This window comes from Vipera ursinii (genome assembly GCF_947247035.1).
Source record: "Vipera ursinii genome assembly, chromosome: 9".
NCBI classification, from domain to species: Eukaryota; Metazoa; Chordata; class Lepidosauria; order Squamata; family Viperidae; genus Vipera; species Vipera ursinii.
Window position 1 is genome coordinate 24433294 of NC_139523.1, and position 274751 is coordinate 24708044.

Consider the following 274751-nt stretch of genomic DNA (forward strand, 5'->3'; position numbering starts at 1 on the left):
TGTGGGCTCCAACTGCTGTGCTCACTGGGGATTTCTGGGAGTTGAAGTCCACGCCTCTTAAAGTTGCTGAAGTTGAGAAAGATAATGAAGTGGATAATGGGTTATGATGCTGTCCCAAGCATGGAACTGTTTGGAAACCAGCCAATTCCACATTAGGCTGACTAGCCAAGGAACCAAAAGCAAATTACAATGCTTTACTTCATCCCTTACATAAATCTATGGTGTGATCACACTTGGTTATATTTTGCATATGTCTGCTTACCCCTCACTCCCCAACCCACCACGAGTGAAGTTAAGAGCTGGAAAAGTTGCAGAGCGAAGCAGATCTAGGAGGGGGGAAAAATGGAGATTTTCAGGCTGGAAGGCAGCCAGGCAGAGTGAGTTATGGCAAATAAAATTAGGCGGGATGAGATTTATTTTCCCAGAAGGAGATGGCAATTCTTCTGTGCAGTTGGCGAGAAAAGCAGGTTCCTCCAGACTATTGATATCCCAATGTGGTTTGCATTCCTGGAATTTTCAATTGGCTGAGGTTTTTGAGATCATTTATACGGGCCCAGTGGATGGTTCTTTGCTTAGCTGCCTTCCAACAGACCACTGTCGTGCAGTGTTTCTTCTGGAAAATTCCGGGGGGAAAAGTTGTCTTGGTGTTGTGTCGTGAAGGGGCTGGCCAATCACCAGGAGACGGTGAGTTCTAGTGTGCCTTAGCCCTGAAAGCCAGCCGAGTGGCTTCGGGCTAATCACCAGGGGACAGAGTTCTAGTCCCACCTTAGGCAACCGGTTGGGTGACTTGCTCAATCACCCGGGTACGGTGAGTTCTAGTCTCACCTTAGGCATTCTCAGCCCAGCCCACCTCACAGGGTTGTTGTGGGCAATGGAAGGAGGAAGGAATAGTAGGTATGTTTGATTGTAGAATAATAAAAGCTGGATAAACATCTAATCAAATGGATCAAAAGTCCTTTTAATGAAACTGCTGCACTGTGTAAAATGGTCAGAAGCCCCTTTTTCCAGTGCCATTCTAGTTTTGAACCGTCTCTAAACGGAGAACTGCCTGAACGGCCCTTGGCCCCCTCTTCGGGGAGAGGTTTGCCAGCTCGGAGGCGGGAAGGTGCCTGGCTGGGGCCCCCCAACTTCTCGGCCACCGGTGCTCCCCCGAGGGAGGGGGGGCGCATGGGGGATTTCTGGCCGTCTTTGTTTCCGGAGAGACCCCCCACCCACCCGGCAGGGGACGGGGGGTGCCGGCTCAGCAGCCCTGCGCGCCCCCCCCCCGGGTGCCCGCAGCCACGACCGTCCGGCGGCGGGGGCTGCGGAGGCGGGCCGGGGGGCGGCTTCGGCTGCTGATGCCGCGGCCGATGATGCTGCGGGCGGCGCATGAGCGCTGCCATCCCCCCCCTCCGCCGCCTCCGCCTCCATTCCGCGCTGCGCCCGCCGAGCCCAGCCGAGGGTCGCCTCGCCGCCGCCGCCTTCTCCGCCCGGTAGGTGGGCGCGCTGCCCCCCGGCCGCCGAGCCCCAGGAGCCCCTCCCGGAGGATGCCCGACCCCCCACCCCACCCCACCCCCCGGCCGGTCCTGCCCGCGGCGGAGATGCTCCTGCGGGCCCCGTCCTGGCGCGTCGCAGCCCGCAGCATCCCTGCTCCTGGTCCTACCCCCCCACTCGCCGCCCTCCCCGCCGCCCCGGGAGGCTCCGTCTGCCCGTCCCGCTCCTGCAGCCGAGGGTGGGGGGGATGCTGCCCTCTCCTCCCCCTTCACTCCCCCCCCGCCGCCCTCCTCCATCAAATGCTGGGGATTCTGGCTTGGCCTCTTAGGGGAAGTTCTCCCCCCTCCCACCCCACCCCAATTTGGGGGCTGGAGCATCGTTGGGCTCCCCCCCCTCCCTCGCTCCCTCCCCGCAAGGACAAAAAAGGCTAGCCAGGTTAAGGCGGGGGGGGGGTGTCTCTCTCGGTTAAAGACAGCCCATGCTGGGAGCAGGACGGGCTCCATTTCGGAGTACTACCTCTCCCATCGTCCTCAGCTGGTGTTGCTATTGTCCTGGATGCTAGGAATTCTGGGAGCCAGAGCCCCAGCCGGTCTGAAAAGTGCCAGATTGAGGATGTAAATATGCGTGCGTGATCCCGCTTTGCTGCAATTGAGGATGGGAGCATTTTTGAAAGGGAACCCCCCCCCCTTCTCCTGCCAAGGCACCAGGATTTTACCTGTTCTCAAAAGGGTTTCGTTTTGTTTCGTTTCACTGATTTGGTTTGATTTGAATTATTATTTTATTTTAATTTATTTTTTTTATTTTATTTCACGTTATTTTATTTTTTATTTATTATTTATTATTTTATTTCACATATTTTACCTTATACTATTTTATTTTCTTTCATTTTATTATTTTATTTTATTTATTTTATTCCCCCCCTCTTTCGGTTTTATGGAAAGAAGAGGCATATCTCTGCAAAAAAAACAAGCCCACTAAACACAAACCTCAGGAGGCCTCAAAGACCCAAGACTGGAGTCCTAGCCATGCGTTGCACGGGAATTGCACAGACAGGGCAGCACCCCTCTCTCAATCTGCAAAACAGAGCCATGTACCCATCTGGAAGACACCCAAAGACACACTAACACAGAGACGCACATACACAAATCCACGGACCCAAGCAATCTGCATTGTTGAAATCCCAGCTCTAACACCGAGGCACATACAGTATTGCCAGGCCTTGCATTGATCGCCTCCATCTCACGGGCCTCTCGGAAGGGAGAGTGTGTGAGTGTGGGTTTTGTGCGGGAAGGAAGAGTGTGTGAGTGTGGGTTTTGTACGTCATCCATTCTTCTGGCATTCCCGAAGAAAGCTTGGGAATAGCCCTGCCAGAATCTGCTCCCCATTAAATGGATCCAGAGTCCCTTTATGGAGCTTTAATGCTTAGCGAGATCACTCTGTTTCGTGGATGGTGCACGTGGGAATCGGAAGCCAGTCGGATTTCCAGAAGAGTCCACGTGTGTTAGTGTGGATTGCGAAGAGGTGACAAATGGTGTGACTCTCTTGAAGCGGAATGGTGCTGTTGGTTAAAGGAAGCTGGCAGGAGAAAAAAGATGTTTCTAGTGTGTTGCATTGTCAGTCATTTTAAATGGAAAGCAGTATGTTTTCAACCTGGGTAACTTGAAGTGTGGTGTACTTCAATTTCCAGAATCCCCCATACAAAATCTCCAGCTTTTGTGGAGCTGTGGTTGCTGTGTGGACTTCACCTCCTAAAATTCCCCAGTTAGCATGCTAATGAACTGGAAGATCTATGGACTACAAATCCCAGAATTTCCCAGCCAGCAATGAATTCTGGGAGTTGTAGTCCATAAATTTTCCTGTTCGTTAGCATGCTGACTGGGGAATTCTGGGAGTTGAGGTCCCCACATGCTAAACTCAATTGGCACAGTAGTAATTGCAGCTTTGGCAAGCTCACCCCTGACAGGAGCCTTCTAGACAGGTGATCTTGGCTGGCTTGCTCACTCTAGGAAGCCAAATGCCATTTGTTTTGTATTGGTTTAGTGCCGTGTGCGAACCAAGCCATAAAGTTGACCATGGTTTGCAGCTTAATTTATTACAGGAACCCGGCTAATTATGGCTTAGTCAATAAAGCATAATTAAGCAAGCTGTGGCTTAACCCAAAGCATAAAAATGTTTTATGATTTGATTTCAGATAAAAAGGGGTTTTTGCAAAGCTTGCTCAGGACTGAGAGCACCTTGACTTCTATAATTTCTTAAGAATGGCCAGTTATTATATTCATATTCGATGTCTTCATTATTTTATATAATTATTTTATATCACTGTTTTTGTAAGTTTATAAGCTGCCCAGAATACAGTCAATTAGGAATAACCAAGAGGTTATCCACAAGGGAAACCTGAGCTTACGCGCTTAAATATTTCTGGAGAGTTACTCCCTTTGTAATCCTTCAACTTGTCTCATGGGTGGGAAGAGAGTCAGCTTGATTGAGTGGTTAAGGCACCAGCTAGAAACCAGGAGACGGTGAGTTGTAGTCCTGCCTTAGGCCTCAAAGCCAGCTGGGTGACTGTTGGCCAGTCACCAGGAGACGGTGAGTTCTAGTCCCATCTTAGCTAGGAAAGCCAGCTGGGTGACTTGGGTTGACCAGCAGGAGACGGTGAATTCTAGTCCCATCTTAGGCATGAAAGCTGGCTGGGTGATTTTGGGCCAGTCCCCTCGCTCTCAGCCCAGCCCACCTCACAGGGTTGTTGTTTTGTGGAAAATAAGAGGAGGAAGGAATATTAGGCATGTTCACCACCTTGAGTTATGAATAAAGATAATCAAGATGGGATTAAAATAAATAAATCCATAGCAGGCCTGGGTTTCCAATTCCTTTGCTATCACCTGGCTGACCGATTTCTCTTCTCCTGCTGGACCTTGAACAGGGAAAAGAGTTTCCCAGCACCATGACCAAAGACGACTCCGCCGAGCTCCCTTCCGAGGAAGACCACCAGGCGCTGGAATTCCAGAGCCCAACCCTGGAGAGGAGGAAGAAGCCCATCGTCCACCCTTCAGCCCCAGCTCCGCTCCCCAAAGATTATGGTGAGCTGTTTCCTTCCCATCCTGTTCTTCTTCAGCCTTATCCTTCCCTGGATAGCTTTCCTCCTTGACCAGCTGACCGGGAAAAGGATGGTGTTGGCTGAGATGATCCGTGGAGTATTGTTGCACATCGAATCAGTGTGACCAAAACAGCTACAGGTCGTCCTCGACTTATAGCCATTCATTTAGTGACCGTTGAAAGTTACAATGGCACAGAAAAAGGGGCTGACTGTTGTCCACCCTTACACATATTGCAGCATCCCCCTGGTCACATGATCAAAATTTGGATCCTTGGCAACTGGCATGCACTTATGATGGTTGCAGCATCCTGGGTTCATGGGATCCCCTTTTGCCGCCATCATCATCATCATCACCATCATCATGTTAGAAGGGACCTTGGAGGTCCTCTAGTCCAACCCCCTACTCAAGCAGGAAACCCTATACCATTTCAGGCAAATGGCTGTCCAGTCTCTTCTTAAAAACTTCCAGTGTTGGAGCATCCACAGCTTCTAGAGGCAGGCTGTTCGACTGGTTAATTTTTCTCACTGTCAGGAAATTCCTCCTTAGTTCCAGGTTGCTTCTCTCCTTGATGAGTTTCCATCCATTGCTTCTTGTCCTGCCTTCTGGGTCTTTGGAAAAGAGCTTGACTCCCTCTTCTTTGGGTCAGCCCCTGAGATACTGGAACACTGCTATCATGTCCCCCCTCATCCTTCTCTTCATTAAACTAGACATCCCCAATTCCAGCAACCATTCTTTATATGTTTTAGCCTTCACTGATCATCTTTGTTGCTCTTCTCTGCACTCTTTCTAGAGTCTGGCAAGCAAAGTCAGTGGAGAAACCAGATTCAACCAGAATCACTTAACAACAGAACTTTGGGGCTCAGTTGTGGTCGTAAATTGGGGAGTAGCTGGTAGTTTCTTATGGCTTACATTTGTAATGTAAAATTATATCCTATTTGCTTAGTTCATGGGCCATTCTGTTTCGGAAGGATAAAAAAAATGAGTGAATTTGCTAAAAACAGGCTAAAATTGTCTGAAATGTTTTGTTTTTTTTAAGATTGCCCACAAGAGTCCCACCGCCTCTTTTCAAGGGTCTCCAAGCTGCCAATTGCTCTTGCTGGATCTTTGCAGACTGAGAAAAAAAGAAAAGATTCTGGGCCAAATCCTAGGGTTGGGGTTTTTTTTTTTATGACGGAGCCATTGTGCATCGCAGCACATAAAAGAGACAGCCAGGAAAGAGATGTGAGAGAGGCAAAATGAGGTCTGGATTAAGAGAAAAAAGCTTTCTGTAAGGAACATAAAAAATTGCACTAGGTCACAAATGTGAATTGATAGCATGTCGATATAAATTATGCAGACAATATCATTTTCCAGCTTCCCCCATTGATTTTGCTTGTGGGAAGCTGGCTGGGGAGGTAACAAATGGTGAACACATGACCCAGTGCAACCATGTCAGTTGCCAGGTGCCCAAATTTTGATCATGTGACCGTGGGGATGCCGCAATGGTCATTGAGTTTGAAAACTGGCCATAAGTGACTTTTTTCAGTGACTTTCTCAATTGCAGTCATAAATCAAGGACTTACCTGTATTATATCTGAAGTAAGGATATCTTTCAGGGGTGGCTGGGGAATTCTGGGAGTTGGTCCACAAGGCCAAGGTTGGAGACCCCCACTCTAACCCACCCATCTGAAGTTTGAAACCCACTCTGGGGTGCAATCCTTTCCCCCCTCCCGTCTCCTTCCCTGCAGCTTTCACTTTCTTTGATCCCAACGATCCTGCTTGCCAAGAAATCCTTTACGATCCCATCACCACCGTCCCGGAGCTGTTCGCCATCATCCGCCAATGGGTTCCCCAGGTGCAGCACAAGATCGACATGATCGGCAATGAGGTGAGCGGGCGACGGGCAGACCCCCCGAGGGTTAAGAGGTGAAGGCACCAGGTTGGAAACCAGGAGACTGTGAGTTCTAGTCCCACCTTAGGCACGAAAGCCATTTGGGAGACGTTCAACCAATCACCAGGAAACGTTGAGTTCCTCCTTAAGCAGGAAAACCAGCTGGGTGACTTTGGAACAATCACTAGGTGACAGTGAGTTTGGGCCAATCATCAGGAAACTGGGAGTTCTAGTCCTGCCTTAGATATGAAAGCTGAATTTGCTTAATAACTGTATGATTTGCTTAATGGCCATGATCCAAATGGTCATGAAATTGATCCTGTCTCACGATGACTCGCTTAGTGACCAAACTGCCGATCCAATTGTGGTTGTAAGTTGAGGACTACCGATAGCCCCTTTCTTGCTCGTCTGTCCTCTTCAGATCCTGAAGCGTGGCTGCCACGTTGATGACCGGGATGGGCTGACAGATATGACTCTCCTGCATTACGCATGTAAAGCTGGTGCACACGGTGTGGGTAAGGCGGAAAATATTGAAACTGTTATTTATTTATTTACTTATTACATTTATTTGCCGGCCACCTTGCCCCCTGAGGTGACTCTGGATGGCTTACAACTTTAAAAGCTATGAAACTAGAAAACATGCATGTTTCTTAAGGCTTACAATCTGCTGGTCCAGTTTTGCATTGTGCTTTAAGCCCAGACTGTTGCTGAGTTGCCCAAAAAACACAGTCTGAATTTTCTGAGCCCCTTCTTGACAAACCTCTTCCTTTCTTATAAAATTTAGATTACATCGACCGTGTGTCCATTATTTGAGAAAGCTGTCCTTGATTAGAATATGCATTTCCGTATATTTTTTCTTGGTTTCCTTGGCACTTGAATTTTCCTTTACCAAGCAAAATTACGGGTTTTTAAAAATCCTTCTTGTTGCCTCTACTTTTTCGAAGAAAAAAGTCATTGTAGTTTAGATTAGAATTTAGTTCTCTGGGACTTGAGGAAGAATAAAGTACCACTCCTAAAGTACTTGCTAACAATTCTTTTTACTTCCCTTCCCTTCCCACTTCCCTTTTCACTTCCTGTTTTGTTTTTATTTTATTATTTTTATATTTTTATTATTTTAATTTTATTTTATTATTGTATTGATTTATGTGCCCCCCTCCCCCCATCTCACTTAGAGTTGACTTATGGGGTCAGTTCCCTTTAGGGAGGCTTTTGACAGAGCTCACCTGTGCTTCTGCTCATCGCAGGTGATCCCGCTGCTGCCGTGCGCCTCTCTAACCAGCTGCTGGCCCTGGACGCAGATGTGACGCTGCGCAGCCGCTGGACCAACATGAACGCGCTCCATTACGCGGCCTACTTTGACGTCCCCGAACTCATCCGCATCCTCCTCAAGGCCTCCAAGCCAAAAGGTGTGTTTGCACGAAGGAGGTCGGACGTGTTGCCCAGGTGGAGGCAGGCCAAAATGACTCGGCACTTTCGCTGAAGCTTCAGTCGCCATTTTTAAGTCAACCCATTAATGGCTCAGGATGGTGTTTGGCAACCCTGGGAATGTGAAGAGGGGTGGACTTCAACTTCCAGAATTCCCCACCCCTCTTCAAGTTCAATAGCAGGCTGGCTAGGGAATTCTGGGAGTTGAAGTCCACCCATCTTCACATTCTCCAGCAAGCTAGCATGATTGCTTGTACCTGCTGAAGAGCTTCATGGAGAGGCCTTTCCGGTTGGAGAAACCGAACGTGGGACCGAAAGAGGCTGGGCTTTCCTTCCCTCCAAGGCTGGGGGCTGTACAGGGCCTAGTATTGTGCAAATGCATCCTAAAATAATTCAGAATCCTGACTGAGTCCATATTGCTTTTTCCCCCCTGAAGTTCTCAACTCGACATGCAGTGATTTTAACCATGGAACCGCCTTACACATCGCTGCTTCGAATCTCTGTTTGGGGGCTGTGAAGTGTCTTCTGGAACATGGGGCCAATCCCGCTGTCAGGGTGAGAAAAAAGGGGGGCACAGATAAGGGGCAGACGGGTCTTTGACCGAGAGTAAGAAAGATCCCCATTCTCATGGAACGTTGATCCAATGCCTTCACAATATTCTTTATTACTATTATTATTTGATGCAATTAGATCTTCTGTTAGATGTGATTCATTTGTTTTTAATGCATGTTGGGGACTTTTGACCGGCCCCTCTCTAGACGGATGCCAGAGGAACCGGAGACCGAATGAGGCTCACATACAAAATGTGTCAAACCAGAGGCAAAAATTAGATTTTGAAGATGCCGTATAAATAGCCCAGCCTGTTAATCAGGAGACTGGCTGTAGGTGAGCACCTCCAGCGACGCTGCTGTAAGTGACATTAGCGGAAAGAAAAAGGTTGTCACCACAATGCAAAAAATGTTGAGACCCTTAAAAAAGAGTGCAGAGAACAACAGCAAAGATGAGCAAGGGGGCTGGAGGCTAAAACGTATAAGACTCAGTTGCAAGAATCGGGTTTATCTATTCTAATGACGAGAAGGACTAGGGCGTGACATGGTAGCAGTGTTCCACTATTTGAGGGGCTGTCACAAAGAAGAGTTGGGGGGGTGTTGAGCTATTCTCCAAAGCCCCCGAAGGCAGGAGAAGAAGCAACAGATGGAAACTAAATCAAGGAAACAATCGAGAACTAAGGAGAAACTTCCTGACAGCGAGAACAATTAACCGGTGGAACAACCCGCCTCCAGAAGTTGTGGGTGCTCCATCACTGGAGGTTTTTAAGAAGAGACTGGACAGCCATTTGTCTGAATTGATATGGGGTCTCCTGCTAGAGCAGGGGGTTGGACTAGAAGACCTCCAAGGTGTCTTCTGACTCTGATATTCTGTTATTTTTCATTGGAAGCACCCAGCTTTCCTTGGGGTTTCACTGAGACCCTGAGAAAGGGGTCTCACCAGAACCCCCCCCCCTTTATGAAGAAGGCCTTCAGTGAAATCGGTGGAAAGACCCCGCGTTGTCTGTGGGTGGGGAAAACTGCATTGTCCCCCCCTCTCTCTTTCTCTCAACAGAACAGCAAAGGGCAGGTCCCAGCTGACGTCGTGCCAGACCCCATGGACATGACCCTGGACAAGGCCGAGGCTGCCATGATCGCCAAGGAGCTGAAGCAGCTGCTGCTGGACGCCGTGCCTTTGAGTTGCAGCTTGCCCAAGGTCACCCTGCCCAACTATGACAATATTCCTGGGAATCTCATGCTCCTCTCCCTTGGCCTCAAGCTGGGCGACCGGGTCCTGGTGGACGGGCAGAAGGTAAGGAAGGGAGAGGAGAGAGGTTTCCCCCCATGTCTCTCTCAGGCTCGTCGGAACTGCCTGTTTTTTCCCTCTGCCCAAGGAGGGGGAACCCCGTCAGCCCTTTGATGGACTCTGATATGGCAAGAATTGCGGAACTGCTCTCTCCGTGTTGCAGGATATGATTGCCGAATCCTGAAAGCCGGCCAAATTTTCCCCTCTGTCCCCTCTTATACCAAAGAGAATGAAGGCAGGACTGTCTTGAGTTTCTTCCTCACTTTTTCCCCCTGTCCAGGGACAGAATTATATTTTCTCTTAACAGTTCTCGTGTACCTTTTTCAAGGCTCTCTCTGCGTTACATCTGTTTCCAGCCAGGGGAGGCGCAGGTAATTTTCTGTTCTCCCCACGCAATTTGACCCCATCATGTTCGGCTGCAGGTGGGCACCTTGCGTTTCTGTGGCACGACCGAGTTCGCCAGTGGCCAGTGGGTCGGCGTGGAGCTGGACACACCGGAGGGCAAGAATGACGGCAGCGTGGGCGGCATCCGCTACTTCATTTGCCCTCCAAAGCATGGTGAGTTTTTAGCAGAGGTGGGCCTTCAACCCACCCTTTGAATTTACGCCAGCACTGAAAAAAGTGACTTACAACTGGTTCTCACACTTACGACCGCTGCAGCATCCCCACAGTCACATATATCAAAAGTTGGGTGCTTGGCAGCTGGCCTGTATTTGTGACAGGTGGAACAACCCGGGGTCAAGCAATCGCCATTTGCAACCTTCCCAGCCCTCTCCTGGCAAGCAAAATCAAGGGGTGGGAGAGGTAGATTTGCTTAACAACGGCATGATTCACTTAACAAGTACAGTGATTCGCTTAACAATTGTGGCAAAAGAAGGTTATAACATTGAGTGCAATTCACTTATATGTCTGTCTGTCTGTCTGTCTATCTGTCATCTATATCTGTCTATCTTTCATGCTTCTTAAACTCCCATCTCCCTTAACAACTGCCTTGCTTAGTGGACGATCATGGTGGAATTACAGCCAGCGTCATTAACCAGGCTGCCCCTTTCTTCCTTCTTGCCTTCCCAGGACTGTTTGCTTCGGTGTCCAAGATCTCCAAAGCTGCTGACCAAATACCGTCGGTCACCTCCACCCCACGGACCCCCCGCATGGATTTTTCCCGCATGACAGCCAAAGGGCGCAAGGAGAAGGACAAAGACCGGAAAGGTAGCTTGGGGGGGGCTCTTTTGAAAGGGGGCTGCAGAAGGGGCCCCCGGCGGCTGGCAGGCCCCAGAGGGGGGCTTCTGCTCTCAGCTTCAACTCAACTGCTCGGGTCTTGGAGGGTGGCTGCTGGGGGGGCTGATGGCCCCCGGAGTGGAAGACGAAGAAGAGCTGTTTCTTCCCTCTTCCTGGGAGAGCAAAGGGGTCCTGAAGAGCACAAACGGCGGGCAGGGGCTACGATGTTGGAAAAGGAAGGGGGTCAGAGGAGGGGAAATACCAGCACCAGACATCCAGGTTGAACTGTGGGGTCCTTAGTGCTCTCTGAGTTTGGTTGTTTGCTTGCAGACGTTTCATGATCCAACTAGGTAACATCATCGGTGCTGGTAAATGTGGGGGAACCCACCCTCTCCAGCAGCCAGCACTTAGATAAGCAGGGATTAACACCAGACAAACAATCAAGCAAAAAACAATACTCTAATCAAGGTACCACCAAGGAGAAAACGACACCCAGTGGCAGAGAAGACAACTCTATATAAACCGGGTGCATACTCCCTCCTCTCTCACTCGGATGAAGTTGTAATGAAATGTCTGCACGGAAACAACCAACTTCAGAGAGCACCAAGGACCCCACAGTTCTCCCTCCCTCCCTCCTTCTCCTTCTCTTCCACTCTGCAAACTCCTTCCCCTTCTAACACTGATGATGTTACCTAGTTGGGTAATGAAACGTCTGCAAGAACAAACCCCGAGCTCAGAGGGCACCGAGGGCTCCAAAGTCCTGGAATCCTACATGGGGGTCGCCCAAAATTTGTCCCCCTTATTCCTCTCCCTTCTCCGCCCAGCTCTCAGAAAGAAGTCCTTATCCGTGGGCAGCCTGGACCGCGAAGGATTGAAGATCGACATTGGAGATCAGGTGCTGGTGGCCGGACAGAAGCAAGGGGTCATTCGTTTCTACGGAAAGACCGATTTTGCTCCAGGTAAAGCTGGCAAGGTAGAGGTTGGATGGGAAGAGGGCGGGAATGAAGATATGGGATCTCAACTGTTTGTGACCCTTATCAGGACTCATGGACGGTACAACGTAAGTCACAAATAGTGCAAATGTTGAGATAAGGTTTACACTGCTCTCTGTTGCCCGTCTCTCTTCTTTTAGGCTACTGGTTTGGAATTGAGCTGGACAAACCGACAGGGAAACACGACGGGTCTGTTTTTGGGGTTCGCTACTTCACCTGCGCCCCTAAGCATGGCGTTTTTGCCCCCCCGTCCAGGGTCCAGAGGTAGGTTGGCTGTTTGGGTGCTGGCAACGAGGTTTCCTTGGATTGTGTGGAATCATCCTAGGGCTGGGAGGGATCTTGGAGGTCTTCTAGTCCAACCCCCTGCTCTGTGCCAGGAGTATCCAACCTTGGCCACTTGAAGACCCATGGACTTCAGCTCCCAGAATTCCCCGGTTAGCCCTGTGGCCACGGGGATGCTGCAACGGTCATAACCACAAGAAGTCACAAGTCACTTTTTTCAGTGCTATTGTAACTTCAAATGGATGTAAATTGAGGGCTCTCTGTTATCTTTGTTCTTAAGTGAGTTGCAACTCTCTCTCTCTCTCTCTCTTGCAGAATTGGAGGCCCCAAGGACTCCCAAGATGGCACTTCAGGAAAGAAGGTGCACCAAGTTACCAGTAGGTGTACCCCGGACTTACTTCGACACTATTGGGGGGAACGGAAGGGCTGTGGGAAAGCGACATTGGGGGAATTTGCTGGGAACCCCAACGGCTCAGTTTCTGGCAAGCATCCATGTGCCTCTGCTGATTTCCACATGAAGGTATGGACTTTGTAATACTTGTGATATAGAATGCAATACTTTATTTCACCAAGTGTGATTAGACACACGAGGAATTTGTCTCCGGTGCAGAAGCTCTCAGTGTACACGCAAAACAACAAAGTAATAATGATCATATATCAAAGTTGTAATAATCATAATAATGATACCAATAAGAGAAGGTAGTGGAAGAGATGAGAAGGGTAAAAGTAAGACAGCCCTACTACATGGGTAAATATGCTTGGACGTAAGTCCTGTTGCACGGGCTAAGTAACATGAGCTTTCTTGTGCTCTAAATTTGCCTTTTTCAGATGTGTTGCTAATAATTTGCCAAAAGCCTTAAACTTCAGGAAAAACCTCCCTTTTAGTAACCAGGACTGGTAGAAAAATATTCAATATATTCTACATAAAAGTTTCAAAGGCAAGAAAATCCATGCTAGCCAGCCAGTGCAACGGTACTACAAAAACCATATTCCAAGTATTGCCAAGTCCATACTGTAAGGCCCTCAACGTCTTCTCCTACAGGAGCAAAGATCCAGGAGCCGAGGGGCGTCAAACGGGCTCCTTTCCCAGTTTAAGAAAACAACGGCATTTTCCTCCTCTCTTGCAGTTTCACAGCCGAAGCGCAATTTCACCACAGTCAGATCTCCGAAAGACATCACGTCAGAAAATTCCATCTCTAGGTAAGAGCGACTGGGATCCGGCCATCTTTGAAGCCCCCTGAATTACCAGCTGGGGAATTCTGGGAGTTGAAGTCCACCCATCTCAAAGTGCCCAAGGTGGAGAAACATGGTTGTAAATCCATGCCTCTAGCAACAGGCCATGTGGAGGGTGGAAAACGATTTAGGAGCCCCTGAAAAAAGAAGGCCCTTTCCACAGGTGATTCACTCCTGGGTGGCTGAATTTCATTCCACAAACATGCCTCAGCATCCTTATTGTTGAGTAGCGGGTTGGGTCTTCTTCTTCATGCGATGCTCCTGTTGACCTCAATCCTAATTTAAGCCACCAAGAATTCCTTCACCCCTTTGAGGTGTCCTCCATGGACCAGGTAGATCTTCCCAAAGGATCTTCAGAAGATCCATGGCCTTCTGCAGCTTTCTTTCCCACCCTCCTGGAGGCCAATCTCACACGTCACGCTTCCCGTTCTCTCCCACAGGATCCTCTTCTGTTGCTGGTTCCCGTGGATGCTGCGTGCGGAAATGCAGCCGTAGAGTTTTCCCCCCCCCAGCGCCCTCTCTTCCTCCTCTTCCTCCGCTCTTTCTTCGCTCTCCACGTAATCAAAGACTGCTCTTCGGATCTGTCACTCACCTCTCCTGCTCCCCGCCTCCATCACCATCCTAGTGAACCCAGTGCCTTGCTAGACCACATGACCACCCCAGTAGATTGTGAGAAACGCTAAGCCCCTCCCATTTGCCCCCCACTTTCTGAGCTGTGGCACCACCAGTCTCTTCTAGCACTTCTTTTGAGGATCTGGCAACGGCCATTAGAATCATTTTTCTACCAGGGGGGCGGGGGCAGGGGGAGGATGTCCCTTCAGTTATGCTTGGGAGACACGTCTCTCAGCTTTCCGACAGTCAGGAAGTCCGTAGTCCAGTTCTGAGGTCTTCACTGCAAAAAAGCACATTGCAAATCCACTTGGCTTCCTTGGACAACCGTTTGTCTGGAGTGGAATAAGATCTCCTGCCTTGGGCAGGGGGTTGGACTAGAAGACCTCTGAGATCCCTTCCAGCCCTAGGATTCTGTGATTCTAAAATTGAGTCTACAGGCTAAGGGACAACGGTCTCCCCTAGTTTGCAATTGACCCAGCCCTTTTGAGTGACTGACATAGGAAACTGGCACTCTTGTTTCTAAACTTGCTGGCTGGGGGATTCTGGGAGTTGAAGTCCGCGTACATTTTTCAAGTTGCCGAGTTTGAAAAACATTGCCTTGGGCCAATGTGGGCCACAAATGCTCCATTGAGGAGGGCTGCGGTCTAGAATCACTCTGCTTGGTTGACCAGTTAGGATCTGAGTCCCAAGCAGACAGCTTGTTGAACATCAAGCTAAGATTCTCTCCAGAATCGTGGCTTGTTCTTCCATGCAAATGCAGCCTTACTAAAATTTTCCTCGGCATCTCCCTTTTTCTCCTAAGCAGTTCTTAACTTATGGTCAACCAATGTCAAAAGCCAGAGGCTTCTCCTCTGCCTAGAAGCAAATCTCTGCTCATTTTGGTCACTTAATCTTAAGTGTGCCCATGAATGCAGATGTAAACCCAGCTTTAAATCACCTGCCCATTTTGTGACTAATGTGTGAGCAGGAGGGGTCCAGAGTGCGAATGCCTTTGCCCACCGACACCACCGTAAGTAGCCTCTCTCGTTAGCCAACTCCCTTTCTAGCCAAAACCTCCCTCTTTGGGTTACAACAAGACGCAACAAGACACATTAAAGAAAACCTAGGGAGAGTTAAGCAGCCGGGGCTTAGCTTAGGTCTGTGCGAATTAACATACAGGGAGGGGTGAACTGCCCAATAGCATCCTCTGATGGTGTGTAGTGTTTGCGTGTCTCTGTGTGTAAGTACAATACCAGGAGTCTGTTCTCTGTTTTGTTTTGTTTTAAAGCAAAAGGCAGGGGAAGGTATTATAAGTGAATTTGATCTTAACCTTGCATTTATCAGCTGCATAGCATTAGGTCTTAATCCAGAGTTTTTCCCCAGGCGGGGGAATTATGGGAGCTGACGTCTGCCCATTTTCAAGTGGCCTAGTTTGAAAAACACCGATCGTAATCCATTTCGGCCTTTTGCAGATAGCTTCCTGTCTTCGTTGAACCAAACGTAGTTTCCACTGACTTTGGGGAGGGCGAAGGGGTGCAACTCAGGGGGTCTGAGTCTGAGTGCGAAGCCTGGCTTGTGGGTGTGAGGGGTGAACTCCCAATGTGAACTCGGAAAGCAGAAAGGAAAGCAGCAAAACGTTGTGCTGATGGTGGAGTCACTCTCTACGGAGAAACATTGACGTTTCCCCACTCGCCCTTGACTTGTGTCGAGGTTCTTCTCTCACCTGCTTTGAAGCTGAGCCTGAAGTCTAGAATTTTCTCCTGGCTTGGGAGGCAGGGCCCTCCCCTCCACCTGGCCTTGAGCAAAAGCTCATCTGGCTGTCCCAAATTTCTTTTCCTTACCACAAGAGAGAGATGGGAAGAACCATCTGCTCATTGACTAGGGAGGGAGGTCAAGGTTGTCACTTTAAGACCCCGTGTGCCTTCCAACCTCTGTGCTGTTTGTGCAGAAATCCAATAAGGTTGGGCTTCGTGGGGACAGGTAGCCGGGCACAAGGCCCCTGGGCAACCTACGGTCCAAAGCACCTGAGGGGATGACATGAAGCAACAAATGGAAATTAATCAAGGAGAGAAGCAACTTAGAACTGAGGGGAAACTTCCTGACAGTGGCGAACAATTAACTAGTGGAACCACCTGCCTCCAAAAGTGGGTGCTCCATCACTGGAGATTTTTAAGCAAAGATTGGACAGCCATTTGTCTGGAATGGCGTGGGGTAGGGGTGTCCAACCTTGGCAGATTTGTGGCCTTATGGCTAGCTGGGGAACTCTGGGAGTTGAAATCCACAGGGCTTAAAGTTACTAAGGTTGGACACCCTGGCAGAGGGTCTCCTGCTTGAGCAGGTTAGGTTAGAGGACCTCTCTGGTCCCTTCCAGCCCTAGGATTCTGTGTTCTATGCTTTATGAGTGCCCCTTTCATGGTAAAAGATACGATAAATGGCTGCAGGATCTGGGTATGTCTAGCCTAACAAAGAGAAGGAGTCGGGATGATATGGTAGCAGTCTTCCAGTATCTGAGGGGCTGCCACAGAGAAGAGGGGTTCAGCCTGTTCTCCAAAGCACCTGAAGGCAGGACAAGAAGCAACGGATAGAAACGAATCAAGGAGAGAAGCAACCTGGAATTAAGGAGGAATTTCTTGACAGTTAGAACAATTAACTGGTGGAACAACCTGCCTCCATGGGTGCTCCAACACCGGAGGCTTTTAAGAAGAGTCTGGACAGCCATTTGTCCAGAATGGTATAGGTTTCCTGCTTGAACAGAAGGTTGGACTAGAAGACCTCTAAGGTCCCTTCCAACTCTGTCATTCCGGTCTTTGGCATAGCTGCTAAAAGACCACAATATTCCATTTGGGAAAATGGGGTGAACATCAGAAGGGAGATGGTGTGGGCATCTATTTTTGGACTGATTTTAAAAATAAAAAAGGGAGGGTGGCATTCGGGCCACAAGAAGGAACCCCAAGCTTGGCGAAATGTTGGGGACCTTTATGTACAGATATATAAAATGATATTTAAAAAAAACCCCAAATGGCTACATCGAATCTTCCGATCCATTTCATCCCACATCCTTCCCGCAATCATTGTTGCATTGTGTTGTGGTCCTTGTGCCCCCCCCAAGTTTAGACCCACGTTTCATTCTCATCAAAGTACGAACCAGCCTTGCATAAACTGGCTCCCCCCCAATGAGTTGGGATGACTATTCCCAACATTGCTGGAAAAATTTTTTAAAAAAATTAAATTTCCAGATCCCTCTGGAAGATGCCAGATTATAGAAAACCGCTGGAAACATTTCACTTCATTTGTCTACTTAGTTTTCTGTCACCTTGACTAGCAATAAATAAAACTTTGGTTGACTTCAGTTTGATGTCGGGCACAATCTTGGTGTGTCCCCCCCTTCTCAATGGAGGGTAGCCCCCTGCCCTTGAATTATCCACCAGGATTGGCCTAATCCTCAAAGGCACAGACCAGCCTCGGGAGCAACGCAATTGCTTTTCACAACCTTTCTTTCCGTAGAGATCACACGGGATTGTGTTCTTCCTGCCTAGATGTCTTTTTTTTAATTTTTCAAAGAGAAATAACTTTGTAAACCGTCACGTGAGACAGCCTGCCGTGCCCTCTGCTAATCTCCGTGTGGAATCTTGCATGGTTTCTGTCTTCCCTGACCCTCCCTGCTCATCCAGGTTCTCTGGAAGGAAAGCAAACAAAGTGAGCATGACGAAACTCAGTATGTTATCGCTTATCTGTTATTAACAAATTAATAAAAGGTGTTTCTATGTGCACTGTGTCCGGGACTCTTCCTTTCCGCTCTTTCTGAGGGCTGATTAGCACATTTAAAACGCTTCAGGAATTCTGCAGGTAAAAGCCCAGCTTGGAACAACCGCATAGTGTATAAAGAAACGTTGGATATAAAAAGAAGGACTAGGGGGAACATGACAGCAGTCTTCCAATATCTGAGGGGCTGTCAGAAAGAAGATTGGCGGGTGGGGTTTTCCTCCTATTCTCCAAAGGACCTGAGGGCAGAAGAACTAACAGATTGAAACTAAATCAAGGAAACAACCGAAAACTAAGGAGAAATTTCCTGACAGTGAGGTCAACTAACCGGTGGAACTCCTTGCCACCAGTAGTTGTGGCTGCTCCATTACTGGAGGTTCTTAAGAAGAGACTGGACAGCCATTTGTCTGAAACGGTTATAGGGTCTCCTGCCTGATCAGGGGGTTGGACTAGAAGACCTCCAAAGTCCCAAAGTAATTTGTGGGGGGGGGAGTATCAACCCCCCCTCCTTGAAATGTTTCCGCCCTGATATACATTTGTGTTCAACTCCCAGAATGGCGGGCGACCCTGACTCTGAATGCGGATTGGTGCTTTCCACCGCAGAAAGGCGGGCCCGGCAGAGCTCGGTTTTGATTGGGTGAGGCGGCTGCCGCTCCAGGAACTACCCGGAAGGGAGCCGGCGGGCACGGGCATGTAAGCGGCTCCCGGGAGGGGCCCCGGCCTGCGGGGAGGGGGTCTCCCGAAGCCCCTCCTCCTGCCCGCTGGTCTAGCCCTCCAGGGCCCCCTTTTCACAGGGGCCCCTGGAGCTGCACTGCAGGCAGAGGTTCAGCAGGCGCTGTCCACCCCCGCTCGCCCCCTCCGCCAAAGGACGAGTCAGAATGAAATTTGGGGGTGGCGGGAGAGCCGGAGCGCAGGGCAAGACTGTAAGGAGCCCCCCCTCTCCCCCATTGCCTCTCCGCAGGTGAGAAGCGGAGGGTCACCTGTCCTGGCCAGGTGCGGCAGCCTCGAAGAAGCCGAGGAAGCTCTGGATGGCCAGCCCTTGTCCCGAGAGGCCGCAGCTGTGGACGATGGAAGCCTTTCGTGTAGCCCAAGTACGTCTGTAGTGTCAATCAATCAGAGTAGGGCTGGGAGGGACCCTGAAGGTCATCTATTCCAACCCCCTGCTCAAGCAGGAAACCATTTCAGACAAGTGGCTGTCCAGTCTCTTCTTAAAAACTTCCAGTGTTGTAGCACCCACAACTTCTGGAGGCAGGTTGTTCCACTGATTAACTAAGGAAGTTTATCCTTAGTTCCAGGTTGCTTCTCTCCTTGATGAGTTTCCATCCGTTGCTTCTTGTCCTGCCTTCTGGTGCTTTGGGGAATAATTTGACCCCCTCTTCTTTCGGGCAGCCCCTCAAATACTGGAAGACTGCTATCAGGTCACCCCCTAGTCCTTCTTCTCAGTGGACTAGACAAGGCATCCCCCTCCCGCATTTGGGCCATTGTATTACCCTGGTTTTAGCGACCCATCCCCCTGTCCAGGCAGGGGGGGCATGTCAGGGATCCCCTTAGTTAAGAATTTCTGATCTCTTTTCCATTTACAGTCTCCACCAGCAGCCTACTATATTCCGGACTTCATCAGTGAGGGAGAAGAGCAATACCTGTTGCAGCAAGTACGTGCAGATGTTGTAACCTTCCAGAGGTGCAAAGGAGAACCTTCTAACAATGATACCTTTTCCGTGATGCTTTGGGAGGGAGCTGCATAAGCTGGTTTGCTTCTCAAGCCAGCATTCTAGAAATTACTCTTTCTCTTTCCAATTTCCAGATTTATAATGCACCGAAGCCCAAGTGGACACAGCTGTCTAGCAGGAGACTGCAAAACTGGGGCAAGTTGTGGCAATAAAAGAGAAATTTTCGTAGCTCAGGGTAGAATTGAGGGGGCCCTGGTGCTTTTTGAGCTGGGTTGTTTCCTTGCAGACGTTTCATGAGCCAACTAGCTAACCTCATCCATGGTAGATTGTTTGCCCGCGCATATGAAAGTACAGAAAAAAAGAGCTTTATTTATAGGGAGTCTTCAGCTTACGATCACAACAGAGAGCAGAATTTCCAGGGTTAAGCAAAAGGGTTGTGACAATTAACACAAGTGCTTAATTTAATTTTAATTTGATTTTAATTTATTAATATTTCTATACCGCCCTTCTCCCGGAGGACTCAGGGCGGTGTACAGGGCAAGAATAAAACACAGAAATTTACAAAAACTAAAAGATAATTAAATGCATGCCCGATTAAAATACAATTGATACATAGTAAAAACCCCAATAAAAATAATAAAAAACCCCACCAATCCCCCCTCAGGCCAGGCCGGCTTGCTCGAACAAGTATGTTTTCAGATCGCGGCGAAAGGAGCGCAGATCGGGCGCTGTCCGGAGCTCAACCGGTAACTGGTTCCATAGCTGCGGGGCGCCCACAGAGAAGGATCTCCCCCTGGGGGCCACCAGTCGGCATTCTCTGACCGGTGGCACCCTGAGGAGGCCCTCTCTGTGGGAACGCACAGGGCGCAGGGAGCTTGATGCCGGCAGCAGATGTTCCCTGAGGTACTCTGGCCCCATGCCATGGAGGGCTTTGAACACCATTACTAGCACCTTGAATCTTAAGTGAGTCATATGGTCACTAAGCGAATCTGGCTTCCCCCATTGACTTTGATTTTTGAAAGGTTGCAGATGGTGATCGCGTGACTCCGGATGCTGCAACTGTTGTAAAGACATCCTGGTTACCAAATCTTGATCCCGGGGTCAGGGGTTCCCAACCCTGGGGTTGCGAGACGATATTCCAGGGGGTGCGAAAACCTGGGTTTCAAAATTATAGTGTATATGCGTAATTTGTTGCCGTTGTTTCTAACTTTTGTAAGAGGTGCGAGGTATAGAAAAGGTTGGGAGCCGCTGCTATAAGTGGAAGGATTGTTCACAAGCCAGCTTTTTAAATCCATCTTTAATTTGGAAAGCATTATAAATTGACTATGTGTATAAACAAATGTATATGGCTGCCCAGCTTGCGCATATAGCAGCTGACACCTGTGTTCTGTATTTATACGGTAATCTTTTCATTTGTTGCTCAGGAGATACAAAAAGGGTTAGCTGATACCTTCGACGGTTTTTCCCTGGGTTTATCCCTGCTGAGATTTCTGTCTTTTACAAATTTGTTTCAGTGGGAAATCACATTTTGGATGCTCCAAGTTCCTTTAAGGATGTCTGAAAAAACAGGAGAAAGTTTATTAAATTTATTCAATTTATTGGCTGCCCATCTTACCATAGGGCAACCATGGGTGGCTTACAATATTAAAAGATAATATAAATTCAGTATCACAAAGAGATAAATATATAGTTAGCACACTGTTTTTTTCCCAATCTCGGCAACTTTTAAGAAGTGGAGACTTCAACTCCTAGCTGGCTGGGGAATTCTGGGAGTTGTAGTCCACCCGTCTTAAAGTTGCAGAGATTGAGGAATACCGAAATCGTCTTCCCCAACCTGAGGTCCTCCAGTGTGCTAGGACTACAACACCCAGAATTCCCATAGTTTGGGCCCGTGCTCACTTGGAATTCTGGGCTCTCGAGTTTCTAATGGGAGTGTACCATTGGCGGGGCGGGGGGGGAATTGGTCCGCCCCTTTCTATCTCCATCAAGATCACGGTCCCGTTGGTGCCAAGAGTAACGTTCAGCGTTGTCTTTGTCGCCCCCCTGCAGGAGGGCTGCCCCACCCGAAGGGGATGGTGGCGGAGAAATTGCCCCCCTGGCTGCAGCATTACGTAGATCGCGTGTCCTCCCTCGGGGTCTTCGGTGGAAAGGCAGCCAACCACGTCCTAGTGAACGAATACCAACCTGGCCAGGGCATCATGGTAACCATGGGTTTTGCTTTTTCCCCCTTCTCTTTTTATCTCGACGGGGGGGGGCAAGTGCCGCTTTACTGATTCTTGGTTTGCTTGCAGCCGCACGAAGACGGCCCATTGTATTATCCTACTGTTACCACCATCAATCTGGGGTCTCACACACTCCTCGACTTCTACCACCCGGTCCCTGGAGAACCGGTGAGCCCAAAATTTCCATTGCTAGGGGAGACGGTCGTTAAGTGAAGCTTGCCCCATTTTACGACCTTTCTTGCTACCATTGTTAAGTGAATCAGTGCAGTTTTCCAAGTTAGTAAGCCAGTTGTTAAAGGAATCTGGCTTCTTCCCCGTTGACTTGTCAGAAGGTCACAAAAGGGGATCGCGTGACCCCGGGACACTGCGACCGTCATAAGCATGAGTCAAGCACCTGAATTTCGTTCATGTGACCGTGGGGGAATGCCGCAATGGTGGTAAGTGTGAAAAACGATTATGTCACTATTTTCAGTGCCGCTGTCACTTTGAACTAAATGACCTGTTGAAAGTTGAGGACTGCCTGTAGTAACCCCTACTCCAGAGCAGTTTCTTCACCTCATCAGCTTGAAGACGAGTAGACGTCATGGGTGCCTGGAACCGGCCAGCGTTCGTTTGATGTGGCCTCGTTAAGGCGAGAATCTGGTTCTGTGGATCCGGCACCGTAAATGATCTTTTTTCCAACTGTCTTGAGCTTTTTTCCCTGCAGAATTCGGCCCCACAGACCGAGGAGCAGCGCCACGCCTTCTGCTTGCTTCTGAAGCCCCGGAGCCTCCTAGTCTTGCAGGAAGACATGTATGTGCGCTACCTACATGGTATCCGCCCCGTCACCGCGGACACCGTCACGCAGAAAGTGGCTAATGCCAGCCTGTGTGGCTGTGACTTTGGAGAGATGCTGCCTCGTCAGACCCGGGTGTCTCTCACCATCCGCTATGTCCCCAAAGTGCTGAAAACGTCCATTGTTCTCGGCCGGAGGAAGTGACTGGCGTATTGCACGGCGGGGGGTGGCACCCCCAGGAGGCGGTGAGAGGGAATTGGTGCGAGCTCCCCACTCGAGATCGCCAGGAGGAACTGGATATGGGACACGGTGCGGTTCCAAACGGACCTCAGCAAGCTTGGGCTAAACTGGTTTCTTTTTTCCCCAGCGTGCCCAAACTATGCAAACTCACTCCCCCAAATTTATTCGGCTTCGTCTAATTAAGTCAAGGATGAAAAGGTTTCAAAGCTTTGCCCTCCGGCCGGCATTCCAACATTTTCCAGGCTTTAGGTTCTCCAGGTGTTGCTGGAAAATTACACTTACTGTCAGAAAGGAGGACAAGATGCTTAAAAAAAAAAAGAGTGGGATTTTCTCAAACTGCCCCGGAGGCCAATTGTGAACCTCTTTTCTGCCAGGTGATATGCAAAGTTTATTTTATTTTATTTATTAAATTTCTGCACCGCCCACCTCACCTAAGTTGTGTGATGCTCCCGTCAGCCATCCGTCCGCTTGACTGGCAGAGAAGGATAATGGGAGTTGTAGTTCAGTAGCACAGAGAAGGTCACTTTTTCCACCAAGTCTTTTAAGGCACTTTGATTTTTTGGTTAGCCGTTTTTTGGGTAGAATGATAGACTATAAACTGAAGAAAGAAAAATTAAAATCACACATTTGGCCTGTTTCGATGCTCTCCTCGGCTGCTGCAGATACAGGTTGTCCTCAGCTTGAGCCCAAAATTTCTGTTGCTAAACAAGACACTTGTTAAGTGAATTTTGCTCCACTGTATGACTTTGTCAGAAGGTCGCAAAAGGGGATCCCGTGACCCCGGGACACTGCGACTGTCTTAAGCATGAGTCAGTGGCCAACCGTCTGAATTTTGGTCACATGCTGTGGGGATGTTGCAGTGGTCGTAAGGGTGGAAAAACGGTCACAAGTCACTTTTTTCAGTGCTGTAGCTTCAAATGGTCACTAAATCAAAAAGCTGAGGTCCACTTGTGCAGCCTCCTGCAAATTCTTCCCGAGATCAAGTTCAAATTGAAATAAATCGTGGGGGAGATTTTGTTTATAAATATCATCAATATAAATGTGTTAACAAAAAAACGCTATCAGAAATAACTAGCTTCTGGTAGTCCTTGAATTACGACAACCATTGGGACCAGACCTTCCGTTACTAAACACGGCAGGTCCTAGTTGAGTTTGTTCCTGATGTTAGTAACCTTTTTGCCTTGCTGGTTAAGTGAATCATTGCAGTTGTGAATCCGGCTTCTCTCTCCCCTCCCCCATTGATTCTGCTTGTTGGAAGCCAGCTAGGAAAGTCGCAAATGGCCATCACGTGACCCTGGGATGCGACAACTGTGCTTTGTGAACCTTGAAGAAATCTAGAATAACATTTTTGCTTTTTAAGATGTCAAAAAATATCTTTATTTGCATCTGCCTGACGTGGCTGCCCATCGGAAAGTCACATTACTTTTCTCCCAGGTTTGAAGTTATGCAAAAAAAAAAAATGCAAACATTTTAGTCTGTCATCAGCTTCTTGTTTGGTTTTGTGCAATTGTGATGCTGTCATCTGCTTTTTGGACTCTAGAGCCCAGCTTTGATGGCTGGGGCAAAGGTTGGAGCCCTGTGGGGCAGACGGTTGAGTTAACTCTTGATAAAGCTTCCTGACTTTTACTGTTCTGGCTTCTCAAGTTTCTCTTGTACTTCCTTAAACTGGTTGTGACTTTTCGGTGCAAAGAAATAAAGCATAGTTTATGCTTAATAAGTCAGGGAGTGTTGTGTTTACAGCCAAATATGTTCCAGATTAATGTTTTTCAACCTGAGCTACTTTAAGAGGGGTGGACTTCAACTCCCAGAATTCCCCAGCCAGTATGGCTGGGGAATTCTGGGAATTGAAGGCCACAAGTCTTAAAAATTGCCAATGTTGGAGACCCTTGCTGTATATATATAGCAACTGGCTGGGGAATTCTGGGAGCTGAAGTCTACAAGTCGTTGACGTGATAATAGTCTTCCAGTTGGGCTATTACAGAGAAGAGCGGTTCAACCTATTTATTGTCAATTTATTCTCCAAAGCACCTGAGGGGAAGACAAGGAGTGAGTGGAAACTCATTTAAAGAGAGAAGCAACCTAGAAATAAGGAGAAATTTCCTGACACTCAGAAGAATTAACCAGTGGAACGACTTGCCACCAGGAGTACTGGGTGCTCCATCACTTTTGCGACCATCTGACAAGCAACGTCGGTGGGGAAGCCAGATTCGCTTAGCGATCGTGGGACTAACTTAAACAACTGCAGTGATTCACTTAACAACGATGGCAAGAAAAGTCGTTAAATGGGCAAAACTCACTTAACAAATGTCTCACTCAGCAACATACATTTTGGGCTCAATTGTGGTCGTAAGTCGGGGACTCCCTGTATTCTAAGAAGGCCCCTTTCCTCCGGTGGGGCACTCACCTGCCCAGCCCCACCAGGCGGCTAAGACGAGGTCCCCCTCCCGTCTTGGAAAACGGCAGGTGGCATCTGTTAGTTTGGCACGCCGCCCTGCCAGAGAAGCAGCTGCCACCCAGCGCTGGAAAAGGGTTGGGCCAGATCCTTTTGCCCCAAGAGAATCGAGTTACCTACCAGCCGTCCCTGCTCTCCTGCTTCTACCTGGCGCAGGTGAGGTGGAGAGCCACTCTCTGCTTGAAGAGCAGGAGAAGCAAAGCAGGGGCGGGCGGGCCCTTTCAGCCAAGCCTTCTCCGGGCATTTGCACACCTGTTTTCCGTCACGTTGGCCCAGGAGGAAGAGGATGGTGCTCTGTCTCGATCCTTGTTTGCTACCCGTTTAATGATTGACAGGCAGGGGAAATGCAGACGCTCAGAGCGAGGATCCCAGCTTCTGGACAGCAGGTAGATGGAGAGTTTCTCTTTCAGGGGGGGGGCATTGCTGCCTGAAGTTGGGGTGTCCTCTGAGCCTGGAGGGGGGGAGGGTGACCTGCCAGGGAGATGCAAAGTCTCTCCCACATGGATTGTTTTGGTTGTGGGTGTGAGTTTGCAAAAGCTGCAGGGCTGAAAATTGAGCGCGATCTGTGCAAGGTGGGGCTGCAGGTTAAAGCGAGAGATGATTGATAGGCACGTTAAGAGGGGCTGGGATTCTCACGCATACGCGAACGTGCTCTGGGAAGGAGACGGGCGGTTTCTAAAGGTGACATATAAATAAAAAAGGAGTTGTCTTTCTTCGAAGGCTGGTCCGTCACGGGTTTCAGGGCTCAGAAAAGGCAGAACTGCATGAAAGGTGGACCTTTAGCCAGGATGGCCGCGTGCTGTAAAACTCGGGGGCGTCCGCTTCCTTCAGATGCCCCTGAAAAAAATGCCCCAGCAGAAGATGGGCAGGTTGCTCAGGGGTAGCTAGGCAAAGTGCGCTCTGCACATGCTCAGAGGCTGCTGAAGGATGGAATAATGGACATGAGAGAAAGGGTGGTCCCAGTGGAAAGTTAGGGAGAATTTCCTAATTATAAAAGCAGTTGAATAAATTGGGGGAAGACCCACCCTCCCTTCCTTCCTTCCTTCCTTCCTTCCTTCCTTCCTTCCTTCCTTCCTTCTTTCCACTTTCTCTTTCCCTTCCCCTGGGTAAGTTCAAGCAAAGCCTCAACAGCTATCTGTCAGGGATTGTTCAAACCTGCACAAAACAGGGGAAATGCTGGATGATCTCAAGGGACCTGAACTGAAGAAGCTTCTTGGATGAGAAGCAAAACATTTTCAAAGAAAAATACCAAGAAAGTCCAGCTGCCTTTTGGAAAAAGCACCTTTGGGACAACCACAGCCTGGAAGATGGAGAATCTCCCTAGACATGGCATCCAGATGTTTTGCAAATTGCCCGGAGTCTGGAGCTTCAAAAACCAGCAGCCTATGCAATTTTAGCCCACAGGGCTTGGGGCTGGCCAAACAGCCAAGGTTTACAAAACTGCAAAATCCAGGTACAATTTTCCCTAATGTGTTAAAGAATTTTACCCCTCCAGACAATTCAGTCTGTTTCTCAAGATTGAAGGGCTCTCAGTATAGTTGGTTGCACAGTCAGCCGGATGTTCAGACTGAACTTGGCAGGTTTGTCTGCCTATGAAGTCCTTCCCAAGGACCTGGGATAGGCAAGTGTTATTTGAACTTTAAAGGTCTCCTTGCGGAAGCTGTCCCAAGTCAAGTTGCCCTTTGCAATTGATTGGTGGTGAATTTGTCAATGCCGATATGAGTTCAAGTGGTGCTCCAAATGTTTTGGGATTGCACCCAAAGACCACAGCCATTTTACTTCAATTTGCAGGTCTTTGTGTTTTGTGATCTTCTCCAGTTCTTCCTCTTCTCTTCTGCTGTCTCCAGGCACTGCAGCGTCCATTAACCAGACTTCTTTGTCTTCCTTATTAACAATGCTGGGAAAGGTGGAGGGCAAGAGAAGAAAGGGACGACGGAGAATGAGGTGGCTGGATGGAGTCCCTGAAGCTGTAGGCGTGAGCTTAAATGGACTCCAGAAGATGGTAGAGGACAGGAAGGCCTGGAGGAACGTTGTCCAGGGGGTTGCGATGGGTCGGACACGACTTCGCAGCTAACAACAATTAACAATGATTAATTCCGTGGTGCTATGTGGCTGATGTTTACTATCATTATTATTTTGATAGTAGCAGTGAGAGGGAGATGGCATTTCAGGAAAAAAAACAAGGCTTGGCAAAAATGGGATATTTTTCATGCATAAACAAAAGTATACATACAGGGAACAAACCCTGAGTACAAATTATAAAGAGAAGAAGTCAGAAAGAAAAAATGTTGCACACACCTTTCTGTTGGATGTGGCTGTTTTCCCCTGGAGCCAGATGAACTGCAGTTATATAAATACACTCGGCACGTGCTGGATGTGCTTTGTTAGATGAAGGCAGCCTGCCGCACACCCATGTTGTGACTAGTGTTATTTATTTATCCAGCACCATGCAACTTCAAGGCTGTGCTGCATTAAAAGTAGATCTCCATGCCATAAAGCAGATTAAGTGCAATAAAAACAGGCAAAAACTATCATAATTTGACACCACATCCCAGGAATCTCCAAGTGCAAAGTGAATAGTGATGTATTTAGCATAGATCGAAACTTTAAGCAAAGTTGGTGCGTGATGCATTTTGGGGGCAAAATGCTAAAAATCAATATATTATTGGTCTGCCTGAAAAGCCTGTTTTGCTCTTCTGCTGCTCACTTCTTTTGGTTTTTATTTGCTTTGTTTTCTAGAAGTCTGAACAGGATTCTCCAAATAAGGCTGGCGAAAGGATTTTGCCTCCTTCCAAGCCAGTGGGACTAAACTGGAGGCATTTGGGGTTCTCTCCAGTTTTCAGACACCTCAAGGGGAGTTTCGGGGCATCTTCTGCCACGGAGTCACGAGGCTGAAACCAACAGCTGGGATGCAGGAAGAAGCTGTGAACTTCAACCTTTTCCCGGATAAACAGAGTTGCCGCAAGTGGCCTGGGGAGCCGATGATGCCAGTAAATGCTGCTTGCAACCTTTGCACGGCGACAGTAGAGAAACGGATCAGGTGAGGGGAATGAAGTTCTTAGAAGGACAAGGGGTCCTTGTTTAGCAACCACTATTGGGACTGACAGTTGTTAAGTGAAGCAGTCACTAAATGGAAATCACATGACTGCAATGGTGTTTTCCTTGTGAATGCTGGGATAATTAGCAAGAAGGGAGTTAATATTTGTGTTTACAATCATTGGAGAGAAAGGAATTGTAAGAGAGTAAACAGGCACAAAATGTAGAACAGTCATAGAAAGGAGTGTGTTTTTTGAGGTTCTGAAAGACTCCAAAGACAGTTTTGGTGCCAAACCTCAGGTTAATAAGCTTTTTTGAATGAGAAAGGCTGCCACACAGTGTTTTATTACCTGCTTTCAGTCCAGGCTTCATGGTTTTATTTATGTTTTTAATTATTTTATTTTGGATGGGATTGTGTGAACCACCCAGAGTTGTTGGAGTGCGGGGCTATAATAAATGCAATGCACAAAATTAATTTTGCTGGAAACAGTGGCAAGGCTTTCTGGGTTTATGCCTGCCATCCATCAGTCAATTTTCATACTGAGCTGGCACAGCATGGATGAAAAACCTTGAGAGGAGTATACAGAAGAGAGAAAGAAAGAGGGAAGGAGGAAGGAATGGATGGATGGATGGATGGTAGCTAGGTAGATAGATAGATAGATAGATAGATGGATGGATGGTAGATAGATAGGCAGACAGAGATACATCTTCCATCTCTGCCTTGGAGAAGGACATCACTTAACAGCTGGACTGTTGTTCCTGGCGTGCAGGCCTCTGCTTCCCCAGACAGGAAATGTCCCGTCCTTTTTCATTCAGAACGAAAGAAAGCGGCGGAGGGGGGGTGTCCCTCTCGGCCTTTCACACCCTGCCCTTCTTCCAGGGAGCAGGCGGCCTGGACCCTGCAGAGGACCCTCCAGGACGGCCTCTTCCGCTTCCAGGACTGGCTCTGGGCGGCCGAGAGGGTGGCCTCCACCCCCAGGTCCTCGCTGGTCTCCCACCACGACTCCCGAAAGGAGCTGCGGAGGTTCCGGGTAAGCAGAGGGCGCTGCTTCTGGCTCTGACCGTGGGTATTCGGTGGGTTTGCCCCCCCCAGTCTCTCCAGGAGCTGACTGGTTGCCAGGACAACAGATGCAGGCAGTCCTCGACTCACGACCACAACGGAGCCCAAAATGTATGTGGTTATGTGAGACGTTCGTTAAGTGAGTTTGGCCCCCTTTTACGACTTTTCCAGCCACAGTTGTTAAGCGAATCACTGCAGTTGTTAAGTTAGTAAATCGGTTGTTAAATGAATCTGGCTTCCCCCGTTGACTTTGCTCGTCAGAAGGTCGCAAAAGGGGGATCACGTGACCCCGGGACCCTGCGACCGTCATAAACGCGAGTCAGTTGGCAAGGACTACCTGTAGCCTGGCCCCTGTTTTATGTGAGTCTCTTTTATTTATTTTTTTTGCTTTTTCACTCTTTCTGTTCATAAATATCGAAACGATGACTTTAAGAAATGCTTTTAAAATAAAATATATTTCTAAAACCCCTTTTCAAGTTAAGCATATCTTAAAAACTCTTTTTTAAAAATTAGAAATGTTTCAAAGCCCTTTTTAAAATGAAACGTTTTAAAAATTAAATATTTTTAAAATCACACATTTTTTAAAACATCAAACGTATTTTTTAAATTTTTAATTATTTAATTCGATTATTATCTAATGATTATCATTACTAATTATTATTATTAGTATTTTAATATTTGCTAACGCTCTTAGCCAGCCAGGCTCATTCATTCGAGGGGGTTGGCTGTATAAATTGAATTAGACATCAATCCAAGGAAGCAATCTCACGAAATTTACGTGCTCCCCTTTCCCTGGCAAGGAAGGATTTTGGTGGCTTTCCGGATCTGCAGAGATCAACAAGATAAAGGCAGCTCTTTGATTGCCAAGAACCGCAAGGAGCAACAGCAAACAATTGCGGCATTCAGAGGCCTCTCTACACCTTTGTGGGGCAAGCAGGGAAAAACAGAAGCCACTTTGTGCTCCCCGCTCTGAATGTGTCTGTCGAGGCGAGAAGACGGACTCAAAATGCAAAATCCAAGGGTCCCGGAAATAGAAATAGAAGAACGAGGTTGGAAGGGACCTTAGAGGTCTTCTAGTCCAACCCCTTGCTCAGGCAGCAGACCCTAGACCAGGAGGTGTCCAATCTTGGAACTTTAAGACTTGTGGAATTCTGGGAATTGAAGTCCACAGATCTTAAAGTTGACAAGGTTGAAGAATACTGCGCTAACTTTGCATATTTATACTTTTGTAATATTGTATTTGTATTATTTTATCTTTTAATATTGTTAGCTGCCCTGTGGTAAGATCTGGGGAATTCTGGAAGTTGAGGTCCACAAATCTTCAAGTTCCCCAAGTTGGACCCCTCCTGGCTGGACACTCTGCCCTATAACATGTTTGGCTTAGCAACGCAAATGTTGGGCAAACTCTTCTGGGATCCCTTCTGGGATTTTTTTCCTCCCCCCGCCCCCCCAGGCCTTGCAGAAGGATGTCTCCGAGAAGGTCTGGCCTTTGGCGTCCCTGAACAGGCAGTACCACCAGCTGGTGTGGATGGGTGGCATCAGTCCACGTCTGAGGTCCTCCGTGCAGGAGGTCAACTGGCGCTGGGAGGAATTGCAGACTCGAGCGGCTGCGGTTTCCAGGAGGCTTCAGGTCAGCCCGGAGGACCCTTGACGCGGTCCTGGTGCCTTGGGTGGGTCCCGGCCAGCTATGGATTTGGGGTCATGTTGGCACAGCCCTAAGTGGCAGTGCTGCCCGTCAAACCTTAGACGTCTCTGTGGGGTCCCGGGTGCTCATTGGACTCGGTTTCCATGGAGATTCTCGTCCTCCAGGACACAGTTGCCCCAAAGGTGCTTTTTCAGGAGGCAACTAGATGTTCCTGGTTTTTCTTTGAAGACGTTTCGCTTCTCACCCATGAAGCTTCTTCAGCTCTGACTGGAGGGCGGAGAATTGAACTTGGTTGTTTTTTGCAGACGTTTCGTGACCCAACTGGGGAACATCATCAGTGCTAGAAGGAAGGTAGCTCTCTTCCAGCACTGATGAAGTTACCCAACTGGATAATGAAATGTCTGCAAGAAAACAGCCTAAGAGAACACCAGGGACCCCACAGTCCTCCCCTTCCCCCTCCCCCTCCTCTCCACAACCCCCCTGCCTTCTAGCACTGACGAGGTTCCCTAGTTGGGTCATGAAACGTCTGCAAGGAAGCTGCTAAGCCCAGAGGGCACCAAGGAATCCGAAGTGCAACTCTGAGCCACAGAGATCCTCTTGGCCGCCTGTTATCCTCTGCTTTGCCTTCTCCCTCAGCATTTTGTCAATCAATGGGAGGAGTTCGGACAGAAGAAGGGGGACATCCAGGTGCGGCTGATGGAGCTGGACCTGCGGCTGACTGACGTGGAGCACTTCTCCGCAGGAACGTCGCTGGAGAAAATGCGACAGCTGCAGGTAAAACGGGCTCGGTGTCCAGCAGACAGATAGGCAGGTGCTCCTCTGCCCACCTTTGCTGGTTCCTGCAGGATTTTCCTCAAGATTCATCCAACCTGGAATCTTGGATCTGGAATCCTCGCATCCTTCAGTGGTCAGTCCTGGGGGTGGGGGGGAACCCCGAGATGTTTCTTTGAAGATGTCTGTGCAAAAGGCTGATTGGGGTCCTGCCCTTGTTTGGCCTCTCTTGGATGTCCAGGCATTCCAGCAAGACGTCCAGACCAACATGGAGCATGTCGATCACCTCGTGGTTCACGCCGAGTATTTGATCCAGAAGAGCCAGCCGGAGGATGCGGAGGCCTTGGAGGAAGATTTGAAGGAGCTGATTGGCTTCCACCAGGTGGTCTTGTCAAGGGTCTTCCAGTTTCAGCGGCGCCTGGTCAGCATGAGGCTGGTATATGACTCCTTTCTTTCTTTCTTTCTTTCTTTCTTTCTTTCTTTCTTTCTTTCTTTCTTTCTTTCTTTCTTTCTTTCTTTCTTTCTTTCTTTCTTCACCCTTCGAGGGAAGTGTTAGTACCACTTTACACTGCCTTGTAAAGACCACACTTGGCACATTGCATCCAGCTTGGCTCTCCACCACAGAGTTCCACAGGGACGCCTTCCCACGTGCCCAGGTCGCTTGGGGCAGCAGGGAAGAAGGCCCTCAAATGCACCTGTCCCTCCTGTCCCCAGGTCTTCGAGGACGAGTGGGAGTCGGACCAAGAGAGCGGCTCGGAGTCGGACTGCTTCATGGAAAGATCGCTGCCCTTTCACATGGGGGACCCTGAACCCGCCACCGCCCTGATTCCCGAGGCTCTCCTGGCCCACTCCACCCCTCAGCCCGTCCGGTGTTACGGAGCACCGGCTCCTGCCGGTGACTCCTCGGCTGCGGACCTGGAGTGGGACCCCTCGGTGGACGTGGGGGGCTCCACCTCGCAGGACGAAGACTCCTCCTATTGCAGTGCGGTCATGGGTAGGTGTGGGGTGGAGGAGCAAGGGATACCTGCTCTATGGAGGCGGTCCTCAACTTACAACAGCTCATTTAGTCACCGTTCAAAGTTAGAACGGCACTGAAAAAAGGGACGTGTGACCGTTTTTCACACGACCGTTGCAGCATCCCTGTGGTCACGTGATCAAAACTCAGATGCCCGGCAACTGGCATGTACTTGTGATGGTTTTGGGGTCCCAGTGATCACTTTTTGTGACCTTCTGACAGGCAAAGCCAATGAGGAGGCCAGATTCGCTTAATAACTGTGTCACAGGTAGTCCTCGACTTAAGACCACAATTGAGCCCATTTCTGTCATTAAGCGAGACATTGGTTAAGTGAGTTTTGCCCCATTTTACGACCTTTCTTGCCACAGATGTTAAGCGAATCCCTGCAGTTGATAAGTTAGTAAATCGGTTGTTAAGTGAATCTGGCTTTCTGGTTGACTTGGCTTGTCAGAAGGTGACAGAAGTTGATCACGTGACCCCTGCAACCATCATAAATATGAGTCAGCTGTCAAGCACGTAACCCTGGGAACGCAGCAACAGTCGGAAGTGTGAAAAATGATCATAAGTCACTTTTTTCAGGGCCGTTGTAACTTTGAACAGTCACTAAACGAACTGTTGTAAGTTGAGGACTTCCTGTACTAACTTAACAATGGCAGTGAATCACTTAACAACTGTGGCAAGAAAGGTCGTAAAATGGGACAAAATCCACTTAACCACTGTCTTGTTTAGCAACGGAAATTTTGGGCTCGACTGCGGTCGTAAAGTGAGGCCTCTCTAGAGGGCCTCCCCAGGGTCTCAGATTATGCCACCCCCTCCTCGTGTCTTGCAGGCCTCAGCCAGGGGGAGCCTCTTCGGCGAAGGAGCCGTTCCCTGCGCTGGAGCTGCGGCATTGTGGAAGAATTTGCGGTGGGTATCGGAGGAAGGGGGGATTTGGGGGAAGGGGGGAGGGGGCTGAGTGCCCCGGGCCGGTGGTGGAAACGAATCATGAGGACCAGCCATTGCTTTTCGGAAGGAATGTTCTAGGTTGGCCTGGACTTGCCTTTCAGAAGACAGGTAGACTGCCACTGATGGGGGAGGTTTCCTGTGATTAATAGTCTAAGTACAGGCAGTCCTCAGCTTACAATCGTTCATTTAGTGACTGCTTGAAGTTACAGCGGCACTCCGAAAAGGGACCGATGGCCCTTTTTCACGCACACGGCCATTGCAGCATCCCCCCAGGGTCACCTGGTCAAAGTTAAATTGCTTGGCAACCGGCCTGTATTTGTGACGGTTGCAGCGCCCCCGGGTCACGTGAGCCAAGTTTAGATGCTCAGCAACTGACTCATATTTATGACGGTCTCAGTTTCCCGGGGTCTCACGTGATCCCCTTTTGCGACCTTCTAACAAGCAAACTCAAGGGGGGAAGCCGGATTCGCTTAACAACCGTATTGCTAAACTGAGAACTGCAGTGATTTGTTGACTAACTGTGGCAAGAAAAGTCATAAAATGGAGCAAAATACACTTTACAAATGTTTCACTTGGCAATAGAAACATTGGGCTCAGTCGTGGTCGTAAGTCAAGGACTACCTGCATTTATTATTTATTTGTGAAATAAATTTATAGAGCTGCCCAACTCACACCGGACAATTTACAACGTAGTTCGTAGCAGGTCCTATTTTCCTGCTTTGGGCCAGATGCGGAACTGCAATGCAACTCCAATAATCAATCTATCAGTCCAGGCAGTGATTCACTTAACAACGGTGGCAAGAAAGGTTGTAAAGTGGGGCAAAACTCCACTGTCTTGCTTAGCAACAGAAATTGTGGGCTCCAATTGTGCCTGTTGACTGTGAACAAACCGTACAGTTGTGAAGCTCTTTGGGGGTCGTGGTGGGGAGGTGCCCCTTTCTAAGCGTGTGCTTGGCCTGTTCCCGATTCTCCGGTGATTGTACAGGCGCAGAGCGGTTTCCCAGAGGACGGGAAGCCCTGCAGCTGCCCGGGGACTGATCCAGTGGAAACAGATGTTTGGGGTAAGTCCAGGAACTTCCTTTTCACTCCCCACCATTTTCCTTAAAAAAAAAAAAAGCCGTTCCCTCTTTCGTGTTCTTGTGAATGTCTGCGTGCTGTTAGTTGTTCACCCACTCCCCAGCTAGTACTCGTTTAGCGACCACAATTGGAACCAGCAACTCGCTCGTTAAGTGAAGCAGTCACCAAATGGAACCACGAGGGTGCTTATGATCCGGCTTCAGCTTTCTTTCACTTCACAGACTTGCAAAGCTCGTGCAAGCAAGGTTGCAAAGTCATGGTCATCACTCTGAATGGCAGCGGTCGCTAAATGAGGACCCCCGTGCAGTTTCCTCTACATAGAAATCCCCTAGCCCACATTTTCTGCCAACGTGCCTTTGACATCTACTGGTTTATTTACTTATAGCTATTTATTAATTTCTTTTATGCCGCCTATATGATGACTCTGATTCAGAGCAGCTTTAGCCAACTGGGCACCGTCAGGTTCTGCTGGGATCACAGTGTCCATCCTCCACAGCCCACAGTGTGATGCTGCTGCATCCGCAGGGGAAAACTGCTTTAAAAACTTAAACAGGTTTATTTTTCTGACAGTTGCTGAAGATTCTTTGGCTTGTGGGTCGAAAATTTTGTTTTGGGGCACATTTCAACTCTGTTGTTCCTTTGGGGTAGGACGTTCCACCTCCCTGGAGCCAGGAGCTGGCCAGCAGCCCAGGACAGGGGTCTGCTGCCCACTCATTGAAGCCACAGGGTTTGATCCCAGACGCATTGAGACCTGGCTGGACCAGAACCGCCGGAACCAAAGGGGAATGCCGCCAGAGACCAAAGAGGTACGCAATTCTCCCGGGGGAGCAAAGTCAGAACTTGCAAGGTTGCAAAAAGGAGATCAGTTCTGAAGCTGAGAATCCATCGTCCCAGCTCAGTAGCAGAGCAAGGATTCCAAACCAAATCCGATCTCGATTATGGTCATCAGAGCAGCCTGGAAATGATTGAATGCAAACAGTAATTTCAAAAGCTAAAAAGAATATAAAATACACAAACTTAAATAGACTAAGCCAGGGGTAGGTAACCTTGGCTCTTTTATGGCTCGTGGACTTCAACTCCCAGAATTCCTGAGCCAGCTGGCTGAGGAATTCTGGGAGTTGAAGTCCACGAGCCATAAAAGAGCCAAGGTTGCCTGCACCTGGACTAAGCTGTATTCAAGCAGACCTCAGCTTACAGCAGTTTGTATAACGACCGTTCAAAGTTACGTAAAAAAAAGTGAGTTATGTGACTCATGACCCATTCTTCACATTCCCTCTGCAGATTCATGCAAGGGGGGGACAGCCTAGAAGGCAGAAGGCCCAGCGATGGTCCAGGAAAAAAGGCAAACAGACCCTCATCACTGGCCAGTTGCGGCTGGAGAAGGAACGACGGGTAAGGCCCACCCACATTTATTGACAAAAGCTGATGGGATCCATGTCAGCAACAGAGGAGAAATGAAACAAAAGTGAATGTGGGCAAGATCTGCTTGGGAGATCAGAAGGGCAATTGGCAAGGATCTCCTGAACATGCCACAAGTGCCATCTCTTTTATTATTATTTATTTATTTGTATTCCGTCTTCATTATTTTTACAAATAATTCAAGGCAGTGAGCTTATCCAACATATCTTCCTTCTCATCTTTTCCCATAACAACCACCCTGTGAGGTTGGACTGAGAGAGGGGGACTGGTCCAAGGTCACCCAGCTGGCTTTTGTCGCTAAGGCAGGACTAGAACTCACCATCTCCCGCTTTTCGGCCTGGGGCCTTAAGCACTAGAACCAGCTGCAAAAAACTTCCCTGTTTTAGAAGGAAATTTTAAAAGTGGATGCTGCTTTTAAAAGCTCCAAGTTTAAAAAAAAAAGCTTGATTTTTTCCCCCCATCTTGTGAACCTTTTCCTAGATCTCCAAGACGACATTGCAAAATTCCCAGTCAGCAGAATTTATGGTTACTATTGAGAAAGAGTAAGTGGCTTTTTTAGAACTTTTTTAGAATAATTTAGGGTTTCGATGAACGCAGCCGGTTTCAGCCACTGTGCTGCCACAAATTTTTTAAAAATGGATTAGTTTAGTAACCAGGCTGTGTGTGTTGTAGGAATGCAACTGGGGTCTCCCTGCATTCTGGTATATATCACTAGCAAGATTCTGTTGGACTGGAATTACAGTAGTTCTCAACTTATGACCACAACCGAGCACAACATTTCTGTTCTTAAGTGAGACAGTTGTGAATTTTGCCCCATTTTATGACTTTTCTGGCCACAGTTGTTAAGTGAATTACCACAGTTGTCAAGTTAGCAGCACATTTCTTAAGTGAAATCCGGCTTCCCCACTGACTTTGCTTGTCAGAAGGTCACAAAAGGGGATCGCATGACCCCGGGACACGGCGACGGTCATAAGTACATGCCAGGTGCCAAGTGTGCACATATTGATCATGTGACCCTGGGGATGCTGCAATGGTCATAAGTGTGAAAAATGGTCATAACCCCCTTTTTTCAGGGTGGTCGTGATTTTGAACAGTCACTAAATGATCTGTTGTAAATCGAGGATTCCTCTACTTAGTGGAAGAAAGTTTGAATTCCAAGCTTGAAACCGTCTCCCCCTTTTCTCTCTCCAGATGTGACCTGCAGCCACCCACCGAGATTTCTGCCCGGCCCCAGAAGCTCTGCAGAGCCTCCGTCCTCTGGCTGCTCCTGACCACCACCTTTGCGGTGCTGATGTGGCTGCTGTGCCAGCCCTCTTTCCTCCCCCTCTCTCAGCCCCCCTGTCTCCAGACCAACGGCTTTGCCAAATCCTTCCACCTCATGCTCAAATATGAGGGGCCCCCTCCCACGTAGAGGGCGTTGGGAAACGGGGACAGTGCAGTCAACTAAACTGGAGAGTCCTGCGGGGGAAAACCTGGGCTCCTAGGAGCGGGACCAGCTTCTTCTGGACTTTCAAGAAGTTGCCTTTCCTGGGTGGGCTGTGCCTGCATCTGCTCGGAGATGGGTTCCAGATCAGGAGATCCAGAAGATAGCTACAATTTCAGGAAGAGAGCGAGCTTGGGTTTAAGTCTGGTGAGCCACCTCGGAGTAGACCTCAGTGCAAAGATGGGGCTGACTTTTCATCCGTGCAAAGAGGCAGGACATCAACCTGTGGCCGTGAGTGCCCAGGTGGCATCTACTGACCTTTGAAGGAGCTTGTGGTGAATGAAGCTGCAGCAACATCTGCTCTGGACTGGGCAGGTTTCTCAAAGGAGATCCATTTTGACTTGGAGGGGGGGTGTAACTTCCAGCTTTGGAAGATGGGTAGTTTTGTACATGGGCTACCTGTTTGTACCTTTAGCATCCGCCACTTTCTAATAGAAAGGTCTGATTGTGTGAATGGTTGTGGCAGGTAGCAGATGTGAGCCAGGAAATGGCACCAATGTCACATTTGGCCCTCAAAAAAAGACCCCCACCTGAAAGCTCCAAGTATCTGAGAGACCCTGAAGATGCAAGGATGGAGCTTCGCAACCTTGGCAACTTTAGATGAGTGGACTTCAACTCCCAGAATTCCATAGGAACTCCCAGAATTCTGGGAACTGAACTCTCTTCATGTGGAATTGCATGCCAACTGGGAAATTCTGGAAGATGGAAGTCCAGCTATTTTTAAAGTTCATTAGCATACTGGCTGGGGAATTCTGGGAATTGCAATCCACACATCTTAAAAGTTGTCAAGCTTGAGAAAGAATTTATTAGGGAAACTGACTACTATACTTTTATTTGTCCAAAATATCTGTGGGAGCAGAGGGAAATCTGATTTATCCACCACCAATCCAAGGAATCCGTCTTCTAATGTTCTGGTTCACGTGACTTTTTAGCAAAGTGCATGATAAAAATCTAGCCTAAAGGTTCATTTAATGCAGGGGTGGGGAACTATGGCCCCTTTCTGACCTGTGGATTTCACCTCCCAGAATTCTGGCTCAGGAATTCTGGGAGTTGAAGTCCACAGGTCAGAAAGGGGCCATAGTTCCTCACCCCTGCATTAAATGGCTCAATGCTTAAATGAACTCCCAGCTAAGGCAACATTTCAGCGAAAGCTGAAATAAATCAAGAGACGTACACTGATTAGTGGGATAGTGGTTTATTTTAAAAATATTACTGCATTAAACACTCATGGCTTTCTTTCTCCAAAGTCATATTCACAATTTGAAAATAAATTAATAAGTACTTAATCTGCCACTCCTTCACCAGCCCACCCCAGTTCTCTAGATTGGATCCCAAATGGGGGGAAAAAACCTGTCATCAGTTGCTTCCCGATAAGATTGCTGCAGTGCAGATAAATTCAGAAATTGGAAAGCAATTTTGGAAGGGTGAACATGACCGGACACCTGTTGACTGTGTCTCTCTGGGCCCCAAATCTCTTGGGAGGCAGGAAGGGACCAAAGCCGGGCATGGCAAACTTAGAAGGTGCTTTGGATGAGATACAAAGAGAGAGAGAGAATCTTTTTCGTCACGCGTTACCCCCAATAGCCAGGAAGAAGCGGATGGTTCTGTTATGCCACGTTAATCAACCTGGTCTCAAGGTCTTGGCCATGCAACCAGGCCACGCTGAGGGCCAGCACAGCTCCACCCCTGCAGTCACAATCCTGCCTGGGAACACTGAGCGCAGACGACCCGTGCGGGAACTTTTAATACGGTAGCACCTCGGCAGTTCTGGCACTAAATCTGCTTTCTGTCCCCATTCCAAGGAAGTTTCCGGAGCTCAATTCTGCTAAATCTGGAGTCAGAGTTTACTCTGGCCCAAACACACACATCTGTATAATCCAGGGGTTAGGGTCTTTCTGGCTGACTTGTGCCCCTCGTCTACAAATGGAGGACGGCCAGGTGTGGGCAGCCCACGTCCCATTTCTCCCTCAGAACAGACAAGAGGCATTTTATCCGCCTCGCCCTCTCCCGCCTACCATCCTGCAGAGAAAGATGGACAGAGACCCCCTTCAGTCTCCGGTCAGCGTCCAGTCTGTAACGGAGAGGCTTGAGTTGCAACTCAGCAGTTGGCGGGGCTCTCTCTCGCTCTGCATTCGCACTCGGACCCGACCCTCACATGAAGAACCTGCTGTGGTCGCTGGGAACAAACACCAGATGTTCACCGGATTGCAGGGGGAAAAAAACCTGTCCCCAAAACTGGGCCCGGAGGGGAATTCTGCTCTTCTCTGTCGTCCTCTCCAGCAGGAGGTGGGTCAGGAGTCCCTTGTCCGGCCAAAACTCCAGGATTAGAAATGCAGAAAGTAACAAAATAATTTTTATAACCATTTACAAATATATATATATATGTATAGGTGTGTGTATTTTTGTATGTGTGTGCACGCTCATGTATATATATATATGGATAAAAACCATATGTATATATGTTTTTTAAAAAAACAAAACACCAGTTGGAAAAAGAAAAAAAAATGGAAGAGAGGAGGAAAGGGTCTCTCCGAGGCCTCCTTTGTACAAAACCCGTCAGAAAGTGAGTGCGGCCGAAGCAACTGGCCACAACGACAATTTTATTCCATCTTGGACATTTCAAACTTTGTAGTCACTATTTCCTAAGGTGGAAAGAAGGAGAAAAGAAATTAGTTTTTTGTGCTTTCAGCCAGACGGCTCCTTCCCAAATTGCGGCTTCCCCTCCTTTAAAGAAGGCCTTAAACTTGGCTGCTTTAAAAGGGGTGGACTTCAATTCCCAGAATCCCCCAGCCAGCATGCTGGTGAGCCAGAGTCATTGGCTGAGATGGAGGGGCTGCAGATATTGAACAAATAACTAAATAAATTTGGACTTTGGGGGAAAAGATGAAAAACGGCAGGTTTACCTCATCGGAGTCCAGCAATGGCGGCAACATGCTGGAAGAGAGAGGAGAGGGAATGTGGGTTACAAATACACAAAGATGACTGACAGACGGCTGACAGTAAAATTCTAAAAATTCTCGGTTTATGGCATGGATTAACGGCTAGGCTGAACTCTGGAAGTACCTAATTTCATGGAAGTTTTTCTTGCCGTGATCCAAAAAAACCAAGAAAGACCCACTGAGATTCTTCTAAGCTTTTGGACTAAAATGCAGGAATTAAAAAAATGTTTACATCATAATCCCTTCAACGGTGCAATCTTCTTCTAGAACTGTCGGGAGCCCAATGACCCAAACGCAGGGAAAATATCTCGAACCAAAAAAAGACTCACACATCAGCCATGGAAGAGGGAATGTTTTCTTCAACCCATTTCAAGTCTTCATCCTGCATCTGGAGGACAACGAGGGGAAAGAAGTTAAGCCCATGATTGGGGGTGGGGGGGGAGGAGGAGGAGGAAGTGAAAGAGGAAGAAGGAGAACGAGGATGAAGAGGAGGAGAAGAGGGACAAGAAGGAAGATTAAGAGAAGAAAGGAAATCTTCATCCAAGATTCTTACCACTCGGTTGCCTTTCAAAATCCCGTTGACCTCCGGCTTCCCCCCCCTCATCTTCATCCCTGGGCAAAAAAAAGAGAGAATTAGCAAAATAGAGAGACCAAAGGGGGAGGGGGAGGACAAAGACACCCCCCCTTCCCAGATCCGACAGATCAGCTCAATCTAGAACCAGCGCAGGTGGGCAACATTTTCTCTTGGCGGAGACGTCTCCCACAAGGAGATCCCAAGAGATCAGCTGGAAGGCAGGGGGGGGCAGGGGGCGGCACACCCACAGGCGTGCAAGCGCTCACTGACCATTTGAGCAAAGGCAGGCCAGGCCAGCCCGCCAGCAGAACCCAGCCTGGGCTTCAAGAACCGGAGTGAGTCGGGGTCCCGGGGCCGTGGAGCGGAAGAGACCCCCGGGCAAGGCTTACCGAAGACTTCGTTGACCACCTGCTCGTCTTCCCCCTCCTCCTCCTGCTCGCTGCCCTCGTCCACCAGAGGCATGAAGGCGTACCTGTGGGGAGGGGCCGGGGCATCAGATGGGGCTGGGGGCTCCCCCGTGGGAGACCGGCCCTCTCTCCCGGGCTTGAAGGAGACCCTCCCTCTCCTCTGAAGGAGAAAGGCTTCCTCCCCTTGGGAGGAGCATGGAACACGGAAGCCCAGTGGGCAAGGGACAGAGACAGCTGCCCTGGGTTCGAGTCCCGGCACCTTTGATTATTGGCGGAGGGTCTCCACAGGAACATGATCACCAGCAGAAGAATGGAAAAGAGGAATCTCCAGAAAGCATCGTCAATCCAGAGTTCCCGCCAGTCCTAAAAGAGGAAACAGGACAGGTCACTGTGTAGGAAACTCGAGAAGCTAAAGATAGTCCTCGACTTACAACCGAAATTACAAGCTCACTAAAAAGGCGATTTGTGATCCGTTTCCACACTTAACGACCGTCGCAGCCGTCCCACGGCCACGTGATCCAAATTCAGAGGCTTGGCAACTGACTCATATTTATGACGGCTGCAGTGTCCCCAGGGTCACGTGATCCCCTTTTGCGACCTTCCGACAAGCAAAGTCAATGGGGAAGAAGCCGCATTCACTTAGTGACCGGGTTACTAACTTTATCAACCGCAGGGATTCGATTAGCAACGGTGGCGAGGAAGGTCGTAAAACATGGGGCAAAACTCCCTTAGCGACTCTCGCTTAGGCTCAATCGTGGTCCTAAGTTGAGGACTACCTGTATAAATTTTTCTTCAGAGCCCCAAAACTTGGGAGGAAATTTCAATGATGCAATTTCAATGATGAAATTACAATGATGCAAGGGTCAACTTGTACTTATTATTTTTTATTTGTGGCCTTCCAACAGGGGTCTTCAACTTGGCAACTTTAAGACTTGTGGACTTCAACTCCCAGAATTCCTCAGCCAGCCCTCAGGGCTGGCTGGGGAATTCTGGGAGTTGAAGTCCACAAGTCTTAAAGTTGCCAAAGTTTGAAGACCCCTGCTTTAAAAGAAGGAAGAGGGGGAGAAAGCAGCCTGCTTACTCACGGATTGGCAAGTGGCGAGATGGAAGGTCTTCGTGGTCCAGACGATGAAGATCAGGGAGGCTGCAGAGAGAGAGAAAATACGTGTTGCGGCTGACTGCAGGAGGGCGGGAAGCCAAGCGACGGGCGCGGGAAGCGTCTCCTGGAGGCAGCAGGAAGTCTTTGGAATTAAAATTTAACCAAGGGATTTAATATCCTGCTCCCGGCCTATCTGATGAATGCCGGAGGGTTTAAGACGATAGCAAGGAGCTTTAAAAAATAAATTGGAGCAGATATAAGATGGCAGGGCGCTGTGAAAACCTGGGGTTTTTCTAATTTTAAAGCTGAGAATGTCTGAAGGACGTAATCATTGTGATCTTAGCCACGTCTGCTGCTGAGGAAGCAACATCCAGTGATTTTCATCCAACTTCATCCCTGCTTTTGCCTTAGGTCTGCCTGATTTTGGCAATGTAACCTTCCTTCTCCCCCCCCCCAATTTATTTATTATTTATCTTATTTGTATCCTTTTCTACTTTTACAAGTAATTCAAGGCGATGAACATATACAACACACATTCTTCCTTGTTTTCCTCCAAGAATTGTGTGAGCTGGGTTGGGCCGAGAGAGTCTGGGCCAAAGTGGCCCAGCTGACTTTCATGCCTAAGACAGGAACTAGAACTCACCGTCTCCTGGTGACTGGCCCAAAGCCAGCCAACGGGCTTTTATACCTAAGGTGGAACTAGAACTCACCGTCTCCTGGTGATTACCCAGCCACCCAGCCAGTTTTCATGCAAAAGGCAGGACTAGAATGCCCAGCCTCCTGGTGATTGTCCAAAGTCACCCAGCAGGCTTTCATTCGTTTGAGGCAGGACTAGAACTCACTTTCTCCTAGTTTTTAGTTTGGCGCCTTAACTACTAGACCAAACCTGTTTTTCAAAGCAAGTCCTGCCCCCCCCAACCTGAGCAACGAGAAGGCAGTGGGTCCCCCCACCACCCCGCAAAGCAACCCCAGGCCCTGTCTCACCTAGGACGGCGAAGATGAGGGTGTTGGTGAAATGGCGGTAGAGAGAGAGCTTAACCAGGTTTCTTCGCAGCTTCAGCAGCTTCATGGTCTGCACCAGGCTGATCAGGATGTGCCACGGGTCAAGGAGAACAGCATGGCGGTGGGGTGGGGGGGTAGGAAGCAGGGGAGATGCTGAGATGGAGTCTCTCTCAAGAGAAGGGAAACCTGGGCGCTTCTCCAGAGAGAACTCTGTAACTTGGTGGTTAAAAACCAAACTAGCGTGGGGCCCATCAGGGAAGCTTTGCACCCAAAACTGGAAATGGACAACCGCCACTGTTGTGACTCTGTGCCCCCCCCAAACCCTCTACAGCAGAGGTGGGGAACTATGGCCCCTGTATGACCTGTGGGCTTCAATTCCCAGAATTCCTGAGCCAGACACCAAGGCATTCTGGGAATTGAAGTCTTTGTGGCAGCCTCTCAAATATTGGAACACTGCTATCATGTCCCCCATAGTCCTCCTTTTCTCTAGACTAGCCAAACCCAAATCCTGCAGCCGTTCTTCGTATGTTTTAGTCTCCAGACCTTTAATCATCTTAGCTGCTCTTCTGTGTGCTTTTTCCAAAGCCTCAACATCTTTTTTGTAATGTGGGGACCAAAACTGGATGCCGTAGTCCAGGTGTGGCCTTACTAAGGCGCTACAAAGCGGCACTAACGCTTCATGTGATTTTGATTCTGTGCCTGTTTATGCAACTAAGGATTGTATTAGCTTTTCCGGCTGCCGCAGCACAAGGCTAGCTCACATTTAAGGGATCTCCAAGCTCCATATCAAGGAGTCAAGAGAACTCAACGAAGCCCTCCGACCCCCAATCGGAAACCACCTCAAGACGAACAGAGCTTATCGCCTGGGCACCCACTTCTCTTTCGAAAGCCCACAGGTTGACCGTTTGGGGAGGAGGAGGAGGAGGAAGCAGGGCTGGGACCCAGAGCCCCCCCACATGACACACACCCCCCGGCAGGCCGGGACCAGAGAGGATATCCACCAGCAGAGAGCACAGTCAAGCAGAGCAAGGGGGATGGCTGCTAGCAGCACCAAATCATCCTGAGCCTGGGATAAAACGAGAGAAAGGAGAGAAGGAGAAAAAAAACATGATGGAGAGGAGAGAAAGCAACAGGGGACACAGGGTGGGGGATAACCCGTCCGCAAAGGTCAGTGGGTTACAGGGAAAGGATCAGAAGACTGAGGAAAGAAACAGTTGGCAGCTTTCAAACCCACTTGTGAGATTTGAGCCAGCTTACAGTTAGTCCTCAACTTATAACCATGATGGTCGTAAAGCAGGTCATTCACAGGACTGACCCAATGTTACAACTTTTATGATGGCCATAAAGTGAACACAATGGGCCGTTTTGGCCAAAAATCAGAAGCAAATGCTGGCTGAAAGCAAAACTCTTGTAAAATGGGAGTCACCTGACCACGTGAGATGCTGCAAATGGACGTAAAGTGAGGCCAGTTGCAGAGCACCCAACAGAAGGTCACATGGCTGTGCAACCCCACCCCACCCCCCTGCTGTTGAAAATTCAGAACTGGGTTGTTAAGTAGCCTTGGGGAGCCCGGTTGTAACTTTCAACTGTCACTAAGAGATTGGTCGCTAAGTTGAGGATTCCCTGTACACTGTGCACATTTGGGGAAAGACCCAGGTTTTAACCGCGCAGGGGAGGAATTTGGAAAGCCCCAAATTCATGATCTTCCACTGTCTAAAATGGGGAGGGGGGTTCCTTTCTTAGTGTGGGGAAAATGAGTGGCTGTGCAAATTGGAAATAGGTCGGTCAGTCAGTAAGTGGATAAGTTAATAAGTTAACTCATCTAGGACCAGGGGTCTCTTCTTGGTGTATTTTTACTGACCGAGAAGCCACTTAATTTTGTCTGTCTCTGTGTGTGTGTGTGTGTGTGTGTGTGTGTGTGTGTGTGTGTGTGTGTGTAATTCTATTGGCAAAGCCAGATTCCTCTCCTTCCCCCCCCCAACCTCGCTGGACACCCTGAAAATAAGAGAGAGGAGCAGGGCAGCCATTTTGGGCAAAGGATATCCACCAGACGATACAGGAGTCCACAAAAGCAAGAAATATCTCACAGGAAAGGGTGACTATGTTAGCTTGTTCCTGGGGTGAGGGAACAATCAGAGACTGAGAGAGAGCAGACCCTGGCCCACCCAGCTGTAAGGCTCCCTCCCAGCCCCCCCGGCCCACCCCCACTTGCCCCCAAGCCCTTACCCTTACAGATTTCACCCGCAGCACGCCTTCGATGATGGAGAAGACCAGGTACATCAGTCCGACGCCAACCACGCGGTTCAGGAGGGCGCCCAGGCGCGGCCTGCGAGAGAGAAGCCGAGGGCATCACGATGGGGGTCAAGATTTTGGATCGCGGGGGGGGGGGAAGGATTACTGTAATTAGATCTTAAGCCGAGGACCAGGAGACTGTAAATTCTTGTTCTGCCTCAGGCATGAAAGCCTGCTGGGTGACTTTGGGTCAATCACTAGGAGACTGGGAGTTCTAGTCCTGCCTTAGGCAAGAAAGCCGGCTGGGTGACTAGGAGAGGGTGAGCTGTAGTCCTCCCTCAGGCATGAAAGCCAACTGGGCAACTCTGGACTAATTCACCAGGTGATGGTGAATTATAGACCTGCCTTAGGCATGAAAGCCAGCTGGGCGACTTTGGGCCAGTCACTCTCTCAGCCCAACCCACCTCACCGGGTTGTTGTGGGGAAAAGAGGAGGAGGGAGGAGTATTAAGTATGTCCACTGCTTGATATGTTTATAAAAACAAGGCAGGATGTAAACAAGGAAACAAATCCGGCCATTAAGCTGAACTCCGGCTGTTTATGACCAAGACAAACATAACCTCCCTTGTGTGGCGACAGGGGTTCTTGACCCTGGTTCATGCCATTAAACAAAAGTGACAATAAACACAGGTTTCAAGGTCTCTGGGAAGATGACAAGTTTTAGAAGCTGCTTTTATTCTGCACGACTCAAAGCGAGAGAGATCACATTCCTCTTTCTTTTCCCCCCCTCAAACCACAAGCCTGCGAAGTGGGCCGGGCTGCAAATCCCCCCGCTGACTGCCGTGCCCTCTGTCCGTGCCCCGGGCATCCCGCCCTCGTGCCCTCCGTCCTTCTCACTTGACAATGCCGTATCCCAGGCTGGCGATGATGACGAGGACCCGGGCCAGCATCCGCTTCACCGCACACAGAACCTCCCCGAAAATCACGGCCCCTTGAACTGGAGGAAGGAGCAGAGCAGAGAGAGGAAGAAGGCTGACCAGCCTGGAAGGGAGCAAACGGGGCCCAACCTTGGCACAGGACAGAATCAAATGACAGAGTAGGTCATCTAGTCCAACCCTCCGCCCAAGCAGGAGACCCAGCACCATATCTCAGAGATGGAAGCCGACCCCCTGCTTACTCAAACGGCTGCCCCATGGAGGAAAAGGACCCAAACACCCATCCTCCCCAATCAACAACCATGCCCATCCTACTCTGAAATGGCGAGGCAGACTGGACAGCCGGCCAACACTGTGCAAAGGGTGGACATTTTTCAATTAGCCTATACATTTTTTTAAAAAACTTATTTATACTTTGGTTTATTGAATATTTAACATTTTAATATTTTGTACCTGTTTTTTGAGGCTTGCAAGCTGCCCAGAGTTGCTTGTCAGTAAGATGGGCGGCCGATAAATGCAATACAGGCAGTCCTCAACTTACAAGAGCTTATTTGCAACAGCACTGAAAAAAGTGACTTATGACCGCTTTTCACACTTAAGACCATTGTGGCATCTCCATGTGATCAAAATTTGGACGTTTGGCAACTGACTCCTTTTTAGGACGGCCACAGGGTCCTGGGAGCCCGTGATCCCCTTTTGCGACCTTCTGAACAGCAAAGTCAATAGGGGAAGCCAGATTCACTCAACGACCGTCTGACTAACTTAATAACTGCAGTGATTCACTTAACAAACAGAAAGCAAGGTTGTAAAATGGAGTAAAATGAACTTAACAGCTATTTCACTTAGCAATAGAAATTTTGGGCTCAATTGTGGTCGTACGTTGAGGACCGTCTGTAAATAGATAAAGAAATAGACAACCTTGGTCTCTCCTACCCGAGGCTTTCGAAATCCATTGGAGTACAATGCCCATCCCCCCCTTATAGTGAGGCGGGTAGGTGCTGGGAGTTGTAGTCCAGTCCGCCCAGAGGGCCCTGCGCTGAGCAAGCAGGAAGAGCCATCGGTTTGACCCCACCCTGCAGACCGGGGGTCTCTGCCCACCTGATTGTCCCTCGCTTTGGATGCTCTGGAATTCGGCGTAGAAGACGGCTTTCTCCAACATGCCCAGCAGGATGACGCCGCCGATCCAGAACTGGATGCGCAGGATGTCTCGCCAGTAGCAGGCCAGCAGGCTCAGCCATAAGACGCCGTAGAGCACGTAGACGATGCACATCACCATGTAGAACTGGGGGGAAGAGGAACCCCACCATGGATGAAGGGAGCCGGCCCAGGAGGGCGAGCAAAGGTTGGGGGGTGAAGGGACAGAAGGGGCCCACCCTTACTCCCTAAACTATGGGCCAAACTTGCCTCTAGAACAGGGCTCTCCCAATCTTGGCAATTTTAAGACCAGTGGACTTCAACTCCCAGAATTCCCCAGCTAGCATGGTATTGAACTTTTTAAGACCTGTGGATTTCAACTCCCAGAATTCCTCAGCCCTCATGCTAGCCGACTAGATGATGTCTGGATTTAAAACTGGCTGGAGAATTCTGGGAGTTGAAGTCCACACATCTTCCAAGTTGCTGAGACTGGGAAAAACCGCCACAGCAAAACCACAGGCAAGAAGATACAACGTAATACAGGTAGTCTTGCTCATTGTACTTGTTAAGTCGTTAAGGGTTGTAAAATGAGTTAGTCACGTGAGTAATCCACTTTTATGACTTTTCTTTTTGGCAGCGGTTGTCAAGTGAGGCCTTCGTTTGCTGCAGGTTTAGGCCCTAAGTCCCCTTTGTCAGGTAGGCCGTAACTGAATGGTCGTTAAGCAAGGGGTAAGTCAAGGACTCCCTGTACTAGGAATACTTGCATGACGGAGAGAATATTCTTTGTAGCGATATTGTCAAATATAGCCCAGTAACTTATGGTAGACTGTGGCTGCCAAAGCCACAGGAATCAGAGGATCCCTGCTGCCCCATTCCATGGGCCAGGGTCCCTTCTGCTGTGGGTCACCACGGAAGAGGCCATCAATGGCTCTCACCTCTACTAACTGGCTGAGCCCCTCAGTACCTAATCAAAACAGTGGCCACTGAGTGTCCAAAAGTAGGGAAAATTTGGAGAAAGGAGTTAGAGAATCCGAGGCCCGGTGGGAGAAACAAGCCGTGATGGCCTGTGCTCATCCATCTCCCGAGCCATAAAACGGGGTCTTCAACTTACCACCTTGAGGGGCCATTCCGAGGCAGAGATGTATACGTACTCAGGATGTTTCATCTGAACGTCAACTGCAAGGCAGAACGGGAAAAAGACATAGGTGAAAAAGTTCACAGAAGACTAGCAACTTCTGGAGAAGCAGGAGGTAAGACGCCCCTGATGGAACTCCAATCCAACCTTCCTGGACTGCCAGGCAGCTCTTCAAAACAGAGCAGTTGTATCCCACCCCAGCACGGCCTCTGAAAGTTACCACTCCTTTCCCAGGACAAGGGCGATTCAAGAAAGGCTTGGATCCATCCTTGTCCAGTGGCCTCCTCAAAGTCTTGGGCAGGAGACCCCATGACCAAAAGAGATTGGGTGGGAGGGACAGAACTGTTGGAAAAGAAGCACCCTCGCCCCCAGTCACCCCAGCTGAACTCCCCTTCGAAGAGGATATAATAGTCTTCTCTGCGTGTGAAGACAACTTAAATCAGAAGGTATTTTTTGCTTGGTCCATCACTCACTCGAGAGTTCCCAGTTGGGCGATGGGCTCGTGATGCTGAGGATGAAGACGTACGGGCCATCTTTCCAAGTCTCAGCAATTGTGACGGGCTGGAGCAGAGACAAAAAAATACATATTTCAGGTAAATCGAGAAGCTGCTTGCAACACAGGATGGATCACCTTCTTCCATATCACCCTTAACACCCAGGCCTAGGGAGAAGCAGCAGAGACAGCAGTTGGTCGGTTTCTCAGCAGGAAATGGGATCCATAGAGTGGTCTATACCACCTTCCTCCATTTGTAGACCATCTCAATGGTCCTTTTCTAGATGTTATGAAGGCTATGGAGGCTATGGAGCACCAACCTACAAAACCAGTCAGCCTCAGCATCTCTCCCCCTCTGAAGACGACCTCTGCTCCAAAGCCTCGAACGGCGCTCTAGAGACAGGCTGGATCTGCAGCTTCCATGAGGCTCTTTGGCCAAGGAATCTCAGCCGGTGGTGCATCAGGAGACACACCTTCTCCACCACAGCCCGTCCTCCAGAACCTCTCCCTTCAGAGATCAGGAAGAGCCCAACTCTGCTGCCCTCTCAGAAGTCCTTGAGGACCTGGCTATACGCCTGGGCCTGGGGTCTTGGGTGTGTGTGTGTGTGTGAGAGAGAGAGGGTCCCGTTTCCTAGTTATGTTGACAGTAACCAATTATAATATCTCTTGGCTGCTAAATTTATTTATTTGTAAAAATTTACTGGCTGCCTAATTTACCTCAAGGTAACTCTGGGCAGCTTAACAATCATTAAAAGATAAAAAACAGGTAAATTAAAAACTTAAATAAGTTCATTCTTGGCTGCGGATTGGATTGCATCTCTCCTTTTTTGGCATTGTCTGAATTGTTTTTATGACTGCTTGCCACTCAGAGTCACTGGCTGGAGATGGGCAGCCATACAAGATGGACAGAGGGAGGGAGGGATTAATTCTGGAAGTGGCCATCAAGGCACATCTGGGAGGCCTCCAATTGGGAAAGGTGGAGCAGAGGCTAAAGAACTAACCCTCTGCGTCCCTGGGGGACAGCTTCGAAGGTCTTTGGCTGGACAGATTTCCTGCAGTCGTAAAAGGGGACATTTCTCGAGAAGGACTTCAAATAAGGTCCTAACCAAAAAGGAAGCTTGGTGCCCCACTTCAGCCGGGCCCACAGAGGAGCTCTCTGACTGCCCCCCCCACACACACTGCAAGGCCCCGGGGGAATGGAGACCACCCACCTCTAACTTTATCTTGGTCCCGTTGACTTTCTTCTTGGGGTCTTCTGTCGGTTTCCCATCGGCCGAGAGAGACAGCTTTGCGTCCTTGGTCTCGATGGGTTTCTGGGCCTCTGGATTTGCGGGGCCGGACCCCTTCTCCTTCTCGTCTTCCTTGTCTTCTGCTGCTTTGGAAGCCTCTCTCTTTTGCACAGCAGGCTGCAGAGAAAAGAGGGGAGCGGAGCAGAAGTCAGGAGAGCGAAGAAGGGGGGGACCCCCATGTCCCATCTATTGCAGAGCCCCTAAAGCGAAGATGTACGACCTTTTTTTGCTGGTGGTCCTCAACTTACAACAGTTCATGTAGTGACCGTTCAAGTTATAACAGCACTGAAAGCGAAGTTGTGCCCCTCCCCATCAATTTCGTCTCTACCATTGCCAGAACCCCAAAGTGTCCCTATCGGTTACCTTTTTAACTGGCAGGTGCTTCAACTTTTTCGCATGCGGGAGTTCCTGGACACTCAACTGAAAGAGAAAGGAGAAAAGACAGTCTTATTACTTGGGACCCTCCAACTAATGCTCCCCCTCAACCTGGACTAAGTTACGAGCTCCCCACTCTGGGGTCCTGGGTGCTCTCTGAGTTTGGCGGTTTCCTTGCAGACATTTCATGACCCAACTAGGAAACTTCATCAGTGGTAGAAGGGAGGGGGGTTTGCTCCCTGCTTATACTCAGTGGTTTGCCCGTGTTGGCGGATGTGTTCCCCCCCTTGATGAGGGTGCTTTTCAGCCACCCCTGGAGAGTCCTGCAGGCTGGATCTGCACCTTGTGAAACTGGCCGCATTTAACCAAGGCGAAGTTCCAGATGTACTGGCCATCTCCAGCGACACTGGCTTCAATGTCAGGATACCTCAAGTAGGTCAAAGCTTCATTTTCCTGAAAAAAGAAAGAAAGAAAAAAAAGGGTGGAAATTACTAAGAGCTAAGAGCCCACCCACTCAAAAACCTCAACCCATCCACCATCTCTGAAGTGGGCCCAGATGGCCAGCCCTGCGGAGGGGGCTTCTTTCCTGCCGAGCCCCTGGGGTGGGGGGATTTCCAGCCCTCCCCACCCCATTCCTCCCGAAATCCACCCTGAGAAGATCAGCGTCTCACATTTATATAAATTTCATGGTGGCAGCGGGAACTGCGGAGGTACCAGGTCACGTTCAGGAACCCTTCCCAAGCCTTGCAGACTTCATGGGGAACTGTCGATATAAATTTATATATATATATATATATATATATATATATATATATATATATATATATATATATATATATATATATATATATATATATATATATACACGTGTGTGTGTGTGTGTGTGTGTGTGTGTGTGTATGTGTGTAAATTACTAACAAAGAATTAAGGGAGACTTTGTTAGTAATTTACACAAATATATGAGCTGTCCGGTGTGACTACTGCCTGTTCGATGGCCTTCAAGATAGGCTGAAAACAGGAAATAAAGATTTGCCCCATGTTTGGGGCCTAGCAAGGTAATCTAAATAGTTAACATTTGACATATATAACCCAAATGACCAAAGATCCACATACAAACACCCGTGAAAACCTCAGAAAACATATATACATATACATATACATATACATATATATATATATATATATATATGTATGAATCCTGCAACCCCCAGCTAGTCCCAATTTCAAATTAATTATCCTGCTTGCAGGAGGCTCGGCACTTACATTTGAGGATAATCCAAGTCCCTTTAAACATCGTCTTGGAGAAGAAAAATAGCTTCTCTCCCTGGCTCTGCAAGACAAGAACACCAAAAAGGGTTGGTCACCCCACAAAAGGGCTTGAGTTCAAATTAGCAGCTGATAACCAACGCCTATTATTTTATCCACTCAACTTTTATTTTAACCTGCTGCAATTAAGAGATTCCTGGCAGGTTACAATCTGAACAATAAAAATGTCCTGTTGCAGAGGCGTGTTACAAAGGTCATCAGACCAAGAGTTCTTCTACCGGATTCGTGCATCCTGCTAAGCTATCATGGTTAACAGCGAGTGGGGGATTTGAATGTTGGTGGCTGGAAAAAGCAGCGAGGGACTTTCACTAGCCACAGACGGTGCTTTTCCTGCTCAAGATTGCAAGTTATTTCTCACCAACCAAGAGAAAGTAGGGGAAATGGTTCCCACACTGGTTTGACCACACTAAGGTAAAAAGAGCAAATAAATGCAAATTACTTTTCCCAATGGCAACAGATGAGTGCAGAGTTGGAAGGGACCTTTGGAGCTCTTCTAGTCCAACCCCCTGTTTGAGCAGGAGACCCAGTTGTTAAGTTATTGCCATTTGCAACCTTCCCCTCCGGTTTCCGACAAGCAAGGTCAATAGGGGAAGTCAGATTTGCTTAATGATCGTATGATTCATTTGAAGACAGTATCGATTTGCTTAACAACCGTGGCAAAAAAGCTTATAAAATTATGCGGAACTCCCTTGCGCACCACCTTGTTTAGGAAGTGAAACTCTATTGTGGTCGTAAGTGGAGGACCACCTGTGTGCCCACCCCCATTCATTAAAAAAAAGTTGTCTGTCTTCCCTGCGAAAGCAATTGCTACGGGAGGCTGCTGGGGTCTTTGGCGGGGGAGGGGCAACCATCCAACAGTGGCCGAGAGAGGGACCCCAGCCCCACCGGGGCCAGAGAGAGGACGCAGACTCTCCTAGGGCAGCTCCTCGGAAGGCCGGCCAGGGGTCCTCCAGGCTGTCCACCCCCACCAGGCGGCCCCTTTAAAGCCAGGGGGCACCCCGAGGCCATCTAGCCTAGCTGGGGTGGACCTGGTGGGAGGGAAGCGAGCCGGGCCCTCCTGGGGGGGGGGGTGGGCGGCTGCGGGGGTCTCCCGGGGATCTCCCCGACGCCCCCTCCCCTCCCGGTGACGCCACAGGTCGCGCCAGGCCCCGCCCCCGCGCTCACCCCGCCGATCGTCCGGCTCCAGCGGCCCGGCTCCGACGCAGCCCCGCCGGCCGGCTCCGGACCCAGCGCCGCCCCGGCCAGCAGAAGCAGCAGCAGCGGCAGCCCCGGCGGGAGCCGCCACCTCGGCGCGCCGCAGCCCGCCGCCGCCGCCATCCTCTTCCGGCCCGCGCGTCACGTGGCCCGGGGGGCGGGGCGAAGGCCCGGGGGGCGGGGCGGAGGAGGAGGCCACGCCTCCCCAGGGCGAGCCCGCCTCGCTCGGCTTGCGGAGGGCTGGACTCCGGCTCCCAGAATTCCACCCCTCTTCGAGGCCATTAGCGCTGCCTGGGGAATTCTGGGAATTGGAGTCCATCTCTCTGCAAGTTACCCGATTGGAGAAACCCCGGTCTAAGCAGCCGTCTCCGCCTTGGCGGTGCTCTGCACCTGCTCAGGAGCAGCCTGGCTTGCATTGCAACGCTTCTGCCCGAGCGGTGGTCACCTTTGATGCCCCCGTGGTGGGCGCGCCCCGATGGCCCGCTCAGCCGGGACACCCTGGTCACCCCCCCACGGGCTTGGCTGCAAAGAGCAGCCGTGTGTGGAGTCTTCTCTTTGTCTGATGGCTGGTGCGAAGCGGAGCTGCGGCCTCCATTGTGACGGGGTCCGGGGCCTCAAATGTGCCAGACGGGCTCCTTGTGGCCCCCATAAAATGGGGCGTGACCCTGCGATGCGCATTTCAAACCCAGTTCTGGCCCACTTTGCTTCCCTGCAACCAGCTAAGTGCGGCTGGGCTAACCTCATGTCAGGACCCCCCAATGCTGGCTAGTTTTTTCACTCTGTATTTCAGACAGTCCTCCGCACACAACGGTTCATTTAGCGACCTTTCAAAGTTACAAGGGCACTGAAAAAAGTGACTTATGACTGTTTTTCACACTCACAACCGTTGTAGCATTCTTCCTGGTCACGTGATCCAAATTTAAATGCTTGACTCATATTTACGACAGACGCAGTGTCTAAAAGTTGTGTGATCTGCTTCTGTGACCTGCAAAGTCAATGGGGAATCCAGATTCACTTAACCATGTTACTACTGACTTAACAAATGCAATGATTCACTTAACAACGGTGGCCAGAAAAGTCGTAAAGTGGGGCAAATGCTTAACAAATGTTTCACTTAGCAACATCAGTTTTGGGCTGAGTTGTGGTCGTAACTTGAAGACTACCTGTCTCACCGCTTCGAGCCTGCCAGCGATGGACCCTGGATAAGGAATTAACGGGGTAATTAATTAAGTAATTATGAATGAACCCTTATTGTCAAAGTACAACCATATATACATTGAGATTGGCTGAGAAATGCATCAGTCAAGCAGCTGGTCCTGCTCGTTTGCGGTCTTTTCCACAGCGCCGCTTTGCAATCCGTCTCGGGTCGAGTCTAGGTCGGGCATAGCCCCCCCGCCCCCCCCCCAGCAATGATGTCCGGGACAGCCGGGGGGGGGGGCGGAGGCGCGGAGGGCCTCTGGAGGGCGCCCGCTTGCAAAAGGCTTGCATGGAAGCGAAGAGGCGCTAGGACCCCGCGGGCTCCCCGGCGGATCCGCTGCAGTGAGTAGTCCGGGTGTGGTAGATCCTGCAGGAGATCCACCGCCCGCCGGACAAGTCGCCCCGAGCAGCGTTTGGCGGCCAAGGTGAGCGGGGCTGGGGGGAGGCCGCCCGGGAGTTGGGAGGTCGCGGGTCTTCTTTCTTGTGCTCTAGATCCCGCTGGCTTCCTGGAATCCCCTCGCTGGAGCGCGAGAGATCTGCTTCCTGCCCGGGCCGCCTCTGGCCTGGCCTTCTGCGTCCCCTACCCCCCCCCCCCGCCTTGCCGGGACCGGTTCCAGAGCGCTCCGCTCCCCGGGATCGGTCGTGGATCGCTTCTCCTCCGCCCTACAAGATCCTTAGATCCCTCCTCCTATGTTCCTCTTGTTCTTTGGATCTCCTGGGCCACCTCCCGCTCTTCTCCCGGTCGCCTTATTTGGGGGCGCAGAGGGGAGCCTGGTGCCTCGTACAACTGTTGGACTTCAGGTCCCATCAGGCCCAGCCAGGGGAACTGAAGAGTACCGGGATGGGAACCCCCTTTTAGGTCCCTGCTTGGAAGGATGTCCCCTTCTTCTGTTCCCCTTAACATTGGACTCCCAATTCCCATCAGCCACAGCCATTGAAAGGAGAGATGGGTGTTGCAGTCCAACACCTTTCGAGGGACCACCGTGGTCCTTGCTTGGATATACACCAGGCTCCCCCCCTAACAGTCCCTTCGGTTGTTTGGACTTCCCAACTCCCATCAACCACAGCCAGCTGACAGGAGTGATGGGTGTTGCAGTCCTTGGTCCTTGCTTAGATCTACATGCGTATGGCAAATGGCAGCCAGCCCCATAGAGGCCAAAGTGGGCGGCCCCATTGGGGTACCTGCAGGGATCCCAAGAGTGATATGATGAACCGTTGCACCCCTGGCGGAGTTCGTGCAGTAGGATTGCTTGGTTGGGCTACCTTCCCAGTCTCTGTCAACCTTGCCAAAGTTGGGGACTTCCAAATCCCAGAATTTCCCAGCCAACAAGAGGACTTCTGGGAATTGAAGTCTCACCGTAGAATTCTGGAACTTATTTCCATGTTGCTCAACCTTGGCGGCTTTAAGATGGGTGGACTTCAACTCTGGCTGGGGAATTCTGGGAGTTGAAGTCCATCTTAAAGCCGCCAAGGTTGAGAAACTCTGGTTTATTGGGCATCACTTTCTTGAATGATCCTAGTTACTGAGTTTGTATTACCCACGAAACAACTCTCAAGTAAACCAACTCTCTGTAGTCTATTGTGAAGGCATTGCAGGTACTCCACGCTTCGATACAACCTGCAAACCAAGGAAACTGTGGATTGAGTAAACTATGAGTAAGCCTGGCTTACAAATCCATCTGTATGCCAGGTTTATTTGCTTAGTACCTGAAAGGGATGGTTCGTTTATCTACACCTGCTGCCAGCATCAAGTTCCCTTCGTCCAGTGCGCTCCCACAGGGAGGGTCTCCTCAGGGTGCCGCCGGTTAAAGACTGCCGGCGGGTAACACCCAGGGGTAGGGCCTTCTCAGTGGGTGCGCCTGCCCTGTGGAACCAGCTGCCAGTGGAGCTGAGGACTGCCCCCAACCTCCGTTCATTCCGCCGGGACCTGAAGACCTGGCTCTTCGAGCTCTCTGGCCCAGGCTGAGAATATTTTTAATTTTAATTTTAACTGGGTTTTAATTTTCTCAGGGTTCTATTTAATATCTTTTAATTTGTTTTAACGTTTGTATTGACTGTTTTTTAAATGCCCTGTAAACCGCCCTGAGTCCTTCGGGAAAGGGCGGTATATAAATCTAAATAAAATAAATAAATAAATAAATAAATAAATAGTGATCTTCCCCAGCCCCACCCAGCTTAGGAGCTCGAGAGATGTGGGAAATGGTCTAAGAGGGGAAACTTAGGCTTTTGGTGGGGGGAGTCCCCATTTCTTGGCAGCGAGCCTGGGGAGTGGAATCCGGTCTTCCCAAGGGGAGAGAACTATCTGGGAAATATAACAGAAGGGCACCAGCTGAGTTGGAAGGGATCTGAAAGACCATCTAGTCTGACCTCTTGTTACATCATTAGGAGGAGTTAGATTTGGACAAATCTTTCTCTCTGCTAGTATGTTTAAAAATAAATCAGATGCGATTTCAGTCTATTGGATGCTGACCAGTTGGTTTTTGTACCCTATATGGGTTGTCCTCGACTTGCAACCATTATTCAGCCTACAATTACAGCCGTAAGTCGATTCTAGATGAGATGGGAGGCATGTAAATCGAATGAATGAATGGTGCTGGTCGTTAAGTGGGTCATCACGTGACCTGGCCGATTTTGCCACCTTTTTCTGCAACTGTTGTAATGTGAACCTCGCCGTCGTTAAGCAAACTAGAGGCATTTTTCCTGGAAATGGGAAATAAAAGCCAGTTTCTAGCAAAAACATAGTAAATCTTGGTCACGTGACCGCAGGACATAAGTGTGGGCCGGTTGCTGGACGCCCAAAATGCAGTGACAGGACCCTGTTTGGGGGGGGGCATCTGGGTTGCAAGTACGGTACCTTTTGAGGAGGTTCCTGTAACTTTGAACAGTTGCTAGGCAACCGATTGTAAGTCCAGGACTACTTGTGATTGAGGTGTGAAGCCATTTCCCCCCCCCCAGCCGGGCAGGTTTACTTTGTAACTAGTTTGAGCTACTTTTCTGAAAGTGTATCCAGGAGTTAAAAGGCAGATTTTGCACCTCCTGCATTGAGGAAGAGACGGATTCATTGTTGCATCTGAATAAACCCTGTGTCGCTTTTGCATATTAATGCAGTGATTCTCAACCGTGGCACTTTAAGACACGTAGACTTCAACTCCCAGAATTTATCAGCCAGCCTTGGACTAGAGCAGAAGTCTCCAACCTTGGCAACTTTAAGACCTGTGAACTTCAACTCCCAGAATTCCCCAGCCAGCTTCTGGGAGTTGAAATCCACAGGTCTTAAAATTGCCAAGATTGACAATGTCTGCATTCAAGGATTAAATTGGAGTTAATTGCAGGGGTGACAGATCTATTAGGAAATTTGCTTTTCTTTTTATATCTCTCCATTCTTGTGTCAATTTTATATATTGGATACAAACCGTGGACTCAATTAATCCAGCTCTTTTGGTCTTCTCTGTCTTGCCTTATGCTATTTTTTTCTTACTCCTTCACCTTCCCTTTATCCCACCTACCACGTTTTATTTTATTCTATCTTGTCTCAGTTTAGATACTTTATCTCATCTCACTGGATTGGATCTTCTCTCCTTTTATTGTATTTTGTGGTAGCTGATGCTTTGGTTTGATACGGTCAGTTAGCTAATTGAACAAGTATATTGCATAGTCCTTGATTCATTTACGTTTGAAGTTATGGCGTTCATGTAAAAAGTGAGCTATGATCTTTATCCACACTTGCAGCCCTCGCAGAATCACGTGATCAAAACTTGGATGCTTGGCAACTGGCATGTACGTAGGACAGTTTGCAGTGTCTCAGAGTCACGTGATCCCCTTCTGCGACCTTCTGACCCTCAAAGTCCGTGGGGAATCCAGATTCACTGAACAGCCATGTAACTAGCTTAACCACTGCAGTGATTCCCTTAACAAGTGTGGCAAGAAAGGTCGTAAAATGGGCCAAAACTCTCTCAATTGCCTTGCTTAGCAATGGAAATATTGAGGTGGTCATTGTGGTTGTAAGTCAAGGACCGCATGGGCTTGAAGCTTTGCAGAATCCTAGCGTGAAAGGGGAGTTGGGCCCACGGATAATTCAACGTTGGGAGTCCAACAGGATTTTTTCTGTTTGAGTCTTGGCACTGAAAAGGCTTTTGTGAGTTGTGGGTCGCTTCCTACAAGAGGCGTTGACTCCTTTTTTCATCAGAAACAAAAAGAGTCCTTAGGCGTGAATCATCAAAGATCCGAAAGATTTTAAAAGCTTTCGTCTTTGTTAACAGGGGACCCTGCACCGGTGGGACTCTCCTGTGCCTTTCTTTCTGGGGTCTGCTTTTTTTGGAAAAAATGTTGGTTGGCTGGTTGGCAAAACGTATTAGTTGCCCATCTTGCCACACAGTAACTCTTGTTGCCTTCTGTTTCCAGAGTAGAGATCTATTCACAAAACACCCTGTTTTCTATTTCTTTTTTTAAAAACAATGGTCAGGTTTGCTTTGTGTATGGTTTTGTCTCTGTTTTTCTTTTCTTCAACATGCAAATAAGTAACAATACCAAATGCAAAGGAATCAAGGCGGAAACTAGAGGTGTACTGCACCCTATTAAAACTTATGATCATTTACCGTATCCTCCCCCCCCCTCTCCAGGTCCCCTTGCTCAGCACTTTCTGAAAATGTTCCTAGTCAAGAACTTCCTTGGAGGCGGCGGAGGAGGAGGAGGAGGAGGAGGAGGAGGAGGAGGAGGCAATATCAACATTGGAAATGTCATTGGAGGATTTTTAAGTGGGGGAGGGGGGGGGAGGGGGAGGGGGTGGCCAAGGAGGAGGAGCCATGAAATTTCTGGGAGGAGTCATCAGTGCCATCAGGTGAGTATGCACTCTAATTTTTATTTTATTTTATTTTATTTTTTATTGTTTTTACTTTTTACTTTATTGTTTTTATTTTTTGTTTTTATTTTTTATTGTTTTTTATATTTTATTTTATTTTTTATATTTGGAGACATTCCTCTCATAGAGCGACTCTAGGAGGTGTACAATAATAGAGAAATGTTATGTATTATAGAATTACACTGATATTTTATATTACAATCATAAGAGTGTGAGAAATGGCTATTTTCCTAATTGCTTTTGGCGAGTCTGAAGTACTTTCCACGCCTCCAGGAAGTGAAACTTCCTAAACCATGGTTGGCATTTTCCTTTCAAGGGACATGCTACATAAAGATGTTGCAAGCCTGGAGGCTTAGCTCAAAAAAATCCCCACTGTGGTCTAGCAACTTGCATTATGAGACGTTGCATTTCAGGTTCTTTGCGCCAAGATGAGCAACTTTGCAGGTGGCCTGAGGTGTTTCTTCCTTGTGTCTCAGCCTGCCAGAGCGCTGAGACTGGGAAGGCGGCATCCCAGTCAGATTCACACACAATCTCATTTCTGTAACAAAAATTTGAGGATTACCTTAATTTAATTTCTTGTGGGAAGACAAGTAAATTGTGATTCATCAGATCACCGATCCTGTTCTCTGTTTTTAGAATTAGCTGAGGCTTAAGATGGAGCGAGGAACCAGGATGATGGGTTTGCAGACCCCTTGCCCCTCCACCTGTCACCTTGCAGACCCCCTTTATTTTCACCCCCTCGGCTTTTTGCTTTGGTGCCTCCGAGGAAGCTGAGTAAACTATGCAAAGTTGCTTCCTTTTCGCATCTGGGTCTGCTGGCATGGGATGCCCTGGGCGCTCCCCATGACGAGAAACTTCTGCTGGGGTTTTGTTTACAGTCAAACCGGTTTGCTAGCCCTGCAACACCAGCGCCATCCAGAAACCAATGCTGAGTTGAAATTCAGGTCAGCGGTTCTGAATGGCTGAAATTCCCAATTCATGAGCCATGGAAAAAAACCCCACCGATTGGCATTAAAATGAGCCAATTTTAGGGGTTCTGGAATTTCCTTCTGTTCTTGGTGCTTGAACGGTAGAGGACAGCAGCAGCAGAGCGATATAGGGAGTTTCTGGCAGCAGAAGACGCTGGTGTGCAGGACACCCCTGTTTCCTGGGCGCCTGTCCCCATGTCATAATTTCCTGCAAAAACTGCTGCAGCCGGAAGTGGTCTGGGCCTGTCTGGGGTTGCTCGATCAGTTACTGTAGAGCAGTAGTTCCTCAACTTTGCCACTTTAAGATGGGCGGACTTCGAGTCCCAGAATTCCTCAGCCAGCCTTGCTCAGCCTCCCTCAGTGAACCTTGCTGGCTGAGGAATTCTGGGACTTGAAGTCCGCCACTCTTAAAAGTGGCTAACTTTTGAGAAATGCTGAGTTAGGGAAATGCGTTTCGTTTTTTGCTTTACTTTTTATTTTCTAGGTAAATTTCAGTACAGTTGTAGGTCACTCAGTCCTTGAAAAAAAAAACAGCACAATTTGGAAGATGGGGTTTGGAGAGCAAAATCTCTTTTTCAGCACCCAACAGTCGCGCCCTCCCAGCCTTTTCCATGCAATATTTTTTTTCCATTATCCCGCCTTTATTTTTTTAATATAACTCAAGGCAGTGAACATATTCCTCCCCCTCTCCTCCTATTTTCCCCACAACCCTGTGAGATGAGATGAGATGGGAGGAAGTGATTGGCCCAAAGTCACCTAAATAGCTTTCATGCCTAAGGACTAGAACTAGAACTCCCAGTCTCCTGGTGATTGGCCCAAAGTCACCCAGCTGGCTTTCATGCCTAATGTTGGATTAGAATTCCCACCTCCTGGTGATGAACCCAAGGTCACCCAGTTGGCTTTCATGCAGGCGGGACTAGAATTCCCAGCCTCCTGGCTTCTAGCCTGGGGCCTTCACCACTACATGAAACTTTTTAAGGAACAGGGCTGAGATTTCCTTTCCGCCTCTGTGCACCTGGCCTTATCCCCCACTTGCCACTTCTGCTGAAGCTGGAGGCTTCCTCCATCAACCCTTTTCACTGATTAACTTACCAGCTTAGGCCACGTCTGGGGAGCCCGTCTGTGGCTTTCATTCCAGCGGATCCTTTGCCTGCCAGCAAGCAGGCAGCCAAGAGGCAAGGCTTGTGTGTTTGTGTGTTCTCACATCTTCCTTTTCCTGCCCGGCTGAATCAACACCTAGAATTTTCCTACTGCCTTTTAGGCAAATCGTCTCACCGCATCACTCCTCTGATTGAGCAATGAGCTTTTTGTACGGAGGTGCTGACTTACTCATCTGGCTAATTGCCATTTCTTTTATACCAAAGCTCCATTCGGGTTTTTAAAAATAAAGGTGTGTGTGTGTGTGTGTGTGTGTGTGTGTGTGTGTAATAGTGGTTTTTCCCTTCATATGTGCACACCTGTTACCTCAGGGTTAAGCATCTCATCCAGGATTTGGACCATCTGGGAGGAATAATGTAAATAAAATAATATTGCAGAAATGTTTGGACTCCTTTTCAACCAGACACTCCTGGAATAACCACAAACCCATTGCTTTTTTTGTTGTTCCAATTCTACTTTGCAGGGTTATTTGTTTGATGAAAGGGGGGTGTTTGTAGCCATTCTGCATAGCCTGTTTGCATACAAATGTCTGCCAGCAATGGAATGCTTCTGAGGGAGGAGATTTCTCTGAAATTCTCTCTTTATTTTTCATGCCTTCCTGCCTGCCAGTGAAGCAGCAGCCCAGTATAACCCAGAGCCTCCGGTAAGCTCTTCTCGCATGGTTGAAGGGATCTGCCTTTATTTCTTGATTCTCTCTCTCTCTCCCCCCCCCTTTTCCTTCTTCACCCTTTCTCTCCTTCCCTCCCTCTCTTCTCCCTTTTTTCTTCCTTCCTTCCCTTACTCCCTCCCTCTCTCCTTCTCCCTTTCTTTCTCCTCCTCCTCCCTTTCTCTCCTCCCTCCCTCCCTCCCCAGTGAACCCAAGAAATGAGGGGAGGTCTCTTTGGAGCCTCTTGACCGTCCCACTATAAAGCTCCAGACTCTGCTGCCTCTTATCACCCCAGCAAGCAACATCCAGTTGAACCATCATCGTAGAAGAAAAAACATATTTTATTCCGCAAACTCTCCAGGAAGAACGCTCCCTTCCCAGCCAAGACTGGCAGGGCCAGCTACCATATTTCACTCCCCCCCCAGGCAGGGATGTTATTGCCCATTGCAGCTTATTCAGTATTGCCTCTCCTCCTCTTCCTCCTTTAACGTGGCCGCTCGCATCCTTCCTTCTTCCCCAGCCGCCTCGCAGCCATTTCTCCAACATTGAAGCCAACGAAAGCGAGGACGTCCGGCAGTTCCGAAGACTCTTCACCCAACTGGCCGGGGATGTGAGTATGGGGCGAGGGGGGCTCAGCAATGGAAATTGGGGGCTCAGTTGTGGTCGTAAGCGAGGACTACCTGCGACATATAGCTAAAGTCACAGTTCAAAGGCTCACCCGAAAAGCTGTTTCAGAAATTGCCCCCAAAAGCAAAGAAAGTGGGATTTATTGAAACCTAAGATAGTTTTTCCCTGCTTGGATCCACCTGCTTTGAGTCATAATTACATCTCAGACTGATATCCTTCCGTTGGGCCGCTCAACCCGTAACTCTGATCCTTGGCTTAAAAAAAAGAGAAAAGCCTCTTGCTCTCCTGAACAGGGTGTGTGTGGGGGGAAGGGGTCAAAAAAGGCCAGAGGGCGGCCATGATCCCGTTCTGGGCCCCTCCCCTTTCGAAGACCCTGACGGGGGGGCGTCTCTTTCGGCAGGACATGGAAGTGAGCGCGACGGAACTGATGAACATCTTGAACAAAGTAGTCACCCGGCGTAAGTAGCAAACTCCTCTCCTGGGTGGTCCGTGGAGAATCAGAGCTGCCAATTCTACGTCTTTCAGTTCTGAGAACGAAGGCAGACATTTCATTACCAAACGTTCGTCCGTGCTGCAAGAAAATCCTCAAGCTCAGAGAGCACCAAGGACCCCACAGTCCTCCCCCTCCTTCTCCTCCCTTCTAGCCCTGATGACGTTCCCTAGCTGGGTCATGAAACGTCTGCAAGAAAGCCACCCAGCCCAGAGGGCACCCAGGACCCCACAGCCCTCCTCCTCCCTCTCCCTGCACGCCCTCCCCCTTCTAGCCCTGAGGAGGATGCCTAGTTAGGATTGGGAAATGTCTGCACGAAAACCACCCAGCTCAGAGAGTCCCGAGGACCGCTTCGTTTCAGCCCTGGGCTACAAACACGCCCTTCTATAGGCAGACACCTCCCTCCTCCCCCCCCCAGCCCCACCTGCAGCTCCAGTAGAAGGACCGAGTAGATCCTCTGCTGCAAAGGCCGGCGAATGGCGGTTGTTCCCCTGGATCCCAAGCGATTCTTCTTCCACAAATGGGGTACCCTTGACAGCGAAAGCTCACACGTCGCAGCCCGTTTTTCTCCCTTTTTCAGATCCGGATTTGAAGACTGATGGGTTCGGGATTGACACCTGTCGTTCCATGGTGGCCGTGATGGATGTACCCTTTTGCGGTTGAACTGGGAGGGGGGGGGCTTCTTAAAGGGGCTGGGCCGATGGGCTGGGGAGACGGCCTTTTCTCTCCTCCCCTTCCGATCTGCTCCTCTTCCTCCTCTTCCTCCTCTCCCGTGTCATTTTTCAACACTGAGGCGGGTTTTTCAAGTTGTCCTTTAGTTTTCCTTGACGAGGCTCCCTCCAGAGCGACACCACCGGCAAGCTGGGCTTTGAGGAGTTCAAGTATCTCTGGACCAACATCAAGAAGTGGCAGGTAGCGAATTTGCTTCCCCTCCTTAGGGGGCAGGCAGGGTCTTGCCCTGGGGGTGGCCAAGGACCCTTTCTGCCTTCTGGCCAGAGGCTGACCCCCCCCCCCTTGTCTCCACTTCTCAGTGCATCTACAAGCAATACGACACGGACCGATCCGGCACCATTGGCAGCCAAGAACTCCCGGGGGCTTTTGAGGCCGCAGGTGAGCAGTGCGATGGGAACGAGCTGCCCCTTTTTCCAGCCTGCAGGTGACAGAAACCTCAGGCACCTGTTCTGCTCCTTAAAATTAAAAAAGAAAAGAAGAACGGCTGTTTCTTGGGTGGGTTTTGATTAGATTTTATTTTTTTAATGGGTGAATCGTGCCCCATATGAATCGTGCCCCAAAACTTCAAGATCACACTAAAGGTCTACGGGTGGTCCTCGGCTTACAACAGTTCACTTAATGACCGTTCAAAATTACAGTGGCACTGAAAAAAGGGGACGTATGACCGTTTTTCACACTTACAACCGTCAAAGTATCCCCACGGTCACGTGATGAAAATTCAGGCGCTTGGCTCGTATTGATGACGGTCACAGCGTTCCAGGTTCTTGGGATGCGACCTTCCGACAAACAAAGTCCATGGGGAAGCCAGATTCACTTAACAACCATGTTCCTAACTTCACAACTGCACTGATTCACTTAACAACTGTGGCAAGAAAGGGAGCAAAATGGGTCAACATTCACTTAACAAAGGTCTCACTTAGCAAAAGAAATCCTAAGTCAAGGACGACCTGTAAATCAGTGCCATCTTCTTGTGCTGCCTTCTCTCCACCCCACCCCCCACTCCATTTTTCTCCAGGCTTCCATCTCAACCAGCAGCTTTATGCCATGATCGTCCGCAGGTATTCAGACGAGCACGGCAACATGGATTTTGACAACTTCATCAGCTGCCTGGTGCGCATGGATGCCATGTTCCGTAAGTGGCTGGGGCAGCCGTGCCCATTGGCATCCTCTCTGTCTCTCACGCTCTCCTGCTTGAGCGGGGGGCTAGACTAGAAGACCTCGATGGTCCCTTCCAGCTCTATTCTATTCTTCCTCCATGGGGCTGAAGGGGACCCTAGCTTGGATGTCACCTGTGCAACTTCTCCCCCACTTTGGTCTCTGGGTCCTGCCCAGCAGTCAGCCATCCGATCCTGGGACTCCCCCAGCCAGCGGGTGCCAGTTAGAGGGGCTAACATGATAGCAGTATCTGAGGGGCTGCCACAGAGAAGAGAGGGTCCACCCGGTCTCCAAGGCACCCGAGGGCAAGACAAGAAGCAACGGATGGAAATTAATCAAGGAGAGAAGCAACCTGGAACTAAGGACAAACTTCCTGACAGTGAGAACAATTAAATCAATGGGGCGGCTTCCCTCCAGAAGTCGTGGGTGCTCCATCACTGGAGGCTTTCAAGAAGACATTGGACAACCATCTGTCTGAAATGGTCTAGGATCTCCTGCTTGAGCAGGGGGTTGGACTAGAAGACCTCCGGGGTGCCTTGCAATTCTGTTTTTCTGGCCAAGTGTCTTAGCTGCTATGCATCGGCATCCTGAATCTCTAATCAGGGTAGGCTTTGGTGATAGGCAGGGGATTATGGAAGCCGGAGTGCCATACCTCTGAAGGGGCAAAGGATGTGCCTCACTTCTGCAACTTTGCCTGATTCGTCCCTGGGTGTCAGGCACAAGAAAGCAGAGCCATTCGTAAACGGCTAAAGCTACCCACTTTATTGTTCTCCACCTGTACTACAAGAATCCTCCCAAACTGCTCTCCTGCCCCTGGGAATGACCAGATAAGACTTCACGGATCCTGGGAGCGGTCAATGTTTGTTCCTCTTGCGGTAATGCAGAGGTCTCGAAACTAAGCCCACCCATGACCCCCTCCCCCTTCTAGCCTAGCTGGCAGTTTCCCAACACCGGCTTTCTTCTTTCAGGCGCCTTCAAATCTTTGGACCGAGATGGCAGCGGAGAAATCCGTGTGACTCTGAAGGAGGTGAGAAAGCTTTTTGGCTCTCAGTTGGTTCAAGCTGCAGTGTGCGTTGCGTACGAGTTTTCAGCAAGTCCCAAAATGTGCCAGGAGACATCAGAGGCAGTTTTGAAAGGAAGGGCGCCAGGAAGCAGGATTATGCCCTCACTCCTCCCCACCCCAAAGCTGGTTTCTTTGCATAATTTAGACCAGGGATATCTTTCCTTCCTTCCTTCCTTCCTTCCTTCCTTCCTTCCTTCCTTCCTTCCTTCCTTCCTTCCTTCCTTCCTTCCTTCCTTCCATCCTATCTTCCTTCATTCCTTCCTTCCTTCCTTCCTTCCTTCCTTCCTTCCTTCCTTCCTTCCTTCCTTCCTTCCTTCCTGTAGGGGTCATGGGTGGAACAGAAATTTGATAAATAAAATGAGAATGTTTTTATGCCATCAGCACATGCTAGCTGAGGAATTCTGAGAGTTGAAGTCCCCAAGTCTTAAAATTGTCAAGTTTGGAGAGCTCAGTGATAGAGGGATGCAAAGAGGAGAGAATGGACAGGGAGAGGCAAAACCTGAGGATTAGAAGCTTGGAGAGGATCTGGAAAGTGAAAAGTCTCTCTCTCTCTTTTTTTGGTACAGTGGCTGCAGCTCACCATGTACTCCTAAGAGCCACCGGCTGTCAGCAAAGCCACCCTTTCCTCTACCATCCCCAATTCTGTCCTGGAGTGGTATAGAATTCGGCCTTACCTGTTTGCAGACGTGTCTTCAGCCTGGGAAAGTTTAAGGAGATTCTATTCTGTGCTTCTGATTCTTCTCCTGAAACCAAACCAAGAAACTTCCTGTTTTTACTCTTGTGTTTTGCGTTGAAATTTTTGCTCCCCATTGTAAAAGTTGCTCTTTTCCATTAGCTTTTCATTTACTGTCGCTGCTGCCATTTCAAAGCACCAAGGCGGCGGGGGGGGGGGGGGTTGTCTCTTGAAAGAGAAGCTCCTTTTCTCCCCCCAACCTGCTTGGATTCGAATGGTGCCATGCAGATTTGATAGGAACCCCCCCCCTTTTCTTTCTTTTTTTTTTTTTGATAAGTTTCATTTTGTAAGAGCCATGTGGGATTTGGATGGCGAGATGGGCCTGCGAAGCACCAGTTCCTTGCAAAACAAGCTTCCTTGTATGGGGGGAGGGCAGTGTGTAGGGGTTTTTATAAAGGGGGGCCAAAGTGGTCTCTTTGTGGACACTGTGAAGTGGTGACGGATCATCTGGACTTTCGTCGGGACGTAATTTGTATTTTCTCCAAAGAGCCAGGTCATTGCACTAGAAACAGGATGAGCTGGCCTCGATGGTCATTGCCTACCTCTTCTCAACCCCCCCCCAAGAAAATGTTTCCCCCTTTCAAAATCCCCAGCACACTTTCCCTGGATATGACTTAAAAAGCAATAACTTAGCAGCTTAGGGAACCAACGCTGAAGCTACTTAAATAATCCAGATATACGACAGCTTCTCCTTTTTTCTCAGGCTCCAGAGGCTGCCAATAGAGGCTCGGCCCAGAACCTTTGAACTTGGCTTTTGAATTCTATTAAAAAAAGAAAAAGCATCTTTATTGCACACTATGTGGCTGCACCATGCAAATTTCTCAGCAATGCACTTTTGTCGCGTGCCAATTCTATGCATGAATTTTGAAGGTCTATATAAAGCAAGGCTGTCCAACTGTGGAAACTTTTAAGATTTGTGGACTTCAGCTCCCAGAATTCCCCAGCCAGCAAAGCTGGCTGGGGAATTCTAGGAGTTGAAGTCCACAGGTTGAACACTCCTGTTCTAAAGTATATGAAGGAGAGCTCCAAATTTTATGGGAAGTATTTCTAGAGTTGGTTTCCTTTAAAATGTGTTGGAGGTGTGTGAACCCTGTCAGATTATGAAATGTGGACATTGTGAGTTTATAAGTCCTGGTTTCCTCCCTTTTTGGAAGGGCTGAGAAGGGAACCAGAATAACATTAGGGGCTCTCTATACTTCTAAAAAGGGACGCGGTGGCTCAGTGGTTTAGGACGCTGAGCCTGTCGATCTGAAGGTCGGCAGTTTGGCGGGTCGAATCCCGAGTGCCGCGTAACAGAGTGAGCGCCTGTTACTCGTCCCAGCTTCTGCCAACCTAGCAGTTCGAAAGCACGTAAAAATGCAAGTAGAAAAATAGGGACCACTCCGGTGGGAAGGTAACAGCGTTCCGTGTGCCTTTGGCATCTAGTCATGCCGGCCACATGACCACGGAGACTTCCTCGGACAAGCGCTGGCTCTTTGGCTTTGAAACGGAGATGAGCACCGGCCCCTAGAGTCGGAAATGACTAGCACGCATGTGCGGGGGAACCTTACCTTTACCTTATACTTATAAAAGCTGCAAATGTTTTCTCCAATTTCTTTTTGGAGTCAGCTTCTGCAAGTCCAATTATTGGCTTGCAATTTTAATGAATCAGGTTTTTTTTCTCCTCCTAAAATCAATAAGGAGGACTTAGGGGGTGCTTTTGCAAATAGTCCTTTTGGAAATATTCCCCAATTCTGCCCAAAGCTTTGCTGCCTCAAAGAGAAAATTTGCTGGGGTGAAACAACAACAAAAATTTGTGATGAATAATTTGCAATTCTAAATGGGGCTAATATTCTCTGTTTAGAACCGCCAGCAGATCTTTTCCTGTTTCCCACCACCACCACCCCAAAGACACCCCCCCCCCCCCGGTTAGAGGCTGCCTCTGGCTGTATGCTCAATTTTCTAATAGCTCAATAGCAACAGGAGTAAAAGTTGCATAACAATAAGAATCCATGTGCCTCTGTTGTGTTGTTTGCTCAGCGCCTTCTCCAGCAGAGGGAGGGCGCGTTCTGTTTTCATGTCTGTGTAATGCTAGTCTGTCTCAATGTTACTCAGCCTTCGCTGCTTAAAACTATGAACTTCATGGCCAAACTAGAGAATTTCATCAGTGTTAGAAGGGAGGAGGAGGAGGACTGTGGGGTCCTTGGTGCTCTCTGAGCTGGGTTGTTTCCTTGCAGACATTTTACGACCCAACTAGAGAACTTCATCAGTGCTAGAAGAGAGAGGGGTTTGTTGAGAGGAGGAGGAGGAGATCCGTGGGGTCCTTGGTGCTCTCTGAGCTTGGTGGTTTCCTTGCAGATGTTTCATGACCCAACTAGGGAACATCATCAGTGCTAAGAAAAAGCATCAAACCTCTGAAGAAGCTACCTTGTTGGTATGCAAAGAAAGCCAGCCAGCTCAGAGAGCACCAAGGTCCCACTTTTGAAGGGCCGCCTTCATCTTGCTGTTTTTGGAGCACGTGGAGGCTCTGTTTTCCAGCATGGCTCAAGACCTGGTTTCTGTCTGCAGACGGATTGCCCCTCCGTCACATCTTGGGCACATCGCGGTCTCTTGATGGATGTGCTGCCTCTGCCGATGAGTCAGGTGCTGAAGGCTGGGCCAGCTTTGAGACAGGAGAAGGTGGCTGTGACTCTCCTTGGGAGAAGCGGAAGGGGATTCAAAAACAGCCTGAGTGTGGAAGGGGCTTGGGGTGTTGGAGGTCTTAGGTGTGAAATGAAAGGAAGGGGACCCAGAGGGAAGACTGGGGTCCCCCCTGGTTTACAGCACCTACCTTGCAACAGAAAAGGGGATTATTCTAAACCAGACCCAAAATGTGTGTGTGTGTCTGTCTGTCTGTTCTACCTGCTTGTCTGTCTGTGTCTATCATCTGTCTACCATTCATCCATCAATTCATCTATCATCTCTCTCATCTATCCATCCATCTGCTAAAACCTCTTTGGCTATTCTCTCTCTCTCTCTCTCTCTCTCTCATTTTTGTGTCAACCCATCTCCTCTAGAGGCAATAACAAACCAAATAATCTTTACAATAAAAGCCAGAGAGGAGGGAAGCATGAAGCACATGGGGAGAGTTTGGGGATGGGGTCTTCTCTTAATTCGAGCGAAGGGATTGTCTGCCTAGAATAAAATAACCATAAAACATGGACAGAGTTTCCTGCTGGAATACCAAGACCATTTGAAAAGCAGCGGTCTCCTCTGCCCTGCCTTGCCTCCCTCTGTGTGTGTGTTTATGGGTGCGTTTGTTTTGTGTTCCACCCTGTTTGAGAACCACCTGCGAGAATAAAAAAGTCCCCCAGGGGCTTTTGGAAAGCGAGGATGACAATGGGCTGCAGCTGAGAGCCGAGGCAGGGGCGCTTGCTGTTTTCTTACAAAGAAAGTTCACAACAAGCAAAGTTTCTCTCCCATCAGTGGTATCTTTTTGCAAGCTTTCCCCCCCCCCAATCATCAACGCCTCCCGGCTCCAGCGATGGGGTTTGCCTGCGAGTGTGCCAGCTGTCTCGGTGTCTCTGACACCCACTCTGTTTTCAAAGAGCTCAGTAGAAACAGGAATCAAAGTTGCATAACAAGAAATCAGCGTGAATTTTTATCCGGGTTGTCACACAACGATGCTTCCTTGGCAGGGAACAGATCTCACCTTTGAATCTCTGTCTGTCCAAATAAAGCCGGATTCCCACAATATGTTTATTATTTGCAGTCACAATCCAGTTGAGAGCGACATTCACAGCGATGTATGTATTGTGAGTAGCGAACTACACTCACACACACACACCCTGAAACCAACAGTGAATTTATTCCACTGGCATCAAACAACATACACCTCCCACTTTTTCTGAAATTAATGTATTCCTCATTTGTACTGCTTTCACAAACACAGAGAAGGCAGCAAGTGCTAAATATTCATCTGGAGAATAACACTTGGAATCTCTGTTTTGTTTTTGATGCCAAACAAGCAGGTTTCGTCCAGCAATTTAAGGGTGAGTAGAGAGGGCTGTCCCTGGGACTTTGAACCAAATGTAACTTGACTCACTTTCTCATGTTGTCTTTCGACATTTTCTCTATGAGGACCACATGCTGGCACGTGTTCTGTATTTTGTGAAGTGGATGAATACTGAAGACCCCAGAACCATTGGACTGGAGTAAGGAAAAGCTTACCTACAAACTACAAAAAGAAATTTCCTGACAGTCAGAACAATTAACCAGTGGAACGGCTTGCCTCAAGAAGCTTTGGGTGCTCTATCACTGGAGGCTTTCAAGAAGAGATTGGACAGCATTTGTCCGGAATGGCATAGGACAGAGATGTTCAAACTTGGGAACTTCAAGACTTGTGGACTTCAATTTCCAGAATTCCCCACCCAGTATGGCTAGCTGGGGAATTCTGGGAGTTAAAGTCCACAGGTCTAAAATTTGCCAACCTTGGACACCTCTGACATAGGGTCTCCTGCTTGAGCAGAGGGTTGGACTAGAAGACCTCCAAGTTCCCTTCCAACTCTGTTATTCTGTTCTGTCCAAATTTCCTTTTCAGATAGACTGCCATTTTTCCACAAGGAAGAATGACCTGTCAACGAAGCCTTTTTTGTCCCTCAGGGGGAACCAGGACCGTCTTTGGCATTTGCCAAACTGGAAGTTATCTAGCTGCATTGCCCAATTACCCAAAGATGCTGTGGTTGCCTTGGTTACCAAGACATCTGCTGGGTAACCAAGAGGTTCCAGTTGCCCCGGGTTACAGAGATGTCCAAATTGTCAGCTTGCTGTGCCAAAAAGCCCAGGATGTATCCAAATCTTGGCTCAGCTTTAAGAGGTGAAGCCAGGCCATAGTTCACAGGCCTGCTGTGTCCAACCTGACCCGCTGCCCCTCTGGCTCTCCATGCCTCATGCTGGAGGAGGGGTCCCTGGGGGCTTAAAGTTCATTGTGTCAGCCGCAGAGTTGCGCAGGTGACGGCACCAAGTTGCCATCTCCATCCTCCCGGCCTCTCATCAGGTTGCCCTTGGCAACAGCATCCCCTGGAGGGAGGGAAAGAGAGGGTACCAACTCCAGTCCTGCCCCACCCTTTTCCCCCCCAACCAGGCAGCCAATGGGGAGATTCCGCCGCCTGCCTTTCAGGGTCCCTACCCAATGGCCTCCCTCCAGAGGCGGGAGCCAGGCTTCCTTGATCTTGCATGGGAAGGCGTGGCTCCTTGCTGGATGAAGCTCAGGCTGAGCAGAGAGCAGAAGAAAAGCAGCAAAGCAGGAAGAGGTACGTGGGGATGGGGGCGATGGGGTGAGAGGGGCACATATTGGGGCGGTGGGCTGCAGAAGGAGACCCCAACGGATGGAGGGACCCTTAAGAAAGTCAACCTTTGCCACAAGCATCCTTGCAAATCTTCCCGGATGCCGAACTTGATGCGAAGCTGATCCTGGTGACCTGCAGCCAGTCCTGGTTTTCCCCTGGGGACAAACTCCAGGGGGGGGGCCTGCATGATCCTAGATCACTTACAAACCTCTTTCTCTGATGCGTCAGAGGCAGCGAAATGGGTCCTCCGACTTCTCAGCGACCTGTTGTTTACTAAGGACTGCTTGGCAAACTGGCAAAGGGCTTGCAGGTGTGTGGTTTAAAAAGTGAATTTGCCAGGAAAAAACAAAATCCAAACTGATTGGTGCCTCGGAAGGGTGACTGTCCTTTGCAAGTCTTTGAGCTGTGTGGCCACCTGGCACGACCGCTTTCAGGAGCCAGGGAAGTGCGTGTGTGTCTTTGTGCGTGTGTGCAGCCTGTTTGGAAAAGCAACCAACCAGACACCCTGGACAGAGCTGCCTTCTTCAACCCGGCGCCCTCCCCATGCCTCACGTTACCCCTCCTCTCCAGCCTTGTGGAGACCCCAAAATATGAGCCCAGAGGTTTTTTTTTCTACATATTTGCAAGGTGTAGCCCAGGAACTTTCTGCAGAAAGCTTGCCAATTTTTCCCCCCAGAGGATCTACTCTGGAGGTTGAACGGACTCTGATCAATGTCTCTCTGTAGGGTATTTCTACGCAGTTGCTTTTTCTAGGTTTTCCAGATGTGAGTAATGGGGACACCTCTGGTCTATCCAGCCCCACAGCTGGATAAGTTGGCTAAACAGGACTCAACCTTTTCTCCACAGTGTCTCCTGAGGAAGAATTTGTATTTAAGGATTCAGTTCATCCTCTGATTTGTCTTTCAACTTCCAGCTTTCAGCTGCTCCCCATTTTTCTTGCAATTTTCCCTTTTCTGTTCCAGACTTGGAGATTCCAGCTGCAGAGGATAGGTTTCGTTTGAGAGGCTGACCTGTAGCATATCAGCCTGCTCTTTTGCAAACACTGGCACTTTCCCTCTTATGCTTTCTCATTTCAAGATGCTCCCGCTGATCTTTGCAAAGAGGCCTCTCAAGCAGATGGTGTCGGAGACAAAGTTAGCATGTTCGCATTATACTGTGGACCCTTCTCGATTCATGCATACATTTTCATGAATTGGGGTATAATTAGACAGGGAACGCGCTCTGCTCCAATGTGATCTGAGGCAAAAAAGAGCCCCCAAAGCCAACTCTTTGCCACCCGAAATAGAATGGAACAAGCTCCAATGAGTTGGAAGGAAATAATGCCGTTTGTCCCATGTTGGGGAGCCAAGCTGCAGGGACGGTTTGGGTCTGCCATGATCCTTGTCCTGCAGGCAGAGGACTTTAAAAGGACATTATTAAGCTGCAAAGGAGTGAATCAAAACTGCCCAGAGGTCATTTTGCAGTGTGAGATGAGCAGCATATACATTTGATAGATGGATAGATAGATAGATAGATAGATAGATAGATAGATAGATAGATAGATAGATAGATAGATGATAGATAGGTAGGTAGGTAGGTAGGCAGGCAGGCAGGCAGGCAGGCACAGGCAGACAGACAGACAGACAGAGACAGATAGATGATAGACAGACAGATAGACAGAAATAGGATAGATGAGATAGATGATAGGTATGATAAATGATAATGATAAATGACAGAAATAGGATAGATAGATAGATAGATGAGATATATACAAATAGAGACAGAAATAGAAATAGGATAGATGATAGATAGATAGATAGATAGATAGATAGATAGATAGATAGATAGATAGATAATGGTTGATAGACGGAGAGACAGACAGACAGACAGAAATAGGATAGATATATGAGATAGATGATAGATAGATAGATAGATAGATAGATAGATAGATAGATAGATAAATGATAGATGACAGACAGAAATAGGATAGATGAGATAGATACAAATAGAGACAGTGAAATAGACAGAAATAGGTTAAATAGACAGACAGAAATAGGAGAGATGATAGATCGATACAAATAGGTAGTGACAGAGAGACAGAAATTGGATGGATGGACGGACAGACAGACAGACACAGACGGACAGATGAGGGACGTGAGAGAGAGAGAGAGGGGTGATGTGGAGACAGCATGTTGAGATGTTTGGCAACCGCAGTGGTGTTGTGGTGCAGAAGTTGGACCAATCTGAGCAGACCCAACTTCAAGTCTACCCTCAGCTATGGAAACTCATCAGGCGATTTTAAGCCAATCATTCTCAGTTCAGCCTACCTGACATGGTTGTTGTGGGTTACGTGATGAAACAGCTTTGTGAGGGACTCTTGGGAAGCTATGACAATCCTGTGTGGGTTCCTGAACTGAACAAAGAAAGAAAGGAAACTTTGCTGTAATGGTATTAAAAGGACCGTCTTCTTCCCTCTCCATCCCACCCCTAACTTCAAACAAGGAGTCGTCCTTTATCCATTTTACAGCAGGCCAAAAGATTCCTCGGACTGAGTCACTCTCAACAGCTCAATTATTTATTTATTTTATTTTATTTTAATTCCATTTATATCCCGCCCTTCTCCGAAGACTCAGGGCGGCTTACAAGCTTAACTGATGTCCTGGGTGTGTGTGAAACAGCCATCTCTTTTTTGCTTGAAATAATGGCCAAAACACCGCAGCTGTCCCCGCCGAGTCTGAAAAGGCATTTTCCCTCTGAAGAGGCAGCTCTTTTCTTTGGTGGCGCCAATTTAATCCAGTTTTAATCTAAGCGCATCTAGGGAAAAAAATCTTCCCAAACCTCGTGTTGCCTCGATCAATGGAAAACGGGGACGAGATCGCTGCTTTTGATCAATTTCCTTTTGTGTTTCTTCGTGGATGGGGGGGGGCTCAACGTAATCCAAATGGAAAGCGAAGAGCAGGATGTACGGCAGGGGTCCTCAAACTTGGCCACTTTAAGACTTGTGGACTTTAACTCCCAGAATTCCCCAGCCAGCCGTCTGGCGAATTCTGGGAGTTAAAGTCCACAAGTCTTAAGGTGGCCAAGTTTGAGGACCCCTGATGTATGGTAATGGGGCTGGGGGGGGCTTTTGTCAGTTGGCAGCTTGAAAGGCCATTTGGAGACATTGGCAATTTCCTGTTTTTTTAAAAGTCCCTTCAGGTGGCAAAGTAGAGGAACACAGGTTGGCTCTGAGCAGCAGAGGGGAAAATTTTGAGCAGGGCAAAAGTTGCTCGAAAGGGAACGTCACCTACAATGCCCGATTCCCCTGCTGCTTCTATGGCCAGAATTAAGGCTGCAATTTCCATTGCTGGGCAGTCATGTCTGATTTTACGACCTTTGTGGTCACAGCCATGAAGCAAATTCTCTGGGGGTTTTAAGTGAGTCCCATGGTCGTTAAGCAAATCCTGCTTCTCTCACAGCCTCTGCTGGGCAGGTCACAAACGGAGACCACGTGGCCCTGGGATCCCGCAACTGTCATAAATACGTGGCAGTTTGCCGAGTGCCCCAATTTTGATCGGGTGACTCTGGGGATACTGCGATGGTCGTAAGTGAGAGGACTGATCCTAAGTCCCTTTTCTCAGATGTAGGACGGTCACTAAATGAATGTGTTATAAATCAAGGACTAGCTGTGTGTGTTTCTTGCAGGTCCTTCTAGGGTAGAACAAACAGGCTTGGAATTAACTATGGAGATCTGGAAGCTTCTGCTTTTTAGGATAGCCGTAAAGCAGCAGCAGTCAAGCCCAGCGTAGTCTAGGCCTTGGTGCAGCAGCCATGACGGCCTGGGAAGAGATACTCAAAGGTTACGATGTGTCTGTATACAGGCGGTCCTCAACTTACAACAGTTCATTTAGTGACCATTCAAAGTTACAACCGCACAAAAATGTGACCTATGACCGTTTTTCACACAACGGTCACAGCATCCCCGCGGTCACGTGATCAGAATTTGGGCACTTGACAACTGGCTCCTATTTATGACGGTTGAAGGGTCACGTGATCCCCTTTGGCGACCTTCTGACAAGCAAAGTCAATGGGTGGAGCCAGACTCGCTTAACGACCATGTTGCTAACTTAATAACTGCAGGGATTCACTTAACAGCTGTGGCAGGAAAGGTCGTAAAATGGGGCAAAAGAGACTTAACAAGTGTCTCACTTAGCAACAGAGATGTGGGGCTGTGGCTATGAGTTGAGGACTGCCTGTACCTACAAAGTTCACAATGTAAGGGGGGGGCATTCGCTGTGGCCCTCCATGGATAGAAAAGCTGGATTTTGAAGGAACAGGAGAGGAGGAACATTGACGCTGCTGAGCTTGGATGTTGGAGACGACTCCGGTGAGGACCACATAGGGAACCACCAGACCGACCAATCCTGAGCTTCTCCTCCAGGCTCAGATTACCCTCCTTTGGACACAAGATTCAGAGATGGTTTCTGGAACCGCTTTGCAGCTGGAGGGACATTTTTCCTCGCCCTGCTTTGTTGCCAGAGGCTCCTGAGACTCTGAAGGGGGTGAAGCCGCCAAAATGGGAAAAGTCCCAACTTTGCAGCCCTTCTTTCTCCTGTCTTTTGGTTTTTTAGCAGAATTACAGAGTGGGAAGGGACCTTGGAGGTCTTCTAGTCCAACCCCCTTGCTCCAGCAGGAGACGCTGTACTATTTCAGACAAACGGGTCCAATCTCTTCTTAAGCACCTCTGTGGTGGAGCAGCCACAACTTTTGGAAGCAAGCCCTGATTAAATTTGGGGGTTTTTCTTTTTTCAATCAAATGGAGGCTCCCAGAGATTTAGGAAAGAGGTGGCCAGTTGATTGGAATGCAGGACATCAGCCGCATCCAGCAGTTGGAGAAATGAAACTGGGTCTGGAAGACTCTGGGGGAACCTGCTCCCACCCCCCACCCCCCGAGAAAGCCCCTCCTTTTATTCCTGAGTAGACCCCCTTTGCTGCACCCCCAATGCTCCTTGGAGCAGCCAGCCAGGAGTTTGTTTTGTTTGCAAACCGATCTGAGCCAAGCTTGCTTCGAGAGGGGGAAGAACTGTCAAAAGGGGGGTGACGCACCCACAAAATTGCTTATGGAAGGTAGCAGATGGGGGAGAGAGAGCCCACCCCCATCACTCTCTTCCCACAGCCCGGAGCCAAGCATTGTCTTCTCTGGGAATCGCACCCGCAGCTTCCCAAGTTTGCAGCTATAAATACCGAAGTTAAGAAGGGCACTTTGTTTTGCAACGCGGCGCCCGCCTCTTGTGCATTGTGCAAGGTGACAGCAACACCGGGTTTTGTTCTCCCGAGGCATCCCCGGGCTCTTTTTATCCGGAGGACCCTCCTTTCCTCGCCCCCAGGTGCTATCTTTGGCTGCCGAGAGGGGGGGGGGTCGGCTCAGTGCCTCTTCGCCGCGCTCCGCTTGGCGCAAGATCCGCTCACAAAGGCAACTCCTGTTCTGCAAAGAGGTGCCGAGGATGCTCCGGGGGGGGGGGGCAGCAGAGAGTGGGGAAGACATGAGCTGGGGGGGAAACGGGCGGGGGCGCGGCTGTTTCTGGCTCCCAAGTCGCGACAGCTGCGCTTTTCCCACGCGGTAATTACACGCTTGGGATCCGGTGTGGGAGAATAGGATCGCGAGGGAGGTGGGGGGGGGGCTCAGGCCCGCCCTGGTTCCTTTTTCTTGGGGTGGGGCCAGGCACTGAAAGGGAATGGGGCTGTGTGTGCGTGTGCATCCGTCCGTCCATGCACAGGTATAAATTCAGTGGCACCCATGTCGCAATTCTGCATTTTTGTTGGTTTTATGATAGGGTTCATGGTACTTTGATTATTTTGTTTTGAATCGCTTTGATGATTCGCTTTGAGGTTTTTTTGGGGGGTGGGGTGGGATCCCAGAGTCCCATCTAGGAAATAGGCAGGTCTATAAATGTAATAAATAAATAAGGAAACAATAAGCACTTTCTAGCGCTTGGTACAAAAACGTGGGATTTGGGGTTTTTTTTAAAAGCAAGTTTCTAGCCCTCATGGCTATGAGGTCATATTTCAATTCCCTGTGCGCTCTGGGGAATTCTGGGAGTTGAAGTCCACCCACCTAAAGTGGCCAAGATTGGGGAAAGATAGGGGGAGATCATTTGATGGACGGGCTATTTCTCCCCTTGGTACCCCCGTCCCCCCATTTTCTTTTGCAGGAGAAGCTGGCCCTTCCCGTCGAGGGCACCTTCCCTCTCCCTCTGTGCTCTCCAGGGGGATCCCAGCATGGCAGCCCACGGCAGCGTGGCAGGACCCGAGTCGGAAGGCCTGGAGCAACGGATCCACCACATCAACAACGAGGTGCGGGGTTTGCCAAGGCAGACGGAAACTACAAGGCCCTTCCTCTTATCAGGATGGCCTTGGCCCCACCAGAAATGGGGCAGGGCGCCAATGGGGCACCCCGGAGGGCAGGAGGCCTCCCCTCGGCTCAGCCTCACATTCACATTCTTGACGGACATTTATTTATTTATGAAATTTATTCCTTTTTGCAAACAGGGAGCAAAATTTCCAACTTCTTACAGGTAGTCCTCGACTTACATCTATATGTTTAGCGACCAAAGTTACAAGGCATTGAAAAATGTGACTTATGACCATTTTACACGTTTACGACCCTTTCGGCATCCCTGTGGTTGCATGATCAAAATTCGGACACTTGGCAACTGACTCATATTTATGACGGGGAATCACGTGATTCTCTTTTGAGACCTTCTGACAAGCAAAGTCAAGGGTGAGGAAACCGGATTCACTTTACAACCGTGTGTCTACAAGTGCAGTGATTCACTTAACGACTGTGGCAAGAAAGGTCGTATAATGGGACAAAACTCACAGCAACTGTCTTATTTAACAACAGAGATTTAAGTTGTTGTTGCAAGTCAAGGACTTCCTGTATATTTCTGTGCATTTTGGCTGCATCCCCCTTTCTCTGATCCCATCCGCAGTTTTGGTTCCTCCCTGCCCCCTCAAATGAAATAAAATTGCAGGATGAAATTGGATTAGGAGATTTGTCAGGACTCCAGCAGCTTTAATTAATATTTTCCCCCTTTGAAATAAGCAGCTACTGGTGCCTTGAAAGACTTCCTATTTCACCAGTCGGAGATACACCAGTGGATAGCTGGTTAATTGCTTCTTAATTGATCTTTAATTGCCCAAATCCTTGCATTTTCTTATTTTCCTATTAGTAGAACAGTGCTGGGTTGTTGTTTTTATTAAAAGGAAAGAAAAGTAAGAAAATTGTAATTAAAGCCATCCCATTGCAGGGCAATTAAACTGTAGCTTAATCAACAGTTTACCAGTCATGTTGCTGCTGTGTGGAACAAATAAAAAAAGCAAAAAAAAAAGCTTCTAATTAAAGGTTCAGGAGCCTCTTAACCTTAAGAGAGGGAAAACCACAAGCAACGACTAATTTCCAGAATATTTTGTTAAGGGCTAGACAGAAATTAAAATAATGACAATTCAAGGAACTCTGTTTCTAGAATCTGAACAGTACCAGATTTATGTTGCTAAGTGAGACAGTTGTTAAGTGAGTTTTGCCCCATTTTATGACTTTTCTTGCCGGAGTTGTTAAGTGAATCCCTGCAGTTAAGTTAGTGACACAGTTGTTAAGTGAATTGATTTTGCGTGTCTGAAGGTAGCAAAAGGGGATCAGGCGACCGTCATAAATATGAACCGGTTGCCAAGCATCCCAATTCCGATCACGTGACCACAAGGATGCTGCAACAGGCTTAAGGGTGGAAAATGGTCATCAGTGCCATTGTAAGCTTGAACGGTCACTAAACGATCTGTTGTAATTTGGGGACAAACCTGTATTGTATATGCCGAGCTCAAATATTGGCCGGATTTTTCCTTTTACAATCAGTTTGTGGGTGCTGACAACCCCTCGAGTGCTTTAGAGCTGATTAAGCATCATCTTTTTCACTTCCAATTAATGAGAAAAATATGCAGAGTAGGCAGTAGAAGCTGATTCTTTTAAAAAAAAAACAAGCTGTTTTTTAAATCTGAAATTTTGGAATGTCTGCAATGGAGTTTCCAGGATTCTTAGTTTAAAAAAACAGATTTTTTTTCCTAGTCCAGTCTTCTGAAACAGACAATACTGAAGGACAGCGACTGTTTTTCTCTCATAATATTGCATTCTTCTTTTCTTTCTTTCTTTTTTCTTTTTGCAGTCTCTGGAAAGTACCAGGCGAATGCTGCAGCTGGTGGATGAGGTAAGAGGCGAAGCGAGGGAGGGGTGAACAGCATTTTTATGACTAGCTAACAGGGAACACTTGGGGGGAAAAACGAGACATTCATTTTTTAGAAAAAATTCTAGCCAAGCCATTGTTCATTCCTATTTATTTCTGATTTTCCCACAGAGCAAAGATGCCGGGATTCGAACTTTGGTTATGCTGGACGACCAAGGGGGTAAATTCTGAGGATTTCTCACAGTGGGAAAACTGCTGGATTATCCCCACATCCTAAACTGCATTTCTTTAATCATGGTTTATGGGAATCTTATACCACTGTTCTCCAACCTTGGTGACTTTAAGACTTGTGGACTTCAACTCCCAGAATTCATAGCTGGCTGAGGAATTCTGGGAGTTGAAGTCCATAAGTCTTAAAAGTTGCCAAGATTGGAGACTTCCATTATAAACCACGATTATACCCCCATGCTAAATCAAACCACATTATGACAGCGTAAAATTTGAACCCGTTCATTGTTTATCTGTGTTTCTTTCCAAATTTTTATACATCACCCCAATTGTACAGTTCTGGCTGGGGCAAAGAAATCACAGAAAAAAACCAAGATAAATTCAGGCCTATCATGATCAGTTAATGAGGTAGACTTAACGATCATCTGTTTAATGGCCGCTTAAAGTTCCAACAGTACAATGGCACTGAAAAAAGTGACTTATGACCAGTCCTCGCACTTACGACCATCACAATTCCCCACGGTTACCTGATCTAAATTTGGACGCCGGGAACTGGCATGTATTTATGGTGGCTGCAGTGTCCAGGGACGTGTGAGCGCCAAGTGCAACCTTCCTGGCCAGTTTCCGACCATCAAAGTCAATGGGGGAAGCTGGATTCACTTAATGACTGCATGATTCACTGAACAGCTTAACAAACGGGGCAAAAAGGTTGTAAAATTGGGCATGACTCACTGAACGACGGCCTTGCTTAGCAACTGAAATTCTGGGGTGACAGGTGCAATGCAAGTGAGAAATTGCTGGCTTGCAGGCTCTGGCACTCAAACTGAGCATGATTCACTGAACAATTGCAATTCACTTAACAACCATGGCAAAAAGGGATCCTAAAATGTGCATGATTTTAGCTTCTTATACACAACCGCCGCTCCCCTATGGATGGCCTCGGGAGGGCCCCGTGTTCACGGTCTTCTCTCCCCCCTCCTCCTGCTCAGAGCAGCTGGACCGCATTGAGGACGGTTTAGACCAGATTATCCAAGACATGAAGGAAGCAGAAAAGAACCTGAGCGACATGGCCAAGTGCTGCGGCCTTTTCGTCTGCCCCTGCGCCAAGTAAGTTCTCGGCTGGGTATAACTCCTTGTGGGAAGCCAGGATTCGTGGTTTAAGCATGTTGTGAGCCATGGTGATCGTGTGTGCCTGTGTACACAACAGTCAGTCAGTCCTGGATTGAACCAGGGTGCTTCGGGTCTGTATGTCTCAAGTCGGGTGTTTGCAGATAAACTGCTCTTGTATAAGGAGGCTTTCCTCCTCCTCCTTGTGATTCCTTGCTGGCCTTTCCTTCATGGATTTATTCTGTGCTCTCTCATCCTCCAAAGAAGGGACCCTGGCAGGTTTTCTTCCAGAGAAGTGTCTTCAGGGCAGGGAGGGAAGGACAAAGAAGTCAAGAGGGCAGCCTGAGAAAGGGGCAAGCTTTGAAGTGCATGGTGGCGGCTGCCCTCTTGACTTCTTTGACCCTCCTGGACATGGTGGCGGCTGCCCTCCTTGACTTCTTTGACCCTCTTCCAGCAGGGAGCCTCAGAGAGGGTGCAAGCAAGGACGTTTTTCATTTTTCATTCCAGGTTAAAGAACCTGAAGGCCATGGAGGCTAGTAAGGCAGCCTCTGGCAACACCCAGGATGTAGTCTCACAACAGCCCATCATGATGACTGCCGGGACGCAGATGACGATGAGCGGGCCCTTCATCCAGCGGTAGGGCAAAGGAGGAAATGGGGGAACTGTGGCGGTGCCCTCTGAGCTTGCTGGTTTTCTTGCAGACATATCACGACCCAACTAGGGAACACATCAGTGCTAGGAGGGAGGGGGGAGGGGGAGAAGACGACTGGAATCTCGAACGCAGGGCTCAGGCCCTGCTAACACGAGAGAGCTTGTAAACTGCAAATCCTAAATTTGGGAGTCCCAGTGTTCACGCATGGGCACGCTTGAGCGCTCTCTGCACGTGTGTTCTTGCCCAGGATAATGAAGGACGACGTGGAGGATGAGATAGAGCAGAATCTGACCCAGGTGGACAGCATGCTGAGTAACCTGCGCAGCATGGCAGTGGACATGAGCAACGAGATTGATGTCCAGAGCAAGCAGGTGGAGAATATCAAAGAGAAGGTGAGCGATGCTTCGCTTAACAACGGCAGCAAGAAAGGTCGTAAAATGGAGCAAAACTCACTTAACAAAATGTTGATCTCAATTGGGATTGTAAGTGATGGACGATCTGTATGTTGCTGTGGCTATTTCTTGCTTCAGCAGCAGACGGCGCTATTGCTTTATTATTTAAAACAGGTCTTCAAACTTGGCCCTTTTATGACTTGTGGACTTCAACTCCCAGAATTCCTCAGCCAGGAATTCTGGGAGTTGAAGTCCACAAGTCATCAAAGGGCCAAGTTTGAAGACTCCTTATTTAAAAAGTAAAGGCTCCCTCCAGCTGCCCCCAGAGTTAAGTTGGCAACCATTTAGAATACAGAATTAACAGAGTTGGAAGAGATCCTTAAGGTCTTCCAATCCAACCCCCTGCTCAGTGCTTCTTTCTTTTCTTCTCTCTACCCCCCCCCCGGCAGGCCGTTGCCAATGTGATCAGCATCAACGAAGCCAACAACCAGACCACGAAGATGCTGAAGAAAGCCTGAAGCCACTTCGGGCCCTCCCCCCCTTTCACCAAATGCAACCGGTTACCGACTTCTTCCGCCCTCGGCTCCAAAGTGGACGCCTTCCGATCCAAGCGATTTAAACCAAGTTTCCTGCGTGAATCTCATCCATTTTCTGAACCAACATGCATGCTTTGAGGTTGCTAAAGTGATGCCCATGCAAACGGCAAGGCAGGGGGCCTAACCCAAGCTTTGGCCCTGGGGACGTGCATGTGCGTGTGTGTGTGTGTGTGTGTGTGTGCGTGTGTGTGTTTCCCTTGGTACAAAGAACCCGCTGGGCTGTCCGGGTGCCACCCAGCCTGCCCCCTCATTAATGGCTAGGATGGCCGATGAGCAGCCCCCTTGCTGGAGAAACTGCTTCTCTTGAAGAGGACAGGAAACCCGAGAAACTGACTAGGCTGCTTCCAGGATTCCCCATGGGAAAAAGCCGGGAACGGCTAATTTTCAGCCCGATGGGAAAATAAACGCCCACCCAATTTGGCTTAGTGCAGCCACGAATGTTTCCGTAGCTGAAGGCTACAGAGCTTGGGGAAGCCAAGAGCCCTGGTGGGACACTTGAGGTCATCCAAACAGGGATGGGGTGAATGCTGAAAGAGGCAGGGCTGAACTCCTCTGGGGTATCAACACGACGATGTGGCTAGAAGTGGGTCCATTCAGAAAAACCAACAGTCCAGTGTTTCAATTTATATTTAGGTTCCATCCAGCCTTTCCCAAGTCAAGTCTTCCAGGTTCTGTCCAAGACAACGGCGGAGTAGCAGGCTGCCCACTTGGCCAGGCACTGGACCGGTCAAGGCTGGCATGGCCCAGTGGGAGCGCTGGCTGGATGCAGAGCAGGCCCCAGGCCCCCCAAGAAGGCAGTCCCTCCCCACCTCCAGTCCACGCACCACCCCCAAAAATGTGGCTTGGCTTACTTGTCACTGTGGATTTCAACACTGTGCCTGTTTCGTTTGCCTATTTTTTAAAAATTCTGTTTCTGACTTACGATGTGAGTGATGGATTTTAAAGTCCAGGCAAAACATGGTCTTTGTTGTCTTTCTTTATTCGTGTCGCTCTAGGGATCGTGTACACTTTGAAAACAAAACCCCGTTTCCTTGCAGTTTTTGGTCTTGCAAGCGCCCCCAAATTGATCTTATCTGCTCCCGGAGTTTTCCACACAGGAGCCGCAGCCAGGGGTGGGTGGGTGGGGGGAGTGGGATAGGGTGGGGGGCTGGCATTCCCGGCTTCCTTCTCATTGCTTCTTGATTTTTCCAAGGTGATAAATGCAATAGAGCGCATAGCCAGTGCCTGGAGAGAAATGTTTAGAAAGAGTTAATTCCAGGTGATCCTCGACTTAAACCTATTTTAGTGAGGTGCAACAGCACTGAGAAATGTGACTAACGGCCGCTTTTCACACTTGTGACCCCCTGGTCACATGATCAAAATTTGGGTGCTTGGCAACTGACTCGCGTTTGTAACAGTTGCAGCATCCCTGGGATCCTCGCCATTTGTAAACTTCCCAGCCAGCTACTGACCAGCTAAGTCAATGGGGAACGCCAGATTCGCTTAATGACCGCATGGTTCATGACACAACTGAAGTGATTCGCTTAACATCCGTGGCAAAAGGAATCGTAAAATGGAGCACAAATCGCTTAGCAACAGCCTTGCTTAGCAATGGATATTTTTGGCCCCGTTGTGGCCGTAAAGCGAGGTGTACCGGCGATTTGGCTGCTTAGTTCATCCGGCCGGACCCCAGAGAAGCCGGGGAGAACAACCTCCATGGGGACTCCCTACCCCCACCCTTGAATTGGGGTGTGTGTGAGGTGGGTTTCTGTCACCGAGTATTGTTTGTGGGTCCGTGTGTATGTATGTTACCCATAAAAGTCTGCTGTCGGTTGACGCCATTGTTGCTTTCACGTGAACCCTTGTTGCTTTTCAGACCACCCGCTCACCCCTCTGCAGCCCCCCTGCCTTTCGGCACCCAAAGTCCAGATGGGTAAAGGGTCGACTTCACTCACCCCCCGCTGCAAGGACCATGGTGGCGCGATACATCAACATATCAGATATCCCCCTTTTCAGGTGCACTGGCAAGTCGTTGTCCGCCTGGGGTGGTGGGCACAAAAGACACCCCCCCTTAATTAGTGGATGTCTGCACCCCTTAAAAGGGCTCAGGTCAAGAAGGCCCGGCTGTGAGGAGCAGAGTTATGGCTGTCCCAACCGCTCCTGGTCTGCTGAGTAGCCCCAAAATAGACCTGGAACCAGTCTGGTCTAGTGGTTAAAGCGCCACACCAGAAACCAGGCAACAGTGAGTTCTAGTTCTGTCTTGGCCATGAAATTCGGCTGGGTGACTTTGGGCCAATCAGCCAAAGACGGTGAATTCTGGTCCTGCCTTAGGCATGAAAGGCAGCTGGGAGATGGTGAGTTCTAGTTTCGCCTTAGACATGAAAGCCGGCTGGGTGACTTCAGGCCAATCACCTGGAAATGGTGAGTTCTAGTCCCACCTTAGGCATGGAAGCCAGTTGGGTGACTTCAGGGCAATCACCTGGAGACGGTGAGCTCTAGTCCCACCTTGGGCACAAAACCCAGAGAGTTGCAGCTTTCCAGAAGTGTGCCATTGCCACTTGCAACCTTGCGAGCCGGATTGCAACAAGCAAAGACAATGGGGGAAGCCAGATTTGCTTAACAACTTAACAATGGCATGGATTTGCTTAACAACTGCCTTGAAAAAAGGACACACTTAACAACTGCCTTGCTCAGCAACGGACGTTCTGATGTGACAGGCGCAATGCTGGTGGAAAAGGGGCGGGGCTTTCATCGCTGGCTCCCAGGTCCTACTTGCTCAGGCTCCTGGCGCTCCGGCTGAGAGCGTCGCAGCTGCTAACGGGGTCACAAAGGTTGTCGGGATGCGGCCAACGTCTCACCTGGAAGATCTTCTGGAATTCAGGGACTTTGTTTCCCATTTGCCGGGCCGAAGTCATGAAGCATCGGAGGGATTGTAAGCGAGTCACCTAAGCAAAATAAGCTATAATAAAGATTTCCCCCCCAAAAAAACTCACTCACTCTCTCTCTTTTCTTTTTTTTTTTACAAATCCAGCAAGGAGAAATTGTGGGCAGTACAAGCCGTCCTCGACTTACGACAGTTCATTTAGTGACCAAAGTTACAACGGCACGGAAAAAAGGGACTCATGACAGTTTTCACACAACCACTGCGGCACCCCTGGGGTCAGGCGATCAAAATTGGTGGATCTTCAGCCCTGACTCATACTTATGATGGTGGCCGTATCCCGGGGTCACCTTTGTGCAACCTTCTGATGAGCAAAGTCAATGGGGAAGCCAGTTTCACTTAACAACCGTGTTACTAACAACAACTGCCATGATTCGCTTAATGACTGGGGCGAGGAAGGTTGTAAAATGGGGCAAAACTCACTTAAGTGTCTCACTTAGCAACAGATCGTAAGTTGAGCGCTACCAGTATTGATCCCTGTCATTCGGTGGGTGCCAGCTAAGTTCACCCTACAAAGCAGACTCAGAGGCCAGTTTCCAGCCCCTGACGGCAGACCCACCCACAATCTACCCCATATTATTATTATGTCCCCCCATTTACTTTCCCACCACCCCAATGCCTCCCCCTGCCCCAAATCTGGCTCTTTCACAAGCATCTGAGACAGAAAAAGCCGTTTGGGGAGCAAAGGGGGGCAGCCCCTTGAGTTAGGGGCCCTAGCAAAAAAATAAAATAAAATTCATTTGCTTTCCATACCTTCTCGGGTTCAAAAAAAAATGCGGCCACAGGAACAGTTTGTGATTCATTCACAACTGCCTGTGCAGTTTCTCTTCTTTTGTGGGCACAGGGGTGTGTGAAGGGTAGAACACCCCGCCTCCTCCTCGGGGGGGGGGGGAGGTTGTGGGAAAGGAAACTAACTAAGCTTGCAGGGAAATCACAAACCCTCCAAAAAACCTAAAAGGAACTTAGCGTCAAGGGATTCAACCGCATCAGCTGCAACCCACAATGCTTTCCAATTTCTGCTTTTGTAAGTAAATAAGTGCAAAGTGCTCCCACCCACTTGCGTTTCCTGGTTCTTTTTCCCCCCCTGGGGAACCGAAAAGCAGAACTGAAATGCCTTTCTTCCCATCAGCAGATGTTGCCAGCTGTCTGGCCTCCCACCAGCCCTTAGCCGAGCAGAGACCTGTTACCCCTCCAAAACTTTGTTTGTGTGAATTGCACAAAGGGCACATTGTTTGCTCAACAGCTGAGAAGCAGCCCTGAGCCACCCAGCGGGAAGGGGCTCCAATTAGCCATTCCCCCCCCCCCAATTTTTTTCCCTGTTTTTACCAGCAGGGATCTCATTTTCTCCTGTGTCTGCTTCTCTCTGGTTTACTCTTTCGCTCGAGTAGGCCTCGTCCTTTGCAGGGGATTGTCCAAGGATACTACTCCTAGTGGCAAAACAGCTGAGGGGGTGGAGACAGCTGGCTTGACCAGATGCCAGGACTAAGGCAAGCTGGGAAGGTCAAAATACTAGTAGCAACTGAGCGCCCCCCCAATCCGAAGGGGGAGCTGGGGAGAGCAAGGGGGATCCTCTCCCCTTGATACCAGATTTAAAGACCCTGCCCCAATTAACCAGCTGGCCTGCAGAAGTTGGGGGTGCTCCATCGCTGGAGGTTTTCAAGAAGAGACTGGACAGCCATTTGTCTTGGAATGATAGGGAGTAAAGGTGTCCAAACTTGGTAGCTTTAAAAATTTGTGGACTTCAACTCCCAGAATTCCCTGCCCAGAGCAGGGGTCTTCGAAGGTGGCCACTTTAAGACCTGTGGACTTCAACACCCAGAATTCCCCAGCCAGTGCATGCTAGCTGGGGAATTCTGGGAGTTGAAGTCCTCAGCTCTTAAAGTGGCCAAGGTTGGACACCCCTGCCATAGGGTTTCCTGCTTAAGCAAGGGGTAGGACTAGATGACCTCCAAGGGCCCTTCCAGCTCCTGCTATTCTTTGGATCATTACATGAATTGCATTTTGCTTTGAGGGACCGCAGTCAACAGCTGGGCATTTGCTAATGTGACTTTCTGCACTTGCAAGCAAGTCGAGAGAAACAAATCACACTGTGGTTAAAAGGGAATATTTCTGCATTTAACTCTGGATTAAAGGAATCCTCACTTTCATCGCTGTCCTGCTGACTGGGGAATTCTGGGGGTTGAAGTCCATCCACTTTCCAGCGGCCAAGGTGGAGAAATTGGGCCTTGAGTAGTCCTGTGAAAGGGTGAGGTCTGCCTCTACTTCTCCCACCTTCATTTCAGCAGGGTGTGAGGCCTCACGGGGCGGGCTGGGTCACGGCTGAACCCTTCTTCCTCCCCCCACAGGCAGAAGTGAAAGCGGCTGGATGCTTCTCCTTGCAGAGTAGGTGGGTGGCTGCATCTTGCAGGGGACAGACGTGGAGGTATCAGGTACGTTCCTCTCTGTGACGGTGTGGTGGAAGGGAAGGTCAACCTCGGCCAAGAGAGGAACCGAGGAGCTGCAGCCTGGTCCAGAAGTCCTCTGGCATTTCGGACACTCTCTAACTTTCCATAAGGACTTCAGCAACCAAATCTGGAATTTTCTGCCGCAAAGTCGAGGTTCTACCAGGAACCTGGGACTTCTCATCCACTCGACCCCCTTCTTGGCTCTGTCCTTGGAGCCAAAAGGCTCCTCCTGAGCCTCGGAAGAACACGAGGCTTCTGGCTCAATGGGACGCAAGGAAATGACCAGGCCTCCTCTGACCCCCTTCCCCTTGGCTTGCAGACATGCCGCTGAGCTGGGCCATGCTGGGCTTCCTCTGGACCGGCTCTTTCTTGTACCTCTTGAACTCCGAGAAGCTGTGGGGGTGGTCGGAGAAAAACCACTCCAGGTAGGTGGGACGTCTCGCACGGGTGAGGGCTGGGGAGCCCAAGGCAGAGTGATCAAGCGGTTGACTTTTCCCGCAGGCTCTGTCCTTGGGAATGCCTGATCTTCGTCCAGATGTGGCCCGGCTCCTTCTGCGTGGTGAGTGGACCGCCAGTTTTTCTTCTGAGGAGGGAGGGGGGTTCAATGCATCGCCCCATGCAAAGAGGGGCTCCTCAAGGCCTTCACGCGGTCATTTCTTTTCCTCTTTTGCTCAAAGTCTCTGCCGAGCAAGTTTGAGTGCGTCATGTCCGAGAAGGCAGAGAACTGGACCATCCATGGATTATGGTGAGCCGCTCCCGTCTGGAACAAAACATGCGCCTTTCCTGCAGCCCCGATCCCTCTTCCAACCCCGTTTTGACCCTGGTGGCTCCCACCGAGGGCACCCTGGGAAACGGAGTTTTCCCGAGAAGGGAAGCTGAGAAAGGGGTTCCTACCTTTGGTGTAACGGCCCTCCCCCTTTCTCCCCACAGGCCGAGCGACATCCAGGAATGCTGTCCCTACTGGCCTCTCTTCCCTTCCGACCTGACGGTCTGTAAACTTCTCTCCTAGGGGAGTCAAATGCTTCATTGTTATTGTAGTCCATTGGTATTGTAGTCTCGCTCTTGGGCTGGGTCCTCTTCTCAAATGACCCGGGACGGGCTTTGCATGTTGTAGCTTACAGGCAGTCCTCAACTAGTTTGCCTAGTGACCGAGTTACAATAGCACTGAAAAAATGGACTTACGACCATTTTTCACACTTATGACCATTGCAGCCTCCCCAGCGTCACCTGATCAAAATTCTGATGCTCAACAAATGATTCCTATTTATGGTGGTCACGGCGTCCCAGGGTCCTGTGACCCCCTTTTGTGACACAACCTCTGGCTGATGTCTCAAGTCAACTGTCGCTTTTCCTTCTTGCAGAACATGGTGCCCCAACTGGACCGTCACTGGCCAACTTTCACCAATCTGAGCAACTTCCAGTTTTGGTAAAACACTTTTTTGGGGAAGACATTTTTTCCCCAACAGTGCTGTAACTTCAAACGGTCACTAAACAAACAGTCATAAGTCAAGGACTACCTCTAGGTCTAGAAATATTCCATATTAACCAAAGCGTGGTTTGTTTCTCCCCCAGGGAGAAAGAATGGAGAAAACATGGAACTTGTGCTGGCTGCATCGAAAGCCTGAACAGCCCGAATAAATTCTTTGGGGCTGCGCTTTTCCTGCACACCAAATACAGTATTGACAGGTGAGCCAGAAAAAAGAGGGGGGGCAAGGGGGACCCCCGATTTTCATGGGAACGTGAAGCAGAAATTTAAAGTAGCTTCTCTAAGGGAAAACTGTCCAGTTACTCTGGAAGGAGGAAATAACAGAATAGCAAGGTTGGAAGGGACCTTAGAGGTTTTCTAGTCCAACCCCCTGCTCAAGCAGGACACCCTATGCCAATTCAGATAAGTGTTGTCTAATGTGTTCTTAAAAGCTTCCAGGGATGGAGCACCCACAACTTCTGGTGGCAAGCTGTTCCACTGGTTAATTGTTCTGTCAGGAAGTTTCTCCTTAGTTCTAGCTTGCTTTTCTCCTTGATTAGCTTCCATCCGTTGTGTTTTGTCCTGCCTTCGGTTTGTTTAAATGTTTAAATCTGGGTTCACTTCCGGTTCCATCTCTTAACCCAGAAATAATAAAAGGTGACTTAACTGGAAATGTTGGTCCTGCAACCGTAAAGGGCCAGATTCATTCATCCTATCAAGGAGAAGATGGTTTGCTTGCTTTTAGAAGAGCGAGCTGTAAGATTCCAGCCCATCTTGGTTTGTTCAGGAAATCACAGTTATGCAAATCAGGTGTTCACAGCATATGCCAACCGGGACGCATAGAGTCAATAGGCCTCAAATTATTTTGTATATTATTAATCTATTTGCTGCACATCTTGAGTGCAACGATTCTGGGCAATATACAATATCAAATTATGCCTTGTTACCCCTTGGAGTTGAGCTGGACTGCACATATTTGATTATTAGATAAGATTAAATTGGGTTTAATTGGGTTTTAAATTGTGTACAGGGTTAATTTAATATTTTTTAATATGGTTTTAACTTTTGTATGTTGGATTTTTTAATTCCCTGTAAACCGCCCTGAGTCCTCAGGGAAAGGGCGGTATACAAATGCAACTAAATAAATAAATAAATAAATAAATAAGATCAGCCCAAAGGAGTTGCCCTCTCAGGGAGAAGATGGTTCAGTCCAGCTGAATTAGGAATCTCAGCCTTAAAGAGGATTAACTTGCACGGTCCAGTTTTAAAATAAATCTCAAATAAAGCCAAAATTATTCTGCCTTTTCATGAATTAAGACTGTTTTGCTTCCATTTTTTTTAACTGCAGGGCGTTTGAAAAGGCTGAGATTATTCCCACCTGCAGGCAGAGTTACCAGGTACCTGTGTTTTTCCCCCTTCACTTCCCAAGAACTGAGTGTCTGCCGAATATGGCCGCGATACTCTCTTGTTTGAATCACTCGGTCACTCGGTTAACTTTGCTGTTGGAAGCAGCTGGAAAAGTCGCAAAGGGTGATCACATGACCTTGAGATTTGGCAACCAGGCTGTGTGCCAAGCACCCAAATTTGGATCCCCCGACTATGTGGGGTGCTGCCATGGTCATAAGTGTGAGGAGCAAACATAATGCACTTTTCCCCCAGTCTGCTGTAATTTCAGTCACTAAACTAAGCTTTGTAAGTTGAGGAGTACCAGTATATACTATATACCAGGGCAAACCTGGCAACTTTAAGACTTGTGGACTTCAACTTTGCACTCTACAAGTCTTAAAGTTGCCAAGTTTGAAGACCTCTGCTATATTGTATATGCGTACTGTACTACATACTACCTGTATACTATACAGGCAATCCTTGATTTACAACCATTCATTAAGTGACCATTCAAAGTTACAACTGTACTGAAAAATTATGACCATTTTTCACACTTGCGACCGTTGCAGCATCCCCAAGGTCCTGTGTTCAACATTTGGATGCTTGATACCTGACTCATACTTATGATGGTTGCACTATTCACGGGGTCACGTGATCCCCTTTTGTGACCTTCTGAGAAGCGAAGTCAACAGGGAAAATGGATTCACTTAATGACCCAGTTACTAACTTTACAACTGCAGTGATTCATTTAACAACTGTGGCTAGAAAGGTCGTAAAATGGGGCAAAACTCACTTAAGAAGCGTCTTGCTTAGCAATAGAAACGTGGGGCTTAATTGTGGTCGTAAAACAAGGGCTACATGGTGTCGTAATGCTGGGCAGAACCTTTCAACTCAGCTGGGTCTGTGGGTGGGTTTCCAAGCTGCAAGGGGGCTGTTGGGCTACCCACCCCCAGAATTGCTGGGTCTCTCTTCCCTGACCCCCCCTCCCTCTTTCCACGGTCTCTTCTCCCCAGCTCAGCTCCTTCTTGGACGCCCTGGAGCCCCTCCTGGGACCCCAATACCAGTTGCAGTGCGTGACGGATGGGCAGGTGGGTTTGCTACCCTCCCTGCAGTGCGGGCCTCTTCCACCACGACCCGCCTGACTCTCGTCTCTGTGTCCGCAGGGGCGACAGATGCTGGTCCAGATCAAAGTTTCCCTGTTCAGCAATTTCTCCAGGGGCTGCGTGGCAGACCCCCCCGTGGGCATCTCCCCCTACCAGCCCTGCAAGGCTCAGGGTGGGATATTTTACGCCCCTCCCAATCAGAAGGACCCCCGCCACCCCTGCCCATGATCCCAGGCTGGCAGAGAGATCAACTGGAGGCGAGGGAGAGCAAGGAACTGGAAGGAAGCCCATCATCCTCAGCCGGGGTGTCTCCAGACAGCCATCCGTCCATTTCTTCTTCCTCCACCAAAGTTTGGAGGGTTTGAACAACCCAGGTGTTAAACTTTGAACTGTCATCAAACAAACCAAGGAGCCTTGGTGGAGCAGTGGGCTGATGCCTCCTTAAGTAACACCAGCTGCCTGCAATGAGTGCAGGTTCGAGTCCCACCAGGCTCCAGGTTGACTCAGCCTTCCATCCTTCCGAGGTAGGCAAAATGAGGACCCAGATTGTTGGGGGCAATAAGCTGACTTTGTGATAATGCCGCTGGGGGGGGGGCGGGCAAAAGCCCTAATAATAAGCAGGCATATACATAGAATGAAGGCTATTGCTAAGCACATTGATTTGTGCTTCTTAGATTGTAAGCCGCCCTGAGTCTTCCAAGAAGGGCAGGATATAAATGGGATTTTTAAAAAAAAACGGTTTTAAGTCCAGGAGTAGCTGCAAGCAGTTATGATGTAAGTAAAAAAAAACCTTCCTTAAATAGTTTGACGGTGCAGGCAGCCCTCAACAACAGTTCATTTAGTTCAAAGTTACAACTGCAGTGAAAAATCAAGGAGAGAAGCAACTTGGAATTAAGGAGAAATTTCTCGGGACAGTGAGAACAATTAACCAGCGGAACAGCTTGCCAGCAGACGTTGTGGGTGATTTTTCACACTTTTATTGCATTTAAACATGAAAACGAGCAATTCTTCCAATCCTGAGGAACATGGCAAAGAAGCATGGCTTAGCAGAGTAAAACTGGAATAGGTGGATCTAATAAACACTTTAATAAATATCTGGTCTCTTTTCTGGGGCGGGGAAAATGTGCTGCTTTCTTAAAGGCCTCTCGATAGTTTTTGTTTCTAAATCAGCGTTTCCCAACCTTAGGAACTTGAAGATGCGTGGACTTCAACTCCCAGAATTCCCCAGCCAGCTATGCTGGCTGGGGAATTCTGGGAGTTGAAGTCCACGCATCTTCAAGTTCCTAAGGTTGGGAAACGCTGTTCTAAATCCACACAATTTTCAGGATGGCTTGCAAACAGAATTTCGGAAATCCACCCATCTCCAGGTTTCTCCCCTCCCCAATCACGATCGGTCGGTTCCAGGAGGCTCCGGGCTCCTGATTGGCTCGTGGGGGATCCCTCCCCGGGGAAGGAGGGGCGTGGTCAGGCCCCTCCCCAGACACGCCCTCCCCGGGCTCCGCTCCCGCCACTTGTTGCAACCGGGCGCCCTCCGCACGCGCTCCTCCTGCCCCCCCCCCCCAGCAGCCACCGCCTGGCTGGGGAATTCTGGGAACCGAAGTCCACCCATCTAACACGCGCTTGCCGTTTAAACGCCGCCCTGCTGGAATTGCAGCCTGCAAGCGGTGCTTCCAGGAAAAGGAAAGGGGGAAAAGAAAGACGGAATGGAGGATGCAAACTGCCGGGAAGTGGGCTTTGCACCCCCCCACCGGAAAGGGCGGAGACCCCGGCCCTGGAAGGAGGAGAAAGTCCCACCCGGCGCCCGGGAAGATCTGTCCCCTTCTCGGGATGCTGCAGGGAGAGGTGGGGGGGGGGCGTTTGCTGGGTGCAAATGGGGTCCGGGAGGCGGGTCTCCGAGGGGAGGGGGCAGGGAGACCGGCGTAGGGGGGAGGCTTGAATGCAGCACCCCCAACTCGTGGGAACCCCGCTGCAGGGGTCCCGGGTTGCAGCCTGCCCGCTTGAGGAATCCTGGATTTTAAAGGAGGAAGCAGGGGCTGTAAATCAGCGTTTCCCAACCTTAGGAACTTGAAGATGCCTGGACTTCAACTCCCAGAATTCCCCAGCCAGCTGGCTGGGGAATTCTGGGAGTTGAAGTCCACGCATCTTCAAGTTCCTAAGGTTGGGAAACGCTGCTGTAAATGGCCCCTTGTGTGTGTGTGTGTGGGGGGGGACTTAAGCAGAGGGCTTCACCCCCCCCCCAAGCTGAACATTTAGGCAGAAGGAAAAGAATGGGCGCATCAACAAAAGGCACCATATCGGGGAATTATATTTATTACAGGAAAGTCCTCAACTTACCACAGTTCATTTAGTGAGCGTTCAAAGTTTCAACAGTGCTGAAAAAAGTGAGTTGTGACCTTTTTTGATACTCATGACCCCTGTCCCCCCCTTACGGTCACGGGATGAACAGTCAGACGCTCGGCAACTGACTCCTGTTTATGACGTTCCCCAGGGTCCCTTTTGTGACCTTCTGACAAGCAAAGTCGATGGGGAAAGCTGGATTCACTTAACAACCATGCGACTCACTTAACGTCTGCAGGGGTTCACTTAATGTGGGAAGGAAGGTGGTAAAATGGATCAAAAGTCACTTAGCAAATGTCTCCCTTAGCCACGGAAATTTTGGACTCCATTGTGGTTGTAAGTTGAGGACTACCTGAATTAAATTTCCTGTCTCCCCTACCCCAAGTGACTCTGGGCGTAAAAAAAGCATAAATACAAAAGCATGGAACAAAGTTAGTACTAACCATTATTGTTTTATACTTTATTCGCCCGAGGCGGCAGCTTCTCACTCGTGTCTCCTCCTCAGGTCCAGCTCTGGCCCAGAAGGCAGGCCTGGAAGTTGAGCTCTCCCTGCCTCCCCCTTCGAAGCCCAGCGGTGAGAGGCAAACAAATACATAAAATAAATAAATGTCTGCAGAGTGTGTGTGTACAAACAGATTATTGTTTTGCAAAACTGATTTAAAACAGGATGGTTCTCTCTTTCATACCACTGTTATGGGGGAATCAAACTCAGGACCCAAAACCCAATAATCAACACTCAGTGCAGTAATTATTTACAAGGGAATCTTGATATTTTCTCCTTGTTAGAAGCTTTGCAAAATCTGTAACATTCCTCTCTCTCCACTCTCCACGCCTCACTCCTTGCTAGCACTGATGAGGATACCTAGTTGGGTCATGAAATGTCTGCAAGAAAACCACTCCTCCTCCTCCTCCTCCTCCTCCTCCTCCTCCTCCTCCTCCTCCTCCTCCTCCTCTCTCTCTCCACACTGACTCTCTGCTAGCACTAATAAGGTTATGTAGTTGGGTCATGAAATGTCTGCAAGAAAACTACCAAGCTCAGAGAGCAGCAAGGACCCCACACTCCTCCTCCTCCCTACCTACCTCTCCCCACCTACCAGGTGGAATAAGCAGGTGTCCGTCCGGCCTGATCCATCTTCTGGCCTTCCTTCCCCAGAATCCTTCCACCAAGTGCGATGTGCCACCGTCACCAGAGTCCTGTGTGAAATGCTTCTCGAGAAGCAGCCAGCCTACCACGACTGTTTGGGCAACCTGGCGGCGTTCATTCTGGAGCGAGGTAAGTCCCGCTTTAGTTTTGGAAGGTGGCCTATCTGGGGTCTTCCTGGCCAGAGGGTCAGCCCCAACGCCAGGCCCCCCCAGGGCCAGCCCAAGTCCGCCTTCTCCATTGCGTGGATTCTAAGAGTGGTTTCTCTCTACGAAGCCCCCGGGGTCTTCTCTGATCCTCTCTCTTCTCTGAAAAAGCCACACCAGAAGCAGTTAGACGGTTAGCTTCCTTGGATATTAAACCACGGAGAGTCCTTGACTTATAACCATTTGTTTAGTGACTGAAGTTACAATGGCGCTGAAAAAAGGACCATTTTTCCCGCAACCGTTGCAGCATCCCCAAGGTCACATGATCAAATTTTGGATGCTTGGCAACTGGCATGTACTTGTGACGGTTGCAGGGGCCCCGTGATCCCTTTTTGCGACCTTCTGATAAAGTCAATGGGGGGCAAGCCAGATTCGCTTAACGACCATGTGACTAACTTAAACTACTGCAGGGATTCACTAAACAATGGTGGCAAGAAAGTTCGTAACATGGGGCAAAGCACACTTAACTAATGTCTGGCTTGGCAACAGAAAATGGTGGTCGTAAGCCGAGGACTCCCTGTAGAGCATCTATCCTGTCGTGACGCCACAGCGCCCTAATTTTATCATGGTTTTTTTTACCCTAATTTAGTGTTTTATCCTGTTTATTGTCGCGTCCCCACACTTCACGTCCATGCAGAGGCTGATGCTTTTATTTAAACTTACTGTCAGGACCCACCCCAATCCAGGTCTTAGGAAAACAAAAACTCTTGGAGTCAGTTCTAGTCCAAAAGGAATCTTTACTAGGACACGCTTGGTTGTGGGAATACAAGACAGGACTTAGGATTGTTTTACAAATTGAAATGTTATAAAGGGTACCCGGTTCAACCCCCCTTCCCTCAACCCCATTTGGTCAGCCCCCCATCCTTCTACTTCGTGTCATCCCTTTCGTGGGAAAGAAAAAGGAACTTGGAATCTTTATGGTTATTGCCTTCTTCCTCTCCAGAATTAAAAGAAGACACAGGCCAGATGCCTTCTTCCCTAACCCTCCCTTTTGTTCCCCCCAGTTCAAAAGGTTTCCCTTGGTCTTTGAAATAACCTAAGGCGGGCTGAATCCACATGCGCTCCTCCTTCCTCGGGAGATGGCAGAATCCATAGGGGGGGATAATGTTTTAAACATACATTTATGAATGTGATATAAACGGATTCTGACACATTTGTGCCTGTGCGTGTGACGTGTCTTACGAGTGCTGTGTGTCAGTGACTGCCTGGCCTCTGTGGATGCCACACACTAAATGAACTAAACAAAATCTGCTTTGAAGAGGTGGCCGACAGCCGAGAGACGTACCAGCTGGTGGCCCTGGGGACGGGGGACCTTTGCTATGGCGGCTGGATGGAGTTTGATGGCCGCAGACTCCACGACTTGCACGGCCTGGTGGTGGCCCGCAGAGCCCTGATGAGGTGAGCCCCCCCCGAAGGACAGCTGAACTTGAGGAAGGGAGAGGGAGGGACCCCGGCCGAGATGCCTCCCTTCCACAGGTAGCCCTCGGCTTACGACCGCAATCGAACCCAACTGTCGCAAAGTGAGTTTGGCCCAGCTTTAGCACCTCCGTTGCCACAGCTGTTGAAGTGAATCCCTGCAGGTGCTGAGTTAGTAACACGGTCGTTAAGTGAATCTGGCTTCCCCCGTTGGCTTGTCTTGTCAGAAAGTTCGCCAAAGGGGATCACGTGACCCTGGGATGTGCAACCGACATAAATACCAGTCAGTTGCCGAGCCTCTGACTTTGTATCACGTGAGCTTGGAGATGCTGCCACGGTCGTAAATGTGAGAAATGGTTCTAAGTTACTTTTTTCAGCGCCGTTGTAACTTTGGTTACTAAACAAATTGTTGTAAGCCGAGGACTACCTGTAGCTCCTTGATGCAGTTGGGCTGCTCCCGTCCCTGTTTAATGGGAGGTCCCGTTGAGTAGCTCCCCCAAATCTACGCTCACCCCATCCTTTGATTCTGCTCAGGTACCTCTACAAGCAGCTGCTGCTCTGCTGCAGCCAGGATCCTGCCGCGCTCGAGGAAAGCATCTTTTGCTGGGTCGAAGGTGGGGGGCACCTGAGATTGAAGCCCGGGTGCCACCTGCACCTGTACCTGGGCCAAATGCCACACGGAGCAGTGAGGGAACTCCAGTGAGTGTCCAATGAGTGAGTGATCCAATGTTTGCCCCCTCTTTTCCGCTGAGCTGACCTTCCCCACGCTGCGCTTGCTTTCTTCCAGCACCCGCTTGTTGCAGTCGAACCCTTCGGCCGACCTTCACGTCAGGGTCAAAGGGCGGCTCACGTCGGTCTCGTATTGCTCTCCCACCATGCTGTCCAGCCACGTCTACTGTGCCTCTGGCAGCGACAAGCTGACCCGCTGGAGCGTCCTGGGGGTCCAAGGGGCCCTGCTCAGCCACTTCCTTCACCCCGTGTACATCACCAGCATTGTCCTAGGTGATTATTGGATGCGTTGGACATCTAGTCGTAAGTCAAGGACTAGCCGTAGAGCGTTGCCCTGACCCCTGTTTTCTGTCCCTTTCGCTTTTGGACTTACCTGTTTTCAGCTGACCCTTATCCCAACTGTGACGGTCTCCATCAGATCATCAACGAGCGGGTTCAGCTGGGACCGGGGGATGGCTTGCCTGCTCCGTACTGCCACAAGAAGATCTACCTCTTCGAAGGCCCCCCCGTGGCCCCTCCCAGCTCGTCAGAATGCGCCTCGCTGAGTCTCAACTGGTGCGCAGGAGACGAGATGCTGGAATGTGTGAACGGAGCTGTCGGGAAGGCAGAAAGGGAGTGAGTAGAGGGGAGTTGAGGGCTGGGGGAGGCAGTGGTGTCAGGCAGCTGGGGAAGACCAAGGCTCTTCTGCGTTGGCTGGGTGGTTGAGTTTGGTTTGGGATCGACTTGGGATCGATGAGATTGAATTGGGGATAAATTTAGGGTGATTGGAGATTGACTTGGGATTGATCTGAGATTCACTTGGAATTGTCGAGATTGTCTTGGGGTTGAGTTGAGGTTGATTTGACACTGACCTGGAATTGATGAAATTGACTTGAAATTGACAAGATTGATTTAGGGTTGACTTGGGGCTGATTTGAGATTGACTTGGAATTGACGAGATTGACTTGGAATTGACGAGATTGATTTAGGATTGACTTGACATTGATTTGAAACTGACTTGAGATTAACTTGGAGTTGACTTGAATTTGGATCATGTAGGAATCCACTTTTTACAATGTTAGCTCTAACACGATCTATTGTACCTTTCAACAAACTACGATCAATACAGGCTTGGGCTTAGCATGCTACGTGAACTGAAGGCACTCTATGGCAATATTATTTCGACACCCCACTGTTAAAAATTCTGCACACCCATCACAACCCAATTCCCTCACAGGCTAAGCCATGTTATCCAAGGAAGTCAGGGATCTGTTATTCTAAAAATCAGCTAACTCAAAAGCCATTCTTGCAAGCGGTGTGTTTCTCCAGGAAATGTTTACTTAATTACTTACTCCCTTAAATACTTAGGACATGGGTAGGCAACCTTGGCTCTTTTATGAATTTAGAGTGACATAGCTGGCTCAGGAATCCTGGGAGTTGAAGTCCATGAGTCATAAAAGAGCCAAGGTTGTCTACCCCTGACTTAGGACATGGGTGTCTGTTGACAATTAAAGCAAGATGGAGATGTTTGGATTTTCAGAATTCCACAGTTCTGCCATCTTTTAGACCAGTGTTCCTTCAGCTTGGCAGCTTATGATGGGTGGACTTCAAGAATTCCCCAGGATTCTGGGAGTTGAAGTCCACACATCTTAAAGCTGCCAAAGTGAAGAATCACTTTGGCAAATCAGGCCAAACAGGAGGTGACAGAGGCCTACAAGCTTCTGAGTTGTGTTGGACCTTGTTTTAGATCTTTCTTTTTGTAGGCCTGGAGTTGTGAAGGACGTGGGCTGGGTTTTGATGAGCTTATGTCCAATCCATTGTTCCTATCCCTGTGGTTTTGTTGATACAAAGGTCCATAGGATTGGAAAAGAATGGGACCAAGAGTTGGTTTTTGTCCCTTGACTGAAGTCCTCTATACTTGAGGTTGGAGATTGGACAACCATTTGTCTGGAATGCTAGAGGGTTTCCTGCTTGAGGAAGGGGTTGGATTAGAAGACCTTCAAGGTCCCTTCCAACTCTGTAATTCTGTTTCCCCCCCCCCCCCCAGCATTGCAAATCCAGGAGGCGAATCCCGACCTAGTCGGCTCTGTAAGGCCGCCATGTTGAATTCCTTCAGGAAGGTGGCCCAGGAGATGAAGAGAGAGGACCTGGTGTTGCTGTCCACCTATCAGGAAGCCAAGGTGAACCTCTCAATCTGATCTCCATTCTTCAAGTGTCCCCACAGAAATTATTTGATTGTGGTTTAACGCACTGTACACACAATCCCACCTTTGGGGGACTTAATTCAAGAAACCATGGTTAAGCAAATGTTCTGTACAGTTGTCTCCAACCAGTGTGGATCCTTTGTTTTCTTCTTGATTTAAGGAAAGTGGACCCCAAGTTGAGTATCTCTTGAACATTCCTCCTACACTATGTTTCTCAAACCTGGTAACTTTAAGAGAGGTAGATGACCTAATGCAAGAAACCGTGGTTAAGAAAATGCTTGTACAATTTTCACCAGTCAGTGGTCTTTTGCTTCTTGGATCAACATAGGTGGACCCCGTTGAGTATCTCCTTATTATTCCTCTTAGACTCATGTTCCTCAAAGTTGGCAACTCTTGAGAGCTGTGGACTTCCTGTCCCAGAATTCCCCAGCTGGCATTTTTTTAAAGATGTGTAGACTTTAATGCTGGCTGGGGAATTCTGGGAGTGGAAGTCCACAGCTCTTAAAGTCACCAAATTAAGGAACTCAAGTCTAGGAGAAACCCTGAAGACATGCTCAGCTTTGGCTTCTCTTTTCCTCACTCAGGTTCAAGCCACAGCTTACCAGGATGCAAAGCTCCAACTATACACTTACTTGAGTGTGCAGGGTTTGAGTAAGTGGCCTCAAAAGCAGCTGGTTGACAGTTTTTGCAGATAGACTGGCCTAGGCGGCTGAAGATCACTCCAGCCAGTGGATAGGAGCAAGTTCAAGCAAGATCTTCTTCTCAATTTCGTTCCCTAACTTATGGGATTGTTGATGTTAGTAAGTTTCAACTCAAGACTTGTAAAAGTAGCTGGTTTCAACAAGCCGAAAGTATGGTTAACTCCAATTTTGGTCTCAGGCCTAATGTTCAGACGAGATGAAACTGTGTTGGTGAGCAGAAATGAAGGCTGTACTCTGAGTCAAGACCCCTGAATTTACCTAGAACAGGAGTCTCCAAACTTGGTAACTTCAAGACTTGTGGACTTTAATTCCTAGAATTACCCAACCAGCTTCTGGGAGTTGAAGTCCACAAGTCTTAAAGTTGCCAAGTCTGGAGATCCCTGATCTAGAACCTAGATCTGTTACGTTTTGCACTGATGGTGGCAGTTAACCCATGAAAAAAGTCACACAAATACGTGAGAGCAGAAAAGCACAAATAAACAGTTGCACTACTTTTGGGAGAATCCAGATACTTCCCCAAAGCAAATTTTGAATGATGTTGAGGGTGGAATGTTTTTTTTTAATCTATACGGAATATATTCATGTATATTACCTTCTATAGATGGAAATCTTCTATTCCTTCAGAGCTAACAGCACGTAGAGTTGATTTTAAGCAAGCTACAGTTTTCTTAGTTTCACCCACCCCCGTTAATTTTTAGAATCACCCTTGAGGAAATTGCAATGTATGCAGATTTTTAAAAAAAAGATATATGTTATTTTGCTTGTTTGGAAATAACGTTTGCTCGGCTGCTGTTTTTGTAGACCAGACGTGGCTGCCCAACATCCAATTTAGAAAGTGTTGGTGTCAGAGATTTAAGGGTCTTGCTCCAAAATGCTGCCCAGCACTGAGAAGCAGCATGGGCTCCCGCTTAGCCCAAGTGTGGATTTTTTGGATTTGTCTGGATACATGGTGAGACTCTTTTGTCAGTTGTGTTTCATTCAATAAACAGTAATTTAGCAAACTGGGCTTAGCAAGCAGGTGTGGATATGTTCAACATCTGGATGGGAGGATGACAAGCAAACCAGGAGCATCTTCATTCCTGTAGCAGCCCCAGCGGAGAGTCTTTGGGGTGAATGACCTTGAATCAGGATGCCCCCCCACGAGGCCCTCTCACCCTCCCATCCAGCCCCATTCCTGCAGACCCAGGGGAGACCCCCTGATTTCTTCCTTACTGACCTAGAGACGTGTGTGGGAGAAATGGTTTATTGAACACATACAACATGGCTAAGAGGGGCCAAGGGCAACAGCATAGGTTACTACAAGTGTTTTAAAATGGGCAGGAGGACAGGAAATTGGTGGGTGTAAAAATCATAGCAGATCTAAAAGGGGGGCAATTAGATCAGAGTCATGCAAATGGGGTCTGCCAGCTCAGCCCATCCTCCTCCGCCCCGCACCCAGGTTGTGCTCCCAAGCAGGCCTGTCTCCAGCTGCATTATTGGATGCAAAACGGCTCTCGTGCCACGGAAGGTGACGTGACCGACCCATGTGATTCCAGTAGGATTTTTCTTCACCTGCCAGAATCTCTCTGGGATCCACTGTCGCTCTCAACGGAGGCCACAGATTTCTTAAGCCCTCAGGAGATCTTATCTGAAGCTATGGACTTCAATTCCCAGACTTCCCCAGCTACTCATGCTGGCTGGGGAATTCTGGGAGTTGAAGTCCCAGAATGCCTCATTCTAAAAAAGGCTGCTTTGAGGGCAGAGCTACAGATGCAGACAGTACCGCAGTTGCTTGAGAAAACCTTAAAATTGAGTTTAAAACCACATAAATCAGTTTTTTTTCAATTTTGACAACTTTAAGAGGGGTGGGCTTCAACTCCCAGAATTCCCCAGCTGGCATGTTGGTTCCAGACATCTTAAAGCATGCCAGCTGGGGAATTCTGGGAGTCGAAGTCCACCCCTCTTAAAGGGACCAAGGTTGAAACCCGATCTAACGCCTTCTAATGCAGCAGAACACCAGCTGTGCTGAAAAACCAAGTTTGCACAGTAATAATAAATCCGTCCAGCGATTCTGTTTTGTGGGCAGATAAGAGGAATACGGATCCTAAAAGTAAGGAATTGATGTAGAAATGCACAGAAGCACTTTGGATACCCGAATTTGCAGCTGTCACAAAACCCTTCTGCGCTCTCCTCTGCATGACAAGTAAAACACCCGTGTGGCTCTTTCATTTCCTGTTCACACCATCCTCATCCTCCGAGCAACAACTTTGACAGAGCTTCTGGCTGATGGATTCACACAACCCTTTTAACCCGACTAGTTATAAACCATGCAATTGCACGTTCTCTTAAAGTTGGCTTCCTTTTAGTCTGTAACGTGGGCTCGTTGTTTAGGGTTTAGCGTATCGTTCGATTAAGATACGATTCAGCCTGGTGCCTGAACTTTAAAAAGATGCGTTTTTTAAACAAGGAGGTTAAACAGGCTGTGAAGTCTCTGCTGGGGAAAAATTAAACTCTGACTCATTTAGTCCTGTGGTGAATGAGCTCTTGGAGGCAGAAAAAAAAGGCCAAATAAGCTGGAAATAAACCTAAATATGACTTTCTTGAACCCTTGTGGTGCACAGATAAAAATACCCAGGAAAGGGGGTTTGTAGGTTAAAGGCTGTGCTATTATTCAAAAATGGTGTGAATCTGAGGTTTCCAGATCTGCTGAACAGGGATTAAATATCTGATATTTACCGGCTAGTATTCCATCTTGCTGAATTTAGGTCCTTTATTCCCAAGAAAAGGCTTGTGACAATCCATGAGGTCTTTTGAATTGATTTTCTTCCCCCAAATTTTGGGGTGCTTCCATTTTGGGCAGTTTTACACCAGAAAAATGTGTATGTCAATATTTTTCAAGCTAGGCTGTTTTCTGACGAGGGGACTTCAACTCCCAAAATTCTGGAAGTTGAAGACCCCACATCATAAAATGGCCTAGCTTGAAGAAATATTGGTGCATGTTAAGTAGAACCGTGCATTCCTACCATTTTTTTTCTTTAATTCAAATGCTTAAATTCTGGGGAACCTTAAATTCTGGGGAAGCAGGCAAGTAAGGTAAAAAAGCAAATTAAAAACGTCCTGAAGTACAAGGGGCAATTTTCTCAGCCATTAGAACCACGTGGAAGGATTTGCCGTACGTTTTTCATCTCCCAAGTGAGAATGCAAAGGGGATGGATAGGAGGGGAGTGACTTACCTTTTAGGGTTCTCTAGGGGTCTTCAACCATTAAATAAGGGGGCTAAAAGAAACAACAGGAGGGGGCTGGGACCCCCACGTGAAATGCAATGGAGGGCATGCTGTAGGTATAACCAAATAACAGAGTTGGGAGGGACCTTGGAGGTCTTCTAGTCCAACCCCCTGCTCAAGCAGGAAACTATGTAGTGGGGAAGGGGGGTGTCGATGAGTTCCTTCTGAATCTGTGCTCCAACTTGGCCACTTTCTGGACGGTGAGATGACCACGGCTGGACAGTGCAGTGGCCAGCCCTCTGTTCCAGGGCATCCTGATGGTGAAAGAGCCTGGCATAGGAAGAGGTGGATTAAGGACCAAGTCCAGAAAAGTGGAACGAAGCCAGCGCAGAACAAGCAAGGCGACGTTATCATCAGATGCTCCATTTTGACACTCTGAGCCTGCAAAGGGAAGCTGGCAAGGTGGGGGGCGGGGGCTTCCCGGGGCTGGCATTGCCCCCTTTGTGGGCACTGCCCAAAATCTGCCCTCAGCAGCATCCCCTGCCCCCCTCTTCGCCAGCCCCTGCGCCTTCTTGCCGTAATGGGCCGCTCTGGATGTGGACGGCTGACTTGTGGCTGTCGTTCTGCGTTGGGCCGCTGCTGACCCGGTTCTTGATCTCGGCCGCCATGGTCAAGAAAGCCTGCTCGACGTTGGTGGCGTTCTTGGCGCTGGTCTCCAGGAAGGGCACACCCAGCGAGTCGGCATATTCCTGCGTTCGGAGAGGGCAGAATGAGAGCAGGGTAAAAAGCTCCTTGCAGTCCTCGCTTAACGGACAGTCCTCACTTAATGACCGATGGATCACCAACCAAAGTTTGATGGATCTCCCCAGAGAGAGAGAAACCGGCTCCAAATCACCCAGCTGGTAGGATAAGTATTTACCATTTCCTGGTGTTTGGCCCAGAGTCACCCAGCTGGAGGAGAAGAACTCACTGTCTCCTGGGGATGGGCCCAAAGTCGCCCAGTTACCTTTCATGCCTAAGGCAGGACTAGAACTCACTGTCTCCTGGGGATGGGCCCAAAGTCGCCCAGTTACCTTTCATGCCTAAGGTAGGACTAGAACTCACTGTCTCCTGGGGATGGGCCCAAAGTTGCCCAGTTACCTTTCATGCCTAAGGCAGGACTAGAACTCACTGTCTCCTGGGGATGGGCCCAAAGTCGCCCAGTTACCTTTCATGCCTAAGGCAGGACTAGAACTCACTGTCTCCTGGTACAGTATCGTAACCTTTGTAACTCCTTGCATTTGATATAAAATCCATTCATTTGGTCAGGATATTTATATTTTTACTTGGTGTAAGATGGGGCACTTATAACTTCGGATAATGCTGAAGTCTTGCCACTGACTTACTACTAGGAGTTGTGATTGAAGGGGCTCATAAGTTGGGAGTTCACTTCAACCACATCTGGATCCACTTCACATCAACGCTGGATCAAAACTGCTGTGTGATCCACCCATATCCCTTCCCCTCCCTCCCTCCCCAAAGGCACCTTGGCAGTTGTGTAATCCACTGCTTTCTTGCTGGAAAGGTCACTCTTGTTTCCGACAATCAGCTTGTTGACGTTCTCGCTGGCGTAGCGAGTAATTTCCTCCAGCCAAAGATGCATGTTGTTGAACGAATCCTAGAAGCACAGGAAAGGGGGGGAGAGAGGGCATAAAATACCTGCATTTGGAGTTATCGCTTCATTTGTACCTAACCCAAATGCCACTTTTTTTCTCAGACAAAATTTTGCCTCAGAGAGAGAGAGAGAGAGAGAGAGAGAGACATAGACATAGAATATATAGAGATATAGAGATACATCCTCAGCCAGAATTCTGGGAGCTGGAAGTCCACAAATCTTAAAGCTGCCAAGTTTGGAGACCCCTGTTCTAGCTCAACCCCCCTGCTCGGGCCGGAGACCCTCTGGAGGGAGGCCACCTAAGAGGGCTTCTCTGCCTGCCTCGGAGAACCGGCTGCCTCACCTGGTCCGTCACATCGTAGACAATGATAATGCCGTGTGCGCCTCGGTAGTAGCTGGAGGTGATGGTTCGGAAGCGCTCCTGGCCAGCCGTGTCCCACTAAGGAGAGAAGCGATGTGAGACCCCCCCGGTCAGTGGGATTGACCAAGCTGATAGGGGCATAATAGCTAGGCGTGAAAAGGGTTAAGGTGACTTACGACCGAAATTTCTGCTGCTGAGCAAAACAGTTGTTAAGTGAGTTTTGCCCCATTTTATGACCTTCCTTGCCACAGTTGTTAAGTGAATCCCTGAAGCGGTTAGGTTAGTAATCCCGTTGTTAAGTGACTCTGGCTTTCCGGTTAACTTTGCTTGTCAGAAGGTTGCCAGAGGGGATCACGTGATCCCCGGGACACGACGACTATCCTAAATATGAACCAGTTGCCAAATACCTGAATTTTGATCACCTGACCATGAGGATGCCGGAAAGGTTGTAAGTGTGAAAAACGGTTCTAAGTTACTTTTTCAGTGCTGTCGTGACTTTGACGGTTACTAAATGAACTGTTGTAAGTTGAGGACTGTCTGTATTGAAAAGATGTGTATGAAAACAAAACAAGAAATGCAAAATAAAGTACAGGACTTTCTTACCGAAGAAAACGAGAGACAAACGCCAATATGGACCTACGAGTTGCAACAAGGAAGGTTGGAAGGGCAGGAGTAGTTTGTCCTTTGCGAGTTTCCCTTCCGGCCTTGCACAGAATGGCCCGGAAACGGAGGAAATCTTAAGCGTTTCATACTTCGACGCTCCATTTTTGCCATTCCATAGGCATTCCTAGGCATTGATACAATGCCGAATTTCACACAATTTTGTGACAATAACATGTATAACGGCTGTCTTTATTGACTCGTGGGTTTTCCATCTCGGGAGTAACTCCGGAGTAAGAACTTTAGCAGCTACACTTTTCCGAGTGGAGGACCAGTAGAGCCAGCCCTGCCCCGTTTTCTGCCTAGTCACTGAAGTTCTGCCAGACATCCCTAAAAGATGGGAGGAAGCGGCAGAAGACCCGGTTCTCAACCTCTCCTCCAACCCCCTGGAGATACTCACAATCTGCAACTTGATGGTCCTTCCTTCCATCTCTATGGTCCGGATTTTGAAATCCACTCCAATGGTGCTAATGTAACTGTCCGTGTAGGTGTCATCCTGGGGAAGGAAAACCAGAGACTTAAGAGGGTAGACATTCTAGATGTCTTCAAAGAGGTGAAGGCTGGTGGGCTCCATAAGTTCTTGAAACTGGAGAACCCTCGAAAACACCTCTTGGAAACACAAACAAGGAAGTGGTTGGAGTGTGAATGGGGGTTCGCCATCATCCCGGCCATGCTTGTCCCAAAGGTGCTGCCCAAAAGGCAACTGGCTTTCCTGGTTTTTTCCCCTGGAAGATGTTTCGCTTCTTATCCTCAGGAGCTTCCTCAGTTCCTGAAGCTCAGAAGCTGAAGAAGCTTCTTGGATGAGAAGCGAAAAAGGGGGGGGGAACAAAACCCAAAGTCCAGTTGCCTTTTGAAAAGCAACTTTAGGTTTTGGTTGGATGTTCCTGAAAGCGACTCTCATCTGACCCCTGCCCAGATGCCCCTCACTCTCTAGTCCGAAGAGGTCTGAGGGGTAGCCAGCCTGAGTCTGCCTTGAGTTCCTGGCCTTCGTGTCCATCAGCTCCACGGACCTCTGCAGATTGCAAAAATGTCCTCTTGAGTATTTTCTCAGAAGCCTCTCTAGACCCAAACTCAAACTGGCCCTGGGTTTGAGTCCTGCCTGCAATTCCCCCCCCCCCCCAATCAATTTCCACGGAAGATCTCCTCTTACCGCAAAACGGAGGAGGAGGCAGGATTTCCCCACTCCGGAATCCCCGATGAGCAGCAGCTTAAATAAATAATCGCTGTCATTGAGGAAGCAAAAAGAGACAAAAAAGGGTCAGCCTTTAAACGCCTGGCACAAGTAGTCCTTGACTTACGACTTAAGGGCATTCGGGATTTACGACGGTTGCAATGTCCTGCAGTCACAAGATCGCCGTTGGCGACCGTCCCAGCTGGCTTCCATCAAGCCAATCAGCGGAGGAAGCCGGACTCCCTTAATGACCCTGGCTAAAACAGTTGTGAAAATCAACCACCTTGCTTAGCAAGTCGTAAGTCGAGGACCTCCTGCATTGCAAATGACCCTGTCTAGATGCTTCTTTCTCCTTTGACCGATGCTCTTGGGGTCACATTTTTGTGGCTGCGATCTGTCGCTGACCCAGGCCCCAGCTGGGAAGGGCCAAACCACAACCGTTCGTTCAGTGACCCTCGCGGCGTCCCCAGGGTCACGTGATCAACATTCAGAGGCTGGGCAACCGACTCATATTTATGACGGTTGCCCTGTCCTGAGGGTCACGTGATCCTCTTTTGCAGCCTTCTGACAAACAATGGGGGAAGCCGGATTCACTTAACAACCGTGTTACGAACTTAACTGCAGCAATTCACTTAACAACTCTGGCAAGAGAGGCCATAAAATGGAGCAAAGCTCACTTGAACAAGTCACTCAGGAACATAATTTTTGGACTCGCCCTTCAATGAATTATTTATTATTTATCTACTTCCCCGCCCATCTCTTCTCGGTTGCAGGATACTTACTATTCGGGGCTGATGGTTGACATGGTAGCCACAATCCTTTCCAAAAGTCCCCCTGGTTGGAATTCACCAGGGAAGGTGCGGTGGCTTCTTAGCTGTGACTGTCTCTGGGGCAATTAAGGCTGCGCCGGTCCAAGATTATTGTGTTGGTAACTTTTAAATGAAAAAAAAAATGTATTTGAGGCACGAGCACCTATGTTAGAGCACCACCAGGAAGTAATGGTGAATGGAAAGTGTTTTCAAATTAAATACAGAATAACAAGAGTTGGAAGGGACCTTGGAGGTCTTCTAGTCCAACCCCCTGTTCAAGCAGGAGACGCTATCCTATTTAAGACAGGTGGCTGTCCAGTGTCTTCTTGAAAACCTCCAGTGTTGGAGCATTCACCGCTTTTGGAGGCAGGTTGTTCCACTGGTTAATTGTTCTCACTGTCAGGAAGTTTCTCCTTAGTTCCAGGTTGCTTCTCTCCTTGATTAGTTTCCATCCACTGCTTCTTGTCCTGCCTTCAGGTGCTTTGGAGAATAATTTGACCCCCTTTTGTCTGTGGCAGCCCCTCAAATACTGGAATACTGCTATCATGTCGCCCCTGTTTCTTCTCTTCTCTAGGCTGGCCATACCCAAATCCTGGCTGGGGAACTCTGGGAATTGAAGTCCACAAGTCTTAAGGTTGCGAGGTTGAATATCCCTGCACTGGGTCTCCCGCTCAAGCAGTGGGTTGGACTAGAACAGAGGCCCCCAACCTTTGGGGCACCAGGACCGCTTCCGTGGAGAGAGGTTTTTCCGCGGACCGGAGGGCGCGTGGTTTTGTGTGCTGTCTGCATCCCGCGGATGGGGCTTTGCTTGTTTGTGCAAACCGGTTGCTGGCATGCTGGGGGACCAGGGGTTGGGGACCCCTGGACTAGAAGACCACCAAGGTGCCTTCCAACTCCTGTGCTGTATCCTTGTTTTTGAATTCTGATTATGAAGGCCCCAGATTTCTAGCTAGCCCCAGTTGCATTGTGTCTCGTTTTGTTTTCTGTTCTTTTGCGTTTTTGGGGGGGTTGACCCAAGAGGAACCCCGCCCACCCACATTAAATTGAGCAGCCCCATACTGATTTAATCCATGCATTTTCCATCCTGGGGCTCCCCCACCCAAACCTTGGGAGGATGCAAATTTTATCAGGGGGAGCCTGTTCCCAAACGCAGGTGCGGCCTAAATTCTGGGCCCTGCCGTGAGGCTTGGGGGCAACCCACACCCCTCATTTCCACTAATACAGACCCCCCCTCTAAAATGAGTGGGGACCCCCAACACCAAGACTTCAGGTCACAAACCGGGGATTCAGATTTGGGGGCCCCCTGCTGAGTCCCCCAACCAGCCTCCTGCAGTCCGACGGTCCCCACTTGGAAAGTCCTAGCCCACCCACTTGGATTGGGTCGGGGTCGCCCGAGGCGAACCTCGGTTTTTTGGTTGTTTTTTTCTGGAGCGGGGCCAGATGCGCTCCGCAGAGGCAAAGGCGGAGGTCCGCGGAGGATGCTCGGGCCAAGCACCGCCGGACAAGCCGGGGGGCTCCCCTACCTGCAGGCTGGGGGGTCGCGGGGGGCTCCTGCCCGGGGGGCTGCTGCTGAAGCTCAGGCCGGCCATGCCGGAGGGGAGCCCCGGCCCGTCCCCGATGCAACGTGACGGCGGCTCCGCGGTCGAGACAAAGAGACCCTCGCGGCGACCCCCGCCCCTAAAGCAGCAGCAGCAGCAGCTGGCGCGCTCCGTCCCCGGCCCGGCTGTCCTGCGACGGGGGGGGGGCGCTCCGGCTGGGTGCGCAGCCATTGGCCAGCCCCGGGAATGACGTCATGCGACCGTGCAGCGGGCTGCAGCGGGTGGGGGGCGAGGATCGGCTTATGCATCGCGGAGGTGGGGAGGGGGCGTCGTCTCCCGGGAGGGGGACTGGTGGGGGGATGGGGTGGGCAGAGAGGCGTGGAGAGACGCATCGAGGACCCGGAGAAGCCGGGGGGGGCAGCTTAGCGTCGTTCTGGACTCGTGCCCACCCGGGTGGGGCGGGGGTCTGCGCACGTGTGGACAGGCAAGGAGGTGGCTTTGCACCTCATCGTCCCTTACGTGGAGGGGCAGGAGGGGTGGGGAGAGGGTCTTGCGATGTTGCAAAAAATGCCTTCTGTTTTGCGGGGGGGGGGCTTTTCCTGAGGTGCAAGGGCCGAACTCGGTGGTCTTCGCTGGAGGCAGAGAGCCGGGCTGGGGGCTAAGGAGGGGACGGTTCTATTCCATCCTTCCCCCCCCCCTCTCAAAAGCTATGGAAAACCTATCCGGGAAACGTAGCCCAGCCCACCTTGCAGGGCTGTTGTCGAGGGGGGAAGCGAAAGTGAGCCTGGGGTTTGGTTGGTGTAGTGCACAGGTCTGCAACCCGCGGCTCCGGAGCCGCATGCGGCTCTTTCAGCGGCTCCCAGTCCTCTGCCATGTGCAGTCCAAAAAAAAAAAAAAGTGGGACTAAAAAAGTTTAATCAATCAATTCAAATATGCAGGGTAGGTGCGTATCTCGCCTTGGCTCCACTCTTCAGTCAAACCCTGTTCTGCGCGTGCGCGCATGTACGTGCATGCACACACATTTTTTGCGGCACCCAGTTTATTCTTTTGTGAGGGAACCGGTTCCGAGTGGCTCTTTCACTGTTTCAGGTTGCTGAGCCCTGGTGTAGCGCCTAAGGTGTTGGCCTAGAAACCAGGAGAGGCGGGTTCTGCCTGAGGCAGAAAAACCGGCTTGGTGACTTTGGGCCAACCTCTCAGTTCAACCCACCTCACAGGGTTGTTGTGGGAGAAAAGGAAGAAGGAACAGGTCTACATTCACCACCTTGAGTTATTAATAAAAACAATAAAGGCAGGATACCCATCTAATAAATGAGATAAATCACCCTGGCATGCATCTTCTAACCCATAAAAGATGCAGTTTTGCAGCTGGGCAGCGTCGGCCCGGCTTTCCTTCCCCTAAAGAAATCCAGGGAAAATCTCCAGCCCGCCTTGCAAATTCTTGGCTCCCAGGCGCTTGGGCAGTTGGCAGCTCACCCCCGCCAGGAACGCTGTGCCCGTCAGGGATGCTGGTAGCCGGTGGGCGAACTTTCCTGGCAGCGAAAAGGAAGTTAAGAGCTCCCTCCGTGGATCTTTGGCCCTGTCTGTGCACACACACGGGGGGGGGGGGGAGAATGGGAGGGAGGGAGGGAGAGAGAGAGAGAGGAGACAAAAGAGAGGAGAGATGAGAGAAAAAGGGAGAAGAGAGGAGAGAAAGAGAGAGGGAAAAAGAGGAGAAAAAGAGAAAGAAAGAGGAGAGAAAGAGAGAAATGCCATCGTAACTCTGAATGATCATTAAATGAATGGTTGCAAGTTGAGGACCACCTGTTTAATAAATATTTTTATTCATATTTATATGTTACTCATATGTAAGGGTGAAGTGTGTATTAAATGGGTGTTATGTATGTGTACCCTTGAGAGCAAGCAACTGAATTTCATTTTTAATGACAGCGAAGGCTGTCTAATCTAATCTAATCTGTCCTGGTTTGGGAGGAGGAGAAGCAGCTGAGTGTAGTAGCTCCTGGAAGGAGAGTTAGAAATAAAAAAGAAAACGGGTCCAGGCTGACGAAGCATTTAATCTGTATAATTGTAAATCCAGCACAGGATTTTGCTGGCTCCACTTAGTGGCCATTTCCCCCACCACCTTTGCTTGCCGGACGTCAACGGGGAGGGTCACAAATGGCGATCACCTGATCCCGGATGCTGCCTCCATCGTAAATACATGCCGGTTGCAAAGAGTGTGAATTTGGATCACCTGACCGTGGGGATGCTGCGATGGTTGTAAATGCGAAGACTGGGTGTAAGTCATTTTTTTCCCAGTGCTGGTGTAACTTCGATCGGTCGCTAAACAAATGGCTGTAAATCGAGGACTACTTGCACGCACCTTTTACTTCCGGAATCCGTTGTAAAACATCCAGAAAATCTGCAAGTCCTCATATTTGTGCTGATGGGATAAAAGAGCCCTTAATTCTACACAATTTCCCGTTCTCTGAAACAGATCAAAGCGCCTACAATTCACACGAATGCGCAAAAGGCATGCAGTCCTCGACATATGACCACAATTGAGCCCCAAATTTCTGTTGCTAGGCAAGACGGTTATTAAACGAATTTTGCCCCCTTGTCACAGCTGTGAACTGAATCACCACAGGGATTAAATTAGTAATGTAGTTGCTAAGCAAATCACCGCACCCATTAAGGTAGTAAACACGGTCGTTAAGTGAATCTGGCTTCCCCGTTGACTTTGCTTGCTCAGAAGGTCTCAAAAGTGGATCACGTGATCCCTGGGACACTACTGCGACTGTCCTAAATACGAGTCAGTTGCCGAGTATCCGAATTTTGCTCACGTAATCCTGGGGATGTCGCGATGGCCGTGTGAAAAATGGTCCTTTTTTTTTGCTGCCGCTGTAACTTCAAACGGTCACTGAACAAATGGTTGTAAGTTGAGGACTACCTTTAAGCACTGCACCATTAAATAAACTGCTCGCAGTTCTGCTAATACACAACTGGAGGCCGAAGTCTCACACCGCAGGCCGAGCCGCAACTGGTGGTGGCATCTCTGAAGCAGCCCTTCTGCGCAGGGGGGTCCCGAGAGAGATCGGAGAGGATCCGGATACTTTGCAACTCATATTTTTCCTCACCCTTCGCTGTAAAATCCTCTTCGGGGATCCCCCTGCCCCCTCCTCATTTCAGGATGCGCAGACTCATCTTCTGCTCAATGTTCAGCTTTTCTACCGACTGCAAAAACAGCAGAGAGGGAGATTTAGGAAAACATCCTGTCTTGATGTGAGTACAGGCGGTCCTCGGCTTACGACCACAGTTGAGCCCAACGTTTCTATCTGTGGAATTAAACTGCTGCCCCCACAGCCTCTCTGTATCTGCACCCCCCCCCCCCCATAAAATTGTCTTTTTTTTGTCCAACAGACCTTGGCAAACTCCTCAAAGGAGATGGCATTGTCTCCGTCTCTGTCGGCCTCCTGGATGGTTCGGTCTGTGATATTCTCCAGTTGGTCGTTGGTCACCTGGATGCCCACCATCATTCTCAAGACCTGGGTGCAAATGGAGACAGGAGAGGGGTTGGGAGTGTGGGAGGGGGCGGATTCCCACCCCGGATCATCTCTTGACAAAGGCCAAACAGGGAAGGACTGACCCTCAGTTAAGAAGAGGTCAACTCTGGCTTCACGGTGCAAGTTAGCCATTTACCATTTTCACAGGGGTGAATTTGAACTCAGAACCACCACTATCTGTTTTTCACGGCCAGGGGAGAATAGGGCACGGCTGCTCAGCACAGGCCCGGCTTGTTCTTTTCGCCAGAGGCATCGGCAGAGAGCATCTAGGGTAGATCAGGGTTTCTCAACCTTGGCAACTTGAAGACAGGTGGACTTCAACTCCCAGAATTCCCCTGCCAGCTTAGCTGGAATAATAGGGTTTGGAGGGACCTTGGAGGCCTTCTGCTCATGCAGACAAATGGATGTCCAGTCTCTTTTTGAAAACCACCAGAGATGGAGCACCCACAACTTCTGTTCCACTGATTAATTGTTCTCACAATTAAAGAAATTCCTCCTTAATCCCAGGTTGCTTCTCTCCTTGATGAGTTTCCATCCGTTGCTTCTTGTCCTGCCTTCAGGGGCTTTGGAGGACAGATCAGCCAGCAATTACCTGCAGCATTTCAGCCCGTGAGATCTTCCCATCCTTATCTTGGTCGTATAACTGAAAAGCAACTTTACCAGAATCAGAAAAAGCCAAGAATTAGAACCGAGGATGACAGTCAGAAGATTAAAGAACTGGAAATAACGATGCCAGCACTCATAAGACTGAGTTTATTTATTATTCGTTCATTCTATTCATTTTTACAAATCATTCAAGGCGGCGAATATGCTTAACACTCACACTTCAGCTTGCTAAGGCGGCTGTTGATGTCCTCGGAGTTGCCAAGGGCCTCCGCCGGCCGGAAGTGGGCCAGCACCCCAGCAAAGGTGCGGAAGTCGGCCTCCTCGCCCCTGGGGGGGGGGAACAAGACCTGGCGTTTTTGTGGGTCTTTCTAAGATTGTTCCTCATCCATGGACATTTCCAGATAAAATAATAAGTAGAATAAGAATAGAAGGCAATGATGATTGCTGTCTACAAGCAAGCGACAGAGAGCAAACGGCACTCCCTTCCAGAAACATAAAACGAAGCAAGTTCAAAGAGCATTAAGGACCCCACCGTCGTCCTCCTCTCCGCTCGCCTCTCTCCACTCCCTTCCAGCACTGATGATGTTATCTAATCAGATCATGAAACGTCTGCGAGAACGCCAAGCCCAGAGAGCAACCAGGACCCCTTCGTAATCCTCCTCCTCCTCCTCCATCATCCCCTTCCCTTTAGATCATGAAGCATCTGTAAGAACGCCACCAAGCTCAGAGAACACCCAGGACAACCACAATCCTTCCTCCTCCTCTCCACAACCCCCCCCCTCCCTTACAGCCCTGAGAGCCAAGCTCAGAGCGCACCAGGGGCCCGACAGTTCAGCCCTGAGCTACAGAGAGTCTCTCCTCTTGCTACTTAGCCTGGCTGCCCAGATGCTCTTTCTCTGCCTGCTTGTAAACAAAAGTGGGTGGACGGTGAGTCAGAGTCCACTGCCTCTGATTAGGGCAGGGCGTGAGGAAGAGAGAGGGCCAGCCATTCCCAACCCCTCCTCCCTGGCTGGACTTTAGGGGTTGCCCCACACGCACCCGTCCGGGAAGAAGGCGTTGATGATGCGGTCTCCGATAGGGTTCACTGCCAACTCCCCAATCCCCTCCAGATCGTATCGGCTAGAGAGAGCAAAAGAGAAAAACGTGACTTTGGTCTCCAACCTTGGCAACTTTAAGGCCTGTGGACTTCAACTCCCAGGATTGCCAAGCCAGCTTTGGGATCGAAGTCCACGGGTTTTAAAATGGCCAAGGTTGGACAGCAACGGCTTAAGCTGTACATTCACATTAGAATTAATTGCATTTTCTAATATGCTCCACTGTTTTGCTCGGAGGAGCTCCAGGGTGGTGGAAACAGGGTGGGAACTGGACGCACAAATAATCAAACGCGGGTGTCCATTAGTCGTAATAAAATAAAACCGAATAAAGTTTTCTGTTTCCAAAACAAAGGTATTTTGAGTTGCTTATCTAAAATCAGCTTCCTTAATTCTGCTTTCTTCTGGAATCGGCTGTTTTCCTGCTGATTACTACCTGCTGCGGAGGAGCCTTTGTTTGCAGCTACCGTGGCGGGCTTGTTTTGGGAGACTGCTGAAAATGCCTCCGTTTCTTTCCAGCGGCCTCAATTTGCAGAGCAAGATAAATAAGGCAGGAGACTTTCCTGCCCGCTGGCTCTGCCTCCCCTTCCCACTTACGTCAGGTAGCCCTTCTCGTCCCTGTCCAAGGCCTGGAAGCGCTGGTGAAGGCGGGCAAGGCTGGCTTCGGAAACTGGGCAAAAAAGGAGCGGATTTAATGATTAATTGCAGGAAATGCTGACAGGTTATTCTGACGGTGCAGCTGCTGAGAGTAAAGCAGCAACGGACTTTGTGCGGGTTACAAGTGTGGATTTGGGGAGGGGGGGCTTGGTTTGCAAGGAGGGGGGAGCGAGCCTGGTTGGATTGGGGGGGCCATTTGCTCTCTGCATTGGGGTAATAGGGGTGTGGATGTGTTGGGGAGGGGGGAGAGAGGGAGGGAAGGTGCCGGTTCAGGTGGAACTTTTGCTGGGGGGGGCAGAAGCGGGCCAAGGGAGGGGGGGTCAGGCCCGGAGGGGGGGCAGGAGAGTCCTTCCAATTGGCCAGGTAATCTCCTGGGAGACAAATTAGCCCAAGCAGCCTTAAAACTAGTGGAAGGCAACCTCCCGCCCCCTCCCCAGCTCCGCGTCCCCTCCCCAATGAAAACCTGATCTCTCCCCATGTCCGTCCGGGGCGGCGAGCCGGACCCCCGCCCCAGTCAGCCCCTTCTCTCCCCGGCCCGGAAACTTCAAAGCTGGCGGGGGTGGGGAGGGACCCCTCCCCGGCAAGTGGGCGAGACCTCTCGCCCCTTCGCCCAGCTGACCCTGGGTCGAGACCGGCCGGGAGCCCGCCGGAGCCTCGGCCTTGGGGGAGGGGCGCGGGGGGAGGGAGGCGGTCCTGCCACAGACGGGGCCTCTGCCCGCCCCTCCCCTCCCCTCCCCTCCCCGAGGGAGCCCCAAGTAGCCGGGAGCCCCCGCCCCGCCGCCCCAAGACCCGACTTTGCCCGCCCCGCCCGTGCCCAGCTTTCGACTACACCGTCCATCGGCCGCAGCCAAGGGGGGCGCTGATAGCCCAGTCCCCGGCCCTGAGCTCCCCTCCCTCTGGGGCCCCGCGGAGGCCCCCGCCTCGCCCCCTCCCCTCCAGAGCTCTCGGCCGCAGCTCGGCCCTCCCGCGGATGATGGGAGTTGGAGTGCCGGCGGCGGGAGCCCGGGCGCGGGGCCCCCTCCCCCCCCCGGCGGGCAGCGCCTTACAGCCGGTCTCGGCCACGATCGCCTCCTGCTCCGGGACCGGCCGCCGCGCCCGCGAGCCCCGCGCGCCCATCGCCACCGCCGGCCCGGGCGGGAAGGGCAGGAGCGGCCGGGCAGCTCCGGGCGAGGCTTCGGACTGGCCGCGGGGTCGGCTCGGGTCGGGGGGCGGCCGGAGCGCCCCGCCCCGCCCCTCCTGGCTCCCCGCCCCGCCAGGCGGCCCCGGGGTGGGGTGGGGTCTCTGCGCCCCGAGTGGAAAGAGAGACGGGATCGGCCCGCCTGGCGTCTGAGCAGAGCCCGGGGGGAGCCCTGCAGTCGCGGGGGGGTCTTCTGGGAGGGTCTCACCCGGGGGGGCCATGGCTGTAAAGAGGGCGGCCCCCGCCCCCAAGTGAAAGGCGGGTTGCCGGAAGAGATCCGTGGCTGGCGGTCTTGGCTGGCGACCGTGGGCAAAGTCTGGAGAAAAGCTGGAAAATTCTAAAGAGGGCGGAAGAGAGGAGGAGGAGGAGGAGGAGGAGGAGCTATTCCCTCTTCTCTCCTAGCACCGATGATGTTAGCTAGTTTGGTAATGGAAGAAAACCAAGCACCAAGGACCCCCTCCCCGCTCCTCCCCCCTCCTTTCCGCAGCCCCCCCTTCTAGCACTGATGAGGTCCCCTAGTTGGGTCGTGAGACGTCTGCAAGAAAACAACCAGCACGGAGGAGGAGAGTACTCGGGACCCCACAGAATTGCACTGGATCCCGATGGGGTTAACTCTTCCCACAAGCCACAACTGAAGACAAACCTTGTTCTTGGATTAACAACTGGGCTGGTTAGAGAGGAGGCAGACGTCTCCCTTTCGGGGTGTGACAAAAGACACACGGGAACCGTTTGCTCAGCTAAGTCGTTCCCAGCAGCGGGATAAGGGAATGGCCTGGCCAAGGCTAAAAAACTTGCACGCCATTTACACCTCTGAGAAACTTGGACTGAACCTCATGCGCCCAGCCGCCCACTCGGCCACGCGGCAGCCGTTCGGAACAGAAAATATCAGACGGATTGCATCTTGCGCAAAATAGATATTTTATATAACTTTCTTTTGCGAGAAAACACATTTAAAAAAACCCACACAGAATAGTTACAGAAGCTGGGAAAAGATACGTCGACAGAACACATAAATATACACAAAAACAACATAAATATTTATATAATTAACTCCAGGAGGATTTTCTTTTTTCCTTTTTTTAATACTGTACAATATTTTTGTTTGTTTTTAAATTAAAAGAAGAAATATAGGGGAGGGGGAGATAATTTAAAAAGAACTGCTGCCCTCCTTGGGATTTTTAAAATTAGTGATTTTTTACCATCCGAGGCTACGTATTTAATTTTTTTGAAATAAACCAGAAAGGCAGCTGCCATGGGGATTCAAATTAAATTAAGATGACTTTGTTGCTACATAAGCAACGCTTTAAAAGTAGAATTCTGTCTCTTCATACTTCGGTTTTCATTCCAAAAAATGCTCACTCTTTTTGGAGAAAAAAAATCTCGATTTTTTCATAACTGGTGAAAAGAAAATGGCAAGATCCCTTCTCAAAAAACAAAACAGCCCCAAAATGTTGAAACAAAATTAGCACAACAGACAAGCAACTTACAAAGTGCGTGCAAGTTTTTATGTAAACGGCCACAGATTCTATTGGTTGCTGTTGTTGGAGTTTTATAGAAAAGCACTTAATGCAAAACCGAAGCCCTTTGTACTAATTCTTCATCGTCCATTTGGGGTTCAAATTCCCATCCTTCCCTCCACACCCAGGGAACTCTAAGGCAGGGGTGGGAGGTTCCAGATCAGCAGAATCTGAGTTGCTTTTCTTTGATTTCTTTCCACAATTACATTTTTGAGTCTGACCCTGAGATCATGCAACAGAAAACACGTGCAAACTAGGGATGCAAGCCTGCTAAGAATTAAGGACCTGGGTGCCTCTGAGCATATCCAGAGCTCAGGAACTTTTGATCAGTACCAGAACCAATCACAAGCTCTTCCCAAAACATGTTTACCCGTTGCAACAACAAACACTTCCCTCTGCAAATTGTCCACTGCCAGTCCAATGTGGATCGGTCTTCCCTTGAAAAATTATATATATTTTAATGGATGAGAAGGACCGTCTCAAGCTAGACTGCAGAACAAACATTTGGTTGAGCCAAAATCTTCTGCAGGTCTAGAGCGGGTCAGTGTAGGATGGCTTTCAGGGAAATACAGAGATCATCAAGCCGGACAAGAAACGAGGGTGGGGTCTCTCCAGAGGAAACAGCCCTAGAATCTCGGTTGCTTCCTGGTGCTGCCCTCGAGTGGCAAAAGGTGGCATAACCAGGGAGAAGCCATTTTCAGGAGGGCATGGCTTGGTCAACGCACCATCAGCAAAAACATTTATTTACTTTATTAGACTTCTATGTGCATTCAGGTAGTCCTCGACTTACGACCAGAATCGAGCCCCAAATTTCTGTTGCAAAGCGAGACATTTGTTAAGTGAATTTTGCCCCATTTTACAACCTTTCTTGCCACAGATGTTAAGGGAACCGCTGAACTTAAATTGGTCACGTGGTGGTTAACGGAAACTGGCCTCCCCCTTGACTTCGCTTGCTAGAAGGTCATAAAAGGGGATCACGTGACTCTGGGACGCTGCGACCATCATAAATACGAGTCGGTCGCCAAGCGTCTGAATTTTGATCACGTGACCACGGGGACGCTGCAGCGGTCGTAACTGAAAAATGGTCCTAAATCCCTTTTTTAGTGCCATGGTCACTTCAAATGGTCACTAAGCGAGGACTACCTGTAATTGCCTTCATTCCTAGCACTGCATATTCCTGAGCTGGCGCTGCCGTTTCTTGGCTACCAGACCAAACTTTTCTGCTTAAGATTGGATGATTCGAATCAAAGGCAGAGCTGGAATCTAATGCTGTCCTGTACAGCTTCCTGTCCCAGGCAACCTTTTTTCTTTTTCTTTTTCTAGTGGACCAGGAAAAATCCCACCGAACTGACACCAGAAAAAAGAAAAGAAAAAAAAGAATTAAGCTTCACAAAAACTGACTTCACGTCCAGCATTTATGTAGGGAAAGGACCTGCCTTTCATCCCCATTCAGACAACCCTAGTGCAGTTTTATTTCTTTCCCATCTTCCCTTTTTTCCCCAGATCAGCTTCTCTTTTTTTGCCCGAAAAAAAAGAGAAATTTCTTTGAAATCCGGCTCTCCCTTTGCATTTTTTCCTTCCCAATCTCTTGGTCATTTCCGTTCCAGTCAGATCCAACAGTTCTGTCTCTTCTTCTCAATGCCAATAATAATAATAACAATAATAATAATAACTATAAAAATAGCAGCAAGAATAAATATTAAATATCTTCCTTTAAAAAAGGAGTCTTTCTTATAATACTCTAGTGACTTCAAAAATAATCATTAGCCCGTCGTTGACTGCTCCAGGAGTCCTGCGCAATCTGTAAACATTCCTTTAGCTGGAAAGAATTAAAATAAAATAGCGGACAGATTCCAAGTCTTGGCAGATGGATGTTCTTTAGACCTGGAAAAGAGCAAGGAAGAAATTAGAACATCGCACTATGGCAAAACATAGAAGAACAGAGCTGGAAGGGACCTTAGAGGTCCTCTAGTCCAACCCCCTACCATTATGGACAAATGGCTGTCCAGTCTCTTCCTGAAAACCTCCAGTGTTGGCGCATTCACCGCTTCTGGAGGCAGGTTGTTCCAGTGGTTCATTGTTCTGACTGTCAATGGGGATGAAGAATACAGAATGATAGAATTGGAAGGGACCTTGGAGGTCTTCTAGTCCAACCCCCTATTCAAGCAGGAGATCTTGTACCATTTTGGACAAATGACTGTCCAGTCTCTTCTTAAAAAAAATCTCTTCTCATCTGGTGGGACTAGAGAAGTCACCCCTTGCTTCTCCAAATCAATGGTGGGGGGCCTTCCTGTGCCTGCCTGCCTGTTCTGAAGGAGAAGGAAAATCCAGCCGTGCAGAATGGAGCAGGAAAAGGGGAGCTAGAACTGAAGCCTTCAGACTAGGAACGTCCAGATTATCATGGAAGAAACGGGACGGGGCAAAATTTATCAAAGGAGTGGGTTGAATCTATCAATTTAACCAAAAAAAGCCCCACTCATTGCTGGCCAATGTCTAATTTAAGCAGGCCAAGATCAGGCCTAGCAACCGCTTTGATTCATCTCTCTGCTTAATACGGGTCTCAAGGACCGGGAGAAGAGACCGCCAATACTACACATAGCCCTGGAGTTACCACTGTTCGTTTAGTGACTGTTCAAAGTTACAATGGCACTAAAAAAGTGACTTATGCTGGTTTTTCACACTTATGACCATTGCAGCATTCCTGCGATCACGTGATAAAAATCCAGCCGCTTGGCAACTGACTCATATTTGTGACGGTCGCAGCGTCCCCGGGGGGTGGGTGGGTCACATGACCCCCTTTTGCGACCCTCTGATAAGCAAAGTCAACGGGGAAGCCGGCTTCACTTGACCTAACTTTAACATCTGCCATGATTCACTTAACAACTGTGGCAAGAAAGGTCATGAAATGTGGCAAAACTCACTTAGCAACCGTCTCGCTAAGTGACGGAAATGGGCCCAGTTGTGGTCGTAAGCTGAGGACTACCAGTATGGATCAGCTATCGATTGGAGAGAGCCAATGCTGTACCCAACCCAGCAGTGCTGGCTGTTAATTTCCCAGTTAATTCCTATTCTTAAACAACGACAACAGCAATGGACGTCTGCTCAGAACTGTAGTCCTTCTCTCTTCCTGCTCACCTAAGCCAGCCCAGAAATAACCAAAACCAGATGGTGCAGCCAAAATAGGATTCTTGTCTTCCTTCTTCTTTCTTTCGATTTTCCAGGACGTCCTCTCTCTAAGGCAGGGGTCTTCAAACTTGGCCCTTTTATGACTTGTGGACTTCAACTCCCAGAATTCCTCAGCCAGGCACGCTCAAATTTATGGCCAGGTAAATCCTGGCTTGCGAAGAGGGGGTGCTCGCTTTCCTACTGTGCTCCTGAGGTCAGCTGGAGCCCCCTCTTCCACTTCTTGAGGGCCATCTCCTCGAGACCTCCTCCAACTACGACCTTCCACGTCCAGCCTGCCTCCGAGAGACCTAGCAAGGACTTCTTTGAGTCGTGCAAGAGATGTTTCAGCCAAGCTTGAGATGGGAACGTGGGACTTACCGTGGAAAATGTCCTCTCATCGGTGGGTGGAGAGAGTTCTGCAGTAGGTCACTCTAGAACTTGTTCCGGCAGGCAAGAAAGCCACGTAAACCAGCAAGCTTAATATTGTGGTGGGTTGGTGTAACTTTGTTCTACTGTTGGATTAAATCTACTGTTAAAATTAAACCTGAGCTGATGTCTTCAGACAAGTCCTCCTGTTCTACTTACCATGGAGTGGAGAGATGGCTCTCCTGGAAAAAAATCTGAAAACTGACCTCAGCTTCTGAATGTCTAGATCAGGGGTCCCCAACCCCCGGGCCGTGGACCGGTACCGTGCCGTGGCATGCCAGCAACCAGTCCGCACAAACAAGCGAAGCCCCATCCGCGGGATGTAGGCAGCACACAAAACCACGCACCCTTTGGTCTGTGGAAAACCCTTTCTCCACGGAACCGGTCCCTGGTTGGGGACCTCTGGTCTAGATGTTCTGGGTGCCTCTGAAAGACATACACACACACCCAATTTCAGAAAACCGTCTAACCTTTCTCTACCACCAGAAGGGAATGATGGTTGCTGGGTCCCATGGCTTTGCTTGCGGGAACAAAAGAGAAGCGACGTAGTCCAGGCCACCCTGCACCCACCGAGGGAGAACTTTAGGTTCACGCTGAGGTATTTCCCCAGACCTGTGCTGGATCCTGAAATATTGGTTAAGTTTTTGTTTTAAACAGACCTTCCGTTTCTGCATTCAGATTCACCCTTTTTCCTCTACCCTGATCTGCTGCAATTGGACACTTCCTCTGCTGCTGTAATGTTTTGGGGGTGCAAGGAGATTGAATTGCCAGGGAAGGTGCCTAATTCAGGTTTTCTCTTCAGGGACCACGTCGGAGCCAACTGCCTGCTCCGTTCAAGAGGTTCCTTGGTGAAAAGGAAAGATGGCGCCTTGGCGAGATGGGCAGCAAACAAAGGACTTTTGGGGACAAGGCTTGTTATTTATGCAAACAAGGGTTCATTCTATTGCGAATTACTGCAATGATTCCCCCTGTTTTTGTAAAAACACAGCTACCTGTTGCTTGGCCTGCTTCACAACAATCATCTGCAACTGCAAGCCACGGAGAATTATGCAATGCATCAGATTCAATCTTCAAAAAAAGGTCACATTTTTCCTGGCGGCCTTCAATTGCTGAAGACAGGAGATGAAGCTCAGCCCCAGGTTCTAATGTTGTTTTGGAGATCAAATCCAACTCTCGGCCATGTAAGTAGGACCGGGTTGTATTAAACAAAGGAAACCCCCTTTTTTACGCTGCCAGGGAGCCCCCCCCATGTAGGCTGCCTGTAGCACGATGGCCAGCATCTCCTTTCTACCAAAATGACCCACAGAGTCCACTGGGGGGGTGGGGGGGCTTGACTGCCGAGCTGACCAGGAGCCAAGGTCCCACCGCTGCAAAACTCTGGTTTGCAATGGATGGCTTAAGCTTTCAAGTCCCAGAAGTTATGAGACGACCGGTCAGCCTTTTCCGATATACAAAGCCAGGCCTAAAAATCATATGCTAGTCTTGATAGCTCTTCCCAGTTTACAGCAATGCAACTGTGGTGTAATTCTGGCTTTGCCCTGTCAGGCTGGCCGATTAACAACGGATTGGTTGATCGGCGGATGCAGAGATTTTTGTTCTGCTCTCCTCCCTCACAAGGTATTTGTAAAGTCTTCCCCTTCTGTACTCTTTGGAGAAAGAGATGGAGGAGATGATGGAGATGGAGGAGGAGGAGGAGGAGGGGAAGGTGGAGAACATAAGATAGATGAAGGAGAAGGAAGAAGAAGGAAAAGATGGAGGAGGAGGAGGAGGGGAGGAGAGGGAAGAGGAGGAGGGGAAGGAAGAGGACACAGATAAGAGAAGAAGGAGAAGATAGATGGAGAAGGAGGGGGAAGAGTGGAGGAGGAGAAAAGGAAAGAGAGAAGGAACTGACCTCAGGAATGGCATGAAAGAGCCCCTAAAGTAAACTTGGAGAAGAGATTTTCCCAAATTCAGAAGGAAGCTCAAAGCAACCCCTCCTTGGCCGTTTAAGAGAAGAGACTTGAAGGGACGGTCGGATTCCACTTGGCATAATTCCAGCCTCCTTTGAAAGGCTGAGATGGCCCTTCAGAGGCGCCCAGAGCCCCAGGGGGCAGCATCAGCCCATTACCTCTGTGGCGTAAACGCAGGGCTCCACCTGGCCGGGGATGATGTAGATGGGGTGGTAAGCACCGTCCTTCGGGCACTCCGCGGCCACGGGCCAGCTGGCCTCCGACGGTTTGCTGCAGGAGAGAAAACAGTAGGCGGGTGGTGAGGACTCAGTGCTCTTCCCCCAAATTGGGGTCACAAAGGCTAAATCTGGGCAGGGTCTCTGCAAGGGCGTCAAGAAGGTGGTCCCAGCCATGTGACGGAAACGCCACTCCATTTTACGTGCAGTTTCCCTGAACGATGACCAAAAAGACAAGCTTTGCTCAACTCAGCAAGTCGGCTGCAAATTAGACCTGATCCAGGATGGTTTTTCTCAAGCTTTGACCCAGAGGCAGGAACGCCCTGCAGGGCCCCAAGGCCAAACTTTCCTTGAGATGTCCTGCAAAGAGGATGGCCAATGGTCTGTTTCACCACCCCTGGCTAGAAAAGGGGACACCCCCTTTTGAAATATCTTTGTCAGGCACGAAAGGTCAGGTCCCCGCATGAAGATCCAATAAAACTGAACCATTGCTAAGAGATCATGCCCAGGAATCTGCTCAACTAGTGGTTAACACCTGGTTAGTTAGATCAAGGTCAGTGGCAATCAGGAGAGGTCGGATTTAGTTCTCTTGCAGCTATGCAGGGATTCTAGGCTGATGCCTCTCTTGACTCCACCTCCAGGTTCTGACATTCCAAGATGTGACTTCTGTGGTGGGTGTTAAGATTCTGAAGTGTAGGGAGGAGGAGGAGGAGGAAGATTGAACATCTCACCCATGTTACCAGCAAGGACTATGCTGGGAAGAGGAACCAGTAGATCTGGAGGGCGCCAGGTTGGAGAAGGCCCTGCAAATACCTGCAATGGTTTGGCAGGCAACAAAGGAGCCAGTTCACCAACTCCCCCTCCCCACCTCATTCCTTCAATGCCATACATTTTGATGCCATCATGGCTTGTAACAGGTATCTACTCCGGCTCAGCATCCAAACACGAATTCTGAGCTTGAAGAGTTAAATCTGAATGGATTTTCTTTTTTTCAGATCAGGTTTACCTGATTCGAACACGGCACCTGGATTCTCCTCCAGAGTATGAGGCTGAAAATTATTTTCTGGTCACATTTGAAACCTGGCCGACATGGGATGGCCCTCATCCTGACCCCCACGTTCCTAGCTAAACACGGCCGAACCAAGATCGGGTGCCACTTACTTGTCCAGCTTCTTGCAAATGGACTCATAACTCTGATCCAGGAGCTTCCTCTTGCAGTTGAACCGGTCCCCGTGAAACCGGGCCTCCTTGTTGGAAACTTTAAAACAGCCGCGTGAAAGGAGGCAGTTGTCCCGGTCTCTGAAGTTGTTGACGGCCGCCAGGTCGTTGCACACGCGGCTTTTCAGAAGGTGAGGCCCGTTCCTCATGTGCCGAAGCACCACCAGGATGGCGCAGGCCGCCAGCAGCAAGGTCAGCAGCCCCAGCGCAAAGGAGATGGCCAGGGCGGTGGGGAAGGGTCCCTCGGCCATCCACTGGCTGCTGACGGGCGTGGGCAGCTGGACACGGAACTCGCAGCTGGAGCCCATGAAGCCTGCTGGACACTCGCAGACGTGGCCAGAGAAGTGAGTGTAGCAGGTGCCGCTGTTCTGGCAGGGGCTGGAGATGCAGGCGTCCATGCGCACGCTGCAGTCCTTCCCCCCGTAGCCCAGGGTGCAAGAGCACGAGTAGGAGTTGGGGCCGTCGATGCAGGTGCCCCCGTTAGCACAGGGGTTGCACGCACAATCATCGATGTTCAGTTCACAGCGGGAGCCAGCAAAGCCCGGGCGGCACTTGCAGAGCACACTCCGGCCAAGGTCCAGGCAGCGGGCACCTGAGATTGGAAGAAGGGAGAAGGTTGCTAAGGTCCACCAACACACCGGTGGCGGAGGCTGATGTGCGACCCCCTCGGCCTCGGTCGCTGGGGGGAGAGGCAGTACCACGTGGACCATCCACTCAGGACGCAACGCGGAAAGGATGGAAGGGGATCGTGCCTAAAAGCCCTCCACAAGGAAGAAGTTTCAACCTATCCTCCAAAGCCCCTGAAGGCAGGGCAAGAAGCGACGGATGGAAACTAATGAAGGACAGAAGCAACCTGGAACTAACTAAGGAGAAATTTCCTGAAAGTGAGAACAATTTGCCTCCGGAAGTTTACCATCACTGGAGGTTTTCAAGAAGAGATTAGGCGGCCATTTTTCTGGAACAGTATAGAGTAAGGGTGTCCAATCTTGGGTACTTTTAAGACTTGTGGACTTCAACTCCCAGAATTTCCAGGTTGGACACTGGCGGTACAGGGTTTCTTGCTTGAGCGGGAGGTTGAAGACCGCCAGGGTCCCTTCCACCTCTGTGATTCTGTCATTCCGTTATCTACGTGGAGTCCTGAGCTCAAGGAGACCATTGCTGGTTCTGGCCTTGGAAGAAGCTGCAGTTAATGGGTTAGACAGGGAGGTCTACAACTGATGCAACAGTTAATGGGACTCAATGTAGGTTAGTCTATTGTGTTGCCTGCAGCTACCTATGGTTGTGAAAGTTAGACCTGCTGGAGGAGCCTCTTGCATATCCCTTGGGCAGCAAAGGGGACTGACAAGCAAGTCCTGGAGAGCGTCACACCGGAAGGCCAAATCATGAAACTGTGTCTCGCTTATTTTGACCGTGTCATGTGGGACAATTCACTGGAGAAAGCAATTATGTTGGGAAAAGTTAGCGGTAAAAGGAAACCAGACCACCCAAGAACATGGTGGCTGGACACGGTGAAAGCTGACGTCAACCAGAGCATAGAAAAACTCAGGGAAGCCCTGCAAGATCAGAAGATGTGGAGTAACCTGGCCCATAGAATTGTCACAACTCGGACTCAACTGGAGAACATCATCAGGATGATACGAGAAGCAGAGAAGGTGGGAGGACTCTGTACTTTTGCTGCAGGGACAGGACAGTTGGACATCATGGTGGAGAACCTGGTGGCTTCTGGAAGGAACGATTGCTGGAGATGCCCTTGAGGTGGACATCCATAATTTGAGGCAACGAGAAGAAAACAAAGGTGAGCTTTCTACAGAGGGCACATGTGTGAAGCCCTCCCTGAAATAGAAACCGTTCCTCCTTGTTCCTAGGGAGATCCATCACTAGGACACGCCAAGGCCAACCTAGGACCTTCTCCATCACAGAAGGCAAAGCCACACTTACCATTCAAACAGGGGTTGTTGCCGCACCGATCTATCTTTTTCTCACAGTTGGAGCCGTGGTAGTTCAGTGGGCAGCGACACGTGTAGCCCCCCGAGTGTTTCTCCATGCAGGTCCCTCCGTTGAAGCACGGCCCGTCGGCACAAGTCATGGCACTGATTTCACAGTTCTTGCCGTAGAAGCCTTGCGGGCAGGTGCACTTATAGTCGTTCTCCAGGTCCTGCAGAGGAGGAGGAGGAGGAGGAGACCCGCCCGTTAGGGCTTTCTGCCCAAGCTGGAAGGGTGGGAGGGGGCACAAAGGGGGTGGCTGGCTCCTGGAGAAACCAAATGAAGTCACTCTTTATTACAGTCCTGGATCATCCTGGAGAATAGCTAGTGAAGGGTGAAATCTCTGCGCTCTCTCTCCTGCCCCCACCAACACCCCACCTCTGGGGGCACATGAAGGCAGGAGAGATCCAATCTAGAGCTCTGGTTGAATTTCCTGACCGTGAGAACAATTAATCATTGGAACATCTGGCCTCTTGAAATTGTGGGTTCTCCAACACTGGAGGTTTTCAAAGAGATATTGGACAGCAATTTGTTCAGGATGGTATAGGGTCTCCTGCTTGAGGAGGGGGTTGGGTAGAAGACCTCCACGGTCCCTTCCAGCCCTATGGTTCTATGTTCTTACTCCCATTACTCTTAGTGCGATTGTCCCCCAGGCAGCAAAGGATGAAGAGGACACACGGAGAGCAAAATATGTGCCAAAGCAATCTCTGGATCCAACCCATTTTCCCCACCTCAAAAGTCTAGTCCACCACTGCCGAACATATAACTGCAGCACTGATAATGTTACCTAGTTGGGTCATGAGATGTCTGCAAGAAAGCAACCAAGCTCAGAGAGCACCTGGGACCCCACAGTCCTGCTCCTCCATCACTCCACACACCCCTTCCCCCTTCTACTGCTGATGGTGTTATCTAGTCGGGTCATGAAATGTCTGCAAGAAAACAGACCGGTATTCCAGCTTGCATTTTGCTGACTCAGCACGTAGCAGCCTGCCAGCCTCCTTTCACATCAACTCCTGACCCAATTCTATTGCTAAATAAATAAAACTGTGACCTAATTCTATTTCCAAGGGATTCTAAAATGATTTAATAAACTTAAATAGACTGTCAAAGGATTCTGAAAGAATTTACCTAGTTGGGTCATGAAACGTCTGCAAGAAAACCACCCAGCTCAAATATCACCAAGGACTCCACACACCTCCTCTTCCTCCCAACCCCCCCTCCCTTTTAGCACTGATGGTGTTACCTAGCTGGGTCATGAAACGTCTGCAAGAAAACCACCCAGCTCAAATATCACCAAGGACTCCACACACCTCCTCTTCCTCCCAACCCCCCCTCCCTTTTAGCACTGATGGTGTTACCTAGCTGGGTGATGAAACGTCTGCAAGAAAACCACCCAGTTCAGAGAGCACCAAAGACCCCTCATTTCAACCCTGAGCTACAAGTATTCTGTGGTATAACCTCTACTCTGTTTAAGGGTTCCCTCTGCTCCCCCAAATTCAGGGCCTGGGTGGGGAGTTGCAAAATTTCCTCCCTTCCGAGGGTGGCATAAAGGGGACGGCCAAGCGCATCACACACCTGTTCCCTGAGAGAAGGAAGAGGTCTTCTGCAAACCTTGCTCACTCACACCTCCGAAACCAAGGAAAGTGAACGTCCCACAGGCTCCTCAGAAAGGGCGAGGCAAAGTCCATAGCAGTCAGCCAAGTTGGGGTCCCCCTCTTCCCAATTCAACACCCCCTAACCCCCAGACTGAAGGAGGCGGGGAGGGGCCGTTCCCTCGGCTTGTGTTTCCATCTGAAATGCATCTCTTTCTTTGCGCATCTCTTGCAGGTTGACTGTTTGGGTGGGGGAGAAGCCGCTCCCCATTTTTTATCTCCTCCCTCCCCCCCTTCCTTCCAAGCAGGCCTTTCAATCCATGGCAGAAGGAACTCTAGGGAGAAATCCACTTGGAATAAAGGACCTGAATCCCACAGGATTCAGAACTTAGAAAGCTGCTCAGTGTCGCCTGCTTTCCCGGATCCCATGCGCATCCCCAGACGGAGAGCCGGTTCTTGCAACATCTGAGCAAGGCAGCAAAGGGGGCCTGGCTGCCACTGACAGCAAGAACGACTCGCCGGTGGAACGACTCGCCTCCGGAAGCTGTGGGTGCTCCGTCACTGGAGGTTTTGGAGAGGAGACCGCTGGACAGTCACTTGTCTGCAATGAGGTAGGGCAGGAATGTCCAACCTTGGCAACTTTAAGACCTGTGGACCTCGACTCCCAGAATTCCCTAGCCAGCCTTGGACTAGAGCAGAAATCTCCAACCTTGGCAACTTTGGGCTTCAACTGCAAGGAATATAAATCCTCCACCGTTCAGTCGTAGCTGAAGAAGCTTGTTGGATGAGGGGAGAAGCAAAACGTCGTCAAAGAAAAAACGAGAAAGTCCAGTCGCCTCTTGGGACAACAGCTGGGTCTTTACTGGGATTTCAGCTGGACCCTGCCTTTTCCGACCGGCCAGGGGCAGGCTGGACCGAGCATTTTTGCAAATTTGTATACGCAGTCCTCGACTTACGACAGTTCATTTAGTGACCAAAGTTACAACAGCACTGAAAAAAGTGGCTTATGACTGTTTTTGACACTTAACGACCGTTGCGGTATCCCCATGGTCACGTGATCAAAATTCAAACACTTGGCAACTGACCATCATATTTATGACGGCCGCCGTGTCCCGGCATTACGTGATTCCCTTTTGCGACCTTCTGACAAGCAAAGTCAATTGGGGGGGGGGGGGAGAGGAGAAGCCAGATTCACTTAACAACCGTGTTAGTAACTTGACAACTTCAGCGATTCACTTAACAACCGTGGCAAGAAAGTTTGTAAAACGGGGCAAAATTCACAACTGTCTGGCTTAGCAGCAGAAACTTTGGGCTCAACTGTGGACGTAAGGCGAGGACCCCTGTACAATATGCCTTTCCTTCCTTTCGTTTGGTTGGCGAAATGCTGGCAATTAATGGTTCGGCTGAGAGAGGTGCTGCTATTTCAAGGGGAACCTCCCAATTTCGCTCCAGCTGCTCAGACCGTCCCTCCATCTGCCTTCTCCCAGCCTCAGTGCAGCATCAGGAGGGGGAAACCCCCCACATCTGGCTCAGGGCACACCAGATGTTCCTGGCTCGTTCCTCCTGCTCCTCCCCATTTCTTTTATCTGCAAACCTGGGGGGGGGTTCCCTCAATCTGTACTCCACGTCCTCCCCTTGCCTTTCCCCACAGAGGCCTTCCAGATGTGCTTGGCCCTCCCACATTACTTAAAAGTTGGACACTGGTGGTGTATAACCTCCTGCTGGAGCAGGGGGCTGGACTAGAAGACCTCCGAGGTCCTCTCCAACCAGGGGAGGGGAGCAAGGGGAGGGGGTCTTCCATTCCAGCATCCGATGTCATGGTAAAATATGGATTTACTGTATAGCTTTGTGACCCCGCCCCCACTGTACAGGTAGTCCTCGACTTACAACAGTTTGTTTAGGGACCAAAGTTACAACAGGACCAAAAAAAGTGGCTTATGGCTGTCTTCACACTTATGACCGTTGCAGCATCCCCCAGGGTCAGACGCTTTGGCAATTGCCTCGTATTTATGACGGTCGCGGTGTCCCAGGGTGAGGTAATCCCCTTTTTCGACCTTCTAACAAGCAGTCAACGGGGGGGGGGGGGGGAAGGAGCCCAATTCACTTAACAACCGAGTTACTAACTGAACAACTGCAGGGATTCATTTAACAAGTGTGGCAAGAAAGATCGTAAAATGGGGCAAAACTCACTTAACCGTCTGGCTTAGCTACAAAATTTGGGGCTCAGTGGCGGTCGTAAGTCAAGGACCACCTGTTGACAGCAAGCTGACTTGGCTTTAGGTGCTATGACCTGGACAGCTATTTGTCTGAAATGGTGTAGGGTTTCCTGCCTGAGCAGGGGGCTGGACTAGAAGACCTCCAACACACCCACAAGTCTTGGGCTGCTTCAGGCCGTCTCAGTGTCCCAAATAAACATCTCCGGAGAGTCTCAACCAACCAGGTCACGATTGTCCCAAATATGCGTCCCCCACCCACCCAAAAGACAACTAGACATCCTTGTCTCTTTTTTCCCTTGGAAAATGTTTCGCTTCTCATCCAAAAGGCTTCTTCAGTTCTGACTGAATGGTGGGGAATGGAAGGATTTATATTCTTTGCAGTCATCTGGCTGTTAGTACTCTTGCTGAGAGCCGTGGGAGGCGACTTGGATATAAAAGCCTTCCGGAGTGGGAAGCCCATCCATCTGAAACTTGAAAAGGTTGAGAAATGCTGGCATGGACCAAGTGGGATGCTTTTCAGGGGTGGATGGTCTAAAATGACCTCCAGAGGTTGTGGCTGCTCCATCACTGGAGGTTTTTAAGGAGAGATTGGACAACCATTTGTCTGAAATGGTGTAGGATAAAAATATCCAACTTGGAAACTTTAAGACTTGTCGACTTCAACTCCCAGAATTCCCCAGCCAGCCTTGGACTAGAGCAGAGCTAGACAACCTTGGCTCCACGCTGGCTCAGGAATTCTGGGAGTTGAAGTCCACGAGTCATAAAAGAGCCAAGGTTGGCTACCCCTGGACTAGATCAAAGGCCTCCAACCTTGGCAATTTTAAGACTTGTGGGCTCTAACTTTAGCTTTGCTGGCTGGGGAATTCTGGGCGTTGAAGTCCGCAAGTCTTGAAGTTCCAAGGTTGGACACCCTTGGTTTAGGATCTCCTGCTTGAGCAGAGGGTTGGACTAGAAGACCTTAAAGGTCCCTTCCAACTCCGTTATTCTGTTAACTCTGCTAAAAAGCAGAAGGTAGCAAGGAAAGCCAGAATCATCCTTCCAACCCCAACCCACAGATGGCCTTAGGGTGAAATATTCTGAACGGATCCAGAGTCAGATGCAAAGTCTCTCCCCCCCCCCCCCCACAAGAAGCTTGGAATTCTCCAAACACATCCAGCCCCGTCTTTCCCCATCAGCTACAAAGGGCCTGCTGGATCTGCTCATTCAGTCTCTGCAGCACCTGCTTTTCTGGGGACCACAATCCCCTGCCATGCGTGGAGCTCCAGGGTCAAAAGATCCCCGCAAATGAAGGAAATCTGCCCTTTGGGGGGGGAGGGGGGTTGATCCTAAGCCACCTTCAGCCCTGCTGAATGCTTGTCACGGACAGGTTAGGCAGATCACTAGGCTGAGTTTCATCACTGGAAGCTTTCAAGAAGAGACTGGGCTGCCATCTGTCAGAAATGGTGTGCTTGGGCAGGGGGTTGGACTAGAGGACCTTCGAGGTCCCTCCCAACTCTGTGATTCTGATTCTGTTAAACCTAGGTTTGTCACAGTTCACCAGTGTTTCTGGACCTCATAGACTTTTAGGCTGGGTAGACTTCAACTCCCAGAGATGCCCAGCCAGCATGTTTTAAGATGGGGGGGCGTCCATCTCCCAGAATTCCCCAGAGCTTCTCAACCTTGGCAACTTTAAGATAGGTGGACTTCAATTCCCAGAATTCCCCAGACAGGCCAGTGTTTCATAGTCCTTGGCAGATCAGGGGCCCACATAAAAGATGCTTCTCTCCGTATCCTTTCTTAGCTTTTCTTCGCTTTCACCCAAGAAGCCCCTCGCATAATAGGGGCCCTTGGCTTCCAACGGAGCCCCCTCCCCTCTATGCCTGCTTTCTGCGGAAGGAGGGGCTTCCTCGGCCTTCGAGCTGCAGACTCTGCCCTGAAGGCGAGAGGCAAGCTAAGCAAATGGGGCGAATCTCACAGAACGGAGGGGACCCGCTTCACCCAGGATGGGGACCCCAAACAAATACACCGGTGTAGACTGGGGGGGGGGAAGAACAGGACGTGCGAAAAGGACCTGGGATAGCTGAGCGGCAGCCAGCACTGTGGCGCAGCGGCAGAAAAGGCGAATGCGATCGTCAGCTGCATCAAGACAAGCGTTTCTAAATCAGGGGGTCCTTTGGCTTGGCGGGCTGGTCTTGATGCCACCTGCTAAACGCCACTTTTCTACGCGGTGCCAGTTAAGAGGAAGGCTGTGAGGATGAGGAGGGGCTGGAATTAAGCTTTGTGAAGTAGGGGGGGAACACTCAGCTGGTGCCTTGGGGCCAGTCATTCTCTCTCAGCCAAGCCCCCCCTCACAGGGTTGTTGTTGAGGGCAGAATAGGAGGAGGGAGGAGGAGTAGGCACAAATTATTGATAAATAATAAAGGTGGGATAAAAAGTGAAACAAACAAAGCACAGGACTTTTTGCTAGCCATCCTTGATTAGCTGCGGACTCCCTGCCTCAGTCACCGGAGCAAAAAGGGTCAGGAAGGGAAGGGGAGGGAAGAAAGAAAAAGAAAAAGAAGAAAGGAAAGGAAAGGAAAGGAAAGGAAAGGAAAGGAAAGGAAAGGAAAGGAAAGAAAGGAAAGAAAGGAAAGAAGGAAGGAAGGAAGGAAGGAAGGAAGGAAGGAAGGAAGGAAGGAGGAAGGAAGGAAGGAAGAAGGAAGGAAGGAAGGAAGGAAGGAAGGAAGGAAGGAAAGGAAGGAAGGAAGGAAGGAGAAAGGAAGGAAGGAAGGAAGGAAGGAAGGAAGGAAGGAAGGAAGGAAGGAAGCTTGGGTGCAAGTGGGAACACTCCACTTCAGAAATCTGAGGGTGGCTGTAAGCAGAACAGAAGCCCCCCTCCCCAAACCTCCCTCCCTTAAGCCAGGTTTGTATTTTGTCCACTACAGAACACTACCGGACCTTCTTCTGGGACATTTCGTTTTTCCCCCACATCAACTACAGCCCTGGTGCATTACTTAGTGGTCTCCCATCTCTTCATTCCCCCTTCTGGCCTTAAGAACAGGCAGAGGAGCCCACCCACGATGCAAATCAGCAAAAAAGAGGCAGGGTCATTCGGGGAAGGGACGGGGTGGGGCAGAGGTTCCCAAGCAAGGTGCGCCCGCGCTGCACGGACACAAGCACTACAGCAGCGAGTGCAAATTCTTTTCCAGATGTTGGGGTCATTCTCGTGTCAGGGTGTGGAGCTCGGCTGCCCGGGGGCCATGGGGCGGCCAGGCCGTTAAGCTGGGATACTGTGCAGAGATGCTCTGGAAAGCAGCCAGGGACCTACCTGAAGTTTCCATCGGGCAGAAGTTCCCCAAATAAAACAAATATGGGGCTTCTCCAGAAGGTGAGGCCCCACCAGCCTTCCCCACCTCTTTGACTGGGGGTCAGGCAGCCTTGCCGTCGCTCAAAGTGCCCCCCCTCTCCTCCCCATCCTTCTTATCCCTGACCCTTGGGGAAATCTGGGGTCTCGTGGCGGGATCTGGGTGCAACAGGAAACGCTTGTGCTTCTGACCCCCAACTTCCAGCTCGGTTTCCAAGTGAGGAATTCGGGGAGGCAAAGCAGCCCCCAAACCCTTGCAAGCCCCAAGCCGTCTTCCTTCTGGACCCCGAGGAGAGAACCCCTCTCCAGTCCTTTGGGCAGGGGCAATGGTGGGATCTGAAACCCCACCTCCTTCTTTCCTGCCCCCGCTTCAAAATGCTGGGGGGGGGGAGTGTTACAGCTCCCCAGCCCTGCCTCTAAGCCAGCGTTTCTCGACTTCGGCAGCCTGAGGAGACGGGGACTTCAACTCCCAGAATTCCCAGCCAGCAGGCATGAATTCTGTAAATCTATTTATTACATATACTCATCACCCATCCCTGCAAGAGGCAACTCTAAGTGGCTACAGTGGAAGTCCCCTGGCTGGGGAATTCTGGGAGTTGAAGTCCTCCCATCTTAGAGCATGCTGGCTGGGGAATTCTGGGATGTGCACACCTCTTCAGGCCCCCGAGGTTGAGAAACATTGGTCAGCAGATGTCCAGCGGTCAGCACGCAGGCCTCTGAGCCTCCCGGTCCTCCGGAGACCCCTCTCAAGGGTCAGGATAGCCAGGGTCCAATTGGGGGCCCAGCTCAGACCCCCATCCCCCTGCTTTGAGGGTATGCACAGGGGGCGGGTGGGTGGGTGGGAAGGAGGGTCAGAGGGCGGGGTGGGGGTCAGGGCAATACTGACGCTGCAGCTGCCTCCATTCCTGCAGGGGCTGCTGTCGCATTCGTTGACCTCCACCTCGCAGCTGGTGCCCACAAAGCCCGGTGGGCAGGAGCAGGTGTAGCTCCCTTGGCCCGTGTTGGCGCAGGTGGCCCCGTTCTGGCACGGGTGGTGGTTGGTGCAGTAGTTCAGGTCCTGGTTGCAGAAGAGCCCCCCCCAGCCCTCCTGGCAGTTGCACTGCCAGGGCTGCAGGCAGGTGCCGTGCAGGCAGCCGGGGTAGCGGACGCATTCGTTGCAGGAAGGGCCCTGCCAGCCGATGCGGCACTTGCACTCGCCGGGCATCTCGCAGTAGCCGTGGCTGGGGCTGCATTCGGCCAGGCAGATGGCTGCAAGGGAGGGAGGAAAGAAGGAAGCGAGCGGGGGGGGGGACATTAGAGAGGGGGCAGAGAGACAGAGAGAGGGGGGGCAGTGTTGCTTTTCCTGCTGGGAAGGCAGCCATTGTGCCAACCTTGGGCACTGCTACCCACCTCCAACCGTGCCAGCCTGCCCCCCCCAAAAAAGTGAGGGACCCTCGGGTGTCCCGGCTGGGCTGGACCATGCGCCCCTTTGTCCTCCCATTTCTTGGGAGCAAAAGTGGAGGTCCTGGGGAGAAGGGGGGGCACAGCCCCACATGTAATCCATCCACCCACCGGCCTCCTCCCTCAGCCAAGGGACTTCCCAGGAACAAAGGAGTGGCAAACAGCTCACCTGACCCTCCCTAATTCTCCCCACCCCACCCCATGCAGCAGGCTGCCCCTCCTGAGGAACTTAACCAGCCCCTCCATAGGCCAAGGCTCTGAGGGGGGGGGCCTTTGTCCCTCAATTAAGCCTCTCCAATGGGGGGCTGGAGGAGGAGGGGGAGGCATCCTCACTGAGCAGGTGTTTCTGCCCACATTTTGGCACTCCTGGCTTCCCCTTCCCACAGATGAAGCCTTTCGGGGTACCCCTTTGCCCCTCCACCCTCCTCTCGGCTTTCCAGCACATTCTCTGGATGTTTCAGGGATCGGGAGCAGAGCTTCTGGAGAGCCAATTTTCCAAAGCACCTGAAGCACCCAGACAAAAAGCAACAGGTAGAAACTTACTAAAGTGAGATCCGACTTGGAACTAAGGAGAAGCTTCCTGACAGGGAGAAAAATTAACCAGTGTAACAGCTTGCCACCAGAAGTTGTGGGTGCTTCATCACTGGAGGCTTTCAAGAAGAGACTGGACAGTCACTTGTCTGGAATGGTATGGGGTCTCTTGCTTGAGGAGGGGGCTAGACTAGAAGACCTCCAAGGTCCCTTCCAACTCTGTTTTTCTCTATTCCAGGGGTCTCCAACCTTGGCAACTTTAAGACTTGTGGATGTCAAGTCCCAGACTTCCTCACCCAGCCTTGGCAAGGGAATTCTGGGAGCTGACGTCCCACAAGTCTTAAAATTGCAAGGTTGGAGACCTCTGCTTTATTCTAGTCAGTTGCAATGAGTGTTGCATCTCTCCCAGTTGCAATCTCATGCAACTTTGCTACAGCTTGGACTGATGGAGCAATCTCCAGGCTCGGCTGAGTAGCAGATGGATATTCTGGAGGGAGGGGTGGGGGTGGGGTCAAAAGAAGTGACCAATTTTTGCTCGTAAGAGGGAAGGGAGGGATGGTTTGGGCTCCCCTGGCCTGCTTTCAACTCCGGCCAGCTCAGGATATCCCGTTCTCCAAAGAGAGTCGCCTGGTGGTAGCATTGGGCGATCTCCTGCTCACGATCTATGGGATGCCCCATGAAAGTCGGAAGAAAGAACAACATTTGGAGACTGCAATCCTGGGTTTTCTTGTTTCCTGCCAAACATGGGGAGAAGGGAACGGTCCTGTTTTGGGGGGACCCTGTCTGCATGGGGTCTTTTCTGGGCTAAAATCTGGCGTGTCTTCAGGCAGCGATGTCCAAAAATCAGATTATATGCAGCCCAAAGCTCTTAGAAGAAGGGTGTCCAGCCTTGGCAACTTTAAGACCTGTGGACTTCAACTTCCAGAATTCCCCAGCCAGCCCTGAATAAAAGCGACTTACAACCAGTCCTCACATTTATGACTGTCGTAGCATTGCCACGGTCACATGATGCCAACTGGGGCGCTTGGCAACTGGCATAGATTTACAATTCATTGAAGCAACTTGGGGTCAGTGATCACCTTTTGTGACGGTCCCAGCCAACTTCCAACAAGCGAAGTCAAGGCGGGAAGCTAGATTCACTTAATGACCATATGCTTCACTTAACAACTGCAGTGATTTGTGGCAAAAAAGGCATAAAGTTGGACTCAAGTTCGGAGACCCCTGGTCTAAGGACTCTATTGGGTCTGGGGGCTTTGTCTCTGGAGGGGTGGGTTGCCCCTTCCTGGCAGGCGCCCCCGCCCAGCTACTCACGTTCTGAGCAATAGTCGCCCTGCCATCCCGCCAGGCAGATCCGTCGGCCCAGCTCGTCGCAGGCATAGTGGCCGAACGGGTCGTCCCGGGGCCGACAGTAATCGGAGCAGCTCTCCCCGTAGTAGTGCTCGTCGCAGGTGACGTGGTAGGAGTAGCGCAGCTCGCTCTGATCCCCCAGCTGCACATCTTGAGACCACTCCTCACCCACTGCCAGGCGACGTCGGGTCGCCAACCGGCTGATCAGCCTCTGGGCATCTTCTGGACAACGAAAGACAGGAGGGGGGCAGACCCTTAGATAGGAAAGGCAGCTAGAGAGACCCCACCAGAAGGAAGCTGACAGCCTGTAAACCAGGGGTCCGCAACCTTGACAACTTTAAGACTTGTGGACTTCAGCTCCCAGAATTCTTCAGCCAGCTATGCTGGGAGCTGAAGTCCACAAGTCATAAAAGGGCCACGTTTGAAGATCCCCGCTCTAAACTAATGTTTCTCAACCACTGCACCCACAATTCCCCAGCCAGCTTTGGAAATGTTCATTTCAAAACTTGCTAGGAACAGAAAAGCTGTTTTTATACCCACAATTTAGTTCCCCTTCCAACAATTTTTTTGCAACTCGCCTTAGCGGCAGTCGTGCCAACGCTTTTGCGCTTTGATCACAAAGACTTGAGTGTGAAAGACCCACCGAGGGGAGGGGGCGGGGGGCGGCTTACCTGTGGATGGCTCTCCTGATTCAGCCCTCCAGGATTCAATAATAAGGGAAAAAGTGCCCTGGAAAGAAGGGGGGAAAAGGGAAAAACAAATTAGAGAAGTAGCCACAAGTAGCCACAATTCAGACGTGCTGACAAAGGTTCTGCAATAACGAGTTAAAATGCTGCCTTTTAACAGAATAACAAAGTCAGAAGGGACCTTGGAGGTCATCTAGTCTCAAGCAGGAAACCCTCTCCGTTTCAGACAAATGGCTGTCCAATCTGTTCTTATAGCCTCCAGTGAGAGAACACCCACAACCTCTGGTGGCCAGCTGTTCCACTGGTTAATTGGTTTCCCTGTCAGGAAGTTCCTCCTTACTTCCAGGTTGCTTCTTGTCCTGCCTTCTGGCCCTTTGGAGAATGGGTTGACCCCCTTCTTCTTTGGCACAGCCCCTCAAAAATTGAAGTCCACAAATCTTAAAGTTGTCAAAGCTGGACAACCCGGAAGTGACCAGACAAAGTTGTGCTGTACACAAGTCTGAGTGGAGACAGGTACTTTCCGGCATGCCCCACTAGGGGGCAGCACCTTCACCGATAAGGTAAACCGAGTCAGACCGAGTAACTCTCAAGATGAGGAAACCACTAAAATACATATCCCAGTCAAGACTTAGTGGTTTCTCTCAATAAGCCATTAAGATTAAGATTTGCCACTCGACATGGCAAGTTGCTCTTTGCACACGGCAAAGAAAACTCAACAGCCAAGTAGCCCAAAGTTGCCAGGAGCCTGGGAGGAGGAGGGAGCTTTAATGCCTAGCTGGGAAACTGAGGATTTGCACAAATCCAGCGTTAGACAAGTGTAAACCACCACAGTGAAGAAAGAGACACCTCTAAACAAAGGAGCCAGCAGCTTCCAAGAATGCACAGAAACACACACACACACACACACACACACACTCTCTCTCTCTCACAAAACCAACTTTGGGACTTTTGATGCCCAAATATTCTCTTGTCAATTTCCTCCGCCCCCTTCTTTTCCAGGGGCTGAAAGGTGAGGTCAAAAAGGAAGCAGAGGAGTTTATTTATTTATATCCTGCCCTTTGTTTTTTTTTTTTACAAAAGAACTTCCTCCTCCTCCTCCTTTTCCCACAACAACAACAACAACCCTGCCAGTTGACGGGGTGAGAGGCTCAAAGTCACCCAGCTTTCTTGCCTAAGGCAAGACTAGAACTCCCAGCCTCCTTGGTGATTGGCCCAAAGTCACCCAGCCAGCCGGCTTTCATGCCTAAGGCTTTTTGGGGGTGGGTGGGTGGGGGCAGAACAGGGAAGTTGAAATATTTGGCAGGTTATTGAGAGATTTTAGCCCATCCCAAATGTGCATTTGGACGCCCCCCCCCAAAAATTATGCTATGAGGTACGGTTAGGGCCTATGACCCCCAAGCTTTGGAAGAAGAAAATTAAGAAATATGCTGACTTCTCCAAACAGTGGGAAGACCAACCTCCCATCTCGCCTTGCCTTCTTCCAACTTTTACCTACGACCCCCACATTCCAAGCCAGGAAAACACCCCCAAACGAAGGACAATCTCTCGCGCATGAGAACTGGTAGGAACCACATGGAAGCAAGGAAACGGGAGCAGGAAAGAAGGATGGGGGGGGACACAGTCCAGGATCCAGAATCCTTGGATACGTGACGAGCAGCACATAAATTTCATAATAAATACATTCAAAAAATGAAACACCCTGGGGTTCCACGTTTGTTGCAGGAGTCACAAAAGAAGACAAGCTCGGATCTGGGGGGGGAGACGGCGGAAGGGGTCTCTCACCGGCCACTTGAAGTGGAAGGGGACACGGATGAGTCCGCTGGCAGCCACGGCATGACGGTCCGCAGGGACGATGTTGCTCAGGGCTGCCCCAAAGGTGCACGGGGGCTCCGGGGAGACCACGGCCTGGGCGTGTTTGAGGCAGACCCGGAAGAAGAGCTGGCAGGGCTGAGCCTCCCGGCAGAATTTCTGGGGGTTGCTGGTGGTGAAGGAATGCACCTGGAGCTCAAAGACCCCCGCCGGCTCGGCCTGTTTGGGGAGAAAAGGGAATGGAAGCATTTCAGCTGCGCCTCGGTCATCCTTCCCTCCGTCCACGGGGCAACCCAATGGAGGGCAAAGGCATGCCCCCTGTGGGCAGTGGGATTCAGCCGGCTCGCACAACTTTGGCAGAACCGGTGGCTAGTTTTTTTGTTGCCCAGGCCCAGAATGGACTTCCGGAAGCAGCATCCACACAGAGAACCGGCTGTTCACCTATTTGAATCTCACCACTGGGGCAGACGCTAAACCATCAGACCTTCTTTGCAGCCACCAAGCCAGCATTCCCAGCTCTCACCACATTAAAGAGCCCAAACCTACAATCCAGGTTTAAAGAGTCCAGTTGAACCGGACACCAGATGGGCAGAAAGTAAGTAAGTAATTAGGAAACTAAGTAAGCACGTCAATAGCTCAATAAACAAATGGCCCCAGAAATTCTGCAGCAAAATGAGCTGTTTTAAATCAAACATTTCAGCAAGAAGCAAAGAAGGATGAACTTTGGTTCCAGCAACAGTCTTTGGGTTGAGTTGGGGCAGCTATAGAAACAGAAATCAAATAACTAAATAAAAATAACCGGGATTAATCCAACTCTACAACTCTTCTGATTTTTAGAACATAAAATATAGAATCCTCGGGTTGCAAGGGACCCGAGAGGTGTTCTAACCCTCTGACCCAGGTGGGACTCTTCATCCTATCCTGGTCAAATGGCTGCCTCACCCTTAAACCTTTTTGGTAGGTTTCTCCAGCAGTCTTTCTGTTTGATTGACAGGTTACAGAGTTTGCAGGAGGAAGGGAAGGAGACTGGCTGTTTGCAAGGCCTGGGGAAAAAAAAATAAGGGCCACAATTCTGTGCTGGGGGAGCATGGTGAGGACCCTCACCCCCCCTCAAACAGGCCCCTTTCCTGTTGCCCTGCCTCGCTCGCTTTTTTAACTTTGAGTCGGGTGATGCCCATGGAAGGAAAGGAAGCTGGAAACCGTCAAAATTTCTCCAGGCTTTGACAAAAAGCTTGAAGTTTAGCTTATTAAAAGCGGGGTGGGCGGAGGCTAGTCCAGGGTCAGACAAGAGAACCGCTGTAAAGGCCAGCAGAGGCTGGCAGCTTCTCAGAGCAGCAGGAGGACTCCGGGGGGGGGGGCGCTGGAGAGAATAGCAAAAGGGGGTGCCGGCCCTGCAAGGTAGGCTGGGTCAGGACACCCACCCTGCGGGGATTGCAGGCCTGGTACTTTATATCCCTGCAGGACGCATTAAATCGCTCTCACCGCTTCCCTCCCTCCAAGTCTTCCCCCCCCCCGTAGATCACTCGTTCCTTTCTTCCTTTTCCATCTCCTTTCCTTCCTTCGTTCCCTCATTCCTTCCCTCTCTTTCTCCTCCCCCCCTTTCTTTTTCTTTCTTCCTCTTTCACACCTTCTCAGGATCCGCTCTAACGACGGCGCCTGGAGAGATCCAACCGACAGAAAGCAAAGGGCTCCCCTCTGGCACCCGAGCCCCCCCCCCCGGCCCAATAAGCAGCAGCTCGAAAGATGCCCCCCCTCGCTCGGCTTCTTCAGCGTCCCGCCCCGCCCCGCCGCCGCAGGAAACTCCCGGGAGGGTCGGGGGGGGGCGAGGCGGGGGCGCTCCTGGTTAACCCCCCCCCCCCGAAGAGCTCCGGGCTCGCAGCGCTGCCCCGCGAACCTGCGGGCGGCTGGCTCCCCCGGCTCCGGAGCGCGGCTCCTCCGACGGCGAAAGCGCCCGCGGGACGGAGGTTTCTCGGGGCGCAGCCGGCTGGGAACGATGGGGCGGCGGTCTCTCCATCCCATCGGGCTGCGCCGCTCCTGGAGGCGCTCCTCGGCCTGGCGACCGCCAGACGGAGTTTGCCCGACGGAGGATCGCGGGCCGCGCAGCGCACTTACCGGCGAGGCGCCGAGCAGCAGGAGCGGCAGGAGCGGCAGGAGCGGCAGGAGCGGGGCGGCGGCGAGGCGGGCGGCCATCGGGAGCAAGCGGGGGCGCGATCCTCGGAGGCGCGGCGAAGGCGGCGAGGCGGCCACGGGACGGGAGTCGCGCAGAGCCGAGGGCGGGAGTGGCGGAGGGCGACCCCGGCCGGCCTTTTATCTGCCGGACGCCGCGGCCGCGCCCCCCGCGCCCCCCCCTCCCCTGGCCGCGCCCAAGCCCCGCCCTCCCCTCGGGCCGCTTCGCGGGGGGAGGACGCGGGGTCCCCCTTTGGCCACCCCAGAACGCCTCTGCTTCTCTACTCCGGGGGGGGCGATGGCCCCCCTTCTCCGCTTGCTTTCTGCCTCTGCCGCTCCTCTTAGGCAGCGACCCAACCGGTGCAGCTTTCCGAGGAAAAGGCGGCAGAAGCGAGGGAAGCCGCACTTGCCGAACTTCTGCCCCCCCCCCCCCCCGGCAGCCGTCGACCTGGCTTGGGAAGAGTCGCTGCGCCCGAAACTCCCCGCTCCCTCTTCCTCCTTTGACGCCGTCCCACCGCCGGGGGGGGAGTGGCAGAAGAGTGGGCTTCTTGGGGGGGAGAAGAGCTCGTTTGCAACTCGAGCCAACAATCCTTGGAAAGTTGGAGGGCCACAAGTTCAGGGCACCCCATGGTTGCCCCCCCTGCAAAGTGGGGGTTCTGCTTCAAGCCAACCCCCCCTCCTCGGCTTCGGCCTGGAAAGCGTGGCTGGTAAGCCGACCGCTTCCTGCGGGGTACAGACACCCCCGTCTGCTTTCTTTCAGAAGCCCGGCTTCGGCAGAGCCCCCCCCCCGGTGTGTTGAACCCGCAGCCTCTCGTGCATTGGGTGCAAATGGCTTGTGCGGCTCAGCGGGCGCGAATCCCAGAACCGGAGCAAATTCGCTATTGAGGCCGGGGAAGTGGGTCCCTTCCGGGCAAAGCCTGTTTGCCTGTATCGCAACCCGCAGCGACCTGACAAAGACCCCCGTCCAAGCACTAAAAGAGCCGATGGGGGGGTCAGCTGGGTGGGCACCGACAGCCCGGTTCTCTTCCCTTGAAAGGGCTGGGGGAGGGGCGGCAGCAGGGACGCATCAGCTGTATGCTAATAGCAACACCTGCCCCCCCTCCGGAGTCTTTCTCCCCCCCCTTTGCGAGCCTTGGACTTGTTGAAATTGGGTGGGGGGGCTGAAGCGGTCGGCTGTGTTCAAAGCAACGCGGTTCTCCACCAAATTAATTTGGTTAACCCCGGACGTAACTGTAAAATAGGATTTATGATTTGCTGATGGCTTAAACTTTAACACCCCAGCCCCAACGTCTTTCCGGCTGCGAAGGAGTAAGCCTGTGCAGGGAGTCTCGACTTACGACCACAATTGAGCCCACAATATCCGTTGTCAAGTGAATTTTGCCCCATTTTACAACCTTGCTTGCCCCAGTTGCTAAGTGAATCACTGCAGCTGAAAAGTTAGCAACACGGTCGTTAAGCGAATCCGGCTTCCCCCGATTGACTCAGCTGGTCAGAAGGTCGCAAAAGGGGATTACGTGACCCCTGGACACTGTGACCGTCGTAAATATGAGTCAGTAGCCAAGCATCATCTGAATGTTGATCACGTGACCCTGGGGAGGCTGCAACGGTCGTAAGCGTGAAAAATGGTCATAAGTCCCTTTTTGCAGTGCCGCTGCAATTTCTAACGGTCGCTAAACAAACTGTGGTCAATTGAGGATACTCCCGGAAGGCTGATATTCAGATGAATCAAGGAACAGAAAGGAAGCCAGCCTGGCCAGTGGGGCCCCTCCTGGTAATCAACGGCACGCTATGAATCCCAATTCGTGGCCTCTCTGGAATCCTGTGGAAAATTGCAGGAGACGCTCAAAAGCAGTTCAGGATCACAACGCATCAGTCGCAGTGAAGGCTGGCCTCTCACGATGAAGAAATTGTCGTCCCTGACTTTTCCTGTGAAAACAAATATAAATTAAAAATAAATCGTGAAAGGTATGCATTTATTTTGTTGATGCCCAGCCTTCCTACCAGGGCAAAAATGGAAAAGTAAGATGAGACTAGGGAAAACTACAGCCGCCCTCAAAAAAGGAGAAAGAGGAATGAATGTGGGAAACACAAATGTAAAGAAGGGACTTCTTATCATTTAGGGTGGGCAAGGAAAGAAATATTGGAGCAGGAGTCGTATTTTAATATAGAAGATTCTTCAAGCGAATATAAAGATCCAATCAGAAAGGTTTCTTTGGGGTTTAATGGGAAAAGAGGAGGAGGATGACAGAGGAGGAAGAGGAGGCAAAAGGAAGGGGGGAGGAGGGGGAGGAGGACTCTGGCGGGGTCCTTGGAGCCCGCTGAGCTTGGTGGTTTCCTCACAGACGTCTCATGACCCAACTAGGTGACGTGATCAGTGCTAGGAAGGAGACAAACCAGACAACAATCTCCCTCCCTCCCTCCCAGCGCTGATGCTGTAGCCTAGTTGGGTCAGTGGACAAACAGGTCGAGGAGATTTAAATTCTGCCTCAAAGCAGGCGGGGGAAAGACCCAACGACCTCCGCGGAGGCTGCCAGGCTGGACCTCAAACTTTCCCCTGAGCAAAGGCCCCTTACCAGTTTGACCAGCAGCCTGGAAAGCCAGACTGGGCTCTCCCCACTGTAGGAAGCCGGGCGCAGCTGCTTATCTTCTTCCACGCTTCTTTCCTTCCTTCTCGCCGTCTCCGTGCAGCGGGGGAGGGGGGAGGGGGGGGCTTCGCCTCGGCTGCCAGTAGCAGAGTCGGGTCTCCTGGCCACAGTGCAGAAAAGGAGCCCAAGAAGAAAGCGGCTTTTGCTAATCTCAATGTACACATGTTGTCCTTTGACAATAAAGGTTTATTATTTATTATTATTTCTGCTAAATAGGATCGGCAGTGGGGGAAAGAAGGCTGTATGAGTTAAACCGGGAGCAGAACTCATCCACAAGTCTCCAGACCGTCATCTGAATCCCATCATCTTGAGGACCAGAAACTTAAACAGGAAGGACAAACACCCCAGGGTGAAGGAAAGATCACAGAGCTCCGCAACTCTTATAAATACAGGACTGGGGTGTCCATTTCATCTCTTTTTTGGTGTGTGTGTGTGTGTGTGTGTGTTTGTGTGTGTGTTGAACACTCGAGCCTAGAACAGAACCAATCCACAAGTCTGTGGACCTTGCTCTGAGTCCCATCATCTTGAGGACCAGAAACTTAAAAAAGGAAGGATGATCATCCCCAAACGAAGGACATATCAGGGACTTCCAGACCTCATTTGGCTGGCACCTTCCCTTGAAGGAACTCAGCCATTCTCCAAAGGTCAGGGATTTCTCACTCCCCGCCCCGCCCCCAGGCCTTAATGCTTTTCCCAGGACCTGCTCTGTCTCCCCCCCCCCCTCCGATGCATTTGCCAGAGGAGGTGTCAGAAGCAACAGGAAAGGTGTCAGAGGAGCTGGGAGGGAAGGGGGGGGACTCAAATTCCTGCCATGTGCCTGCAGAGTGTGAAATGCTCCGGGTGGGATTGCGGTAGGGAGACCCACTCGCAGATTCACACCTGGACACTTGGTGGGGAGGAGGCTGCCCCACAGGCTCAGAGGAAAAGCACACCTGTTTCCCAGGCAAGGACAGAAGCCCCTCCAAGAAGAGGGGGGGGGAAGGGGGGGAGAAAAAAGTAGGGGGGGGAAACAAGATCCCAGGCTCTGTTGAGTCCAAGGAAAGCTAATAGGCTGGGCTGCTTTTCCCAAAGGGGTGGGGGTGCCGAAGGATGAGGCAGGGGAAATTGGGGGGGGGATGCAGTCGAGAGAACTGCCAGACAGGAGGCAGCTGATCCCTCAGCAGGAAAAGGGACCTGGCAAAGTGAGGTAATCCTCCACTGACCGCAGTTCATTTAGTGACTGAAGTTATAACAGCACGGAAAAAAGCGATTGGTGATGGTTTTTCACCCTTACGACTGCGGCAGCGTCCTCCGTTCTCATGGGACCAGAATTTGGATGCTTGGCAACTGACTCGCATTTATGACGGTCGCAGCATCCCAGGGTCACTTTGGCAACCCTCTGACAAGCCAAGTCAGTGGGGAAGCCAGATTCATGGAACAGCCTTGTTGCTAAGTTAACAACTGCAGAGATTCATTTAACAACCGTGGTGGTGGCACATGGGGCAAAACTCACGCAACAAATGTCTTGCTTAGCTATGGAAACTCTGGGCTCAGTTAAGGTCATAAGTCGAGGTCTGCTTGTATCTCAGAAGGGACCCCCCCCCCCAATTTCTTGACCTGTATGGGAAGGTGGGGTGTGTGGCAGAGAAATGTACTTGCAAGATTTGCATTACACTCAAGAGGAATCGGTGCACCGTGTTGTGTTTCCCATCTGGTCCGCCCATCCAGCTCATCCGTGCTGGGCTGATCTGCCCTGCTTAGCGTCAGCAAGACCGGCGGGCACTCCTGGGAGAGCAGCCAAACTGCTTTCAATAGGCCCATTGATGCCAGGCTGGGCTCCCTTCTGCCGCCGCGCCAGGCTGTAAACAAGCATTAGTCTTGCATTAGGCGCTGGGCATGTCAAAATATTGGCACTGCCAGCGCAGGAGAGCGAGGGGCAATTAAAGCCCGACAAGAAAAGGCTCTTTTTCCTCGGGGACGTGGAGGACCAGAAAGCTGCCATCTTTAAAAGGGTCTCTGTTTGGCAACAAACGAACGGAGCGGATCAAGGAGGGCCAGGCAGCTTTCACTGGCTTGGTTGGCCCTCTGAGTGACACACTTCGCAAGCGGCACTTTGCCACCACAGAGCAGCCAAGAAGGGGTCTCCTCTCTTCCTCCTCCTCCTCCCTGCAAACTACCTTCTCTTCTAGCGCTGATGATGCTGCCTACCTGGGTCATGGAATGCCTGCCGGAAAACACCAAGCCTCGGAAAGCACCAAGGACCCCAACATCTGGACTGTCCATATTTTTGGAGCATATTCCTCTCTCCCACACTGCAGCACTGTTCTCTCCCCCCTCCCCCTCCCCCTCCCCCAAGAGATCAGGGCTGCCACGGCATGGCATGAAATGCTGAGGAATTCTCTTGGGGACAACTTTCCAACTCCCCCCCCCCTTCTTCCAAGGGATGTCAGCAAGGAAGGATTTGCAGCTCTTCCTTTTCGGCTTCTGCGTTCCCTGAAATAAGCCCCGAGGGGTCCCAAGGAAGGGGAGGGGGCAGCAGGGGGACACAACTGTGAAAACAATCAGGACCCCCAGGTGTGTAAGCTCAGGACAGGGATACAGCAGTCCTTCGCTCTGCCTGGGCTGGTGAGGGTTGGGGTCTCTAGAGAAAGCCCTGCACTCCTCCATCAGCTCTCCTACTTGGGCACCGGCAAGGCATCCCAGTTTGGAAGTGGCCCTTGGGGTCCTGGGGAGCGTCAGGAAGGAGACAGGGGTCCCTCCCCTTGAGGAATCTGCAGATTCCCAGCCTCAGAGGTGCTTTTCCAAAACGCAGAAACTGGACTCTGTTTTTTCCTCGAAGACGTTTCGCTTCTCATCCAAGGAGCTTCCTCAGTTCTGACTGAATGTTCTGATTCGTTCATTCAGAGGATATTAAGAAAGAGACCTGGATTTTTGACTAGCGTGATCTATTTATAATTTTTGGGATGATCTGGGATAGTTAAGATGCCGTGGTTAAATTTTCCATGAGTGGGTTAGAATAACAGTTTGTTAACAAGAGCTTTGAAAACTTTAATTTTGTTCTGTTTTACTATTGTTTTTTTTCCTGTTAACTACTTTGTCACTAATATGACATAGAGAAGACAGGTCGACAAATTGTTAATAGATTTAGTAGTTTAAAAATTCTGGGAGGGCATGTTTTGCAAGGGGTAAGAACTAATGTTGTAGTAATATATTAATCAGTATTCAACTAGAGGGGATAATATGCGTGCAATGTATTGGGTTTTTTTGATGTTCTGCTTGTTTTGTGTTTCTTTTTATGTGTTCTTTTTATTTGGTTTTGTATTTTGCATTTTAACTTTGTTCTGAATAAAATAATGATGATGATGAAAAAAGAACTGAAGAAGCTTCTTGGAGGAGAAGCGAAACGTCTTCTTCCTCAAAGGGAACAACCAAGTCCAGCTGCCTTTTGGAAAAGCGCCTTTGAGGCAACCCGACCTGGATGACGGACAATCTCCAGAGAGATTCGGAGCAGGTTGTGGGGGGGGGGGAGGAGGAGGAGGGGCAAAAGGATGGAGGCAATAATTCACAGGATCACGACCGATTCCACCTGGATCTGCCCAGTAACCAGAACGTCAGAGTGCTCCGTGGTTCTCCCAATCCGCCAGCCCCCGCCCCACTCAGGCCTTCTACCCCTCCCCCCTTCCTCTTCCAAAAAGGCAAGGGGGATGGGGGGGCCGAGGAGCAAGGGAGGAGAGGGGGGGGCACAGACCGCCTCTGCTGCCAGTGAATAGGAGGAAACGCCGGGTGTTTTGTCTCCAGCTTGTCTGCCAAGCGCAGCTTGGACTTGGGGAGGGGATGGCTGAGGCCGGCCCCCTCCCCATTATTTGAGGAAATACAGAGCCGTTAGGATTACAAGGCTGGAAATGATTGACCCAGACAATCTTGTGCCCCCGTCTTCCGGCAATTGAACGGCTGGGGAGTAAAAACGGCTTCTTGGGTCCGACAAGGTTTAGTTACCTTTCTGACCCGCGATATGATATGACACAACGCGACACGACTTGCCACCCTTCCTGGGCCTTGACAGGCAGCTGGGCCCGAAGGAAAAGGCCGGACGGCCAGCTGTCCTTGTGCTGTGGCTTTTTCAGGGACTTTACCAACCGAGGCCGACCTTTTCAATTGCTGAGCAAGGTGGCGGTTCAATGAACGGCACCTGATTTTGCAACAGTCGTTAAGCGTAATAACTGAAATCAGCGCTGGTGCTTTCTGCGGGGCGTGCGTCCCTCAAGCTGGTCGAGCAAAGATCTAGGCAACCCCACGGATCTTGGCTGCTTCAGAGGCCAGGATCTTGTAGAGCGGTCCTAATTCTTGAAGGCCAGCTGGACCCCTAGTAGATCACGCGGACACGCCAGGAAGCAACCACAGCCTGAGGTTCCACTGAGGCCCTGCCGTGGCTCCGATTGCCCTGCACGCTGAATCTAAGGGTTGATGGGAAACCCAAGAGAAGACCCACTCCGGCCTCCCGGGTTCTGCTTGAAGGGCATTCCCACCAGCCTTTAGGACGCCTGCCTGGCATCCTGACCACGGAGCAGCGCCAGGCGCCTCGGAGTTTTGCTGTGGCCCTTTCGCAAAAGGGGGCCCTTGCGGCAGAAAGGGGAGCAGCCCCTCACCCCACCTCGTCTCCAGCTTCTCCTTCCCCTCCCCCTCCCAGAGTGGAGGGGAAGGGTGAGGTAACGTCAAAAGGTCCAGGAAGTGGATCTATTATCCAGGCCAAACAGGAAGCCTTGGCAACCTTGGGATTTGTTTATTTGAAGGGGGGAGGGGAAGGAAGAGATGGTGGTGAGGGAGGAGGAGGAGGAGGAGGAGAGGAAGGAGAAAAACGGAGAAGAAAAAAGGGGGGAAAGGAGAAAAAAGAGAAGGAAAAAGGAGGAAAAAGAGAGGAAGAGGAGACCCCCCTTGGGGGATCCAGTATACACAAGCAGCCTCCCCACCTCCAGACCAACCACCAAACCCCCCCCCCATTTCCAGGGCTAAGAAACCTGCCAGGTCTTGATGGCTTCCCAGCTCCACCCAAGCGGCTCCCGGCACCTGCAGCCTCCGCCGAGGCTTCCCCGTCCGTGGTCTCCTCCCGGCTGCCGTGGTACCCCGATTCTGGGTCCCTGCGGTAGTCGCCATGCCAGGGGAGAACTCCCGCAAGGCCCCCCTCCTCCCGGCGATTGTTGCATCTGGAGAGGGAAACCGGGGCTCTCCTTGCGTCCATCTGGGCCTGGCATGGCCTGATCAAGGAAAAAACAAAGGGCTTTTCCATCGCCCTTGGCGGCCGGGAGGGGAACGGAGCGGCCTAGCCTGGCTACCAGGCAGCTGGCGAGGAGGCATCTCCTGACCGATGTCCTTCCAGGTTTCTGCCCAACTTGTGTCCTGAGCCAGGGCTTTTTCAAAGTTGGCAACTTTAAGAGGGGTGGACTTCAGTTCCCAGAACAGCTCGCTGGGCAATTCTGGGAGTCACAGTCCACCCATCTTAAAGTGGCCCAAACTGAGAAGCCCTGTGGATCGCTTGCTTCCAGGCGTCAAATCTGGTGGCTCCCCTACCTTCTGCAGGCACGCAAGCCCACCCACCCGCTAGAGGCAGGGAGACTACCCTCTCAGCCAGGGCCAGGACGAGGCCATTCAGCCGCTGTTACAATCCCCTCCCCTCCCTCTCAGGGTCAGCCAGGAGTAACCCTGCAGGGTGGGCTTCTCGACATTCCTCCCCCCAACGTTTCACCCTCCTCGTCACCCCCTATTCATCACATGCGGAGTCCCCCTTTCTCCTGCCCCCAAAGCCCCCTGCCAGCAAGGAGGGGGAAGAAGCCGGGATGTTTCCTCGCTAGCAGGGGAGACCAGCATGGGCTGGTTGGCTGGTCAGCCCTGCTCCCCTCCTCCTTCTGGGACCCTTTGCCCCCCCTGGCCCCCTTCAGAACAGGGGTCTCCAAACGTGGCCCCTTTTTAAGATTTTTTAAATCCCCTTTTGTGGGCTTCAACAAATCTTAAAATGGCCACATTTGGGGGGGGGCTGCTTTAGTGTGAGAGAAGAAACCCTCTTGACTGTAAAAACTGTAAAACAATTCTGCAATGTTTATGCATCAGAATTCTCTCCCCCCCCCAGCACATTCCAGCTGGGTTTCTTTCCTGTTTACAGCTAGTCTGCTTCAAGACAAAGGCCTGCAGCTGATTTTTCAGTGGGGGGAGATCAGGCTGGGAGTGTGGGGGGGGGAGGCTGACGACACAGGTGCTCCAACTCCCTGGGCTGATGTAGGTAACGGCCTAATTACAGCGCCACCAAGAAGAAAACCAGACTGATAGGACAAGCCACTCATACACAAAGAGAGAGCAACCCGTCTCCTTTCTGGCACTGATGGCGTTACCTAGTTGGGCAGTGAAACGTCTGCAAGAAAGCAAAGACCCCTCCCAGTCTTCTTCCTCCTCCTCCTCCTCCTCCTCTCCACACCCCCACCCTCTTCTAGAACTGATGAGGTTGCCCACCCGGGTCATAAAACCTCTATAAGAACACCCAGCTCCGAGAGCCCCAAGGACCCCACAGTCCTCCTCCTCCTCCTCCCTTCTCCACTCTGCAAAGCCCTAACTCCCTCCTAGCACTGATGATGCGACCTCCTTGGGTCTTAAAACGTCTGAGACGAAGCCCTCAACTCAGAGAGCACCAAGGGCCCCACAAGTGACGGACAGAGCAGAAGCCGCTCTTATAAAGATGGCCATTTAATCTGAATACACCCAACATTCCTCTCATTCACCCCAGCTGACCAGGAGCACCGTCAGTCGCCCGATGGGAACATGATAGCAAGGGACCAGGGCCCGCTGGAGAGACCGTCTTCTCCTCCTTCCCTGCCTGGAGCTTTGCCTCCTTTTCGTGCTGCCGCAGTCGGGCTCCGTTCCCGGGCGGGGGGGGGGGGGGGCTCGGCTGGAGCCTGATCCCGCAGCGGTCCCCTTCCGAGGGCAGAGCACAGGCTCGCTCTCACCCCACGCAGTCTTGGTCTCAAGAAACGATGCCGCTGTCGGAGGGGACGCCAGGGCAAGTGGCGGCAGGTTGCAGCCCACGATCCGCGTCGAGGTTGGGCCGAAGCCTCTGCCCCTCCTGCTGCGGCCTCCCCGAGAAGGCCCCCTCCTCAGAGGCTGGGGTCCGAGGGGCAGGAAGAGCCGAGAAGTCCGTTCGTGGATGGGGCCGGGGTCACTGCTGCTTGGAGCGAGGCCACAGCCGGCTGGCCAGGGCGCCCAAGAAGAGCTGCTGCTTCTTGTGCTGGCTCAGGTCGGAGAGGCGCTGCTGTTCTTCCTGGGAAGGGGCAAAGACACCGGCCCTGCCGTCACCCCGCCGTGCAGACCCCTCCTCGGCCCACCCAGGGCTCTCGGAAGCCCTGTCCCCAGCCAGAGGGGCTAGACCTGTGGACGTCCAACTCCCAGCCTGATACAGGTAGCCCTCGACTTTACCGCCATTCGCTTAGTGACTGTTCAGTTACAACGGCCCTGGGAAAAATGCCTCATGACCATTTTTCACACTTAGTAGTAGTGTCCTCCTACTCCTTGCGGTATCCCCGGGGTCGCGTGATCAAAACCCGGACACTCGGCAACTGGCTTCCGTCCACGAGGGCTGCCCTGTCCGGGGGTCACGGGACGATCCCCTTCTGTGACCCTCCCAGCCGTCTCCCAGCAGACCGAGTGGGTGGGAAAGCCAGATTCACTTAAACGTTGCGGGATTCACTGAAGAACTGCGGCGCTTCAGTTAACAACGGTGCGGGGAAAAAGGTCGCGAGAGGAGAAGCAACTCCCTTAGCAACTGCCTCGGTTAGCAACAGAAATTTTGGGCCGAACTGTGGTTGTAAGCCGAGGACTGCCGGCAGTTCCCTCCCCCCCTCCCTCCCCTCACCTGCTCCAGCTGGGACTGCCTGCGTTTGAAGGCCTCCAGCGGATCTTCCTCCAGGGAGTAGTTTTCCAGCACGGAGCGAACGTCTTCCACTCCGCTCAGGGCGATGGCTGCAGGAGACGAGAACCGCAGGTGAGGCCCAGCCCAAAGCCGGGAAAAGCAACCAAGCCAGCAGCCCGGCTTCCTGACTCCGAGGAGGCCTGCCTGGCACAAGCTTCCCTCCGTCCCCGCCCTCTGCCCCCGAAACCTGGCCAGACTGGGGCCCTGAGGCTCCCTCCGGATCTTCCGGGAAAAAGAGCTGGGAAGGGAGACGCTCAGGGTCTCCTCCCCGCCTGTCGGCTTCCTTGAAACCGAGCCTCTACTTGCTTTTTTAAAAAGTTGTCGTAATATAAAATATAAATGGAAACAGGGAAGGGAAGAGGGGGGGAGGGTGGAAGAGAGGTGTTGGTGCAAGGGGAAAGAGAAGGAATCCATTTCCAATAAATACCTGAAATGGTATTGCCTGAAATGGTATAAGGTTTCCTGCCTGAGCAGGGGTTTGGACTAGATGACCTCCCAGGTCCCTTCCAACTTTATTATTATTATTATTATTATTAAGATAAAATAGCCACCTCATTTTGCTTTTTGAATTGGCTAAGTTGACAGTAAATGCCCGCCATTTCTATAACAACAAACGGCATTAATAAAACCAACGTCCGAAGTTTGTCTTTTGCCCCGGGCTCACTTTTGAGGAAAGCCGAGAGGTCGAAGAGGGTGCGGTCATCGGAGTTCCCGTCCCACTTCTTCAGGGCCAGGCCGTTGAAGGGCTGCAGGTGAAAGGCCTCCTTCTTGCAGTCCACCACCACCACCTTGGCCGGGTCCCTGTTCAGGCAGGAGATGTCCTGGGGGAGCAAGGAGACGGGCAGGTGAGACGGCTGTCTGCTTAGGCTCCATCCGTCCACCCACCCAATGAACCAATCTGTCTTCTGTCCGTCCACCCATCCAATCAATCAATCCGTTGTCTGTCTGTCTGTCTCTCTGTCCATTCGTCCATCCATCCCACCTTCATCTGTCAACCAAGCATAAGCAGGGAATACACAATTTAAAGTGTAAAGGCAAGGATAAATTAAAGCGAGTGTGAAAATTGACTAAAAGGCGGGGGGGGGAGTTTTAGGGTGCTAGCCAGCCCTCCCCCGCCGTGGGAGGGGGCGGCTCTCTGGGGCTCCTCCAGCGCTTGGCAAAGGTCCAGCTGGCTGAGCAAAGAAGGGGAGCCGGAGCGGCCCAAGGACAGTCAAAGGGAGTCCGGCCTTCCATGCTCCCGGCAGGGAAATTCCCACATCCTTCCACAATTTTTCCTCCGACTCGGAGAAAGACCGGACTGCATTTTTCAGGTTGAGCCTCCTGGCTGACGGAAGGCCACACCACGATTGAGGGTCTGGATGCAGCCACCAGGTTAAAAGGACCTTTTCAAAATCCTAGTCTAGAACCACTCAGGCCTCAGTCTGAATGGAAAGGCGGCAGTGCGGCATGAGCTTTCAACAATGGAAGCTGCCTCAACTGCTCAGAGAAGTGCTCTTAAAGCAGCCACGCAGACTTTTTCGTGTACCAAATGCTCCAAAGTCCCATGCTCTTAGGGGGAAAACAAAGATTACGGATTCCTCACAGGGAGAAGTAGTTGGAAATTAGTCATTAAGTAGTTCAACAAACCACTTTTCCCTTTCGCTTTTCCTTTCTGGTTGCCTGGCTGGATTAGAGCAGACTTGCCTTTTCAACCCATCGCTCCGACTTCCAAATCTTTGCTTTCAGTACAAGACAAAGTAATCTGAAGGAACTGGGCAGAAACCTCCCCCCCACCCCCACCCGGGTTAAAAATGCCTTCCTTCAATCTATGTTTAAATCGCCTGGCCGCTCATTTCTTTTGTATTATTTATTGTTTTATCATAAGATAAAATCCAAAACAAAATGAAACAAAAGCATACATACATTCAATACTAACGACAACAAAAAAGAAAAAAAGAAAAAAAAATAGCGTACAAAAAAAAGAGAAAAAGGTAAATTTAACATTTAATATGTAGGACCCACTCTGATCCTGGGCGCTGAAAATAAAAAAGGAAAGAAAAAGCCGTTAAAAAGGCCGGCCGGCTTGTTTAAAGAATTCTTTTAAAGACAAGACACTTGAGCATTTGGATTCAAGTGAGTCTTCTCTCTCTTTTTCCATCTTTAACGCAGCAGCAATTTACTGCCAAAGAGTTGGGCTGCTTCTCCCGGGATGAGAGAACTAACCCCCTCTGCCCCACTTGGCTTACTTGGGGGGGGAGAGAATCCAAACAATTAAGACACGGAGAAGGCCCCCCACCAGCAGCAGATGGGAGGTGACGGGAGGGGGGAGGCCGCGCAGAAGACGGACAGAAGGCAGCTCTGCCCCGTTGGAGGGAGCCCAGCTAAGCCCTCCTGCCTCTATTGTGGCCGGCCGGCCCAGGGGACCCGCCGGGTGCAGCACGTGGCCTGGGCAGCTGTTATCTCAGACTGCGCCCGCCCGGCGCTCACCCAGACAGGCAACAGGCAGCCGAGTTCGAGGGAAACTCTGGGATGCCAAGAGCGGGCCACAGCAGGGGGACGAGGGCCCTCAGGGCTTTGGCCCCTGCAGTCTCTCTTGGAGGAAGCCCCACTGGACTCCACGGAAGCATTTGGGAGACGGAACACCTCGGGTTCCTAGCCGATCGGTTTGGACGAGTGGTTAAGGTGCTGGGCTAGAAAGTGGGAGATGGCGAGTTCTAATCCTGGTTTAGGCATGAAAGCGGGCTAGGTGACTTTGGGCCAATCACCGGGAGGCTGGGAGCTCTAGTCCTTAGGCACGAAAGTCTACTGGGTGACTTTGGGCCAATCGCCGGGAGGCTGGGAGCTCTAGTCCTGCCTTAGGCTGGCTGGCAGCTTCACAGGGCTCCCTCCGATGCGACTCTAAAGCCATTACAAAGGATGACTGGGTCCCTCCCACACGGGGCCCCGCGGCCCTCCCAAATCATGCTGCCTCCCTACCTTAACATGATGCCCGTCCATGTAGCGAGTGGCGTCTCGGAAGAGCCGGTAGGAGATGAAGCCGTGGGGATCAACGCTGTCAATGAGGGGAAAAGCTGTCTGGGGGAGGAGAAAGAAGGCAGAAGGGAATTACAAGCCCCAAATGATTCTAAAAGAACTTTAAAACACGTCCAGGTGTCATAAGCCGTATCAGCTCGAACCAAAAGAAGCTAAAAGCGGTCTGACTCTGATGCTCCCTGTGCGCTCTCAGGAAACCCCTTCAGAAGGCTGCACAGCCAATCCCTGCTAGCCCGACGTCTGAGATTCTGCAGCTAGGCCTAAGAAAAGCCCAGCCAAGTCCCGTCCTTCTTAGAAAGGATGGATCAGAGTCGCCTGACAGTGAGACGGGCGGCATATAAATTTAACAAAGAAATAAGAATCAATTAAGCCTGGGGGGGGGCTCAAGCGGGATGTACGGCTGAATAGCTAAGATAATACTTAGAATAACTAAGATATTCTTAGACTATCTAAGGTGTTTGTCAAGCATGGGAAAATCAGGAAGTCCAAGCAGTTCAGATGAATGGAAAGCTTTACTGCTCGGTCTCTGTAAGAACCTGAACCACTAACGGTCAAAGCAAACTGGCGGCAGATGAGAGCCAAGGGAAGTCAAGGAAGGCGGGATTTCCAGTCTCTTGTGGGTACAAAGAGACTCGAGGCTTATGACACGCTGGACCCCTCCCTCCCTCCCTCGGGCTCAGCCTGGTCACCTCCTACACGTAGTCCTTGACTTATAACACTTCATTTAGTGACCGTTCAAACTTACAACGGCACTGAAAAAAGTGACCTAGGACCGTTTTTCATACTTATGACCGTTGCAGCATCCTCACGGTCATGGGATTTACATCCGGATGCTTGACAACTCAGTTATGACGGTTGCTGTGTGCCAAGGTCATGCGATCCCCTTCTGTGACCTTCTGGGGAAACCAGATTCACTTAACAACCGTGTTACCGATTTAACAACTGTAGTGATTCACTCAACAACCGTGGCAAGAAAAGTCGTACAATGGGGCAAAACTCGCTTCACAAATGTCTCACTTAGCAACAGAAAAGGGTTCAATTGTAGTCGTAAGTTGAGGACTACAGGTATTCCTAGAATACCTAAGAGGTTGTCTTGATTGGCATCCTCATGTGCTTTTTCTCAAGGTGTTAGCAGAGTCCTGGGCCTGCCCGTTTTAGAGCCCAGCTCTGGATGTGGCCTAGCTGGAGCCCACGGGTTGACTCAGCTCCCAGAAGGCAGGGGTGGACACCTGCAGCCTCTTTCCTGAGCAGCTCCTGGCCTTCGGGGTGAAGACTGGGGTGCTGCTTTCTCCCCAAAGACAGGCCCACTCAATTAGTGCAGCAATGGGTGGGATTCAATGGGATGCGAGGTGCAGGGAGGGGGCCATTCATATTCAAACGAGCTGTGGCACGCTCCCTGGGAGAGACCCCACTGCCACCACTCAAGCGTGAGAAAGGAGGAGCGTGGAAGGGGGGAAGAGGGTCAGGGGCTAACCAGCTGTGCTAAGCTGCCCCTCCCTCTCTCCATGGCCTGACATGGTCTAAGGTTATCCCCTGTGGTCACTCTGCATCTGTGTGGCACAAAGTCCACGATGGATCACCCTTCCATTCCTTTGCTGGGACATTTATGTCCAATTCCCCCAGCTGGGCACAAATCTCAACTCAAGAACACTGTTTGATGGCCCAGCAGTGGCTGAAACTATAATGGAGTTTTAGCTAAAGCACAGGCCTCCCAACTGGGCAACTTTAAGACTCGGGGACTTCAACTCCCAGAATTCCCCAAAATTCTGGAAGTCCCAAGTCTTAATGTTGCCCAGTTGGGAGGCTCCTGAGCTAACAGACCTGTTCTTAATTTAAAAATAAATAAGGGACTTTTAATTTCAATAGCGGGGACAAGTTCATTCTGCATACTCAAAGCCTCTTTAAAATGGGGGGGGGGCCCGCAGAGGAGCCAAGCACTCGGCTGCCTCCCAAACCGCTTTGCCAGCTGGCAAGGCCCATCCCTGGAGCACTCACCATGCCTGTCTCAGAGGTGAAGATGACGATTTCGTAGAGCGGAGCCAACTGTTGGAAGAGGTTGTCGATGCCCGGCCTTTTTTTGAAGCGCCAGCCGGTCACTAACTGAGGACAAGAGAAAGAGACCTTGAGAAAAAGCTAACACCAGCTAGGCAGGAAGGACAATTATCAACTAATCTCCGTTGGACCTGGCAGATATTCTGGTGGTTTTCTTGCAGACGTTTCATTATCAAGGATAAAATCAGCCCACTGCCTTCTAGCACTGAAGTTGTTACCTAGTTTGGTCATGTAACGTCTGCAAGAAAACCACCCAGCTCAGAGAGCACCAAGGACCCCACAAGGTGGCAACCAAGTGCCTGTTGTGCCCCCTGGCTCTGAGGGGAATGCGCTGCCCCGATCCCCAATTCCTGGAAAGGATACAGACCGACCATTCAGGGTGCAGCAGGACGTCAGTGAGTTCAATAACCAGGGTATAAGGCGGCTGGTAATACGGTTCCTTCAAGGGATCTGGGAGCAACTTAGGGCTGGTGGGCTCCATGATCATCTGGAAAAGAGGCAGGAGGCCATCAGAAGAGGCCAAGTTGCTGAACGGGTTTGGGGTGGGGGTGTAGAGTGGGAAGGAGGGAAGCTATGTGGTTAGGACCAAGGGGGGGAGGGTAATTCACCTGGATTGGACGGGAGACCAGAAAGCTTTAAAGCCAAATAGGATATAATTTCATTTTGGTGCATTTTTTCATTTGGGAGAATTGTGAAAAGATTCTAAAAACGGTACTGTCCAATCTTGGCCACTTTAAGACTTGTGGACTTCAACTCCCAGAATTCCCTAGCCAGTATGCGCTGGCCAGGGAATTCTGGGAGTTGAAGTCCACAAGTCTTAAAGTGGCCGAGTTTGGAGGCCCCTGTTCCAAAACTTCCCTAAAAGAGATGAAACAGGACACTCACCTGACTATAATCCTTGAAATACTTGTATGACCTTCGCAGCTGTTGAATAATCACCACATCTGTAAGCCAAATGAAAGAAAGCATGTCGCAGAACCAGCAAAGCCTCTCGCCCTTTGCTAATAGAACCCAGGTCCCAGACCCTGTCATTCTGGAGATTAGAAGTCTAAAGATGACTTGACAGGCACCCCGTCCGATATGTCTTTTGCTCCTGGGTGCTGGCTGGCATGGACAACCGAAACCGGTCCCGATCCCAATTCAAAAATTCCCTCAACTGCAGTTGAGGCTGCACGAAATCCATTCCAACCCTCAAACACCAGCAGTACAATTTCCAATTTTTAAGCAGGTATTTTTCTGGGCAGGGAAGGTGGAAATGGATGCATTTAAAGTTACTTCAAACCATCAAACTTCAGTCTCAACTGGAATAAAAACACAGCTGGTCCTCGGCTTACACGACTGTTCGTTTTAGTGGCCGTTCGAAGTTACCAGTTCTAAAATTTAAGACCACATCCCCACAACCATGTGATCAAAATTCAGGAGCTTGGCAACCAATATACATTTACAATGGTTGTAGCATCCCAGGGTTGTGTGATCACCATTTGTGACCATCCCAGGGTCTTCTGACAAGCCACTGTGGGAAGCCAGGCTCGTTTAACGACTGCCTGGTTCACTAAAGTGCAGTGCTTCGCTTAGCAACCATGGGGAAAAGGTCATAAAATCAGGAGTGGCTCACTTAACACCGGCCTTGCTTAGCAAAGGAAATAATGCTCCCAACTGTAGTCATAAATCAAGGACTACCTGCAAAACCTCAAGAGCAAAATTTAAAAAAAAGTACATTTGGGTGCAATTGTAGTTCCTGAGCTGCATGCGGCATCTTGATGAGCAATTCTTAGCCAAAGCTGCAGCTTCAACCTGGTCCGTTCCCCCCCCCCCCCGCAAACCATCTGATGTTGCTGGAACATATGTGGGGCTGCAGTGCCCCCCCCAAACATACTAGGGATCCTTCGAGGACCAGCTTGCTTAAGCAGAGGTCAGGCCGGGGAGGAAAGAGCGTGTGAGCAACACTGCAGCCTCCCCACCAGCCCCGTTAACTATCCCTCCGAGATTGCAGCTTTCCCATTTTAGCCGCCAGGGTTATTCAAACAGAAGCTCCAAGTTAATCAATCAAAGGCAGGCCTGTTGAATGGGGTGTAATTTGGGGCGCATTGTTATGGTAATGGGAGCAGAGCAGCTGGGCTGGAGGGAGGAGGATGGGCAGGCGGGCATTCCTGTCAACTGGAGGGGGCCATGGTGGAATCCCGGGAAGAGGTGCCCCGTCGCCCCCCTCCCCAAATAGTGGGCTGCAGCAGGCAGAAATGACATTGACGTGAATCACACAGAATAGAGCTGGGACCTTGGAGGTCTTCTAGTCCAACCCTCTGCTGAAGCAGGAGACCCTAGACCCATTCCAGAAAAGTGGCTGTCCAGCCTCTTCTTAAAAGCCTCCAGGGATGGAGCACCCACAAGTTCTGGTGGCCAGCTGTTCCACTGGTTAACTGAACTCATTGCTAGGAAGTTTCTCCTTAATTCCAGGTTGCTTCTCTCCTTGATTCATTTCCATCCGTTGCTTCTTGTCCTGCCTTCAGCTGCTTTGGAGAACAGGCTGGCCCCCCTCTTCTTTGTGGCAGCCCCTCAAATACTGGAATACTGCTATCATGTCCCCCCTATTTCTTCTTTTATTTAGACTAGCCAAACCCAAATCCTGCAACTCTCCTTCATGTTTTAGTCTCAAACAGCCACCTGTCTGAAATGGCATAGGGTCTCCTGCTTGAGCAGGGGGTTAGACTAGAAGACCTCCAAGGCCCCTTCCAGCTCCATTCTGACTAAATTTGACTTTTGCAGGAAATGCTAAATAACCTCTCAGCTTGGGTAAGGGATTCCTTTATTCTTCCCTGCAAGCTGCCGTAAATTAAACAATCCAGGAAGGAAAAGAGAGCAGCGCCAGATTTGGTTAAGCAAACCGGGGTTCCCTGCCACGTGTGCATTTTTTTCCACCAAGGAGCGATGAGTGAGCTGAAAATCTGGAAGGAAGGGGGCAGAAGGAGGGAATTTACGGTGGGGGGGGAACAATGAGGCTACGCCTTTTAATCCTGTCAGCACATATGCCTGGATGAAAGGAGCTGGGGAAGGCACCCTTTTGCGCCTGCCCCAAAGCAGCTCCCCCGCCCGCCCCAGCACCCCCCTTCCCACACCATCCGAAGCGTCCCACCACAATCTGCTTTGGGGGAGCTGCGAGCAGGATCCATCTGGCCCTCTGCCGCACGTGGCCACGGCTGGCCCCTCCTCCCGTTCCATTCCCAAAGCTCAGAATGCAAAGACTCTCCCTCAGATTTTGCAGCAGGCCCCACGTTGCGGGGTGGAGAAGTTGGAGTTCTCCGTGCAGCATCCTGGTTACAAAGGGGGCATGCTACATTTCGGAAAAGAGCCATTCCCCTTAAACTATTAGTATAATTACAAGAAGACGTGATGAATAGAAGCTTAGCAAAGAGAGATCTGATCTAGAGCCAAGGAGAAATGTCTGGACTGAGAGAACAATTAAACAGTGGAACGGCCTGCCTTCAAAGCTGGGGGTGTTCCATCATCGGGAGGTTTTCAAGAAGAGACTGGGCAACCCTTTGACTGGGATGGAATAGGGCTCCTGCCTTGAGCAGGGGGCTGGATTAGAAGACCCCCGAGGTCCCCTCCAGCTCTACAATTCTATAACTCAACTTGGATACCGCTCACTCCAACCAACTCTGAAGACGATCAACGAGAGCTGTGCCATTTGTGAGCAGCGTTAAGAGAGCTTGGCAATGCTCAACCTTGGGGCTTTTTAGACAGCTGGACCCCTTACCTAAGGGGTCACCGGATTCACCTATCTTATAAAGCAGGGCTCCCCCAGCTTGGCAACTTTAAGACTTGTGGACTTCAACTCCCATGGCTGGCTCAGGAATTCTGGGAGTTGAAGTCCACCAGCCCTCAAGTTGCCCAGTTGGGAGAACCTCGTTTTAAAGCAAAGTGAAGACCGATGTCCGGGGCTCAGCCACGGCAGAATCCCCAGAGACTATACAACACGGGTAAAAGAAGCCTCAGCAGCCGCCCAAATAAGCCCCCAGGAAGATGTCAACCTCCAAAACCGGCTTCCCCAGCTGCCTCCCTCATCAGCAGGACATCTGGAGTGCCAGTGACATGCTTTGGCCACCCTGGGGATGCCGCGCCCTGGCCCTATCCGAACTCTTCTTCCTTCTTCCCCTTTATCTGAACACAGGCAGGGAGGGGGAGGGAGAGTGTGTGTGGGGGGGAGCCTGGATGGTCTGAGGAATGGAGCAGGGAGCTTTGCTCCTTGTCCTGCCCACTGACAAGGGAGCCGCTGCTTTGGAGGCAGCCCCCAAGAGAGAAAGCGATTGCAAGGGGAAAGCGATTCTGGTTATTTCTGCATACCGCACTAAAGGAAATTTCACTTTTTGAAAAGGTGACTAGGGGCCGAGGGCAGCAGGTCATAGCTGCAGCCACCCAGCTTGTGGTTCAAAGGGCTTAGTCCCTTTACAGAGTAGTTCCCGGCGCAATTCAGCTAGGCGCTTAGATACGGAAGCACATCGATTAGCTGAAAGCAATTTTTTGTTTTGCTCTCAGGAAATGCAGTAGGATGCTTGGAAATAAATTAGACAATTGTGAATAATACGCAGTAAACGCTCCAGTTGTGCTTTCCTTGGAGAACGGTGGCAACTCCAGATTTACTTCTGCAATGACTTCGCTGCTGTTTTTGATCCTCAACTCAACCTGTTGACCGGAGCCCATCCAGGAAAATTTCAAAACCCCGGTCTAGTCTACTTACCATTATCAAATTCATCAGGAATCTACAAAAAGAAGAGAGAAAACAACATGTTCGTAGAGATTCTCAATCATCCAGGTCATAGTTGTCTCAAAGATTCTTTCCCAAAGAACCTTTGAGAGAGAACTGACTTTATTTTCATTCCAAGGGTACACTGCATATCCCAAAATGGGAGCCGGGAGGGGGGGAACAACAAAACAGACACCCAGATGTCTACCTGTTCATTTGTATCCCGCCTGCGCTCTTACAAATAAGGAGGTGAACATATCTAACACTCCTTCCTCCTCCTTTTTCTCCACCACAACCACGTAAGGTGGGCTGGGCTGAGAGCGAGCAAGTGGCCCAAAGCCACCCAGCTGGCTTCTGTGACTAAGGTGGAACTAGAATTCACCGTCTCCTGGGGATTGGCCCAGAGTCACCCAGCTGGCTTTCATGTGAGACTAGAACTCAGTTTCTCCCGCTTTCTAGCCTCGTGCCTTTGGCACTAGACCAAACTGGCTCTACAGCTGCCTTCTCCAACCCGTGTGGCGCCTCCAGATGTGCTCATTGCCAGAATTACTCGCAGCCCTCGTCACACCCTGAGGGAACTCAGCCGGGGAAGGCTGGCTTGGCGTTGTGGTGCTCGGGGTTCAGCGAGGGAGGCCTGTGGCTGCTGTGATTCATTTTCTTCCTTGCGTATTTACAAGACCGTCCCGGAGGCAGCAGCGGACTGCCACCCCTAGTTCAGAGTGGTCAGGCAAACGGGTCAGCGGAAGACCGGCCAGGTCAAAACAGATGGCAGGAAGGAAGATGAGATGTGAGGAACGTGGTTAATTTGGGGATAGTTTTATTCCCATGACCAGAGTGCCATTCCAGAAGCAGGAACTTTAATTTAAAAAACCCACAAAAAATCCAGGATATGATGGGAGACTCAGACACTGAGTGGAAAACAACGCCTTGGTGTAACGTACACAGGAATTCACAAGACGAGAGAGGATCTTTTTGGTTTGTTCTCCGGGACTCTTTGCAAAGAGATGGAAGACGAATGTACGAATGCATAAAACACAGATACACCATAAAGAGAGGAAATAAAATTTTAAGGCAGGGGTGGTGGCTGGGGAATTCTGGAGGCTGAAGTCCACACTATTGGGATTGTCAGTTGAGGACCACCTGCACTAAACGCTCTGTGTAAAAGGAAATAAGCTTGCGATCTGAAGACTCACTTGTTCGAACAAGCCGGCCTGGCCTGATGGGGGATGGGTTGGGATTTTATTGTTATTTTTAATATATCTACTTATTGTTTTAGCTTGGGCATTGTGTTTAATTCTTTTTTAACTTTTGTATCCTTGTATTTTTATATGTTTGCCCTGTTCACCGCCCTGAGTCCTTCGGGAGAAGGGCGGTATACAAATAAAATTATTATTATTATTATTATTTGTCCCGGTGAGTCCTGACCTTTGCCAGGCACAGGGAGCTCCTGAGCAACCCAACCGACCCCTGAGCAAGCGGGGGAGGCCTGGCACAGACCGTTCGTGGCTCAGAGTCGTCGCAATCTGCCCAAGGGACAACGAGCATGAGCAGAGGAAGGAAGGGGAACAAGGACGTTTCCAGGCAGGGCCAAGAAGCCTCAGCCATCTTCTCTGAGACGTCAGCAACTCCTTTTGCACCTTAAAAAAATACTTGCGTGTTTGCACAAGCAATGAGTTTTGGTGCACCAGCCAAATGGCCCTCACACCTCCGAATCAGGCAGCTGTGGAGCCCTTCTGCCTTTCCAGCCAGCCTGCCGAGATCATGCAAGACCCTCAGCCCTAGACAGGGCAACTGCAAGCCCCTCACCCACCAAGTCAAAGCAGCTTTACTAGGGAAGGGGTGGGGAACCTTGGCTCTTTTAGGACTTGTGGACTTCCTGAGCCAGCCCTGCCGAGGGGAAAGAGAGAGGTCGCCATGCTGGCTCAGGAATTCTGGGAGTTGAAGTCCACAAGTCCTAAAAGAGCCAAGGTTCCCCACCCCTGTTCTAGGGTAATGCTCTCTCTAGGAGCCTCCTTCAATATACAATGTAGTCCTTGACTTACAACCACAATAGAGCCCAAAATTTCCATCGTTGAGGCATTTGTTAAGTGAGTTTTGCCCCATTTTACGACCTTTCTCGCCACAGTTGTTAAGTGAATCACTGCAGTTTTTAGGTTAGTAATCCAGTTGTTAAGTGAATCTGGCTTCCCCCATTGACTTTGTGGGTCAGAAGATTGCCAATGGAATCACCTCACACACACACACACACACACACCCCGGGATGCTGTGACCGTCATCAATATGAGCCCGTTGCCAATGTCCGAATTTTGATCAATGTGACCTTGGAGATGCTGCGAAGGTCGTAAGTGTGAAAAATGGTTCTAAGTCATTTTTTTCGGTAGCATTGTAACTTTGTCACTAAACAAACTGTGGTAAGTTGAGGACTATCTGTACTAATTTCATCAGCCTGGAGACAAAGACTTCTTCTTCCTAGCCGGCCTTAAGCTGAAGGCTGATTTAGGGTTCAGATTACGACAAGGCTAAAAACCTAAAGAGGCGGTTTAGATTTCTTACCATCAGAACCCATAAATGGTTAATGGCAGCTACTTGGCCAGCCGCAAAATCAGTCGCCGCACAATATAAAACTAAAAATGGCCAAATAAAAACAAGCAAGCAACAGCCACCATAATAAACAGATGATGTCATTCCATTCTTCCCAAACAATTCAAGTTTTAAAAGGCTTGCGGAAAGCCAGCAGCAGGTAGCCAATCTTGTTTTTGCAGGGTGGGCGTGGACCCCCTCTGAGGATCAGCACCTGCAAGCTTCAGCCCCACCAAAGTGGGGGACCAAAAGCAGCTTCCAGAGCAGGGCTCCCCAACCTTGGCAACTTTACGTCTTGTGGACTTCCAAGACGTAAAGTTGCTAAGCTTGGAGACCCCTCCCCAAGAGGAATGAAGAAGTGGGAGAGCAGGAAGAAGAGACAGAAGATTATAATTTTAAAAATGGGCAGCCCTTTTTATAACCGTCTGGATCCCCCGTTTCTCTTACTGAGTTCAAACACCGCAACGGCTTTCCACGTTCTCACCCTAACCCACAACAACTGCTTCATTTCCTCTACTATTTTACAACCTTCTGCGCCACCACGCCACAATTTGATTCCGATTCAAAGGAGGCGAGAACAGAAGGGGGGGCTGGGTTGCTAAGCAGCACTGCTTGAGTACAATTTTAATCTGCCCACATCCAACTCGGATGGCGCTGCATTTCAGGTTGCGAAGTTGGTTATCTTTGGGTCAAAAAACCCCCAACTCTAATCTTCTGAGCCGGCTCTCTGCCCAGGACCAGGAAGACCTAGTGGCCAATGCAGCCTTTCAACTCTGCCCGTTTTGAGAGCACCAGCTGTTTGAGCCCCCAAAGAGCCACCCATACAAAGTTACAATAGGCCTTAATAGACCTTAAAAACAACAATGGTTGTCCCCCCCCCCACGCACCCCATCTGATCGTGCATGAGTGCGTGAACACACAGCCGTCCTGCCCGGACAGCACGAAGTTCATTCTTTTCAGCTACAGGTGCAGAAGGAAAGCAGCTGTTGGCTTAAACTGCAAAATCCTTTCAAGATCTCCTGATCGGCTCAGAAAATCCTCCGCTCAAAGCCCGGCAGGGCTAGGAACAATCCCGTGGCGGATAACTTCACAAAAAGAGAGGGCGATGATTGCAATGTTCTCGGGGTCTCCTTTCCCAAATACTCCTGGCCTGAAGGCCGCGTGAAACAGAGGTAACCCCTGGCTGAGGCACACAAGCCAGTTCATCAGCCGTGGTTTTGTTTTACTTCTCTGGCCACCAAATTTGGGATTATGTAAAGTGAGGCGGAAGGAAGAGACGGAGGCTGAGAGTGTAAAATGCCTCAGTAAAAGCCAAGGGCTGATATGCTTTGTTCCAGGCAACAGAGCCTCAACTTGACAGGGCAGGAAACTGAGGCTGACAACGGAGAATGGGCAGCTGCCTGGGCTCCCTTCCCCTCCTGCCCTCCATAACCAAATCCAGCCACCCCTGCCAGATTTACCCAGTTGGATTCATCTGCAAACTTGTTAACTGGAGTAAATGTCGGGTTGCTACAGAGAGGCCGTCCCGAGGGAAAGCGGGGCACATGATTTGGTGACAGTGCAATATTCCCAATTTCTCTGCTGGTCGAAAGCCAGAAAGACTTACAAAAGAGGTATACAGGCCGTCCTTGACTTATGACCATTTGTTTAGTGACCAATGGCACTGAAAAGAGACTCGGGACCGTTTTTCACGCTTATGACCATGGCAGCATCCCCACGGCCACGCGAACTGGGATGCGGGATCAGCGCAGGAACACTGGAGCACAGCCGACAAGGAATTCCATGTAGCTGAGTAGTAGTAGTAGTAGCAGCAGCATGTTAACGGAAAAGATGGCTCCCTTCCCTGCCAGCACTTAGCCCTGCAAGCAACGGCACTGCCTGTCCTCACTGCCCTCCCATCGGGCACACGGGAGCCAAGTGGACAAAATGATTTTCACGGGTGTGGTGGACTGGGAAGCCCAGAGGGGCCTGGCTGAATTCGAGAGCAGAGGTGGCCGTGGGTAAGGCGAGGACCCCTCTAACTCCGCTTGGCAGATCTGCTTGGATTTCAAGGGAGTGGGATTCTCTGCTCGCTACCAACATTTCAATCAGAATTTTGAAGCTCAACAGCACCACCTGGAGAGAAAGGCCTAGGCCAGGCAACCCTGGTTTTTTATGACTTGTGGACTTCAATTCCCAGAATTCCTGAGCCTTAAAAGAGCCAAGGTTGCCTAGGACATCTACACAGCTTAAACACTGCAGTCCTCCTCCAGAGGTCCATGCCTGGTAAACAAAACAGACTCTTGAGCCCGGGAGTCTCTAAGATGGCTAGAAAGGACTGCATTGCAACTGTTGCTAAGTCGTGTCCAACTCTTTGCAAACCATGGACCACAGCAGACCAGGTCCCCCTGATCCTCCCCCATCTCCCTGAGTCTGCCCAGATTCACATTCATTGTGTTGATGACACCATCTAAACATCTCCTCCGCCGCCTTCTCCTTTCGCCTCCCATCTTTCCCAACATCTGGGGCTTCTCCAAGGAGTCTTCTCATTGGGTGGCCAAAGTATCTGAGCTTCAGCATCAGCATCTGTACTTCCAAAGGACGGTCAGGGTTGACTTCCCCTTGGATTGACTGATGGGATCTACTTGCAGTCCAAGGGACTCCCGAGTCTTCTCCAATAAGAAAGGACACAAAGTCCCAAAACGCCAACCCCAAATAAAAGAGTCAGGAACACACCACCGAGGTCCCTGCACAACACAGTATCAAGGAGTTCTCCCCAAATCTCCAAGAAGCAGAAGGTCCTTCTGGATTTTCCCAGCTGTGACTTCTTTCCCAGCTTTTCAGAAATTGCCAACTTTTGTTTCTAAGACCGAGGTTGGAAGATCAGTGCAAATGGAAAGAGTGAGAAAGGAAATTTGTAATAAAAAAAGATCAAGAAGCCTCTTTGGGCAAATCCACACTTCTCAAGACACGGAAACCGAAGGAAAGTGTGGGAAAGGATGAGAGATCAAAGCCTGAGGCTGTTTTACAACCACTTAGGCCGAGATGGGCCTAGACGGGACAGGTCCCCCTGCACCCAGGCGATGCCATGCGACTTGCAGGGAGCTGCGAAGTGTGCCAGCCAGCCGGGGTCTTCGGGCCAGGCACATCTGCCATCACGCTGCCTCACTGTGGCCATTTGCATGAATGCGACAGGCAGCCTAAAAAGGGCCATTAGCAAAACCAAAGGCGTCTTATTATAGCCCCAGAACAGGACACAAAGGGGCAGGCGGGGAGCTACTTCAAAGCAAGGCCATTTGTAAGAATTCAAGACATCCTGTCCCTGGGGTTCCCCCACCCCACAAAAGAGGAGCTCCTCTTTGAGACAAATTTATACACATCAAGCTTATACTATTTGAGATAACCTACCACTGGAAAGGAATATACTACACCCTCTTCTGTAAGAGAGGAACTTATGTAAGTTCTTTGCTTACTCTAGCCAACACTGTGGAGTAATTATTGCATTTCGATAAGATAATTCAAGGTGAATTGATCTGTCTGACCATACAACTATTAATTATCCAAGATATAACAAGGACATAGAAGCTGAAAAATATAGGTTTCACAAGGAAGTTATGACACAGTTCTCCCTGCTAAAAACTTGATTTTTAAAGCTGGGGGGGAGTCCACTTAAAAGCCAAACATTTGTGACTGTGTATTGTTACTGGGATGGGCCACCACAAGGCGAGGCACCAGGCGAGGAAGCAGGAGAAAGTAAGGTCAAGTCCTGTCTTGGCCACGAAAGCTGGCTGGGCGATTTTGTGCCAATCACTAGGAGACGGTGAGTTCTAGTCCTACCTCAGCCATAAAGATGGCTAGGTGACTCCAGGCCCGTCCCTCGCTCTCAGTCATCAACTCACCTCTCAGGCTGGTTGTGGTGGGGAAAATAATAAAGGCAGGATTCAAATAAGTAAATAAAATGAACTTCCCTTTGCCTGCAAAGAGTTAAGTCAGGGGCTGTGTGCTCCAACTTGCTTCCTCCTCAGAGACTTCTCGGACAGTCGCCAATTGTGCCGGAATTGTGCTTGTTAGTGCAAACAATCCAAAGCAGATGGCATGTGCCAGCCATAAGCTGACCCAAAGCCCGTAACGGTGAGAAGAAACGAAGGCCCGGGAGCATGAAAGGAACGTGTTCGGGTTTGGATGACTGATGGGGGCTGGGGGAGGAGAGGAGAGTCATCCACCCAGGGTGATTTAGGAAGCCCTCTCTTCCTCTGGGATACTGCAGTCCAATGCCCTCACCTCCCAGGATAATTCAGGTTGTTGTTTACAACAAGGTGAAGAACTGCAGCTTCTAACATCAAAGCTGCCAGTATAGAATAAAGGCAATCAGGAAATCAGGGCCTTAAAAGAGGTGTTGGGGATAGTAGGTGGGTGTATTTTAAGTCGGGCTGTTCAAAATGCCTCAGGGATGTGTAAAGCCACTAGCAATTCACACCTTGTTTCCTCAAGGGCACTTGGGACTTGTGCTACAGATCAAAAGAATCCTCCCTTATCCGCGTGGCTTGCAATTCACACCAAGCGCACCGCCCAGCATCTCTTGAGCAAATCAGCAATTTAAAAAAGACCGGTCAGGTAAGTGTGCCGGCTGCAGAATCCTGATGCTGTCATCTCAAACAAAATGTAGAAAGCGCCAACTTAGGGAAATAAACAGGGAAGGCTGATCACAAATTTAAAATACAGAAACACCCATGCAACTGCAGAAGATGCCTGCATTTCCCAGCTCAACAATACCTTTTATAACAAAAATGATGCTTACGGATTTAGGCTGCAATGTTTTGTACGCAATTGTTGCTGAGGGGGTGAGGAGGAAACATGCTGAATTCTAGTGTGGCATTATGTTCTGTGAGTAGTTCAATGATGTCGATAATAAACTAGACCGGATCAAGTGGAAGACCGAAAGGGTAATGCATACAAAGCCCACCCCCGTCCTGCATTGATGCCAGGATCAGACCACAGACTGTGCTAAAGAGTCACTACTGACCTAAGGTTTTGTTAGATTAAAAAAAAATAATTTAATAATGTGGAATGTACAAGCACACTACAAACTTTAAGCGCAGCCCTTTCTGTCTAACGTGCTGAGCAAAAAGGCTAAGGATTTTTCTTCCCTGAAATTCACCAATGAAGGAACAAGCCCCAATTTTGGACAAAATGCTGGAAGCCTGAAAGAAGCTTTCTCAAGCAAATACAGCCTCATTAGCAAATGTGTAGAGCAGCCCCTTCCCCCCTAGTTCCTCCGCCCAGAACAACAGGTACATCAAGCACCCATCAGCCAGGACCCTTTTCACACATCCCTGGCAACATGTGCCTGTTGTAATCAGGACCACAAAACATCTGTGGGAACTTGGCTTCGGGCTTTTCCCCATAGCCTGCCCTAGGCTGAGGGCTGAGTCATTGTGTCACAGGAAATCGCCACCCAAATATTGTCTCGGTGGCACAAAAGGGATTTGGGAAGCTGGGCTGGATTACATTTTGTACTGAGTGAAAGGGAAGCAGTTTTCTACATTCCAAGTTATGACTGGCTATTCTGCAAGTTGCACATATTTTGTTCAGAATCTGGATGAGAAACAGAGCATCCCTAGAGACATTGTGTAAAAAGAGGCACTGAGTATTTGTTAGCGGGGGGGGAGGGGGAGTAAAAACTACAAAAATGAGGAACAAATCATAACACGCTGTTCAGAAAAGTGTAAGAAGAGCAGCTTGGTTAAGGTACCAGGCTACAAAGTGGGAGACTGTGAGTTCGAGTCCTGCCTTAGGTATGAAATCCAGGTGGGTGACTTTGGGCCTGTCAGTCTCTCAGCCCAGCCCACCTCACAGGGTTCTTGTTGTGAGGAAAACAGGAGGAGCAAGGTGTATTGGATATCTTCACTGCTTTGAGTCATTTGCAAAAATAATAAAGGGGGGATAGAAATAAACAAAATAAAAATAAGAAAAAAATACCGGTAGCCATTTTCCTTTTACGACAATGTATTAAACAAAGAAAAGCAAATCACAGGTAGTCCTCAACTTACAAACACAACACTGGCACCAGAATTTCCAGCGCTAAGCAAGACGTCGTTAAGCGAGCCACCCCCGATTTTAAGGTCTTTTTTTTGCCACTGTTAAGCAAATCGCAGCATTTGTTCAGCGAATTGGGCTTTCCCCATTGACTCCGCTTGCTGGAAGCTGGCTGGGAAGGCTGTGACCTTGGGACGCGGCCACCCGTGTGACTCTACGCTGGTGGACATGTGCCTGAATTCTGACCGTGTGGCCACGGGGCTGCTGCAGCAGTTATTCCTCTGCACCAGTCGCTTTTTCCAGTGCCGCTGTGACTTGAATAGCTGCTAAACAAATGTCAAAACTGGGACGTGGAAAACCAGCAGCCACACAACTGCCTTCTTTCCTTTTGCGACTGTGAAGTCCTGCTAGGACCGCAGAGGGGGCAGATTTGATGCCGGGCCTTTGAGCAGGTTACTTTTGGAGCTCAGCAGTTTCTGCCACCTCACTGCACAAGGCCAGAGCTAGAATGCTGGATGTCAAAATGGAATAAATAGGCTCAAATCTAATCAAGGTCTCCTGGTGAACTTGAAAAGCCTCCGTTCCCAGTCTAAGCGGCCTTTCAAGGCTGCTGCCATTATAAGGACAAACGACCACAATGAAAAAGCAGGCGATTGCTATCTTGGAAGCTTGCATACAACAGAGGTTTTTTTCTACAGCAAGGGTATCCAACCTTGGCAATTTTTAAGACTTGTGGACTTCAACTCCCAGAATTCCCCAGCCGGAGATGAAGTCCACAAGTCTTAAAACGGCCAAGCTCGGACACCCCTGCTCCACAGGGATATCTATCCCTTGTGATATAAATCATCACTGAAGACATATTTCATCGCCTGCTTTTCCTACCCAGTTTTTACCAACACTAAATATATTTGGAGCTCAAATTAATCTTTTCTGTGCTTCTGATAAAACGGGCTACTGCCGGACATCTTTCTTTTGAACACCGAATGACCCCTAGTGGCAGGCACCTCGTTAACAAGAGAATTCTTTTAGATCGGGGATCCCCAACCCCCGGTCTGTGGAGCAGTACCAGGCTGCCGTGGGATGCAGGCAGCACACAAAACCACACACTCTCCGATCCGTGGAAAAATCTCTCTCCACGGAACGGGTCCCTGGTGCCCAGAAGATTGGGGACCTCTGCTTTAGATAACAAAGCAACCTACCTTCGCACCGTTTTCATCCACTGAATTACGGCCTGCGGCAAAAAAAAAGAGAGTGGGTGAGCGAGTGAGAAAGAAGTTGAAAAGGTCATTTGGTAAAATTGGGGTCATACTGAAAGCTGGGTCACAGTTGGTAGGACCATCTCCCTGATCTTGAAAGCTTAAACAATTAATCTGATTAACTGATTCAGGTTAGTCCTTGAGTGTGACCTCACCACGAAATCTCAGGTTAGATTGGGAAGTGAAAAGATGTGCTAGAAAGGGGAAAAAAGAGTATTTCCACAAGCAAACAATACTGTATAGCCTGCGGTTACATGTCAATTCTTTCCCTGTTGCTCTACAGATAGTCCTCGGCTTACGACCGCAACTGAGCCCAAAATTTCCGCTGCTAAGCAAGGCAGTTAAGTGAGTTTTGCCCCATTTTACAACTTTTTTGACACAGTTCTTAAGTGAATCACACTGCAGCTAAGTGAATCATGAAAACAGCTGGGAAGGTTAGAAATGGTGATCACATGACTCTGGGACACAGCAGCTGTCATAAATATGAGCCAATTGCCAAGCACCCCAATTTTGATCGCGTAAACAGGGATGCTGCAATGGTTGTAAGTGTGCAAAACAAGATAAACTTTACTGTCATTTTTTACTGTGGGCACACATCAAAAATGAAATTTAGTTGCCTGCTCTCAAAGTGAAACACATACATGACACAAACCTAAAACATACTATATACAACATACATATAGACCACACCCCTACATATACATAATAAAATATTAAATACTGTCCATCTTGAATATATAACGGAAGGAGGAAGCCTGAGAGTTCACAAGATTAATGCTGTACGGAATGAAAATATGGCTGAATCTGGATGTTCTGCTACGGATACCACGGAGCCCCCTCCTCCCAGAAGGGAACAAGGAAAACACGTTGTGAAGAGGATGAGTGGCATCCCAGATAATCTTACGGACGTAAGTCACTTTTTTTCAGTGCTGTAACTTTGTACAGTTGCTACATGAATGGTTGCTAAGTCGAAGACTACCTGTATTAGGAGGAGCCAATGAAAAATTACCATTCCTCAAAGCGAGGGCAGGGAATTGACAGCTCACCAAATGATGCTCAGCTAGTAGGATCTCAGGCAGCAAGGCCAAGACCAAGGGATGCTGGGAGGAGTACATGCAGTCCTCGACTTACAAGAATTCATTCAGTGACAGTTTGAAATTACAACAGCACTGAAAAGGTGACTTATGACTGTTTCTCACACTTGTGACCATTGCAGCATCCCTATGGACATGTGATCCAAATTCAGACGCTTGGCAACAGACTCATATTTATGACAATGAGTCATAGTCCCAGGGCCACATGATCCCCTTTTGCGGTCTTCTGACTAGCATGGTCAATGGGGAAACCAGATTCACTTAAGAACCATGTTACTAACTTAACAACTACAGTGATTCACCTAACAATTATGGCAACAAAGATTGTAAAATGGGGCAAAGCTCACTTAACAAATGTCTCACTTAGCAACAGAAATTTTGGGAACATTATGGTCATAGGTTGAGGACTACCTGTAGTTTAACAATTGCTGGAAGACTTCCTGGGACAGATTACGATCAGGCTCAGGCTGAAATTTACTATGAGTTAAATTTTCATCTATTAGGAACATGGTTTTTATCTTGTCACCTCATCAACAATGAGAAATACGGAGCCATTTAATAGCCTGGGGAGACCTGCGTATGAATCTTGAGGATCCCACCTCATCATGCCTCCTAACAGTAACTGAACTAGATTTAGGATAGGGAAATAAAATTACACACATTTTTCCCCATCAATCAATCTTCTGGGCTGATCAAAGACTTGCTAATGCCAACAAAGAGGACACAGCCAGTATCTTAAAGACCTGAAGCAATCATCTTGGCAATAAACTATTCAACTCTTCACCTTCAGAGCACTGGCATGTATATTTTGATTTCAAACTATAGCCACAGAACAGAAACCTCCCTTAACACAAACACTGGAACTGAAAGATATTATCCAGAGGCCTGGCCACCGGGTACAACTGTAACAATTCAGATTGTTGCAATGATCGTAAGCCAGGGAAGGGAGCTTCAATATGATGCACTGACTGGCGGGCATACCATGAAATCACAGATTGAAAGCTGACTTACCAAAGATGTAGATAATTGCTACGCCATTGCCAGCTCCGAGAAGACCTATTATCTGCAACAATCTCTTGGTATAGGCAGGGTTCTGCTTTTTCGTCTTCTCTTGTTCATCGGAGCCTTTCCCATCTTCTTCTCCCGTTGACTGGAGAGAGAGAGAGAGAGAAAGCTGAAAGGAGGGAGGGCACAACTGCAGAAAGCATATACTGGTAGTCCTCCACTTACGACCACAGTTAAGCCCAACTTTTTCAGTGGTGAGACAGTTGAGTTTTGCCCCATTTTATAATCTTTCTTGTCACACCTGTTAAGGGAATCCCTGCAGTAGTTAAGTTAGTAACACGGCCGTTAAGTGAATCTGGCTTTCCTTTTTTATATATATATATATTGTGTTTTCTTTTTTGTATATATATTTTATTAGACATTTTTAACATAACACAAATCATTCAGTAATTTGTAATCAGTATGTTGTCTGGATAACATTTATAAGACAGTCCTTAACAATTAATTTCTATGATCTATATTCCATATGTTAATTTCATTTGATTTCCCCTTTCCCCAAAGTATCTTTCTTTGCAAAACATTAGATTGAGACAATTCTCATTATTTTAATTAACAACAATTAAGTATATAGTTTCAATAATCCTATTTGTCATTTTAGTTGCCTTATCGTAAATCCTGTTGACTTGGCTTGTCAGGCAGTCGCAAAAGGTGATCCCGTGATGTCATGATCCCTGCAACCATCATAAATATGAATCAGTTGCCAAATGTCTAAATTTTGATCCTGCGATCACCATTTTTCATATTTGTGACCACTCTGCAAATGTCAAAAACGGTCATGTCATTCTTTTTCAGCGCAGGTGTAAAGTGAATCTGGCTTCCCCACTGTCTTTGCTTGTCAGAAGTCACAAAAGGGAGCACCAGAGCCCAGGACCCTGCGACGGTCATAAACATGAACTGGGTGCGAAAGGTGCGAGTTGTGATCACGTGACCGCAGGGATGCTGCAACGGCAGTAAGTATGAAAGGTGGTGATGTCACTTTTTTCACTGCCCTTGCAGCTTCGAACGGTCACTAAAGGAACGGGTGTAAGTCGAGGACTACCTGTATTTTTTTTAGGACTTCGACTCTGATGCTCATTTAAGCCCCCCCCCCGTCTCTGTGCTCCCCCAAAGGTTGGTGGGCGCCTGGTCCCCGGGCTGTCCCTTCTGGCTTGCCCTAACCTACTGCTAGTACTCCGAACTTCCAGCAGGCGAGGCCCCAACCCGGCCTCCGCGGCCCCTGGAACCCGACCCCCGCAGGAAGCTCCGTGATGGCCCAACAACCGCCACGGGCCCTGCTCGGGGGGTCGTTGTGGCCCCCGATGGTCTGGCCTCGCCGGCGCTCACCTTCTGTTGCTGCTGCCGCTGGGCCACCTCCCTCAGGACGGCTCCGGTCAGCCCCTGTCCGGCCGCGCTCGCCGGAGGAGGGACGCCCGGCGGAGCCCCCGAGCTCCATGTCCGGCCGGGCAGCGCCCAGGCGCCGGCCCGCTTCCACCGCCGGCAGCAGGAGCCGCCGCAGCCTCTTAGCGCCCGCCGCCCGCCCGTCAGCGCCGCCTCAGACAGGACACGAGCGGCCGCCACAACCGCGGCCATCTTTGCTCGGGGGCTCCTCTCGCGCCGGCGCCGGCCCTGACCAATCAGGAGCGAGGGGGCGGGGACGTCGGGCGCGCGCCGCGGCTGGGAAAAACGAGTCGGCCAATCAGAGCGCGAAAGGCGGCCAAACGCCCGCCCCGATCGGTCGCTTCTCATCAAACATTTCCGAAGCGCTTCGTCCATTAAAGAAAGCGGGATTTGTCGTGACACCCAATCTGCGAGCCGCTCTACGCCTACCCGATTTCTCCGACCAATCATGGCTCAAGGGGGCGTGAAGAGCCGCGAAGCTGTTATTAAAAGAAGCGGCCACAGCTGTCATTGGCTAGAAAGTGAAGGGGCGGAACCTTTCCTTTCCTACCGGCCTTCCTGGAAGCTGACAAGGTTAAAGATCCGAAGGAAGAGCGAGACACGTGTCTTAAGCAGCCCGTGTCTTAAAAACAAAACAACTGCTCCCCCTCAGTTTTCACCTTATACAGCCAAGGCATCTATCTTATGTAAACAATATTTAATATTTTATCTTATTGCCTTGATTGTAAGCCGGTCAGAATTGCCCCTAGTTGAAAGCATACAGGGAGTCCTCGATGTACAACAGGTCACTTAGTGACCGTTTTGAAGTTACAAAGGCACTGAAAAAAGTGACTTGGAACCATTTTTCACTTACCACCGTTGCATCCCTGTGGTCAAGTGATCAAAATTCAGGCATTTGGAAAGTGACTCGTATTTATGACGGCTCAATGTCCCAGGGTGTGATCAACTGTTGCAACCTCCTGATAAGCAGTCAGTGGGGGAAGCCAGATTCACTTAATATCCATGTTACTAGCTTGACAACTGCAGTGATTCACTTAACTCAGGGGTCTTCAAACTTGGCCCTTTTAAGAACTTGTGGACTTCAACGCTGGCTGAGGAATTCTGGGAGTTGAAGTCCACAAGTCATAAAAGGGCCGAGCTTGAAGACCCCTGGTTTAACTACTGTAGCAAGAAAAGTCTTAAGATGAGGCAAAACTCACTTAACATCTTGCTTAGCAACATAAATTGCGGTTGAGTTGAGAACTACCTGTATAAATTAGATTCAGAGGTCTGCAACCTTGACAACTTTTAAGACTTGTGCACTTCAGCTCCCAGATTTCTGGGAGGTTGTCAAGGTTGCAGGCCCCTGGATTAGATAAGATAGAGAACGGATAGATGGGTGGAAGGATGGATGAACAGATATGAGAGATATGATGGAAGGAGGGAAGGATGGATATAGATAATTGATAGATGGATAGATATAGAGATAGATGTGGATGTATGAATAAATGAGCTTGGGATGGATGGATGGATGGTAGGTAGATAAGATAGATGATATAGATGACAGACTTGTGTAGGTAGGAATTCACAAGATAAAGTCTTTTCCTCTGAGAATCACTGAATCCTTTGACTACAGGCCACATAAGCCCCATTCAAAGAAGTTTTAGATGATTTTATTAAAACAAGCTACAGAGGTTGGATGTTTTGGTGCTGAAGAGGGCATAAAGTGCTACGGAAGAGGAGGGGAACAGCAGGGCCTGGTGCTCCACTGGCGGCAGCTCTTCTGCTGAAGTCACGTCATAACACGATTGCAAGATTGTCCCTCGCCCAGGCAACCACCTGCAGTGCTGGGAAAAACAGCCAGCAGGAAGAAACTTGCACACACACATACAAAAAAAATAAACCTTTCTCAGAAGCAAATCTGTACAAAAGTTTGGCGGTGCAGTCGGGAGGAAACCGGCTAAATGAAAAAATTGGGAAGAAGAAAACAAAAGGTAACCCTAATCACACCCCACTGTTGTTCTCCGTCCTGCTAAGCTGCTACGAGTTTGCCGAGGAAACGCAAGTTGAGGATTTTGATCATCCTGTCTGGATTCATGCGGACAATGCCGTCTTCCCCATCAATGCTCAGCAGCTTCCCCATCCCTTCGCGGTCTTCTCCCAGGAGGACTTTGACCTGCAAGGCAGGAGAAGACTCAAGAGCCAGCTGGCTAAAAAGCGAGGCTTCCCCGAGCCTCTCCCTCAAAGGCAGGCCCAGCCAGGCGCAGCCACAGACCCCCCCCCTGGACTGGGAGCATCTCCCAACAACTGTGTCGACCAGAGGTTCACACTGGGGGTGCTTGACGAATTCAAGGCTAATCCAGCCCCGCCCCTCAAGTATCCACTCCCTCCTTCTCCATCTCCTGTTAATGATTTTATTTTCTCTTCTCTGTCACTTTGTATCTTATAATTTTAATGTTTTTTAAAATGTTTATTATGCTGTAAGCTGCCGAGTTATTTGAAAAGAGACAAGCAGTAGATAACTTAGATCGATAGTTAGCTAGCAAGATGATGGAAGGTAGATTAGATTAGATTAGACTAGACAGACAGACTGATTGACTGAGAGAGAAGGCTGTCTGGTGGAGAATGCTTCCACCTACCACATCATTCTTGGCTGGTGTCACAGGTTCCAGGTGTTCGCTTGAAATGCTGACCACCTTTTCACATTTCTTAATGTAGACTGAACACATCCCGCCCTAGCAGGGCAGATAAGGGAGGAAAGAATGGGAGGGAGGGGGGGGGAGAAAGAAAACCACACAGGTGACAATCTGGAAGCATCAATAACAGGAAAGCTCACCTACCTCGGGTGACAAGATAATCTATCCTTGGCTCTGTGGGAGCCAATCCCTCTCCTTGATCAACACAAAATGGTAACCATAAAGATGTTCAAGAATCAGGAATAACCCACGAGGGACTACTTACATTCACGCTACGGATGACTCCGGTCTTCCCCACCACATGGCTGTCCAGGTACGTGTCATGTACTTTGACCTCGATATCAGTGGTGACCCAATCACTGGAGCTCTGCTCAATCCCAGAGCCTGGAGTGTGAGGGTTGTAACCTCCTGGGGAAGGAGCCCCTGGAGTCATAGGGCTATAGTCCACTGGGCTGGGACTGGGGCTAGCCTGGGGGGGGGAGGGAGAGGGAGAGGGAGAGGGAGAGGGAGAGGGAGAGGGAGGGAGAGGGAGAGGGAGAGGGAGAGAGAGAGAGAGAGAGAGAGATTCCATGAGAAAATCAGGGCCGGTTCTAGGCCGGGGAGAGTGAAAGAGACCACTTAATTCCCACCCTTTCAGGCCCTGAATGGACCTACAAAGGGTCACCCATCAACCCACATGCCACTTATGTCCTTGGAGAAGCAGCAAAGATGCCTTTCCCAAAAGGGGCTTGTTTCTTTTTCAAATTTTAAAAACAGTCATCTTCTTTACAGAGGGGCTCTGGGCGGTGTACAGTACAATATTAAAAATTAAAGAGTTTATAAAAGTTAGAAATTTAAGAAGGGGCAAAGACAATTAAAAACAAGGTGAAAGGAGCATTTTGGGAGGGCTGAGGAGTTCCATGGGCTCCCGACATGAGGCTGTGGAGCTGTTTTAGCTCTTTTTCAGAAGGCCAGGAGAGGGGGGGAAACACCTCACATCTGGCGGGGGGCGGGGGCGGGAAGAGTATGATGGTTGGAATACTTTAACCAACAGGGCCCACAAATATTTTTCCCTGCCTGACCAGGGGGAACTGGCCAACATAATGGGACAAAATGAGGTTGGTGTGTGCCTGCCCGGAGAGACAACTGATGACAGAGTATCAAGCATACCTGGTAAGCCATTGGCGAAGGAGTCGGGTGGTAGCTGGTGGGGGAGTTGGTGTTCTGGTAGCCCACAGGACTCGGTGCCACTTGGTGGAAACTTTGAGGGCTGGGGCTCGGCTGGTAGGACCCCTGAGGAGACGGGACGGTGTACGGAGAGCACTGGTCTGTGTTGTACCTTTGCCAAGACAAGAGGCTTTGTTCAGAGCAGGCAGGGCATCAAACGGACAGGACACCATTTCCCGGATCTAGCACAGTCAGAGGATCAGCAACTCTAAAGGAGAACCTCCAGGGCGGCGTCTCAGAGAGAGACCAATTTGTGAGGTCCTTGGTGCTGAGCTTAGTTTTTTTCTCTTTCTTTCCTTTCTCTCTCTCTCTCTCTTTCTTTCTCTCCCCATCACTCACTTACTTTCTTCAGTCAGTGCTAGAAGTAAACCTCACTCCGTTCTACAACTGATGTTACCTAAATGAAAAGCCTCCAAGAAAACCCCCAGGCTGAGAAAGAACCGAGGACCCGAGAGTCCTCCTCCTCCTCCTCCGCTCCCTGCCCTTCTCCTTCGCTCCACAAACCCCACTCCCTTCTAGCACTGGGGATGTTCGCCTAGAGAACGAAAGGTCTGCAAGGAAACAGCCAAGCTCTGAGGACACCGAGGACTCCATAGAGCTTCTTCCCCTGCTTGCCCCCTCCTCCTCCTCCACTCCACAAACCCCACCACCCTCCAGCACTGATAAGGCCACATACTTGGGTCACGAAACATCTGCAAAGAGACCGCCAAGCGCAGAGAGCACCCAGGAGCCGCAGAGGTTCCCTTCTATCCGTAGAGGGCTACTGGAACCCAGGACGGCCGTAGGAGGGTTCCCTGAGCCTCTCTGCAAGGGCTCCTGACTCAGCCGGGCTGCTTGTCCTGAGTCAGCCAAACAACACCTGGGCCACCTTCCAGCTAGGAGACGTCAGCGCTGCTGCACTTACATGGCCGGGGTGCCGGGCGTCTGAGGATTGTATGGAGGGTTAACCTGCGGGGAGGAAGGGTCTGGATAGCCTGGGGTCTGGGGGTTGGGGGTCCCCCCGTAGCCTTGGGGTGAAGGCGTTGGCTCGTCGTCAAAGCCGTAGTCAAACTCTTCCTCTGGCCTGTAGAAGAAGCCAAATATCCAGTTCAGCCTCGAGGCTCTGTGCCGGGACCCACCCAGCCCCAGACCAGAAGACCAACCTGGAAGGGGTGTTGGGATCCCAGGCACCGCTCTGGGCGGGAGTCCGGCTGCCGTCGTGTAAAGGTGTTTGGGAGCCATAGTGCGGCGTCCGGTTTCCTGAAAAACAGACACGCCTCACGTATCACAACCCCCCTTGGAATACAGGTAGCCCTTGATGTGGGCGCATAACAGTTATGAAATGGGCTGGTCATCTGACGCGTTTGATCACTTGTCATTCTGTGGCTGTCGTGAAGTGAATGCGGAGAGCATTAAACCAACGATGTGGTTGTTAAGTGAACCCACTGTTTGCTATGGCATGGTGGGGCCCCACACTGGTTTGGTCACACCTTTGGCATCTTCAAGCTGCCAAGGTTGAGAGAGGATGCTCTAAAGCAGGGGTGGGCAAGCAGCGCACCTTTACGACCTGTGTGGACTTCAACTCCCAGAATTCCCATATCCGAGGGGCTGGCACAAAAAAGAGGGGGGCCCACCTATTCTCCAAAGCATCTGAGGGCAGGACAAGTAGCAACGGATGGAAAATAATCAAAGAGAGAAGCAACCTAGAACTAAGGAGCAATTTCCTGACTTTTAGAACAATTAACCAGTGGAACGGCTCGCCACCAGAAGTTGTGAGCGCTCCATCAATGGAAGCTTTTCAGAAGAGACTGGACAGCCATTTGTCTAAACTGATCTAGGGTTTTCTGCCTGAGCAGGGGGTTGGACTAGAAGACCTCCAAGGTCCCTTCTGACTGTTTGTGTTAAACTACTTCCCCTTGCACTACTACACACCTCCTACTATTACTACTACTACAACATCCAGCTGCTTTTCTGCCGGGCTTTCTAGCGGCCTGTTGCTGGGCAGGCTAGGGAGAGGCCTTAAAGGGGCCGGGCTCCACCAGCTCAGGTGCCAGTGTCCTCAGGTTGTGGAATTCAACAAATACACGCTGAGGCTTTTGAGGTCAGATGCTAAGAAAGCCACCGACCTCTCCTGGAAGAGAGATAGGGGGGGCACCCGCTTTCTTCTACTCACCATCGTGCTGGGTGCCATACATGGGCGTGCGGGAGCCCGAGCCGTACATAGGCGTCTGGGAGCCGTACATGGGGGTCCGTCCAGAGCCAGAGGGCATGCCAGACGGCTTTTTGGAATCTCTGCAAAAGGAGGAACGTGAATGAGTTCGGTCCGATAAAGCTGGCACATCATCCCGTTCGGCTCGGTTGGGTCCCGCGTCTAGCCCAGAGCTGCTCCGTCCTACCTGGAGGGCTTCTGAAGCTCTCCCTCCCTCCCTCCCTCCCTCCCCGACTCAAATCTGGCTCCCAGTGACTCTTACACGATGGTGAGATGCTCCCGATCCACTGAGATGGTCTGGCACGTGGAGTGCAGCTCTACCCTGGCGGTGGATTCCGTGGCATCCTTGACCATCCCAATGTAGCCTGGAAAAGACAAAGGCAGAGGCTCCACAGGCAGGTGTAGGGGAAGCGGTGTTAAAAGAGGGTTCAGCCTAGAATCTCTACGTAGCCACAAATGAGCAAAGTCCAATTCTGTCGATCCTTTTCTAACTCCTAGGATGGGGGTGGGCAACTGTGAACCCTTTACCACCGGTGACTTCAGCTCCCAGAATTCCTGAGCCAGCATAGCTCAGCCTTGAAGCCTTCGGTGTGGGGGAAAAAAATCCAGCGTGGTGGCCTCTCACCTTTGTAAGACCCTCGGGAAATCCGCACCGTCTGTCCAATGAGCTCGTTATCCCGGCGCCCCCGGCCTCGGTTCATGCCGCCCCCGCCAAAGCCGCCCCCGCCAAAGCCGCCCCGTGGCCCTGCAGAGGGTAAAAGCAGGCGTACCAAGAGGCAGGACTTCCCAGGCAGCTCCTGGGGGGGGGGTGTTGGTTGTGTGCATGGGGCCCTTTGCTGAAGACAGGTGTTGGGGCCATTCCAGGCAGGGTGCAAATGTCTTCCTGCTGGGGAAGCAGATCTAACACCTTTCCTCCTGTCCTCTTGGGAGGGCACTGCCATGTGATGGGTCCTGCCCATCTCAGACAAGCACCTAGCTTATTGCTCTAGGGGAGGGACCAGGCGCTGTTTGGACGCCCAGAACTGGACACCCATTTCAAAAGGGTGGGGAGGACTGGACTGCAGCTGCCTCCGAATCAGATTTAACAGATTTGCTTGCTCAGCAAAGCCAGTTTCAATCCTCTTCAGCCCACCTCATGCCAGGAAGGACCGATTACCCTCTGGCTCCATCCCTCCTTTGCTTCACTGCTTTCCTCCCTTTCTTCTGGCTGCTGCAATGCCTGCCCTGCCAGTGAGGGGGAGGGATGGTGGGGAGGGGGCTGACCCCCTCCTTCTACCCACCTCCAGAGCTGGGATGCATAGGGCTGCTCATCCGAGGACTCATGGGCATGAAGCCGCCGGCCGTGACGTTGGTGACATCCCGGGGCTGCCAAAAGGAAATCCAGTTTGCTCTAGTGCTGAAGGCACCAGGACAGAAGGCAGCTCTAGTCCCGCCTGAAGCATGGAAAGGGGCTGGTTGACTTTGGGCCCATCGCCAGGTGAGGGTGAATTCTAGTTCCACCTTAGGCATGAAAGCCAACTGGGCAACTTTGGGCTAATCACCAGGAGACTGTGAATTCTAGTCCTGCCTTAGGAAGGAAAGCCAGCTGGGTGACTTTGGGCAGGCCACCTCACAGGGTTGATGTTATGGGGAAAATAGGAGGAGGAATAGGTTATTGGGTAAGTTTCCCACCTTGACATTGATTAAAACAATAAAGGCAATGAATAAATAAATAAGTGGATTTAACAGACAGCTTGCCCAGCCCCTCCCCCCACCTAGCCAAATTTTAGGCCAGTTACGAGCAGCCTAACAGCCAGAGGTGGACGGGGCTGCCTCACCTTGGACCCCCCCGCCAGAATCAAATGCTTGGTCTTGCAGACGAACATCCCTCCGTTCTCCACCAGCTTCTTGCAGTGCAGGAAAGCAAAGCCCCGGAAGATGTGCCGAATCTCCCCCTCGCGGCCCTGGAAGGAGAGACCGAGACGGATCGACAAGTCACAAGTTGCTCCGTTCAGCAACCGCTCAAAGTTACCTCAAGACTGAAAAGAAGGTCCTCACACCTATAACCCTTGCACCTCAAATATTGAAATACTGCGATCATGTCGACACCCACCCACCAGTCCTTCTTTTCATTAAAGCAGGGGTCTTCAAACTTGGCCCTTTAATGACTGGTGGACTCCCAGAATTCCTCAGCCAGCCAGTTGAAGTCCACAAGTCATAAAAGGGCCAGGTTTGAAGACCCCTGCATTAAAGGGATGAAGCCGGCCAGTGAGAGACATTTCTCCCCTTGCGGTGCAGACGCAGCTCGACCGGGTGGGTGGCTCACCGAATGAGACCCTTCAATGACCTTCACGATGTCCTTCACATGGATATTGTTCTGCTCCGAGTCCAGGGATACTGCAAAGCGGTTGTCCTTCTTCCGATTCACCGCCTGGTGCCGGACAGTCACCAGTTGGTTGTTCATGCTCAGGACCTGAGTGGGGAAGAGACCGAGGCTTAGAGCCAGGCTCTAGGGGGTCCAATGACACACACCCCGAGCAGATTTTGGGGGATTCTTCCCCATATCAGTCTTGATTAACAGCAGCCAAAGAGTCACGGGGTGGCAATTCCTGAATCTGAACACAATCTGGAAGTGTCACAGGCCCACCTGGAAGGTCTCGCGTTCCAGGCGCACAATGACCCCAACTGTCTGGGGGTCCAGCAAGATGAGTTCTCCTAGCTCGTGCTGGCCCCCCACATCCACACCGGAGGCGGTCTCGGAACAGAGCTGAAGGTCTCGGGGGAGAACTTTGAGCTGTGGAGGGCGAGAGACACAGTAGTTAACTGTTTCTTTCACGACCCAACTAGATAACATCATCAGTGTTAGAAGGGAGTGGGGTTTGCTCTCTGTTTATATACTAGCAGCTTGCCCTATCTGTGTGGGTGGGGTGATGTTTTTTTTCTTGGTAGTGAAACAGAGAGCAACCACCCCCCCACTCCCTTCTAACACTGATAATGTTCCCTAGTTGGGTCACGAAACGTCAGCAAAGAAACAAACAGCCTCAGAGATACAAGGACCCCACAATCCCCCTCTCCCCTTCTCCTCCAGCCTGAGCACCGCGCCAGACCCATAACTCAAGAGGCCCCAAAGGGGCCCCTCCAAATTCTGCTGGGCCACTCACCTCGTGCATTGTCAGGTCAGAGAAGAGGATGATAAAGTTCTCCTCCACACGGACAATCAGTCCCGTGTCGCCTTCAAAGCGCCCAGCGATGACCTTCACGTGATCCCCCGTTTTGAAGTATTTGCGCAGCTCCTGAGCTGGGAACTCCAGCATATCCTGGGGAGGGAGGGCAACAAAAGAGGAGAGGAGGGGGACAAGAGCTCTCCCTGCAATAAGTGTGTCTGGGGGGGGTGTTTCTTTGCTGGATGGGAAAGGAGGGTCTGGCCCTTGCAGAGCTCAAAGGTCGAGGTTTTGGCAGAGAAATTCCAAGGGTTACAGCAGATTTTTTTCAGCCTTAGCAACTTTTAAGGTTTGTGAACTTGAGCTCCCAGAATTGAAGTCCACTCATCTGGCTGGGGAATTCTGGAAGTTGAAGTCCACAAGTCATAAAAGGGCCGAGTCTGAAGACCCCTGGGTTAAGAGCTCCCTACCTTGAGGTCTTCATGCCTGGGCATGATGGTGATCTTGTTCCCATCGACGCTCAGGATCTTGCCCTGCAGATTGATCAACTCCCCTTCGCACACCTCCACGTTGTCTCCCGGCTGGAAGTTGTGTTCCCGTTCCTTGCCTGAAACCACAACAGGAAGGGATGAGGACGAGCCGTCCAGAGGCCTCCCTCGAGGGCCTTCCGATGGGGAGAGGAGAAAAGGGGATCGCCTGATCTCCTCCTCCCAGGAGCCCTGAAGGACCTGCCGTAGCCACGTAGCGTCTCCTTGGGAGGAAAGGCAGGCGAAGGTGGCAGGGGACGCACCTGTGCTCTCGGTCACCACTTCCAAGTCGATCCCTTCAGGCTGGTCCTCAAATTTCTCCAGCTCGGATAAAGTGGGCTTCACTCCTTCGGTGATCTGAAGTCGGAAAAAGAGCCAGCGACTGGGGAGGGGGGAAATTAACCCAGGGAGGAGCCTAAAGACAGGAACCAGAACCGGATCCCAGGCCGGCAACGCTCCTTTTGCTGATAGAAGAGAATTTTTGTGGTAAAGGGGAGGAGGAGGAGGAAGACTGAGCTCTCCTTGATGCTCTCTGTCGATGTACTACTGGCAGTCTACTCAGTAGCGGCACTGATGACGTGACCTAGTTTGGCCATGCAACGTCTGCAAGGAAACCACCAAGGACCCCACAGTCCCCCTCCTCCCCTTCTTTCCTGCTTCCCTCCCAGAAGCTCCACACCCTTCCAGCACTGCTGTCCTTTCCCAGCACTGGAAAACCTTAAAAGTGAAGAAGAGGCCAGATGAAAAGGGACGACAGGCATGTTGGTCTGTCAATTACTGGTCCGTGGGCCATGAACTCCCATCCCGGACTCCAGAGACGAATCCTCCCCCCGAGCAGTCCCCGCTCTCACCACAGCCAGCATGGCAAAGCTCTTGAAGAGAAAACCCTTCCGGCTGTAGCGGTTCCCTTCGAAGATGAGGAAGTCCCCGTCGGAGGCCACATCGCCGCCCAAAGACCTGGATGGGGGGAGAGAGGCTTGGTGGGAAAGCCCCCGCTGGGGGGGAAACTCAGGCTTAGTTAAGCCAAAGCAGAATGGGACAGGTCGACTCAGAGCAGCTTCTCCACACAACAGGATAACGAGAGTTGAGAGAGACCTTGGAGGTCATCTAGTCCAGCCTCTTGCTCAGGCAGGAGACCTTCTGCCACTTCAGTCCAATGGCCGTCCAGTCTCTTAAGTGAATCGCTACAGTTGTTAAGGGTCACCCGGCTGTTAAGTGGATCTGGCTTCCCCACTGACTTTGCTCGCCGGAAGGTCGCCAAAGGGAATCCCGTGACCTTGGGACGCTGCGACCGTCATAAACGTGAGCCTGTTGCCAAGCGTCCGAATTTTGATCCCGTGACGATGGATCACGGCGCAAAGGTCGTCCGCATGAAACACGGTCGTAAGTCCCTTTCTTCGGTGCCGTTGTAACTGAGCGGTCGCTAAGCGAACGGCCGAGGACTAGCTGTACCCGGTTCCTGCCACCCTCCCCTCTGCCCGTCACTACGCTGGGCCGCCCAGCAGTTCTGGGTTCTTTGGCTCCGTCTGGCTTTCCCGAGGCCGGCCCTGAGCCTGGCCCTCCCCCCACCTCCAGCCCGAGAGGCTCACCGGATCTTTTCCGCATCAAAGAGACGCTGTGGGGGACGCTTGAATTTCTTCCACTTCGCCACCCAATCTTTCTGCAAGGGAAAGAGAGATTTGGACTGAAATCTTCGGAAAAGGGGCCACGACATAGGATCCTTTCCCTTTTGCATTTTACTGTTCAACAACGGCCTCTCTAGGGCTTTGACTTTAGCCTTCTTTGTATCCGTCCCTTACCACCTTCGGTGATCTGGAGAAAGAGAACAAATTATCCAACTGGGATGATGGGAGGCTATTGGAAATAACGTCTGAAATAACGCCACGGCCGTCTTATAACACTGAAGACCGAGCAACTGCTTCAACCCCAAAAGCACCCAAATGTAACAACGGTTAAGACAGAAAAATTAAAGCTTGGCAGGATGTGAAAAAGGCTCGACGTATTTCAATCTGGAGGACTTCCTGGAAGGTCACACATCACCCACCTGGCTCATGCGAGCTTTGATGCGATCAAAATCGATGCGAGGGATCATCTTGAGCGAGATCTGATTCTGGCTGGGCTCCACGTAGTCTACCTAACACCGAAAGAAGGAAGTGGCTCTGGTTAGGGCGGAGGGCCTCCGAGGAGAAGACAAAACACAGGTAGTCCTCAACTCAGGACCACAACTGAGCAAGGAGTTGGACTAGAAGACCTCCAAGGTCCCTTCCAACTCTCTTCTGATTGGGTTAGTTCCCTCTTCAGTCTTTAAACAGGAGGAAGCTTGTAGATGTCACAGCCTTTACAATTATTATTATTATTGTTGTTATTCCCAAAATTTATGTTGCTAAGTGAGAAATCTGTTAAGTGAGTTCTGCCCCATTTTACGACTTTTCTTTCCAGATGTGTTAAGTGAACCACTGCAGCTGTGAATTGAGTAACACGGTTGTTAAGTGAATCTGGGTTTTCCCCACTGACTTTGCTTGTTAAAAGGTTGCAAAAGGGGGACCAGTTGGCCAGTGTCCAGATTTTGATCCCATGATCACCAGAATGCTGCAACGATCGTAAGTGTGAAAAATGGTCATAAGTCACTTTTTTCAGTGCCGTTGTAATTTCGAACAGTCACTAAATGAACTGTTGTAAATCGAGGACTCCCTGTATGTCCCTAACAAGTCTTCCCGTCACCTGGTAAGTTTCCTCCACGCTCCAGAAATATCTTCCGAAAGGGGTTAAAGTTATCCAGTTTCCCTCGGAAAAATGCCAGATCTGAACTGGGCTCACCTGAGCGATGTCACCTTTGTAGATTCCCCTCTTGAGTCGCACCCAGGATTTGGGCTTGAGGTTGGTCATCTCTTTCACCACCTTCAGGACGTCGGTCATCTCCTTGATGGGCACCATCTGCTGGTTCCAGTAGCCCATCCGGAGGTTGCCCACCCCTTCGATGGCCTGCTTCACGTGGGTCTGCTTGTAGGCCTCCACGTAGATGTAGCCCTTCACGTGCTCAGGAGCGACCACCGACTTGATCTGCAAGGGCTGCGAAGACACGCCAGCAGGGAGGGGGAGAAATCAGGCAGGCCAGGGCAAGAGCTGCGAAGATGCAGCAAGAAGCTTTCCCCACTGTTAGCGCCAGAAACGCCCAAAAGGTCCCCATGCGTGAGACGGCAGGTTCAAGTGACTTTAGGCCAATCACCAGGAGACGGTGAGTTCTAGTCCTGCCTTAGGCGTGGAAGCCAGCTGGGCGACTCTGGGCCAGTCCCCCTTTCTGCCCAATCGAAGAATTGTTGTCGTAGGGAAAAGATAAGGAGGGGGCATTGTGTTTGTTCGCTGCCAGTTGTTGATAACAATTGTAACGGCTAGATATAAATAAAATCGGGCACAAGGAGAGCGAAAGGGTTTTGTGTACAAGGAGCGACTGCTCTGCTCTTTCTCCACTGATCTTTCAAAACAGGATAAGGCCTTCCAAGCTCTTAGCCATGCTCCGGCATGTAGCCAGAAGGTTCAGGAAAGACTCCTAATTTTATGGCCGGGCAGCCAGGTCAAAAAGGGCCAAAGACTTATGAATGGATGTGGGTCTCCCGTATCCAGGGGCAAACAGGCCTCCTTCTCCACCTCCCACCCCACTTACTGTGTCTGTAAACTGGTAGGCGATGAACTTCCTCATCAGGGCGACTGCGGTGGAGCGCTCCTCTCCAATCTTGAGGGGGAACACAAGAGAAGACAACGGTGGCAACGTGGCTCCAGGGAGGCCCGTGGGCCACCTGACCTCCCCCCCACCGTTCAGGTCAGCAGCACCCTTCAAGGCGCTTCAGGGTGGAAAGGATTAGCCGGTGACATCACCATTGCCTGGGGGACGCCCATGGGGGCTTTGTTCATGTCCCCATCAAGACAGCTGGAGCGAGTGGCTGGAGCTCCCCCCCACAAACTTGGGACTTGATTGCTAACCTCCAACCCACCGTCCTAACTGCATGAGCCACGGTGCTCCTGCCACCTGACCTGAAGTCAAAGCAGCCGCTTCATGAAGATAACCGAGTTTATTTATTTATTTAATAATATTTATATACCGCCCTTCTCCCGAAGGACTCAGGGCGGTGAACAGGGCAAGAATAAAAATACAAAGTTACAAAAATTAAAAAAGGATTAAATATATGCCCACTAAAACAATAAATACAATATTAAAACCCCAATAAAACAACAATAAAAACAATAACCCCCCCCCCTTACAAAATTTATTGGCCACCCATCTCACCACAGGGGGACTCTGAGCAGCCCACAGTATGCAGTTAAAATGTAAGAAGTCATTAAAAGCAAGCACACGTGGGGGGGGAGGCAGAGTGGGGCGGGGAGGTGGGACTTGTTATAACTCAACCACCTCCTTTGTGCTGTTCCCCCCACTGGGGCCCCTGCTAATCCTGACCCACAAAGACTTACCTTACATTTCACCGTCCAAAGGTTGGGGTCCCTGAATTGGGGGGGGGGGGAGAGAGAAAACAAAGCCCGTAAGGTTGGTTTGTCGCATTCAACAAGCAGTTCCTGCTTCTTGGGCTGACTCAAGGCGTCTTGGCTCAGCCACTTCAGCCATCCCCACCGCTGCCCTGTGGCCCCCACAAACTCCGTGCAACACCCCGCAGGTAAAATCCGCCGTCTCTTACTTGACTCCCGGCAGCAGCTGCTGTTGGGTGATGTCATCAGAAAGCTCGTCGGATCCGCCATACACACTAGAGACCAAAGGAAAAACAAACCGTGGCTGAAAGGCCGGGAGAACCCAGGAGACGGGACCGCCGATCAGGAGCCGAAAGGGACTCTTGGCAAAGGAGATGCCCCTACTCACGTCTCGCCCACCGAAGACTTGGCATATTTCTTCATGTAATACTCGCCCAGCTCTTCCTCTCTTTGGTCCCTGCAAGGGGGGGGGGGGGAGAACAGAGAAGCAGGACAAAAGAAGAAGAATGAAACACATGGTTGTAAGTCCCCCTATGACTGGGAGCTGTACACACGGGTGGGCGTTCTAGCTTGTTATTGTGTTTTATTAAACTACATGCCACCCAGCTTGCTTTCGCACAACTCTAGGCAGATTTCAATCTGCCAAATCTATATTATAGATTAAAAGTAAGACAACAAAGTTATCGAGTTCACAGCTAAGATAAGTGGTGGTGGGGATATGTAATGGGTCATCTATTTAATCCAAGTTTCCCCAAACGTGGCAACCCTCATGTGGGGAGCTCAGAGAAGCATGCAGCCGTGGGGCTGGTAAGTCCCCTGAAAGCCCACCTTTTAACTAACTTTCATGGTTTTCATCACTCTTGCCTCCTTCTAAACTTTTATCTTTTACGTACTGTTTTTATATTTTGACATTTTATTGTACAGCGCTCTCAGAGTCCCTCTTTGAGGGAGAATGGAAGGTTCAGAAATGTAAAAATAAACAAACGATAAAATAAATAAAAGCAGGCAAAACTATAGGCAACACGCAAATGGCTCGTCTAAACATTTAATAATGGCGTTATTTAGATGTGAACTGAAACACAGAACTGAGCCCTGTTCCTCCCTCCTTCTCCCCTCCCCTCCCCTCTTGCCTCCACAAGTTCTGCAGTCTTCGGGCTCCGGAGCGGTCTTCGTCCAGCACCACATTGTCGATGTTGGAGGCTAAGAAAAGAGACAGAAGTGGGCAAGGGGCAAGAGAGGAAGGAGGAGCAGAGAGGCAGTGGGCAATTTTGAGGAGAGAGCCGAAGAAGGGAGGACCAGCAGCTTCCAGATGTGAAGTTTGGTGGCTGGGACGGCCCCACTGCTCTCTGCGAACTCTAGAACGCTTGCTCAGGAGAAGGAGGAAGCAAGGAAGAAGGTAGGAAGAAAAGAGAGAGAGAGACTTTTGCAGCCCTTGCAGCGGCCCAGGAAGCTGCTGACAGTTGCAGCTGGGCCTGCCCTGTTTCTGCGCACCGATGCCAGGTTGGCCTTATCAGAATATTAAGGAGAGAGAGAGGCTTTTAGGCAGAAAAGCAGCTTCCGGCTTGCGAGGGGATGTTTGCACACCCGGAAGTCCCTGCGCGTAGAAAAGAGGCATGCAAAGAGAAGCGACTGAGTTGAAGCTGGACTCTTGGTCTATGCACAGAGATTGACTGGCGCTCCAGGAGCCTCAGGTGGGACCGCCCTGCAGATCTCGCAGGCGGTTTCTGAATGCCACTGGACACCCAAACCCTCGGAAGACCCCCCTGCGCTACCTGCAGCAGCTAAGCCCACGGGTGGGGCGCCCTTCCCCTCCCCCCCCACGGTCCCCCATTCATTTTGTCCCACCTGGCTGAAAGGAAGCAGAGAAGGAAGGCAGCTGGCGGAGAGGAGAGGAGAAGAGCTGGAATGGAGAGGAGAAAAACAAAAAAAGTGCCTTACCTTCGATTTCTTCTGCTCAGGAGGAGGAGGAGGTGGCGGTGGTGGAAAGGCGGACAGTATGAGCCAAATAATACCATCAAAACCAACCACAGGGTGGAGGTGAATGGGGAACAGAAAAGCGGAAGGAACAAAATTAAGATGAGGCACAAACCAAGCAGAAGCGAATGAGATGCACGGAAACGCAAAGGAGAAGCCACCAAGAAGGGGGGGGGAGAGGGGAGGGAAGTGCTGGGGGGTAGCGGGGGGGGGCAAGGGCCAGGACCCAGGGAGGGCAGCTGTGTGTGTGTGTGGGGGGGGTGTATCTCAGGGGCGCTCGGTCACCGCCTCTTGCATTCTGTCAGCTACCGCTCAGATTAGAGCCTTGTGCATCTCTGCAACCAAAGACTCGTTCGTAGTTTTAACCCAGCCTAAGGACCACCATTTTTATAGAGACATTTGGGTTTTACAGGTGGGGAAGTGGTTGCAGACATCCGAGAGGGGAGAAGAGACCATTTCTACCTCTGACAGGAGAAAGGGGGGAAAAAAAAGACACAAACTTTTGAAAAGTAGTCAACAGACTTTAGGAAGTGCGTTGGAACAGGAGAAACATTCCCCAATCACAATAGGAGGGAAATAGAAACCTATTGAAAAGACAGCTGGTCAAATTTCTTTCAGCTGGTGGAAAACCACTCCCGAGAGCCAGGCGCCCTGCAAGGCACTGAGATTTTGCTCCCAGCCAGCCTCCTGGAAGTTTGAATCCCGCCTACTTAGGGAGTGCCCAGTGGGGAAGGTAGGTGAAAGAGAACAAGAACCCCATCAAAACAGGGACTTAGAGGAAAAAGTATGCCGGACTAGTACACCTGCAAGGTCTCGATTGATCCTAACCTCTAGAGCTCTCCGAATCTCAGATATCAGCACACGAAGCTGGTTGGCCCTACCTTTCTCCAGGATGTCTTCTGCTCCGTCCTCCCACTGATCTTCATCTTCGTACTCATCATCAACATCTGGAAACAAAGAGAACGGGGGAAACCCGCACTGTGAGGAACAGTAAGAACTTGGTTTCTTTTTGTATACGACGTGTATCTTCAATTCTCCAACACAACTAAGCCCAAAATGTCCGTTGCTAAGCAAGGCAGTCAAGTGAATTTTGCCCCAACTGATGACTTTTTTTGCCACGGTTGTTAAGTGGCTGTTGTTAACACTGCAGTTGTTAAGTTAATAACATGATCGATAAATGAATCTGCCTTTCCCATTGACTTTACTTATTGGAAGGTTGCAAAAGGGGATCACATGACCCCAGGATGCTGTAATTGTATGAATATATGCCAAATTTTGATCGGGTGACCACAGGGATGCTGCAACGGTCCTAAGTGTGAAAAACGATTCTAAGTCCCTTTTTCCAGTGATGTTGTAACTTTGGTCATGAAACAAATGGTCATAAGTGGAGGACCTACATTCTGCACTACTACACCCGAACCATTAAGGCGGGGAGTCTTTACCCGCTTCGTCCAAAATAAAGCCTCCGTGTCTGGGTTTTTTTGCAGGCCGATCATCATCTTCATCTTCCTCCTCGTCGTATTCATCTTCCTCCTCCTCCTCCTCCTCCTCCACTTCTTCTTTCTCGCTCCCTACAACGCTGCCCCGCTCTTCTGCCTGCAGGTAGAAGGGAGAGCCCGTCTGGCTAAGCCAAAGCTCGTCGTCAGCAGCTTTCCTGGGAAGAAAGGACTGGCTCCCACGTCTGGCAAAGGGGAACTTCGAACCCCAATTCCGGGCTCACCTCATTCTCCTCCGCCTCCTCAGGCTCGCTGCTGCGCTCGCTCTCATTTTCGGAGAAGTTGCTGTCTTCGCTGTCGGACATCTTGACCGCGCTCCCTGACCGTGGGAGAAGCGCAGAGGGAAAATTTTGATGGGCCTGACGGGGCAGGAGGTCGGCTCAAACTGGGACACAGCAAAGAAAGACCCTGGGCGCAAAGGCTACCATGTAATGTTTCTCTCACCTGGCGAGGGATAAGACAGTGAGCCAGTTTGGCCTGGTGCAGGGGTCCCCAGACCGTGGGCTGCGGGCCACTACTGACCCTATCTGGAATTGGGCCACGCGCATAGTGGGCCAGCGAGCGTGGGCATTCAGCCCTTGTGCAAGAAGCAGTGGGCCGTTGCACAAGTTGAGCTGCGTGCACCAACCTGCCGCTCGGACGGCCCAGTTCCCCTCCCCCCACCCCCCAGCCAGACCACCAACCTGGTCCAGTGGTGAAGGCGCCAGGCTAGAAAGTGAGAGATGGTAAGTTCTAGTCCCTCCTTAGGCGTGAAAGCCAGCCGGGTGACTTTGGGCCAATCACCAGGAGACGGTGATAGAATAGAATAGAGCTGGGAGGTCTTCTAGTCCAACCCCTTGCTCAAGCAGGAGGGACTAAACTGAAATACTCCACTCCAGAAAGCCGGCTGGGTGACTCTGGCCCACTCCCTCTCTCTCTGGGTTGTTGTGGTGGGGAAAATCGGAGGAAGGAGGAATGCTAGATATGTTCTCCACCGGGAGCCATTTATAAAAACAATGAAGCAAACAAATAAATGAACAACCTACAGTGCCGCCCCCTCCCCCGGCCTCTGGACTCCTGATTTCCTACCGAAGGCCGTAGAAAAAAGAGTATCGGCTTGTCAAACATATTTAATTTTTATACCTTTTTAAGAATTATTAGAGTGTTTATGCTGTTACTTTGTGCTTTGTCCATCTTGAAATCAATGGACCCGCAAAGAAAAGAACCTTTGGGGGAGGGGCAGCCCAGCAACGTCTGCCCGGAAGAGAGCTGGCGGCTGGGGATGATGGGCATCGCAGTCCCGGCCTTTGAGAGGGGAGGATAGGACTTGCGGCTCGGAGGAGACCGGGGAGAATGGGGAGTGTAGTCCAGCGCCCTTGGGGAGCACCGGGCGCACGGCTGGGGAGGATGGGAGCTGTAATCCAAGAGATCTGCCACGCGGGCGGGGCTCCGGAGGGGGTCAAAGGTCGTTCCAGTTCTCCTCGGCGCCGCTTACCAGGTCCTCGGTCGCTCGGCCGGCGGCCCCAGCGGTCGGGGTGCCTCACCCGGCTTCCTCCTCCACGAGAGGGGCGAACAGGGGCGACTTGAAGGAAAGCAAAGGCCCCCGCCTCCTAACGCGGAGATCCCGCCGAGTCCCGCGAGACTCGGAGAAGAGCGCGTCATGGGGAAGACGGCGCGCTGATTCGACAGGAGGCTCCCGCGGGTCTGGGACGGATGACGTCGAACGGGCCGCTCTAGGCCGGCGCCTGTCGCCTCGCTCGCTCCTCAGAACCCACGCCCGAAGTAGGTGGTGATTCTGTTTTCCAGCCGGCGGGTCGTGACGTAAAGGGTGCTGATTGGGTGCAAGCGGCCCAGCCAATGGCAGAGCTCGGATGCAGCGGCTGGGGCCATCTGGACCGGGATGCGCATCCCTCGCGCTGGGCGAGAGTGGCAGGTGGTAATTCCCATCAGCCGCAGCTGGGGATGATGGGAGTCAGGCTCCAATATTCAATAAATAATTTTAAATTAAGAAATGTAAGAAATAAAGTACAATAAATGCAATAAATAAATGAGAAAAGAAAGAAAGAAAGAAAGAAAGAAAGAAAGAAAGAAAGAAAGAAAGAAAGAAAGAAAGAAAGAAAGAAAGAAAGAAGGCACCTAGTGGAAGTTGGGCAGTCAAGACCCTCTGGGAGCTTGGACGGAAGTTAAGTCGCCCCCTCAGCCAGAGAAGCCTCCTGGAGGACTTGGAGCCAGCTGCTCTCTTGAATCCTGCTCCACCTCACAGGGTTGTTGTGGGGAGAATTGCACAAAAACCACATTGAGCTGCTAGAGAAAGGACAGGACAGGATGCCAGTCCAGCAATGATGCAGAATAAAATGAGCATGAGGGAGTTTGCAGGTGCTTTTTGTGTTACTTTGGGCTTGTGGAGCTTCTTGAAGTCAACCAGCCCAGCCTTGGGCTCCGGGCAGTATCTCCTCAGAAAGCCATTCCTTCCACTGCCCCCCCCCTCTGCCTTTGCCACCCTTTGCCTTCAATTCAAAAACCCAATTAACAGACAAAACACAGCATGATCTCTACTAGCCCCTCCTCCTCTTTGGATCAGCCTTCCTCAAGAAATGTCCTCCTGAAGTGAGATCACAAAATGCATCATCCCCAGCCAGCATGCCTAAGGGACTAGATCGTCCCCCCTCCCATTAGTAGGGGGACAATGAAGTCGCCCACATTTAGACCTCGATATACCAATAACTACAGTTGGATCATAGTATTATATGATTCCTTTTGGATAGGGCTGAATCACACAATCTAAGGCAGGGGTGTCCCAACTGTGACAACTTTTAAGACTTGTGGACTTCAACTCCCAGAATTCGCTAGCCAGTAAATCATGGACTACCTTATTTATTCCCATCTCCAAGTTCTTGATGTAAAATGTATAAACCTTGAGCAACTCAGCTTCAAGTTACCTAAGCCCTCTTTTTTCTTGATAGGCCTAGCGATCTGCTGATCAATGGAATCATTATTGTTTTATTGTTATTATAGTTGTATGCGATATAAAAATATTTGTTTTCCTTTGTTTTTATTGGCATTATAGTTTATACAGCTTCTATAATTCCATCTGATTTGTTGGACTGAAGCCCCATAACAAAATCTGCAACAAAAAGAAAGGCATAAACAAAATGGTTTTTTCCCCCGGTAGCCATTGAAGGATAGCAGTTGGGAATTGACAGAGAGCTGACCAAATCACAAATCACTAATTTTTCTCCTCCATCCTTTTGAGTTTCCTTTCACCTGGAAAAATAGAAAAGGAAAATTCACAGGGATGCAAGAACACGATGGCTCCCCTCCCTCCCTCCTTTGACAAACAAAACTCAGCTACCTGGAGGATAGGTTTTCTTGGGGAAATAAACTTCTGAGGACCATAAGGTCCTGCCCTCACCTGCCCCACAGGCCCCACCTGTTGTCCATGGATGTAGAGGTGTCCTCTCTGCGGACTTCTGGCTCTTCATTTTCTCAAGGAAAAATGGGATGGGATTCCTCCAGGCGGGAGATAAAAGCTCCGTGTGCAAGAAAAATTTTCCCAAAGCAGTACAGGTAGTCCTCAATTTACAACCATTCCTTTAGTGACCATCCAAAGATACAACGGCACTGGAAAAATGTGACATATGACCGTTTTTCACATTTACGACCGTTGCAGCATCCCCGTGGTCACGTGATCCAAATTCGGACCCTTGAACAACTGGTGTAGGGTCTCCTGCTTGAGCAGGGCAAGGTTGGACTAGAAGACTTCTAAGGTCCCTTCCAACTCTATCGTTCTGTATTCTGCTCCCTGCCCTACTACAGATGAGTCCTTACCTTTTGGGAATGCTGGGGGAAGACGCCATTCTTCAATTTTCCTGCACAGGCTGGCCCTCTCAGCTATTTATTTCCAAGCCGTGAGATCCTCGGCTTCTTCGTTCTCCCACCGAGAGGCACAGAAGACGCTGCCAGAAGAATAAAAATGAGATCCAGACGGTTGTGAGGAAAGAACAAACATCTATTCCTAAAAGCAAACATTTTGCCTTTAGGAGCCGCTGAAGAGAAATGGGGTACAGCTGCAGACTTTCATAGGGGGAGCTTGTCCGGGGTGTGGAAGTGTCTACATGCTGATTCTAGGGCAGGGGTCTTCAAACTTGGCCCTTTTATGACTTGTGGACTTCAGCTTGGCTGGTGAGGAATTCTGGGAGTTGAAGTCCACAAGTCATAAAAAGCCCAACTTTGAAGACCTCTGAAAAAATCTAGGGTGACACTTGAGGGCCATGTGTGTGTGTATCTGCGTGTGCGTGTGTGTAAGTATCTATTCTTGTGAACATGCAGTTCCATTGGGAGACATAATTTAATTAACTCTATTTGTGTTTGCAGACCTTCTCCTTTGATATGTGGATTAAGTCTGGGTAACTTATTTGGGGGTTGGAGGAAGTTTGAGTAAAGGATTTTCATCCCCATTTGCTATTTTTATTTGATTAATTGATTTTCAGCTGGACTGCCACTTATCTAGTGGAGACAGTGATTCTCAGACCATTGTGGGTTCTGTTAAGGTTTTAAGGGAGGTTGAGAACAGTAGAAAGAATAAAATCTATCTAGATATAAAATGGCCCAGCAGCCAGAGCAGTGTTGCCAGAATCCCTGGCTCTCATTCTCGCATTCACCTGGACGGTCAACAGTTTCGAGAGGTCTTCGTCCTTCATCCCTGATCAGCTCAGCAGCGGCTGGGAGGCAGCCTCTCAGGGTGGTGTCAGCTCATTTTTAACTTCAGCTAGACCTGGTGGTCCTTCACGGCAGAGGTGGGAGAAGAAGGGGCGGCCTGGGGGAGGAGGGTGGAGTTTCCAGGCCCTGGACTTGGGCAGAGTTCTTCCGGGTGGGCACCCCCCGTACTGCAGCTCCATTGAAACAGCTCCAGAAGCCGCCTTAGGAAAGCCATCACGGGCTTCTCTGGGTGAGCCTGGCACAGTGGGCAGGCGGCGCAGCGGCTGATCTGGCCGGTCCTCTGCACTTTCCTTCTCAGCTGCTCCAGGCGCCAGAGGAGCCGGGAGAGGATCTCGGCGGGCCTCTCCTGCTCGTCCTGGATGACCTGCATTTCCAAGTAGAAGCAGTCCAGGTTGTTGGCGTAGCAGACCTACGAGACAGACACCCATTGGCAGGAATGAAGGGGCAGGAGCAGGGGGGAGGGGGAATCAGAGGTGCTCAGCTCCCTGGGATCAATCCCCCAATCCCCCCTGCCTCCCGATCAAAGGGGAGCCAGAACGGTACAAAGGTCTACTCAGACCAATCGGCCATCAACAGCACACAGAGATAAAGAACATCTACCCACCACTCAAAAGAGTCAAAAAGCCCCGAAGGAAACAAAAAGACCCGACACGCACCTCCTCATCAGCAGTCGAAAACCAAAGAAGCAGAGATGAACACCAAGATTAATAACAGAGCAATAATCAGAAAGCAAAACAATACCCCAATCGAGGAACTACCAACACAGACAAAAAAGATAGCAGTAAACAACAGCCTAATCAAGGGACCACCCAGAACGCTCCCACCAGCAGTGACAGGGTGAGTCACTGGTCTGTGAAAATAATAAGAGCAAACCCAGATCCCTTCTAGTATTGATGATGTTACTTAGTTGGGTAATAAAACGTCTGCAAGAAAACAAAATCTTAGACAGCACGAAAGACCCCACAGTTGTTGCCCTCTTCTTCCTCTTTCTCTTCTTCCTCCTCCTTCTCCTCTTCCTCCTCCTCCTCCTCCTCTTTCTCTTCTCCTCCTCCTCATTCCCTCCTCCTCCTCTCCACAAACCCTCTTCCTTCCACCACTGTTACCTAGGTGGGGCGTGAAACATCTGCAAACAAACAACCAAGCTCAGAGAGCACCAAGCACTTAACACAGGGGTGTCCAACCTTGGCAACTTAAGACTTGTGGACGTCAATTCCCCGAAATGACATGAAAGTCCTACGTCACCCTCGATACGCCCAAGAAGCACCTACCGTGATGTCCTCTGGGGTGTAGAGAGGCCCGATGCTGCTGGAATTGCCCTGGAGAGGGAAGGAACAGGCCGTTAAGGTTGGGGTGGGGGGCAGCTTTTGAAGCCAGTGCTGCTGTGGAGACCCCGAGTTCTTTCTGACACCCCCAGATCCTCTTCTGATTCCTGCTGCTGAAAACCGGTTCCACGGCTCTTCCCCCCAACACACCAGTTTTAAAGCAGGGAATAGGGAAACTATGACCTTCATCCTAAAATAGTTGCACAGAAATTAAAAATGAAAGAAAATGAAACTAGCATTTCCAAATCCAGGAAAATTAAAATCTCAGCACTGAACGTACATAATGTGTCCCTCACACCCCAAATCCTCATTAGACGGAAACTCAACTTCAAAGCCCCTTAAACAAACCAATGCATCTCTGGCTACGTATTATCCCGAGCCAGGATCTCGCTCGCTGCTCTCTCTCGAGAGATGAGCAAGAATGTTGGCAGGGAACAGCACCAAAGAAGAGAAGAAAGAACAGGGCGTCCTGCCCTTGTTGGTTATGGGATCAAGATAATTGGGATGTGCGCTTGTAAATTATCTCGAGGCTGGTGGGCTGAGGCGTCTGGATGGAGACCTTGGAGGGCCTTCAAAGAGGCACTGAAGATTTGTCTCTTTGGGACAACTCAGTTTGAGTGGTTTTGGCCTGTGGGGTCCTTGGTGGTCTACAAGCTGGGCAGTTTTCTTGCAGACATTTCACGACCCAACTAGATAACAGCATCAGTGTTGTAGCCTTGAAGATGTTACCTAGCTGATCATGAAACGTCTGCAAGAAAACCAACCAAGCTCAGAGACCACCAAGGACCCTACAGTCATCCTCCTCCTTCTCCTCGCAAACCCCGCTCCCTTCTAGCACTAATGATCTTCCCTAGTTGGGTCATGAAACGTCTGCGAGAAAACCATCCAGCTCAGAGAGCACCAAGGACCCCACAGTTCAACCTCGAGCTACAAATATTCTCTTCCCTTAGCTCTGGCCTTGTGAACAGGCATGGCCACCAGGAACGGGCAGACTACTTAGATGCTACGAACAGGAGTTCACACTTAAATATAGTTGCCTGTGGGTTAGGGAGCCACGCAAACTCAACCATGATGATCCCTAAGCCCTGGTTTAAGGTTTAGAGTTTATAGAATATTGTTTGTAATGGTGACCATTTGCATCCTCTTTCTTTGACCATTACAATTTAGCTTTTTGAAACATCCCAGGCACCCACAGTGCATTCAATAACCCACAATTAAACAACTCCCAAACCCAGTTTTTGTTGCAGTTAGGCTTAGGCGCCCTTCGGTTGTCTTCCAAGAGGTGGAAGTGCTTGATGTCCACTCACTATCATCTTGATGAAGGTGTCCAGCAGCCGGATGGATTCCTGCTGGCACAACGGTGGTCTGCTGGCCGAGAGACCCACGATGGACACGGCCCAGAGGACTTGGTAGAGACAAGGCCGGGAGGAAGATCGGCCCATCTTAGGTGAGCAAAGCTCTGCATGGGTACAGCCACATGGTTAGAGGTGTCTGGAGGATATAGCCTATAATCAGCAGAAATGGCCAAGAAAAAAATAAAACAAAGAAAGCCTCTTCTCCTTCCCACAGTTCCTCCTTTGAGGTCGAGATGGGGAACCGTCAGACGTGAGAACCCCAACCTGGGCAACTGAAGTGGATCATGCCCCTCCTGTTACTTCATAAACGTTGGATACCATCCTTTGGAGTAGGGGAGTCTCCAAACTTGGCCACTCTAAGACGGGTGGACTTCAGCTCCCAGAATTCCCCAGCCAGCTATGCTATACGCAAAGGGGGTCACATGACCCTGGGACACTGCAACCATCCTAAACACAGGCCAGTTGCCAAGCATTCAAATTTTGATCACGTGACCCCGGCAATGCTCCAACGGTCGTAAGTGTGAAAAATGGTCATAACTCACTTTTTCCAGTGCCGTTGTAATTTCGAACAGTCACTAAATGAACTGTTGTAAGTTGAGGACTGCACTGCACTTTTCATTTTCTATTGAAAAGGGGTGAAAGAAGCATAATTGTGCCCAAGCGCTTTCAAGCAATTGTGATAATTTCATAAATTAAATTCTGTGGCATTCATTTGCTATCAGCAGAAGAAGCCTGGCCCGTCGTAAAACTGAAATTCTACACAAACACACACAAACACCCCCACTAGGACCCTTTCAATGCGGTGGGTTCTGGCGTGCCCAAACGCCTTGTTACGTGCTCTGCGAGGCGTCCCTCGCAGCCCAGCTTGAAATCTGAAAGAATTCCAGATCGTTTGCTTTATTGCTGCGATAAAGATCGAGCAAACACAACAAGAGGTTGCCAGATTAATCCCAGGAAAAGATTTTGATGGGGCTTCTGGGATTTTCCTGAGCCAGGCGACCAGAGAAGGAAGAGAAGCTTTTAATCAAAGCTCATTCGAGACGGACGAGGAAGTATGAAAACTTGTCCTATCCCTTGTAACTGCAGCTCGACAAGTGCGAAACACTTGGCACGGTGGATGGTCCCTAGTGGGTAGCGCGTTACTGGGAGGGGCAAAAAAATCACAGACCGGGATGCGTAAAAAAAAAATGCTTTGACACGGAAAGAGGAGAAGAAATTCTGAGGTGGTCGGGTGGGGGATGTACAGATAGTCCTTCACTTACAACAGTTCACTTAGGGACCATTCAAAGTTACAACAGCACTGGAAAAAGTGACCCGGGAGCATTTTTCACACTTACAGCCGTTGCGGTCACGTGATCGACATTCAGCCGCTTGGCAACTGGCTCACATTTATGACGGTTGCAATGTCCCGGGGCTATGAGATCCCCTTTGGCTAAGGTGGGACTAGAACTCACCGTCTCCTGGTTGGTTCCCTGGCCAGCACCTTAACCACTGCACCAAACTGGCTCAAGATGCAGACTAGAGGGGGAATCACCTGTTGTCCTGCTTTCCACCTCTCTTTTGCTTCCTTTATCTTCATTAAAAAAATAAAGGCTAAGCCTGAAATTTGCAAAGGTCTTTGGAGCTAGATATCTCCATTTTCTTTCCAGTGGCTCTGAAAAATTCAGTTCCTCTGAACAGAGTAACAGATAATGTAGTAGGTCTCTGTCCTTTTAAACTCCTGCCTATTCTTTTTTTTTTCCTGTGTTGATTGTGCGTTGTCGCCAGGGGTGTGGAGGGGTTACTGTTTTGTATTTTTTTATATTGGATTTTTTATTGATTGTAAGCTGCCCAGAGGTGCTTTTTCAAGGCAACTGGACTCTCTTTGTTTTTCCTGGAAGACATTTCACTTCTCATCCAAGAAGCTTCTTCGGTTCTGACCTAATGGCGGAGAATGGAAGGATTTGTGTTCCTTGCAGTCAGAAGAAGCTTCTTGGATGAGAAGCAAAACATCTTCAAAAAAACAAACAGACAGAAAGGCCAGTTGCCTCTTGAAAAAGCACCTTTGGGACAACCCTGACCTGGATGACTGAGAATCTCCATAGGCATAAAGCTGCCCAGAGTCACTGCGAGTCATATAAATCTTCTAAATAATTAAATAAAACCTTTTCCTTCGTTTTCAGATCTCCCTGCCTCATATCCTGTTTCTCCAGTGAACTGCTTCTGAAGTTCGCTGAGGTTTCATCCAAACAACTCCAGCTCGGGTTTTGCACCCTGGTTGTGCTTCCTGCAATCTGAGACAGGGGACTGACCGGCAGTGCTCTGGGTGCATCCTGAACTGGAAAAACAATATTTTCCCAACAGTAGCCACCATCTTTCCCCATTTCAGCTTATTTCCCTTGACAGCAAGGAACATTCGGGACCTTAGACGGAGGCGGTTGCAATAAATTTCCATTCTTCCTGTCCCTCTGCACTTTTTTCTACATTTCTTTGGAAAATGCTTCCCACCACCACCACCACGCCAAACCTTAGATGAAAGGAAAGGGGGTGAGTGGGAGCCTTCTAAAGAAAACATTTCCGGCAATAAAGACCCTGTGTTCTCTCTCCATACATCCCACCCACCCACCCAAAAGGGCCATCTGGACCACTAGATCCAGGGCCGGTCCCTTCCTCGTTTCTCTTTTCCCCAAGAAAACTTCCACCCACCTTCCAGAAGAGTTCTTCGGAGGATCTTTGGAGCAGCTGGGTTGGGACCCTTACAGAATCCTTCCAAGGGAGAGGTCTGGATCCCAAGATCTCTGGGGCCCACTCCCAAAGTTTCCAGCTGCCAGGCACCACTTAGGAGCAGCTGCTTTGGATGTCCCACCTTCTGGAGTGTAAAAAGTGCCTTCCCTGAAACTGCAGCTTTCTCCTCCAAAAAAGAGAGACTGGATTGCACCCCTTTGGGTACGCCTCTTTCCTTCTCAGGCCAACTCCATAATCTGCCAAGAGGTCAGGGATCTCTCAAGACTGATCCCTTGCCAGCGGCCTGTGATAACCGTGATGCTTTTTAAGGAACCGCAAAATGCTGCTTTGCTGGGCTGGTCTTCCTGCCTGCAGATTCTTCTTGAACAAATGACAAAGGAACTCGAGTGGCTTGGATCAGGGGTCTCCAAAGGTAGCAACCTGAAGACTTGTGGACTTCAAAACTGGCTGGGGAATTCTGGGAGTTGGAAGTCCACAAGCTTCCTAACCTAATCGCCTTGAGAAAGTCACTGAACACCTACCTGGTCTCCCAGGCTGAGCCCCTCTAGGGTCATTTTCCACAGCTCCTGCTGTGCCTGGAAAATGGCAAATTGTGTTTTATTCCAAGCCCACCACCCCTTAGTTGTAACAGACTGGAAGGAAGGAAATTAAAAAAGTGTGACACAAAATTAAAGAATAGAATAATGGAGTTAGAAGGGACCTTGGAGGTCTTCTACTCCAAACGCCTCTTCAAGCCGGAGATTCTATACCATTTCATATAAATTGATGTCCAATTTCTTCTTGAAAACCTCCAGTGTCTGAGCACCCACAATTTCTGTTCCACTGCTTAATTGTTTTCACTGTCAGGAAATTCCTCCTCAGTTCTAGGTTGCTTCTCCTCTTGATTAGTTTCCATCCATTGCTTCTTGACCTGCCTTCAGGTGCTCTGGAGAATAAGATGACCCCCCCACCCCACCCCTCTACTCTGGGGCAGCCTCTCAAATACTGGGAGCACATGGCTGGCTGGGGAATTCTGAGAGTTGAAGTCCACAAGTTCCAAGGTTGGACAGCCTGGTCTAGGTTGGACAGCTAGAGCAGAGGGTTGGACTAGAAGACCTTCAAGGTCCCTTCCAACTCTTGTCATTCTGTATTCTCCCTCTCGCCTCCTTTTGCTGGCTGGAAGAATAACAGAATAACAGAGTTGGAAGGGACCTTGGAGGTCTTCTAGTCCAACCCCCTACTCAAGCAGGAAATTTCAGACAAATGGCTATCCAGTCTCTTCTTGAAAATCTCCAGCATTGGAGCACCCACAACTTCTGGAGGAAAGCCGTTCCACTGATTGTTCTCATTGTTGGGAAATTTCTCCTTGCTTTTTTACTGCCCTTACTTTTCGTTAATGTGACCTACCCCGTGTCTCCTGCAGCCAGGCAGCTCCTGAATTATATTCAATAATATTTTGGTTGTTTAGCCAGCAGCTGATGAATGTAGCTTCCGTTTGGGATGACTAATGGCCATTATAAGCTCATTCTGCCGCTGGTTTTAGTTCCTCCCACTCATGACTCTGATCAGATAGACTGAGATTAGTCTCCAATGTTTTCATATCCGAGCAAGAAAAGTCTTGCTTAAATGAAATGATAGAAATTGTACAGGACCTCCTGCTTGAGCAGGGGGGGTTGGACTAGAAGACCTCCAAGGTCCCTTCCAACTCGTTTATTCTGTCTCCAAACTAAGCTTTCTCTGTGTAATGTGAAAGAGCGATTTTTACAAGCTCTCAAGATTCTTACTATCAATTGTTAGCCTTTCTGAATTTTCCAGGGGGATCTTCTATTTTTAAAAAAAAAAAATACCAGCAATGATGACAACAGCAGCAATGGAAAGCCAGAACAGCTGCAATAGCTATACTAGTCTCCCGTTCATTGTTCCTTGGTAAAATTTAAATTTAACCCACAAATAGTCTGTCGCAGAAGTGACTGCCTGTGAAGGCTCCTAGATTGGGGCTCAAAGGTGAAAGCGGAAGCAGTAGGCTCTGTCCCATATTTGGGGTAGACCATGTGGCCCTGATAGACCGGTTTCACCGGAAAACACTTAACAGCTGCAAAGGCGTCACCCACCCATGCTATCTGTTCTTTCAAGAAGCTTTAATGCTACTTGCCTGATATCAGAATAATAGAGGTGGTAGGGACCTCGGAGGTCTTCTAGTCCACCCCCCTTCCCAAGCGGGAGACCGACCTATACCATTCCAGGCAAATGGCTGTCCATTCTCTTCTTAAAACCCTCCAGAGATGGAGCACCCACAACTTCTGGAGGCCAGTCATTCCACTGACCAATTGACCCACAACCTCTTGGTGAGCCCAGCCCGAAGTACCTGTGTTCTGCTCTTTGCGAGAGCAACAGGAAGCCTGCAAGACCTTTTGGTCCTGACGGGTGGATTTTAGGGAATGCCGGAAGCGAGGATCCCAGGGGTTGCATAATCCACAAAGATGCCGATCTTCTTCCTTTCCCTCGCTTGCCAAGAGTTGCAGAGATTCTCCAATGTTCCTTCAGCCTCTTTGCAGCCTGTTGTTCATATTTATGACCCGGCTTAAAACAAGCTAACCATGTTCTACACCCAGCATGATGCAGGCTTTCGCCCCACCTCTGTGATGTTGAAATGGCTGCTCAGAATTAAAACCAGGAGATTTTTCCAAATATTTGCTGGCTGTCCCAACAAAGGGTTGACAGCTGCTAATACAGCCTGTGATACACTCATGTCTCTTCCTGCCAACGAGTTTTGTTGTACATTTCAAGTCAGAGAAATCATTTTCAAGACAACAGATTTTGAGCCACAGAGATGGGGAGATCCCTCGCCTTGGCACCCAAAGCAAAGAGCTTTGCTTTAGGGGCAGCTGTGAGACTGTTTTATAGGGGAGCTTGTCCTGGGTGTGGAATTGTGTACATGCTGATTCTAGGGTGACACCGGAAGGGTGTGGTGTGTATAAGATTATAGAACACATTATAGAATGTTGTGCAAGCAAAATGGACACCCTTCATACATGCAGGGTTTGGCTAAACCAAGGTTTTACGGCTATATCCCAGAGGCATCTTGCAGGATTTTAGGAATATCTAGAAGCACCATGCGTGTGTGAAAACGTGAGCAGGGGAGTGTGGTTGATTGTTTCTGAGGAAAAAGGCAGCCAAGTTGATAATCAGCTCCAGAAATGGAATCCATCGTTCTTTTAGCCCCAGTGGGCTAATTCTGAACCAAAATGGAACAAAAACTATTTTAATCAACTGTCCCTCCTTTTTCTTCCTGCATTCTTTTTCCTCTCTCAAATATAAGATGATAAAGCAAGAGGAAAAACAAAGCTAAGTGTTCCAATGGGAATTTGTATTTAGGTCGGTGTTTTTCAACCTTGGCAGCTTGAAGATGGGTGGACTTCAATTCCCAGAATTCCCTAGCCAACATGTAAATAATTTTTTTACGATGGTTGAACTTCAGTTCTCAGAATTCCCTAACGAATGAATTTTTAAGATGGGTGGACTTCAACTCCCAGAATTCCCCGGGCAGGATGCAGTTGGGCCAAAGTTTTGGTGCTGTTTGGCAGAGGCATTTTTTCTTTTCCGGGTTTTTATCTTCCCCGTGGGCATTTGGGCATTTGGCTGCCGTAGCTAGATCTTCCCCATTTTGGGAGAGGAAGGACACATGTGGCCTTCATTACCATCTTGGATTTATCTCTTGACATTGATGAGCAGAACTAAGCTGGGGAATTCTGGGAGTTGAAGTCATCGCATCTTCAGGCTGCCAAGGTTGAGGAACAGTGGTTTAGATATTAATTTGTAATTTCATGGAATGGATCTAATGGCGATCCAGAAAAGGAATGCAGCCAAAAGATACATTTGCAGACCAAACCAGATCGAAGAAAACTATGAGTAGGAAAATTGCCTGTTGGAAAGATGGTCAGGGAGAGCCGAAACAGCCGAGATTGCGGTTGTCTAAGTGTGGAGGTATGTTAGAAGGCATACGTTGGAATCCGCTTTTACCGCTAGCTCAGATGCAGCAAGGAACAAGGATTGGGGAATCTTCCACGTATCAAGGTTTCCCTTCCCCAAATTTCAGAATGTGGGAAGCAGCAAGATTTGGGGCTGAGTAGTTATGGGGTCAAGGGTACCATAGACTATATTTTAATTTTGTCTGCCTGCTTTTAGATTGCCATTGAATTTAACAGCAAGCACCTAGATAGATTGCACCCCCGCCCCGAGGGCCATAGCATAGGAGAACACAACAGACAAATAAAAAAACATATTTCTTTTTTCTTCAATAGAGGTATTCCTTGGCTTACAGCCACAACGGAGTCCAAAAATGTCTGTTGCTAAGTGAGACATTTGTTAAGTGAGTTTTGCTTCATTTTAGGACCTTTACGGCCACAGCTGTTTAAGTGAACCTCAGTTGTTAAGTGAATTGCTAACTTAACAACCACAGTTGTTAAGTTAGTAGCACTGTTCTTAAGTGAAACTGGCTTCTGCAACAACTTGGCTTGTCAGAAAATTGCAAAAGGGAATCACGTGACCCGGGGACACTGCGACCGTCAGAAATACGAGTCAGTTGCCAACACCTGACTTTTGATCACGTGACCACGGGGCATGCCGCAAGGGTGGCGAGTGTGAAAAAACGGTGATTAAATTACTTTTTCCAGTGCCGTTGTAACTTTGAATGGTCACTAAATGAATGTCTGTACGTCGAGGAGTCCCTGTAATACATTTCTGGGTTGCGATCAGAGAGACGGTTCTAAAAGGGGACCTTGGAGAGAGAGACGTCTTGAGGCAGAGTGGATCAAAGAAGGACAGCCTCCGTTAATTGGGCCAAGTCAGTGTGGCCGACAGAGAACATCAAAGGGGAAAGAAACAAACCGGGATCAGAGGCGATGCTGAGGACAAACCACACACAAGGAAACAAAGGGGCCTTCAGAAGCAACCTAATTATTTGCCTCACGAGCTAATTGGGGTACAAAGCCTGCATCTCTCTGTGTGTGTCACACAGGTAACAAAAGACGCAGAGAAAAGAAGAGAATCAAAGAGCGATCATCAGCCCCTGAGAGCCAGGAGAAGGCTGCTTGTTCAAAAGGAAAAGAAAAAAAAATGGTGGAAAGAATAACAGAATAACAGTTGGAAAGGACCTGGAGGTCTTCTAGTCCAACCCCCTGCTCAAGCATGAAACCATTTCAGACAAGTGACTGTCCAGTCTCTTCTTGCAAACTTCCACTGTTGGAGCCCCCACAACTTCTGGTTGCAACTTCTATTCCACTGGTTAATTGTTCTAACTGACGGTAAATTCCTCCTTAGTTCCAGGCTGGTTCCTCTCCTTGATTAGTTTCCATCCATTGCTTCTTCTTCTGCTTTCTGGTGCTCTGGAGGATAGCTTGACCCCGCCCCCCTCTTCTTTGGGGCAGCCCCTCAGATATTGGAAGAGTGCTATCATGTCACCCCTAATCCTTGTTTTGACTAGAATAGCCCTGCCCAGTTCCTGCAACCGTTCTTCATGTTTTAGCCTCCAGGCCTCTAATCATCTTCTCTGCACTCTTTCTAGGCCTCAGCATCTTTTTTATATCGTGGCGCTAATCACCCCGAGATGGCCTGGGAAGGTCCACGTGGCACTCTGCGGTCCAGAAGCCAAACGAGGCGGAAAGGCAGGCGAGGAGCTGACCTCTCCCAGGAGCACAGGTGAGGTCTACAGAGCATCCCATGGGACACCTGTTGCCTTGTGTAAAGATCTAAGCCTTGAGCACGGGACATCCCAGGCCTCTTGATCTTGGCGAATCTCCAAGGTTTTCCACTCTGAGGGTGCCTTTCTGAAAGATTGCAAGGAATGGCACTAACGGGCAAATTCTACCGATTGCTGAGAGAGGTTTGGTGGGACACTCTCGGCAAGATGGCTTCTGTCCAGAATCTTTCCAATGTCCACACGATGTTGCGATTTGTCTTCTTGTGTTGGAGGACAAGCGCGGGGCTTTGGGCGTGGGCTTGAGTGACTGCTGTAGCTGAACAACCAGGAGGTTGTAGCCCTGCAAGGACCACAAAGCAGAAATGGAAACACTTCACAAAAGGGCATTTCTCGGCCAACATCAGGGGCTCCTAGCAGGAAGTCCAAGGAGATCCTTCAACCGGCCACTTCCAGGAAGGACACCCTCTTCAGATTTGGTCTGGAGTGGACTCCACTTCAGCTGTCTGTGGGGGAAGAAGTGGGCTGCCCCCCAGTCTTTTTCCTTCGTTATGGAACCCCCTGTGCATCACAGCTACCAGGTACCTGAAGAGGCCCTAGGAACAGGAAGAAGAAGAAGAAAAAGAGAAGGCCATTTTTAAAATAAATCTAAGCGTAACACATTCTTGACTTATGACAACTGAGACCAACATTTCAAGCTGTCAAGTTGGAGGAGGAGGAGGAGGAGGAGGAGGAGGAGGAGGAGGAGGAGGAGGAGAAATGTGGGGGTCCCTGGTGGTCTTCTTGCAGATCTTTCATGATGCAGCTAGGTAACTCATCAGTGCTAGAAAGGAGAAGGGTTGGGAGGAGGAGCAGGGACTGTGGGGTCCCTGGTGCTCTCTGAGCTTGGTTTTTTTCTTGCAGACATTTCATAACCCAAGTCGATAACATCATTAGGATATTGTTTTCTGCTTGATTATTGTTAATCCCTGATTACCTGCCAGGCCTTCTCAACCTCCAGAGTCCAATCATCTTTGAGAATTGGCCTAACAGCTTGGATGAACTGAATTCCAATGTACTGAAGAAAAAAGAGAGAGAGGGAAATGTAAAACGCCAAAGAAACAACGGTAATTTTGGAAAAGAGAGACAGGGAGGTGGATTGCCTGCTGTGAATTACATCTTTTACAGCTATTAGATTGCTTTAAAATATACGTGTTGCAGGTCGCAGACATCTTAAGAGATACAGTCATAGCTCTACAATAACATCTGAGGAAAGAGGATAAAATTTTATGGTGCAATTCCCTCCTTCGCCTCACTCCATGAATTTTACAAAGGTGTAGGCTTGGTCATTGTTCATTTGTCTTCCGCTTGGGTTTTCCTGCTGCAAAATTCTTTCTTCTTTTTTTTTTAGCAAAAGCAATCAGGGGAAAAAAATCTAAAGAAACCGAAAAGCAATGCATTTGCATGCTTTTACAGGAGACAGGTGTAGATGCCCCACCAGCAGTGCCTCTAAGCTATTACATTAACCCCCAAGGAATATTGTTGCCCTTCCTGATGCAGGAGAAGCAGTGGCACAACCGGTGTGTGTGTGTGTGTGTGCCATTAAAACAGGAATCAGCCTAGAATCCCTACATAGCCACATGTGAACTAAGTCCAACTTCCCTTGAATTCTGAGAACCTGCATCTAATTCCTAGCAGGTGCTAGCATTTAGTGGAGGAGATTCCTGCCCATAGGCCCTTAGCAACAAATCAGCGGAATTGGACTTTCTTTCACCCCTGACCCATCTAACACCCTTTGGTTGGTTTCTGTCTGCAAAAGTAGCTTGGTACCAGTTGGACAACGTCCAGACGGTTTGTGAAGAGGGCGATTGCAGAGCCACAGTCTTCTAATGTACTTTTTTATTATGCAAATTATAAAAAGGCGTGATTTCTCCCTGCTGTTCTCTTTTTTGTGAAATCAGTAAGAAAGAGAATCCTTTTTAATTGAAACATTTCAAACAAATTATACTGTAAATTAAATGATCTTCCTCGTCTCAGTGTCATAATTGGGGGTCTAAGCGTACCGAGGCTCTCATCTAGAAGCCAGATTTGGCCATCAGGGTGGAGTCAAAGGAGAGATCAGCCTAGCATCCCTACATAGCCACCAATGGTCTAAGCCAAAGGTCCCCAACCTTTTGGGCACCAGGGACCAGTTCCGTGGAGAGAGGTTTTTCCATGGACCGGAAGGTGCGTGGTTTTGTGTGCTGCTGTATCCCATGGATGGGGCTTTGCTTGTTTGTATGGACCGGTTGCTGGCATGCCGCAGCCCAGTACCGGTACACAGACCAGGGATTAGGGACCCCTGGTCTAAGTCCAATGTCCCTTGAATTCCATTAACTCTTCTCTAACTCCTCACAGGTGGTAATGTTAGTGGAGAAGATTCCTGCATGCAGGCTTTTAGCATTGAAAGTTTAATGGGAAGATCAATTCACGTGGACCTAAGCTTTTGCACCTGAGACCTTCCACTCTAAATAGGAAGAGGATCAAAAGGCAATTAAGAATATCCTTCTTAGAAGATTCAAGGTTTGAATTGCTTTAGTTCTTCAATAGGGTATATAGGGGCACCCCAACCTTTGAATTCAGCCCAGCCTTGGTGGCCCTCTTGCTGCTCTTCATCTCACCTCGTAGTAGTTGGGGGGAGCTTTATAATGGAAGTGGTTCTTGCCCAGCTCAAAGGCAAGTGCCTCCAGCTTGGGCTCTTGATCCAGTCGAGCCACACTCTTCTCGATGAAGGACATCACTCTAGGGAGGGCGAGAGAACAGAGGAGACCTCTTTGGGGGCATGTGTTCATCCTCAGTGGACTCACCACCCCATTCCCAGGAAATCTACAAAGACCCACAGCAAAGTTCTGGGCAGGACAGAAGTTCCGATTAAGCCTTACGTAAGAAGGAAGAAGATAGGAATTCTCCAAATTACGGGAAACATCTAGGAAAGCAACTCTCTCCTTCCCATCCACAGCTCCCTAGGGAGTCTTTGGGGTGGGGCAGAGTGGGGGGGGCTGGAGGAGAGGGGCTTGGAGGTCCCTAAGCGTTGAGGTAATCATTTTAGAGTCCAGATTTGGGTTGCTCAACCTTGACAGCTTTAAGATGGATGGACTTCAACTCCCAGAATTTTCTACTCATAATTTACTTTGAGCTGATTTGGTTTGCAAATGTACCTTTTCTGGATCACCACCGTTGGATCCATTCCATGAAATTACAAATGAATAGCTAAACCACCGTTTCTCAAACTGGCTGAGGAATTCTGGGAATTGAAGTCCACAGATCTTCAAGCTGCCATGATTGCGAAACATTGGCCTAGATATGCTAATTTCTTTCTTGGCTTTCAGGAGCTACTTTAATCTGAGAGAGAGAGAGAGAGAGAGAGAGAGAGAGAGAGAGAGAGAGAGAGAGAGAGAGAGAGAGAGTTCTGCTCATAAATGTCAAGAGGTAAATCCAAGATGGTAATGAAGGCCACATGTGTCCTTCCTCTCCCAAAATGGGGAAGATCTAGCTACGGCAGCCAAATGCCAAGCCCACGGGGAAGATAAAAACCTGGAAAAGAAAAAAAGCCTCTGCCAAACAGCACCAAAATGCTGGCTGGGGAATTCTTGGAGTTGAAGTCCACCCATCGTAAAAGTTCATTAGCATGCTGGCTAGGGAATTCTGGGAATTGAAGTCCACGAGACCTAAAGTGGCCATAGTTGGACACCCTTCCCCTGTGCCATTCCAGACAAGTGGCTGTCCAGTCTCTTCTTAAAAACCTCCAATGATGGAGCGCCCACAACTTCTAGTGGCAAGTTGTTCCACTGGTTGATGGTTCTCACTGTTAGGAAATTTCTCCTTATTCCTAGGTCACGGAAGGATACAAATCCCCTTGTGTGGCCCACAGCCACAATGAAGGATCCAGGCATCGCCTGAGAACCATCACCCCAGGAGAAGGTGGAAGCTCTGTCCAGCTGCCCCTGTTGTTTGGGTGGAGGAGACCCAGAAGCCTGGCCCAAATTGGACCCCCAGACCCACCTGAGGCCGTGGGCTTGAAGCTCCTTACTCATCTTCAGCTGTTGCAGATCGTCTACGTCACGGAAGAGGAAAAAGACATCCTTACACTCGGGGTGGGTCTCAAAGAGTCTGGAGAAGAAACAGGAGACAGTCCAGATAGCATCTTCCTTGGGGGGAGGGTGGGTGTGGGTCTTTGGGAAAATGGGACCTTCTTCCTGCAACCTGCAATGGTCGGTGAGGACCTCAAAAGACAGAAGGAGGAGTAGGAGGAGGAGGAGTTGCAGAATAGGCAACGGTCAGATAAGAGACCTCGCAGCCCTCAGGAGGAAAAGGGGCCTGGCAAACATCTCTGCAAGGACCCTCCCCACTTTCTGGGATTGTAAAGTTGAGGGGGGAGAAATGAACTTTCCAGATTACAAGCCCTCCTGGGGGCTGCGAGACCTCTCATCTGGACATTGCCTATTCTGCAACCCCTCCTCCTCCTCCTCCTGCCTCTCTTCTCGCAGACCCGACAGGCAACACCCCCCCCCCCATGTTCAGAGACATTTTTGAACCCATTTCCCCGTCCTATCTTTGAGGCTCTGCCACCTCCCCTTCCCCCTCCCCCACTGGTTTTATGGCATCTGCTTTGGCTAACAAAAGGGGATAAACACAAGAATCGTTTATCGTTTATCGGAATGTTTATCCTGGCCTTTGTCATCGTGATCCCAGGATGTTTAAAACTCTCTTCAAACAAAAGCCACGCCAACACAATCTACAAAAGCCATCTGAAAAGCACATGTGAAAACAGCAGAGCAAACCCAGTCAAACTGCATGGAAAAGAAACGGCTCCCTGCCGATGGAAGTGCCGGTAAGATCCCCGAGAAAGTCACTTGGCAATAAAGATCTATCGCTCCTTTTATTTATTATGTTTTTTAATGCCAGGCGTGCCTCTGTGGCAGATTGCACCCCCAAGGTTTCAAAACTCAACTGCCACCCATCCAGGAATAGAACAGAACAGAAAACTGGAACAGAAGAGAACAGGACAAACTTTTTGGACCGAGATGCCCTATGCACAGTTACCCATGCCCTCGTCACTTCTTGTTTGGATTACTGCAATACTCTTTACATGGGGCTGCCCTTGAAGAGCACCCGGAGGCTTCAACTGGTACAGAATGCAGCCGGGCGGGTGCTTATGGGAGTATCTCGGTACTCCCATGTTACACCACTCCTGCGCGAGCTGCGTTGGCTTCCGGTTGCCCTCCGGGTGCGATTCAAGGTGCTGGTTATAAACTTTAAAGCCCTACATGGCCTCCCATCGCCCGGTTCACTCCCACAGAGTCGGCGACCCCCAGGGGGAGAGCCTTCTCTGTGGGTGCGCTGACCCTCTGGAATGAATTGCCCCCAAGCTGCGGACGACCCCTGACCTTCGGTCCTTCCGCCGTGACCTGAAGATGTGGTTGTTTCAACAAGCGGGCCTGGACTGACTACAGTTTTAATGAGCTTTTTCCTGGTTTTTAAATTGTCATATAATTATTGTATTTATTGTTTAATTCTTTTTTAAATTTTCTATTTTATGTTTCTAATTTTTATTGTTGTGCGCCGCCCTGAGTCCTTAGAGAGAAGGGCGTCATATAAATTTAATAAAATAAATAAATAAAATAAACTCAGTGTACATTCAAGCAACAAATGATAAATCACAATCATAATCATAAAAATACAATCACTGTAAATCATAAGATACAACATTCAGTGACAGTCATGAGATGCTAAATAAAAGCAGTCAACATAAGTCATAAGTCCTAAGGTGCTAAAGGCACAGGTAATAGGAAACAGGAGAAGGCTAATAGTAATACAGCTCTACTAATGGTTTGACCTCCCAGTGCATAGCGGGGGACAATGCTGTGGGAATTAGGTGTTCAGCAGAGTGAGGGCACGGGGAAAAACTGTCTCTGTGTCTAATTCTTTTGTCATGCAATGCCCTATAGCAGGGATCCTCAACCTTGGCAACTTGAAGACTTGTGTGAACTTCAACTCCCAGAATTCCTCGAGCTGAAGTCCACAAGTCTTCAAGTTGCCAAGGTTGAGGACCCCTGCCCTCTAGCACCGTCCAGAGGAGGGAACTTGAAGGATTTTATGTCCTGCATCTGAGGAGATTGTAGATATGTTCTCAGCCCTCTTTCTGGTCCGTGCAGCGTACAGGTCCTCAGTGGAAGGCAGGCTGGTTGCAATTGTTTTTTTCTGCAGTCCTAACCATCCGTTGGAGTCTGTGTCTGTCTTGTTTGGTTGCTGTGCCAAACCAGACAGTTACAGAGGTGCAAATGAGAGACTCGACAATTCCTCTCTAGAACCGCATCAGCAGCTCCTTGGGCAGTCTGAGCTTTTCTGAGTTGGCGCAAGAAGAACATTCTTGGTTGTGCTTTTTTTGATGACAGGCCTTTTTATACAATTCACGTGAAAAAGGTTAAACTGGAAACTTTTTTGCAGAACGGCAACCTGGCTGGGCTCCCGAGAGCTTTCTCTGTTGCTCTTACCCCAGCGAAAACAAACAAAAGCAACGCAACTTTGCGGCACATAATTCAGATGTCGAAAAGGATGTGTTGAGGTGTTGACTCTTCCCTAGCTCTCTGTCTCTAAGCACTTGGCCCGGACTAAATAACAAACAGATCGGCCCTTTCTATCAAATTCTTTGAATGTTGTGGTTTCATTAAAAGGGACTTAAGATGAATCCAGCTGTCTCTGCTCCAGGATGGAAGACGTGATCAGTCTTGGGAAGTGGAGGTAGCCACTTAAAAATATGTAGTTAATTAAACCGCTTTGAGGACCACTGTGTGGTGGGTCTGCGCTTCTCCTCATGGGAAGAAATTGCACGGAAGATGGATAAGGGAGAGGCTGGCATTGAAAACGGGTGGATCTGTCATCGCTGGGAGATTCAGAGGTGCCGGCCGTCGGGTGGCATATAAATGTGATAAATTATTCTTGTGACTCTGCAGGTTTAGAATCTGAAGCGGCTGCAATTGAAACAGCCACGATGAAGTGGGAGTTAAAAATGAGGAATTGGATACAGGCAGTCCTGGACTTATGACTCACCCCTCCGCCTCGGTGGGACTGAATTAACTGTCCGAGGCCAATTTGGAAGCAATAGCTGGATCCAGAATCCGAATGGTTGCAAAACATTTACCCCAAGTAACTCTTAAATCCAGGTAGTCCTTCACTTACGACCAGAACTCAGCTCAAAATTTCTGTGGCTAAGTGAGACATTTGTTCAGTGTGTTTTGCAGCATTTTACCACCTTTCTCGTCACAGCTCTTAAGTGAATCGCTGCAGTTGTTAAGTTAGTAAATGAATCTGGCTCCCCCCATTGACTTTGCTTGTCAGAAGGTTCACAAAAGGGGATCTCAGGACCACCACCCCACTCTGGGACACAACAACCGCAACAAGTACAAGTCAGTTGCCGAGCATCTGAATTTTTATCACCCTGGGGATGCTGCAACAGTCATAAGTGTGAAAAACGGTCATAAGTCAGCTTTTTCAATACTGTTGTAATTCTGAACCATCGCTAAACAAGTGGTTGTAAGTCAAGGACTATCTGTACCCTCGCTGTCATTATGGGCATTTTGCAGGCTGATGGTCGTGAGAAGGCGAAGGTTTTTAGCAACCAAACCTTTGAAAGACTCTGTTGTCCCTTATCAACAAACTTAATAATTTATAAAAAAACCCCTCTTTTTTACAATCCTGAAAAACTCCCTTTTTTCAACCCTGTAGTCCCTCTTAAACATTCTGTGGCTGTTTGGCCGAAAGACGATGGGTGTAGTTCTACCTGGGCATCTTTTGCCACCTGGACAATCATTTGTCTGAAAGGGTAGAGGGTCTCCCAGCTCAAGCAGGGGGCTGGACTAGAAGACCTCCAAGGTCCCTTCCAACTCGCTTATTCTACGTTCTCTCTCTTTCTTCTGCCAACATGAACAAACTGGATTTGCAGGGACGCCAAATGAAAAACAGCCCAAAGGACTTGCAGAATCAGGCTCCTTCAGCGGTTCTCCTTTGGAACAATCTCTTGTAATCTAATCAACATAATCTCCATGTTGCTCTCACTTTAATTATTGAGGAGCATTTGAAGGGGGCAGCCACGAAAAGCTGAAGCCAGCCCCCTCTGGCTCTAAACAAAGCCCACCAGGTGGGCACCTAGGTCTGCCAAGCAAGGACCGCACCTGGGGTGGGAAGGAGGCAGGGAGATTTCACAAAAGGCCTTGCAAGGAAGGAGAGGGAGGGGCTGCCTGGTCCTCTGTTAAGCTTGGGGGGGGCAGGAGAGGCATTAAGCCAGCAGGACCCCCAGGGGGTGAAGCCCCCAAGGGGCACAAGAGAGTTTTGCGAGGGGGGGAAAGCTATTATTGTTGAAATATATTAGTTAGAAGTGTGTGTGTTTTTAATGCATATTTTTCTTCTTGTCTTGTTTCGTTTTGCTTTGTTCTTGTTTCCTTCTTTTTCCTTTTGGAGTTTGTCCCCCAGCTTTGGAAATAATAAAATAAAATAAAAATTACTTTAAAAAAGGAGAGCCAGCAAGAGGGGGCTGTAGAAGGGGGAGCAGCCTGGGATCCCTCACCTTCCTTCTCTCTCTTCCAACGGCAGCCTTTGCTCTTGGCAAACAGGGCTCCCCTTCCCGACAGGTTGCAGGGCCATTCAACCGCTGGGAATCGGGCCTCTGCAGAGTCTCCCAGCAGATTCCCGGCCAGGCTTGATCCACGCTGACCCGCGAACGAACGAGTTTGCAGAGACGCTTCCCTCGTTCGCAAGTCAGCGTGGGTCAGCCCTGATGGGAGACTCTGCAGCTGCCCGATTTCCAGATGCGAAACGGTTTCCTGGGGCGGAAAATGCTTTTTGGCTTGGTGTGAGTCTGATAATCATGAGTGGAATTTATTGCCTCATTGAATTACTCCCATACATCTTAGGGAAGTAAAAACTGACTGTCTGCAGCCGTGGCCGTTTCAGTATGACTGGCCAGAACAGGAGGAGGACCGCGGGGTCCTTGGTGCTCTCTGAGCTGGGTGGTTTTCTTGCAGCCTTTTCATAACCCAGCTCAGTAACATCATCAGTTACTGAAGGGAGGGGGGGTTGTGGAGTGGAGGAGAAGGAGAAGGGAGGGGGGGGGAAAGGCAGAAGAAGAGGATTATGGGGTCCTTGGTGCTCTCTGAGTTGGGTGGTTTTCTTGCAGACATTTCATAAGCCAGCTAGGAACTTCTCTCCCTTCTAACTCTGATGATGTTACCTAGTTGGGTCATGAAACATCTGCAAGGAAAAAAAAATAAGCACAGAGAACAGCCAGGATGGCATCCTCCTCCTCCTCCCCCTCCTCTCTGCAAACCTTCCTCCCTTCTAACACTGATGATGTTACCTAGCTGGGTAACAAAACGTCTCCAAAAAAACAACAACCAAGCACAGCAAGCACCCAAGACTCCACAATTCAACCCTGAGCTACGCACATTCTCTTCTGTTGGGCCCCCAAACCCAGTCGTGGGATGGTGCCTAAGCCAGATCCCTAAGCTGTAGCCCCCCACCACCACCCGTTTTCCACCACTGCCAGGCGAGGCTGGATCTGGGCACTCGGTCCCAAACCTGCTCCAGGGAGGGTCTGCTCTCCAAACTGCCTCCTTCTTGGAATTTGGAAGCTTCTGGACTGTCTCTCATTGCAGCCGGCATCCGCCCGCCCGCTGTTCCTTTTAGGCCTGTCTGGTGCTCCTGCCTCAAGTTTTCTCCCTCCCTCCTCGAAGCCCCCATGAGTTTGCCGGACAGAAAACAGACTCTCAAAGGCATCGGTTGTGTGTTCTGTGAGAGATTCCTGGGGCAGAGACAGGGCCAGGAGAGAAAGGGCAGGTCTGCCTGCGTACCTGTAGAGGTGCAGGTGTGCAGTCTCCGAGCACCAGGCAGGACAGACCCCACACCACCTGCTGCCTTGAAAAAAATACCTGAGCATGTTCAAAGGGCACGTTGCCACGAAATGGCTGCGACGTGGTGTCCCTGGGCATTGGTAAGTATAGATAGTCCGTGATTTACAATCATTCATTTAGCGACCATTCCAGGTTACAACGGGACTGAAAAATGTGACTTGTGACCGGTCCTCACACTTACAGCACCACAGCCTCCCCAAAATTCGGGTGCTTGGAAACTGGCATGTGTTACACGATCACCATTGGTGACTTCCCAGCCTTGGAAGTTGGGACAGGTGTGGCAGACCAAGAAGGAAGTCTCAGCATCAAGGGGGGGGGGTCTTCAAAGGGGCATTGGGGTTGATGGGGAGCATCTCCCTGCCATGGAAGTCAGTCCTGGCGCATTGAACGTCCTTGGTTGGGAAGCCCAGGGTGGGGGGTGGGGGGGTCACCCAAGCTAAATCAAGATGAAAGCCGAAGCGTGGGAGCAGGCTGCAGGTCCCAAGAGATGCAACTTTGGGATGACTCATCTTGCAGTTCTCTTCCCCCCCCCCCGCCCCCTCCGCTGGACAAACACTATTTTATTTTATTTCATTAAATTTGATTTAGAAGCTCCCTCCCTTGGGCTGCCGACCTCCGTGGGTGGCTGAGTGTTTATAAAGGAAGAGAAACCGGATGATGCAGAAGAATGAACCCCAGACATGAGGGAGGGACAAACCTTGGCCCCCGCCTGAGGCCTGGGGGGACAGCCAGATCTTCTGGGGACATCTTCTGGGGTACAGGGGAAGCCCCCCAGATCTCTGGGGGAGAGGCAGATGCAGCAACAGAGGAGACATCCCCCAGAGTTTTACTGCTAGTGCTCAACTTACAAGCAGTCGTTTAATGATGGTTCGACGTTGCAACAACACTGAAAATGGTGTTATGACCGATTTCCCCACTTTTGACTGTTGTCCCAAAGGTGTTTTTTCAAAAGGCAACCGGAGTTTGTTTTTCCTTGAAGAATTTTTGCTTCTCACCCAGGAAGCTTCTTCGGTTCTGACTGAATCTTCTGACTGATTCACTCAGAACTGAAGAAGCTCCTCGGATGAGAAGTAAAATATCTTCACGGAAAAACAAAGCCCGGTTCCTTTTGGAAAAGCACCTTCAGGACAGCCCTGACCTGGATGACAGAGCATCTCCACAGACACTTGTGACCGTTGCAGCCTCCTCATGGTCACGGGATCAAAGACCGGCCTTCCCCAACCAGCTCCTCGGTTGCACTTTTGTGGCTTGTGTTGCGTTCACCGGGGTGCTCCCCTTGCAAAGAGAGAAAACGCGCCTTACCCGATAAAGACAATGATCCCCACTCGGGCGATGTTCTTATGGAGGACGTTCCAGGACTCCCGAATCCGCTCTTTCTGGGCCTGGGAGAGGGGGAATGCCTCCTCCCCCTCCCCTTTGCTGCCATCAGCCCCTTCCTCGTCAAGGCCCAGGGCTGAGCCCCTCCAGTCTTCGGAGCCGGCTGGATCCGCTGCGTCCCCCGTGCTGGATAAGGCGCATCCCATCTGCACCACAAGCTTTCCTACCCTTGAACAACCAAGACAGACAGGTGCCAGTCCAGAGACAGGATAAACCAGGGCCAGGCAGGTAGTTCTTCAACCCTCAGCTTGGGAGGGGTGGGGGGAGAGATACAGCTATTGCTGGACTGCGGGCAATGGGGTTTGTCAACCTGGGCCACTTTAAGATGTGTGGACTTCAACTCCCAGGATCCCCCAGCCAGCTCTTAGGAATTCTGGGGGTTGAAGTGGTCTTAAAGTGGTCAAGGTTGAGAAACATTGGCACAGAGCGACTCACTTCAAAATGCGAATTCAACTGCAGGGAGTCCTTGATTTACAACACTTCATTTAGTGACCATTCAAAGTTACGACAGACAGCACTGGAAAAAATGACTTAGGGACGTTTTTCACAACTATGACCTTCGCAGCATCCCCATAATCATGTGATCAAAATTCAGGCCCTCAGCAACTGACTCACAGTTGTGACAGTCGCAGTGTCCCTGGTCACGTGATCCCCTTTTGCGACCTTCTGACAAGCCAATGGGGAAGCCGGATTCACTTAACAACCGGGTTACTAACTTATCAGTTGCAGTGATTCACTTAACAACTGAGGCAGGAAAGGTTGTAAAACGGGGCAAAAGTCGCTTAACAAATGTCTCACTTAACAATAGAAATTTTGGGGTCAGTTGTGGTTCTAAATTGAGGACTCCCTATACACTTCATTAAATTAACCCTAGTTTCCCCCCCCCCCAAAAGAGGTGAGGTCAACATGTCCGAGTCGAGCTGGCCTTCATTCCACCCTGAAAGAGAACCTCGTGGTTTCCCCCAGTTGTTCAATCTCAGTAGCATCTTGTTTCCCTTTTTCAATTTTTTTTATTGTGGGTCTGTTTTATTTTAAGCAGGCCGGGTGTCACCTTGCTGGAAAATCCAGCTGCCGGCAGCGCAGCCGGTGAATATCTGAACCCAGCAAAGCCGCCACAAAATAACACGGCAAGCGCCGAGGGTTTTGAGCAATCACGGAAAAGGTGGAAAGGGAAGAGGATGAAGAGGCAGAAGAAAGGGGGAGGGGGAGGAAGTAAAAAAAGGAAGACTATGGGGTCTTTGGTGCTCTCTGGGCTGGGTTGTTTTCTTAGAGATATTTCATGACCCAAGTAGGTAACATCATCAGTGCTAGAAGGGAGAGGGATAGGAGGAGGAGGAAGAGTGTTGTGGGGTCTGTGTATATATAGCTCCTTCTAGCCCTGAGGATGTTATCTAGCTTGGATCATGACAGGTCTGCAAGAAAACCACCAAGCTCGGTCCTTTGTTGATCAGTGGAAACAAGCAGATCAGGAACGCTGAGCAGGAGAGCCTGAGCGATGCCACCTTTAACCATCTCAGGTGGGGCATCTCCAGGCGAGGCTGTTCTGCTTCTCTCCAGCGGTCAGTGCAGGTTTGACTTGGCTAGCAGCTCTTTGCCATCGACCACATGCGGAACGGCTGCTGGAACTGGGTAGGTCTCTAGTTCAATGAAAAGAAGGACGAGGGGGGACGTGATAGCAGTCTTCCCCAGTCAGCAATTTTGGGAGTTGAAATCCACAAGGCTTCAAGTTCCGAGACTGGACACCCTGCTCTAGGTCTCCTGCTGAGCAGGAGGCTGGACTAGAAGCCCTCCAAGGTCCCTTCCAAGTCTATATTCTCCCTCTCACCTCCCTTTGATGGCTGGAAGATTTGCAAGAGGTCCCGAAAGAGGCTTAGACCCCCCCCCTCAGCTGGGGAAGCTCCTCTGCCTGAAAGAAGGAAGATTCAACTAGTGCCTACTTACCAACGCAAGGGGTCCGTTCCTTAGGTGGCCCAGGCAGAAGAGCCGAGTGCGAGAAGATTCCTTTCGCAGAGAGAGAAGAGCAAAGCTTTCACGCTCAGCTTGTGGTCTCCCCCGTTCACACTCTTGGCTCGGCTGCAATTCCCAGCCAGGTGCATCACAGAGGGGCTGGAGAACATGCAGGCATCCTCGGGATCCTAAAGTCTGCCTGGTTTGGATCCGAGCTCACATGGGTTAATGGGCAACAGAGCTGCCTCTGCTGCTGGCTTTCCAGCCTCGGGGAGATCAATGTCTGTTTGCCCAAAAGTGCTGGAACAGCAAACGGGAGCTTGTGCAGAAGCTGGCAGAGGGTGCGCCTGGGGAATTCTAGTTTTTCCAGCTTACTGGAAGGATTGGTGTGCCAGTTTGGTTCTGCAATTAAAGGTGCTGGACTAGGAGCTGGGTGTAGAGTTCTGAGTGAGTTTGGGCCAGTCTCTGTCCCTCTCTCTGTCTCTTTCTAGGGGGGAAGGAACGGAGGGAGGTAGAGAGGAGGAAGAAAAGAAAAAGAGAAAAAGGGAAGGAAGGCAGAGGAAAGAAGAAAAGTGGAGGGGGAGGGAGGGTGGAAGAAAGAAAAAGAAGGGGAGAAGGCAGGCAGGCAGGCGGGCAGAGAAAGAAAGAAAGAAAGAAAGAAAGAAAGAAAGAAAGAAAGAAAGAAAGAAAGAAAGAAAGAAAGAGAGAGAGAGAGAGAGAGAGAGAAAGAGAAAGAAAGAAAGAAAGAAAGAAAGAAAGAAAGAAAGAAAGAAAGAAAGAAAGAAAGAAAGAAAGAAAGAGCCTTACTTTTGTCTTTAGTGGCTCTAATCACTTTAAAGCAACCAAGCGATTTTTAAAAGCCGCAAGTCCCCACCCCCCCAATACTGTCCATGGTCTTGAAGCACGTAGCCTCCCCTGCACCCACTCCCAGAAGCCCCTGAGCCCAGTGCTCCCAGGCCTCCTGTGGGCTGCTCCCGACCTCCTGCTCTTCGGAGAAGAAGCTCACCGGAAGGCCCCCCCCGGGTGGGAAGAGTCCCTGGGGTTGCTCCTCAGGCTGCTCCCAGGCTGAAGGGAAGCCTCTGATGGGGGTGGGGAACAGAGGGGCTGAGCTCAGGCACATGGTTCCTTATCATGACCCATCGTCACACAGAAGACAACGCAGCAGAAAAAGCAGAATTGTGGAGAGGAGAAAGAAGCAGCATGAAGACTGTGGGGTCCTGGGTGCTCTCTGTTTTCTTACAGACGTTTCATGATCCAACTAGGCAACAACATCAGTGCTAGAAGGGAGGGGGTTTTCCAGAGTAGGAGGATTACTGCTGGGGTCCTGGGTGCTCTCTGAGCTTGTTTGTTTATGGCCCAACTAGGCAACATCATCAGTGCTAGTGAGTGAGGTGGGGGTCTAAACTGCTGCATAAAAACAGGACAGGCATTTGGGTCCCCCTATTTTATGATCCCCAGGGGCTCCCTTGGCTGTCAGGGGAGGTTCAGGAACCGAGCAGCTGGAGCCAGAACAACTGGGGAGCCCACGAACCCGGCTAGGAGATCTTGGGAGGCCACACATCTTAAAATGGCCAAAGTCGTATCGTTCTACAGATCAATACCGTTTGCTGCAGATAAATGAGATTATATCTTTTCCCTGAAATATCATTTTCCTGCATCCCCTTTGAGGGGATTCCTGCAGGTCCATTTGTGCAGATCACACCCCCGGCCGTCAGATGCCCCAGCCTCTTGCTAATCGGCTTTGTAAGCAGCTGTGTCATTTTTCCTTCTCCCCCAGGAGGGAAAATTGTGCTGATTGTTACTGTGACTAAACCCCATCCCTCAACCCAATACATCATTTTCCATACATTTTTGTACATTTATTTTTTCTTTGCACAGCTGCCAGAGTCCTGGTATGGGTCCAAAGAAGTTTTTTGAGTCTTTCAGATCTGCAAAGATAAGGCACCAGCCCAAGGAAGTTACCTTGTTTTGGAATTTGTTTTTCCATAAATACGTGCCTGCGCTGGCCCTTTTATTACTATGGCAGTGTATTGCTTCTGATTGCTTGGCGGGTGGGGGGTTGGGAGATGTACCAATTGAGTAGAATTTTTGTATCTCAGGGCTGAAATGAGAGGCCCTTGATGTTTTCTGGGCTGGTTGTTTCCTTGCAGACGTTTCATGACCCAACTAGGGAACATCATCAGGGCTAAAAGAAACTGGGGTTTGCAAGGAGGAGGAGGAGACTGTGGGGTCCTTGGTGATCTCTGAGCTTGGTGGTTTCCTTGCAGACATTTTACAACCCAACTAGGGAACATCATCAGTGCCAGGAGGGAGAGGGGTTTGCAGAGAGGAGAAGGAGGGAGTTGTAAACGTTTCATTATCCAACTAGGTAACATCACTAGCGCAAACCCTTGCCCTTCTCGCTGATGATGTTACCTAGTTGGGTAGTGAAACGTCTGCAAGGAAACCACCAAACTCAGAGAGCACCAAGGAACCCTCACAAAAGGATGTGTAAGGTTAGGCTTAACTACTCCTCCCCTCTGCAAACCAAATTCTTACAAGAGAAATACATCTTGGTGCTGCCCGTTTTCTCCCGTAAATAATCTAGTTATTTACAGCTGGATCACTGTAAAAATGGGTTCTAGAACAATTCTAGCCTTGAGATTCCCCTTCAGAAATGGCCCCACCGCTGGTTCCAAAGGATTTTTTAAAATGCAGTCCACTTTTGGATGGGATATGCTGGAATGCTTCCTCGGCAGAGGCCATAGCCGTCTGCAGCACCACCGCTCAGCGTAAAGGCCGGAGGAGCGTCTCAGTTTGACAGAAAACGATTATGGATGAAGACACGAGACGTCTCTGGGACAAAGTCCAAGCTGAACCAGTGACCTAACAACGGATTTCAACCTTATTCCTGGAAACGGATCCAATTGCTCGGTGGGAAACCTGGCTGTGCTGCAGAGCAAAACAGCTGCAATTCACAAATTTGCATGCTTCGGCGGGAAGAGATTCTTCTGGGCCAGATCCCGGGGTGCTATTTTAATTAATTAATTTTAATTAATCTTCAGAAATCGTGGGTGCTCCATCACTGGAGGTTTTTAAGAAGAGACTGCGGTCACTTGTCTGAGATGGTCTAGGTTCTCCTGCTTGAGCAGGGGGCTGGACTAGAAGACCTCCAAGGTCCCTTCCAGCTCTATTCTAAGTTTTATTTGGTTTTTATCCCGACTTTATGGATACAATAATCCAGAAAGCGATCAGGGAGCTCCAGAGCAAAGTCCCCTTCTCCAAACCAATCTGCCTGCATGGCTGAGGAATACAGATACTCCTCAACTTATGACCACCACTGAGCCCAAAATATCTGTTGCTAAGTGAGACACTAAATGCAACTTTGCCCCATTTTGCAGCCTTTCTTTCCACAGTTGTTAAGAAAATCGCCGCAGTTGTGAAGTTAGCAAAACGGTTATTAAGCGAGTCTGGCTTTCCCCACTGTCTTCGCTTGTCAGAAGGCTGCCAAAGGGGATCATGTGACCCAAGGACACTTCAACCGTCATAAATGTGAGTCAGTTGCCAAGCATCCGAATTTGGATCACGTGACTCTGGGGATGCTACAATGGTCCGAAGTCCCTTTCTTGAGTGCTGTTGTAACTTCAAACAGCCACTAGAGGAACTGTTGTAAGTCTACAACAGTTATTGCAGATAATTGCTTTAGTCCGGCAAGATTCTGTCTGAGGGCGAGCAACAGTAAAGGAACTACTCAGAGGTAACCCCTATCATTCTGGCACAACAAGCAAAGTCAATGGGGGAAGCCTGATTCACTTAACAACTGTGGCAAGCAGGGTCGCAAAATGGGACAAAGCTCACTTAACAACTGTCCCAATTAGGAAAAGAATTTGGGCTCCATTGTGATCATACACGGAGGGGCGTCTGTACTTCCAAAGTTGCCTCTTTCTGCATTTGGAAATGTGAAGTTGTTGGAACCTGCAGTCTGGCTGGCAGAGATGCCGGGCATTGTGGTTATCCCCCCCGCCCCCGAGTGCCCCATATTTGGCAGAGGAGGTCCAAAGCCGTGTCCCCAGAGGGCCCTCCCCACCATTCACCCACAAATGCACCAAGAGGCGTTTGTGTGACAGTTGTCTCTTTTCCAAAGGACTTGGAACCAGCAAAACGGGAAGCGACACAATCGAGAATTCCCAATTGGTGACCTTCCCCCTTCTCAAGTGTGTTTGCCACGCTTAACCCTTGCCTGGCCTTCCTGCAACCACCAGTGAAACCAGTTCAGTCCCTCCCCGGCCATCTGGTTCTCCCTCTCAAGTCGCCAAGGCCAACGGAGGCTCGATCTGGTGAGGAGGAAGGAGGCAAGATCCCTTCTCAGGAGATCCTGGAGTCCAGCACCTTGCCGCTGTCTTCTCAATGCTCAGAAGACAATCTCTTGGCTGGGGGTCGCCAACCGTTGACCCTTTGCCCCTCTCGTTGGGCCGGGTGGTCAGGGCCGCTTCCAGCCAGCACTCTCAGGATGTTAGGCTCTGCTGGCAGGTCCAGCCTCATGGTTTCAGGTTCCCGGCTTCAGGGAGGTCTCGGCCCCCCCACTGTTGACCCTCCGTGGCCGACAGAGGACGCGTCAGGCTGATCTGTGCGTTACTAAATGAGGAGATCCTTCCGCTGCCCCCAATCTGGATGTTGACGGTGGTGGAGTAACTGGCCTTCTGAGGACACTTCTCAGGGGACCGAACTGTGTCCAGGTTCAAGGGGGGTCCCCATTTGGGGCAATGCTCCCCCACCTCAAGCTGCAGTCTTGGGGGGTTGACCGGCCACCCCTCTTGGCTGACATATTTCAAACAGAGGTTTGGCACGTTTGGCCACCTGATGCTGTCCAGTTCGTGGGAGTGGGGGGCACTTCCAGATGAGGCCTCAGAGCCGTTGTGGGCCCCCCCTGAGAATTCTTGGTGCTCCCCATTGGGGGCTGGTTCTTTGGATGCCCTGTGGCTGGGGAGGAAGCTCCTCTGTGTTCTCAAACAGGCAGTGGGACAGGAGAGGCCTGGTGTCCACGGCTCCGGGTGGGCCATGGGGATGGGGGGCTGCCTCTGCAGATGGACCCCCAGAGGCCTGAAAGTGCAGGACTGGGCCTCTCCTGGAGGGGGAGAACACATCCTGGGCTTCACGGGGGACTGGACACGAGAGTTGGGGGCCGAGGCAGAGGAGAAGGGGGGGCAGCGCTCAAGAGCCGGGGGTCCTGACAAGGAGGGTCTGCATGGGGAGAGGGAGAGGGGCCCAGGGCTGATGCACTGAGAGGAGGGCGTCTCTGGCCTTCCCGGGTTCCGATGACGCTTGGGTGCCGACTTGGGGAGCGAAGCCAGGGGGTCGGCCGGCAGCCAGGGCCCCTGGGGGTCCTCGGGGGGAGGGACGCCATTCCTCTTGGCCAAACTTTGAGAGATGCAGGAGGCAGCGATGCACCTAGAAATGGCGGCAGCGCTGGAGGAGAGGCACCGGCGGACGGGGGACGAGGGGAGGAATTTGGCGAGCGGCACCCCCGGGCATTGCCCCGCCATACACACGGAGGACTCTGCTCCGGCCAGGAATTCCGAAGGGGCAGCAGGGAGGGCTACCTGGGGTGGGGAGTCCAGCGGCAGGGACTGGGTGGCCTTGGCGGGTCCGGAAGCAGCAGTAGGATTTGGGGGGCCCTGCTGGAGCCCCCCCAGCGGCGTCCCAGAGGTTTCCTGGCTGAGTCCTGCTGCTTCTCGGTCCGGTCCCTTGCTCTCCGAAAAAGGGGGCAAGTGGCTTCTCCCCCCAGTGCTTGTCGGGGGGTGGCCCTTTTCCAGTGCCAGGGCCGAAGGCCCCTCCAACCGGCAGAAAATGGGGCAGTGGGGTGTCACGGGCTTTGCTTCCTCGGGGGGCTCCGAAGAGATGGAAGCATTGTCAGAATGGCGGTCACCGAGACGTTGCTGTAGTTGGAGGGCAAGGCTGCTCTGCTCTGCACCCACAGAAAACTCGGGGTGCAGCCTGGGCTGGGGAGGCTGACTGCCCCCCTCCCTATTCCAACCCGGCTGGTTGTTCTCCCCTCCGTGCTCCGCCTGTTGTGGGGCTTTGGAAGAGGAGGGAGGGTCCTTCGACGGGCTGGGGGCCGGGGCAGGGCCCTCTGTCCACGAGACCCCCCCAGGGCTTCCTCTTCCTTCTCCTCCCACCGTGGGGGCCGCGAGCATCTTCTCTCCTCCCACGGGGACCCCCGAAGGAGGGGGCAGCGATTCATGCGAGTCGTGCTGCAGCGAGGCCAGGATCTCTGAAGAAAGAAGCCGGCAAGGTCGGTCACTGCGGAGCACCACGGCCATTTCACGAGTGGCGGCCACAAGAGGCGTGTTTTCCTGGATGCCCATCACATGCGGGAGGGACTCGTGGACGAGGACGTGGCCGTAGATTTGGGGCTCACCTGTGGAGAGAGAGAGGCACAATGGAACACCCAGCTTCCTCCAGGGGAGATTGACAGCGGCAGGGAATTGAATCTAGTTAATCCCGGAGTCCTCGACTTACGACTGGAATGGAATTTCCATGAGGTTGAGGCACCCACAGGGCCAGACCCGAATATACAATTTTTCTGCAGCAGCCATTAAGCCAAAGCTGCAGTTGTTAAGCAAATCAATGTGGGAATTTTTTGAGAGTCTGTTTGAGGGGGATGGGTGGCTTAGAAACACAGAATATAAAGGAAGGTGGGAAGGAGTGAAGGCAGGAAGGAAGGAGATGGGAATGGGAGGGAGGGTGGGTGGGAGAGAGAGATGAAAGAAGGAAAGGAAGGAAGGAGGGAGGGAGGGAGGGAGGAAGAAAGGAAAGAGAAAGAAAGAAAGAAAGAGAGAGAGAGAGAGAGGGAGGGAGGGAGGGAGGGAGGGAGGGAGGGAGGGAGGGAGGAAGGAAGGAAGGAAGGAAGGAAGGAAGGAAGGAAGGAAGGTTATTTAATGCCCACATCTGAGATGACCATGGAGCATCCTGTGTAGGCAGCAGCTTTTGTAACAGTTTGCCCAGTTCAGTCTCTGGTATGAACCGGGCCCTAGATATCTGGCTGGGGCCCTGGGGAGGGGAGGGGAGGGCAAGGCCGAACGCCCACTGAGGGCTGGGAGGCTGGACTCACACTGGGGCAGGCTTCCTCCTTGCCGGCTCTCTTGCAAGGCTACCTGGCCCCTGCCCAAGACTGTCTGCCGGGACCCCCGGGGCCACGCGCCAGGCCTCTCCAGGCCCCCCTTCTGGGCCTTCAGCCGGCCGATCTTCTCGCTGTACATCCTGGCCAGGGCCTGGACCTTGCTGATGATCCGCTGGGAGTTCTCCAGGAGGCAGGGCTCCCCGTCGCCCTGGTAGAGTCCTAAGGCCGGGAGGAAGTCCGCAGAGGCAGGGACCCTGTCCTTCGGCCACCCTTCCCTTGGCCGCCCGGGGGGGGCGCTCCCGTCCGGCTGCCTGCTGGGGCCCCGGAGAGGCTCCTCCAAGTCCGAATCCTCCACGATGCAAAGGGGCTCTGCGTAGGGGGGCCGATCGGGGGAGCAGAAGACTCTCCGACTGACCCCCGCAGCCCCCTTCTTGGGGGCGTCCTTCGCGCTCCGCTCCTTCTCCTGCCACACCCGGCGGATCTCCGCACATGATCGGAACCCGGGCTCGGCGGGACCCTCCTCCACTCCACTGCTGGGCTCCTGCTGCTTTCCTGCTCTCCCCAAAGCATCAGAGGGCTCCCCCTTGGCCTGGGGCCGCCCCTTCTCTGCCCCCTGGGCCTTGGGACTCTCCGGCTGCGCAGGGAAGCCACCCGCATCCGGATGGTTCCGCTCGACTCTTGTCAGCGTCCGACTCCGTCCAGAGGCGGTCTGGGGGATGGAAAGAGGTTGGCTGTTGCAGGATTGGCTCCGGCTGCGGCTCAGCTGGCCGGACTGAGGGCGGAGCTTTCTGAGCTGGGCTCCTCCCTCTTCCTCTCCCAGAGCCTCCTGCTGCTTCAAGATGCTGTTGAACCGCAGGACGGATTCTCGCACCACCCCGGTCGGAACAGGGGGGAGCCCCTCTTCCTTGGCGACCTCCGGCCCCTTCTTGCCCCCTTCCACACTTTGGTGGTAGCTCTGGATCTTCTCCAGCAGAACCCAGTCGTCCCTGGTTGGGTTGGGCTCCGCCTCCCTGTTTTTCTCCTCGCTGCCGAAGCCGCCCGTGGAGGTTATGGGGCAGGAGTGTGGCCGGGTAGAAGAGCTGGGGGTCTGGCTTCCCTCCTGGGGGGTCTCCTGCCCTATGGAGGCAGAGCTGCTGGTCTCCTCACAGGGGAGATCTTCCAGCACGTGTAGCGGAGATGGGCTGGCGGATTCCTGCGTTCGCTGGAGGTCCTCTTCTTCAGAAGAGTCGCTGCCAAAGGGGTGGGGGAGCGTGGGGAGCAGCTGTTCTTGGAGGGGGCTCCCTTGGGGAAGGAGAGAGGGGGCCTCCTCCTGGAAGACCCCGTTCTCCTCCTCTTCCCCTTTGTCCTCCAGTTCTTCTACGCCATCGTCGGGCAGGAGCTGACCCTGAACATAGGGCAGAAGACAAAGGCAGACTTGACACAGTCCGAGAACAAGATGGACCTCCATTCCCTCTCTGGGGGGCTTCAAACAAGCTTCTGCTTCCCGGAGTTATCCTCCCCAGGGGCTTCGACTCCCAAATTTCCTCAGGATACATAACCAGAGAGACGCCTCTTGTCCAGACCATCTGGAGAACATCTGTTTGGGCCAGCTGCCTCTCCTTCAGGAAGCCCTTTCATCAAACAGGATTCTTGGAGGGAAGTCAGTGGCCAATTGTCTTCTTTAAGGGAATGTAACAGGGTTTCTGAGCATACACAGAAAGCTTTCCCCTCTCCCCTAAGTCCCTGCAAATGGTCTCCTTGTGGCTCTGCAGTATTGGAAGCAGGAAGTCACAATCTATGCCAGTGCTTCTCAATCTTGGCAAGTTGAAGATGGGTGGACTTCAATTCCCAGAATTCCCCAGCCAGCAGAGCAAGCAGTGGAAGGGGGCAAGCAGAGCTGGCTGGGGAATTCTGGGATTTGAAGTCCACCCGTCTTCAAGTTGCCAAGGTTGAAAAACACTTAAAAGGCCCCTATGAGGGTCACCCTTTCTTCCATGCCTTATCAGGAACATGCTTCAAATATAAATCTAATAAATAATAATAAATTACTTAATAAATAATAATTTAATAATAATAATAAATTATTAATAGCACTTAGCAATAGCACTTAGACATCTACCGCTTCACCGTGCTTCACAGCCATCTCTAAGCGGTTTACAGTCAGCCTGTTGTCCCCCCCCCCAACAATCCGGGTCCTCATTTTACCAACCTCGGAATGATGGAAGTCTGAGTTGACCTTGAGCCGGTGAGGATCGAACTGCCGACAGTCGGCAGTCTAGCCTGCAATACTGCATTCTAACCACGGCGCCACCACAGCACCATGCTTAGTAAGAACAGATAATAATAATAATAATAATCACCACCTCCGAGAGGTTACCTGCAGAGCCGAGCTGGGGGCTTCCGAACTACTTTCTTTCCAAAACCTCCCTTCCGTTCCAGTTTCCTTGTCCAAGCCCCGCTGGCTAAGCAGTTCCAGGATCTCCTCGGTGATGGAGAGGTTCGTGGTGAGCGGGTCTTGTGCCAGGGAGAATTCGGCCTCCTCTGCTTCCAGATCTGAGGGTTCGGCGTCCTCCTCCGGTTTGGCTGAGGCCAGCGTGCAGGAGCTGCTGGAGGAGTGGAGGGGCTCGCTGGCGGGGAAGAGGTCTCCCTCACTGTCCGCGTGCTGCAAAGAAGGAGGGGGTAGGAAAGGGCTCTGCAACCTTGACAACTTTAAGACTTGTGGACTTCAGCTCCCAGAATTCCTCAGCCAGCTATGGGATTCTGAATTCTGGGAGCTGAAGTCCACAAGTCTTAAAGTTGTCAAGGTTGCAGAGCCCCGGTGTAGCAGAAGGAATGGCAAAGCCGGGGGGTGGTGGAGTGAAAAGAGGCATCAGCCTAGAATCCCTACGTAGTCACAAAGAGATACAGTCGCAGTTACACAGTAACATCTGAGAAAAGAGGATAAAATTTTACGCTGTAATTCCCTTGCCTCGTGCCATGAATTTTACAATAGCCTATGCTCGTTATTCTTTTGTCTCCTTTCTCTTCTTCTTCCCAGGACTAAGCCACTGAACTTAGAACTAAATCAAGATATTAAGTTGTCAGCGTGGTCTTCACTGTTTGCTAGAAGTTCAACTGCTCATCTTTGGAATTGCCATGTTTTATTCTATTATAAACATCCATTATTATTTTTTTTAAAAAATGTTATCTACATTGCTTTCTACTCCCTGATGTGAACCAATTTCCGGAAGGTTACTTTCTCAGGACAGAACGGAGGAAAAGAAAAGGAAAAACATAAACAGATAAACGTAAAATGAATAAAATCAAGTAACTTCCTATAAGAAGTGTCCCTGCCTCCCCCCCCCAGGAACAGCCATAGGTCACACCTGGGAAACTCACCTTTAACCTGGCCACATCTGAAAAGGTCCCAGCAGGGGAAAAAGGAAGACAGGGGAGAAAACGTAAGGAAAGAGAGAGAGAGAAAAAAAATTCACATCAGAGGCATTTCATTTTTCGTGGGAAATTCAGTATTGGAGGAAGGAAATTGTTGCATCAATGCATTGGAGCGATGCCACTTTGGCAGATGTTTTTATGAGTTGCAGCCCAATTTACTAGATCATTACGGGGTTATAATTCTCTGGAAAATCGTAGCACTCCAGAGTTGCAGGCAACCAAGTGGGCTGCATCATCACAGAAGAGGTCAGAAGAGGCAAAAGGGAACCGGGCCTGGAAGAAAGAGCTGGTCCTCAGTTTAAGACTATTTGTTTAACGACCGTTCACAGTTCAGCAAAGGAAAAATGACTTATGGCCGGTCCTCGCTCTTGCGACCACGGCAGTTAGGCCTTCAAAATTCGGGCAGTTGGCAACCGCTTGCAGTCTCCCGGGGTCATCTGATCTCCATTTGTGACCTTCCCTGGATTCGGATAAGTGAGGCCTGTGGGGGAAGCTTGACGAACAGGCAGTTTACGTAAGGACTGCAGCGAAAGCAGACGTGAGTCACTCAACAGCTGCATCGCTTAGCGACAGAAGTTCCGGGTGCAACTGCGGCTGTAAGCCGGGGACTATCCGTATGTGCAAAAGCTTTTATAGGTAGTCCTCGATGTACGACCACAATTGAGCCCAATGTTTCCGTTGTTAGGTGAGACATTTGTTGAGTGATATTTGCCCCATTTTACAACCTTCCTTGCTGCAGTTGTTAAGTGAATCACCGCAGTTGATAAGTTAGTAACTCGGTTGCTGAGTGAGTCCGTCTTCCCCATTGACTTTCCTTGTCCGACGGTCGCAAAAGGGGGAATCACGTGACCCGGGAGACGGCAAACCATCATAAGCGTGAACCAGGCGTCCATATTTTGATTAGTGAACCACAGCAATGCTGCAAAGATTGCAACTCTGAAAAGTGGTCCTAGGTCCTTTTTTTCTGTGCCGTCACAACTCTGAATGGTCACTAAATGAACCGTTAAGTCAAGAACTGCCTGGACAAAATTAGACGAGAGGACACAATTCAGACCGCACAGCCACGCGACAGGACTCCTGGGTGTGTGACTTTACCGACAGTATGCAAAACGCCAACAACGTGGGGACCTGACAGCAAATGCCCCCACCCCAAATAATCACCCAGAATTAAGGGAGGGGGGGAAAGGTCTTACTCGATGGATGAAATATGAGCTGAGATTCCTTGGCTGGTTCTGTAAGGGGGTAACAAGGTTAGAGTTAGTATGACGGTTAGCATCAGGGTTAGGGTTAAATCAACTCGTATCTAAATTTGCGTTAAAAATCGTTCATTTTACAAAAGAATAAAACTTTTCTGAATTGTTAAGGCAGCATTGGCTCAGCAGGGATAAATGGGTATTGTAACTACAGTTAGTTCTCAAGTTTATTTATTTATTTATTTATTTATTTATTTATTTATTTATTTATTCGTTTTATATACCGCTCTTCTCCCGGAGGACTCAGGGCGGTGTACAGAGCAAAGTAAGTATACAATAAACCAACAATAAAACAAATAAAACCCCAGATCTACAAATAAAACCCCAAATCTATGCAACGGTTGGACCAGAATCGCCACTGCTAAGCTAGGCAGTCATTAAGTGAGTTGCACTCGGGTTTCCGTTCTTAAGGGAATTGTGGTCGTTCAGCAAATCTGGCTTCCCCATTGGGAAGCTGGAGGAGGAGGTCGCCAATGGCGAACACCTGACGCTGCAATGGACATAAGGGTGAGGACCGGTCATAAGTGGCTTTTTTCAGTGACATTGTAATTTCGAATGTCTGCTAAACAAATGGCTGTAAATTGAGATTAACTGTATAGTACAGGGGTAGGCAACCTTGGCTCTTTTATGACTCGTGGACTTCAACTCCCAGAATTCCTTAGCCAGTCTGCCTGGCTGAGGAATTCTGGGAGTTGAAGTCCACGAGTCATAAAAGGACCAGGTTTGAAGACCCCTGATCTAAGCACAGCTGGCTGGGGAATTTTGGGAGTTGAAGTCCACCCATCTTCAAGCACCAGGGTTGAGAACCACCACCCAGAAAGACGTTCCAGAAACACCAGGCTGATGCTTCTCCAGTGACGCTATCTGGATCCGGCAGACGCTATGTGGATCAGCTTCCTCTTGGAGGCCCATTTGGTAGCCTCACAGAACTGACCAGCTGCCCTGGCTTTGGTCTAAGTGACCATTCGGGACTTCTGAATATGGAAAATGAGCAGGTCTGTCACAGCCCGCTGGCGCCCCCTGGTGTCCTTCTGCAGAACACACATCACGCTTTGGGAACAGCTGGTCTGCCAGAGGATGCTCGAGTCCCACCCACCTGGTGGAGCCACGACCCTTTCTCCAGGTAAGCTCACCTGACCGTCGGCGGCCCCGGCGATAAGAGCCGCTTTTCTCCAGCTGTAAAATGGGGCAGCTCCGCCGGACTCTCTCGGGACTGTACATGGACTCGGGAGGCTCTGAAAGAGAAAGGTCTGAGTTCAAATCCTGACCTCCCCTCCCCGCCCTGCATGGTCCTAGGGCACCCAGCTCCACTTTAAGCCCACCTACTGAAATACGACACAACGATGCAAATGGCTCGCCCGATTTAACAGGTATTCCTCAGTATTTATAATATTCAACCATAATAGAGCCTGCCTATCATGGTTGTAAATTGGGACTGTCGTAAATCAGGTCACCAACCGACTGACCCAGTTTTTCTGATCCTTTTTGCAGCGCTCAAGAAACAAAGCTGTTAAGCGAATCAACGATTCATTAGAGTTGCTAGAACTGAGAAACTCTTTTCTAGGTCAACTGGAGGTCTGTATCAGGACTACGGCTCCCAGCATTCCTAGCCAAAAAGGCTCAAGGGAATTCTGGGAATTATGGTCCAGGGCTTTTTGGAACTCAGAAGACCGATTTGGGGGTCCCTCTTTGGCCGGTCGTCTTAAAAATGAGAAGCTGAAAAACATCCAAGTTCCTACAACCTCCACTGTTACACCAAGTCTCCTAAAAGTAGTCCTCAATTTACAACAGTTCATTTAATGACCCTTTCGTAATACACAGCACTGAAAAAAGTGACTGGTGATTGTTTTTCACACAACCACTGCAGCATCCTCATGGACATGTGATCTAAATTTGGACGCTTGTCAACTGACTCGCATTTATGACATTTGCAGCATCCCGTGTGTGGGTGTGTGTGTGGGTGTCACGCGATCCCCTTTTGCGACCTTCTGACACGCACAGTCAAGAGGGGAAGCCAGATTAACTTAACGACCGTGTTCCTAACTTCACAACAGCAGTGATTCGCTTAACAGCTGTGACAAGGAAAGTCGCAGAAGGGGGCAAAACCCACCTAAAAGATCTCACTTAGCAACAGAAAGCTTGGCCTCAATTGTGGTCGTAAGCCGAGGACCACCGGTTCCTCTCCTGGGAGCCCCCCCCAGGAGCCATCGATCCCCCAGTGTGTGTGTGTGTGTGTGTGTGTGTGAAGGAATTTTTGCCCCCTCCCCCCCGGAAGGGGCCGCTGGCCCCCTCTCACCTGACTGCCGCCGGCCCCGGATGCAGGCCCTGGACTCGTCCAGCCGAGGAGAAGGCAGCGGCTTCTTGGGGGTCTCAGGGCTGAAGACCCCATCTGGGCAGCCTGGCGAGAGGCGGAGAACCCCGTCACTCGGGCAGCGAGTGGCCAAATGCCCTCCCACTCCAGAGGAGATGGCTGGAGCTATGTTGGGGGCCGGCGGAAACCCCTCCCCCAAATAAATAAATAATAATCTTACCCTGGAAGCTGTTCTCCAAGAGGACCTGCTTGGCCTGGAAAGGGAAAGAAAAGCATCCAGAGACGGTCAGGAGCAAGAATTCTGGGAGTTGAAGTCCACGCATCTTACAAGTTGCCAAGTTTGAAAAATACTGGTAGTCCCCGACTTACGACCAATTGTTTTACGACTATTCCGAATTACAACAACCTTGGAGTGGGCGATTTACAGCCTGTGAGGCTCTTCCAGCCATCCAAAAGTCTCATGTAGCCCCAGCAGGTGACCCTGTTTTGGGTTCCAGTTAATGACCACGCCATACGCTTAATGACCGCCACGAAAACTGCTGAAAAAACAGGTCCACCTTGACTTATAAGGGCAATGACTTACAGCCAGATTTCCAATCCCAAATAATGGTCGTAAGTTGAGGACTCTCCATACAGGCTTTCCCTCTCCATCAAGAGCCCCCCGCCCCTGACCCCTTTACCTTCTGGGGAATGGATGCCGGGTGATTTTCCACAATCAAACGTTTCAGATAATGAATCCAAAGTCGCTTTTCTTCCTGGTTCCTCACCTGGAACAGTGCAGAAAGAAGGGTGGGGAGGGCATTTCTGCAGCCCAGGATTCCAGAAAGATCTACAGGTAGTCTTCGACTTACAATGATTCGCTTAATGACCATTCAAGATTACAACAGCACTGAAAAAAAGGGACTTATGGTCGTTTCCCACACTTATGACCGTCGCAGCTTCCCTGGGATCAAAATTGAGATGTTTGGCAAACAGTTTGTGTTTATGACGGTTGCAGCGTCCTGGGGTCACGTGATCCCTTTTGCAACCTTCTGACAACCAAAATCCACGGGGAAGCCAGGTTCGCTTCATGAACACGTGATTCCCTTAACAGCTGAAGTTTCGCTTAACAACTAGGGCAGGGGTAGGCAACCTTGGCTCTTTTATGACTCGTGCCGTTTCCTTTACAGCTTGAGGCTTAGGAACGGTGCCTTCTGGTCCCTTTTTCTCACCCGTTATGCAGCTGAGGGCTAAGTCCTCTGTTATCTGTCCGTTCCTAAACAGCATCTCTTCAACCCATCTCCAAGGTCTTTCTCCCCCACAATTATAGGACCCGTAGCTGCCCAGGAGGAAAAATCTGAATTTTCCCCGCCCTCCGATTTCCCAGGAAGAAACGCACTCCACACCCATTTGATGGACGTCTGAGGTCAGACGCTTCCCGAGGTCGCTTTCCGCGGGTAACCATCCTGTAAAGGTTCACGGCCTGGTAAGAGTTCCCGAGTCGGCTGCGGGAGGAGCCGGTTGCCTCACCTGGACGGTGTGCTGCTGTTTGGGAATGGAAAGGTCGGAGATTTTGAAGCTCAGAGGGTCCTTGGTGTTCTCCTGGAGCGCCAGGTTGCAGCACTGAAAAGGATGCCCCGGAAATCTAACTCAGCCTCGGGAACTTTGGAGAACTTCAACTGCCAGAATACCCCAGCGAGCATGGCTGGCCGGAGCGTTCTGGGAGTTGAAGTCCACCCAGTTTAAAATTGCCAAGACTGAGAAAGGCAGAGCTGACTGCTCCCAATCCTCCGCCCCTGCCCCGAATCCCCGGTCCCCCTTACAAAGATGTGGCTCTTGTAGACGAGGGCTTCTCCGCGCCGCTTGGCGATCAGCAGCACCTTGCTGAGAAGGAAGAAGAGCCTCTCCTTGCGGGCTCGCGGCACCCGGAATTGGCCCTCCAGGATCAGCTCCCCAAAGGCCCCCAGCTCTGGACCCGTCCAGCCAGCCAGCAGCCCCTGGATCTCCTAGAAGGGGGATGGAGGCGGAGAGATTTCAGCTTACAAAGGGGTGGAAATGGAGTTTGGGAGACTTTATGGATTGGTCCATGTTGCCTGTTTATTCACAAGTAGCTTATTTGCAGACAGCAACCCCCCCCACACTCCTAGCACTGATGATGCCTCCTAGTTGGGTCATGAAACATCTGCAAGGAAACCCCCAAGGACCCCAGAAAGGCATGAATGGTTCCCACTGCCCTCTAGGAGTTCTGACTTGAGCACAGGATGCCAATTTGCCCGCCCTGGCAGACGGGCTAAAGCCGTCCAGCTGAACGGGCCCTTCCCAAATCCCAAAGGCCGAATTCTTTTCCGTTGCCAGGAAGGGCGCTCCGGACCTGCAGCCGGCTGGCATGTTCCTGTTTCCGCTTCATGTCGTTGATGTACCAAGCCACCGCCGTCATGGTGATGCTAGCCTCTTCCACCGAGTCGTAGCCAGGACTGCTCTTGTCATAATGTTTGGCGAGTTCCTGGGTAGAGAAAGCAGGTTTGGGGGGAAGAGTCAGAGACGAGAGACGTTCATTCAGTGGGAATCTGAGAAACAACACTAGTAATTCTGGATCGGTCTCCGGAGAAGGGAACCCACACTTTAGATGTGGCGCTGAGCCCAACATAACCTTAATTTTCAAGAATGCTTGCCAGGGAGAGTTAACATCCTGCACCCGGTTTACTTTTTGTACAGGATGTTATTTCTGACTTGGAAGCGGCTCTGGATAATTTGCAATGTAATAAATTCATAAATCATATAGCGACCTCTTGGTGAGATGAGAGGCATATAAATGTAACAAATAAATAAATACATAGATATAGCAGCATTACACGAATAAGAATCTGATAAGGGTTTGCTCTCTATATACAATAGCTGGCCTGGCAAGGGTTGGTGTGAGTTTTATCCATCATTCCTTTATTAGGATATTGTTTTCTGCTTGATTCAGAGAAGAGCAACTAAGATGATCAAAGGCCTGGAGACCAAAACATAGGAAGAACGGCTGAGGGACTTGGGTTTGGCTAGTCTAAAGAAAAGAAGAAACAGGGGCAACATGATAGCAGCGTTCCGGTATTTGAGGGGCTGCCACAAGGCAGAGGGGGCCAGGCTGTTCACCAAAGCACCAGAGGGAAGGACGAGAAACAACGGATGGAAACTGATCAAGGAGAGAAGCAACCTGGAAGTAAGGAGAAAGTTCCTGACAGGGAGGACAATCAACCAGTGGAACAGCTGGCCACCAGAAATCCGGGGCGCTCCATCGCTGGAGGTTTTTAAGAAGAGACTGGACACTTGTCTGAGAAGGTATAGGGTCTCCTGCCTGAGCAGGGGGTTGGACTAGAACAGGGTTTTTCAACCAGTGGTACGGGTACCACCTGTGGTACATTGGCACCTGGCAGGTGGTACACGACCATCCTAGAAAAGTTGTATGCTCAGAACAATTTTTTAAAAAAAATCCCATTTATATCCCGCCCTTCTCCGAAGACTCAGGGCGGCTTACAATCTAAGAAGCACAAAACAATGTTTTTAGCAATAGCCTTCATTCTATGTACTGTATATGCCTGCTTATTAGGGCTTTCGCCGCCCCCCCAGCGGCATTTTTTACAAAGTCCGCTTATTGCCCCCAACAATCTGGGCCCTCATTTTACCTACCTTGGAAGGATGGAAGGCTGAGTCAACCTTGAACATGGTGGGATGCGGACCTGCACTAATGGCAGGCAGCTGGTGTTACTTAAGGAGGCATTAGCCCACTGCTCCACCAAGGCTCAGAAATACTCAGAACAATGAAAACCTCGGATAGGAGGAAGAGCGCCACTGGGTGGGCAGGCAGGTGCCTTGCTCGGCTGTGGCTTGGGGGGCACTTTTTTCAGTGCTATTGTAACTTCGAACAGTCACTAAGCGAACTGTTGTAAGTTGAGGACTTTTTTTTCCTTTTTTCTTTGGTCATCAAGTTTTTGACACCTTGCTAGGCAACTGGTGGTACTCGGATGTTGCCAGATGCTAAAAGTGGTACAATGGGTGATAAGGTTGAAAAGCTCCGGACTAGAAGACCTCCAAGGTCCCTTCCAGCTCTATTCTATTCTAATTTCTGTTCTGTTCTATTCTATTCTATTCTATTCTATTTCTATTTCTATTTCATTTCTTATTCTAATTTCTATTCTATTCTAATTTCTATTCTAATTTCTATTCTGTTCCATTCTATTCTATTCTATTCTATTTCTATTTCTATTTCATTTCTTATTCTAATTTCTATTCTATTCTAATTTCTATTCTAATTTCTATTCTAATTCTATTCTAATTCTATTCTAATTCTATTCTAATTCTATTCTATTCTATTCTATTCTATTCTATTCTATTCTATTCTATTCTATTCTATTCTATTCTAGTTTGTCTGGTATTAATCCCTGCTTACCTGGGTATCAGCTGCATAGACTGCAAGGCAAGATACTGTATTGTACGGAAACAGAGAGCAAACCCCATCCTCAGAAAAAAACAGATGATATTGCCTAGTTGGGTCATGGAATGTCTGCAAGAAAACCAACCCAGCTCAGAGTGCCAAACAGCCCGAAGTGGCAGCACTAACCTGCAGCAGCAGATGATACTTCAGAATCCGCTGGACCGGCTTGAGAAGGTAGGTCTCCAATGGCAGCGAGTGCGAGAGAGTGGCCTGCCTCTCCCGGAAGAATTTCGCCAGAGAGTCGTCCTCCATGCACTGCCGGAGCACCGAGACGGAGCTGGTAACGGGGAGAGGAGAAGACAGAGGACAGATGAACACTGGTAACTTTGCCTAGCTGGCTGGGGCATCCTGGGAGTTGTAGTCCAAACTTTTCAAACGAGTAGGGCTGAGAAACACTGCTGGAGGGACTAGAGCTGGGGGTCTCCAAACTCGGCCACTTTAAAGCCTGAGGATTTCAACTCCCAGAATGCCCCAGCCAGTCATGCTGAAGTCTACAGGTCTTAAAGTGGCCAAGTTTGGACACATCCAGATTGTGCTGAAAATTGCACGGGGAAGCAGGAGATTCATGCTTCACTGATTTGCAAAGCGCCGTGTACTTACTTGGGGTAGTTCATGCAGTACAAAGTGTAGATATCAAATTCTTCACTCTGCAAAATTAAATGAAACCACATTAAATGCATTGCAATCCACAAGGGGAAGCCATTTCTCTGCCCGCGTTGATGAGAGTTTCATCCCTCTTCTGAAATTGCATCTGCCCTGGCCAAGCAGGAGTTTTGAGCCAGAAGCGGCAGGGAGAGAGCGGCTGGATCTCCCTCCCCCCACCCCAAATCCCACTAACCGTGTTTAATTCCAGTAATTCTCCATCTGCACAGGACCGACTCCTGTGTCAGTCTCTGAGCAGAAGTCACATCCTGCCTTTTTATTGGAACATCTGCAAAGTCAGAGCATCATCTGCGGGATGCCCCACAATTGGAAGAGATTAGTTCAGCTTTGCCCAGCAGATGAGGACCCCAATGGATCTGGGGGTTCCAAGATGGTCCAAACCGGTGTTTCTCAATTTCAGCCACTTTAAGATGTAGGGACTTCATCACCCAGAATTCTCCAGTCAGCCCTGCCACGGTGATTGGGGAATTCTGGGAGGGAGGCGAAGTCCACCCAGGCCGGCTTGGGAATTCAGAGCTGAAATCCACACGGGGTTGGGGAATTCTGGGAGGCAAACTCCACATGCCATATTGTTCTTGGGGAATTCTGGGAAGTAAAGTCCACGCATCGCATAGTGGCTGGGAAATTCTGGGAGTTTACATCTTAACTGAGGTTGTGACACTCTGATTGTAATTATTACAGATGGGATGAAAACATGAGGAGGAGGAAAGAGAGGAGAAGGGGAAGAGGAGGAGGGGAGGAGCGAGGGAAGAGGAGGAGGAGGAGGAGAAGTCAGGCACTCACCCTTTGCACAAAGCAGTCGGCAATTGCATGGGCACTGGGGTTCCTCTCCAGATCCTCCAGCAGCTCGCTGAAAAGAATTGCAAAACGGGCGTAAAGGAGATTTGCACAGGTTGCAGCTTCCCCCCCCCCCCACACACACACACTTCCTGAAGGCCCCTGATGCCTGCAACCAGACCGGACCCACCGGGCCTTTTGCCCACTACTGAATTCCTTGCAAACACCAATTTGAGAATAATTGTGCTTTGAGGCAGGGCAGCCAGTGGCTTCCTGTGAATGGTGTGTGTGTGTGTGTGTGTGTGTGTGTGTGTGTGTGTGTGTGTGTCTGGGCTGAAGCATTAGCGGGAAGGGGGCTTCAGCGGAGGGAGAGGGACTCCCCAAATGGCTCCCCCCCCGCCCACTTCCCCTGCCTATCCCCTCGGTGCCTCCCCATCAAAACTCCCCCAGATGGGGAAATCAGGAACATTGATGGAGCTTTTGGCCACCGGCCAGTTTTTAAAAGGCAAAAACTCAGCAGGAGGCCTGGGGGGGGAGAGAAGAGAGGGGCAGGGGGGCAACTAAAAATAAACCAAGCTGCTGGCAATGAGCTAAAAAGTCTCCTTGGGGAGCCTTCTCCGTCTCCAATATCCCAGAGATTTCCCTTACCTGAAGGGGAAGGAGGGAAGAGAGGGAGGGGGGGGGGCTTGCAGGGAATTTGGAGGGAAAGATCTGGGAGGGGGGGATCTTTTCCTTTCCCAGATTTTGGTCTCAGCTCATTTGCAAAGTGAAAGAAGGGAATCCCCACTGCGACCTCATGCCGGTCTGCCCTTAAGATGACACCATGGCCAGCCTAGAAGCTAAAGAAGTGTGTGTGGGGGGGGGAACCTCAGTGCATGCTCAGAGGCACTCTTCACTCCTCGGAGCGAACCAAATTCTAATTCCCAGCACTTCCAGCGGGACGGGGCTAAAGCGTCCCTCGTCCCAAGAATGGGACCGGGGAGAGAATTTGAGATCTGCCAAGTTTAAGCAGATGTTCTCTCTTCCTCCGCCCCGTCCTGCTCTCTGTCACTCCGTCCTTCCTAGGTCAGTCTGAGATTACTGTAGCAGGGACAGAGACCCCCCCTCCCCATTTTAAATAAACCTGCCCACCCCCTTCGGCTCACCAGAGTCTGGAGCCAAGCACTTTTCCTGCCAGGAAGATGCTGCTCCAACCCCCCCCTCCCCCCCCCCCGCTTCATTTGGTGTCCTTCCCAGCCTCCCTCTTCTCCCCCATCTCCCCACCCCCTGCTCCCCTTTCTCAGCCCCTCAATCCCCCCCCAGTCCTTCTCAAATTACAGGCTCAGTGAATTTCAAGTTGACAAGAACCCCGCCCCCCAGTCCTGCTCTCCTGGTTCACCGCTGCAAAAGCAGGTGACGGATCAGACCCAGCCTGCTGCAAAAAGGAACTTGGGGGGGGGAACACCTTGGCAGGTGGGGGCTGCATCTCCTGGGCCCAATTTGATCTGCGGATTTTCTTTCTTTCTTTCTTTCTTTCTTTCTTTCTTTCTTTCTTTCTTTCTTTCTTTCTTTCTTTCTTTCTTTCTTTCTTTCTCTTTTTCTTTCTTTTCTTCCTATTTTTTCCTTCTGTCATCTCCTTTTTGCCTCCTTTCCTTTCCTTTCCTTTCCTTTCCTTTCCTTTCCTCCCCCCCCCCCTTTGGAAAGGAAGATGCCATTTCAGAGTCTGGCACCAGCCGGCTTTGAGTCAGGGGGTGTATTTCCATGAACCGGAAAGCAAGATGCTGAAGCAAGGAAAATAGAGATTTTTCTGCAAAGGCAGGACAATGCAGTGAGAGAAATTAAATACACCATCCTCAGGCAGGGAGGGTGTGGGTGAAGTGGGGGGGGGAGTCTCTGGATTCAGCATTGCTCTCCAGTTTATTCTTCTTGTGAGAATACAGTAAGGAACTAAAAAGGGATGGAGAATTAACCCAGGATCGGTTCATGTTCTTCCAATATTTTTCGCCATTTGCAGCTAACCAAGGCAGCCCTGGCCAACTCTGGGTCCAGCCATGGTCCTTTAGCAGGACCCTCGTCTCCTCCCCAGCCAGAAAGGAGCGAGACAAGCTGAAGTCCTCCTGAGCTGTTCAGTCTCAAAATGACCTCATCCTCCTGGTTCAAGGTCAGATGCCGAGAAGGTTGGGTTTTGCCATCCCTGTCCTTGGACAAAATGGGGAGGGGGCCGGCCGGGTCAGCAAGCAGGTGGGGAGAGATGCATGTCTGGACTTTTCTCCCAGGTTAAGGATGGTGCATGGATTTGTAGCACTTTGAAAGTGAGGGAACACCAGAAGGAACTCTAGAAGCAGCTGGAGACAAAATAACAGAATAGGAAGGGACCTTAGAGGCCTTCTAGTCCAACCCCCTGCTTAGGCAGGAGACCCTATACCATTTCAGACAAGTGGCTGTTCAGTCTCTTCTTAAAAACCTGCAGTGATGGAGTACCCACAACTTCTGGTGGCAAGCAGTTCCACTGGTTAATTGTTCTCACTGTCAGGAAATTCCTCCTTAGTTCTAGGTTGGTTCTCTCCTTGATTAGTTTCCACCTGTTGCTTTTTGTCCTGCCTTCAGGTGTGATGGAGAACAGGTTGGCCCCCTCCTCTCTGTGGAAGATGGCTATCTCGTCACTCCGAACCCTTCTTTTCATTAATTTAGACACACCTAATTCCTGCAATCGTTCTTCGTATGTTTTGGGCCACCTAACTGGTGTCCATCTTGCGCAGGCGTTTCCCCAGTTGCTGCAGAAGATGGGCAAAATCTGGGCAGGGTCTTTGGCCGACTTTCCTCGGAGACCCCAAGAATCAAAAGAAGGACTGGAGACACCCCCCCCCAGGGGGAGGGCAGAAGCTGGCGATGCTGGGAGAGGCTTTCCAAGGTCTTCTGAAGGCCCTGCAAAAATCAACTGTGACCCCCTCTGTGGGGAATGGAACGGGCTCCAGGTGGGACTCGGGTTGCCGGGTTTTGGTCAAGGCTGGCATCGGAGGCGCCTGGCTTGGCAAGTCGCCAGGCTTCTTCTAGCCTCCATGCGTCGCTTAGAATCCTTTTGGAAGGGAAATTATTTCTCTTGCTGGAGACGTTATTTTTCCTCTGGGCCGCAGCATTTACTTCTCTGCTCGGCCACACCGTCCTGCCGACTGCTGTCTTCTGCTCCAGGTGACCCAGGACCCACAAACGCTTCTAAGAAAAGCTCTGCGATGACCCTCCCCAGGATCCAGGCGCCCCTCTTCCCCCCCACCTCCCGTCCCAGAAAAGTCTTGGCGCTGCTCCTAAGCCGATTCACATGGTCGTAAATCCCCCAGAAGTTATTAGGCCGACTTACTCCAGATCCCGTTTTATGAGACATCCTTTTAAATATTTATGCCCGGCCCTTCCTTGCTGAATTCCAGGCCCTTCACCAAAAATCAAAAGCAGAAGAAAAGTCTGCAGAATTCAGGGCCACCAGCAAAAAAAAAAAAACCCACCCCGACAGGAAAACAAGGAAGGCTGCCAGGAACTCAGATGAGATCCTGGGGGGATATTAAAAACTTGGGAGGGGTGAGGAGGGGGCTTGTCTGGCAGGCAAAGGAAAATAAGACTGGGGCCAGGCCTTCCCCCTCCAGCCCAGGACAATCACCATGAACATTTTATTTATACAGCCCTATTTTTTAAACGCAGGTGGTCCTCAACTTACAACAGCCAGTTTAGTGATCACACCGGCACTGAAAAAAGAGGTTTAGGGCCGTTTTCCCCACTTACGACCGTTGCAGCACCCCAGGGTCACCTGATCAAAATACAACTGACTCATATTTACAACGGTCGCAGCGTCCCGGGGTCACACGATTCCCCTTTTGCGACCTTCTGACAAGCAAAATCAAGGGGCAAGAAGCCAGATTCACTTAACGACCGTGTGACTAGTGTAGCAAGGGCAAGTGGTTCAATTAACAACAGTGGTAAAAAAGATTGCAAAATGGGGCAAAACTCAGTTTACGACCATCTCGCTCAAAACAGGGACCGCCCGTATCGTGGGCTGCCCAGAGCTGACTTGCGCGAGATGGGTGGCCAATAAACTGGAAACATGAACAAACACGCAAACACACCTTTTGCCCTGCTCTGAACCCCAAGACCGACTGGCCCCCCCTCCCCAGCCGGAGGAGCCGAGAGATGTCCCACTGCACCTCTGGAACTCGCCTCACCTGTTGAACTCGTAAATGTCCTCGATGTTGCAAAACAAAGCACCGACTTGATCCGGTTTCAGGGACACCTGTCTGCAGTCGAAAATGCAGCCCAGGTAATTCTGTGCAGGAAGAAAAGGGGGGGCATCTCCCCATTAAGGCACAGCAACCTGCAAATTCTACAAGAGTTCTTGGGCGGTCTGGGAGGAAAGGCAGATGCGCGCGCGCACACACACACACACACACACACAAAGGCTGGGTTTCTGAATGGAGGGGGTGGGGCTGGTGGAACAGCACAGTTTTTGTAAGCTGTTCTTTCTCCCCCAGCCTGGCCCACCTCACAGGGCTGTTGCAAGGGCAGACAAAGAATTATGCCATTTTAGACCAATGGTGCTCAACCTTGGCAGCTTTAAGATGGGCGGACTTCAGATTGTCAATTTCCAGGAACTGAGGCACTGCAGCCAAGCCCAGAAAGGATGGGGCTGCTTTCAAGAGTTGCAGTCAGGAGATACATGCTTGTATGCTCCAAAGCTCCTTTGTGAGGCACAAAGTTCCCCCCCGCCCTCTCCCCTCCCCCTCTTACCTCCACGATGCTCCTGAGATCTCGGACGTAAGCCTGCTCGGTTTCCACAATCTCCAGCACCACCCGGTCCAGATGGGACAGCTTGATCCGGCGTTCTTTGGCCCGGCCGGGCCCTGGAGCCCAGCCGCAGCATTGCTGCCTGTCTCCTGGGGTGTCAGCCAGCCGGTCCAGCAGCGCTACGGGGGTCAGGTCCAGGCTGATGTCGCTGCCGTTTTGCTGGGAGTAAGGGCCTGAAGGGCAGCCCCCCAGCGCCACACTGCTGCCGAAAGCACTGGAGCCGTCCTGCAAAGAGGCGGAGGACGCCGAAGAGCTGAGGCTGACGGGGCGGTCACTGTCCGAGCAGACGGTGTTCACGGAGGTGCAGCTGCCCAGAATGGGGTCCGACGCCATCTTGGTCCCGATTCCCGCCAGCGAGGAGGTGGAGGAGGGCCTGGGGGCTGCTGGGCAGGAGAGGAAGTAACAGGGTCTGCAGTCGCTTCCCCAAAAGACCCCCAACCTTTCAGCCACTAGTGCAAGGGGCCCCCTTAGAGGTGGGGAGGGCAGCTGGTTCCCCCTCCTTGGCTCTTTTTACTCTTAAAACAATAAAAAAATTCTGCTTCCTGCCTCTGCACACCCTTTGTGGGTTTTTCTCACCTTTCAAAGCTGTGGTTTCTCTCGCAAGGCCTGCTGGGAGGCGCAGTGTGCAAAGAAAGGGACCCCCCCTCCCACCCTGCCCTTTCTCTGCTCTCCACCTCCCGTCAAAGCTTTGTAATTGGGGGGGGAGGAAAGTAGGGTTTGCAACGGTCACAATAGCAATCCACAAACCCTGGAATCTGAGCCCAGATTTGGGGAGGGGTTCTCTTCCCCCCTCCCATGGGGACACCCAAGGTCTTCTCCCTTTTCCAGGTGTCTGGGTGAATGCAACAGGGGCGCGGACTCACCTGGGCTGCCTCTTTCCTTGGTGCTGCCCCAGTGGGCTCCTTCGGGCATGGTGAGGCTGGGGTCCCTGGGCTCTTCTCCTGGGAAGGAGAGTTACAAACATGTTGCTGTGTTGTACAGCACAAAGAGAGCCTGTCACGGAGATTTCCTAGCTGTGATGAACGAAGTAAAACATTATATTTGCACCTTAGACGTACATTTGCAATCTTCCTGATAAGAGTTCAGATTTATAGTCTATGTTTGGCATTTTAACCCAGTGTTCCTTTTTTTACTGAAATAGGCTGCGAATGTGCCACACAATAAATAAATAAACGTTGTGTTGCTCCAATTGTGTATACAGAGAGGCACACATACACACACACTTGTGGCAACTAGAGTTTTCTGGATGGTGTGCAACAAAAGAATCCATTGAAGGCTCTGAATGGAAGAGAGAAAAACTGCTGGGCATCGGATCTCCTGGCTGGGTCTGCTGGCACCCCTGGCTCAGGCACGAAGGGGCAGGAGAGCCGCCACACGCCCACCAGCCTCCAGGAGGAGTCAGGGGCAGCTTTGCCCACCCTCCCGCCAACCCTGGAGGCCTAGAAGACCCTCCTGCTCCCCAGACTGGCCAAAGGGCCACTGAAAGGACAGCAGTGAGTGGCTGGTTAGCCCTTGTGCTATCGGCACCTGAATGTCTGGGTCCCAGCCCTGCACATCTTTTCAGTGAGGACCCACTGCTGCCAGTTGTGCAGACAAGCCACCTTGGTGCCAGCCCTGTAGGCAAACCAGCTTGGTGCCAGATGTGCAGACAAACCACCTTGGTGCCAGCTGTGCAGGCAAACCAGCTTGGTGCCAGGTGTGCAGGCAAACCAGCTTGGTGCCAGCCCTGCAGGCAAACCAGCTGACAAGCCAAGTCAATGGGAAGCCAGATTCGCTTAACAACCATGCTGCAAATGTAACGACTGCAGTGATTCACTTAACAACTGCAGCAAAGAAGGTCATAAAATGGGACAAAACTCACTTAAGAAATGTCTCACTTAGCAACGAAAACTTTGGGCTCATTTCCGGTTGTACCTGTCTTGTACCTCGCAGTTCTCAACGGTTTCCCCTTCATTTATCTTATCTTACAAAAGCTTCGGGGTGGAATCCTGGCTAAAATGCAGGCCCCCTTGGTGGCCCTCCAGACCAGATACCAACTTCTTGATTCATCAGCCCGGGCCAAAAATACCCTCGTCGGCCAGGGGGTTGTCTTCGAGGGATGTCTGAGTTGTGTTTGTGTTTTAATATTGTCTCATCTTGCTCTCAGCTGGCCGGAGTGTGGGAAAAGGATCAGGCTACTGATTTACATGAAATAAATTGTACCCCAAGGCACAAGTGTTTTTTTTCCATTTCCCAACATTAAAAATAAGCCAAAACAAAAAAGACATTAGTCTCTTTGCTACACAAACCCTCTTCCTCAGCTCTTCCCCTCCTCCTCCTGCAGCCGTCTTCCAAAAGTGGGACAGGATAGCTCACATCTCAGCATCCTCAGCCCCCCCAAACTTTTCTTACCAGCCAAACTGGTCCTTCCTGGACCTTCACTACTACACCCTGCTAGGGTTCCAGTAGAAGAGAGTCTCTGTGGCCCAGGATTGAATTTTGGGGTCCTTGGTGCCCTCTGAGCTTAGCAGTTTCCTTGCAGACATTTCATGACCCAACTAGGTAACAGCATCAGTGCTAGGAGAGAATGGGGTTTGCGAGGAGGAGGAGGAGGAATGTTGGGTCCTTGATGGTCTTCTCACAGGCGTTTCATCACCCAACTAGGGAACATCATCAGTGCAAGGGAGAATGGGCTTGCTCCTTGGGGGTCTGTCCATATGTTGCAATCTCACAACCCATGGACAGACTTGACCATAGTTTCCCCTGGGAAACCGTGAGCATCCTAGACTAAGCTAAATCCAAAACATACACAGGGAAGGGCTGGAAGCTTGGCATTCAGACAAATCTGCCAACAATAGCCGCATAGAGATAAATCACATTTACACACCATTCTAAAGAGATATTTTAAAAGCTCAGAAGGAAATAAAAAGACCAGAATACATCCTCTCCAGCAGCCCACACCCAGATTAATCAAAGCGAAAATCACACCTCCACCAATCCTGGCAAGGCAAGTCAGTTGTGTATAAATGGGTGGGTTCAAAACAAGCCAAGATGGCAGTCAACTTTTCAGCGGAGTTTAATTGCCTGCAGATGAGTAGCCTCCCTGAACTTCTGAGAAATAAACCCAGCCGGCCCAAGGAGCACTGAAAAACAGTATTACAGAGTTGGAAGGGACCTTGGAGGTCTTCTAGTCCAGCCCCCTGCTCAAGCAGGAAACCTTATACCATTCTAGACAAATGGTTGTCCAGTCTCTTCTTGAAAACTTCCAGTGTTGGAGCATTCACAACTTCTGGAGGCAGGTTGTTCCACTGGTTAACTGTTCTCACTGTCAGGAAATTTCCCCTTAGTTCCAGGTTGATTAGTTTCCATCCATTGCTTCTTCTCCTGCCTTCAGAGGCTTTGGAGAATAAGTTGAGCCCCCCACCCCCTTCTTTGTGGCAACCCCTCAAATATTGTAAAATGCTATCGTGTCTCTCCTAGTCCTTCTCTTCATTAAACTAGACACACCCAATTCCAGTCCCTTATATGTTTTAGCCTCCAGTCCCCTGATCATCTTTGTTGCTCTTCTCTGCACCCTTTCTAGAGTCTCGACATCTTTTTAATATCGCAGCAACCAAACCCTAAGTGGGGAAAGATGAAGAAATAAAGCAAAGTGGTGCAGGATCCTTAAAAGGGTGTGTGTGTGTGTGTGTGTGTGTGTGTGTGTGTGTGTGTCTGTCTGTGGCTGGGACCCCAAAGAAGAAGAAAGGAAGGTTTGAAGGGGGGAAAAAACCCCACGAGACTTTTGCAACCTTGGCCAGGCATCTGGCTCCAGGCTCTGTCCAAACGTTAGCATTGGAGGAGGGGGCAAGGAAGCCCCCTTCACCCTGGGCCCTGCTTGCAAGAAGCTACATGAAGCAGGGAAAAAGCTCCTTAAAGGCAGCTGAGAGAGAAGAGGAGACGAGGAGGAGGAGGAACACCATCGTGTGTGAAATGCTTGAGAAAAAGCTGTTAGTTTGCTTTTGAATTTGGCGTTGAGCTGGGCAAAGGGGACATTCCGACATTCCTCTGACCAGCAGCTGGTGGGGGAAGCCTTGGCCAACTCAGAGAAAGGAAGGAGTCAGGAGGACTCTCTTGGGAAGAGCAAAGGCTGAGGGTGAGATGGGTGGGGTGGAAATTAAGATGCATTGTGGTCCTTTCCCTCCCATTTAAAGGCCCTGCGTTTGCAAAGGAAGGGGGCCTTTCTGGTCAAGCTGGAAGCGCCCCCCCCCCCCCCCGGACTGTCCTTTGCCTCCTTGGCGACTGGGCTGGGCAACGTCCTCCCCTAACTTCCGGAAGACGCCAGCTCTGTTGGGAAGGAAAGAGGATCATTTTTCTTCTGGACAATGTCCTCTTGAGTTTCTCTGCTTTGGGGGCCTCATCCAGGGAATCCTTTGCCAGGATTTGCTCTTCAGAACATGCAGGGCGGTCTAATCCTTGCTCTAGAGCCAGGATCTCCAAACGTGGCAACTTTTAAGACTTGTGGGCTTCAATTCCCGGAATTCTCCAGCCGGCCATTTCTGTTTCTTTTGTCCTGCCCCCTAGAGAGGAGAGATTGTAGAGGAAGGGATGTGAGAGAATAAGTAAGCCACCAGGGGGGTCCGCATTCGTGTCAAGGAATTCTGGGAGTTGAAGTCCACAGTTGAGGGTGGAAAGCAGCTTGCTTTGGTAGAGCTTCAGCAATGTTTCTTCCAGAAGATGGCCCTGTCCCACATCTGTTGGACTCCTGAAGCCTCCAAGCTGGAGACTCCTCCAGTGGTGTAAATTATCTTCTGCGTGACAGATGCCTTCGGTGGCTTAACCTCTCCAAACAGGAGCAGGAAGCAGAGATCTCCTTCAGCTAGAAGTAAGTCATGTGTACGCTAACATCCAGAATGCGGTGCCTGGCTGTCCAAACCTTTGACTTCCCTGGGCCACACTCCAGTTAGTGTATATAAATAATGTTACTTTATTTTTTTAGGTTTATTATATTTTGTGGGGCTGCATTACTGGATGTCCAGGACCACATGCAGTCCACGGGCCACAGGTTGGACGCACCTGCTTCTGGCCTAGAAACCAGGAGACTATGAGTTCTAGTATCACCACAGCATGAAAACTAGCTGGGTGACTTTGGGCCAATCATCAGGTGATGGTGACTTCTAGTCTCACATAAGGCATGAAAGCAGGCTGGGCAACTCTGGACTAATCACCAGGAGACGGTGAGTTCTAGTCCTACCTTAGGAACGAAAGCCAGCTGGGTGGCCTTGGGCCAGTCGCTCTTTCTTAGCCCAACCCACCTCACAGGGTTGTTGTTATTGGGAAGACAGCAGGAGGAAGGAATATTATGCATGTTACTCATTTATTACTCATTCAAGTAATAAAGGCAGGATAAAAATCTAATTTTAAAAAATCCCTCAGCTACCCAAGGGCTCCTACCTGGGCCGACATGGGGGCCCTGCTGGGGAAGAGACTTTGACCGCTGCATTTATCCCAGGAATCCCAGAGTTGGAAAGGTGCCGCCCTCCCTCGTCCCTGGGGCTCAGGGACTCGTGCAGAGGGCTGCAGGGAAAGCGTGAGTCAGGGGCCTGGCACGAGGGGGCTGCAACAGAAGTAGGATGTAAGTCCTGGGAATTCTTTCCTCCTTTTTCCTTTGCGTGGGCCAGACCCCATCTGGAGTCTGGTTTGGGGTGCCACGCTTCCAGGAAGAATCACAGGAAGGGGGTCGGAGGGGGAGAATTAGGGGCCGGGAAAGAAGAACAGCGACTGAAAGGCAGTGCTGGGAGAAGAGCAGGCCCAGGAGGAATAGAACAGGCTCCTTTCAACCCTCTGCAAACGCTGCACACAAAACAAGGGGGAAGAAATGAAAGAAAAAGGCGCCAACGGCCTTTCCCCCCCCCTTTCCCTCTTCACGTTATTTTTTTTCCTTCCCCCCCCTCCTACCTTTCTATTACCTTCTTGAGTTTCTCTTTGCATTTTACATTTTGATAAACCAATACAATTTTGAAAATAAAAGGTGCAAGGGTGAAAAAATGCCAGTGGAGATTCTCAATCCTCCAGGCCACGGTTGTCCCAAATGTGCAGGCACTCCTTGACTTACGACAGTCCACTTCGTAACTGTTCAAAGTTACAACAGAACTGGAAAAAAATGATTTATGACCGTTTTTCATACTTCCGACCGTTGCAGCGTCCCCACGGTCACGTAATTTGCATTCAGATGCTTGACAACTGACTCACATTTATGACGGTCGCCATGTCCTGGGGGTCGCGTGATCCCCTTTTGTGATCTTCTGACAAGCAACATCCATGGGGAAGCCAGATTCACTTAACGACCGTGCTACTAATTTAAGAACTGCAGTGATTCACTCGTCAACAGATGTGTCAAGAAAAGTCATAAAATGGGGCAAGCCCCACTTAAAAGGTCTCACTTAGCCACATAAATTTTGGGCTTAGCTGAGGTCATGACTTGATGACTCCCCGTACTTTTTTCCCCAAAAGGCAACTGGACTTTCTTGGGGGGGGGGTTTTCTTCGAAAACTTTTTGCTTCTCATCCAAGTAGCTTCCTCCATTCGAAGAAAAAAACCCTAGTTGCCTTTTGGGGGGGGGGGAAACAATAACAGAAGCAGATCCTTGGGACCTACAGGGTGAAAAGTTGCTCTCTCCAATTCCGGAGAAGGGGGAGAGTGGAATTAACGGAAACAAAGGCAGGTTCTGTTCTTATCCTAGTAGGAAAAGCCACTGGACAGTGGGATGTGTGACCGCCAGAGGTGATGGGCTCCCTTCGCTGACCGCCTTCAAGCAGAATTTTCCATCTGGATTCCTGCATGGAGCAGATGTGGAATTCAGGGCTCTGCAGGAGCCAGAAGAAATTCCCGCTCCATGGAAGAGGTCCTTATTTTAAAAAGGACCCCATTCTTTCCCCATTTCAGTGCCCCCCCCCCAGAGGTGTTGCTGTTCCTCTTCCAGAATTCCCAGGCTGGACCATTCAGGGTGAAATTTGAACCTGGGGCTTTCCAGCTTTTCGAGAAGGAAGAGGAAGAGGGGGCAGTAACAAAGGAAGAAAAACCCGCTGTGGAAGGAGGAGAAAGACGGGCCTGGATTAGTTGAGAAACAAAAAAAATATCTCCCATGTCAGCTGGGATCAAGTGGAAAGACAGGAATCTCACAGGAATTTCTGCCTTTGGAATCCAGGAGCTGCCAAGACTCCACTCAGGATCCAAATGCAGCTGCTGCATTCCTATTTTTCCCCCCCAAGTGGGACAATAAAAGGGGCACCTCCGACATTTTCCCTACCACCCTTTCAAGCCAGTCACAGAATTTCTACTGCAGCACTGATGATGTTACCTAGCTGGGTCATGAAACGTCTGCAAGAAAACAACCAAGCTCAGAGAGCATCAAGGAGCCCACAGTCCTCCTCCTCCTCCTCCTCCTCCTCCTCCTCCTCCTCCTCCTCCCTGCAAACTCTCCTCCTTCTAGCACTGACGGTGTTACCTAGCTGGGTGATGAAACGTCTGCAAGAAAACCACCAAGCTCAGAGAGCACCAAGGACTCCTCATTTTAACCAGAAGCTACAAATATTCTCCTTTATTTTGAGAATCAATTGAACAACACAAGAGAACCAAACGATTTTTGAAAGAAGGTTCTGGAAGATCCCTGTCCAAAGCCTTGCTCCTCGTCCCAGTGGCCGGTTGTTCCACAGGCAGCATGACCTGGGATGAATGGACCTTCAGTTGAAATGGAAAGGAAAAGATACGAGCACCCCAAATCCAATCTCTAACTGGGAGCAACCTCCAGTTCCACAGCCTGTTTTGGAACAGAGTGGTGTGTTCCAGTATTTGTGGGGCTGCCCCAAAGAAGAGAGAGGGGATCAAGCTCTTCTCCAAAGCCCCTGAAGGCCGGACAAGAAGCAACAAATGGAAGCCAATCAAGGAGAGAAGCCACCGGGAACTAAGGAAGAATTTTTCTGGCAGTGAGAACAATTAACCAGTGGAACTGCTTGCCACCAGAAACACGGGTGCTTTCCAAAACAGACTGAACAACTATTTGTCTAGAATGGGATACGGTGAGGGTGTTCAACCTTGGGAACTTTTAAGACTTGTGGACTTCAACTCCCAGAATTCCCCAGCCAGCACGGGGAAAAGTTAGAAGAGACAGAAGACAGTTGTGGTTGTAAGGTGAGGACTGCCTCTACCTCTGAGTCCCTGCAGACTTCAGGGCCTTTTAGGGAAACTTTGACAAGAAAGGCTTCGGTCCTAGACCCAGAGTTGCAAGCAAGCCCCTTGCCAGCCCCCCAGCATCAAGCGTGCCAAAGGGTGGGGGGGTCTGGAGGAGGAGGAGGAGGAGGAAAGTAAGGAAAGCTTGCCCGAAGGGGGTGGGCTGCCTGGTGGTCCTGCCCCCTTTCGGCTTCTGTGGAGCCCACCTGGCAGCAGCCGCCACCCCCTCTTCCAAATTCCAGGTTTCGCCACACCCCTTCAGCCCCCTTCGCCACTCTCCACGCCTCTTCCTGCCAGTCAGTTGGGTCTCTTTGTTTCCCAGCCCCCCTCACCCCCATCAGCCGGCACCCCAAGAAGCCCAGAAAGGGTCAGCCTGTTCTCAGGCACCGCGTGCCCCCTCTTTCCCTCCCCACTGAAAATCAAATCCTGTCCACCGGCAAAAGTGAAGGAAGCCATGCAACAAGCAACCCCTGGACTTAAGGCAGAGAGAGATCCCCCCCAGTCTTCAGGGCCACTCAAGCCCCCTCCCCCAAAAAAACAACAACAAACCAATCCATGCAACGAAGCAGCAATTCCCCAGGACCTGTCCTAAAAGCGATCCCTTCCCCAGAAACTCTTCTGAAATCCCAGGAAGAAAGAATCTTTGCTGGAGGAGGGAAACCAGGGCACGATCACGGTTAGCTCCCCAAGGATTGCAACTCCAGCAAAGTGCCTCCTTTCCTTTAATTTTCGTAGCCTGAATCCCCCTCATGGTTGTTTCTTGGAACAATGGCTGGGGGAGGAAGGGGGGGAGGAAGGGTCATGCCTTTAACCAGGATCCTTTCATTCCCATTCTTGCAAAACTGGGCCCAACTTTCTCACTCTGGATTCCCCAGCAGGAACCTTCCCAAGCAGGGCGCCTGCAGCAGGGACGGTCAAGACCTGCCTTCCTCCCCCTCCCCAGGGCAAGAGCCTGATTCAGAGCCCCCCCCTTCTCCCAAGCAAGCCCCAAGTGAGTTACACAAAGCTGATTTACAGAAAGCCCGGATGGGGCTGCAGCCAAGAAGTTGTGCAGAAATAGGATGGCAGGCAGACTTTTTGCAAAAAAACAAAAACAAAAAAACAACCCAAGAACAAAACCAGCAGGATTGCACCTGAGCTCCAGGGTCTACAGATAGTCCTCGACTTATAATCATTCGTTTAGTGACCGTTAGAAGTTAAGGCACTGAAAAAAGTGTCTTTTATAACCATTTTTCACACTTATGACCACTGCAGTATCCCTGGGGTCACGGGATCAAAATCTGGACATTGGCATGTATTTATGACGGTCGCCGTGTCCCCTGGGGTCACGTGCCCCCTTTTGCGACCTTCTGACAAGCAAAGTCAATGGGGAAGGTAGATTCACTTAGCAACAGTGTGACTAAACTAACTGCAGCGATTCACTTCACAACTGTGGCCAGCAAGGTCGTAAAATGGGACAAACCTCACTTAACAACTGTCTCACTTGGCAACAGAAATTTTGGGCTCATTTGTGGCCGTAAGCCGAGGACTGCCTGTATTTTCAGCCCCGAAGTCCATTTCTAGCAGCTGCCAACACTGTGCTCTTGACTGGGTGTAAATCTTCAGGTGGGTTTCCAAAAACTAGGCCCACAGAGGGATGCCGGGCCAGGCCACATTGTGGATAGGAGTCAGTTCTTGGGAATCCTGATTCGGGAGGAATCCCCTCCGCTCAAAGGCCCAGCGAACCTTCTTTCCTGAGGGGCAAAACCCATCCTAACCTCCTCCTTCTTGGCCGCCCAGGAGCAGAGACACCCAGCCAAGGGCCCAGAATGTGGGGTGTTTCTTGGAGCACCCATAAACACCTCTTCCTTCCCCCAGAGGCCCAGGCAGGTCCATCTAGGGCAGGCAGTACCACCTCAGCTAGCCTTACAATTAAATGCCACCCATCTTGAAGGGGAAGAAGATCTCTCCTCTTAGTAAGCGCCCCCCCCCAGTCCTGGATCCACAAAGGAAGGGAAGCAGCCCCCTGGGAAGGTCCCAAACTATTCCCCCCCCCAAGGGATTCCGGGGGAAGAGATGGCTTTGAAACTTCTCCCATCCCTTCTCTGCACCACGCATCCAAGTGGACCCTCCCCAAACCTTCAGAGAAGTCCGGCCAACTTACTCCCCCAGCAGGAGCAAAGCTCGCGCGCGGATCGGGCCCGTGGAAAATCCCTGCGCGGAGGGGGGCGGGCTTCTAAGGGAAATTACTCACCGTCCGGAGCGGGCTTGCAAAGGGGTCGGTGCCTCCGGGCAATCCTGAGCAAAGAAGTGGGGTGGGGTGGGGTGGGGAGGGGGCGGCAATCAGAAGAATTCGCCCCGCGGCTTCTCGGCCACACGCATCCCCGGAGGCGTCCGCCTAGAGCAGCCACGATCGGGGGGTTTAGCAAAGCCCGGGGAGGGGGCTCGGGGGTGCCGACCCCCGAGGCGGGCTCCCCTCCTCCGCCGCCGCTCCCAGCCGAAGCCTGGGTGGGGAAGGGGCGAAGGGAGACCCCCCCGCCTTCCTCCGCCTCTGCCGGGCTCACATCTTGCGGAGTTTGCCCCCTTTCTTCCCGAGGTCGGGAGAAGAGAGCCGGGGGAGCCGGGGGAGATTTGGGGGTGGGGTGGGGGGAAGGAGGGGTCCCGCGGATCTTCCCGACGGCTGCCGCCTAGACAAGGCGCGCAACAGATTCCAGCTGGCGGGCGGGGCGGGCGAGGGGGCGGGCGGCTTGAAAGGGAAGCGCTGCGAGCGGGGAGGGGGAGGGCAGAGGGATTCTCTCACACTCCCTTCTGCCAGACAGTTTCCTGTGGGTGGGTGGCGGGGGGGAGGCTTTAACTCCTTCCTCCCCAGCTCTGGGCTCCCGGTCCCCGAGAGGCATCACCGAGAACCAGGTTTATAAGCCTCCTTTGTTCGCAGGTAGAAACGAAGACCGGAAGGGCTAAGGCGGTGGAGGATGGGCTGCGAGGTCACTGGCGGGGCTGTGGGTTGCAGGGAGGCAGCCCCACCCGGCTCTCGGCTAAGATGCTCCCCCATTAGAATCAGAATCAAGATTGAAGGGACCTCGGAGGTCTTCTAGTCCTAGACCAGGGGTCTTCAAACCTGGCCCTTTTATGACTTGTGGACTTCCCAGAATTTCTCAGTCATAAAAGAGCCAAGGTTGCCTACCCCTGCTCTAGACTTTCTCTAGACAGCCCCAGAACAGAGCGCAGGGGGGGAGGAAGACACTGTCCCCCCTCCCCCAAATGGTCCTCTGGCTTAGAGGAGAGGCAGTGCTGGGCAAGCTCTACAAGCCACACACACACACACACAAAGCACTGTCTCTCACAAGTCACCTGGAACCTGGCTGGGATGGGGACCAAAGTCTTCACACACACACCCATCCCAAATGCAGACTTCTGTGTAGGATGGTTGAAACATGAAACACCCGCAATCGCAATCCTGCAATCGCAATCTGTGCAGCTTCCTGGCTCAGCTTCGGGAAAAGCCTGACCTGTTGGGGCAACTCAGCCTGTTGCGTTGCTTGGCCTCCGCTGTTTGGCGCCGAGGCAGAAAGCCGGGTTAATCCCAGGTTAATCGTGTGGGGTGAGGGTGGTTGGTGGGTGTGTTTGGCACCCCAAGAGAGCCTGGGTGGGAGAAGCCGGAATGGAGCAGCTGAGCATGTGCAGAGGGCATCTTCCCCAGTTCCCAACCATCTGCAGAAAAAGGAGGGGGGCAGTTGCAAAAATACCGTTAAGACGGCACTGAAAAAAGTGACTTGCGACCGTTTTTCACACTTGCGACTTGCAGCATCCCCATGGTCACGTGATAAAAATTCAAACCCTGGGCAACTGACTCACATTTATGACGGTTGCAGAGTTCCGGGGTTCTTGTGATCCCCTTTTGTGACCTTCTGACAAGCAAAGTCAACGGGGGGGGGGGGGGGGGAAGCCAGATTCACTTAACGACCGTGTGACTAACTTCACAGCTGCAGTGATTCAGTTAACTGTGGCAAGAAAGGTCATAAAATGGGGCAAAATCCATTTAACAACTGTCCCAGTTAGCAACAGAAATTTGGGGGCCAACTGTGGTCGTAAGTGGAGGCCTTCCGTGCCACATTGGGAGAATTTGAAGAGAATTGGGAATTTCACAGAAATTTCTCCGTCCAGTCCTTCTCCTGTCCTGGTCCCGGTTTGCTGCTTTCTGGGATTCTTCCTTTCCCTCTGCAGCCTTGGGAAGGCTATCCTGGGGGCCACCCCTCCCCGCAGACCCCAGGGCCCTCCCCGGCTTGGCTTCCGGCCTAGGCAAGCCCCCACCAGGTGCTCTCTGGGATCCGAGGGCAGGAAGGGGGAGAGGGGGCGGGGAGGGTCCTGGGTTTCTTGGCTGAGCTGGGGGAGGGGCCGAAAGGGTGGTCTTTCAGGTGGCTTTAATGATTAACAGGAGACTTCCCTGAGCCCCCAACTCCCTCCAAGGGGGAGGCTGGGGTCTGGCTGTGATGCAGTGAGGAAACCTTCGCAAGGCTCTTGTGGAAACAAAATCAGGGGGTCAGCCCCCCACCCCCACGCAGGTAATTTAGACCAAGGAAAGAGAGGAGGAGCAATTCAAACAGAGCTCTTTGCAACCCCCTGAATGTCTTGGGGGGGGCACCTGTTTGGAGAAACTGACACACACACACACCCTGCCCGCTTGGGCATTCAAAGTAATATTTTACCAGCTCAGGCCTGCACCAGCCAGGCAAGAGGAGTTCCCAGCCCGCTCGAAGGAAAGGAAAATAAATAGGATCCAGATGAGGAGGGAATGCACAGCCCAGTCCTCCACTGGCTTGTGCAACACACAGACACACAATGAAAACTCAGCAGGCCTCAAAGCGAAGGCACAGAAACCGGAGCCAAAGAGGGGAGGCTGCGATTCTGCCCATCTCCCTCCAGAGGGGGATTCTGGGAAACGAAAGGCGGGATAGGGGCTTCGCCTCTCCCATGATGCCCTCTCTGTCGATCAGCTGCAAAGTGCAACGGGGTGGGTGAGCAGGCAGCCCCCCCTCCCCTCCCCCCAGGTGCCGAACCAGGCAGAGAACAGCCTCTTTGTGGTGAGCTGGGAAAAGCCGCACTTTGCCAGCCAGCCGAGCGTCGCCAGGGCATCCTGGCTGGCACAGCCTCTCCCCACCCAGCACAAAGGGCCGATTCACCTTTCCTTGCCCGAAGAACAGGACGGGGCTGGCCAGTGGTTAGAGCAATGAGTCCTAAGCAGCAAGGAAGACAATGGGCAAGAAGGTTGGATCAGAATCCACAACCAGCAACCCAAGTCTGGGGGGGGGGGGGAATGATGGGGAGGGGTGTTGGGAGGGCTGAAGGGGGGGGAATGAAAGGTGTGATTTCTCCTCCAACCTCTCTGGGAAACAGAGCAAGACTCCATTCATCTAGGGCAGGGGTCTCCGATCTTGGCTACTTTTAAGACTTGTGGACTTCAACTCCCAGAATTCCTCAGCCAGCCATGTGCTTCCACTATTTGAGGGGCTGCCCCAGAGAAGAGGGGGTCAAGCTATTCTCCAAAGCAGCTGAAGGCAGGACAAGAAGCAACGGAGGGAAACTCATCAAGGAGAGAAGCAACCTGGAACTAAGGAGGAATTTCCTGACAGTGAAAACAATTAACCAGTGGAACAGCTGGCCACCAGAGGTTGTGGGTTTTCAAGAAGAGATTGGACACAGTCTGAAAAGGCATAGGAGGTTGGTCTAGAAGGCCTCCAAGGTCCCTTCCGACTCTGCTACTCTGGGACCGTTGGGGAGCGAAACCACTTCCAAGGAGGGCCAGCCGAGTTTGGGGGTTCAGGAGGCATGACGCAGAGAACAGAAGGCCGGCACCTCCAAAACCAGAGGCAGCAGCCTGTCTTGCACACTCCCCTGGTGTGTCATTGTGAAGTCACGCCCCAGGAATGCGCTGGGCCTGGTTTTCTGAAGCAATGACGCTTTGGAAAGAAAACCCGTGTTGGCCAAATCCTCAGGAGCCGAACGGGGTGGGGGTGGGGAATAGCAGCCGCTGGAGAGAAGGATGGAAGGACGGGGGGGGCACGTGGGTCACCTGGGGTCAGACATGCCACCCCCTTTGCTAATGACCCCAAACTGGCTCCTGCGCACCTGGCCCAATGCAGTAAGGACAATGACAATAAGGATAGCCTGGAGCCAGATGGGCCCCTCCTGGCCACCCTGTCCCCTTTCGCCCCCTTCTCTTTGCCCAAAGTTAGGGGGGAAAGGCCTGGGGGGGCACATCCGGCCAGGGGACCCTCCCTCAGCAAAGAGGATTCTGCTCGTGTTGCCACTGATCTTTTTCTCTCTCTTTTTCCTCTTTCTGCCTTTTAAAGGCAGGGCTCCCAGAGGCGGCTGGCGGTCAGATGACTCACTCCCGCCCCCCCCCCCCGCCCCGTGTCGTGGGAACCACAGGGGGGGCGGTGGAGGCGCTCACCCTCTCCCGGCCGCCCAGGAGCCTCCTTTTCCTGGAGGGGGGCAGCGGGGGGGGGGGGTTTGCACAAATCTGGGGCAAGACTCGGCACTCGCTCCCCGTAATGAGGCCCAGCCTTCCTCACGGGGGGGGGCTCAAATTGCCCCCCCAAGATACGTTCGGCTCATTTAATACCGAGAGTCCTTGACTCACCAGCACGACTGAGCCCGAAATTTCCGTTGCTAAGTGAGAAATTTGTTAAGGGAGTTTTGCCCCGTTTTAAGACCTGGCTTGCCACGGTTGTTAAGTGAATCGCTGCATTTGTTAAGATAGCAACATAGTCGTTAAGTGAATCTGGCTTCTTCCCCATCCCCTTTGCTTGTCAGAAGGTCGCAAAAGGGGACCACTTGATCCCGGGACTCTGCGGCCGTCATAAACAGGAAACATCCAGATGTAAGTCATGTGACCCTGGAGGGGACGCTGCCACGGGCATAAGTGTGAAAAATGGTCATAAATCACTTATTTCTGTGCTGTTGTATCTTTGATCACTAAACGAACTGTCGTAAGTCGAGGACCGCCTTCACAACACGAAGGAGCTACCTTATACAGGAAGTCCTCAACTTACAATCAGAAATCTAATAAAGACAAACAAATGAATAAACAACATCTAAAACTGCAGCAGGATCAAAAGTTTTGCAAAGTGACATTTTAATCCCGCCTCAGCCGACTCCTCTGTTCCCTCACCTCATAATGCAGTTGCTGTAGACATCACCTTTTTCTTTTTTTTCTCCCCCCCCCCTCTCTCTCCTTCCTTCCTTGCACACAAATTAAGAGTAGTTTTGCCCAACCTGATCCACCTACAGATTGTAGGATCCTGTTGGACTCTGTTAGGGCCAGAATCAAGTTTCTAGTCCATAAGAAGAAAATGGAAAAAAACAGATGGGAGGTGGAATTCTGCCCAGTAATTCTTCTTATGTGAGGTAGCACTTCCAAATAAAGGCAATTAAAATAACTTTTATTTTATTTTCTGCCATTCCTTTCCTCCTGGGTATGTGGAGCTTACTAGACAGCTGTGCTGCTCGTGGTGTTTGGATTTTAAATGGTTTGTGTTTTTTAAGGCTTTGATAATCTTCATTTAATATGGTTTTATGGACTGGTTGTATTCCGTTTATTGTATTTTGCTGAGGTTTTTCACTTTGTGAGCTGCCCAGAGCCAACATATATGAGATGATTGGCTCTAAAAATTGAATAAATACTTTTTTTAAAAAAAACACAAACTTAGATGGAGGAACTTTAGCTATGTGGCTAAAAAGCAACTTCCTTTTGAAGGCGATGAATTATTACAGCAGATAACAACAGAGACAGAACTTGGTCATTTAAATTATCTCCCCCCCACCCCCGCCCCCACCATTACCTGCTTCTTCCTCTGACAGGGTCAAGCCGGCTGGCCTGAGAAAAGCTGGGAGACGGCAGAGCAAATGTCTCTGTCAAGGTCGGCTCGCCATTTCCAAGTTTGGTCTGGAAAAAAAAAACAGTTTACAAGCCAAGAAATGAGAAGACCTCAAAGAAGAATATAAATAAAAGGGATTATTTTGGTCCGAGACTTGGCTCGGACGTGCTGACCCACGACAGGGGCTGGAATAAGGAAGGAGCCTAGACGACAGGAGGGCTCTGGGCTCTTCAGAGTTTGCAAGTCTCACCAAAGGATGCCCGGAGGTCATTTAGTCTGACCCCAGGCAGCTGCCCTCGGAGAACCATGGCAGCATCTGAAAGCCAAGGGGTGGATGCAGCCGAAGTCATCCGGAGGACTGAGAGATCTGGAGGGCACCGACTCTGGGGTGGGGAGAAAGCCGTGGGAAATTCCACAGGGAAAAAGGCAGTGGGAATGCAGGAAGGCCCAGCCTTGTGAATCTCACGAGCCAAGATCCAGGGGAAATATCCTAAGTTTTATTGCTAAACCAACATCACCACCATGGCAACGAGGAACAACAAGCACAATCATACAGCATCCACAGTGGAGATCTGCTGCGTAGGGGGGGGGGGAGAAAGACGGGCAGGATCAGGAGGGAGCGAGAGCCCCCTGGGAAGGAGCAGGACACACAGACACACAGACACACACTCCCCACACAGAGCATTAGAGGAGAGAAAGGAAAGGAAAGGAAAGGAAAGGAAAGGAAAGGAAAGGAAAGGAAAGGAAAGGAAAGGAAAGGAAAGGAAAGGAAAGGAAAGGAAAGGAGAAAGAAAGAAAGAAAGAAAGAAAGAAAGAAAGAAAGAAAGAAAGAAAGAAAGAGAAAGAAAGAAAGAAAAAGAAAGAAAGAAAGAAAGAAAGAAAGAAAGAAAGAAAGAAAGAAAGAAAGAGGAGGGGAGGGGGAATAGAGAAATGGGAGGGAGGGGAGGAAGGAAGGAAAGGAAGAAAATAGAAGGCAGATTACGGAGAAAGAGAAGGAAGGTTGGAAGAAAGAGGGGAGGGATTTAGGGGGACTTCGAGCATAGGGCCAATATTTCACTTTCCCCAATTTGTACAATGGCTATGGAAAGAAAGGAAGGAAGGAAGGGGGGGGGAGAGACAGAGAAAGGAAAGTACAAAAACAGAGGAAGAGCCGCTGGGCTGAGTCTCCCCACCTGAGCCCGAAGCTGCTGTCAAAATCCCCCCCAGCCAGCCAGGCGCCCATCTGCTCCCCGAAAGGAAGCCGGCGTTTCGGCTCTGCATCCCGGAGCCCAAATTCTCCTTCCATCTGTGCCTCTCCTGCAAATCTGTCAAAAAACAAAGCAAAAAACCCAAGCAAATAATTTTAGGAACAAAAACTAAATGCAAAATAAATCCTTTTAAAATCAAGTTGCATTTTTTAAACTTTGTCAAAAAGGCATCGCATAATCCACGGAATGGCTGAGTGTTCTTCTCTCTTAAAAAGTTTTTTTTTAAACTTTTACCAAACAACTATCTACAACAGGAGATCTACAACCTTGTGGACTTCAACTCCACATGTTAAAGTCCACACGTCTTAGTTGCCAAGGTTGGACACCCCTAATCTACAGGAATGGTTAAATCAGCAGGTTGGAAAAACCAGGTTAGCTTCCCCCAAAATACACCTCATCTCAGTTTGAAAAAGAAATGTTTACTCTCCCCCCCACCAAAAAAAAACCCAGGATCCTTACCAGGTGAGCAATGGGAGTGGAGTCACCTTAGAGCAGACATGTCAAACACAAGGCCCGGGGGCCGGATCCGGCCCGCGAAGTGGTTTCACACGGCCCGCGAAGGCAACCTGGAAACAGTGAGGGAACGGCCCCCATTGCCTTGGCCCTGGCCCAGAGACCCTCCTTCTGCCAGGGACCCCCAGATCTGTCCCACTCCTGCCCAGGCCCCCATAGGCACCCTTGATGCCAACGGTGTAGAGCTGGCCACGCCCACCCAGTAGGCCATACGCACTTTAGCCACGCCCACCCAGTAGGCCACGCCCACCCTGGCCATACCCACCCGGCCCCTTGAGGGCAACCGCAATGCTGATGCGGCCCTCAATGAAATTGAGTTTGACACCCCTGCCTTAGAGCACCCAGCCAATCATAGTCTGCAGCGCCCTCCAGTGGCGAGCAAGGGCACCTCTCTCCAAACTTCAGAGGGAGGAGCTTCAGGAGGCCGCGCTCCCTGGCAGAACTACAGTTCCCAAGAGCCCTGGGGAAACTTCACACCATCTGAATTTGTCCAAGTTTAAACTGTCCAACTTCTCCAAATACCATTTTTAGTGGAGGGGGGGTGCGAGGGAGCAAATGTTAGGATGGGCTTTTTTCTTATCGGCCACTGCAGGTCTTTTGAGGGACATCTAGGAGGGTCCCCCTTTTAAATTCTTTGCTCCAGGACAGCTGTGGCTGCTCTTGCAAGTGGGCAAAGAGTGTGTGTGTGTGTGTGTGTGTGTGTGTGTGTGTGTGTGTGTGTGTGTGAGGAATGATGTTGAGAATTGGGGAAAGAGTGCAGAAAAGAGCAACAACGAATTCACCACCAGATGGATTCGTAGCTGGCTGACAGGCCGTACTCAGCGTGTGGTCCTCAATGGAACCGCATCTACATGGAAGGAAGTGTGTAGTGGGGTGCCCCAGGGCTCTGTTCTGGGCCCAGTGCTCTTCAATATCTTCATTAATGATTTGGATGAGGGGATAGATGGGGAACTCATCAAATTTGCAGATGACACCAAGCTGGCAGGAATAGCCAATACTCCAGAAGATAGGCTTAAGATACAGGAGGCTCTGGACAGACTCGAACACTGGGCACTATCTAACAAAATGAAATTCAATTGTGAAAAAGTAAGGTTCTACATTTAGGCAGGAAAAATCAAATGCACAGGTATAGTATAGGTGGTACCTTGCTCAATAGTAGTAACTGTGAGAGAGATCTCGGAGTCCTAGTGGACAATCACTTCAATATGAGCCAGCAGTGTGCTGCAGCTGCCAAAAAAGCCAACACAGTGCTAGGCTGCATTAACAGAGGGATAGAATCAAGATCACGTGAAGTACTAATACCACTTTACAATGCCTTGGTAAAGCCACACCTGTAATACTGCATCCAGTTTTGGTCACCACAATATAAAAAAGATGTTGAGACTCTAGAAAGAGTATAGAGAAGAGCAACAAAGATGATTGGGGGACTGGAGGCTAAAACATATAGGGAACGGTTGCTGGAATTGGGTATGTGTAGTTTAATGAAGAGAAGGGTGAGGGGTGATGATAGCAGTGTTCCAGTATCTCAGGGGCTGCCACAAAGAAGAGGGAGTCAAGCTATTCTCCAAAGCACCTGAAGGCAGGACAAGAAGCAACGGATGGAAACTCATCAAGGAGAGAAGCAACCTGGAACTAAGGATAAACTTCCTTAGTTAATCAGTGGAACAACCTGCCTCCAGAAGTGGTGAATGCTCCAACACTGGAGGTTTTTAAGAAGAGACTGGACAGCCATTTGTCTGAAATGGTATAGGGTTTCCTGCCTTGGCAGGGGGTTGGACTAGATGACCTCCAAGGTCCCTTCCAACTTATTATTATTATGGTTATGATGATGATGATGATGATGATGATTAGGGGATTGGAAGCTAAAACACAACAAACAGTTGCAGGATTTGGGTATGGCCGGTCTACAGAAAAGAAGGACTAGGGGGGAACTTGATAGCAGTATTTGAGGAGTTGCCACAATGACAAGGGGGGGTCCACCTATTCGCTAAAGCGCCCGAAGGCAGGACAAGAAGCAACTGAGGGAAACTCATCAAGGAGAGAAGCAACCTGGAACTAAGGAGGAACTTCCTGACAATTAAATCAGTGGGAGGACTTCCCTCCAGAAGTTGTGGGTGCTGCATCACTGGAGGTTTCCAAGAAGAGATTGGACAACCATCTGTCTGAAATGGTCTAGGGTCTCCTACTTGAGTGGGGGGTTGGACTAGAAGACCTCCGAGGTCCTTTCCAACTCTGTTATTCTGTTATGATGCAAAATAAAAATCAAGGTAGCATCTGCACCACGCATAAAAAGCAGAATTAATAAAGAGAAGCTGCTCAGTTGGCCAACTCGAGATTTTGCATTGCACAATCTGGGAGGAATCACACCTTGTTCACCTGCTCCTAAGTGGCTGGCTGTGATTGCTTTGCCACTGGAGCGTTTAAGCCTCTTGGTCACACCTGACACATCTCGGCGTTCAAGGGAGGAAATTTTCCATCTCCAGGGCCGAATCAAGGGCTCTTTCAGCATCCGGCAAGCCGTCAGGGGCCGTGGTGGGAACTCAGCTAGGCACACAATTCAAGAAGAGGTGGTTAAATAAATCAAAATTATTTTACAGAGCACTTTATAATGGGCAGTAACTCAGCTCCCTGTTCCCAAACTCAACAACCTCTCTGTGCACGGCCCCAGAAGGAAGCCCTATTTGCATGCCTCCCGAATTCCCAAATGCTGAAATTGCTTAAAGTGATAGTTTCTATTTATTTTTTAAATTAAATTTATATGCCACCCTCTCCCTGTCAAGCGATTAAAGCAGGGGTCTCCAAACTTGGCAACTAACCCTAACCCTGTGGACTTCAATTCCCAGAATTCCCCAGCCAGCTTAGGGAAATAACATGGCTGGATGGGAGTAGCAAGGCTGGCTGATGAATTCCGGGAATTGAAGTCCACGGGTCTTAAAATTGCCAAATTTGGAAAGCCCAGGACAAAAGTAATAAATTTAGCCTGCGCCTTTTCTCTCGTTCTGCTTGTCCTTTTCTATCTGCTGCTGATTTGGCGAGAATTCCACCATTTTCAGGGGCTGCCGGCTGCTCTGAGTATCTCAATAGTGAGCGGAGAGCCCAGGTTGTATTAAATAAACATAATTAGGAATATGCCCGGGTTTCCACACCAGACGAGTGAGCAATCTGGGCTCTGGAGATTGGAAGGAGCAGTTTGTGAGGCGAGAACGTGTGTTTATTCTGGTTTTAGTCGAGATTAAGTTTTTTGTGAAGTGAAATGAGTTGAAATGAATGAGTTCCAAAGGAACACTTCTGCCGCTCCTAAGGACGCCTTCTTCCTGCCTTATTAGCTTTGCTTGTGGGGGGACGCACCATCGCAGGAGTGGCAGGAGCCCACCTGAGGGAGCCCCTGCTCAGGAAAAGAGGGTCTCCAGTTACAATCCCACCCCCAGTCCCTTCATTCTCCTTGCAAAGCTTTGCTCAGCTTCCAAAGGAGCTAAAAACTACAGGGAGTCCTCGAGTTACAATAACTCTGCCCAGAATTTCCATGGCTCAGCAGGAGAGTCATTAAATGAGATTTGCCCCATTTTACGACCTTTCTTGCTACAGTTGTTAAGTTGTTAAGAGTAGTTGTAAACTGTGGACTCCCTTTAATGGATTACTGGATTACCAGAAGGCAAAGTGTGATTGTTAGCTTTCCTCTCTCCTGAAGGATCTGGGTTAGCAGTTGAGGATTAACTGGGCTTGTTTCTTCTTTTTATAGAACCAAGCTGCTAGTCCTCAAGTCAAGCTTGCTGAAACTGTAAGGGGGCTTTCCAAAGGAGTCGGTCTGGGCTCCAGCTGGGCACAGGATAATATGGCTCTTGTGCCCAGCCCTTCCCTCCCTCACCTTTGGGGCTGCCAAACCGCACCTGCCACCGGGGAACGCCTCTGCCCTCCAGGTTCAAGTGTGGCAGGCGAGGGCCAGCCTCACACCAGGCGCTCCGAGGCAAGGCATCTTTCAGCAGCGCCTGTCTTCCTCGCCCTTCGCCTCTCCCAGGTGCCAGGTAAACGGGCGGAGCAGCTGTGCCCAGGCAGGTTGGCACAAATCGAGGAAGGGCTGGAGGGCTTCGGGGGGGGTCTATGCCAACTGGATCAGGGAGGGAAGCAGGGCAAAGGGCCGATGCAGCCACCCTGCGTGCCAGGGGCATTTCAGCGGATGCCCCTTGCCCGAGACCCAGCTGGCACCTTGGCTGGGGCGAGGGAAGGAGCCCGGGGGGGGCAGGGCTACCCAGGGGGAGAGGTCCAGATGTGCTATTTGGGGCTTGATGCAGGTCCCAAGCAGGGGAGAAAGTTCTCACCCTCAAAGCTGAGAGGTGCTGGGGGTGGGGGTGGGGGTCTGTATAAATCAGAGAGGGGGAAACTTTGAGGCCCCTCAGGTGGGGCCCTCCCCAGGCTCAGGAGTAGCCCCAGATGCTCCTCAAAATCTTTGTCCTAAGCTGCAGCGCAACGTAACACCATTTATTCTATTTATTTCATTTAGAAGGTTTATACGGCCACCTGCTCCCACAGACTCCAGGCAGCCTCCAAGCAATAAAAAAACACACACAAAAGAATAACGAACAGAAACCCCAGCACTAATAATGCAATGCACGGCAAAGCAATGCCAATTGGGGGGGGGGAGGTAAACTAAATCCCATGACATTGATGGGTTTTTCCCACCCCTTCCCCCGACTTTTGGGAGTGCTCCCCACCCGCCGCTCAGAGGCAAGAGGGGCAAAATTCCCTGCAGTTCCAGGCAGCAAAGCCAGGATGCACCGCAGGAATCGCAATCGGGACCCTGGCGTTGGCAGAGTGTGAGCCAGCATCTCGTGGGAAGCCCAAATGCAGTTCCTTGGCTTGGGTGCAAAGCATGCACAGTGCAATGCCACAATATTATTGCCCCTACCGGTGAGCCGCTGATCATGATCTAGGAAACTGGATCCGTTCTTGAGTGGGTTTCGAAACTAAGAATTGGAGGTTGCAGAGAAGAGCTCGGAGGACGGGCTTAGGGCTCTCCATCCCTCCTTCAACCCTCCCACTCAAGTGCCTGAACGGCTTTGTGGCTAAGGATCTGGCGTTTCTTGCCAAGCCAGGATGGAAAGCTTGTGGTGCAAGAGATTCCTCCTCCTCCCTCAGCCTCAGGCCGATTTCAGGCACGGTTTTTGTGACCGTCGGGTGCAGAGGGTCATGAGAAGCGGGTCCACAGCTGGCTGCGGAATTCTGGGAGTTGAAGTCCACGAGTCTTCAAGTTGCCAAGCTCGGGGGTCCCTGCCCTATAATCTGGAGTGTGTCCAGCTCAAGATGATTAATACAGCCAATAGGGAAATCTTACCCAATAATCCCATTTATATGACTCGAGATGTCCAAAGTAAAACACCTTCTGATGCGTATCTAAACCAACAAGCACTGCAAAAGAGCTTGGGATCAGGATGCAGTTAGCAAATCCATGGATTCCGTGTCTTTGGGGGTTTATTTCTGTAAACTGCCTGAAGTCACCGTGAGTTGCACAGCCATATAATAACAGTAACAACAACAATAATGGAGTTGGAAGGGACCTTGGAGGTAACGCGCGCACACACACACACACACACACACACACACCCTAAAAAGAGGCTGCACCGACGAGAGAGGACCCAAGTAGGTTAATACTTTGACAATGAAATGTCTGTTTAATAACCCGAAAACTATTTGACGGTTGAGGGTGGCGCCTGGTTGATGCAATTTAAAAAGACTGCAGATGAATTGGAAATTGGTTGGGACGGGTGATATTAGCGTTAAAAAGTCATATATCGACTTATAATTCTCGACTTATAAGAGTTTGTCTAGTGACTGTTCAAATAGCACCAAAAAAAAATGACTGGTTCTCCGGCTTCTGACTGTTGCTGCGTCCCCACGGTCACAAGATTAAAATTCAGGTGCTGGGCAACTGACTCATGTTTGATGGATCCTTCAGCAATTCTAGCCTCCTCCTCCTCCTCCTCCTCCATCCTTCCGTCACAGCCTCCTCCAGAGAGACGTGTCTTCATATCACGTGTCGGAAGGAGGACGAGGTGAGCCCGGCCATTTCTGCCTGGAGGGAGAAATCTGGGCTGGCTGCTTCAGGGATTCATTTGGATCAGAGCCAGCATTTCTGGCCTTGGCCTACCTCGAAGGGCTGACAAGGGTCCCAAAGCCCCCTTTTCTCTCCCTGACCACAGGGCCCTAAAAGACACCCCCAGCCCTTATGGGGATCCCCTTTCCTTAGGCGTGATTGCAGAGAGAAGGAAAAAATGTGAAATTTCAGAACGAGGCAGCTGATCCCCATCGGCCACGTTTCCCACAGGCCACGTTCCCCGCACCTCCCAGCCTCTCCTCTGGGCCTTTTGTGAAACAAAATCCAGCACTGCACATGCCAAAACCAGCAAGCTGCCAGGTGAGGAAGTCTTCCTCATCTGCCCCCAGGCTTACCTGTCCTCTCCAGCCCGCTTTGACCAGTCACACCTGCCCAACTGCTCCTCCCGCCTCAGCTGCCGCCCTTCCACATCTACACCTCGCAACTTAGACACCTAGCTCTCCGGAGTCCTCAACTTAACAAAAGTTCATTTAGTGACCATTTAAAGTTACAATGGCACTGAAAAAAATGACTTATGACCACTTTTTACACTTATGACCGTTGCAGCACGCCCGCTTGGCAACTGACTCGTATTTATAATGGTCGCAGTATCCGGGGGGGGGGGGATTGTCACCTGATCCCCTTTTGACCTTCTGACAAGCAAAGTCAATGGGGAAGGCAGATTCACTTAGCAACCATCTTCCTACCTTCACAACGTCAGTGATTCACTTAACAGCTGGAGCAAGGAAGGTCGTAAAACGGAGCAAAACTCACTTAACAAGAGTCTCGCTTAGCAACAGAAAGTTTGGGCTGAATTGTGTCGTAAGTCGAGGACTGCCTATGAGCAGGAAGCCCACAGAGTGGCTGGGGTAAAGGTTAGGGTTAGGATTGGGGTTCGCCTTCCTGTTTACCAGCCTGGCTGGGGAGATCCAAAAGCCGAGCGGGAGCCCGGCCAGCTGCCCCAGAGAAGCCTGGAGGGCCGGCACAGAAGGTCAGAGGCCCGAGGCAGGGGAGGGCAGCGGACCAGGCGGGTGCTCACCCCACCAGGACATGCCAAACAGCACCAGGACCTCTGTGGCACAGTGCCCAGCGAGCTGGGCTTTAAGCAGGACACTCGGTGGCTTTGCCAAATTATTTGCAAATCGGTCTACAACTATTTGTGGGTGCTCCATCCCTGGAGGTTACCAGCCTGAGATGAAAGGCAAGACAGATGCTTCCTGCATCCGGCTGAGCCATTCCAGCCTCACCAGGTGAGCTCCAGGTGACTGTCGTGTCTTCAGGGATGGAGAAACGGAGGCCCCAACGAGATGACTCACCCACCAAGCAGGGTATAGGACCGGCTCTGTGGGACCAGGGAGGCTCCGGAGACCTCTCCGCCCCAAAACAAAGCTGGTTGCCGCTTTACTCACAGGAAGACCTCTCATTCCAGGGCGGTGGCAGTGTGGCGGTCCTCCTTTTCAGACTCCTGAGTCGTTTGCGGGTCTGTCAACACAACCAGAGACTGTAGCATCCCTGGGAGGTAAGGAATTTGTACGGTTGGAGGCGCAGAAGAGAGAGCAGGTTGTGGGGCTGGAGGCTGTTTGGCTGCTCCTGGGAAGAAGCTGACCAGGAGCCCTAGTGGGCAGATGGAACTCCCTGCCACAAGATGCCTGAACAGGCCTGGCTCAGGTGGTTTGTGAAGGGTGAAAACAATTTCCGGGGGGGGGGGGAAACCTGCTGAAGGCT

General features: G+C 50.4%; 16 protein-coding genes across 22 annotated transcripts in view; 7 read left to right on the top strand and 9 right to left on the bottom strand.

The window, feature by feature from the left end:
- The first annotated feature begins 1406 nt into the window (after nt 1-1406).
- CLIP3 (CAP-Gly domain containing linker protein 3) lies at nt 1407-17766 on the top strand. The gene is made up of 14 exons (XM_083368957.1): nt 1407-1472; nt 4394-4550; nt 6296-6435; nt 6860-6953; nt 7683-7844; nt 8300-8418; nt 9466-9702; nt 10119-10254; nt 10768-10905; nt 11739-11873; nt 12047-12170; nt 12504-12565; nt 13316-13388; nt 13862-17766. Exons 2-14 carry the CDS (start codon nt 4415-4417, stop codon nt 13914-13916), a joined length of 1611 nt encoding a protein of 536 aa, XP_083225083.1. The 5' UTR covers nt 1407-1472; nt 4394-4414; the 3' UTR covers nt 13917-17766.
- Nucleotides 17767-17843: 77 nt separating this feature from the next.
- Nucleotides 17844-24389, top strand: ALKBH6 (alkB homolog 6). 3 transcript variants are annotated; one of them, XM_083369711.1, is made up of 7 exons: nt 17844-17858; nt 18736-18865; nt 19358-19426; nt 19579-19639; nt 21494-21645; nt 21736-21834; nt 22373-24389. In XM_083369711.1, exons 2-7 carry the CDS (start codon nt 18803-18805, stop codon nt 22643-22645), a joined length of 717 nt encoding a protein of 238 aa, XP_083225837.1. In that variant the 5' UTR covers nt 17844-17858; nt 18736-18802; the 3' UTR covers nt 22646-24389. The 3 variants fall into 3 exon arrangements, with proteins under 3 accessions (XP_083225837.1, XP_083225835.1, XP_083225836.1); XM_083369709.1 differs by lacking the exon at nt 17844-17858 and adding an exon at nt 18426-18467; XM_083369710.1 differs by lacking the exon at nt 17844-17858 and adding an exon at nt 18516-18611 and having other exon boundaries at nt 18741-18865.
- A 671-nt stretch (nt 24390-25060) lies between these two features.
- Nucleotides 25061-38870, top strand: SYNE4 (spectrin repeat containing nuclear envelope family member 4). Its single transcript, XM_083369651.1, has 13 exons — nt 25061-25519; nt 27970-28173; nt 29050-29200; nt 30683-30859; nt 31511-31648; nt 31887-32081; nt 32360-32639; nt 33490-33566; nt 34591-34666; nt 35331-35488; nt 35964-36074; nt 36582-36643; nt 37293-38870. The coding sequence occupies exons 1-13, from the start codon at nt 25458-25460 to the stop codon at nt 37510-37512; spliced, it is 1911 nt and encodes a 636-aa protein (XP_083225777.1). The 5' UTR covers nt 25061-25457; the 3' UTR covers nt 37513-38870.
- Nucleotides 38764-53871, bottom strand: LOC310644545 (transmembrane protein 87A-like). Of its 4 annotated transcripts, XM_083369650.1 has the most exons (20): nt 53688-53871; nt 52461-52527; nt 51869-51960; nt 51540-51650; nt 51186-51242; nt 50745-50939; nt 49514-49601; nt 49017-49081; nt 47870-48053; nt 46734-46833; nt 45832-45931; nt 45647-45720; nt 43588-43694; nt 42590-42648; nt 41764-41867; nt 41487-41569; nt 41077-41135; nt 40853-40911; nt 40488-40518; nt 38764-40226 (listed from the first exon to the last, which is right to left on the bottom strand). In XM_083369650.1, the coding sequence occupies exons 1-20, from the start codon at nt 53838-53840 to the stop codon at nt 40185-40187; spliced, it is 1830 nt and encodes a 609-aa protein (XP_083225776.1). In that variant the 5' UTR covers nt 53841-53871; the 3' UTR covers nt 38764-40184. The 4 variants fall into 4 exon arrangements, with proteins under 4 accessions (XP_083225776.1, XP_083225775.1, XP_083225774.1 ...); XM_083369649.1 differs by lacking the exon at nt 45647-45720 and adding an exon at nt 44601-44671 and having other exon boundaries at nt 38764-40518; nt 45838-45931; XM_083369648.1 differs by lacking the exon at nt 45647-45720 and adding an exon at nt 44601-44671 and having other exon boundaries at nt 38764-40518.
- A 5652-nt stretch (nt 53872-59523) lies between these two features.
- Nucleotides 59524-67901, top strand: CAPNS1 (calpain small subunit 1). Its single transcript, XM_083369319.1, is given in 11 exon segments — nt 59524-59670; nt 59672-59751; nt 62508-62541; nt 63065-63154; nt 63572-63629; nt 64242-64306; nt 64505-64573; nt 64693-64771; nt 65409-65525; nt 66517-66575; nt 67178-67901. Coding segments are annotated over 11 exon segments (789 nt in total). The 5' UTR covers nt 59524-59559; the 3' UTR covers nt 67205-67901.
- A 4679-nt stretch (nt 67902-72580) lies between these two features.
- Nucleotides 72581-84777, top strand: LOC310644519 (synaptosomal-associated protein 25-like). The gene is made up of 8 exons (XM_083369608.1): nt 72581-72614; nt 78821-78962; nt 80825-80866; nt 81014-81062; nt 82060-82177; nt 82685-82813; nt 83077-83221; nt 83671-84777. The coding sequence occupies exons 2-8, from the start codon at nt 78888-78890 to the stop codon at nt 83737-83739; spliced, it is 627 nt and encodes a 208-aa protein (XP_083225734.1). The 5' UTR covers nt 72581-72614; nt 78821-78887; the 3' UTR covers nt 83740-84777.
- Nucleotides 84778-84890: 113 nt separating this feature from the next.
- On the bottom strand, nt 84891-88202 carry LOC310644520 (cytochrome c oxidase subunit 7A2, mitochondrial-like). Its single transcript, XM_083369609.1, has 4 exons — nt 88064-88202; nt 86655-86741; nt 85752-85836; nt 84891-85041 (listed from the first exon to the last, which is right to left on the bottom strand). The coding sequence occupies exons 1-4, from the start codon at nt 88076-88078 to the stop codon at nt 84986-84988; spliced, it is 243 nt and encodes an 80-aa protein (XP_083225735.1). The 5' UTR covers nt 88079-88202; the 3' UTR covers nt 84891-84985.
- An 898-nt stretch (nt 88203-89100) lies between these two features.
- LOC310644842 (adenosine deaminase domain-containing protein 2-like) lies at nt 89101-102829 on the top strand. The gene is made up of 19 exons (XM_083370154.1): nt 89101-89166; nt 89501-89606; nt 89683-89740; nt 89859-89926; nt 90112-90169; nt 90543-90607; nt 90754-90867; nt 91995-92043; nt 93046-93120; nt 93196-93362; nt 94790-94977; nt 95978-96046; nt 96626-96745; nt 98079-98217; nt 98770-98934; nt 99023-99237; nt 99348-99579; nt 100991-101123; nt 101732-102829. The coding sequence occupies exons 2-19, from the start codon at nt 89503-89505 to the stop codon at nt 101840-101842; spliced, it is 2130 nt and encodes a 709-aa protein (XP_083226280.1). The 5' UTR covers nt 89101-89166; nt 89501-89502; the 3' UTR covers nt 101843-102829.
- Nucleotides 102830-103714: 885 nt separating this feature from the next.
- LOC310644719 (ras-related protein ORAB-1-like) lies at nt 103715-111435 on the bottom strand. The gene is made up of 7 exons (XM_083370009.1): nt 111230-111435; nt 109680-109829; nt 108877-108949; nt 108127-108222; nt 107049-107144; nt 106577-106708; nt 103715-105800 (listed from the first exon to the last, which is right to left on the bottom strand). The coding sequence occupies exons 2-7, from the start codon at nt 109700-109702 to the stop codon at nt 105579-105581; spliced, it is 642 nt and encodes a 213-aa protein (XP_083226135.1). The 5' UTR covers nt 109703-109829; nt 111230-111435; the 3' UTR covers nt 103715-105578.
- A 1672-nt stretch (nt 111436-113107) lies between these two features.
- Nucleotides 113108-118295, bottom strand: LOC310644733 (calcineurin B homologous protein 2-like). Its single transcript, XM_083370019.1, has 7 exons — nt 118184-118295; nt 117078-117150; nt 116428-116508; nt 115607-115716; nt 115376-115437; nt 114643-114765; nt 113108-114454 (listed from the first exon to the last, which is right to left on the bottom strand). The coding sequence occupies exons 1-7, from the start codon at nt 118251-118253 to the stop codon at nt 114401-114403; spliced, it is 573 nt and encodes a 190-aa protein (XP_083226145.1). The 5' UTR covers nt 118254-118295; the 3' UTR covers nt 113108-114400.
- A 2130-nt stretch (nt 118296-120425) lies between these two features.
- DLL3 (delta like canonical Notch ligand 3) lies at nt 120426-143951 on the bottom strand. The gene is made up of 9 exons (XM_083369108.1): nt 143843-143951; nt 141704-141949; nt 139907-139964; nt 139200-139457; nt 136804-137165; nt 128743-128959; nt 126748-127396; nt 125530-125641; nt 120426-121715 (listed from the first exon to the last, which is right to left on the bottom strand). Exons 1-9 carry the CDS (start codon nt 143918-143920, stop codon nt 121710-121712), a joined length of 1986 nt encoding a protein of 661 aa, XP_083225234.1. The 5' UTR covers nt 143921-143951; the 3' UTR covers nt 120426-121709.
- A 9282-nt stretch (nt 143952-153233) lies between these two features.
- TIMM50 (translocase of inner mitochondrial membrane 50) lies at nt 153234-177863 on the bottom strand. The gene is made up of 11 exons (XM_083369627.1): nt 177607-177863; nt 176230-176368; nt 174068-174099; nt 164268-164289; nt 160418-160476; nt 159900-160019; nt 159476-159580; nt 157424-157522; nt 155133-155289; nt 154412-154518; nt 153234-153820 (listed from the first exon to the last, which is right to left on the bottom strand). The coding sequence occupies exons 1-11, from the start codon at nt 177850-177852 to the stop codon at nt 153719-153721; spliced, it is 1188 nt and encodes a 395-aa protein (XP_083225753.1). The 5' UTR covers nt 177853-177863; the 3' UTR covers nt 153234-153718.
- Nucleotides 177864-179296: 1433 nt separating this feature from the next.
- SUPT5H (SPT5 homolog, DSIF elongation factor subunit) lies at nt 179297-196949 on the bottom strand. 2 transcript variants are annotated; one of them, XM_083370061.1, is made up of 30 exons: nt 196817-196949; nt 195567-195661; nt 195289-195442; nt 194728-194793; nt 193811-193822; nt 193003-193072; nt 192261-192329; nt 192082-192147; nt 191861-191891; nt 191058-191126; nt 190214-190465; nt 189441-189530; nt 188986-189056; nt 188248-188353; nt 187660-187753; nt 187340-187476; nt 186870-187025; nt 186356-186502; nt 186035-186181; nt 185547-185672; nt 185010-185094; nt 184355-184474; nt 183992-184094; nt 183694-183812; nt 182684-182780; nt 182446-182604; nt 181485-181653; nt 180601-180804; nt 180279-180374; nt 179297-179486 (listed from the first exon to the last, which is right to left on the bottom strand). In XM_083370061.1, exons 2-30 carry the CDS (start codon nt 195645-195647, stop codon nt 179316-179318), a joined length of 3267 nt encoding a protein of 1088 aa, XP_083226187.1. In that variant the 5' UTR covers nt 195648-195661; nt 196817-196949; the 3' UTR covers nt 179297-179315. The 2 variants fall into 2 exon arrangements, with proteins under 2 accessions (XP_083226187.1, XP_083226188.1); XM_083370062.1 differs by lacking the exon at nt 196817-196949 and having other exon boundaries at nt 179297-179815; nt 195567-195980.
- Nucleotides 196950-211283: 14334 nt separating this feature from the next.
- Nucleotides 211284-222561, bottom strand: LOC310644843 (neuroglobin-like; the record flags this gene model as incomplete). Its single annotated transcript, XM_083370155.1, has 5 exons — nt 211284-211711; nt 212092-212172; nt 213755-213875; nt 215136-215243; nt 222341-222561. The coding sequence occupies 5 exons, from the start codon at nt 222559-222561 to the stop codon at nt 211586-211588; spliced, it is 657 nt and encodes a 218-aa protein (XP_083226281.1). The 3' UTR covers nt 211284-211585.
- A 5130-nt stretch (nt 222562-227691) lies between these two features.
- Nucleotides 227692-259629, bottom strand: PLEKHG2 (pleckstrin homology and RhoGEF domain containing G2). Its single transcript, XM_083370156.1, has 19 exons — nt 259556-259629; nt 249999-250076; nt 249079-249515; nt 248517-248617; nt 244336-244402; nt 243490-243536; nt 243016-243166; nt 240787-240918; nt 240239-240421; nt 239946-240038; nt 239117-239203; nt 238657-238690; nt 238422-238523; nt 237259-237360; nt 236066-236104; nt 234819-234835; nt 233818-234102; nt 231453-232845; nt 227692-230759 (listed from the first exon to the last, which is right to left on the bottom strand). The coding sequence occupies exons 2-19, from the start codon at nt 250045-250047 to the stop codon at nt 228880-228882; spliced, it is 5199 nt and encodes a 1732-aa protein (XP_083226282.1). The 5' UTR covers nt 250048-250076; nt 259556-259629; the 3' UTR covers nt 227692-228879.
- Nucleotides 259630-274462: 14833 nt separating this feature from the next.
- LOC310644175 (transmembrane protein 229B-like) overlaps nt 274463-274751 on the top strand; it is a gene marked incomplete at its 3' end in the record, with an annotated part of 2284 nt that continues 1995 nt past the window's right edge. The window contains exon 1 of the mRNA XM_083368958.1: nt 274463-274545. The remainder of the gene's footprint in view (nt 274546-274751) is intronic.

Bases quoted from the DNA above. Each gene is read 5' to 3' on its own strand.
- CLIP3 (XM_083368957.1), top strand. From the start codon at position 4,415: ATGACCAAAGACGACTCCGCCGAGCTCCCTTCCGAGGAAGACCACCAG. The intron at 8,419-9,465 runs GTGAGAAAAAAG...TTCTCTCAACAG, and splicing joins GGGCCAATCCCGCTGTCAGG to AACAGCAAAGGGCAGGTCCC. The intron at 10,906-11,738 runs GTAGCTTGGGGG...TTCTCCGCCCAG, and splicing joins GAAGGACAAAGACCGGAAAG to CTCTCAGAAAGAAGTCCTTA.
- ALKBH6 (XM_083369711.1), top strand. From the start codon at position 18,803: ATGGCCAGCCCTTGTCCCGAGAGGCCGCAGCTGTGGACGATGGAAGCC. The intron at 18,866-19,357 runs GTACGTCTGTAG...TTCCATTTACAG, and splicing joins AAGCCTTTCGTGTAGCCCAA to TCTCCACCAGCAGCCTACTA. The intron at 21,646-21,735 runs GTAACCATGGGT...GTTTGCTTGCAG, and splicing joins AACCTGGCCAGGGCATCATG to CCGCACGAAGACGGCCCATT.
- SYNE4 (XM_083369651.1), top strand. From the start codon at position 25,458: ATGATTGACAGGCAGGGGAAATGCAGACGCTCAGAGCGAGGATCCCAG. The intron at 25,520-27,969 runs GTAGATGGAGAG...GGTTCTCTCCAG, and splicing joins TCCCAGCTTCTGGACAGCAG to TTTTCAGACACCTCAAGGGG. The intron at 36,075-36,581 runs GTAAGGCCCACC...ACCTTTTCCTAG, and splicing joins GGCTGGAGAAGGAACGACGG to ATCTCCAAGACGACATTGCA.
- LOC310644545 (XM_083369647.1), bottom strand. From the start codon at position 53,840: ATGGCGGCGGCGGCGGGCTGCGGCGCGCCGAGGTGGCGGCTCCCGCCG. The intron at 46,834-47,869 runs GTGGGCAGAGAC...TCCTTCCTCCAG, and splicing joins CCAAAGCGAGGGACAATCAG to TTCAAGGGGCCGTGATTTTC. The intron at 40,519-40,852 runs GTGAGTCTTTTT...TCTCTCTTCCAG, and splicing joins CCCTCTTCCATGGCTGATGT to CATGTTGCCGCCATTGCTGG.
- LOC310644519 (XM_083369608.1), top strand. From the start codon at position 78,888: ATGGCAGCCCACGGCAGCGTGGCAGGACCCGAGTCGGAAGGCCTGGAG. The intron at 81,063-82,059 runs GTAAATTCTGAG...CCTCCTGCTCAG, and splicing joins TATGCTGGACGACCAAGGGG to AGCAGCTGGACCGCATTGAG. The intron at 82,814-83,076 runs GTAGGGCAAAGG...GTTCTTGCCCAG, and splicing joins AGCGGGCCCTTCATCCAGCG to GATAATGAAGGACGACGTGG.
- LOC310644520 (XM_083369609.1), bottom strand. The intron at 85,837-86,654 runs GTGAGACGTTGG...CCACCACCCCAG, and splicing joins AATTCCAGAAGATCTTCCAG to GCGGACAACGACTTGCCAGT. The intron at 85,042-85,751 runs GTGAGTGAAGTC...ATTTCTCTCCAG, and splicing joins CATGGTCCTTGCAGCGGGGG to GCACTGGCTATGCGCTCTAT.
- LOC310644842 (XM_083370154.1), top strand. From the start codon at position 89,503: ATGCCGCTGAGCTGGGCCATGCTGGGCTTCCTCTGGACCGGCTCTTTC. The intron at 89,607-89,682 runs GTAGGTGGGACG...CTTTTCCCGCAG, and splicing joins TCGGAGAAAAACCACTCCAG to GCTCTGTCCTTGGGAATGCC. The intron at 89,927-90,111 runs GTGAGCCGCTCC...TTCTCCCCACAG, and splicing joins TGGACCATCCATGGATTATG to GCCGAGCGACATCCAGGAAT.
- LOC310644719 (XM_083370009.1), bottom strand. From the start codon at position 109,702: ATGTCAACCATCAGCCCCGAATA. The intron at 108,950-109,679 runs GTAAGTATCCTG...CCTCAATGACAG, and splicing joins TCAACCATCAGCCCCGAATA to CGATTATTTATTTAAGCTGC. The intron at 105,801-106,576 runs GTGCCTTTGGGG...CTCCGAACGCAG, and splicing joins TGGATTACACAACTGCCAAG to GAATATGCCGACTCGCTGGG.
- LOC310644733 (XM_083370019.1), bottom strand. From the start codon at position 118,253: ATGGGCGCGCGGGGCTCGCGGGCGCGGCGGCCGGTCCCGGAGCAGGAG. The intron at 114,766-115,375 runs GTAATTGCTGGC...ATTTGCACCCAG, and splicing joins CACGGGCTGAAATGCTGCAG to GTCTTGAGAATGATGGTGGG. The intron at 114,455-114,642 runs GTCTGTTGGACA...CTGTTTTTGCAG, and splicing joins CCTTTGAGGAGTTTGCCAAG to TCGGTAGAAAAGCTGAACAT.
- DLL3 (XM_083369108.1), bottom strand. From the start codon at position 143,920: ATGGCCGCCCGCCTCGCCGCCGCCCCGCTCCTGCCGCTCCTGCCGCTC. The intron at 141,950-143,842 runs GTAAGTGCGCTG...CTCCCCAAACAG, and splicing joins TGCTGCTCGGCGCCTCGCCG to GCCGAGCCGGCGGGGGTCTT. The intron at 137,166-139,199 runs GTGAGTAGCTGG...CCTCCCTTGCAG, and splicing joins GGGCGACTATTGCTCAGAAC to CCATCTGCCTGGCCGAATGC.
- TIMM50 (XM_083369627.1), bottom strand. From the start codon at position 177,852: ATGGCCGCGGTTGTGGCGGCCGCTCGTGTCCTGTCTGAGGCGGCGCTG. The intron at 157,523-159,475 runs GTGAGTGCTCCA...CTCCTCCCCCAG, and splicing joins TCACCTCTGAGACAGGCATG to ACAGCTTTTCCCCTCATTGA. The intron at 155,290-157,423 runs GTAGGGAGGCAG...TTGCTCCCCCAG, and splicing joins TGGACGGGCATCATGTTAAG to GACATCTCCTGCCTGAACAG.
- SUPT5H (XM_083370061.1), bottom strand. From the start codon at position 195,647: ATGTCCGACAGCGAAGACAGCAACTTCTCCGAAAATGAGAGCGAGCGC. The intron at 194,794-195,288 runs GTAAAGACTCCC...CTTTGTTTCCAG, and splicing joins CTTTATTTTGGACGAAGCGG to ATGTTGATGATGAGTACGAA. The intron at 186,182-186,355 runs GTGGGCCTGTGA...TTCCCCACTCAG, and splicing joins TGGAACGCGAGACCTTCCAG to GTCCTGAGCATGAACAACCA.
- PLEKHG2 (XM_083370156.1), bottom strand. From the start codon at position 250,047: ATGCCCGAAGGAGCCCACTGGGGCAGCACCAAGGAAAGAGGCAGCCCA. The intron at 249,516-249,998 runs GTGAGTCCGCGC...CCTGCCCAGCAG, and splicing joins CAAGGAAAGAGGCAGCCCAG to CCCCCAGGCCCTCCTCCACC. The intron at 230,760-231,452 runs GTGAGTCCAGCC...CTCTCTCCACAG, and splicing joins AGGAGGAAGCCTGCCCCAGT to GTGAGCCCCAAATCTACGGC.